The sequence below is a fragment of the Haliotis rubra genome, unplaced genomic scaffold (assembly GCF_003918875.1).
Source record: "Haliotis rubra isolate DU_JTF1 unplaced genomic scaffold, ASM391887v1 Scf844, whole genome shotgun sequence".
Classification (NCBI taxonomy): domain Eukaryota; kingdom Metazoa; phylum Mollusca; class Gastropoda; order Lepetellida; family Haliotidae; genus Haliotis; species Haliotis rubra.
The window spans coordinates 164,659-446,747 of NW_025767573.1; the positions used below are offsets into that span (position 1 = coordinate 164,659).

The following is a 282,089-nucleotide window of genomic DNA, read 5'->3' on the forward strand; positions in this document are numbered from 1 at the left end:
ATCCCATCTCACCGGTGAGATTCCAACTGTACCCCGACCTTGTGCCAAAGAATAATTATCCGTAATTGTTTGATTGTTCAATTGTCGGTAGTCTACACACATCCTGAGACGGCCGTCCTTTTTGCGAGCAAGCACCACATTGGAAGACCATGGGCAATGTGACGTGCGGATAATCCCATTTGATAACAACTGCTGAAGATGGTCTCTCACTTCTTGATACATGGCTGGTGTTATCCGCCTATGTCGTTGTTTGAAGGGATGTTCCGACATGAGTTCGATGCGATGGGCGACTCGATCAGTAAAGCCTACATCAGTATCTCCAGTAGAGAAGATGTCCAGAAAATCATGAATAACCTTCTTGCCTTGAGTTATTTCTTCAGGAGTAACAGCTGCTTGGTCAAAGTCCATTTTGTTGATTATGTCTTCGCCCTTGCTGCTCCTTAGTACTGGTATATCCTCAATACTGACAGGTTGTACTTCACAAACTATGGCATGTGGGGGATCGTAACAGTTGTGACCTCACTGTTAGGTGGGATAGTATACTGATTAGTCTCTGCACATTTCACAATTGCTAGCCTGTTGTGTTGCTTCACTAAATCCTTTTCCCTCAGGGTCATACACCTGAATGCTAAGTACCACGGAGTATGTAGATTAGCCTGTTGTAGGAATCTGGTGCCATGTTCTTCCCTAGTGAGCTCCATGAATGTACCAAGAATATTGGTGCCTATCAAGACAGGAACATTGGTATTATAGCTACTATCTGGGACTACCAAGAAAAGACAACTCTGTTCTGTTTTATTCATGCTTGGGACAAGAAGGGGAACCTCAATAAGTCCAAGATAAGGCAACTGTTGACCATCAGCACATTCCACTCGAAGAATAGTATCCAGTGGCTCAACCGGTAGGTGGGATAAGTGACGTTGGTGGAAGGCTTGACTGATAGTTGATACCGTGGCTCCTGTATCAAGTAAAGCTTGTGCACATATTCCATTTACCAATACCTCAACTTCATTCGCACTCCCAACTAGACTTTTATTATCTTGCTTGTCAGTAGTCTGAACTCTGTTATTCAATCCATATAGTCCCCGGAGTGTGTGTGGAAAATGACTGTGGTCCATCCTAACTCTACAGGAAAAAGATAAGTGACCCAGCTGCCCACATCTGTAGCAGATTGGTACCCGGATGCCATCTTCATCCGTTATCCACCCTCGCCTTATCCTGAGGTTTGATTGCAAACTGGAATGTGTTTCAGTCCCACAGTGACTATTGCTGACATAATGACCTTGCCTGCGAGAGTTTGACCAAGTTGATTTACCATCATGGTGAGATTCTTTAGGAGCCCATGTTGCTGCGACCTGGAGCTGCTGCTTCAACTCCTCCACTTGTTTTGATAGATGTTTGCACATGGCCTTCATCTCCTGCATCCGCCTGGTCGTAGGATGGTCCTGTCTTGCCTTAGTACCATATCCTCCACCTTGTGTCTCTTGTGGTCCTGCCTTGGATCCCCCATGTGTATATGCTCCCATCCACTGCACAAATTCGTCTGTTGAATCAACATTCGGATGCACTTGGAGTGTATTGAATGCCGACACAAGTCTCTCAATTTCATCAGGTGACAGTGTGTCTCCCATTACATAATACTGAGACAAGAGGATAAATGTACACATGAATAAGAGCATACGATATGACAACCTACAACTCATTAGATCCTGATGATGTACAGGTTATCCCTTCATATATATCTTATCAACAGGGATCACAAACACTAGTTGAGGGCATAGGCTGAATAGCCAGGAGAATATTCCATGTTAGAAGATATGGAATCACTAAGCATGAAAACGTGCTTGTATGCTGTTGACTGTTCAACATATACCTCAGATCAGTCCACTCTGATCAAATAGCAATAAAGGGGTAATGGTTGTCACCTGTGTCTACCCTGTAGCGGTACTAAGAACGGGGAGCTGACATTTTTGCTTTACTTGTTTAATGACACGTTACTATCTACTTTTTATTGTTGTGAGGGATTGTGTTCATAGATATGTCATATGTACATATTTCAACACATTTCCTCAATATTCCTCGTTCATAGCAGCTACAAAGCAACCAGCACATAGTACTGTCATAAAAACATGTTGCTACCACAAAATGTGGATATCATTACATGCATGTGACCGACATTCTAATTGGTTTCTAAACCAATGTTCTGTAACTTATACTCAGCAAAATAGTCAATCAGCTGTAGGTAACACTGCAAGTAAACAATGGCAGTGCCATGTTCTAGTTCATCTAGTCCATGATTCATGAGCCTCCACTACTGTGTGATTACATACCAACCTAGCTATAACAGCCAGTTCAACAGGCTCAGAATATCACATTGAGATACTAGTCTGTATTCCGTGTTACCGTCGTCTCAAGAGTAGTATGACGTCATCATGGTCATGGGACGCTATCGGAGGGGTGCATGGTTTCTGGGGTGGTCGCCTGTCCTTTACCTTGGCCCAAACCGTCAAGTCCTCACTGGGGGCTCCAAATGTAGTAGCATGGAATTTGGGGTTCTTCCGTAATGAAAACCACAAGGCTACGGGGTGTGAGTTGACGGCATCTTTATTACTCTGGGACGAATCCACCATATCCTCCTTATACATAAACCCTGAAACAATTGGTGAACAATGTAAACCTACTCAGGTATCGTGTCATACACTATATACATCAAGACTTAGACACATGGCACATCATAGGTATTGTATCAAGTGCATGCTGAAATGTTTACAACATACAATACAGGTCAACTCTAATCAAGGCAAATCACCGCATATAAATAATACCAGGGATGTATATAATACATCTGTAATGATTTCTAGGGATAGTCATCCGGATGGGATGACTGCTGATTATAGATACACTAATATGGGAGATAAGATAACATAAGATATGCAACACCTACCAGGTGTGTGGACCTAGGTTTGCCAGATCCAGCAGTCCCTCATACCATACAGTCCTGTACGGATCTGTAGTAAATAAACATACATAGTACCACAATATTATCTACATAGAAGTCAATACACATCACACGTGGCTAATGCATGGCATTACACGCTAACTACAATAGTACCTAGTACATTGTATTATACCTACTTCATATCATGTACACTTACGTACATGCATATGCACATACACCTGCCCATATATATATATATATATATATATCCACATACACGTACATACCAACATGACGTGATTACATTGTTTCACACTACATAATATGCATGGGTTTACGTTAATACAATAGTTACATTAAATGTGCTTGCATGACTATTAAACCCGTCATTATATAACTTCCCTACATTAGTTATATATGCATATGTATACATTAAGTAGACTACACCATTTCTATACTTCTACCTATATACAAAACAGATATATGCATGTCATATAGAACAGATATACTCACATTAAAACACAATATACAACATTACAGATAAAGTACTAACCGTGGAAATATACAGAGGTGAGCTGGTATCCAGATACCTTTAAAACCTTTACTGTAGTGTGGGGCAGCTTGCTGCTCGAATGCTTGAAAGTAACTAAATTAGCAGGCCAACCACTGAGTTTAAACTGTGTGTTGATTACATAAGCAAGACAAAAGACTGAGGCAGGTCAGGGCTTTGGCTATTGTAAGGTTGGTGTTCATGCATTGATTGATATGCTTTGCTGGCGTATGCTTCAGTTGTATTGTAAGTATTCTAAGTATGTTAAAATAACCAATATTTACAGGTGTGTATTGTGTACATAAAAACAGGTAAATCTTCAACTAGCAGTACCAACTAACATAAAATATAACACTGTAATATAAAATACTACACTATGTGTTGCAAGCTGTTGGATAATTCGAGATCTTTGCAGCATCTCTTTCTCTGGGACTGTGTGGCTCATGACATATTCTCCGGAGGACATCCATTTAGGTGTCTTCTTCTCTCGGATTGATCTTCTCGGTCGTGGTTCTGGTCTGGTAGCTGACTCACTTGAAGCTATGGTTGAATGGTAATGCCTTTCTGGACTAGGTGAATGGTAATGTCTTTCTGGTGTGGTTGAATGGTAATGCCTTTCTGGAGTGGGTGAATGGCGTGCAAGATCCAGACAGTACAGCGTCAACTTTCAATAGCCGAAAAGGTGACACGTTAACGTGGCTAGAATGCAATAATGTGTCATTTCCAACAAAGGCAACAAAGCCACAGCTATATGAAATATTCAAAACATCCTATCTTATCACTGTGATCTCAGTCCTATCGAGTTGATATTGGACACTGTCAAAGGTGACGTTGCACGCCAAAACACAACGTTCAGTCACCGAGACGTTGAAACACTTGTACATGAATCACTCAGTCGTGCAATACCTCGGCAATCGTAACATGTTTTAGCGACTGTCATTATGACATTATAAATTAGAATTACCTCCCTTGCACTAGTGTTTACACTTCCGTGTAATATTAGTGATGAAACTGTAGTGTAAGAGAGATGAGTTCTCAGATCATTCTCGAATGATCATACGTATGCAACGGACAACCACAGATTGACACGTTACTTTAGGTTCTACAGCAGGCACGACATTTACTGCGGAAGCATTTGTTGCCAATCCACCCTGAAATCTCGTCGTCTGTTATCGACACTGGTAACCTCAGTATTGAGAGTCAGTCACTCGCGCAAAGTTGATCGCCAGACATGTCGAAGGAGGATTTTGTCATGAACGAGTATGTCAGGGAGGTAAGTGTATCGAAAACAAGTAGAGTAACATGATGTTGCAGAAGTCTTGACAAACGAACTAATATGAAAAATGATGGACCTTGTTTACTGGACTCTCTTCGACTCTTGCAATAACGAAAGTTCAGTTTTCAAAATATCTTTTTTACCCAAATTTTCACAAGATGGATTTTATATTAATCACACATTTATACTAATATTCCAGCTGCTCTTTGGTAGAAGGGGTGGTGGGGCAGCCTAGTGGTTAAAGCGTTCTCTCATCACGCCGAAGACACAGGTTCGATTCCCCACCTGGGTACAATGTGTGAAGCCCATTTCTGGTGTCCCCCGCCGTGATATAGCTGGAATAGGGTTAAAAGCGGCGTAAAACTGAACTCACTCACTCACTTTGGTAGAAGTATATTACCTTGTTAAACAAACTGTAAACATTGACATTCAACCTGGCAGGCTTCCAGTACTTTCAACATATAAACCAGATTTGCTGAAGCTATAGTGGCCTAGTGTTAAAGGGGCACTGATCCAGAGCGATTAATGTTTCTCTCCAGCTGTCTAATTACGAAACCAAGCTACAGGCTGGTCAGTACCTGCTCCCTCGACCATGACGGACACAGGGAATGGGCTACTGTCCACCTTGGCAGAATTTCTTCAACCTAAACAGTGGGACATAAGGAAGGGTGGATGCCCATCAGATGCCGTTATTTGAAAATTTCCCTGGTACTTCTTGTCTGATTGTAATAAAGTATCCCAGCAGTGTAGGCTTTTTCAGATTTTCTAATGCTTGGATGGTATAATGACTGATCCAATTTGATATTATTTCTGTGTTTTTTTTACCTAGATATTTAATCATGTACAAATATGATGTCTATTACGTATGCTATGATATTAATATATCATAGCATTTGTTATCAAAATAATGAAGATGGAAATATTATCGAGTTAAAAAGATTTAATCTTTGTTGATCAGTCTATACTTATACTGTCAATTGTGCATGAAGGTTGTAGATGCAAGAACAAAATCCGATACTCGCATCAGAGTTTATTACATCCGTGCAGGTTACAATTTAACAATTCATGAGATCCATGAGCATTTCATCCTTGAAACTTGGTGAGCACTTGGACAATGAATCAGGCTACGATGAAAACTGATGAGCTCTGATGAGGTTCAAAAAACTACAATATAAGCAGAAACAATTTCATAATCTTTGCTCATTAATGCACTTTAAACATATTTACTTTTGGCATTAATAAACTCTACAATGCTTATTGAAATTGTACAAATACATTTGGATGACTAAACATTTGAACAACATTTCGTTGAACTGTTATCAAAATTGTTTATCAATAATTTATTATTAATACAAATGATAATAATGCAATAAAGTTAGAAATACTATGAGTTGAAAGTAACTTACATTTGTTTCTTGACATGCAGTTATTCGCAGACAGTGAGGTGAAGCAACTTTCCAGCATGGTGGTCAGGCACAGACTGAAGTGCATGCTTTTTTAGACCATGTGCTTCCTTAGGGATGTCATGTGATAAACAAGTGTTAGAAATGAGACTAATTTAAATACTTTATGTAAATTAGTTAAATTAGTTACAAAAGTTTTAGTTGGTGTAAGTGGGGTTTGAACTTGCAACCATTGGATTACAAATCCACAGCCTTAACCATTAGACCAATGAGTTAAGATATTTGCATTTTAAATTTTAGTAAATTTAAGTTTAAGATTAAATTTAAACTTTAAACAATATTAACACATAGAATTTAATGGAATATTGAAACATGCAATCTTGCATTTACAAAGGTGGTGCAGCCGAGGTAACGAACCAGTCAAGAATTCTGGAATATCATCCAGGTACTCACGGGAGAAAAGCACTAACAAAAGCAACAACCAGTCCACGGAAATTGATCTTGATAAGTGCCATGATTGGATCCTACAACCAGGACATGACCCTAAACCTTGATGTCTTGACTGAAAGAACACCTCGGCTTCACTGTGCTCAGCAGGGCTTCTATTGCAGAATGACCATGATCAGCATTAATTTATACAAGTAATAATACTAATAGTCCTGGTTATTTTGCTACAGGTTCTTCAAGATGAATTGTTGAGAAATGATGCATTCTTGACTGAAGAGGAAATCAAGACTCTCCTGGCTGAGGATGAAGATAAGGAATATAGAACAAGGGAGACAATTATTGGCTATCCCATCCACCCACTTTACCGTGAACTGGGCAACATGTTGACCATATGGATGCAGGAGAAGTATGGAAACCCATCTTTATATCCAGCATATAGGGGCCTTTTGAACATTTACAAAATGTTTCCAATATTAGGATTGTAGACAATTTCATTTTTCACTAATTTTGTAGTTTGCATTTCATTACTATTCATGGTTAGGCCTCTTTGTTTTATTAGATGGTTTACAAAATGGGTGTCCGCCCGAGAAAGCCACATTTGAAAACTACCAATTGCCGCTAAAGCCATATTTCAAGTGCAAACCTCGGTGTAGACTAATGCTTAGTCTCTGAATATATATAATTTTGATAGTAACAAACAAGCCCATTTAAATTGAAAAGGAGCCCCAGGGAGACCAGAGATTCAGAATCTGAGGAAAGCTAGACTTGCTTTCTTTAGGGCTTTAGCACTGCAGAGAGAGCTTGGCAGTGGAGAAAATAATGTGGTTCAGGGACTGTGAGACAGTCTAACCTCGGTGCCGCGAAACCCACAATGAGTAAGGGAATCAATACCGTTTTTTCAAATAAGAGTCACCATAGATCACAAAGGACTGAAATTGAAGTGTAAAGAGTTGTTAGGCGTCACACATGTGGCTGTTTATAAGTATATTTATGCAATAAATGTTCATACTTCTAAATTGTTTTTATTTTGTTAGTTTTTAGCATTAATGTAAACATAATAACTGAGGCAAAAAAAGATCTTATCTGAAACAGTTATCAGAAAAGGATAAAACATTGAATTAAGTAAAAGTTAACTAAGTTAAAATGCTTCAAAGAAATAATTGGTTGTATAATCATAAATAATTTGTATAAGGTGTTTGAGTACCTACTCGAGGCAGCTAGTTTGTGTGATCTGGACCTTTCTCCACGAACAATTCAACTAGATTTCTAGATTTTACGTAATGAATATTTCATTATTTCATGCCTATTATTTACGGTAACATGGATTAGCTAATAGCGCATTGCCGGGAGAGCCACATTCACACGATCACTCAACCATGCCCATTGCCAGTTGAGCCACACCATTTTAAACTCTTTCTTAAATGTGGCTTTCAGGTTATAACCATTTGATCTAATATAAATATACATAATTGCATTTCCAGATCAGTACTACTGCCAAAGGCAAGCTGGTAGTGTAGATCACACCATAATGGAAGTAAAATTACAAAATTTTCCAGATAACCAATTGCCAATATCAACATAATACATGATATTATTTGCCATATTTTATGAATAGTGGTTATACTTCACTTCACCTAATTGTAAAAGAGAGCTGGCCAAAATAAGTGTTGTTATAAGTTCAAAAACATATTCTGTAATTTCAGTTTCAATTTGTCCTTTAGACTGTATGGATAAGTTAACACAGCACTTGTATTAGAAAAATGTATTTTACAGATATTGCCCTGCCCTGAATCTGCCCAAGTATGACTTGCTGGATGAGAAAACCTATGCAGAGTCAAGGTATGTGTGTAACAACATGAAATGAGTAAATTCACAGAATATCATTTTACACATGTTTAAACGTTCACATGATATATTTCTATCAGCTATTGCTTACAGAAACCAGAGTAGCTTTTTAGGAACACATTTTGCTGTTTTGGTCATGTTGGGGGGTGGGGACTTTTTAACACCACATGCTCTTCTAAAAGATGTACAAATTCTTGTAGCCCTGGCTAACTATTCTCGAAACGTTCGTAGCCCTACAAACTTCTTAAGCCCATTCTTAACACATTGGCTACAATCAAAGTTAAGATTTATTAGGGCTACAAACGTTTCGAGAATAAAGGCCCTGGTCACATGATCAGTAGACCAAACTGGAAACCAGGAACAACATTAAGTCTAATAATGGTGCCTAGCACATTATCGCATGTACTATGCATACCAGCAACGTTTAAGATTCCGATAAATTCCAGCGGGACAACTGGACTGGCAAGTCCTATTCAAGTTGTCAGTCATGTTTTCATTTGTGATTGTCGGAACAGTAAAGACTTAACTTGCCCTGATCCACAAACTACAGTAATACAACAATGGCTGTGACATGTTGAAGTATGGGAGATACAATCACCTTAACGCTGTGTGGAACTAAACCCACATGAGAGTAATTTTAGATGGTGTATGAAGTATACAGTTGAACTATGTGTGGAGTAACTGTTGCAAGTTTTCTGGGATATATTAATATCCGATCACAATCACAATTCCGCTCACTGTATAATCAAGTACTATATTTCATCAAGAAATCAACATACCAATAAACAACACCAGTAATACCTTTGGTAGTAATGTTAACTGTACCAGATAAATAGAGGGTGTCTTGGACATTTAGACTGGCACATATTTTCAACGGTGATGCAAGGTACAAAAGATTAAAGCAGCTGGGTACCTGTAACACATGTTATATCTGGGATTATACTTTCTTTGTAAAGTACAGATTCTAGTACTTTTATTGGGTTGAGTCCCATCCGGGATTCGGAACCCACACCCTCAGAGTCAGGCACCTAATCGCCAGCACACAAAGTCAGATGCCTGGACCTCTCAGCCACCGCAGCTTCTACAAAAAATGGAAGTCGGACAACTGGTAGTCTAGACTGCGGACTTTGTGTACCCCTCTGATAAGTGTTATTTCGTAGCTCGGTACTTGAAAGTGGTACCTGTCAGAACAGTAAGCACTGCTCCTTCCTGTCACACTGAACCTATTCCATTCCTGACACAGCGAGGAATGACACAAGGATGTGTTTCAGGAACGCCGTGATCGCCTCCATCACTCCCCTGCTGGAGGGCCTGAAGACACTGTGGACAATGTGGGGACGGGAGGAGATCAAGTTCAGGATCCGAGAGGTCCTCCTGGTCAGTTGTGGTCGGTACTGGTCACCCAGTATCTAACTAATACAGTTCACTCTACCCCCATGTATAGTGTAATAAAGTACACTTTTGCCCTGAACTATTATAGTTAAATTACGATGACGCTTGCTTCCCTGTGCTTTAAGGTTATAATAGTTCAGGGCAAAAGCTACTTTATTCCACAATACATGGAGGTAGAGTGAACTGTATTTCTTTTCTAAGATGCCAAATTTAATACACACAGTAATTAATCTAGGCACAAAACAAACAGAAAAGCGACAGTGTCTGGAACCTTAATCAACAATCCTCGATCAGGGCTAACTGGCAGGCTCTTCCAGTGTCTGCCCCCTACGTTAAGGCACACGTTGCCGTAAAACCAAATGATAAAGAGTTTGAAGAAGGTTTACGTTCAGATTAAACGTCTTCCCTATATTAGAGAAGCCACATTGGGAATTGTGAACGTCACGCTTCAACAACCAACGTAAGGTTTGAACAGTAAATCCAGATAAAGTCACTTGACATTCCACAGATGCATTGTGGGTCTGTGGACATAGGCTCAGTCAGCGCACATTGCTGTGTGGCCTGTTAATTGTGATTCAAGCTGAGACATTTATCCGTTGGAAAAAGTTAAACGTAATGTTGCCACCAGTGATCTGCAAGGCAGGAAACAGGGTGCTACGTAGTAGTTTACTGTAGGAGGCTCTACGAGGCGATGACACCTGACATGCATCATGACATTGGTTACCAAAGATACGTTTGATTACAAGGGGGCAGATGAGTATGGTGTAGTGACGTCATTTCAGTGTGATGTAATGCAAAACGGTGAACTTTATCGCCAAATAAAGTACTGTCAGCGCCTGATGGTGTCATCTTTGCTTCAGTTGTTGGGGAAGCGTGGCATTTTGGACCTGTTTGGAATCAGGAAGACGGTTGGAACTAAGGAAATATGGCCGGTATCCAAAGAGAAGTTAATCAAATCCTTCAAGGAGAAACACTCGTAAGCTGATTTGTGCTACCTCTGTAATCAGGATAGTTAACTGCATGGTATATGGGAGAGTGTAGGTAGAGCTCAATAATTTGGTTGTTTGAATGTCAATATGCCCTGATGCTACAGCTCCTGGCTCAGTTTACATCAAACGTTTGTCTTCTCCAGAGATGAATATTTACAATCTGCTCTTAGGTCTAATAGTACAACCAAGACACAATGAACTGGAACAACTCAGAGTTAATTGTTTTCTTCAACAGAGAATTCAAAGCATGATAGTATTTGGGCATTCAAACTGAGGAGAAACAGACAAAACCTGTCTGTTTTCTCAGAAAATTTCATAAGAGCAAGTTTCTCTAAATATGATGGCTGCACATTGTCACCAGACATCTGCCCCTGAGGTGTCAGTTTGGTATCTGTATGCACATGTTGATATAAAAAGCATATTAGGATACTGTTTCTATTTGTCAGGCCTAACTCGGAGCTGTGGGTGGGAGCGAGAGCACTGGCCAAGCACTTCCACCGAGACAACAGCAACTCCTGGTGGGGCACCAGCACTGGGAGTGAGTATACCCTACAGACAAGGTCATAGACCGACAGATGTATACAACTGACAGACATCAGTAGCTTGCAGACGTATATGGTTGCCAGACAACAGTAGCTTGCAGAAGTATATGGTTGACAGACAACAGCAACTCCTGGTGGGGCACCAGCACTGGGAGTGAGTATACCCTACAGACAAAGTTGTAGACCGACAGATGTATACAACTGACAGATATCAGTAGCTTGCAGACGTATATGGTTGCCAGACAACAGTAGCTTGCAGACGTATATGGTTGACAGACAACAGTAGCTTGCAGACGTATATGGTTGACAGACATCAGTAGCTTGCAGAGGTATATGGTTGCCAGACAACAGCAACTCCTGGTGGGGCACCAACACTGGGAGTGAGTATACCCTACAGACAAGGTCGTAGACCGACAGGTGTATACAACTGACAGACATCAGTAGCTTGCACTCTTATATGGTTGCCAGACATCAGTAGCTTGCAGACGTATATGGTTGCCAGACATCAGTAGCTTGCAGAGGTATATGGTTGCCAGACAACAGGAACTCCTGGTGGGGCACCAACACTGGGAGTGAGTATACCCTACAGACAAGGTCGCAGACCGACAAATGTATACAACTGACAGACATCAGTAGCTTGCAGACGTATATGGTTGCCAGACATCAGTAGCTTGCAGACATATATGGTTGACAGACAACAGTAGCTTGCAGACGTATATGGTTGACAGACAATAGTAGCTTGCAGACATACATGGTTGACAGACAACAGTAGCTTGCAGATGTATATGGTTGACAGACAACAGTAGCTTGCAGACGTATATGGTTGACAGACAATAGTAGCTTGCAGATGTATATGCTTGACAGACAACAGTAGCTTGCAGACATATATGGTTGACTGACAACAGTAGCTTGCAGATGTATATGGTTGACAGACAAGAGTAGCTTGCAGATGTATATGGCTGACAGACAACAGTAGCTTGTAGACGTATATGGTTGACAGACAACAGTAGCTTACAGACGTATATGGTTGACAGACAATAGTAGCTTGCAGGCGTATATGGTTGACAGACAATAGTAGCTTGCAGATGTATATGGTTGACAGACAACAGTAGCTTGCAAATGTATATTGTTGACAGACAACAGTAGCTTGCAGACGTATATGGTTGACAGACAACAGTAGCTTGCAGATGTATATGGTTGACAGACAACAGTAGCTTGCAGATGTATATAGCTGACAGACAACAGTAGCTTGCAGACGTATATGGTTGACAGGCAACAGTAGCTTGCAGACGTATATGGTTGACAGACAATAGTAGCTTGCAGGCGTATATGGTTGACAGACAATAGTAGCTTGCAGATGTATATGGTTAACAGACAATAGTAGCTTGCAGATGTATATGGTTGACAGACAACAGTAGCTTGCAGACATATATGGTTGACAGACAACAGTAGCTTGCAGATGTATATGGTTGACAGACAATAGTAGCTTGCAGGCGTATATGGTTGACAGACATCAGTAGCTTACAGATGTATATAGTTGACAGACAATAGTAGCTTACGAAGTATATAGTTGACAGACAACAGTAGCTTGCAGACATATATGGTTGACAGACAACAGTAGCTTGCAGACGTATATGGTTGACAGACAACAGTAGCTTGCAGATGTATATGGTTGACAGACAATAGTAGCTTGCAGGCGTATATGGTTGACAGACAATAGTAGCTTGCAGATGTATATGGTTGACAGACATCAGTAGCTTGCAGACGTATACAGTTGACAGACAATAGTAGCTTGCAGGCGTATATGGTTGACAGACGTCAGTAACTTGCAGATGTATATGGTTGACAGACAATAGTAGCTTGCAGACGTATATGGTTGACAGACAACAGTAGCTTGCAGACATATATGGTTGACAGACAATAGTAGCTTGCAGACGTATATGGTTGACAGACATCAGTAGCTTGCAGATGTATATGGTTGACAGACAATAGTAGCTTGCAGACGTATATGGTTGACAGACAACAGTAGCTTGCAGACATATATGGTTGACAGACATCAGTAGCTTACAGATGTATATGGTTGACAGACAATAGTAGCTTGCAGAGGTATATGGTTCACAGACATCAGTAGCTTGCAGACGTATATGGTTCACAGACAACAGTAGCTTGCAGAGGTATATGGTTGACACACATCAGTAGCCTGCAGAAGTATAGATTTCAATAGCTGATAAGTCATGCAGATTTCATCTGACTCCTACAGTCATCCTTTTCCTTTACTCTATTCCATGAGTCATACTTTCCTAACGTTCGACCTGGTTTGTGTTTCAGCTGAGATGGACAAGAACGAGCACGCCCTGAAGACGCTGAACAAGATCATGGACAATGCTACCTGGATCAACATCCACTGGCTGCCGGTGAGTCCCTGGCAACTTGTAGTATGGTTGTTTAACTGTGGACAAGTCTTCATAGGTCCACAATGAAATCATATGGTTCAGTGGGCACCGAGCACTGGTTGGTTGTAATGTGTCATGTGTCTAATGAATTGCTGCTCATCACATCAATCACTGGTTTGTTTTGTCAGGGCTCTGTTATTCATAATGTAAGTGAGGATACAGCCTTTTCGAAAAGAGGTGTGTGTAGTTTGAATGTAAAGTATTTTGAGGAACAGTTTGCATTTGTCACAAGGGTACAGGATACAATCATAGACTGGTGATGAGGTCAATACCTGTTTTTATGGATCCTGCGAAAAGCAATATTGCTTTTCGCGGGTCCATAAAACCTTCGTCCTTGGTCAATATTGCTTTTCGCGGGTCTATAAAAACAGGTATTGACCAAATTCACCAGTCCATAATTGTTTTATTATGTAATGACCCAAAAAATAGCTTCTAAAAACAAACATGTCCATTTAGTCAAGAAAAGTAATTTTATTTTCGCTACAAACCAATAATGTTATGTTAACAATACTGTGACATGTAAACAATAGGATGATGTCATAGCTTGACGTCAAAATCTATTTTTAGTAACTCAAGTCAATATGACTTTTGGTCGGACCTGGGTTAGAGTCAATATGCCACTCTGTCGCCGGTCACATGACCGCCTCTAGACCAATCAGGTAGCCGAAAAAATATGCTAACATAATAATGTACCATATTTGGTCTGCCCCACCGTATAATTCCTGGAATATTGGCCAGAGACATAAGACTTCACCCTCTGACCTCGCCCTGACCAGCTGCACCAATGCCCTCACCAACATGGGGAATTGTGTTGGCATGTGTCCCCCAGCAATTTCAGTGGTGACACTCTGGATGACCGACGTGTCATCATGACGAATCAGAGGATGTTGCTTATGTTACTAGTACTTCACCTACATGATGAAGTGTAGCGACGACTGTCATAGCAACAGCTTTATGTGTTATTGTTGACTCACTCACTATCCTTCTTTTTTTCAGCATGATGTCATTATAGTGGAAATGAGACAAGAGGAAGGTAAGTTGTCACATCAAGCATAATATTAAGTTTACCACTACAATGAATTTTTATGACACAAAATGAAATTTTGAAAGTGGTCAAAGGTAACACATGTTATTTTTGGTTATACACTTTCTCAGTAAAATACAGATTCTTGTACTCTGTTAGGTTGAGTTCCATCCTGCATTCAAACCCACGCTCAGAGTCAGGCACCTAATCACCAGGGTTTTTTGTCTTCATCAACCTAAATGACAACGTAGAGGGTGTATTGGCTTATGAGAGTGTTGTGTGATGTTTCAGGCTATGGAGCCAGATGGCTGGCTGATGGCTCCATGTTCCGTGGCTTCCTGGAGCCGCAGATGGTGGACGGACATGATGTCGGTTGGAGGCACTGAGATGCGGACATCCACTGGTCATCAGGATGACGAGGGGCCTGGGTGACCATTATGCACTGACAAGACTAACCAGGATTTAAATTAGTTCAATAAATTAAGAAGGAATTTACAAACAAACAGCTCTCTGGCATGCCATCTTGTTTTGCGGAGTTGTTTCCCTTCCTAGTACCAGGAAGTAGTAGTTATTGGGTTTGAATCTCAGTGTCTGAGAGCCTGCTGGTTCCACCAAAGGGTAACTGTCTTGGACTGGCACTGCTTTGGGCTTGTCTGTCACAATAACTTGGCATGATGATACTGTTTAACTAACCATTAAACACACACAAAGGGTTAACTAAACCAGGTTTTGACCTTGATGGTTTGTCAGCTATTATGTGGAGGTGAAGCTGGCATCACGTACCGAAATGTATGTATAAATACTGTGTTCAGAGTTTTGAGAACCTATTTCCAGTTGCCAGCGATGTTGTGTACTACTGGCATCGGAATTGGATAATGATGCAGTGGAAAGATCCGTTACAATTGGTTCGTCTTCAGAACAGCGTCATAATATGGCGTGAAAAATATTGTAACAGTGACCAAATTTAATTTTTTTAATTGTACTTTTTTATTTGATTTAAAAATAATAATAATGATACCGAAAATTTATGTAGCACCAAATCCAACCACTCAGTAGGTGCTCATAGCGCTACAAAACCACTGTACCTGGACTGTGTCTGAACTTAACCAACTCAATTACCACTGGCACAGTCACACCATGTTGATATGGATTACTAGAAATAGTCTTCAGCATACCTGGTTATAGTAAAGGTAACAAACAGGAACAGGTCATCACAGTCTGGTTTGCGGACTTAGTTGTTGTCATATATCATGTCAGTCACTGGATTGTCTAGTCTAAATTCCATGATATACACTCGGCCTTCCCACACCTGGATATATTACAAAGTGTGACATTACAATGTAAACAAATATACAATATATGGCATAATGTCATCAGTACATACTGGACCTTCTGAATCAATAAGTTTGGCCTAGAATATGGAGAAACATGTTGAATAACTAGTAGCAGGGAGTTGTTTGGGGGACTGTGAAATCCAGGTTAACGAGGTTTAACTGTGCATGGTGAATTGAAGTTGTTGTTTCAAGAGTACCTTTCGGAACTCAAATCAATATTTTGTAAATGCTATGAATATACTGGTTTGGTTTACAAAACACTTTCAAGCTGTGTTTTTGTACAAGCTAAAGAGTGATGTTGGGAAAGTATTAGAAAATGATTTTACATTGCAAGTCTATATACTGAAACACTTTGAAAACAAAAAGTGGATATTTGATCATGCTTTCAGGCCCCATTGTAACACATCTGTTGCTCCATTTTCTGCCAGTTCTCTGAAAAATATTTCCCAAGTTTCACTATGCATTTTTATAATGTGTCAGTATATATTCATTTTTAAACGCTAATTTGTCTAAACAGGTTTACAGTGGTCCATGGGCTCCTTCCACAAAGCAACCTTTACTAAGGTTAACCTTAACTCCCATTCTTTAACATTACACTAAAGTTGCCTTAGTGACTTACAATCACCTTAGGGCTTTGTGAAAGGAGGCCCAAGTATATTCGTTTAATTTGCACAAGATAAACATGCAACTGTATTTCAAGTTGAATAAATTATTTATGTATCTTTGAATATGTTGACTCATTGGACATCTGTTAGACATTTAGACATCAGCTCAAGCAAGGAAATAGCCTGTGTGTCCAGCAAAGGTGTAGCTGTGTAGTAATCAGAAAGGATGAAGTAGCCATACAGCCATGAGTGATATAGTAGCCTGGATGGATGTAGTAGCTCAGAGGCATGGAATGGTGTACTTCAGCAGCCTGGAGTAATTTTGTAGCTCAATATCTCAATTCAGTGGGTTTGAATTTTTTATGTATCTCAGTGGCCTGGATTGATGTAGCTCAGTGGCCTTGAGTGATGTAGCTCAGTGGCCTTGAGTGATGTAGCCTGGAGTGATGTAGCTCAGTGGCCTGGAGTGATGAAGCTCAGTGGCTTGGAGTGATGTAGCTCAGAGACCAGGAGTGATGTAGTAGCCTGGGGTGATGTAGTAGCCTGGAGTGATGTAGCTCAGAGACCCGGAGTGATGTAGTAGCCTGGAGTGATGTAGCCTGGAGTGATGTAGCTCAGAGGCCTGGAATGATGTAGCCTGGAGTGATGTAGCCTGGAGTGATGTAGCTCAGAGGCCCGGAGTGATGTAGTAGCCTGGAGTGATGTAGCTCAGAGGCCCGGAGTGATGTAGTAGCCTGGAGTGATGTAGTAGCCTGGAGTGATGTAGCTCAGAGACCTGGAGTGATGTAGTAGCCTGGAGTGATGTAGTAGCCTGGAGTGATGTAGCCTGAGACCTGGGTGGAGTGATAGCTCAGAGACCTGGAGTGATGTAGTAGCCTGGAGTGATGTAGCTCAGAGACCCGGATTGATGTAGTAGCCTGGAGTGATGTGGGTGATGTAGCCTGGAGGATGTAGCTCAGAGACCTGGAGTGATGTAGTAGCCTGGAGTGATGTAGTAGCCTGGAGTGATGTGTAGTAGCTCAGTGGCCTGGAGTGGAGTGATGTAGCTCAGAGGCCTCGAGTGATGTAGTAGCCTGGAGTGATGTAGCTCAGCCTGTAGTAGCCTGATGTGAGTAGCTCAGGGAGGATGTGAGTAGCCTGGAGGATGTAGTAGCCTGGAGTGATGTAGCAGCCCAGAGTGATGTGCAGATGTATGCCTCAGAGACCTGGAGTGATGTAGTAGCTCAGAGACTGGAGTGATGTAGTAGCCTGGAGTGATGTAGTAGCCTGGAGTGATGTAGCTCAGAGACCTGGATTGATGTAGTAGCCTGGAGTGATGTAGTAGCCTGGAGTGATGTAGCTCAGAGACCCGGAGTGATGTAGTAGCCTGGAGTGATGTAGCTCAGTGGCCTGGAGTGATGTAGCTCAGAGACCCGGAGTGATGTAGTAGCCTGGAGTGATGTAGTAGCCTGGAGTGATGTAGCTCAGAGGCCCGGAGTGATGTAGTAGCCTGGAGTGATGTAGCTCAGAGACCTTGAGTGATGTAGTAGCCTGGAGTGATGTAGTAGCCTGGAGTGATGTAGCTCAGAGACCTGGAATGATGTAGTACCTGGAGTGATATAGTAGCCTGGAGTGATGTAGCTCAGAGACCCGGAGTGATGTAGTAGCCTGGAGTGATGTAGTAGCCTGGAGTGATGTAGCTCAGAGACCCAGAGTGATGTAGTAGCCCGGAGTGATGTAGTAGCCTGGAGTGATGTAGCTCAGAGGCCCAGAGTGATGTAGTAGCCTGGAGTGATGTAGTAGCCTGGAGTGATGTAGCTCAGAGACCCGGAGTGACGTAGTAGCCTGGAGTGATGTAGCTCAGAGACCCGGAGTGATGTAGTAGCCTGGAGTGAAGTAGGTCGGAGACCCGGAGTGATGTAGTAGCCTGGAGTGATGTAGCTCAGAGACCCGGAGTGATGTAGTATCCCGGAGTGATGTAGTAGCCTGGAGTGATGAAGCTCAGAGACCCGGAGTGATGTAGTAGCCTGGAGTGAAGTAGGTCAGAGACCCGGAGTGATGTAGTAGCCTGGAGTGATGTAGCTCAGAGACCCGGAGTGATGTAGCCTGGAGTGATGTAGCTCAGAGAACCGGAGTGATGTAGCTCAGAGACCCGGAGTGATGTAGTAGCCTGGAGTGATGTTGTAGCTCAGAACCTTAGAGTGGTGTAGCTGCAGGAGTGATGTAACTAAGTGGCCTGGGATGATGTTGGCCTGTAGCCTGGAGTCATACAGTACCTCACTGCGGAAGAATGAATCTTTACATTGTGGTAACATACGTCAAAGTCCGTCAAAATTTGCATTTGAGAAGGTTGATTGCAGTATAAGCCTGTCATATTTCCACTTGGGACGGCTAGGGTTACACAAAAGAAAGGGATACTTGAACACATCTTCTTTCAGTAATCGGTGCATGCGTGAACATCAGCCCATCAAGGGTTCCTTTCATGCTGCCTCCGACTAGAGTCACTTTCTGCGTGATGCAATTCTTTAGGCGAGTGTCTCGCCAAATCTTGACCCGCATTTTGTCTTGGAAATCTGTTGAAGTATATCATAACAACAGTTACTTTCTCAGCATCTTCTGAATTCCAGTATGCTGTGTGTGGAGTGTTGTCCGTTATGCTCAGTGTGGTGCATACACATGTTGATGACGAGTGGTACAAAGCAGAGCGGCACAACCACGACATGCAGACGTTTGTCCCAGATTGAAAGCACCAGACATCGCCGTGGGCGGATCGTCAATGCCTGTGTCTTGAACAACAGGGAGTCAACAGTGCAGAATGAAAAGTATATTTGCTTTACTGCTGATTTTACTTGGAATGAGCGTGGACGACAGTAGAGGGACGTCTGACCTACGGAACAAATCCATTTCTTTGTGATCTTTCGTCTACGCAAATCACTGATGACGAAATGGACGGGGGCTTCCCACATAGCACCGAGTGTGAGGGTCTCGTCAGTCAGTGTCGCTGGTCAATATGCTGGCTATTGATGCAAGATTCAAACATATCTTTTATCGTATCTCTTTACCAATCTAATGGACAACAATTCAATGCCTACAGTTGTGCCTCTAAACCATGCCTACAATTATGATCCTGGGTTCGAATCCCAGATTACATTATGATCCATCAACAACTGACTCCCACGTGGTGGTAGGTAAAAAGGCCACTGTCTACGAACGCGGCCACTTTCAGCCTTCCTGATACAATTACCGGATATGTCGTGATATAACGCAATTACTTTGTGTGAGAAGCAATATGGTAGTCAGCCGGCTACTAAATAGGTACTGCAAATAGCAAAGCTGGTCGCTGACCATAGTTAACACAGCTTAAGTTGGTTGAAGGTGTAATTCAGACAAAAAGAAGGTATATCCTACCATGTTCGGAGGCACGCACACGCACACACACACGCACGCGCGCGCGCACACATAATCTATATGATATAAGGTTAGTGATAGGGCATGTCCAAACTACATTATATCACATGCACGTCCTTGAAGATACCCTTAACTTAAAGCGTTCTAAAAGAAATAGTCACTCATCAGGGGCATCGTAAGGATGCATCACAAGTTGTATACGAGGACACGTTCAACTGCAGGAACCGGCCGATGCACCGTACAATCACCACGTCTTGATGAACTTTTCAGAAGAAACGGTTCTGAATCACATCCATGTTCATTCACCCATTCAGCAGATATGCTCTCTTATAGTGAATGAAGTGTCTTAGCTTTACACCAGATTAAACCCTTCAATCGTTCAGTGTTTAAAAAGTGATAGTATTTTAACCATTGCCGAACATACGGAGAAGTGAGACGCCTAGGGATGTGACTCGATTTGACTTCCTTAGATTCCACAGATGTCTTTATAATGACCCGTGAAGATCCAGGTTAGAATTGACCTTCAGTAACCCATGCTTGTCATAAGAGGCGACTAACGGGATCCGGTGGTCAGGCTCGCTGACCTGGTTGATACATGTCATTGTATCCCAGTTACTTAGATCGATGTTCATGCTGATGATCACTGGATTGTCTGGTCCAGACTCGATTATTTACAGACCGCCGCCATATAGCTGGAATATTGCTGAGTGCGGCATAAAACTAAACACACTCACTCGCTTTGTAATGGATAATGGATAAGATTCAACAATAAAGTATTGTGACCTTTCCACACTCAAGGCATGATCTTTAGGTTTAGGTATTTAGACTCCGTGGAGAAGCTGTGTTAAGACTGGTCCACCACCTGTTTCCGACTTATGGACAGAAAGGAAATCTAAGATTCAGTGACATGACCCGACATCGTACCCGTACGGCGTGGATTGACCGACACTGGTAACAAAATGATCTGCCTGTATTTGGATAGTAAGAACCATCAACACGAATAAGATATTACTGCTGACGCTGGTGATGAAAAGACCAACAATAAAGAGTTTATTCAATGCAAACCCAATTCTAATATGGTGTTTGAAAACGTATTGTGATTTGGATGTACCTGTGGTTTACCAATACATTTTGATTCATCTGCATATATTGGTCACTGGAATGCCTTACACACTTCTAGCAATTCCGCAAACATGTTGATAAGAACACGTGAATTCTTTTACACACCACGCGAATTTAACACGATTAAATTTTATATCGATCTGTCAGGTTTACAAATTTTTCAAACAATTCTGAAGTATCCATGGAAACCTAGAAATACGGCCCCAACGTCGATAATATATATATTTTTAAAACCATTTCATGCTGATATCACCCCAAGCTTCTTGTCGATATTTGCGTTTGTTTTCTATCATTAACACATATCAATAAATCCTTGCAGAGCATGACGACACGGGTGTTACATATCTACGTTGCACACATTTGTTACTGATTTTAATACCGGTTTCCAGACACGGAGACCCATAAAAGGCTGATTGGAAACATTATCGCCCATTTACACTTTTAAACCTAATGGTTTAGATATATCGAGTTTCCATTTATGGGAATGACGCATTTGAACTGAATATCTTCATAAGGCAAAGAGATATGTTTTTTCAGACAGCCCTTTGAACTTCAAACGAATCTTTTCTCTGATGTTAGCTTACTGAAAAAACTCAACTGAACACCAGATCAAATAACCAACTAGAAAAGGTGATGCTATTCTGATCCACCTTCTAATGTAAGTTCAGACCTTCACTGAAAAAAGGTGGGACAGGTTTTTATAGCTTTCTTATGGATCGTGTCATGTTGGTCTTATATTAAATGTAGTTTGCCTCCACTAAGATCAGGTCGGCGGATGTGTCGTGAAAGATTACTTTGAGCCATGTGACAAAATCGTGTGGAGCTTAACTTCTGTTGAGTAGTATTAAAATGGTGAAGCCAAATGGTTCGAAGCCAAATTTTGGTGTATCCTCCATGATATTGCTGGAATATTGATAACTAAACACATTCCAAATGATCGCGATATTTCGGACGAAAGTGTTTTCACTGTACAGTGCACCCTGGATATAATGCCATGTTTTTGGCAGAACGGATTTCCTGACTATATAATACCCTGGTTATAATGCCATTTGCCATTGGTGTTTGGAACAAAAAGTCATTTTCCCCTGGTTATAATGCCAATTACACTGGCTGCATGTACTAATTGTTTAATTGACAAGACAACAAGTCACCTGCAGCCCCCAGACGCTGGGATTATCCAGTCATTCAAGGCTCATTACAGGAGACATCAGCTCAATCACCTTGTTGATTGCACAGGGCCTCTAACTGTCCTGCCTGGTTATAATGCCACCTTGGATATAATGCCATATTTTCTCCTGGACAAACGGTGGCATTATAACCAGGGTGTACTGTATTTCCCTCCACACACGCAATAGTTGTTCGTTGCGGAATCAGGACATGTATCATATTTTCAGGACTCATTGTTGAAAGTTCATTCTCACAAGCGTTATTATTACTGTCGCCAACACGTTGTATCACGGCCAGAACATACTGCCATGTGAAAAGGGTAATGCATAGCATTACAGGAAACAGTGGATAATCATCGGACATCGGTACCGGAATATTTCCATCACTGATAGAATTCGTGTTGTGTTTTCTCCTTTATCGTCCTCCACAGCATCAAGTGGCGTCCGTTTAGTGATGTCTCCTCCCTTGGTGACTATTTAGACAGCAATGTAGGCCAACGCTTTCCTATCCCGAACTTCAGAATTCAACCTCGCCATCACAACGCTTAAGTTTGCATTACAGTAGTGGGTAACCTTGAGAAAGCTTAGAGTTGAGGCAATAATACCTAATTTATTAAAGAAGAAAAAAGAGATCTGATTTCTCGGAACAAAGAAAGCAATTGACATTGATATATGTAGCGTTTTCAGCAAGTTTGGTTTAGCTCACGGACGAGACCAAAACTTCTATTACAATTAAAATATTTCCAAATTGAGTTTAACTTAGAAATCATTTCACCAAACATGAAATTCTGAAATTGTTATGAAATCAGTATCAGTGAGTAATCAACAAATTGTTCTATTAAAAACACAATAGAAAGACAATATTGTCACTGGTTAGTGTTTTGAAAGAGGACTTGTGTCGCTTCTTGACTCCAGAAAAATGCTGGTAGCTGGTGGGATTTCGTGGTTACCAACTGCTACCTAAACTGCCCTTGGCAAGTAAATCAGAAATATGTCAGATCGAATAGACCTTGAACAGCCCACTTGTAGTTCTTGTCTAACTACAAGATAAGGGAACTGATGACATGATAGTAAAGAAGACATCTCTATAACATCTATTACTGGGGTGCATCCTTTACCCTCTATCGTACCAACAATCAGATATTTTAACTCTTCACTGAGATACTGTGTCAGAGTCACTTCAAATCGTGATCTGAGCACAGCTGCATTAGACATTATAAGTGCCTCTGCAAACGCACACACGTTGGCTTCTCTGTGCACGCAGGTGCTGCTCATGCATGATGTGAAATTTTCATATGATCAGATGTTTTCAGCTGCAACGCTACGATACTTTAGTCGCACATCTCAGATATGAACATTCAGGTCATAAGTTCCCTCATTTTCTGTCAGTAGTTGCTCGTCACGCCGAAGACCCGGGTTCGATTCCCCACATGGGTACAAAGTGTGAAGCTCATTTCTGGTGTCCCCCGCCCTGATATTGCTGAAATACATGTATTGCTAAAAGCGGCGTAAGACTAAACTCACTCACTCGCTCTGTCAGTAGTGCACATGTAGATGCAGTCAGATACGCGGTATAGTTCAGTAGGCACATTGGCGGGGCATATGTTTATCAGGGGAGATCTATATTCCCTAAGCCAAGAAAACTGACTACATCTATGTAAATAATGATATCTCTGTCAACACAGGTGAACCACAAGCATCATGACTACTGCTGGCCATCAGCACAGTCATGTGTTGGTTAACTTCCAATAATGGCCGAGTGGCCAGGGTGACCTCACATGTATCGTTATATGATAATAAATAAATTTATGTATTCGGAACTGATTTAAAAGACGACAGTACGTAGAAATTAACGTATGTTAAGACGTAGATAATTACTTTAAGAAAATACACGATGCCAGAATACTGGCATGTATGTAGCAAGGATGTCCTGTAGCAACATCACGGTTAATAGTCGACTTGTGAGGAAGCACATGACCACTACTCACCTAAAAGATCCTCCAAGACCTGGAAGACTGTGGAAAGACAATGACAGTGTAAGACGAAATCCCAAGTCCTATGCTAAAGAAGGGAAAGTGGGAGTCCGTCTCTCCACAAAGACCATCAGAAGGAGGCTGCGGGTTGCTGGTCTAAGTGCACCTCATCCGTTCAGGCGTCTCTTCCTTACAGACAGACATAGACAGGAACATCTGGCGTGGTGTAGGATCCAAGGACGCCTTAACTTGAGGACATGGCGTTCGGTTCATTTCGCGTGGTATAAGTTTATCAGTGAGATATATATTTTCTCTGAGCTAAGTAAACTTACTATATCGGTCTAAATAATGACATTGCTGTCAACAGTTGCAATCACGTGTAGGCCAGTTGCCTGTAATTAACCTTAGGGTATGACCGGTTGGCCACGGAAGCTTGTGGGTGAGGTTCTGGCCTTGATCTTTGATCTTGAGAAACAAAACTGCAATGACCTGTTTGTGACAGTATCCCCATCTAGAATGATAAACCACCAAACCTGTTTTAAACCAACTTTATTATTCGATTTCTCATGGGGTGAACAACCAAATGTCTTAGGATTCGAATCTGGCTGAAAAGACGTAGTTGACATTTCCTAATCTGGATGACCCAACTGACCTGAACTGACCTGTCCTTGGGGATAAACCATACTGCCTGCAATTACCTATTTGAGTAACCGAGTAATGATGTGCCGTCTGCAGCCTTCTGTAACTGACCTTGCTACCGTTCATCCAATATTCAATATGTCCAAATATATGTATCGCGGGCTGTTAGAAATCTTCCAACATGTCACATTGCTGTCCAACATCCTGTTATAAGCATATTCTATAAAACAAAGCCTTGTTTTCCCCCAAAGAAACCTCTTCATTAATAAAACAGCCCAGTATTTTTTCACAGTCTGAAGTTGCCTATATCCTTCAGCACCAACAGATCGTACTGAATGGATCCCGGGAGTTTCGATTTGTAATATATACTATTACCAATTCTTATGTATAAAAAAGTAGGGAAACCTGAACATTCAATTTGGATAGAAGTATAAGCTTTACCAAACGTTTCAAAGACAGACATCTTATGAACGCACCACCATTTCTCTTTATCACCACCCCTAAACACAACACATGGGATGCACGTGCTCAACGCAGTAGCCCCATTCACGTGCATAGGGTGTCATTCTTAATTTTGACGGTTTTCAAGAAGGTCGATAAATCAGTGTTAGTGTTGCTTCTAGCCGTGTGTTTGGGTATTTTTGAAAATGGAAATCGTACACATACAAATTTCACGTCATACACCAATCATCTTTCAAGAGCGATTACTGTACAAACAACTATGGTCAAAAGGAAGTGCAAGTGGTGATGCACTCTCAAAACATTCACTATTATCATATCAACATTGATTGACTCGGATGTATCTCCCAATTGTTTCAATCGTAAATTAAAAATGAAGTTCCGCTACTTTTTTGAGAGTGTACTTGGCCATTTTGCCATTTCAGAGTCGTTGTCTCCTTTTCAACATGCAAGACAAATGTGTCAACTTCTTTTTCCTAGTAAGAAGCAGTGACTTCTCTCACGTTTGTGATCAAATCAAAGGAAATGTTAATTTTTACAGAAAATATTTTCAGTTCCCTCAGTCTGTATTCTCATTCCCCTTTCGTTTTGAAATTTTGTCACCTCTGTTTTTCGGAAATCCACCCTCTTCGCAGTCTTAAATTCTTCAATTTCGTTTTCAGTTCTACATTTTCCAGTTGAAAGGTTTCTGATCTTTCTTCAGTCAACAATGCCAAAGTTTAATCATTCGAAATGTTCTCTCCAACCAAATGAACCACAGCACGTTTCTTGTTTTCCTCATTGGAGTCTTAGCATCAACGCATGCATATAGTTAAACCTAACAAATCGTACTACCTTAAACTCCTGATGTTCTTCCTGGAAGATTCAATAAATATCTGAACCTACAATTCCACATCACTGATACTGATTTCACAAAAACGTAGAATAATGACGGCAGAATGAGCACTGGCATTTAGCACTGATTGTATTTGTTCACAAATGTAGAATTTTCATCACATACAGTTAAGATCACAGTCGAGCTCCCAATTTCCGGTACAAAGTGATTTCCAAATTGAGGTTAACTGAAAAATCGTTTTACTCATAATTAAATTGTGGAATCAGTAATTGGCCACACTAAAACAGTGAATAATCAATATATTTAAACTATATTTGTTAGGTTTACAGTCAAATGGGCAATGTAGTGAGTCAGAAAAGTGAAAGCAGCAATGAGGGGGTGAGTGAGTTTAGTTTTATGCCGCACTTCCAATGATCAACAGCATGAGCATCGATCTACACAAATGGGATGCGATGACATGTGTCAACCGAGTCAACGAGCCTGACCACCCGATCCCGTTGGTCGCCCCTTACGACAAGCATGGGTTACTGAAGATCAATTCTAACCCGGATCTTCACGGGTAGCAATGAGGGTCTTGCCAGAGAAATATAAGGAATGTTCAGGATAGTGTCACCTATAAATGTTTTTGAATACTGTTGGAAGCTGAGAGGGATTCGGTGTTTCCAAATATGTATCCAAGCTGCATGTTGGTTGGTTTCCAGTAAAATCACAGCGGGGGACACCAGAAATGGGTTTTACACATTGTACCCATGTGGGTAATCGAACCCTGGTTTTCGACGTAACGGGCGAACGCTTTAACCACGAGACCCCTAGTAAATATGAAAGATCGCAGGTGGAAAGAAGTTTGCTATTACATTCATCAGAACAGCGAACCTTCCAGAAACTGTCGCCTCCAGAAACATCTAGGGCTATCAAGCCCATGGTGTTCATGTACTCCATAAGGGCTGATAACTCTAAACTTCTACTGCAAAATCATTCTGGAAAGCCGAACTCAGTCTCTAATTAGAACCTCGCCACGAAAAGCCTTGAAATGTCTTTTTCAAGCATCTCATCGACATATACCCAGCGCTCACAAGAAATGGGCCAGATGTGAGCAATTGTCACTGAAAATGACACCTTTGATGGGCATTCTATGAGATTCGCTTGACAACGACATTAGAATCTATGTCGAATTTATGTCGAAACGTCGCCTATACAGAATAAAGAAGTTGTATATCCATAACAAGTATCCTCATTCTTCTGAAAAGGACAGCTGCTGAACATTTTCTCTTGTCACAAGCATATGTCATGTGAACCTCCTCGTTGGTTATAACGATTTAGACATTACACACAGATCACGCCCATTCAACTTCATTAAACCAGACCAAATAACTGCTGCAAACATCGATTCTCCTCTTTGTATGTCAGATTTGTATCTCAGTATTGACTATATCTTCCATTATTATTTATTATTTATATAAGCGTTACCATGGCGACGATGGAATCAAACACCTTAATTACAGGTTTGTCATAACTAAATCTTGACTGATAATTTCATTATACATATCTGAACCAAGATAAGGAAAACCGGCATTGAATAGTTTTTTCATGTCCTTTGTGGACAACGGCAGCGTGCCACATGCATCCACTACTACTTGCTTGATTTGCGGACTATTTAGAGAGGCAGACAGACAGAGTTAACAGGTTAACTTTCAGCAGCTGTAAGATTCTCAGGAACCGACTAGTGACTACGCCTTTGAAACAGGACGCGTGTTTCCAATAGCCAGTTCCATAATATATACAAGCATACAGGAGGCATAGTAGACATATTTCACAGTCCAGTTTCAGAACAATCATGAATCAGATCTGGTTTTGTAAACACACACATTAGATCCTGATCATTGCTTGACTGCAGGAACTGTGCGTAGTATTGCAGTGTTATAGAAGTACAATTAAACAAATTGATTCAGATAACTTTTGCATCATTTAATGTTTGCATTGATTACTTGAAGACAAAGAGACGCACCAGATGTAGATCAGTAGTCTCCTACAGTAAGGTGAGTGAGTTTGGTTTTACGCCCTACGGGGGACATCAGAAATAGGCTTCATACATTGTACCCATGTGGGGAATCGAACCTGGGTCTTCGGCGTGACGAACGAACCCTTTAACCACTAGTATAGGCTACCCCACCGCCCCCTTACAGTAAGGGTGATAACAGAGTAAGCAAATGTTACTGTCGCCCTGAAACCAATCCACGTGCCACCGATTTGGACACTGGGTAATAGTTTTAAAATCCTGAGTTAATCCTCTAACTTTTCAGTCTAATTGTCTTAATTGTGTTCTTGTTCCGACTTGGACCAAATCACCTCATTTATAACAGATTAACGACACTTTATACGGATGTACGTCTTTACGGATAACTCACTGTAATGAATTGTGCATATTAAGTAAATTATATATGTATTTTATAATTATATATATTTTAAATGTCCGTATCACGAACTGGGCAAATATATGGAGTAAAGTTCCCGAAACACAAGCAGGCTTTAGACAAGGGTACTCTACGATTGATCATATTTTTACTTTGCATGGTGTTACAGAAAAATGTCTAATTAAGAAAAGGAAAAAGTTATATGTTGCTTTTATTGATTTTAGAAAAGCCTTTTATTCACTTGACCGTTCTAAGTTATATAAAGCGCTTATTCAAATCTGGTTTACATTGGAAAATGCTAACTGCTATAATGAGTATTTACAGCTCGGTAACAGCTTGTGTTAGAAGTGATAACGGATATACTGAGTATTTTGACTGTCCAATTGGTTTAAAGCAAGGTTGTGTTCTTAGCCCTTCATTGTTTTCCTTTTTCATTCGTGAATTATCAGACGACATATCTAGATATGGTAAATATGGAGTGCAGTTATTTCCAGACTTATTAGAAATCATGTTACTTATGTTTGCAGATGATGTTGTTCTTATATCTGATACAATTCCAGGCTTACAGAATCAACTTAATATTCTACATAATTACACTGAATATTCAGGTCTAAAAGTAAACTTAGACAAGACAAATATTGTTGTTTTTAGAAGGGGAGGGCGCTTAGCAAGAAATGGAAAGTGGTTTTTAAATGACCAACCAATAACAACATTAAATACTTATAAATATTTGGAAGTTATATTTTCATCAACATGTAAGATGAGAAATTGCATCAATAATTTAGCACTGAGGGGTAAGCGGGCTTTAATGGAAGTAATAAGTAATTTTAATGGAATTGGAATACACCCCAGTGTGTATTTTAAGATATTTAATGCGCAGATACAGCCGATATTACTGTATGGGGCAGAAATCTGGGGAATACATAAATTTTATGAAATAGAAAAGGTTCATCTAACAGCTTGCAAACGTTTCTTGAATGTATGCCCTCAAACACCTACTGCTATTGTATATGGCGAGTGTGGAAGATATCCTCTCTTTATATACGCATTGTGTAAAACTTTAAAATATTGGTTAAAGGTTATTCATATGCATCAAGATAGAACTCCTTTGAAAGTGTACAAAATGCAAATGTATTACGATAACTGTGGATATAAGACATATGCTTCATATATTAGAGAAATACTTTTTTCACATGGATTTGGTTACGTCTGGATGTCTCAGACAGTCGGTGATGCAGCTTCATTTGTAAATAGATTCAAGGCTGTTGCAATCAATATGTTTTTTCAATCATGGAATTGTACATTGAATAACAGTTCACGATACCGTATTTACCGAGAGTTTAAAAGTCTGTTAACTCCAGAATAATATTTATCATGTATCTTGGACAAAAAGTTTCGAAATCTTTTGATCAAATTTAGATGTGGGTTATTAAGGTTAAAGTATAATGAGGGAAGATGGTTAAATGTTGAGGTTGCAGAACGTAATTGTCCATTGTGTAAGTTGGTTGTAGAAGATGAGTATCATTTAATTTTTATATGTACTGAATATAACTCCCTTAGATTAAAATACTTGCCATTTGTATATCAGAAACAACCAAACTACTATAAATTTAAGTCCCTGTTATCAACAAATAATCACTTTTAAGAAATTTATGTAAATATATCTTTCATGCTTATAAAATCAGAGCAATCAAACTCCAATAAATTTTCTTTAAACCACACATTTTTCCATTTTAAATGTTTATAAAGGTGTGTATATATGTTTATATTAAATATTATATTTATACTGACAAGAAATCTATTTGAACAAATAACACGTGTATTATTGATATGTATGCCCTTTAAAGTGTATCTATATTTGTAAACAAATGTATGTATGTTGTATATGGGCCTGTGGCCTACATACGGAATAAAAATACTTGACTTGAATTAAGAATTTATCTTTTTCCAATGAATTCTTTAGAAACATTACTTAGCTTACTTCAAAATGGTCGTTCGTGCAACAAATAAAAAACAACCAATGAGGGATCACAATATACCAGTTTAGTTACACAGCAAAAACAATTGGTTGCCCATTTAGATATTCCTGTACATGCATCTAATGACTATCTCTCCCTTTCTGCGTCATTATTCCTTCTATTACCAGCTGGCTGAGCCTAACAAAGTTTACGTTCCCTCCTAATCCAGCCAGTTATCATGTGAGCTTGTGAAAAGGAGCATGCTAAGGCTGGGTATTTGAGTGCTAATTACCACAATTTGGGCTGAATTCCCCGTAATTGAGGAGTCAGAAACAGGACAACTGGAGCAATCGATGCCATTTTCTGACAAAGGCATCTCAAATAGCTAGTGCAGTGAAATCGATGTTATTATTCCAGGAGGACCAGTGTGTGCCGGACACGGACGACCAGTCGCTCAGGAACATCTGTAGAGCCTCTACTTCCCATGGCGCCTCAAGATGTAGTTATTCTTTAGAATGTATAATGTGCCGACCCAGTCTGTAGAGTCCTGTGGAGCTGTGTATAGAGTAATACTCGTTCGTGTTGACACTACTTCAAACAATGGTCTAAGTGGCGACTGGCACTCTAGACCTAAAGAGTGGAGCAAGAGTGTTATCTTCTCTCGTTGACAACTCTCCGTGCAGTAGAGAAAAAGAAGACCAAGTACTTAGCTCTTGAATCACCCTGATGAGCAAACTTCTCAATGTGTATACCATGGTGCATCCCATTAGCGTGTTATTGCTATGCTTTAGCCTCAAGATTCACCCCTTTAGGTGGTACTTCAATCCGTTAATGCAGTTTACCATACTTTTCTCTTGTTTCTTTTCCCCAGTTATTTCCCTTTGAGGACCAATCTGTAGCACTAGAAGCAGGTATCCAATGGATATTAACTCGTCTCTTGTCGTACTCCTCCTCTGTGCAAATGAATCAGATTAAACCAACTACCTCCAACTAAAAATACACATTGTCAAGAGGTTTATTGCTACAGATTAGAGCGATGTTGTACAAAGACAACGTAGCTCTGTAATTGTCAGTCTGAATGATCTTTGTGGAACAAGCCCCGAAATGTTTATTCTAGAGGGTTAGTTACCCATGATTAAACACTAGCTCCATAAGAAACCTGAATCACGCTCTTCCGTTTCATTCCGGCACATATGACCATCTCTGCACCAATGGAACACAACAGAAGGAACCTCTGACAAAGCTGTCTCATTTCATTGTTCGAGTTGTTGAGGTGTTTCAGTACAAGCTTAGTATTCAGGGATAAATATGATGTTTTACGCCGCAGTATTTCACATATTTAAGACATGTCAAGAAGACATTGTACCGAATCGAGTCTGGACCAGGATATTGGTTGATATTTTTAGAGAGGTCCTCTGATGTTACGATGTAATGTAACCTACATACAATACTCACCACGCCAGACCACCCGTTTCAGGTAAATGTTCTCTCATAATAGCAGAGGTTACTGGGGATTTGGTTTTGTGTCCTCATGTAAATGAAAACATGTGATAAAAACATCATTAAATATTCAGAGATCATCCTATCTAATATTAATGTTTAACCGTCATATATATTGTCCAAACACAACAAATGCACTACAAGGTATTGATCTGATATTGATTTGAGCATACATGTTTCCAAACAATTCCTCTGACGATACATTTATTCGCTGTAACATACAGATGCACATACGCTTTAACACCTGAAGACACAAAAGTAAACAATTCCAGTGATTCCATTTCTGCAAAGGTCACCCCGTCCTCCTTTCAAAATTACCCGATCGAGTGTATGACATCACGGGAAACCAGTTTCAAAACCTCGTATGGCATTTAATCAGCTAATATGCAGATTGTGACGGATATGTGGCGAGTGTGGTGTTAGAAGCCGTACACTAATTCAGAGAGCCATTTCACTGCTTTTTCCATTAGTGACTTGTCATCCATCAGCCATACTTCAATCTCCTCTGACCGTCCGTCATGGACAAGCGCATTGTTCTCAATATTTATGGGCATTACCAGCGTTCGTTACTTCATGGAGGTCATCAGCAAATGCGTTTGCCATCGCTTGCATGAGTTTAAGAAGTATTTGTAATCTCCCCATGCTCCATGAAAACTGCAAATACACAATTGAAGATTTCTCCAAAGAAAATATTTTCATGATTCACGGGTTAAGAATGGACAGCGAACTCCTGTTGCCATCACTGATGTCCAGTAATACACCTATGAATCTATGGATCTATTACCCAGTGTTTGTGAGGATATTCAAACCTTCCTTCATATTATGTGATGATACCTCTATCGCTAGAACTGTTTCATGCACAGCGATTACTGCTATACAATTCAATTATGAGCCAGGGATGTTGTGCCAGGCAAATGTAGCATCCTGATTATGATTAGTGTGTATGGCTGCTGTAGACAGTGGTACCACCATGGACATCAGTCTGTACATTCTGCCAGGTAATTCTAACACCCTCCACCTGGTCCTTGCCCTCAGGACGTAATGGTGTGCAAAGAAAACATACCACTTGATCCTTTCGTTCAATTCAGCACTGTTCTGCCAGGCAGTGCCATATTCTGATTATTTGCTACCATTCAGCACTGTTTTGCCAGGCAGTGCCATATTCTGATTATTTCCTACCATTCAGCACTTTTCTGCCAGGCAGTGTCATATTCTGATTGTTCTGCACTGTTCTGCCAGGCAGTGTCATATTCTGATTATTTGCTACCATTCAGCCAGGCAGTGCCATATTCTGCCATTCAGGTTCAGTGCCATATTCTGATTATTTGCTGAGCACTTATGCCAGGCAGTGCCATATTCTGATTATTTGCTACCATTCAGCACTGTTCTGCCAGGCAGTGCCATATTCTGATTATTTGCTACCATTCAGCACTGTTCTGCCAGGCAGTGCCATATTCTGATTATTTGCTACGATTCATCACTGTTCTGCCAGGCAGTGCCATATTCTGATTATTTGCTACGATTCAGCACTCATTCCCAGCTACCATTCAGCACTGTTCTGCCAGGCAGTGCCATGCCATTCATTGTTCTGCCAGGCAGTGATTTCTGATTTTTGCTACCATTCATAGTGCCATATTCTTGATTATTTGCTGTCTTCTGCCAGGGCAATGACATATTCTGATTATTTGCTTCCATTCATCACTCTTCTGCCAGGCAGTGCCATATTCTGATTATTTGCTACCATTCAGCACTGTTCTGCCAGGCAGTGCCATATTCTGATTATTTGCTACCATTCATCACTGTTCTGCCAGGCAGTGCCATATTCTGATTATTTGCTACCATTCATCACTGTTCTGCCAGGAATGTTACCACCGTGATCATGTGACTGTCAGTAGGTCCTGCCCTTCCAGGGAATTCTACCACCCCAGTCATGCTGTAAATAGGCCTCAACTTTTCATGTTAAAACTTTCCACGAACATTTCAAACAGCGTCATACGACTTTTATTCAAATGTAAAATCAAGACTACACCACAGCAATGCTTTCAGAAAACGCGTGACAGTAGATCCCTGGAGGACATGTGACGAATCTGTGACTAAAGATAGTGAATCAAACTGAGTGAGTGAGTTTAGTTTTACGCCGCTTTTAGCAATATTCCAGCAATATCACGGCAGAGGACACCAGAAATGGGCTTCACACATTGTACCCATGTGGGGAATCGAAACCGGGACTTCGGCGTGACGAGCGAACGCTTTAACCACTAGGCTACCTCACCGCCTAGTGAATCAAAGTGGTCATGATGTAGTTGAATCACACAAATGACGCTGCTTGATAGATTATTAATATGGTAAATGGCTTTGACGCTTTTCTTTCCTGAACAATTATATATCCTATGCTTATCAATCAGATATACTATTCTCTGAACTCTCCAAACTGTAGTTTGTCTGTCACATTATCGAATGCTATGCGGTTATACATTGCAGCTATCACATGTTGTTACTTCACTGCACTCCAAGAAGTCACTTCCAGGCGCCTAGGCTACATTGCCACCCTACGCTCTGTTGCAGCGCTGGAGTTGCTTTCGTATGCTGTTCAATTTCCACCGGAGTATGGCGAGGCTCTGAAGTGGGTGCGGGTTGTTCTGAGTCATCAGTGTCTCTTGAAACCGGAGTTTCCAGCGATACTTTCGAACTGTGTGATCCGGTAACAAGGTCGGGGAATAGAATCGGCATTTTGGGTTTGGCAGAAAAGGATATAAATGTCGTTTCCATGGTGACCAGTCTATATATTGATTTTGTGAAGAGAATGTGACTGTATAGATGCAATATTTCTGTTTCGTTTGTTTCACATTTTGGTGGTGATACCGCTGCCCTCAAGATCAGTAGGGATTGGTGTAAACATCGGATTAAATACAAGACTTCGGGAAAATTGTATTAACACGGTGGTGAACGCAACCGGACTGGTGATGAATATTGCCACTAATAACAGGGAACATAGGGTAGTAGTAAAAGTAGGAATTTTGAAATGGGTAATAAAACTGGACTAGACTGAAACTTAACATTAGACATTGGGAAACAGGTAGCAACATCTACAATGTATTTAACAGCGAACCATGTGGCGAAAATAATAAACACGAGGGTAACATGACATGGTTAATGACGAGTGGTATCTAAACACTTTTGTACAGTTATGATGATACAACGTTACAAGAGAAACACCCACCATTTGCAACAAAGCATCACGGGACATATCATGGCAGTGGTGATAATAAGAGCCTTAATGAGAAATAGTGATTATATGTGTTAACAACCATCAACAATATAATATGACAGCTGTCAATAACAGGGGAGTTGACATGATCATTACTGGGGGACTTAATGACTATCATACCAATTGGAGGAGTATTGAAACACCGCATGCCAGTGCTAATATGCCAGTAAAGGGTAAATGTTATGTGTGTTAGGGTTAATCAGGGACATTGGCAGATACAAGAAAGGAAACAATATTGACGTTGTCAGTAATAGCAATATGACACCGGCATGACGACAGCGATGACAACGTGGTTGATGAAGCCCTCATAAGCCATGGCCAGACATCAACAGTAGTTTAGTAGTAAACATAGTCCCTGATTTGTTGTTACTTTTGATATCTATTCTGATATTGCTGACATTTGTCCTCTGTTCATCAAACACTAGCCGGTCTTTGGCACCAACGAATTAATAATGGTGTTTCATATTATTTTGTAAGTGTACCTCTCTAATAAAGAAGATGCCACAATATGTTGTATCTCCTTAGCCCGAAACAGCCGTAAGACCATTAAAATAATGTTTACAAGAGAAATAAATCTAAATGTGTAAGCTATAATCGTATCTCAAATGAAAGCATATTGTTGAACATTGGTGAAGATCACTACATTTACTTTGTGTGTATAGGGATGCAACAGCTTTAGTTGAGTGAGTGAATATGGTTTTTACGCCGCTTTTAGCAATATTCCATCAATATCACGACGGGGGACACCAGAAATGGGCATTGTACCCATATGGGGAATCGAACCCGGGTCTTCGGCGTGAAGAGCGAACGCTTTAACCACTAGGCCACCCCACCACTCCAGCATAGGGATTAGCATAGCCAGAACATAAGTGTCAATACGCATGTGTATATTTGTTGCAAACATTCCGTTTGTAGGCTGACAGGGCAAGGAATGGAAAATAGGACATACGCTAAATCATGTACGTACATTATCTGCATACTGCTGAACTGTTTGATACTGGAATAGTTTATTTTGGCTGAAGTGATGATTATATATGGCGTTAGAAATGTGTCAGTACCATTTAATGCGATTCTAACTACAATCTCTACCAGCGGTGACCTGTGCTCGAAGCTTAAAACAAGAAAGCAGCAAGATTGAAGGTCCTATCAGGTCTTGTGTGTGACGTCATGTTTGATGTTACGTTCGATGTTCTTTGTGAATATATGTGTGGTTCGTGTGTATCTCATGTGTAATATTACGTGTGATTTTAAATGTGATGTTATGTGATGTCCCTTTATGTCTTATGTGATAACATGTTTGTGTTGTGTGATTTTGTTCCATTTTACGACACATCTACAATGGAGCATATGTGCTTCGCATGGACAATTCATACCCATCTGCTTGTACAAGGTAAGCAAGATTCCGGTCTAATTTTACTTAAGCGGAATGGAATCTATCTACAACATGCCAACATGCCTTGTTTAAAAACATTATGATAGGTTTTACAGTAATTCTATTTGAGTGAGTCTGGGACAGACAAAACACAATTTCAAACGTTAACACTAACCAGAGTCGATTTTCCCGCGGAACATATTCCTTTGCCCGTAAAATGAAAAATACGAACTGAAATGTATACGATTTAAACACTGAAACAAGTGATAGCACCAGGTGTCTATGAAGAGTGTAAACAAATCTTGCCCAACCGGTAGCACCGTCCACCTCTACAAGTGATGGCACCGGGTGTCCGTGAAGAGTGTAAACAAGTCCTGCCCAACCGGTAGCACCGCCCTCATCTACAAGTGATAGCACCAGGTGTCCGTGAAGAGTGTAAACAAGTCCTGCCCAACCGGTAGCACCGCTCTCCTCTACAAGTGATGACACCAGGTGTCCGTGAAGAGGGTTAACAAGCTGACGAAGATAAATGAATAACTGATTGTATTGGAAGCATTAGCTGTCGTTTGGAATGTAATGGCAATAACCAGAATGGACGATGAGAGACGCAAATGTCAATGCCCTATTCCATGTAGACCCAGTCAAACTAATGCCCCGATGAATATTTAAGCAACAGTTTTCGCGAGTAATATGTGGACGAAAACTGCTGCGCTGACAAATTGTCAACCGGTCATGTTTCTGCGTCACGTCTTCCAGTGAAGATTACACTACTCCATCACTGTTTTGCCTTTAACACCCATCAAGTCCCGTCAGCGAAATGTCGAGACTGATTTGTCACCGCCGTGAACATTGGATTTATGTGAGTTATACGTGTACGCCAAATCTACAGTTTAATATTTCGCGGTATTATCTTAAGGCTACGGATTTAAAGAATTATGGTCATATTTTGAAATTAAATAAAACGTATTCAACAAAATGGACAAATTGAATACTGCACCCACTAATCGTCTTAACATACAGTGAAGACACCAGGTGTCGCGGAAACGTATGCCCTGCCCTCCTGAATAACAACAATTAAGTAGCGAATACTGACATGACGCGTACGAATAGCATCCTTTTGGGGGTTTTCATAACATGTTGTACTATGAATACATCTACTGCTTACAATCACAGACACAAGTAAAAATAACCACTGCAGTCATAATAAAGGTATTTTATTTAGCGTAAGGATCAAACCAAGTGATACCCCTGTACAAAAAAATGGTTCTGATATCCAATACACAGGTGGAAGGCAAACCTTGACAGATATATATCGTGGTGGTGTCAGAGGCTGTCAACGGCCTTTCTGTCGAGTATACGGATGTACGGGTTTGATAATATCATACAGTTGCAGGTAAAGTATATCAGTTAAAAAGACATTGTCGTTGAAAAACGAACGTTCCTAGTCCGACCGTGTTCACGTCGACCCAGACGGTGAATACCACTGCAAACAAATTAAATGTGAAGATGATGTGAAAATAATTCTCCGTAATAATGACATGTTATTTTTTTTAAAATGTCGTTAATAACATGTACATTTCAGTACAAACATGACAGACAGATTAATTGAAAAATACTAGCCAGCACTGCTCCATCTATCACACTGATGCGCAAGCTCGTGAAGAACAAATGTTTGAATAAACCGCTCTGGCATTTTGTCACAACGGTGAAGTGATGAAGTTCTTTACCAAATGGTACCTTCATCAAACACGACCTGCAACGTTCGCCAACAAATGTCCTCTAGGATAGGGGACCTTTAACAATTTCCTGGGCCAAAGGGGTTAAATTCTCATAACTGCGACTTCTGTAAATGTGTTTTAGTACAATGATAATAACAAAGGGAAATGAACACATTCCATAAGCAATTCTGTTTATACCTCAGGCTGTTCAATTATAGCCTTGACACTATGATTCAAATATGCGAGACTACGACCCACTGTCCCCTGGTAGCAAAGAATTAGATTGGCTCTAAAGATTGCAAATGTGTCTTTTTTCTGAATATAATAGTTCCCAAACAATTACTTAATATAATGTACAAACAAATAAAAACTCTCACTTTGGATATTTGTTAGTACACATACACCTAAAAACTATGAAAAATGTGGAGTTTCATGAAAACTTTACAGAGATTCTTTTGCCTTAGGTCCATCTTTCAAAAGACAATTAAGACAATGACAATGTACATCATCTCATAAAGAAAACTTCATTTGACATATTATGAAAAGGATGACACTTTTAGCATATATACATACATAACTGCGGGTGTTTAACAGAGGAATACATAAATGGTATGAGAGAAAACAACCTTATGATAGAAGCGGAGACATGTCAAGAGGGGAATCTCCGTGTGGAACACAGCCACATCTACTGCTTCTCGAGTGTGTCGCATTTTGATAATAAATCTACATACAATTTATGAACGGGTTTTATCAATATCCAGCTGAACTTTATGAATACCACTACTCATTCTGAAGGAGTGTTACATATTTCGACGTTGTCAATTAGGTCACGAGTGTGTGACATACCTTGGAGATAAGATGCCACCATGTCTGATGAAAGAATGTGTGGCAAATCTCAAAGCTACAAATGCCGCCATTCCTGATGAACGATTGTCCGACATAATTATCTCCAAGCTATGAATGCCACCACTCATGCTGAACGAACGTCTGACATAATTATCTCAGAGCCATGAATGTCATCACTCATGCTGAACAAACGTCCGACATAATTATCTCAGAGACATTAATTTCATCACTCATGCTGATCGAGCTGAACGAACGTCCGACATAATTATCTCAGAGCCATTAATTTCATCACTCAAGCTGATCGAGCTGAACGAACGTCTGACATAATTATCTGAGAACCATGAATGTCATCACTCATGCTGAACGAACGTCCGACAAAATTATTTCAAAGCCGTTAATGTCATCACTCATGCTGAACGAGCTGAACGAACGTCCGACATAATTATCTCAGAGCCATTAATTTCATCACTCAAGCTGATCGAGCTGAACGAACGTCTGACATAATTATCTCAGACCTATGAATGTCATCACTCATGCTGAACGAACGTCTGACATAATTATCTCAGAGCCATGAATGTCATCACTCATGCTGAACGAATGTCCGACATAATTATCTCAGAGCCATGAAAGACATCAATAATGCCGAACGAGCTGAACGAAAGTCCGACATAATTCTCTCAGAGCCATGAATGTCATCACTCATGTCGAACGAGCTGAACGAACGTCCGACATAATTATCTCAGAGCTATGAATGTCATCACTCATGCTGAACGAACGTCCGACATAATTATCTCAGAGCCATTAATTTCATCACTCATGCTGAACGAGCTGAACGAACGTCCGATATAATTATCTCAGAGCCATGAATGTCATCACTTATGCTGAACGAACGTCCGACATAATTATCTCAGAGCCATTAATTTCATCACTCATGCTGAACGAACGTCCGACCTAATTATCTCAGAGCCATGAATGTCATCACTCATGCCAGATCGAGCTGAACGAACGTCCGACATAATTATCTCAGAGCCATGAATGTCATCACTCATGTCATCTGAACGAACGTCCGACATAATTATCTCAGAGCCATGCATGTCATCACTCATGCCGAACGAGCTGAACGAACGTCCGACATAATTATCTCAGAGCCATGAATGTCATCACTCATGCTGAACGAACGTCTGACATAATTATCTCAGAGCCATGAATGTCATCACTCATGCTGAACGAACGTCCGACATAATTATCTCAGAGCCATGAATGTCATCACTCATGCTGAACGAACGTCCGACATAATTATCTCAGAGCCATGAATGTCATCACTCATGCTGAACGAACGTCCGACATAATTATCTCAAAGCCATGAATGTCATCATTCATGCTGAACGAACGTCCGACATAATTATCTCAGAGCCATTAATTTCATCACTCATGCTGAACGAACGTCCGACATAATTATCTCAAAGCCATGCATGTCATCACTCATGCTGAACGAACGTCCGACATAATTATCTCAAAGCCATGAATGTCATCACTCATGCTGAACGAACGTCCGACATAATTATCTCAAAGCCATGAATGTCATCACTCATGCTGAACGAACGTCCGACATAATTATCTCAGAGCCATGGAATCACTCCTGCTGGTCGAGTATGTGGCAAACTCAAAGCTATGAATGTCCCCACTCACGCTGAACGAATGTCTAACATAATTATCTTTGAGCTATCACAGAGCTTTGAATGGAATCACTCCTGCTGGTCGAGTGTGTGGCAAATCTCAAAGCTGTGATTGCCATCATGCCTGCTAAACGAGTAGGAGGCAAATGTCATAGATATTATTGCTGTCATTCCTGCTGGTCGCGTTTGTGGCGAGTGTCAAAGCTATGAATGGAATCACTCCTGCTGGTCAAGTTTGTGGCAAACCTCAAAGCAATGATTGCCATCACTCCTACTGGTCGAGTTTGTGGCAAAGCTCAAAGCTATGAATGGAATCACTCCTGCTGGTCAAGTTTGTGGCAAACCTCAAAGCAATGATTGCCATCACTCCTACTGGTCGAGTTTGTGGCAAAGCTCAAAGCTATGAATGGAATCACTCCTGCTGGTCCAGTTTGTGACAGATTTTAAAGCTATGAATGTCATCACTCATGCTGTCTGACATAATTATCTTTGAGCTAGCTCAGAGCTATGAATGGAATCACTCCTGCTACAGAATAATTCGATAACTTGGTTAAAAGAGTGAACAAACGTTGATAATTGCAAATTATATCTTCTGACCAAGCTTGTTCGTGGGATTAGTATTGGCGATTTGCTGTGTGACATACCTCAAGTTCATGAACAACATCAGATTGTGAATATCACAATAAAATTATTTACTTATACAACTCAGAAATCAAATTCGATTTTCAATCTAATGCTCATTCTCTCAAGCTAAGACTTCCGCATCTTGAAGTGGACTCAAATCGCATGGTCCAGCCATGTTATGTGAAGGACAATTATGGTTATCTCAAAGCAACCTTTTAGTCCTTAAACTTGCACCACGAAGCCCCAAGCATAGTAAGTAAATATGTTACGTCCATGAACTGAAGGTGTGTCTTACAAATATATCGTGTTGGATGAAGGAGCACCTATGTGCACAGTTGTGATTCATGGCAAGGTGACAGCTATCCAAGTGCTGTAAAAATATCAGTTTGATTAAACGACATAAAATTGTAAATATACATGTCATATATGTGCCTCACGTAAGGCTAAAAAGTAGATAAAAAGTACTACATGGAATATTGCAATTTTTACCAGGGACTCACAAAATAAGAGTTAAATAAAACTCATTCATTAAACATGGTGCTTTCATTCTCGAATGAATTCAAAGTCGTCCGAACTGGATATATACGTTATGTTTATGCTTTTACGGCAAAAACTGTAACAAACATCAAATATATCATTTTAAAACGTCATAGTTAACACTGTGAAGCAAACAAGGTATTCTGCAATGATAGGAAAACAAACTATGGGGCTTGAAGAAGGTTTGAATCTGGGAGATTGGAAGGGAGATATGGAGGGCAGTGGAAGGATGGAGGAGGGTTGGTAGGGTTTGAGTGAAGTAGAAGAGTGAAGGGCATAAAGGACTGACGAAAAGAAACACAAGTTGAAGTTAAAAAGAAAGTATGTTGAAGGTATACGGTGAGAAGGGGTGGATCAATGATGAGGTATGGAGATTTCACAAAGGAACATGGAGATGAGAGGGACGGGACCTAAAGAGAATATATCAAGTTGAAGTATGAGTTTAAAAGGAAAGTATGTTGAAGGTATGAGTTGAATGGGATGGATCATGTGGTAGGTATCGTGAGTCGAGTGGTACACATGAAGAAATGAGGGCTAGGATATAGAGGGATGAAGAAACACAGATTGTGGGATTGGTTGACATGGAAGGTACACATGAAGAAATGAGGGCTGGGATATAGACGGATGAAGAAACACAGATTGTAGGATTGGTTGACATGGAAGTGAAAGAATGAGTTGATCGGGAAGGTCAGAAGCCTGGGTGGACTGGATGTAGGACAGTCCATGGATAACAGACAAGTTGCAGGATAGTGTTGACAGGAACAGTAAGGGGGAAGGAATTGAGAGGGGGTTGAATGAGTAGGGTTGGCAAGCTCTGGAGGGGTGATGTGGAGGTGAGAGTGTGAACATGAAGGTTGGCAAGTTAAACAGGGAGGGAATAGAAACTGATGATGCGTTTTGGAAAGGAAGGGTTTGTATGCAGCTGAGAAGGGTGAGACGGTGACTGATGAGGATTCTGGTGTACCGTGTGATGAAGACAGCGTGGATACATACTGGGATGGGAAGTGCTGGTTTGGTAAGGTGAACAGGGCAAGATGAAGCATCTTATGAATAGAGAAGGATGGATGTAAGACTGAGGAGGAAGATGGGGAGCTGAGGAAAACAATGTCAACGTTATGATGCACTGAAGGGGATGGACATAGGGGGTGTAAGGAAGAAAGGTGCATTTCAGATGAGGAAGATATATGTATGTGAGGAATTTAGACAAGGTATTGTTGGGTGAAGACTGTGAAGGGATGGAGGGGAACGGTATGAGGAGTTCAAGGGTTTGATTACACGAAGACATGTGTGATATAGTTCCACCACACATCACATGGTATCCAAGTGTCACCTGGCTTGGACATCGTGCAGGACACACGTGCCTCATGCATCTTAGTACAGCCTTGTCTCCCAGCTGTGATAACACGTCTTGTCTGTGAATATATCTGCTCCTCAGTATGTTCTGGTATTCTTCTGCTCCAATTGTCTCATATTTAAACATCAGTGGTAACAGGGCACAGGGTATCATCAAACACAAAAAAGTTTTTGTGCAGTTGGAACTGTCGAAGCATAAGTTCCCAGTCAAGATTCGTCATCGATATTGATATTGATTGTTGCAGACCAAGAAGCAAAGACATATATAATGACATATTGCACGTCTTGTACAATTACAGTACGATTCCTGCTAAATAACTTGCAAATGACATATTTGAAAAATATTTCATGTGCAAAATGTATGTTATAGTGCCATAATACGTTCATTAAAAGGCTTAGGTAACATTTGTTGTACTGAAAGTTTATTTTGCCCAACACTGACTTGCGCTACCGTTTGTGATTATATACAAGAGGACCATGGATGTTTCCCTGATCGAATATCAACATTAGGCTTTTCTCTGCTTCGACGCCATGAAAAATATGACGCATAGTCTCCTTAGTGAAATATCGCAATGTCGTTTTTCCACTTGTAAAATATACACACACACGAAACACAGAACATTATTCCATATGGAAGCCATTGAAATCGGAGGCAGAATCAGTGAGCAGGGACTCCGGTGCGTGGACATATAAACATGTGCCCAAATGTTTAAACTACGTTTTAAAAGACGCCAAAACACTGTCACAAATGAAAAATGCGAAGAAATGACGTGTAGGCTATCCATTGTAATCTAAAACCAAATTCGGTATCCTAGATCGTCCTCCAATTGGTGCGTTGCGAAGTGGCTGCGTATATTGGTGATATTTGTATCCAGCTTTGAGGTGCTTCTCCAGCTCGTGCAGGACTTGTGGACGCAGGGCCTTCCGCCTTCTGTACGCTGCATTGCCCATAGACTCAGCTACAACTACCGACGTACAAAGAACTCGCTACATGCTGAGACCATACCACTTGGTATCAACTACAACATTTATCTTAATGCTCTAGACTTCAGTTCCACAACCAGTCTAGTTTAGCTCAGCCTGCTGCCCTGGGAAAGTCTTTCTATCAGAAGGCCACAAAATATAGTTTGAGCAGGATTTATGTAATCTCCCATCACCATTGAGGAAACTTCAGACTTTAACACTATCAGTCCTTACACCTCCGTTGATCATTAATTCCGTCTCCTCTGTGTGACGCATAGCCGAGTCGGACACATCTTCAACTGTTATGGACACCGTGGGCTTGGAGGGCGACCTGGAACACGCAGTGACAGGGCACATTGTTCAAAACCGTTGTTTAAAAGATTGATTTATCACACATACCCAGTCAAAACATACTTTAGAGGGAATCAATGTGAAGGCTAGTTGTTCTCTAACTCTTATATTTACAATAAACCATCCTCCTTAAACAGCTAAATGTTTTAGGGTGGGCATTTGAATTTGGTTTCACGCCGGTTTTAGCAGTATTCCAATATTGCTGAGGGAAACAAACAAAGGAACACGGGAAAGTTCAAGTGTTCCTTTAATATTCTCCCGTTTCCATCACCAGCTTTGAGTAGCGCTGTGGGAGGAAATCTGAGAATAAATGAAGGAACAGAACACTGCCATGAAGTGGTGTACCCTTATTTATTTCCCTAAGTATATTTTGGGCTTTTCAGCTTATTTGGGAGGAATGTCCGAAACAATGCAGGTCTGAGATGTCCACTACTTCTGAGAAATCCATGGGCGTGAGTGATCTAGAAACATAATTGTGGCGAACCGGTATTCGACCCCAGACTTCTGGTGTACGCAAGGGATGCCACTCAGCATATCGGAATGGGGCGCTTTGACGACCGGGGCTACCATTGGTGTTTATGCTTAACGGGTTATCACTTTGATAGATACTTTAGAAGGAATAGCTTGTGTTACTTCTTTCCTCTGACATTATGCTACACGCCGTGATATATCTATGTCTACATGAGCGACTGCCCGTGAATACCCGGTTTAGAATTGATCTTTAGTAACCCATGCTTGTCGTAAGAGGCGAATAACAGGATCGGGTGGTCAGGCTCGTTGACTGGATTGTCTGGTTCAGACTCGATTATTTACAGACCGCCGCCATATAGCTGAAATATAGCTTAGTCGCTCACTCAAATGATTGGCGTAAAACAAAGCTCAGTCTAAATTATCGCCCAGTATCTTAAAATGAATTAGATCAGCTCGTGGAGTCAATGTTGTACACTTTATCAACAGACTAATATTTTTGTTTCAATTGTGGATAGTTTCATGAATAATTCATATCACAGGCTCAATGTATCTAACAATCAGACAGTAATCAATAAAGTTGGGTTACTTACGAACTGTCTATCGTTGAGAAGTTTTCCGATGGAGCAAGGGGGTACTGCCTCCTCGTCAGAGCCCATGTTCGCGTGATATTGGTGGTGGTGCGATGTGTGATGGTGGAGGGGAGAGTGGTGCTCTCCCTTGTAACTAGGGCGACGAATGACTCCATCAGGCGATCCGAGATGGCTACCATTTTCATGGTGACTTCGTATACTAGCATGCGTTCCTTGGTTTCCTTTAGATTCGGATGACATCACAGAACTCTGTCAAGAAAAAACAACTCATATTAACCCTTGACAACATGAGATCCTGAATTATTCTATTGATCAAAATACACCTCTCCTTAACAAAACATTGTACTTTTCACATAAAATCCGCTTACTTTAACAAAGTTAATCATAATATTATCAACACTGCACATCCCCGCCTTTGGTCTGGGCTTGTAGGTGAGGTGGTGAGGCTCGGTGGACTTTCGACAAAGGGTATTTCCAGATGTTAAACAACAGAGGAAAACAAAAACCAGAGCATTATATTTCTATGTCACATTCGTGCCAGTCTATGCTGGACGTGTCTGGTTATACTGACATAGAATCATATTCCCAGATAAATGCGTATATTCCTGTAAATATATTGTAGTGATTTAGCTATATTTGATTTTCCAACCAAGCAATCGTTTGCACTATGGTTCCATATACCGAAGTATGAAGGCAATGGCCCCATTAATTTATACTGTTGTCATGATTTTCGTGTTCAATTAATCAGTGAAGTTGTTATTTTTCACGTTTACTGATGAATATTTGGGTAAAATATGCCTTTGCGTTGATGAAGTTCTGAATGTTTACACCAATGTTTCGTAAATACAATACGCGGACTTACACAGCATGTACTCTGTTTTCACGTCTTAACCTCCCAAACACAAAACTCTTATAACAACTACAACTGTAAAATTTAATATATATCGTCAACGACAGGGAACAATCTCGACAACACAATCCCTACATAATGTATATCTTATATGAAGACAGAGATGATACATCAAAATAGCGTTCGGTCGCAGAAATATCCATCCAAATTATGATTATTTTCAGCTTCATAGCTTTATTCGAGGTTGACTCCTTTTTGAATATATCCTCCCGGGTCTGGGAGACGGAAACACGAAACATGGAATCAGTTATTAATACTGACATGAATGTTCTATATCATATGACAGACGCTATATCAAATTACAACAAAACGCCCCCATAGGCGACAGAAACAAGACTCACTTATCCTAGATCTGAATCACGTTTACAGAAACTTTGCCGGACATGACCCATAGTAAGCCACCACCGACTACTAGGCTAATGTCACCCACTACATCATCTTGCGATCAAATCTAGTTTATAGACAAATATGGTGTTTGTTTTTGTTATGAACCGGAAAATACATCAATATACTTGATGGACTGGTTTAGTGATGAGACGTTATCACCGTACTACATGTAGGCCACATAGATAAAGACGGAATTCAAGGCTTATATAAAACCAAACTTTGTGGATTGTTTCTTCCCAAGAGCCCCAGCTTTCATAAAACAGCAAACATAGTATTATCGTGGAGGTATAATTCTAGCGTACCATGCAACAATTGTCTACATTAGACCGTACCTTTTAATACAACAGTGTAATTGTTCCTCTATCCTCACACCTCAATTGCAGAGTACTGCACTACCCAGACCCTTAATCAAGAACATACACAGCCCCGAATGTTGGATTCACAGTGATTCGCTGCTGGCTATAGATTTCCAAATGTGAAAGGATTACGAACAAAAACTCCTCTAGTAAAGTCAGTCAGTAACATTAGAGGACTCGGCACCGACAGCAGCTGACACGTGAGCTGGGAAGCCACCCCGAAAAATCGATCAGAAAAAGTACTCTCGGGAAAAGAGACACTGTGCTTCCATGGTTGCCAATATCGACGAGGCCTGATAATGTTTTCCATCAGAATAAGCCAAAATTATTGATTCCATTGGCCTTCCCATGCTGTTTCCCTGGCCGGCATTTCCAGACCTTCTGCTGCTCCTGTGTTAAAGATGCTGTTTCATTTCCGCACACCAGTATTTAATAGATCCCGACAACTGTACATTTACACCAACAATTTACCTAACTGTCCCACGGTCAAATGCTTTAGTCAAAGGAAGCTCTGGTCAAATACCGTTAGTAAAACTTTGTAATACCAAAGTGTCCAAAACAGTACGAAGTTTCAATGGTTCTGACAAGTAGGTCAGTGCATTAGTTATTTAGTTGACAACGTATATAGCTCCAGAGATGTCTACACACTGAATTGTTAATTAAAAGTACCATCCATAATGCATGCAGGAGATATGTCATTATGCCTGATATTGTACCGTATCAGATTCCACTACCAGGTTATATTACCCAGGCACACAATACATGACGTTCACTTGGGGGGAGAATAATTCACGACATCTTATCGCCATAGCTTTAACTACAAAGGAATAGTAATGGCATACTGTTGTAAATCCCGTTCATTACAGTCCTGCCATTAGGCATCAATAAACACAATCAATGTTGTTCATTAACCGTCAAGATGCTCGGGACTATTACCGTACAGGGAGTTGGCTGGAGATAGATGGCCCTAGAACATGTCCATGCTATCAATCTTTATTAGGGCTTTCTTCTTGGAAAAACATCTTTTAATTATTGAGGATGTTTTGAAACGCGTATGTGAATGGCCCAGAAATGAACCTATTTGAAACAAAACAATTGTTTAGCTGTACTGACTGACTGACTGAGTTTGGTTTTACGCCGCTTTTAGCAATATTCCAGCAACATCACGGCGGGAGACACCAGAAATGGGCTTCACACAATGTACCCATGTGGGGATTCGAACCCGGGTCTTCGGCGTGACGAGCCAACGCTTTAACCACTAGGCTACCCCACCGCCCTGTTTAGCTGTAAGGACAATATATCTTGATATAGGTCACAACGTCAGACGGTGCTGACGAAGTGCTTTTGGATATATCACGACAATATACATACATATACCTCATTCTTGTCGATCTAATTAAAATGTTATCGGAAGTGAATATTGCTTAACGCCGCAGCGATTTTGCAGCTTTTACTCGATCGTGAGGTGACGACATCTGACCTTGCTCTGACTGTATCATTGCACAGATGACGATCGTGTTGTCAGCATCTGGTGCTGGGGAGTTATATTTACATTGAAGGGCTCTGGAGTATTATTGTGATGACTATAGTAATTATCCTTTTTGATGTTTGACGCTTTAAGTCTGATTAATGTGATTTATCATGCAGGCGATTCAATCTGAACAAGTAAGCTAGTCTGGTGTTTTACACGGGTGTATAAGTATACAAGAATCTGCAGATGTAGCAGTTACTCCATTGGTGTCTGTCATATTCAGATACTTAATACTTGTTGGGTGTCGCAATTATGTAATATTTTTCTTTTACCCGTTTAACGAGTGCTGAGAACACACACAATCTCTTTTTAGTATCTGTTTAAAAATCTGAACTGCTTTTAATTCAAGCAAGGGCAGATTACTGTAAATGGATATAGTTGCCCAAGGTGAAAGAATTTACTAACCAGTGATTAGGATTCGCGCCAACGGTGAAGATAATTAACCGTTATCATATGACAGAACCTATAAAATATTAACCCCTTTCTCTCCTTGTTTTATCGTGTTTTCATTTATTTATAAGTAGAAGATTTTTCGAACTGAAAAAACTAACATTTAAAGAAACCTTTAACGAAAGCATTGATGTGATGGTCATATTACAATCGTTAGGCGTATCCCGTCATGCATCGAGCTGAAATGGCAAAGGTCAGACACGAATACTTGCTGAGTTTAAGAAATATCACTTGTAAGTCCAAATAAGCAGTATGACTGCAACTGCAGTTGAATTGTGTTCGTGCAAGTGCTCTTTAAATAATACTTAAATATGGAGATAATGGTAGATCAGACCACGGTGAAAATATTCATCCAACCTTTATGATAATACGGTCGAGCGTACAATTAAGTAAGAATTTATCCATCTACCCGCCTCTCGGGTATTCCCCCACTGATCACATAGAACGAATTCTATCCAGCCAACCATTAACAAGATCCCGCCATATTGATCAGCGATGAGGCTGCATATCCATTCATCTGCCCGCCATAGAAGTCAAAGCCCACTGGTGATTACTTCAGTGCTAAGGTTGTCTATATTACTAAACACGGGGCACATCACGTCTTCTGCGCTATAGGATGCTTCGTATAGCTAGCAACAACAACACCAGGAACCTTCCAACAGACCTCATTTTCTGGTAATTGCGCATTCGTGTTGTAGGGAAAACCGACGGCAAATAGCCGAGGTCTTCCATCCCAACGGTAACCTCATGCCCGTTGAACAGTGCACTTAACCAAGGGTTTAGATTTGGAATATTTGACAACCTAATGAAACAACTAGCTGTTGAATAACCGCATATCTCTAATGCTGGCTTTTCTGGAAGTCTTTAATCTGCTGACAGGTTGCTTCTCGTCACATTACCTTTTTAGAATTGCCTTGTTCTTTCCGATTCCCTTTATCACTCTAATACATATAGGACGACTCTTTAAATATTTTCAATCTTCGGAGCCTTTCCCGATTTGCAAGGTCATGAGATGATAAAAATATAACAACATGTATCGTATCAGGCAAGGGATTTAACAAGCTTAAAAGCCCACACATTCAGAGTAGTGCAAACGTTTTGGGTCGGTCTTTGATAGATAGTAAACGGCCACTTTGTAAAGAAGAGAGAGAGAGAGAGAGAGAGAGAGAGAGAGAGAGAGAGAGAGAGAGAGAGAGAGAGAGAGAGAGGCACACACAGAGAGAGACACAATGAGAGAGAGACAGAGGCACATCTTTAAACTGTCCCTTTGGCCATTTTGACATTATGCATACTCATATGAGAGAGAGAGAGAGAGAGAGAGAGAGAGAGAGAGAGAGAGAGAGAGAGAGAGGAGAGACACACATAGAGAGAGAGAGAGAGAGAGAGAGAGAGGGCACATGAGAGAGAGAGAGAGAGGCACATAGAGAGAGACACAATGAGAATTTTCTTTAAACTGTCCCTTTGGCCATTTTTGACATTATGCATACTCATATGAGAGAGAGAGAGAGAGGCACATAGAGAGGGACACATAGAGAGGGACACAATGAGAGAGAGGCACATAGAGAGATACGCAATGAGAGAGAGAGAGAGAGGCACATAGAGAGATACACAATGAGAGAGAGAGGCACATAGAGAGAGACACAATGAGAGAGAGAGTAAGATGCACACAGAGAGACACAGTGAGAGACCGAGTGAGATGCACAGGGAGAGAGACACAGAGAGAGAGATTCGCCAAGCAAAATACATGAAAACTAAATAATTTCATTAGATTCCTAACTGATAGTTCTTCACAATAATTCCGGAACGTATTAAAGTAAACATGAATTTATAATTTCATTTATTATCACGTAAGTCAAGTTGAATAATTAATGTATATTCTGTAAACGTGCAATTCTATACGGTGCTGTTATTTCATGTTAATTCAGGAATTGCTTGATAAAGTTATAATTAGGTACTTGTCCTTTCTCTAACATCTAAATTGGTTGTGCAAACAAGTAAACGTCGACAGCATTTAATAACCACGCATTACTTCAACAAAATCAAATAGCCGAGGTCTTCCATCCCAACGGTAACTTCATGCCCGTTGAACAGTGCACTTAACCAAGGGTTTAGACTTGGAATATTTGACAACCTAATGAAACAACTAGCTGTTGAATAACCGCATATTTCTAATGCTGGCTTTTCTGGAAGTCTTTAATCTGCTGACAGGTTGCTTCTCGTCACATTACCTTTTTAGAATTGCCTTGTTCTTTCCGATTCCTTTATCACTCTAATACATATTCACATATTTTCCAGGACGACTCTTTAAATATGTTCAATCTTCGGGCCTTTCCCGATTTACAAGGTCATGAGATGATAAAAATATAACAATATGTATCGTATCAGGCACAGGATTTAACAAGCTTAAAAGCCCACACATTCAGAGTAGTGCAAACGTTTTGGGTCGGTCTTTGATAGTAAACGGGACTTTGTAAAGCATTTTCTCTAAACTGTCCCTTTGGCCAGTTATGACATTATGCATACTCATATGAGAGAGAGAGAGAGAGAGAGAGAGAGAGAGAGAGAGAGAGAATGAGAGAGAGAGAGAGTAAGATGCACAAAGAGACACAGTGAGAGACCGAGTGAGATGCACAGGGAGAAAGACAGGCAAAGCGAGAGAAACAGAGAGAGAGAAGGGGGAGAGGGAGAGAGAAAGAGAGAGATAGAGGGAGAGAGAGACAAAATGAGAGAGAGAGAGTAAGATGCACACAGAGAGACACATTGAGAGACCGAGTGAGATGCACAGGGAGAAAGACAGGCAAAGAGAGAGAAACAGAGAGAGAGAGAGTCGCCAAGCAAAATACATGAAAACTAAGTAATTTCATTAGATTCCTAACTGATAGTCCTTCACAATAATTCCGGAACGTATTAAAGTAAACATGAATTTATATTTTCATTTATTATCACGCAAGTCAAGTTGAATAATTAATGTATATTCTGTAAACGTGCAATTCTGATACGGTGCTGTTAGTTCATGTTAATTCAGGAATTGCTTGATAAAGTTATAATTAGGTACTTGTCCTCTGTCTAACATCTTAATTGGTTGTGCAAACAAGTAAACGTCGACAGCATTTAATAACCACGCATTACTTCCACAAAATCATCTGTAACATCGAAATAAACTCGGATAATATAAACGGAAGCGTTTGTAGTGAAACGGTCCCGATTAATAAATTTGCGAATACATTTTCATCAACCGCGGCGAATATTAATTAACACTGGAGAATCAACAGTCTCCACAATTCGCTAGAAAAGATTTCACAGGATCAGCGGTGGTTGGTTTATGTGAATGGACCGCTTATAATCAGTGGTGACACCAGGTGTTCGCGAAATGATGAGCAATGGTTCTTTTAACCACAGGAACACAAGGGTTCCATAATGATTCTACTGGTTTCCAATAATGATTCTACTGAAAGTGAATGATAAAATAGTGATGACCATTGCATGAATAGAAAATCACTGATGACGTCAGGTGTCCACGAAAAAGGAAATCATGTCTTGGTCTATCAGTAGCATCCACCTCTCACACCACTCCACTATTTAACCATATTTAGACATTTGCATTCGTCATCGCCTTGAAGCCAAGGTTTCGAAATGACGGTGTTTCATTATACGTCCTAACGCCTACAAACACAATAATATCAATTGGTAACTTGAAACATGAAACGATAGTCAAAAACAAAGTAATCATTGATTTATAATGGAACATATGATAACAGTATACAAAACCCCTTTTACGTGAATGTCACGTGAAGATGACCGCCTTTATAGGTACATGTAAACGTATGTACAGCTATACATAATATCTCCTTACAACAATCACAGTTGTTACTGCGGGTTCAACTTTATTCTTGAAATACCTGTCAGGCATATAATTACAGTGTGGATTTATATTTCCAATCTCAGGGAACATCTGTGCATACAGGGTATACAGTTCACGCCAGATGGGATATCTGGTTCGCTATCCCCGGCGCTGACGTCTTACATTGTGTACGTAAGTTACACATGAAGTCAAGGACACAACCGTACAACATGTGTTCCACTCGCCCGTAGGAGAAGGGGAAGGAAGGGGTAGGGGCGAGGACAGGCTAGGGAAGGGGGTGAGGACAGTGTGTGTGGTGGGGGGAGGAGGGGGATGCATTCTATTCTGTTCTGCTTCTCAAAACATTTTTTCTTCCTTTCGAACATATTGTCTTTGAATGTTGTGGATACCTTGGAGCGGATATTCTGAGCTGGACAACTTGTACCCAAGGTTTTCGAAAGGCATTCGGAAATGATAAACATCAAAGGAGGAAATTTGATATTTCAACTTGTGTAACACAACGTTTTGGAGTATTTTCTTATTCCTTCAACAGGTGACTGAAGCTTGGAGTGAGTGAGTTTGGTTTTACGCCGCTTTTAGCAATATTCCAGCAATATCACGGCGGGGGACACCAGAAATGGGCTTCACACAATGTACCCATGTGGGGATTCGAACCCGGGTCTTCGGCGTGACGAGCGAACGCTTTAACCACTAGGCTACCCCACCGCCCCCGAAGCTTGGAAGCATGTGATGAAACATATACATGTGATGAGACAACAAAGGTTTAACTACTTGTACCAGTCTGTTTTACTACTAAAAATATATTTTGTTTAAACTGAAACATATATTTGTCTTGACTGCTAGCTTCTAGACATTTCTACCTGTAATTACAGATAAATACAAGTTTTTTTCTTTGACTTACCTGTTGGTTGGCATCTCTCCGGATCTGATCTCCCATTCCGTAGCAACAATAGTAAACCACAGCTCCAAATAGCATGCCCACACCGAGCGTGCACATTATAGGGCCTACCGCTTTGTACATACTGTAAACAACACATAATTATTGTCACAATTATTGTTTAACAATATAGGTTCTATAATACAATAGATGGGACATTAAACATGTCAAGCAAAACCTTTAAAAAGTACAAAACACCTTTTCTCATTCGGAAGTCATCTCACAGAAACATCTCCCTGTTGGAACATTATTCATAACAAGAGTAAGTGAGTTTAGTTTTACGCCGCCCTTAGCAATATCCCAGCTATATGGCGGCGGTCTGCAAATAATCGAGTCTGGGCCAAACAATCCAGTGATCAACAGCATGAGCATCGATCTACGCAACTGGGATACGATGACATGTGCCAACCGAGTCAGCGAGCCTGACCACCCGATCCCGTTAGTCGCCTCTAAGGACAAGCATGGGTTACTGAAGACCACTCTAACCCGGATCTTTGCGGGTATATTAATAACAGGAGAAAACAGTAAAGCAATAAATAATATTACCCAGAAAGTAATGCTTTGTTTAATGTCCAAACTGCAAAATTGAACTATTACCTAATATCATATCATTTTCACTTTTTTGAGCACAATTACCTACATGTGTTACACAAAATATTTTTACGAGACTACTAATATAAATGTATTTCCATAAAAATCAGCATGGTGGAATTACCAATTGCGAAAGTAAAGAGTTAAAATTTATTACTCAACGACCAAACATTGGTCACATAAAAGAAAAGCTGTCACAATGTTGTTTTTTCTCACATTGTACGCCATGTCATTGTGATTGGATGTTTACGTACAATGAAATCGTCATAACCTGACTTCAGACAACCCTGTTCTCAACACGCTCGGCTCACCAGTAATTCCTACTCTTGTACAAATGACATGTTCACACAATTTGAATTTGTCTCAAAATTTCGGCCTGAATATCTTCAAATGCACTTGTCTCTTTTGTATGTGTGACGTATTTACAAACAAATGTATCTTTTCATACATCCATGATTCTAGTATCACCTGACGCAGATGTTTTCAGAATACATCGTATAATATAAGACTGGCTGACTAAACTCAAAGGTTGTCAGACGTGGGCATCTCTAAATTTGGTTCCATTCGTCGACGACATATTCCTGAAACAGCCATGAATCAGATCATATTGTCCGTGGTATTTATGTACGTGTGAAATGTAGATGTAGTCATATGACCTCTACATCAAAGCATTTACTTGTTCAGCGATATATTCAGTACATCTTATTGTCCTTTCTCTGATTACACTTATCAGAGGGGTACACAAGGTCCGCAGTCTAGATTACCAGTTGTCCGACTTCCATTTGTAGGATTAGGAGGCTGACTTTGTGTGCTGGCGATTAGGTGCCTGACTCTGATGGTGTGGGTTCGAATCCCGGATGGGACTCAACCCAACAAAAAGTACTGGAATCTGTACTTTATCAAGATAGTGTAATCCCAAATATAACATATGTTATATGTCCTTTCCCTGTAGCTTCAAACTAAATATACACAGCAGGGTCATAAGAAGCTTCAAACTAAATATACACAACAGGGTCATAAGAAGCTTCAAACTTAATATACACAAGGGTCATAAGAAGTCATAAAATAAGCTTCAAACTAAATAAATATACACAGCAGGGTCATAAGAAGCTTCAAACTAAATATACACAACAGGGTCATAAGAAGCTTCAAACTAAATATACAACAGGGTCATAAGGTCAAACTAAATATACACAACAGGGTCATAAGAAGCTTCAAACTAAATATACACAGCAGGGTCATAAGAAGCTTCAAACTAAATATACACAACAGGGTCATAAGAAGCTTCAAACTAAATATACACAACAGGGTCATAAGAAGCTTCAAACTAAATATACACAACAGGGTCATAAGAAGCTTCAAACTAAATATACACAACAGGGTCATAAGAAGCTTCAAACTAAATATACACAACAGGGTCATAAGAAGCTTCAAACTAAATATACACAACAGGGTCATAAGAAGCTTCAAACTAAATATTCACAACAGGGTCATACGAAGTATTATACTTACATCCCTTTTCCGGGAGACATCGAGTCAGTTTCCTTTGCCTGTTGTATTCCGAGAATCGTCAAAGTAAGCCCCGGAATAAAGAGGATGGATCCCACAAGTATTATCATTAACAAGCGACTGAGGGAGAAGGTATGGGGTCTGTTGTAAAGTCGCCGGGCCCGCTGACTGCGGTGCCGCAGCATATTGGCGTGCAATGCAGGCCTCATGACGACACAGTGACGAAATCACAAAGTATGAAAGACTGAGAGTATCCGATTGGTGTCACTTGAATCCGACACGTGGCCTCACATATTGACCTGGAACAAACAGACATACAGTTATAAATTAATAACAACGGTTGGGTGAGCTGGGGTTAACGCTGCCTTCAACAGTATTTCAGTTATTTCACAGCGTGGGAAGAAAACCTAGAAACATTATAGGTACGAGCAAGGATTCGAACACACTATACAGATTTGTGTACACACCAAGGGACGCAACCTTGCAGAACGAGTCCCACGACAGAACCGGAAGGGAGGGCACTAGTGGAAAAAGAATACTCATTTAATTCGTACAAATTATTAAGTTGCAAAAGGGACTTCTTTTGTAATGGGTAAATTATAAAACACTTTATACAACTGACGGAGGTGTGTTTGGCCGAGTAATTGGTAGCCATTTGTTGAGCAAACGTGCGTCCCTTACATCTACCAGAAACCTACCTCATACCCATTGGCAGCGGAATCAACTGAAGCAAATGTGTTCACTTTCGACAAAAATGGAGGTCAACAAATTCAGCACGGCTATTATTTCAAAGGATCTCTGATGACATGGCATTAATGTGTTACATTATAAGTTGTTCACTGGTCACGAGGGGGACATGGGCTGATGTACATTCTATGTTTGTTTATGTTCCATGAGCCCGAAGGGCATAACATAAACAAACATAGATGGTACATCAATCCATGGGCCCCGAGGGACCAGTGAACAACGTATATATCTTACCGAACACCTCAATGTTTATTTTGAACTGTTTGAAGCCCGGGTATTGGATCATAATAAGGAGTACCGGAGTTAGGCAACAGCCCAACACTACTAACATTAATAACACGAAGTACCAAACGAATTCCCACAGTTCGGCATTTCCAGCGGGTAACATAGAAAATATTACTCGCTTGTAAGCAGGGTACGTTGATCAGAATACGACATTTACGCGTGGGGTGAAGGGTTAAGACAAGTCTCAAGTATCCATTGCTAGTCTAATCAGGCATATTCTTCATTGGTTATCCAGGACAGGTAATCAACAGCTGGTTCTTTTCAAGCCGATGTGGTACAATTGTAATTGTGCTTAAACAATCTAATGTGCATATGGTTTACAAATCACACCCGGCGCACCGCATTAGCTATTTCACAATGCCTGCAGCCTAATTGAGCTAACACCACCACCTATGTCCACATCATCCTGCTTGTTTGGCTTGATTGCTGTTTAACGCCGCACTCAGCAATATCCCAGCTATATAGCGGGCGACATTATGCTGACAGCACCCATGACGTCAGTACGAGCGACGGTGATTGCAGTTGATGTTACGTGATATTTGTTATTGTTGCTATGTTGGCAATATTGGCCTCTAAGCATGGCGCTCTCAAAATAAATTGCTGTTCGTTCGTTCAGTAAATATGAAAGTACACACGTTCGAGAAAATCAAATATCACAAAATTACATGTGTGTATACTTATCGACATAATTATAACCAGATTAGGAGCCTCGTAAATTACTAATAGGAGAATGCATAGCATCACTGACATCGCCAGTGCCACAGAATGACGATGTCATCATATCATGACAAGATCACATCAATATGCAATTACCGTGACAACAATAGCTCTGTAACTACAGCACTGCAGAACACAGAATTATCATACCAGACTAACAGCATGTATGTGTGTGTGTGTGTGTGTGTGTGTGTGTGTGTGTGTGTGTGTGTGTGTGTGTGTGTGTGTGTGTGTGTGTGTGTGTGTGTGTGTGTGTGTGTGTGTGTGTGTGTGTGTGTGTGTGTGTGTGTGTGTGTGTGTGTGTGTGTGTGTGTGTGTGTGTGTGTGTGTGTGTGTGTGTGTGTCTATGAATGAATGCTCTGTATTTCCTCCAATAACTTCGGACAGTGATCCAGATCAGTTTTTATCCCTAGTATCACATTCAACATGGTATTTTGTAAAGAAGTGAGTTTAATTGTTCAGAATACAAAAACACTTAAATCAGCTTAGTGGAACAGGTGTCACAGTTTCCCATGAGGGCAAATACCCAGCATGTACAGAGAGTGTCCGAGAGTAATGGCTGAATCACCATGTGTTGGATCAGATGCTTGATGGTCATTTAGAAATTGGAAGTTAGCATAACAACGTATGACATGGCAGTTTCTGGCTACTTTATCACGTGAATGATGGCCCCTTCATCATTCACCTGATGAAGGAGCAAGAGGTAGCCCAGAAACGCCGTGTTGTAAATTATATATAAATACGCCTCTCAAAGAAATAATAAAGAAGTTGTAAATCAATACCATACGTTATTATGCCATGTGTCGGTTAGTTTAATCGGCAACGCACACAGTATTGCTTAACTGTGACGTTATTTGACCTTATTCACATTTGAATCGCAATCAGCTGCGGCTACATCGGTGCATTGTTCAAGTGATCTTTCGGCATTGTCCCGTTTCAAATTCAAATTGGTGTACAACCTTCACTACAGCAGTGCAGGCCTGGCAGTGTCAGTTCCAGTTAAACGACCAACTTGTCTTTATAAATGTCACTGGAAACAAATGGCGGAGTGTACACGGATCTAATTATCTCGTTACAAATTTTGACAGAAAAATTAGGGACGCAGTGAACACCAAACTGTCCAGTTATCTGAATTTTTTAGTCATTCTGTTTGGAAGAGATGACATTGAAGCAATGACATACACAAATACAAAACACATTTGAAAGCACAAAATTGAAACGATTACTAAACGATTTGAAATGACTAGACAAGTACATCTCCGGCGCGGAATGATGACTTAGCATTACGCCGCTGCCAATGGCAAGTATACAAAACCAGTTACCGAAATTTTAATTTGTTTGAAAACTAACGCGCCTAGTGTAGTCTTATGTGATTCGCTTTCAGATTCGCTTTACCTAATTTATTATGTTGTCGCAGCTGTTATATTGAAATAGGTTTTCACGCTTTATGAATTTGTGTCATAGCGATGTAACCATTGTAACACATATGGCTAATATACGTGTAGAATCATCAAAAATATAACAGATGAAACAAACATCGTGTATGGACTGTGACAGACCAATTAGCGCTGGCCACTAGAAGAGGTAATATGTTGGCCACAAGGAACTCTTGGAAGGTGAGTGGATCTTAATCCTACTGGCCCATTTCCCTGTATACATGGTTACCATGAACCGTACAAACCCGCGAAGATGCTTTTTAGAATGGGTCTACAGCTACCCATGTTTGTCGTAAGAGGCCACTAAACAGAACGGTGGGTCAGGCTCGCTGACTTGGTTGAAACATGTCATAGCATCCCAATTGCGTAATCAATGCTCATGATATCAGTCACTGGATTGTCTGGTCCATTATTTATAGACCGCCGTCATATAGCTGGAACATTGCTGACTTTGGCGTTAAGCAGCAAACAAATAAACAAACCTGAACATGCCTGGACGGATCATATTAATTAACTTCCACTATGACGCTAACAACAACATCACCACTGTTGATTCGATGTGACCACGTATATCCAACGACCAAGATGTTTGATGTGTAACATGTTGGTAGTATCCTCTGAAGAGTGCGTTAAACTATTTGAGAAACATTTATAAGTTGGGTACTAAGTAAGGACGAAACATGTGGATGAACATCATTGTAAATACAGAAGTTTTTCATCCATACATCTTATCTTTACTTAGCGCAATGCACCATTAAAATGATGTAGTGTACCTCACGTAGATAAAAGAGAAGCGTGATATATGCATTGTTATATCGACATAGACCAGATGCAATATTATTGATTGATAAGTCGTATCGATGCTGATCTCTAAAAGGGAAGGCGTCATATCATATAACGATCTAGAAGAGCATTGTGTGAATATGTTTCGCTTATCATAATACAGAAGCACGTGTTGAAACGATACCGGGATTCCATAGATTACAAAATAACCGGAAAAAGGAGTAGACTTCAAAAGGGTTGCTGAAAACAGACAGTTATCGATTTCAAATTGATGATGCATTCTATTCTGATCGCTGTTGATTAAAAATGAACTCAGCATATATACAAAACTGAGGTGCTGAATTAGAGAGGTGTTGATGTAGGGAGGTGCTGAAACAGAGAGGTGCTGATGTAGACAGATGCTGAGATATGGAGGTGCTGAAGTAGAAAGATGCTGAGATATGGAGGTGCTGAAATAGAGAGGTGCTGATGTAGAAAGATGCTGATATATGGGGTTCTGAAATACAGAGGTGCTGATGTAGAAAAGTGCTGAGATATAGGGGTGCTAAATTAGAGAGGTGCTGAAGTAGAAAGATGCTGAGATATGGGGATGATGAAATAGAGAGGTTCTGATGTAGACAAGTGCTGAGATATGGGGATGTTGAAATAGATAGGTGCTGATGTAGAAAGATGCTGAGATATGGGGTTCTGAAATAGAGAGGTGCTGAAGTAGAAAGATGCTTAGATATGGGGATGATGAAATAGAGAGGTGCTGATGTAGACAAGTGCTGAGATATGGGGATGATGAAATAGAGATGTCCTGATGTAGACAAGTGCTGAGATATGGGGATGATGAAATAGAGAGGTGCTGATGTAGACAAGTGCTGAGATATGGGGATGATGAAATAGAGAGGTCCTGATGTAGACAAGTGCTGAGATATGGGGTTCTAAAATAGAGAGGTTCTGATGTAGACAAGTGCTGAGATATGGGGATGATGAAATAGAGAGGTCCTGAAGTAGAAAGATGCTGAGATATGGGGTTCTAAAATAGAGAGGTCCTGATGTAGACAAGTGCTGAGATATGGGGATGATGAAATAGAGAGGTGCTGATGTAGAAAGATGCTGAGATATGGGGTTCTGAAATAGAGAGGTCCTGATGTAGACAAGTGCTGAGATATGGGAATGATGAAATAGATAGGTGCTGATGTAGAAAGATGCTGAGATATGGGGTTCTGAAATAGAGATGTCCTGATGTAGACAAGTGCTGAGATATGGGGATGATGAAATAGAGAGGTGCTGATGTAGAAAGATGTTGAGATATGGGGTTCTGAAATAGAGAGGTGCTGATGTAGAAAGGTGCTGAGATATGGGGTTCTGAAATAGAGAGGTGCTGAAGTAGAAAGATGTTGAGATATGGGGTTCTGAAATAGAGAGGTGCTGAAGTAGAAAGATGCTGATATATGGGGTTCTGAAATAGAGAGGCGCTGAAGTAGAAAGATGTTGAGATATGGGGTTCTGAAACAGAGAGGTGCTGAAGTAGAAAGATGCTTAGATATGGGAGTTCTGAAATAGAGAGGTGATGAAGTAGAAAGGTGCTGAGATATGGGGTTCTGAAATAGAGAGGTGCTGAAGTAGAAAGATGCTCAGATATGGGGATGATGAAATAGAGAGGTGCTGATGTAGACAAGTGCTGAGATATGGGGATGATGAAATAGAGATGTCCTGATGTAGACAAGTGCTGAGATATGGGGATGATGAAATAGAGAGGTGCTGATGTAGACAAGTGCTGAGATATGGGGATGATGAAATAGAGAGGTGCTGATGTAGAAAGATGCTGAGATATGGGGTTCTGAAATAGAGAGGTCCTGATGTAGACAAGTGCTGAGATATGGGGATGATGAAATAGAGAGGTGCTGATGTAGAAAGATGCTGAGATATGGGGTTCTGAAATAGAGAGGTCCTGATGTAGACAAGTGCTGAGATATGGGGATGATGAAATAGAGAGGTGCTGATGTAGAAAGATGCTGAGATATGGGGTTCTGAAATAGAGATGTCCTGATGTAGACAAGTGCTGAGATATGGGAATGATGAAATAGAGAGGTGCTGATGTAGAAAGATGCTGAGATATGGGATTCTGAAATAGAGAGGTGCTGATGTAGACAAGTGCTGAGATATGGGGTTCTGAAATAGAGAGGTGCTGATGTAGAAAGATGTTGAGATATGGGGTTCTGAAATAGAGAGGTGCTGAAGTAGAAAGATGCTGATATATGGGGTTCTGAAATAGAGAGGTGCTGAAGTAGAAAGATGTTGAGATATGGGGTTCTGAAACAGAGAGGTGCTGAAGTAGAAAGATGCTTAGATATGGGAGTTCTGAAATAGAGAGGTGATGAAGTAGAAAGGTGCTGAGATATGGGGTTCTGAAATAGAGAGGTGCTGAAGTAGAAAAGTGCTGAGATATAGGGGTGCTGAAATAGAGAGGTGCTGAAGAAGAAAGGTGCTGAGATATGGGGTTCTGAAATAGAGATGTGCTGGTGTAGAGGTGCTTGGATTGAGCGTCGAGCGTAAAGGTAGGGCGTCTGGCACACAGACAGGCACTAATGGTATTGCACACTGTTCGTGGGGAATGAGGGATTATGCTGCTTTTAACAGTATTGCTGCAATATCCTGGTGAGCACAAACACTCAAGGGGAATCAACTCGGGTCTTCAGAGTGACGAGCAAATGCCTTAACCACAACACCACACCATGCCACCCACATGGCGGGAAGCTGTTGCTCTTCTAAACCATCGCACAACCGAAATTATACACTTGAAAATTATATATGAAATACAGCACCATCGAATAACTAACTCTTGTTTGTTTCATCTTTAGCCACCGTCAAACATGGGTCACCATGCATACCTTCCTTTTGTCTGGCAGTTTATATGAGGAAACAGATTACTTGAAAACCAGTACCCAAGTCAGAATCAATAACGCAGTAGGTATATTCAATACAGAGGTGTGGGCTTTCTTTTTACATATTCTATCATTTATGTAATATCAACTATTATGTGTTACATGTCAAATCAGATACAAGACTACGGAAGACATTTTTTGACACAGTTCTTATCTTGCATATTCAATGGCAGACATGAGAGTGCCGAATATCAACTTTTCGATCGTTTTCTTTTTATGCGCTAGGAACATTTTCAGAAACATTTAACTCCAAATGATAAGAATTTAGAACGTTAAGGTGAAACTAGACTAGAATTGAAAGTGTTTTGACGATCTATCTTGGTTAAAAGTTACATTGAAAGTTACAGCAAAGTAGTGTTATAACGTTATGGGAAGCAAAGTTGTAACGGTCGCTACATGTTAACTGGTCTACCTTGCCTTTCCCTTGCAAGGGAAAATAAAGTTCAGTGCAGGAGTCGGTGAATCTTAGTTAATCTCTAATAAACAAAGTTGCAATACATGGGTCCCTGAACGTTACTTGATCTACCTTGCCCAACAAAGTTGCAATACATGGGTCACTGATTGTTGCTTGATCTACCTTGCCCATCAGGGAAACAAAGTTGCAATACATGGGTCACTGATTGTTGCTTGATCTACCTTGCCCATCAGGGAAACAAAGTTGCAATACATGGGTCACTGATTGTTGCTTGATCTACCTTGCCCATCAGGGAAACAAAGTTGCAATACATGGGTCACTGATTGTTGCTTGATCTACCTTGCCCATCAGGGAAACAAAGTTGCAATACATGGGTCACTGATTGTTGCTTGATCTACCTTGCCCAACAGGGAAACAAAGTTGCAATACATGGGTCACTGATTGTTGCTTGATCTACCTTGCCCAACAGGGAAACAAAGTTGCAATACATGGGTCACTGATTGTTGCTTGATCTACCTTGCCCATCAGGGAAACAAAGTTGCAATACATGGGTCACTGATTGTTGCTTGATCTACCTTGCCCATCAGGGAAACAAAGTTGCAATACATGGGTCACTGATTGTTGCTTGATCTACCTTGCCCATCAGGGAAACAAAGTTGCAATACATGGGTCACTGATTGTTACTTGATCTACCTTGCCCATCAGGGAAACAAAGTTGCAATACATGGGTCACTGATTGTTGCTTGATCTACCTTGCCCATCAGGGAAACAAAGTTGCAATACATGGGTCACTGATTGTTGCTTGATCTACCTTGCCCATCAGGGAAACAAAGTTGCAATACATGGGTCACTGATTGTTGCTTGATCTACCTTGCCCATCAGGGAAACAAAGTTGCAATACATGGGTCACTGAATGTTACTTGATCTACCTTGCTCAACAGGGAAACAAAGTTGCAATACATGGGTCACTGATTGTTGCTTGATCTACCTTGCCCAACAGGGAAACAAAGTTGCAATACATGGGTCACTGATTGTTACTTGATCTACCTTGCCCAACAGGGAAACAAAGTTGCAATACATGGGTCACTGATTGTTGCTTGATCTACCTTGCCCATCAGGGAAACCAAGTTGCAATACATGGGTCCCCGAATGTTGCTTGATCTACCTTGCCCATCAGGGAAACAAAGTTGCAATACATGGGTCACTGAATGTTACTTGATCTACCTTGCCCATCAGGGAAACAAAGTTGCAATACATGGGTCCCCAAATGTTACTTGATCTACCTTGCCCAAAAGGGAAACACAGTTGCAATACAATGGTCCCCGAATGTTACTTCATCTATCTTGCCCAACAGGGAAATAAAGTTGCAATACATGGGTCACTGAATGTTACTTGATCTATCTTGCCCATCAGGGAGACAAAGTTGCAATACATGGGTCCCCAAATGTTACTTGATCTACCTTGCCCATCAGGGAAACAAGTTGCAATACATGGGTCACTGAATGTTACTTGATCTATCTTGCCCAACAGGAAAAACACATTTGCAACACAAGGTGTCACTGAATGTTACACCGCCCAACAGGGAATCAAAGTTGCCACGCTGAATGTAAGTTGATCTACCTTGCCTAACAGGGAATCAAAGTTGCAGTAAAATGGTCGCTGTATAGAACACGAGAAAGAGACTATAGAACGTCGTTTGTAACGGCCGCTAAACGAAGAAGATCCACCCTCCATCGTGAGTAATACAATAGTCACATGGAAATGATGCTCGTTTCAAGCGAGTGGCACTGCATCGGAATACGACAATCGCAGAGGATAGATCGCAACGTGAAAGTGGGTCTCTTGTCGCATTAGGGGTAAAAACAGCCTTAAGGATGACACTGAGATGGCAGGCCCGTTTCCAAGGATGCAGTAAACGACAGTGCCAGATTTAAGGCTCCTTAATGTCAGTAAAGCAAGCCCACGTCGCTGTGCGGAGATTAAGACAGTGTTAGCGCTTAGATTGCTTCTTGCCTGTGGGGCAGCGGTACAGGTCAGCCCACTGTGGCACAACAGGAAGTCATCAGCCCTTATATCAAGGGACGTGTCTGCATTGTACTCAACAGATAGCACCATCGCATGACGGAGGAAATGTCAATATGGCCATCGATCTACGTATCTCCTCGCCCTGGCCACTGCCACCACTATAATCAAAACACATCGCTGGAGTTGACACAAATTAATGATTGATTTCGACTGCGGTAATTTGAGCGTCATTAGTACTCCGCGTTCCACTGAGGATCAAGCAGCTGAAATCTTCTCTGCTGCCGTGTCTAGGGATCATTTAGCAATATGGCGACATCCTCACAGACAGGGACATTGGACACTGGTTCCTAGTTGAAATTTGGGTATTGATCAGCTTGCTCTTGTGACATAGAACTTGTCTTACAAACAGTATCGTGGTTTATCACGTCTGTGAGAAATGTAGGCCAGCACCATAGCCACACCCATAGCTTCCACCAATGTGGTAAACGGCAAGCGTCAACGTGGGTTTACTTCCAATATCATGCTGACACGCCTTCATGACACAGAAATACTCATCCGACGTTAATTTAACTCACTCTGTTGAATGGTAAGGTGACTATTGAGTGTCATGTACATATATGTGTCGGGCATGAGCCAACCATTCTCTCAACGGCTTTCCATATTTTACGGCTTTCTACGTCCTTGTAATAATGTTTTGCTACTCTATTGTCCGTTCTCATTATACAGATCACATGACCTTCTTCTCCCAAGGCAAATGTGCCATCTGTTCTCACACATGAACGTTATTGATAGGTATTAAATGTTGTTGACGTTGTTGTGGATTATATCAGTAAGGTGACGGGTGGGAATAAAAATGAATATAGATAACTATTTTATGTGAATACAGAGTAGCTGAAAATGGCAGAATGATTTCATTAGTTCTTCATGACCCCGTCACTTTGGGGAAGATATATTACTGTTTTATGTTCTGTTGCAACAACTTAACACAATTAACGAGGTGTAAAATATCGGTAAAATAACGTAGTTCCAGTAAGGGACGAAAAATTGACAGAGCTTAGCATAGATTCAAACTGGGATGCACTGTTGCTGCATGGTAACGGATCCAACATGAGATGATCTGCTGGTGGGTAGCCTAGTGGTTAAAGCGTTCGCTCGTCACGCCGAAGACCCAGGTTCAATTCCCCACATGGGCACAATGTGTAAGCCCATTGCTGGTATCTACCGCTGTGATATTGCTGGAATATTGCTAAAGCGGCGTAAAACCATACTCACTCACTTCTGCTGGTACAGGATAACACAGTATTAATAAGGGATGTAAGACTCTAACTGAAAATATTCCATTGTTACTGGTGAAGTTTCAATATACAGTCCGTTGTTATACGTTAATATAGTTCAGTTAACGTTATATGATATTCTGTTAGAGTTGGGTGATTAGGATTTGGTAAATAGTGTTATAGGTAAATGTAGTTCAAACAGACGATTTACTATTGGTCCAAACAGGACCAGCAGGAGACATGACGTTGCTACAGGATGCCTACCACCCATCACCAGATGTAATACTGGTCCAGATGAAAATATAATCAGCAGGAGATTTGGTATTGGTACATATTTACCTATATCCAACAGGAGACATGACGTTGCTACAGGATGCCGACCATCCATCACCAGATGTAATACTGGTCCAGATGAAGATATATTCAGCAGGAGATTTGGTATTGGTACATATTTACCTATATCCAACAGGAGACATGACGTTGCTACAGGATGCCTACCATCACCAGATGTAATACTGGTCCAGATGAAGATATAATCAGCAGGAGATTTGGTATTGGTACATATTTACCTATATCCAACAGGTCATGTTGCACCAGATTAATACACAGAGAAGATATATTCAGCAGGTCATGTTGCACAAGATACTAAGTTCCTACTAAGGGATGTAGTACTTCAACAAAAGAAGTCATATTGTTATAGTTAACACATTTCCTGCAGACAATATTATAGTGTAGGTTAGCATACTTCCAACTGACAATATTGTATTTCTACTATATTATGTTGACATTTGCAACAGACCATATTGTCATACATGAACACATATACAACAGACAATGTAATCCTGATATATATGTTAACACACTTTTGACAGACAAAGTCATATTCTGATAGGTTAACATACATAAAACAGATACATATAAAGATAAACATGTCGCTCAAAATCACAATGAAACAATCATATTGCACAAACTACGAGCATCGTCTAATCAATGATATATCGATTAAGTGGCAAATTTCCAGTCTGATTGTTTTTTAATTGAATGTATTCTTAGTACCAATGTGTTATCAGGGTGAATTTGTTCGTGGCCTCTGTCTGATACTTAAATTAGTTGGATGTTAGATGTGATATTGCTACATTATACAGAATCCCCCAGCTGATGTGAAAATATAAATGCTGATCATGACAATAAAAATTGCATTGCAGAATAATTGCATCACAAGTAATAGTGTAACAAAAATCAATGTAGCATCAAACAAACCATTAACATCTCGAGAATGCGCTCTTATAACAACCTTATTATCTGTAAATCCGAAATGTCACTGAATGATAATAGCATATACTATTGGTATAACTATTTCTTGTTAATGTTAATGGTTCTATGTGTTGGCGAAATTATATCATAGCAAATACATAACTAAAGTAAGTTAACCATCTAAGATGTGCTATAAACGAGCTACAAATTCATTTATGTAATCAACGAACAAAGGCCTATTGGCAGTGCTACCATAGATGTCCATGTCTGGTAGTAATGGTGTTGACAGTCACATCTAATTATCTTACTTCACCAAATTGCATCTTTCTAACCTGGGAATATCCTAATGAACTTACCACCCAGATGACAGCCAGGTGTAATGTTATATCTATTTCAATGCATCAAATTATCCGCACTGTAGACTCTAGGAAGAGAACCCACACCGAGAAAATGACATTTATGCGTGCTATTGTGTATGCACTCTCAGATCACTGATAGAATAGGATAGATGTTTCTGCGCTTGCCGATACGGATGTGCAAAGACTATGGGCCTGTGAGTAATCCCTGTAACGTGAAGAATTACACATTCATCCAATTTCGCTGAAACTCTTTTAATGCCATCTCACTTGATTTGTTGGCATGATCTAATTTCACAGGAACAGTCCATAATGGAATGATGGAATAAAAAATGAAAATATGCCAAAGGCGTTTGCATGTGTTTCGACACACAAAATCCCATCTGTTTACCAAATTATGAAAATAATCATGTTACGGAATTCATCTTGGTCTTAGAAGAGGCTTAATGAAGGGGATTATGCATAAGAGGGAACATTTAACGTCTCACTTTTTACTGAGGAAGTCATTTACGACAACGGGACACTCGTTGCCCTGCCTGATCAATTATTATTCCACTGCTAAAATACAGTATGTTGTGATATTGCTTAGTATTTGTTTACCCCATATAACATTTTTTTAGCAATTTTATTCATTGAACCGGAGACTAAATTTGAACTTTTTAGTTAAGGGGTTGATATGAAGGTTCATTATACCCTTTTACAATTCAACGATTAACCGATTAGGATTGTTGACTATCAGGTGTCAAAATGCCACGCTTTCTTCAAATATTCATTTAAAATTCGATTTTATGTAACTGCAAATTTCAATGATTAACAATGTAGGATACAAGCATAATTTCCAAATAAATGTTTCATCAAATTTCATTTAAAATTCAATTTGATGCATCGACAAAATTCAACGATTAACAATTTAGGATACAAGCATAATTTCCAAATTACTGTTTCATAAAATTTCATTTAAAATTACAATTTATGCAACCGCAAATGTATTCTGGAAAGGCTCCATTAGTTAGTTGTCCGTTAGGGCTACAGTCGACAGGTCCCCCCACACAGTCGGAAACAAGCCTATTATACATTCCCTGATACACTACACAGAGGCAGCAGGGGAATAGGTGGAGGGAACGCGTAGTGGGGAGACAGCGAGAAAAGGAGAGAGTGACTGACGGGGACTGACCAAACTGTTCGACTTTGTGTCATGTAATATTGTAACTGGCACCAACGTATATTTTCTAAGTTATGTTTCTTTTAGCCCAAAGGGGCCACATCAGTACACGGAATGTCCATTTTGTCCACAAAAACGTATAAGTGCTGCATTTTCAAGTTCATGGTTTAATCATACACATTGTAGCTGTTACGTAATCATACCTCCGTGTATAAAACAAGCACATCCAATATCTTCCAGACCTAAAGACTTGTTTCCTATACCTGATACCTGATACAGTCTAGCACCAAGGATGATTCGTGTCTGGACGGGTCACTTATTTTCGTATCGTATGAAAAAACTTCTTCTGTCCATTTTATTCTCATGCTAAACTGTAAACTGTCTCTCAGATATGTTTGTAGAAGTGGTATACCTCCATAAAGGACGAGTACAGATCAAACTATCTATGCAAATATGAATCATCCTGTAACCAGAGTATGCCTTGAAAATTCGTCTGTCTGTGCAGCCACGGTAAAACATGTTCTATTGTCTATTGTCTCCTTTGATGCCACACTGTCATAGATTATAGTGTTCGGGATGACAGTGTTCAGATTATATTGTTCATTGTCACCTTAGATGACGCTCCACTCAGACTATATTATTCACCTTGATGGCATATTGGAGCAACTTTGATATGTTTTTGTTCTTCTGGGCTGTCAATTATGCACCATATGCTAAACTGGGCAGCATTGTAACAAACGCATTTTTAAGGCTATCCACATTCAGACCATGGTAACGCCATCGAACAAAGGTCTCGGAATTCATGAATTTCTAATGAATCCTCTTGGAGATTTAGTGTTGTTCAGATCTCTGAGGGAATAATAAAACTAGAATGCTACAATTGTTGCCGGGCTCGTGCGTGGAGTCCACGACTGCCAGTCTGATAGCGATAGTCCTCCAATGGAAACAGAGCAGTGTCTGATGGTAACTTCTATCTCATGGTGCCAACATTGATGGCGGTTCATATACATGCTAATTATGAATACAAGATATGAGTACACAAAGCTTCAAAGCTACTGTCAGAAGTGTGAGAAAGACTCTCAAAGCATGCTTCTCGTATAAATATACTTCTCCAAGTAGAAGCAAAGCAACACCCAGACGTCTGGCGTTACAGTAATAATAATATTCTAAAGGATGGTCCGATTGAATGAATGTGTGCTATATAATTAATCCTTTATAATAGGTTTCGCATCTTGACTCACATTCTGTAGAATGGATCTCCTACGTTGTGTAGTTGATACAGCGTCTGACAGTTGAACGGAAGGTTGGTTGTTGGATGCCTTGGCCACGTCATACAAAACAACATCTAACGATAATACATGTTGTTTAACGACGCTCGAAGTTAATTGGGACACAACAAGGAATGTATACTGTATACTGGGGACATCATGTAACACTGCAGCATGGTAGCTCAGTGGACTAGCTATGTTAAACTGCAGCATGGTAGCTCAGTGGGCTAGCCATATTCGACTTCAACATAGTAACTCAATGGGCTAGCCATGTGTAACCACAGTTTGGTAGCTCAATGGGCTAGCCATGTTACACCAAAGCATAGTAACTCAATTTGCTAGCCATGTTAAACTACAGCATAGTTACTCAATTTGCTAGCCATGTTAAACTACAGTATAGTAACTCAATGGGCTAGTCATGTTACACTACAGCATAGTAACTCAATGGGCTAGCCATGTAAAACTACAGCATAGTAACTCAATGGGCTAGCCATGTTAAACTTCAGCATAGTAACTCAATGGGCTAGCCATGTTAAACTACAGTATAGTAACTCAATGGGCTAGACATGTTAAACTACAGCATAGTAACTCAATGGGCTAGCCATGTTAAACTACAGCATAGTAACTCAATGGGCTAGCCATGTTAAACTACAGCATAGTAACTCAATGGGCTAGCCATGTTAAACTACAGCATAGTAACTCAATGGGCTAGCCATGTTAAACTTCAGCATAGTAACTTAATGGGCTAGCCATGTTAAACTTCAGCATAGTAACTCAATGGGCTAGCCATGTTGATGACGACAAAACAAGGCAACGCTCCTGCTGAAATGGAGTGTCAGGTGGGTGTTTCTTGTATTGATGCTTTGTAAATATCTTGGCAATGTTAGGTTAATGTATGTAAAACATTTACATGGTCATAACTAAGATAAAAATAACAAATACTACATCTAAAAGATTGGATTTTCGCACTGGTGGTCTGCGTCTCTTTGCGGGGATGTAAATTTTGGAAGATAACATCCTATCACAGACATGATCAATCAGCAAAAACAGAACGACACTGTGTGGAAAACCTTGCTTGTAGCTTTTAACTTAGTACGACCCTAATCCCTTGTGGGAGAATCTTTGAAGTCATGACATCAACAGAAACGTTTCTCTCATCAACAAATGTGTGGGATAAAAACAGAAAATATTTGAAGTATAAAAACATCACCGACATCACACATGTCATCATGACAGATGGGCTCAAAAAGATAGTGTATATATCTTTCTGTCAAACACGTTTTATAGAACTTTGTGAAGAACCAAAAACTCACTGCGGCCTTTTGCAACGGTTTTTGAATCTATATTTTGCCAGCAATGCCAACTGTTATTCCACAAGACTTTCAAAAATATATTTTTGTGATCTTAATGGACATTGGTCTTTGTCACATGGAAACTAAACAAAGGTGATAATATTTCTTTTTATATTTGCTTTTGGTAGCTGTTTCTTAGGAGTATGGAATGGGTATTGACATGATAATTAATTACTAAAAACAGAATGATACGAGTTGAACAACTACAATATAATCTTAGGACAATGTTAACAAACATCAACAAGAATTATCCCCCATGGTAAAGATAGTCCAAAGAAGTAAATGTCAATTTAAATATTAAAAGTATCCATGTCAACTCTCCTCATGCAGCAGAGAAGCACAAAAAGTGTCAAACAAGTATCTTCATGTCAAACTTCTGTAGTGCTAGCCATGACAAGAAACAGACATATGCTCAAGACAAAGCTTCAGAACAACTTAACACAGACTTGTCTTCACAATAAAGGTTCTGAAGAATATTAAATGAAGTTTAAAAAAACATGCATTTATGTCACATCTTGTTGAAGTTAACCTCGACAAGAACAAGCATGTTTTAGTCACAAAGCTCCTAGCTTCAAGAGGGTATGATGTTTACACCTTCAAACCACTGTACGAGAATTCCTGACAAATCGATGCTTGTTTGCTCATCATAGAGGCAGAAAAAGCCGCCAGTTAGAATCGATACCTGGCCTGGCTGTTCGCTTATCCCGGTGGTTTCATTACGCCTGGCATTTGAGACAGTTACATTAACTTAAGAGTCCTTATAGGAACCAAATATCATTATGTCCGTTTACAATAGTGTGTAATACATAGTAGATGGTCGGCACTAGCTGGTATGGGAGTAGTGTTTCTAGTTACTGTGCATTCGAGCCCCCAGGGACTTATGGATGATCTACACTTGGTCATTGGAATCTAGGCTACTTGTTGTTTGCATCGCTAGGTTTGTTTCTTTCCTAACGGTTTGCAATGGAAATCTTTTCGACTATCGCGTTATAAAAGAGCATGGCGCATATCTGTACAAATCTATCACGTTGTTCAGAGCGTCGGAGCGTACGTTCGCACTTTTTCCACACTTCGTTTTCAGTATCACACATTCAGCTCACACCGTATGCTCGTAAATAAATCTCAAATCTTCTCTCACACTCGATTATCGTATGTACTTCTCACGTTTCGTAATGCCAAAACAATCTCACACTTTCTCAACGCACAAATCTCACAAGTTTCCCAAACACAATCAGTTCACAAATTCTCCAGACACCAAACTCACACATTTTGTTTTATAACAATCTTACACTATATACTAACGCTACATAACACATAGCAGCATGTCACTATCAACAATATCCCGCTCATGCCCTGTCTCACATATCTAACTGATGATGTTCTCACACACTGTGTTCACACGTCAGATTATTCTCCTTCACAGTTACCCTTCATTTTCACAAATCTGTAGCGTTCTTCCCACATGCCAACAGCTCGGATAATTAAAACATGTAAAAATCTGGATATCAACTTCTTCCATGACACAGTTGTCAAACCGATGACATCACTGACGTATCAGTTTAGGGTGAGTTTAATTTCACAGTGACATCGACAGTATTTCAGCCATATCGTGACACTGACGTATGATGAGCGTGCCAGTACTTGAGTACTCAACCGACACGTGTCTCGGTAGAAAAGGCGATTCCACAAGCATTCGCACACAAAAGGCGATTCCACAATCATTCGGACACAAAAGGCGATTCCAAAAGCATTCGGACACAAAAGGCGATTCCACAAGCATACGCACACAAAAGGCGACTCCACAAGCATACGCACACAAAAGGCGACTCCACAAGCATACGCACACAAAAGGCGATTCCACAAGCATACGCACACAAAAGGCGACTCCACAAGCATACGCACACAAAAGGCGATTCCACAAGCATTCGCACACAAAAGGCGATTCCAAAAGCATTCGCACACAAAAGGCGATTCCACAAGCATACGCACACATAGGAATTCAATGAAATTATTTTGTTTTCATGAATTTATGTATTTTGCTTGGCCTCTCTCTCTCTCTCTCTCTCTCTCTCTCTCTCTCTCTCTCTCTCTCTCTCTCTCTCTCTCTCTCTCTCTCTCTCTCTCTCTCTCCCCCTCTCTCTCTCTCTCTCTCTTCTCTATGCTCTCTCTCTCTATGCTCTCTCTGTCTCAATGCACTGAGCACTCGTTTGACACACTTTAATGCTGATACATTGCCATGTGTCTATCAATACATGGTGTGCTTCATATGCAAATGCGCCATCTGGCTATCAATGTGGTATTTCCCATGGCCGTGCGGTGGCCTTACACCCTGTCTGCCCAGGTAGTTATGCTTACCAGGCCCTTTGTTACAGACGGGACATGTTTTCGGTTACTGCTTCCAAACACGCAATTTTGTTTGTGATGAGTGAAGTGCAACCATTTTATTGCCCGACAGGACATCCATCATGTATGGGTTTATTTTCTTTATTTAAGCCTAGAGCCAAATTATTGTTTCAATGTACACAGGTAGTATTTATTATAAGTTGCGTATCATGAAAATGAATGAAAAGATAATAGAAATTGAGATATAAACTGGTCTTCGCCTTGATCCACGATAATTCCTGCTCAGTGTGCAAAGGCATGAACATATATGTTCTGCAGATCACAACGTTCCGCATTCGCATCTCGACATGGCACTGCAGCAGATATATAATAAAACTGGCGAAAATGTTAATTATTGCACAAATGATGTGTTGTTGTTTTCTAATAAACAATCACACTAATCGTCGTAATTATAATTCTTTTGTAATGACGTTGACGCCAGTCCTACCGGTAGCACTCATGATGCGCCAAGGTCAAGGTCAAGATTGCTCTTGAGACTTCCGTGGTCATCAAAGCCCAAGAAGTGGCTTTCTTTCAAATGACTCGCATAGCGTGGCTCGCCTCTAAGCTAATTTGTAAGCCAATCCTTGAGCTTTGGGTGATGGCAAATAGTTCCTGAATTCGAGCCAGTGGGTAGAATTGCTGTTCCACTCTCGAGACACAGGTGAATGAGTTGGAGTAGAGTGGCCAATATACTGTGAGTGCGTAAACAGTCTCTACTCTCCAAAACCTTATCATTTTAAAGAAACCAAACAGCAATCACGACCAAAGCTATCATAATTCTTATGTTGGCTATGTCATAAGCCCTAAATGCAATAACCATTGTCTTTGACGGCCCAGGATTGGTTATTTTCCAATATCGCTCTCTACATGACTGACCATGCCTGTCTTTTTGATCAAAACATCAAAACAAAATGGAAGCTACAATTTCACGAACCACCGCAAATCAATGTTAAATGACAGCGAAAGGTAAGAGATGCGCATTTCCAGCATGGTATCGATACTTCTGTCATGAAGATACCTTGTATCAACTGATTCATTTAATACCAGAGTCTGCGACTATCCATTTCCATCATCCTTCCAACTCAAAAGCAGCTTATGACCTCCCTATTCTTTCATTACTACAGTAAATCCGTCATGCAGTGTCCTCTCTCCTAGTGTACCCGAACTGACATCGCAGATATGTGTCCGATGTCTGACTGTCTGCATGTCCAAACCGCAATAAAGATCAGACATGGTACCCGTGCATGTTTGTTTTCAATAAAGGAACAATACTTTCTAGAGAGTGGCGTTCTGCTTGAGAGATAAGCACTAATCAACGCCGTACAGCAGCTACAGTCTCCAATAAAGAAGTAATATGACATGGTTCCATGACTCGAGACAACGACGGACCCAAACGGAGCAGCACATCTCAGTTCACCATTGATCCCTGTGTCTTTGTGCACGTATGCGTTACATCGTGTCACTAGGATGCTGCAATTCTTTGTTTCTCCAATGATCAATGTCGCTCCCCAAACCTACTCGACCTCAGTGTAGGGTAATGTTCGACAAAAAAGATTAGATAACTGAATCTAAACCACTAATAAGCTTGGCTGTGAGAAGAGGTATAGGTGATATTCCAGGATGTGCTTCAACACTGGCTCCAAAGACTATGGAGAATGGAATGAAGTTAGGGCATATTTAGCAACAACGCAACTACATAATGTCGGCCGACAAATACAATAGAGCTGGAACTAGGGAATGGGGGGTATATAGCGTTAGTATCGATCTATACTGGCGGATAAGATGACACACAAGCAGACAGGTTTCAGCTAGTCCTCCAGATGGGTCCACAATCATCTCTCCCACAGGCACTGTTACTATGCATCACAGCTATTGACAGACTCTGGGATCCCATACTAAGGTGTATGCACAGCGGGTGTGACAGGGATCACAGGGGTAGATATATTTGTTCAAGGGTGTATAAGTATAACATACCTGTAAATCCAGGAGAATCCGTATCCCCAGTATGTTTGTATGTACCCTCATGACCTACAACGCACTTTTCAGATAATGACTGACATCGATTTTCAGTTTTGCCATTACCTGATGATCGTTAACAACGACTTTACATTGAATCCTTAATGAAAAGAAAATAATTAAAGCTTAGTATTTCCCTCAGTGAAATAAACCCTTCATGAGGTATCAATGAATACTAATGACGAGTGTTTATATATGTAAATATATCAAAACATATATATTCAAATAATCAACACTAGTAATATACATTGATTTATTTCTTCCAACTTGGTCAGAATAAACGACAAATCCTAATTTCCTGTTGCTGAAAAAGCTTTAGTTACTTGAAAATGGCAATGAAAGAAGAACGATGGATTCTGTGATAAACTAGGCCAGGTGTGTTCTGCTCTTGCAAGACAAACACGTCATGTTTACACGAGTCTCTATGCGCTGCCCGCTACTTTACAATTGCCGCTCACCGATCCTACTGTATTGATTGCCACTGACATCGTTAAAAAACAATAAGTGGTATACATGTGCAAACCAGCTGTCATGCAAGGAAGACGTGACATATTTCTCTATCCGACACCTGTCACAAGCGCATATTGCGTGACTACACTACAAATACCATATTTTCCTGTGACATTTTTATGCATGATTACCTTTTTCTTGTATTGTATCTGAAAAGCTATAAATCTTCTGGAGAAAACCTTCTGTGTTTCAGTATACATTTATAATGTTTTTGTAAGATCCTCCAAAGGAAATATATAAGTTATTAATCTTGATTTAGATTTATAGAAAACCGTGTCATTTTAGCGTATTCACCTCCTGTGTACCGTTAATTCGTCATCAAGTGATATATTACCAAACGGTCATAATTTGTATTTGTAAATATTTATCAATAATTCATATGGGACGCAATTTGATGAGAGAAATGAATCCAAGAATGACGTCACATGCCACGAGGTGTGGATATCGGCCTTTTTACACACATAAGTGAGATAGAATAGTCCACTCGAACAGCGCACGCACGTATGTGCTTGTTTGCTTGCACTAACGCCGGTTCTATAGTGCTAGCCTTTTGAGACGCCATCGATCCGTACAACGTTGATAACCAACTCATACACACAAAATGAATTCCAGCTCCAGTTCTATTGTATCTCCTTACTGCCTACATCAGGCAGAGGAACAACAAGTACCTTTTTGTGTCGTCGTTTTGACTGGCCAGTATATGGAACCTTCCTCTGTCCAAGCAGAGGCTACATCCACTGGCCCACGGAGGCAGTAAAATACATGGGCATGTTATAATTCAAAATTCATGCACAGTAAACGTGAAAACATTAGTTTAGTCTTAATAGTGTTTATCGCAATATTCTCTACAGGTTTGTAGACATCCACTGTTTATGTGAAACGCACGAACTGAGGTATAGTGCCGGCAAACAAAGAATCACAATCGAGGCCTATCTGGAACTAAAACTGATTATCACCGGATCCTGGTACGACTGTGACAATGCTATGACGTATACTAATCAAATCTGATTCATGCACTGTCAAGTATACAATGCACGGAACGCCCTCAACGTGTTTTGATATCATTATTAGAAAAACGATATTATATCCATACATTCAATTATGCAGAACAAAACAAAATCAAATATGAAGGACGTCTAGGTATGTCCATGTGAAATATTGATCCATATAGGTGTATATTTCATCTGTATAACAAACATAGGTGTTACTGGGTTCACTCATATTTCAACACACGTGGGAGTTCCGGGAAGAATATAGGTCAACTGCAACCCACATGCTGGCAGTAAGGGGCGGCTGGGTCGGGTGGTCACACTCACTGACTTGGTTAACAGTGTCACCACATCACCGTGCAGAGATCGATGCTAATGGTGTCAATTACTGGACGCCACTATTAAAGGGCCGCCGTCTGAACGATTGGATATTTGTTAGTCTGGCGTTAAACAATAATCGAACAAACAAACTTAGCTTTAGCCAGTTACACATTGGGTACTGAGATGAAAAATATGATTAACCACGGATTAACTCTTTGTCCTTTTTTGTATTGTCAATATGAATTGACAGTCTGTATTCACTATTTGGCCTACCCTGGTTTAACTATTTGATGCACATTGTATCAACTATTGGATGCAGCCTGTAGTGATTATTTCACCTACCCGGGTTTAACCATTTGATGCACCCCGTATTAAACTATAGGATGCAGCTTGAATTAAGTATTAGGCCTACCCTGGTTTAACTATTTGATGCACCCTGTATTAACTATTAGATGCAACTTGAATTCATTTGGTGTAATTTGGATTCTTGTTACTAAGTCCATGTGTTTTCGAAAGCCTGTACGTAAAATAGGGCCACGCCTCTACAGCTGATACACTGAATTGGCTGACATTCAAAGTCAGCAGACACAGACGCTAACAACGAGCAGTTTACTTTGTTGTAGCTACAATAGTGTGCATATATATCACTTTCAGATAGTCTTATAGTGTAAACCTTCCCTTAAAGAGACAAAGCCATTATTTCGTTTGACCAACAATTTTACGCCACTTTTAGCAATATTCCAGCTATGTCACGGCGGGGGACACCAGAAATGGGCTTCACACATTGTACCCATGAAGGGAATCGAACCCGGGCCTTCGGCGTGACAAGCGAACGCTTTAACCACTAGGCTACCCCACCGCCCCTTGGCCAGCAGATAAAGCCATCGACTTCAAACAAAGTTCAAGTTCATATATTAACACTGCATTTTAAGAAAATCTTTGGACTCTTGTGGAAGTTTAAATTCTAATAACACTTGAAAACCTTATTGAGCAAGTAGAAAAAATTTAACGACATGAATTTCTCGTAAACTCCGCGAAAAAGTATGACATTATGAGATTGGAAGGCCCTTGATGCCGGATGTCAATGATGTAAAGACATGTCGCTGCACAGTACAGTACCCCCTGTCACAGCTACACAGTTAGGAGACGTGCAGCCATCTTGCCGACATGTTTTTGTCATCCACAACTTCCTCATTACACCGTTATGGCACATTCAGCCACGTGACTTATATAAAACTTGCCAAACTCAATGCCCACGTTCGTTATTGCACGAAAACACAGGTCGCGGCGTTTTGTATCCACCATGACCTCGTTATAACGCGATTATTCCACCTGTTGCCACACAGCTGAATAAGGATTTCGGCGCTAGCTCTAACATGTATATTTACAAGGTTTCTGTTATTACACATGTTGCCATGTTGCTGCATAAGCATTTGTCCGAAACTGTTTCGACTGAACCCTCAATATAACACGGTTATGATACCCGAACCTGCAAAATTATATTCACCATGGACCGTCTAAATTACACGACCAAACACCAGTAGCGTTGTTTTAGAGAGAAGTGATCACAATATCATTGGTTTCCGATGCCATTATTATTTTCAGTGTTTCATTAGAATCCGATCTGCGTTATTGTTCATATTTTCCACGGGTTAGTTAACATATCTAGACACCGCGCATGTCTATTTATTTGCGATGACGATAATTTCCATTACTGCTTCAATGAATTCTAGTGCAAGCATATAAAATGGATAATAGGTTCATAGATTGAGTCGTGGATTGTTTTAATCGATCGTGGAGTCCGCTGCTGTATATATTGGACTAGGGAGATATGGATGTAATATTAGCCGTCATGTCATTATTCTGCCAAAATTCATGCCCTGAAGGCATCGTCCGACCCGGCATCGTATCTCCAGCAGAAGAAGTCAATATACAGTGACCAAACATCCTGGAAACAGCAGCAACATGGCCAGATTATTCCCATATCAATACAGATAGGACACAATCGTTTAAGCCATGATTAGCGCTTTGTTCCACGTCCTGAATTCTACACCAACAGAACATTATCAAAGCTCCAGTCCAGATAGCCAGTGCCGTCCCGGCCACCAGGAGTAGGCCGTGTCCCCAGCATCGGATGTTGGCCCCTCTTGGGATCGTCACCATGCCAGCAAACACGCTCCCAGACAACACACACACTAGGTGAAACAGGAATTAAGTCATATTCCCTGTTTTAGATTTTGTTTGAAAATAGGCATGTTTGTTTCGTTGTGTACATGAGTTCAATTACGTTTTCAATGAGTATATTCTATATGATAGAATCTTTCTTCCGTAACTGAACAAACATCACCGTTAGTAAATGAGCTTATGCCATAGTCAATTTCAGATGTTCAGACAACCTGTTTCATAATTCAGCTTGTATTCAGCATACAAGCGTCTCGTGTACCAGATGATCCGGCAGCAATATGATATACAGCTACTGGTTACACGGCCTGACGTCACAGTTACCTGATACAACATGTCGCAACTCATTAGTGACGTGACATCTGTACAACCAGACAGAATGAAACCAGCTTCAATCGGTATACAAGAAACTTCAAAATGATATAACCATGCTTATCGGGTCATTATTAGTAATTTCTATAAATAAAACAAATAATTACAGAGAAAATTCCACAAGTGTAAAGGTCAAATCGGCGATATGAGCCGATGCCTGTTTTGTACCAATCAATGTTTCGGTCGCCATTTTTTGGTGACGTTCCAAAGAGCAATGGAAAGCTACTTTTCATGTCCGTTTCCCTTCCGATGGATTTCTTTGCGGTAAACACTGAAACGTAATAAAATATTCATTTCTTAGTACACACCGAAAATCAAAAGGAATATCCAGCCAGAGAGCCCTTTCATTCCAGGACAGTCTCAGGGTTTCCCAGAAGAACCCGCCATTGTATCACCAAGACGGAAACCGAGGCATGGTGGATGGCACTGGACTGCGGAAACAAATGTGACAAACACATGGATAGACAGGACATTTTTCTCAATCGATCCGTTTTGCTATTACAGTAAAGTGGCCCTGGGGAAAAGAAGCTATTTTCTATCTATTCCCTATTGGAAGACGTTAAAGTAGATTATCTCCATGTTGAAGAGGCACGGGTACTCCTGTACTTCATCTTTTCTAGTTCGTGCAATGTATTCACGTTCATCACACTGCCAACTATGTGGATTATGATCTTGGAATATATACTCCCCATCAAAAGTTTAGACTCACTAGTGTAAATGTAGCCACTTACTTAAGTCAACTCTTCTAAACTAGATTTTGCAAAATTGACCATACTGTTTAAAGGTACTGTTTACACATAAACTTATGTATTGTAAAACAAATTCGTGACGTTGAAAGATTATTGCCATGGGTTAAAAAAAGGATGAAACAGTGAAAATTGGTGAATTTTTAACAAAATTTTACAACACAGCTGTTCACATGCACGATATTTGCACATGCTTTTTAGCAATTTAATGCATGGTCCTCGTGCAATTTATCTGCATAAAGTTTGTAGTTGGTTCCCCAAAGTTAGTGGAGAAATTCATCTTCGATGTAACCACACATATATGCATAACATATAGTGAGTGCTTTAGGTGAGTCTAAACTTTTGATGGGTAGTATACTTTTCACTACCGCCTTTCACTTCGTTTGTGTCAAACAACTTCTGTGGTGCAGCTGATAACTAAAGGTCTGTGGTTCGATCCCCTGGTTGCGCCATGCCAAAACACGTTAAAAGGCGTTACCATGGCGCTAGTTATTAAAGAGACCAAAGCACACACTGGTCAGCTCAGAATCAACATATTATGTTTCACTAGGTAATCTGGGACATTAGATCTCAGCGAGCAAACGCTATAAAACCGACAATTCAGTAAAAGTGCATGCAAGGTGCTAATACCGTGCTATACGAAATAATTAATTTTAGTCGTGGCATTAAACGCCATTTAAATTGCACTTCAATTGTAGAAGTGTTCAGTACCGAGTTCAGTACATCTTGTAGTTGTATGATGACGAAACGAACTGTCTATCCACATCGTCTCTGTATGGTGGCGCTTGTGGATATTATTCATGATCTTATCTTACAAACACTGATTGCTTGTGTCTTTCATACAATACGACGCATATTAACCCTATCGAGACCAGATCAGGAAAATCAATGGTTGAAGTTATGCCTAATGAGCTGTGTCTCCTCTGATACTCTCGCAATCCCCCAACACACACATACACACACACGCCGTCACACACACACCATGGCATCCACCTCATTGACATTTGAATATGCACCTTTGGCAAGCACTAGAGGTGCTGGGACGAATCACCAACGAGGATAACATTATGTGTACAGTAGAAGTAGTAGTGTCACAATATCGAGCATTACAGAGGTCATGTCGTCGTAACCTCCCAGGAGCCCTGTAAGGTTAACGTCTTTTAAAAAGATCATGTCATGTGAACAGCATAGTGTGTCGTGTTACTTCGCGCTACCACGTCGTATTAACATCAACTACTCCCAGTATCAGTTAGTATTTATTTCACAAATATCATTAAAACTTCACCACAAATTAGGCAGGACATCAGACTTAAGTTGTAGTGATGCAAAGTAGCCTAACCTTCCCCAAGAACTCATTGTGAGGGGCAAACAAAAATAATCTCTTTATTATGTGACATGTTGTCCATTATCCTCAACATGATGATGAACAAATGCAGACCGTCAGCAGTCCTAACGGGATCTCCTTCTCTTCTCAACTCTACTCCATGTCAGTTGAGATAGCAGCAGATGAAGATGACGCATATGGTGGAAGAGCTTGTGTCAGTCCACTTGATCTATCATCTATCATTCCCGTATGGAGGCAGAAGTTCACACAGACGTTCCTTGCAAGACGACTCGAGTGTGCTACAATCCTGAATCGTGCAAAAATTGTCAGACCTAACCAATGGCATATCTCACTCAGTGAGCATCCCTTGTTATCAATCAATAAAAATATGATTGACTTCGTTAAACGTTGACTTTCATTGATGGTAGATTGCTACTGCCTGCGAAGAGGACTGCTGCCTGTTCTCTTGATGGTCCATTTCATTTTCGACTTCAAGTGTACAATCAGAATCTTTCTGGGGGGCCCATTACAATCGAACAAGTCTCACCCTGGAGTTTCACAATAATACTCACAGCCTCAATCTGAAGTCTCATTAGAAAGCTATCAGCATCATTCCCGTTAAAATAGGATAAGCCTCATCCCGAAGTCCCACCAGAATAGAATCAGCTTCACCCTGGATTCCTACTATAATACACACAGCCTCCATCTGAAGTCCAATTATAATAATTATAATACTGTCACCATCATCATCCTGAAGTCCCACTAGAGTACAACCAGCCTTATTTTGGAGCACCACTAGCCTCCTTCTGGAGACCAACTAGAATACAGTCAGATTTATATATATTAGAACACTAACAGTTTCATACTATCACCAGGCCACACACGACTCCCTGCCTGAAGTGACACAGATGAAGACGTTCAATTCAGATACAATCTCACCGGTGGACAAGCTGAATTCAGATACGATCTCACTGGTGGACAAGCTGAATTCAGATACAATCTCACTGGTGGACAAGCTGAATTCAGATACACTTTCACTGGTGGACAAGCTGAATTCAGATACAGTGTCACTGGGGGACAAGCTGAATTCAGATACAATTTCACTGGTGGACAAGCTGAATTCAGATATAACTTCACTGGCGGACAAGCTCACTGGTGGACAAGCTGAATTCAGATACGATCTCACTGGTGGACAAGCTGAATTCAGATACAATTTCACTGGCGGACAAGCTGAATTCAGATACAGTCTCACTGGTGGACAAGCTGAATTCAGATACAATTTCACTGGTGGACAAGCTGAATTCAGATACAATCTCACTGGTGAACAAGTTGAAATCGTCTACAACTTAGAGGCCAAAAAACGTACAGACCCCTACAGCTGAGAGCTAAATAACCTGACAGGCCGTCGTCTTGGGAGACAAATCTACTGATTTCTGATTCCCCAAGCTTGGAATCGAAATACAAACGACTTCTTCTTTTTGTCTGGAGATCGGATGCAAAAATGTCAAATCTTGGAACTCAATTGACATGATACATAATCACTATGAACTGGCATGCACCACTGACGTCTTCAGGATACACGATGTATTGAAGGACTACCTAATGGACTTGTGGCTGATAATGGAAATAGATAGCTCAAAATGGAAATCAAACTTGACAAACAAACGCCAACTGATTTCTGTTAAACTCACGTAAACTAACATCAGTTTCCCCTCTATACTAATATACAACACCAAAAGGCTCTACTATACAGGCGTATTACAAACACGAACAATTCCCGCCAACCTGGCACACAAACTAAACCAACACATTCTCCAAACTGACGTACAAGTAACTCGCTCGGAAACCTACTGAACTGACACAGACGCATAGTACCCCTCCCCACTGGACTGTAGCACTGCCAATATCTACTGAAAATAGACAATCCAAGCGAATAGTAACTACTCCAACTGAACAAGAGCACTGTAGAAGACATCAGCTATTCCCACTTATCTAGACAAGAACACCGTGAATCGGAAATCAACTATTCCCACTGAACAGGAGCACAGTGCTCATATCAACTATTCCCACTGAACAGGAGCACAGTGCTTATATCAACTATTCCCACTGAACAGGAGCACAGTGCTTATATCAACTATTCCCACTGAACAGGAGCACAGTGCTAATATCAACTATTCCCACTGAACAGGAGCACAGTGCTAATATCAACTATTCCCACTGAACAGGAGCACAGTGCTACTGTATTCCCACTGAACAGGAGTATCAACTATTTCCACTGAACAAAGAGCCCCAAAACCTTCTATGGACTATTCCCACTGTTCTGAAATGAAGCTATATATCCCACTGAACAACAGTGCGAATATGGACTATTCCCACTGAACAAGGGTACTGTAATTGAGTATCAACATTTCCCACTAAAAAAGAGCCAAAAACCTTCTGTTCTGAAATGAAGCTATATACCACCAACTTCCATTCCCACTGCGCTGGAGAAACAACAACCCCAGCTGGCTGTACTAGTGTACAAATAGCACCACTTATTTCCACAGAAGTGGAACACGAACATCACGAAATGGATCTACTGATGTATAGATAGTACTATCTATTCCAACTGAATTGGTACGCAATCAACACCAAATGGTTCTGCTGACGGATAAGTAGCACTAAATATTCACGTCGATCTGGAACACAACTTGAACTGTTTGTCCTGACAAGCAACACCAAAAAACTTGGTTCAAAAATGATTAAAAAATCATTAGGGTTGAGGGTCTGAAGCTGCGGCAGAAACAATCGTAGTTAATTGTGTCAAACCGACAGCAAAAACAACCAACATCAATTGTGATCAAAACTACCCCGGAGCCCTTGTGTGTGGAAGTAGAATAGTCATATCGACAGCTACTAGCCCACCGCCGGGCTGCAAACACACACAATCAATCCCACTTCTCCATACCAGCACTAGGAGAAACTTATCAATACCACGAATTGGTCCTCCCCATCCCAAATACACCGAAACATGTTTAGTTCGAGAAGTACAACTTGTAATCATGAAATATTCAGCATATGAACCACGAAACTTCAACGAGTCCACAAGCCATGATGTTTACCTTTGTAATCTTCTCAAAGTGCGCTAGTGGAGTGGTTGTATGCACGAGACTTCATTCGCCCTGTGTTGACATTTACGGAGTATTGTCTACCACCCCGAGCAAATGAATAGGCCATAATTAATGCATTCCTTCACAAGTGCCATAATTTAGTTGAATATGTTCATTACAAACTTCGTCTAGGGTAAAGTGGTCGTGTTTTGTGCCTAACCTTACTCCTACTGTCAACTGATTCAGGGAAACTGCTGTAAGATTATCAATTAGACACATGGCCCACATTGCAAGGGAAACACAATTATCTCTCGCTGCAGCTATTGCTGAGTTCTGCTGCAATGTTACTCTATAGAACACAGTATATTTCACCGGGTCCCATCGCGTCGGGGGCCAGGTTCGTTGCATGTTTTATAACAATATAGGACAAGAATCACAAATAAACCCAATCGATTAGCAATGCAACTATAGCTCTACAACCAACAATCCATATGGATTTCAGACAGACTACACCCAAGGGATAAACAATTGAAAAGCCCTGTGAATTTCAGGCTCCTAGTACATTTTTCTACCTATACTCATAGTGCATATAAGTGCACACATCTATGTAATATTAAAGTTCCTAGATACATTTGACATTCACACAAATAGTAAGCCTCCTGTAGCAGACCCTCACTAATATATATGAGTGTCTCTCATTCAGACAACTTTCACACATGTAATATATATGAGTGTCTCTCATTCAGACAACTTTCACACGTGTAATATATATGAATATCTCTCATTCAGACAACTTTCACACATGTAATATATATCAGTGTCTCTCATTCAGACAACTTTCACACATGTAATGTATATGAATATCTCTCATTTAGGCAACTTTCACACATGTAATATATATGAGTGTCTCTCATTCAGACAACTTTCACACATGTAATATATATGAATATCTCTCATTCAGACAACTTTCACACATGTAATATATATGAGTGTCTCTCATTCAGACAACTTTCACACATGTAATATATATCAGTGTCTCTCATTCAGACAACTTTCACACATGTAATATATATGAATATCTCTCATTCAGACAACTTTCACAAATGTAATATATATGAGTGTCTCTCATTCAGACAACTTTCACAAATGTAATATATATGAGTGTCTCTCATTCAGACAACTTTCACAAATGTAATATATATGAGTGCCTCATTCAGACAACTTTCACACATGTAATATATATGAGTGTCTCATTCAGACAACTTTCACACATGTAATATATATGAGGGTCTCTCATTCAGACAACATTTCACACATGTAATATATATGAATATCTCTCATTCAGACAACTTTCACACATGTAATATATATCAGTGCCTCATTCAGACAACTTTCACACATGTAATATATATGAGTGTCTCATTCAGACAACTTTCACACATGTAATATATATGAGTGCCTCTCATTCAGACAACTTTCACACATGTAATATATATGAGTGTCTCATTCAGACAACTTTCACACATGTAATATATATGAGTGTCTCTCATTCAGACATTTCACACATGTAATATATATGAATATCTCTCATTCAGACAACTTTCACACATGTAATATATATGAGAGTCTCTCATTCAGACAACTTTCACACATGTAATATATATGAGTGTCTCTCATTCAGACAACTTTCACACATGTAATATATATCAGTGTCTCTCATTCAGACAACTTTCACAAATGTAATATATATGAGTGTCTCATTCAGACAACTTTCACACATGTAATATATATCAGTGCCTCATTCAGACAACTTTCACAAATGTAATATATATGAATATCTCTCATTCAGACAACTTTCACAAATGTAATATATATGAGTGTCTCTCATTCAGACAACTTTCACACATGTAATATATATGAGTGTCTCTCATCCAGACAACATTTCACACATGTAATATATATGAATATCTCTCATTCAGACAACTTTCACACATGTAATATATATGAGTGCCTCATTCAGACAACTTTCACACATGTAATATATATGAGTGTCTCATTCAGACAACTTTCACACATGTAATATATATGAGTGTCTCTCATTCAGACATTTCACACATGTAATATATATGAATATCTCTCATTCAGACAACTTTCACACATGTAATATATATGAGAGTCTCTCATTCAGACAACTTTCACACATGTAATATATATGAGTGTCTCTCATTCAGACAACTTTCACACATGTAATATATATGAGTGTCTCTCATTCAGACAACTTTCACAAATGTAATATATATGAGCGTCTCATTCAGACAACTTTCACACATGTAATATATATCAGTGCCTCATTCAGACAACTTTCACACATGTAATATATATGAATATCTCTCATTCAGACAACTTTCACAAATGTAATATATATGAGTGTCTCTCATTCAGACAACTTTCACACATGTAATATATATGAGTGTCTCTTATTCAGACAACTTTCACACGTGTAATATATATGAGTGCCTCATTCAGACAACTTTCACACATGTAATATATATGAGTGTCTCATTCAGACAACTTTCACAAATGTAATATATATGAGGGTCTCTCATTCAGACAACATTTCACACATGTAATATATATGAATATCTCTCATTCAGACAACTTTCACAAATGTAATATATATGAGAGTCTCTCATTCAGACAACTTTCACACATGTAATATATATGAGTGTCTCTCATTTAGACAACTTTCATACATGTAATATATATGAGTGCCTCATTCAGACAACTTTCACACATGTAATATATATGAGTGTCTCATTCAGACAACTTTCACACATGTAATATATATGAGGGTCTCTCATTCAGACAACATTTCACACATGTAATATATATGAATATCTCTCATTCAGACAACTTTCACACATGTAATATATATGAGTGCCTCATTCAGACAACTTTCACACATGTAATATATATGAGTGTCTCATTCAGACAACTTTCACACATGTAATATATATGAGTGTCTCTCATTCAGACATTTCACACATGTAATATATATGAATATCTCTCATTCAGACAACTTTCACACATGTAATATATATGAGAGTCTCTCATTCAGACAACTTTCACAAATGTAATATATATGAGTGTCTCTCATTCAGACAACTTTCACACATGTAATATATATCAGTGTCTCTCATTCAGACAACTTTCACAAATGTAATATATATGAGTGTCTCATTCAGACAACTTTCACACATGTAATATATATCAGTGCCTCATTCAGACAACTTTCACACATGTAATATATATGAATATCTCTCATTCAGACAACTTTCACAAATGTAATATATATGAGTGTCTCTCATTCAGACAACTTTCACACATGTAATATATATGAGTGTCTCTTATTCAGACAACTTTCACACGTGTAATATATATGAGTGCCTCATTCAGACAACTTTCACACATGTAATATATATGAGTGTCTCATTCAGACAACTTTCACAAATGTAATATATATGAGGGTCTCTCATTCAGACAACATTTCACACATGTAATATATATGAATATCTCTCATTCAGACAACTTTCACAAATGTAATATATATGAGAGTCTCTCATTCAGACAACTTTCACACATGTAATATATATATATGAGTGTCTCTCATTTAGACAACTTTCATACATGTAATATATATGAGTGCCTCATTCAGACAACTTTCACACATGTAATATATATGAGTGTCTCATTCAGACAACTTTCACACATGTAATATATATGAGGGTCTCTCATTCAGACAACATTTCACACATGTAATATATATGAATATCTCTCATTCAGACAACTTTCACACATGTAATATATATGAGGGTCTCTCATTCAGACAACATTTCACACATGTAATATATATGAATATCTCTCATTCAGACAACTTTCACACATGTAATATATATGAGAGTCTCTCATTCAGACAACTTTCACACCTGTAATATATATGAGTGTCTCTCATTCAGACAACTTTCACACATGTAATATATATCAGTGTCTCATTCAGACAACTTTCATACATGTAATATATATCAGTGCCTCATTCAGACAACTTTCACACATGTAATATATATGAGTGTCCCATTCAGACAACATTTCACACATGTAATATATATGAGTGTCTCTCATTCAGACAACTTTCACACATGTAATATATATGAGTGTCTCTCATTCAGACAACTTTCACACATGTAATATATATGATAGTCTATCATTCAGACAACTTTCACACATGTAATATATATGAGTGTCTCTCATTCAGACAACTTTCACACATGTAGTATATATGAGTGTCTCTCATTCAGACAACTTTCACACGTGAAATATATATGAGTGTCTCTCATTCAGACAACTTTCACACATGTAATATATATGAGTCTCTCATTCAGACAACTTTCACACATGTAATATATATGAGTGTCTCATTCAGACAACCTTCACACATGTAATATATATGAGTGTCTCATTCAGACAACCTACTCATATGGGTGTCGTATTCAGAAAATATGCAAAAAGTGTAATACATATGTCTCATATATCTACACACACGTGTGAAGCCCATTTCTGGTGTCCCCCGCCGTGATATTGCTGGAATATTGCTAAAAGCGGCGTAAATCACACTCAGTCTACACACGACGTACACACAAGTGTCTCATTCAGGCAGTCTACATGAGCACAAAATACAAGCATGTTCATTTAGACAATCTACACATGTGTAATAAAACGGAGTGTCTCAATCAGACAATCTACACATATGTAATACAAATATGTGTCTCATTTAGACAAACTAAACAGATGTAATATAAACATGTGTCCCATTAAGACAAACTAAACACGTGCAATACACGAGAGTCCCATTAAGACAATCTAAACACGTGTAATATACACATGTGTCTCATTAAGACAAACTAAACACGTGTAATATAAACATGTGTCTCATTAAGACAAACTTAACACGTGTAATAAACACGAGAGTCCCATTAAGACAAACTAAACACGTGTAATATACACATGTGTCCCATTAAGACAATGTACACACATGTAATATACACGGGAGTCTCATTGAGACAATCTTCACACATGTGATACATAGGGGAGTCTCATTAAGACAATCTTCACACATGTAATATACACGGGAGTCTCATTAAGACAATCTACACACATGTAATATACACGGGAGTCTCATTAAGACAGCCTACACACATGTAATATATACGGGAGTCTCATTAAGACAGCCTACACACGTGTAATTAAGGCGACGTGTACATGACGTCTTTGTCAGACAACATTTTCATTCATAAAACCAACATAACCATGATATACGAGTTGCTGCCTACACAATCCACAATAGTATATTTCATTTCTCATTGCTTAAATAACGAAATACACAAATAGAAGTTGAAATATTTGAAATTCACTCAACCTGTATGAATGTAATATACAAGAGGAAACATTTCCCAACCAGACTGTCAACATGCATATAATATATATATAACAGGATCCGATATTCAAGGAAGTATTACAAGAGGATCCATTTCCTATCAAGACTGTTGCCTGACGTGTGGAACAGGTGAGAGACAAGATGACTGTTCGTGACGTGTGGAACAGAAGGGAGATAAGATGACTGTTCCCTTGCGTTTGGGGCAGATGGGAGACAAGATGACTGTTCCCTGACGTGTGAAACAGATGGGAGACAAGGTGACTGTTCCCTGACGTCTGGAACAGAAGGGAGACAAGATGAATGTTCCTTGACGTGTGGAACAGAGGGGAGACAAGGTGCCTGTTCCCTGACGTGTGGAACAGAGGAGAGAAAAGGTGACTGTTCCCTGACGTGTGGAACAGGTGGGAGAAAATGTGCCTGTTCCCTGACGTGTGGAACAGATGGGAGAAAAGGTACCTGTTCCCTGACGTGTGGAACAGAAGGGAGATAAGATGACTGTCCCCGACGTGTGGAACAGAAGAGAGACAAGATGACTGTTCCCTGACGCGTGGAACAGAAGGGAGACAAGATGACTGTTCCCTGACGTGTGGAACAGAAGGGAGACAAGATGACTGTTCCCTGACGTGTGGAACAGAAGGGAGACAAGATGACTGTTCCCTGACATGTGGAACAGAAGGGAGACAAGATGACTGTTCCCTGACATGTGGAACAGAAGGGAGACAAGATGACTGTTCCCTGACGTGTGCAGCAGAAGGGAGACAAGATGACTGTTCGTGACGTGTGCAACAGAAGGGAGACAAGATGACTGTTCGTGACGTGTGCAACAGAAGGGAGACAAGATGACTGTTCCCTGACGTGTGGAACAGAAGGGAGACAAGATGACTGTTCCCTGACGTGTGCAACAGAAGGGAGACAAGATGACTGTTCGTGACTTGAGGCACAGGTGCGACACTGTGACTGTGTAGTAAAATACGTTGTACACATGGGAGATAAACTGACTGTACACTAACATGTCTTAAACAGGTGCGACAAATCTGACCATACCCATTACTGTAATGACTGGGGAAACGTGTTGTATGAAAACATATGCTGTCCACCAAAACAATTATTACATCAGTGACGTTCACGTAATTACTTTATATGAGACTAATATGCATATGGCGTGAGGCCGGCACTTCCACCACTGACAGTCTACACAATCAAATATTCATAATGTCCTTAATGCATTGTGCAAGTCTGAGTGTGTATCAATTAGGTTCCATGTTGCACAGTATGGATGCAGCCGAGATAAGACCGACACCCAACACCAGTGTATTCACAACGCCTAGTCTCCTCTCACGGCGACCTCCGACAGGCAACCTGGTGCATCAGCGAATCACCGCTCAACTCCATTTCCTCACTCCATATTCATTCAGTATTTGGAACCATTTGGTGATATTATACTACTGTTTATCTAATTGGTATGCGCTGTTTGCCCAAAGCAAATTTCTGGTAATTAAATTATGTCACTGTCCAAGTTCGATATTTTGGGATCTCATAACTGCTGCATGAAATTGAGTGCTATCATTTACTTTAGGTAATGCAAGTTTTCAAGGCTTTTTCCGTCATGGGCCGAAATTGACGAGCGAAACAGCTGACTTAATGATTGTCCTCGTCTGTAGTGGGAGCCAGTACTTATTTCATGGTAATCTCCTTGATCAATGCCCCTATTTGCCAGGCAATGAATATTGCCGACATTATGATTGGGTTCTTGATAGTCTTGGCGCCTATTGGGCCCAACAAAAGCGGCGTGCTCCTCCACCAGAAAGCTGTGATGTCCGCATAGAAAATTTCAGATTCAACTCTACTGAATCTAAAATCATAAATATGTCTTTTATGTTGAACGGTATCAAGCTCCATCAAGACGTAATCTTGCATAGTTCCCTGAAATCTCACAGTTCGTATCAGCCTCAGAGGCAGAAATATGTAACCTTCTACATCTAAGTGTTACGGAGAATGATTCTGCACTTAAGAATTCGAGTCGTCTTATTTTAATGGGCTTGCCTTGATAAACACTTGTATTATGCGGGGTGATATCATACGATGAATTTTGGCGACCTTTGGTTGTTCTCAGTGCAACGCGCACTAATTCTGCAATTCCATCTTATGATTTATCGCGTGACGTAATACTAATATCGGCGAACATTTGCATTTGACGATGCACGGTTCCGCGATACAGCTATCAGCGCCTGCTGGAGTTATACTTAGCATAATAGATAGTAGTGGCCGTGATCCACCTATGCATTTGAATCCAGTTGATGGAACAACCGCCGAATTGTATCGGCAACAGGGATTAGTCAATATTTGCACATTTATGGTAAACATTCTATCAAATATGCACTGGCCTGATTATGAAGACAGTGTTTGCAGCTCTCATCTCATTACATTATTATTTGAATGCATATTAAAAGCCTAGTACCGCGTGTATCGCGGACACTATGGCGAGGGATGGCAGAGCGGAGATGTCAACACAATGTGGTGCTGTCATCTCGCCGAACGTTCAACAATGCGACACAAACAATCAATCAGAAGATATTATAAATGTTAAGAGAAACATAAACACGACGTCTGTCGTGTATGTGTGCAAAATAAACTTGTATTCATTCAATGGCCACAACATTCATATGCCAGGCTCCACCCTCGTAATGTTTACAAACGTCAAAATCAATGAATTTGACGTGATTAACACATGACACCATACTGTAGGAATCGTAGAGGGAACTCACCATGACAAGCCTATCCAAATTGTCCCATGAATCAGGCCTCTGGTGTTGCAGCAAGCCCGCTACCATCACACATGGTCTGTTGCCTAGGCATGGTACCAATAACTAGGCTAGAAAGAGGCGAAGCGCCAGATCGGCGGACTCGTCTGTAGCGATCGATACAGAATTGTGCATGATTTATAGTCATATATAGATGACAACAACGCATCAGCTGTTGAGGATAACGAACACTGCCTATATAAATGCTTGTTTCCAGTAGACACAGTCGTTGTTATATTCTCTCAGTGATTGCGCTTCACTCTTCTTTGCCTGAAACTGTCGTCTGCTGCTTAGTGTCAACTGCAGAGGGTGCAGACACACATTGAGTGTCTGGGCGCTCTTCCTCCGCTCTCCACGAACAAGAGTATTTTTCGAAGCGATGGCACATCAGCAAACCGAACGGTCCATTCTCTGTCCTCGATGTGAAGGGACTTCATAGCATCATGTTCATTTCAGAATCGATCTGATCACTGTTGGAATGGTTGTGGCGCGGTGGTAATAACTAGATAAACTGGCACACCATTTCTGTGACCAAGCTCAACCCCTTGCCTCGCCAGGACTTCCGTACCTGTTGTCAACGCATAGGCTCTCTGCCTACAAGTGCTCTGTCGATTAATCAATTATCGAGAGCGTAGTATTGCCTTCCGATGTATTAATTCCACATGTAAGCGGAACCGTGAGGTTATGGAAAGACTTTTTCCCTATATCGACCGCGTTGTTGAGAGGGTTCTCCGAGCCGCTGTGTTTCACATATTTCTCTTTCGAAGAAATCGATGTCTGCTGTTATGAATAGGATCGTTTTCATCCATAGGTTCCATTGTGGAGTTTGCATGTCTTGGTTGTAACGATGCTCATATCAGCAATACATTCCTTCTTGGGGCTAGTAAGCGTTGTTCACATTCCGATGAATGAAAGATGCTGCATATCTCGAGGCAAGTACATGGACCTCCATGTCATACACCACCATAGTATACAGTGTCCTGATAACACAGTACGGGGCCCAGGTGGAAGTGACATAAGGACCCCGCCTATATAATCTACAGCTCCGTTGGCCAAAACATGATGAATCGACGTCAAAATGACTAAGTCACAAAACAATTCAGTTCCATTCGAATATAGGAGGAAAGATGAAGGACATTGTTCAGAGCAAACGGGCCGATTCAATTCAAGAAGTAATATTGCAACGGTGTGCGGACTGAAGGCGTTTCTTGAAAAGATCGGTACAGTTTGAGATTTGGTCATTTGCAATCAGTAATTGGTAAATTGAGTTGAAAATATGTCCACAAATCATTTTCAAACCCGAGCTGGACCAGCACTCAGTTACTTTCGAATCACGACTATGGTCATCCTCGATAATCTCCAGGGTACACGTTATCCTGGAGATCTTGGAGGATGGACTATGGGAAGCAACAAACAAACATGAAGACACTGCACTGTACGAGCGGCAGGGGAGAGAAACTGTTACCTGTCCAGACTACATAGGTATCCACATAAACATTTACAGACATCAGAAATTGACAAGACAAGCAAGGAAAATAGGCCTGTCTCTTTAAGGCTACTAGGGCTACGTAGATTAGTTACACCAAGTAGAAGACTATATACACATTTAAGAAGTGATAAGAGTTGAGTTGAGGCGACGTCAAGATGTAAGCTAGATTGCAAAATCGCACTGAAAACCTTGAGCTATGACCCTGGCTGAGAAAGAAATGTTAAAAGGGTGATATGGGACTCGAACCCACGACAATTAGATATCATTAGTTTAAGAGACGCGAGCTACTCAGTAGATTTAAGGCGCCTCCCATTGTACACCCCTACGACCGACACAGTATAGAACATTAGCCTATCATCAGGACTTCGGAAACAAAGGTTTTCAAAGAGATAGGAAATGAGGAGCTGGACTAGATTTGATTTTACGCCGCTTTTAACACTTCCTTAAACATACCATCGTTTGTTGATTCACGTTCTGAGCGATGGTGGAGATGGTTGCTAATTCTTTTTCAATATCATCCCCTTCGAGGTCCACACATTTAACCCGTGAAGATCTGGGTTAGAACTGATCTTCAGTAATCCATGATTGTCGTAAGAGGCGACTAACGGGATCGGGTGGTCAGGCTCGCTGCCTTGGTTGACACATGTCATCGGTTCCCAATTGCGTAGATCGATGCTCATGCTGTTGGTCACTGGATTGTCTGGTCCAGCCTCGATTATTTACAGACCGCTGCCATATAGCTGGAATATTGCAGATACGGCTTCAAACTAAACTCACTCGCTCACTCAGTCCATACATTTATGCAAGCAATGCTGTCCTTCCTTGACCTACAGGTATAGCAGGCCTTTTATTGGTGGTGCACAAAGTCGCCCGCAGCAGAACTGACGTTATCACTTGTATAATGCTTGCCAGACATCTCTTTTATAACGGTTGCAAAGAGGTCATAACTTCACGATACCAAATTTGGTAAATGCTGAAGACGTCCAATGCATTCAAAACCAGTCAGTTATGGCAACTATGGCAACAACCGAATTTTGCATTGTCAAGTGGAACTATATACCTTTGGCGAGTTTTTCACACTAATGCCTAACAGATTAGTATACTATACTCTTAAAAAGTAAGAAACTTCATTTTCAACTGAAAAATTGTGAGATATATCGGAGTCAATCAATGTTGATATAATAATAATGAATGCTTTGAGAGTGCCTCACCACTTGCACTTCCTTATGACCATAGTTGTATGCACAGTAATCGCTCTTGAAAGATGATTTGTGTATGGCGTGAAATTTGCATGTTTACGATTTTCATTTTCAAAAGGAAAAAACGGCTAGAAACAAACACTAACAACTATGTGATGCAAGATGATTTTCAAAATTAATAGTCTACAGTGATTTTTCAACAACCTTCTTGAAAACCGTCAAAATCAAGAATGACACCCCATGCACGTATGTGGGGCTACTGCGTTGTGCACGTGCATTCCATGCGTTGTGTTTAGGGGTGGTGAGAAATAAGATGTGTCTTTGAAAAGTTTGTGAACGCGTATACTTCCTATCCGAATTGAAAGTTCAGGTTCCCTACTTTTAAAGAGTATATTTGGCATTAGTGATCTGACCTTTCAGAAGGTAGTCCACTATAAGGATTCCTTTGGAGAACGAAGCCATAACCTCGCCAACTGATCGAACAGATTTTACCTTCTTCGGGGTATTAGGAAGAGGAGAAGTTACACGTTTCTACTGTTTTGAATGTTTTATATTATCTGGTTGACAGTGGCAAAAGACTCATCCATGGTTACACATAGTTGAACATCAGTGGGCCTGATAGGTCTGAGCGGTACTGATCAGGAGTCAGAAGCCTTTGGAACCAAACGTGCTGAAACCTTTCCATGCCATGTTAATGCATCGACTGTTTTCAACTTTCTCGTGATGTCGATGGTGTTGGCTTTATGACATATGGTGTTTCGTCCATCATCTATAATCATATCATATATTTTATCAACAATTTCATCGGTGGTGGCAGCTGAAGGTCTTTCTGATTTGGAATCATCTTCAATGCCCTGTCTTCCTCTCAAGAACTCCGCTGAGCAGTGGCAGACCAATCAGCAGCATCCCTCCTATAGGTGGCACCATGTCCGCTTGGGTCGTGTTCGAGTTTGAGCTGGTGATACTTGTTGGCAATACAATTGCCAGATTTGTTCATTTCATCAACAGTGAAAACCTGGTCACTTTAATGCCTGCAGGAATATGATGATGGTTGTTTCTATTTGCTTGAAATGCAATCCGTTATATTAGGTATTTACGTCGGTCTAACTGTTGAGGATGGACACTTCATCGTTGTCAATTGTGGTCAACTTTTTAGCTGCCCTCATTCCAAAATTCCTGAACGAGCAAGGATGTGGAGCTGACAAGCCAATGATCACAATCGGGTGGAATCGCACCCACTAACCCAGCAACAGCCCTATTATTCTGCCACGGCTAAGGGACGAAACTCGTCACAGTGGCTCACCACCTGTCTCACTCCCAGTAGATAAAAGCGTTACTACAGCAGACAAGACGTCAAAAGGCTTTTAGAGAAAACAAGAGGGAAATAGAATTAAGATAGCACGACACTAAGGCAACGAATGATCCTGAGAAATAGCGTATGCCTAGTCAGCCACTATATATCAGACGTCGAATAAGGTCCCCAGTTGTTACTCAGGCAACGATGGGTCAAGACGGAGATTATTTTGATACATGGTACTAAGACAGATCTCAGATTAAATAGATTAACATGACGTAAGTTGTTCAAGACAAGTGATTATTTTTATATACATCCGAAATTACATAAGCATATGCTTTGATTTCAAGGTGATATGAAACTAAATAATTTGAACAGATATGTAAGCATCACGACTTGCGTCTTTGTTCTGCAATCATTTGATTCCCATCTGCACAATATGATTTCTCCCAATGCTGACAGATGTCCTGCTGGACTGAGGCAAGCCACGTTACGTTAGAATTGGTCTTCAGCAACCCTTGCTTGTCGTAAGAGGCGACTAACGGGTGGTCAGGCTCGCTGACTTGGTTGACACATGTAATTGTACCCCAACTGCGTAGATCGATGCTCATACTGCTGATCACTGGATTGTCTGGTCCAGACTCGATTATCTACAGACCACCACCATATGGCTGAAATATTGCTGAGTGCTGCGTAAAACAACAAACCAGCCAACCAACCAACGTAGATTAAAGTGACAATTTGGCCCAGTCCAGCCATCGTATATATATATGTTAGCAAGCCAGGTCACGCAGGGTAAAGTGACAATGTGACCCAGTCCAGCCAGGGTATGTTACTGGTAAGGCGGTCCCGAAACAATACAAACGTGTCCGCGCGCATTCTCCACATACCCTCTCTAAATGTGTATGTAACATATCCTCTCTGTAATGTGTATGTTCACACGCTGACTCTCCTAATACACTTGTCAAACCGACGGGTGAGCGATCACTAGCTTGTTTATTGGATAATCTAGTCGAACAAATCAATATTGAAGTTATACAAACATGTATTGGTGTTTGGTATCAATATGCATTGCTGCATGTTAAATGCCAGACCGACAAAAAGAACTAAATATGTGTTTTATGGAGTCGTATTTCTGCAGCTTTAGACTTGTTCCCAACAGAGGAAGATGTATCACATGCTGACAGCATCCAACAAATGTTCATCCCAATTCATATCAGATTGCGGGTTGACACCCAGAGCCTAGATTGGACGCGAGGCATCAACTCTCACCATCTAATGTAGCTGCATAACTTGGATCACGGCCATTTGGGACCACAACAGTATGACTATAACATGTTTGGCTTCTGAATATGATTTATCAGTTGTGGCTGTATTGTTGTTAATGTACTATTAATGGGAAAAGTAGTATGCATGTGAGTGTGAATGAGTTTGGGTTCAGCCCGCTGTTAACATTATGTAACATGACGTCACAGCTTGGTGTGGGAGGAAAGCCCGAAGTGATGCAGGTCTGAGGTTGATGCCACTTATTTGAAACACACCAGCAGGTTTATAATGCTAAAAAAAACGGAAACATGCTCAGGGAGAAGCAAGATCCCCCGATCCACGATTGTAGGTTCCTGGTACACCCAAGGGACATAACGCTGCACAGCTAATTGCGGTGCCTCAGTCCACCTTGAACCCGTGCTATCCACGTAGTTGTTGCACTCACAACGAATATGTGACTAGCCTGTACGTTCAAAGTGTCCACAGAAGACGGCCTATTGCACACAGTCACTGCACCATGCTGGATCTAACCTTAGTCATTTATGTTTTTTTATTATCATCTGTTTCAAGATATGTAGAGTGGACCTCAGAATCGGCAGATGTAACAAACGGACCATGTCTTTTGTGTTGTAAGAAAGATAGCAATCATGTTAAAGATGAATTCCATTTGTTAAGGGTTTGTGAACAGTATCCCAGTGAGAAATACCTACATTACCAAATATAACACGTGTATATATACACTTTCTTTGTAAAGTACAGATTCTAGTACTTTAGATGGGTTGAGTCCCATCCGGGATTCGAACCCACACCCTCAGAATCAGGCACCTAATCCAAATATGTTAGACAATTATCTCTGCTTCCTTATAAATATGCCATCTGAAAACAACTATGTATATTCCGATATGTATCTCTGCAATGTGCATAAACTAAGAAATGATCAGTGCTCATACAATATTATTATATGATGATTGTATTTTTGGTCAATGGTTACACTGAAACATATATGTCTGCTTGTGTATTTGATCTCTCTTAATCATCTGTTGGCTTCTAAACTGCAAGGTATATCTGATGCGGAATATCTATATTCAGAATGTGGGACTCGTACATCATTAAAATTTCTAATTCTGAGAAGGATGTACACCGTTTATGTTTTGCATGCATTAAGTACGATGAATTTAAACTAGGCAGTATAATTCTGCATGAAGTATTCTCTGTTGATGAAAACTGACCAAATTGACTAGCGCTGCCATCACGAACATCCGACTGACAACTCTGACAGCCATCCATGCGGACATCCTTTGCTCTGGAGGTCATGGGCAATATTATTATATTATGATATTTGAGTAAACGAACCGGAAAAGTCATTACAGGTGTATTGTTCTACAAAGGTCAATGTACCTGTACACAAGCTGTAAGAGGTTGTCACCATGGCGACAATACATCACCATGGTTTTGAACTCATTCAACATTCTCCGTATTCACCAGAATTAGCTCCCTTAGATTTCGGCATCTTCCAAAACATGAAGAAAGTACAAGCATTGTGCAAACGATGATGATGATGAGGAGGAGGAGGAGGATGTCGTCATTTTTTCATTGGAGGAGGTTTTACATCACTAGAACGAATCGTTCCTCTACTGTTGGATCCGAGCACCAGCGGAACAGAAGTATGTGAGCCTAAGTTGTAAGCCAATCAGCAACCAACTACAGCAACAGTCCGTCTTAACTAGACTCTGAACTTCTCAGCCGTCCATCGTCGGTAGTCTACATGCCTGCTGGCCTTAAGAATGTACGGGGCTAGCAATACCTCAATCGTGGATAGTCTACATGTCTGCTGGCCTTAACAATGTACGGAGCTAGCAATACCTCCATTGTGGGTAATCTACATGGCTGTTGGCCTTAACAAAGTACGGAGCTAGCAATACCTCCATCGTGGGTAGTCTACATGTCTGCTGGCCTGAACAATGTACGGAGCTAGCAATACCTCAATCGTGGGTAGTCTACTTGTCTGCTGGCCTTAACAATGTACGGAGCTAGCAATACCTCCATCGTGGGTAGTCTACATGTCTTCTGGCCTTAACAATGTACGGAGCTAGCAATACCTGCGTAACAAATAGTTTAGAGTGTATGAATATATGAACGTGTACCATTGACGCATCCTAGACTGGCCTTTAAGGAGTACAAATATTCTTGGCATATTTGACATAGATGTACGGATTGTCAGTCGATTACGATGGGACAATTACATACATACCTGGATTTTATAACGAATAATGAGCATATGGATATTCTGTCGTGTTTCAGTTTATTAGTTACAGAGATACAGCAGAGGCACGTATATAATCAACGATCCAGTGGGTGAAAGCATGAGCGTCAATCAACAAGTGAGAAGGACATACAACCTTTATTAACATGTGCTACTCATTCAAGTCTACAAAACAGGTTACAAATAAATAGCGTGTCCACAAATACAAAAGGGAGGGTGGATCTTGGCAGTTTCATGGTATTTACATGTCATTAACTACGTCTAGCCCTGCGTGTCTTGAATTCAATATATCTTCTCACATCGACAGACATCTCCTTATGGTAAAGTTTACATGCAAATATACTTTGATGATATTACCATAGCGCCACACGGTATATCATTTATGAGTCTAATCACCATGCACCCATTGCATGTTTCCTTGTATGCCACGCGACAGGAAAACGCTATTGCTAATAACCACAATGCTAATCCCGAGATGAGCGTGCTTCCTGATAATCGTTGCCTCATTTGTATCGTCGTGTTTTACTCTCAGTGATCCTACACACGAACTAATTACTGCTAAAAATGTATTGTACACGTCAGCCTGAAACCTAGCCCATTGCACGTGTCTTTGGTTGAACAACTCATGATCCGGAGATGAGGGAGGAAAAGATCACGCGTTGCTAGATGACGCGTGGCTAGATGACGCGTGGCTAGATTATGTGTGGCTAGGATTATGTGTGCCTGTAGAGCACGGCAGGTACTTCAGGGCAACATCGCTGCTACAACTTGACAGGGTCTCGTCCACAAAGCCTTCTCAGAACAAAGATGGTCGTAAGAACATGGCGCAAAAGATCGCTTTGTGGAGCAGGACACACGTCGATGTACATAATAAATACAATCCATAAACTATGTACAACAACGTATTCACACATATAAACATCGTCATCTTCACTCATTAACCTGACTCTTCAAATTATTATACAGTCAATGGATCGCCGGGTTGCTCTATACAACTACTCCATCTGTACTGCTGCCAAATACCTCACTGCAGGTTCACAGCCATTGTAAGTTGAATCTAATTGCCAATGCTTGGGTGAACACGACATAAGACTATAAGAAAATAGACTGTTTCAGTTACTGAAGACAATAGGATCTCTCCAGTATATAGCTACTTCAAGCAGGGTGGGTATGAATATTTAAATATGTTGTTACCACTCCATGGTATTGGAGCAGAGTTTACGCGTGATCAAGCAAACCTATCGTTCACTGACTGACTGAGTTTAGTTTTACGCCGCTTTTAGCAATATTCCAGCAATATCACGGCTGGGGACACCAGAAATGGGCTTAACACATTGTGCCCATGTGGGGAATCGAACCCGGGCCTTCGGCGTGACGAGCCAACGCTTTAACCACTAGGCTACCCCACCGCCCCCCCCTATCGTTCACACGTCATCGTGGTAATATCCTTTTGTAGTCGTGTAAAACGCGTGTAACGAATAGGAATCTTCTTGGTTATTGAAAGGATCTCTTAAAAGGAAACGTTATACCCACGGGGTATGTGACACGAAGGGTCATTAACACGTACTTGGTTTGTATCTGGCGTTAAATGTGTTTGTGTGAAGTTGTCAAAAGCATACAATTTCATAGACTGGACTAATTGGAACCGTTGACACTTGAGAAGGTGTTTGGTAGCGCAGAGTAATGATGTATCCAGCTACATGCTCAGCGTTCATCTCGATGTACTGTTGGAATATTATATGTGGAGTGTGTGCAGTTACACGCCACACTGTAACACACTTGTACATCAATTTGTATTGAAAGGAAACTATGACACCACATCGTAGTTAGTTGGTGTAGAAGCATCGAAACGAGTGGGTACTGCAGCACTGAGAGAGAGAGGAGAGAGAGAGAGAGTAAGAGCGGAATAGGCAGACGAAAATGAGAAGGATAGAGCGACACACAGATCGAATCTGACAGAGGCCCAGGCAAAAATAGAGGACAGCGGAGAGAGAGAGAGAGAGAGAGAGAGAGAGAGAGAGAGAGAGAGAGAGAGAGAGAGAGAGAGAGAGAGAAGTATCATGAATGCTTGTGGAATCGCCTTTTGTGTGCGAATGCTTATAAGTTCTTTCTACCGTGTATAATTACACCCTTTGTGGAGAACAAGTCATGTTTGGCATCAGAATCATGTCTCCGCGATCACAATACTTTCGGTTCATATTGTGAAATTTCCTTCATTATAATATATACTGTATTTTTAGATCAACCATTATCTAAATATTACCCCTCGGTGCACTTGAATAGGAAAATTTATTTTCATTTATACGCACTGTCCAATATAAGAGATGTGCCATTGTTTTCATTGTTTGCGAAGGCGGCCCCAACAACGTGTCGTTATATGAATGCACTCTTCTAAATAATTGAAGATGATCTCATCCACTGTTCATGACGTCATGACTATTTATGTGACGTCATTCTAACAATAGAGCAACTGGGCTGATGACGCTCTTCACATAATCAAACCTACTTTTTCCTACACTTTCAAAGTGTGAATTTGGGTAATGCAAAAAAGGAATGTCCTACTCTCAAATCGGAATTACGGATTTACCGTCCTTAGAATTAACCAACAATTCACTGGAAACGAATCCATATTTCAGGATTTGAGAGTACAAATATCAAACCATAGTCGCAGTTCAAGTTGCAGTTGACAGTCGCATAAACACCCGGTGTCCATAACAATGTATGACCTAGATCTATATGTTTATTGTTTCTGTTTTCGATGCTGTTCTCGAGTGACGGCGATGTATGTATACCCGGAAGACACTGGTGTTTTTTAATCAAGCCCTGACTGGAGGAGCAATACATCAAGATAGTTTATGAGGCCGCACCGCCATAATGGCGGCGATATTGCTGATTGATCTTCATTGTTCTCTATGTTGTCAGCTTTGCATCAAACCATATTGATTTCCAGGACACTAGAGTGTAATGGTGATCAGTGTTCTATGACGAAATACGAGGCATAACTGCTCCCCACAGTAGCCCTGCGCGGACAAGCCATGAATAAGCCATGCGACATCACTGCTTTATGCGTTGAGCGATCGGCGGCCTGCATACTGAGGCTCACGGTACAGGAGTGTGAGACACGGTACAGGAGTGTGAGACACGGTACAGGAGTGTGAGACACGGTACAGGAGAGTGAGACACGGTACAGGAGTACACCCTAAGTCTTGTCGTGTTTTACTCCTACCTCACCTCCATGTTGTCACACATTGCTTTCACCTCACCCTAAATCTTGTCATGTAATACTCTTACCTCACCCTCCATGTTGTCATGCATTATTCTCATCTCACACTACATCTTGTCGTGTATTACTCTTACCTCACCCTCCATGTTGTCATGCATTATTCTCATCTCACACTACATCTTGTAGTGTATTACTCTTACCTCACCCTCCATGTTGCCATGCATTGTTCTCATCTCACACTACATCTTGTCATGTATTCCTCTAACCTCACCCTCCATCTTGTCGTGTATTCCTCTAACCTCACCCTCCATCTTGTCGTGTATTACTCTAACCTCACACTACATCTTGCATATGTATTACTTCTAACCTCACACTACATCTTGTAGTGTATTCCTCTAACCTCACCCTCCATCTTGTCGTGTATTGCTCTAACCTCAACTCACATCTTACCATGCATTACTCTAACCTTATACTACGTCACCCTACATCTTGAAGTGTGTTTTCTTAGGTTTATTAGGAGTATATTTTGCTGCTTTTAAGTTCGTTTGGGTTTAAGATGTACAAGTCTGTTCTGAGTATCAGTTAGAGATTATGGCCTTTAATGAAAGGCTTCTCTCCATCCAATGTGAGAACGTGGTGTGCTCATGCTGTCACGAGTTGCCTCCCTTGGAACAGTTCATCACATCTCAAAATAAAACATATCCGTTGTCAAAGTTCAGTTGGAATAACATTCGTCACTACTGCCTCTATAAGTAATTCGGCTTGTCCCGGAATTACACGAGTTGGTCACGAATGTTGGAATAAGTGAGTACTTTATGCGTAGTTTGTACCAACAGTATTAAAGCAGCATTGGAATAACCGGTCTTTAAGTTTAGGTAAAGCATTTAAGGTAGATGTGCAGTTTTATTGAAGACATATTAGAGGAAATTTCCAAACCCGAAAAATCGGTGACAAACGGTGATGTCCGATGTGCAATTTCCTATTTGATCATGCGAAATGTGTTCCCGTGTTTTTCCGGGTGTATAATGATTAGCCTAGTATGCATTTGTTTATGACGGGTGTCTTCATTGAGACTGCATATCTGTTTGTGAACATCCGGAATCATAACTAACTGATTGAGAGCCGGGACCACATATTCACTTTCTCAGTAAAGTGCAGATTCTAGTACTTTTGTTGGGTTGAGTCCCATCCGGGATTCGAACCCACACCCTCTGAATTATACACCTAATCGCCAGCACACATAAGCCGCATAAGCCGCTCAGCCACATATAAATATATGTTACATTTGACCACTTTCTAAATGGCATTGTGTATTCATTGCTTTCGGCCGTGGAAGCCGTTCCACTTTACACTTTCCGTGGTCTAGACTACCAGTTGTCCACTTCCATTTTGGTGGAAGCTGCGTTGGCTGAGTGGATTAGGCGGGATGACTCTGAGGGTGTGGGTTCGAATCCGGATGGGATCCGGACTCAGCCTAACCAACTAAAGCATTAGAATCTGTACTACACTGAGAAAGTGTAATCCCAAATATGTAACATATGTGTTACATTTGACCAATTTCTAAATGGAAGTGTTTATTCATGATTTCTTATGTATTTGGAAAGGGTTTGTTAAGAGTTTCCCCTGTAGACAGTAAAACAACCTAGTGCCTACTGTTAGTGATAGAGTATATAGTAACAGATAAATCATGTCGGAAACAGGTCAAAGCCAGGACACTTGATGACCCACATAACTGTTTTTTTGTTCTTATCACTGCACAAACTAGAAACTCTTTACATCCAATCTGTGGCAGACCTCTTTACATTATCTTTACGTCCGACCTCTTTACATCCCTTTTATCTCCGACCTCTTTTACATCCCTTTTATGTCTGACCTCTTTTTACATCCACTTTGTGACCGACCTTCTTCACATCCCTCTTAGACCGACCTTTTACATCCCCTTTTACGTCCGACCTCTCTTTACATCCCTTTACGTCCTACCTCTTTTACATCCTCTGTGATCGACCTCTTTACATCCCCTTTACGTCCGACCTCTTTACATACCCTCTGTGACCGACCTCTTTACATCCCCTTTATGTCCGACCTCATAACATCCCTCTACGACCGACCTGTTCATCCCCTCTATGACCAACCTCATAACATCCCCTCTATGACCAACCTCATTACATCCCCTCTTTGTCCGACCTCATTACATCCCCTCTATGTCCAACCTCATTACAACCCCTCCATGTCTGACCTAATTACATACCCTCTATATCTGACCTCATTACATCCCCTCTATGTCCAACCTCATTACATCCCCTTTAAGTCCGACCTCATTACATCCCCTCTATATCTGACCTCATTACATCCCCTCTTTGTCCGACGTCATTACATCCCTCTATGTCTGACGTCATTACATCCTCTATGTCCGACCCATTACATCCCCTCTATGTCCGACCTCATTACATCCCTCTATATCTGACCTCATTACATCCCCTCTATGTCTGGACCCCATTACGTCCCTCTATGTCCGACCTCATTACATCCCCTCTATGTCTGGACCCTATTACGTCCTCTATGTCCGACCTCATTACATCCCTCTATATCCGACCTCATTACATCCTCTATGTCTGACCTCATTACATCCCTCTATGTCCGACGTCATAACATCCCTCTATGTCCGACCTCATTACATCCTCTGTAAGTCTGACCTCATTACATCCCTCTATGTCTGACCTCATCACATCCCTTACATATTTGACCCCATCACATCCCTCTATGTCCGACCTCATTAATCCCCTCTATGTCCGACCTCATTACACCCACCATATGTCCGACCTCATTGCATCCCCTCTATGTCTGACCTCATTACATCCCCTCTATGTCCGACCTCATAACATCCCTCTACGACCGACCTGTTCATCCCCTCTATAACCGGCCCCATTACATCGCTCTCTATGTCCAACCTCATTACATCCCTCTATGTCCGACCTCATTACATCCCTCTATGTCCGACCTCATAACATCTCTCTACGACCGAGCTGTTCATCCCTCTATAACCGGCCCCATTACATACCTCTCTATAACCGGCCCCATTACATCGCTCTCTATGTCAAACCTCATTACAACCCTCTATGTCCGACCTCATAACATCCTCTACGACCGACCTGTTCATCCCTCTATAACCGGCCCCATTACATACCCTCTATGTCCGACCTCATTACATCCCCTATGTCTGACCTCTTTACATCCCTCTATGTCCGACCTCATTACAACCCTCTATGTCCGACCTCATTACATCCCTCTCTATGTCTGACCTCATTATATCCCTCCATTTCTGACGTCATTAAATCCCTCTATGTCCGACCTCATTACATCCCTCTATGTCCGACCTCATTACATCCCTCTATGTCTGACCTCATTACATCCCCTCTATGTCCGACCTCATTACATCCCCTCTATGTCTGACCCCATTAGATCCCCTCCATGTCCGACCCCATTACATCCCCTCTATATCCGACCTCATTACATCCCATCTCCGACTCCATTACACCCCGTCTATGTCCGACTCCATTACATCCCCTCTTTGTCCGACCCCATTACATCCCCTCCATGTCCGACCTCATTACATCCGATCTGTCTCCGACCTCATTACATCCCGTCTATGTCCGACCTCATTACATCCCATCTCCGACTCCATTACACACCCTCTGAGTCCGACCCCATTACATCCCCTGTATGTCTGACCTCGTTATCCGATCTGTCTCCGACCTCATTACATCCCCTCTATGTCCGACCTCATTACAGCCCATCTCCGACTCCATTACACCCCCTCTATGTCCGACCCCATTACATCCCCTGTATGTCTGACCTCATTACATCCGATCTGTCTCCGACCTCATTACATCCCCTCTATGTCCGACCTCATTACATCCCATGTCCGACCTCATTACATCCCCTCTATGTCCGACCTCATCACATCCACTGTGTCAAACTTATATGGGTGATCGCCTGGTTTATACTTTCAGTGGAGTAGTCTGTTATGTACACAAAGTGGGTGAAATATGTTTTTTTTTAAAGTCCTAACAGACCTTTTTACATCCTTACAGACATTTCTACAGTTCTGTCCCTTGATGCCGATTGCTTCTTGGGATTGCTTTAATCTACCAATCTTTCATGTTTTTAAGTACTAGAATCTGTACTTAACTGAGAAAGTATAATCCCAAATATAGCATATGGTTTACTTTCTGATGTTGGCAGTGAAGGCTTTGATCCTTGTCACACTGGCTGCTGTCATTGGTGTTTTTAACGGATATCATTTGACAAAGCTTTTTGTCAAGACAGCTTTCGAGTCTCTGATGTTCATAAAATAGGGAGATGACGTTTCGCCAATAGAGGTTGCCCAAAGCCGTTTTTCCACAGAGGTCTATAGTTAAGATATGTAAGCCCTCAACAATTATTACGTATATATATGTGTTCACTCTAGCTTCAAAGCAGCAATAGCAACAACTTAAATGGCAAGCTTAACCAGTAAGCTGGTTCCCGGCTCCCTTGCGCGCGCTAACGTTCGACAAAGCGATATTACGATATGCGAGACGGGGCCCAGCTTAGCTTAACCAGTACCTCTTCTGAGGAAAGGAAGCCACACTCACAACCCCAGTCCCGCACCAGATGTCACCCACTGGAAAATAGCTTTCATATTTTTTTACAAATGATACCACTAAATAGTTTTGTTTACAAGATGCATGGTCTTTTAGAAAGCACAAACATGTTTTACAAAAGTTTCCAATCACTGATGATATTATCTGTACTGTCTCCTGATACTGACTCCGAATGATATTGTACGATTGTAGCTATCATACAGAAGACAAGCCGCCTAGGCAACCCAGTGGATAATATGGAATTCGCTGCACAGAGTTGCGTCCCTTAGTCGTGTAAGGATCCGATGGACGTGAGTTTGAATCTTAACCTGACCATGATTATGACTGTTGGGTCAGCGCCATGTTCACTGAGCAGAACGGTGAACATGTGGAGTCTGGGACTGTCAGCGAACTCCTTTCCGTCTACTCAAAGTATGCTCACGGACAGACATTGGCATAAGGAACAATAGGGACTGTCAGCGAACTCCTTTCCGTCTACTCAAAGTATGTTCACAGACAGACATTGGCAATAGGAACAATAGGGACTGTCAGTGAACTCCTTTCCGTCTACTCAAAGTATGCTCACAGACTGACATTGGCATAAGGAACAATAGGGACTGTCAGTGAACTCCTTTCTGTCTACTCAAAGTATGCTCACAGACAGGCATTGGCATAAGGAACAATAGGGACTATCAGTGAACTCCTTTCTGTCTACTCAAAGTATGCTCACAGACAGACATTGGCAAAAGGAACAATAGGGACTGTCAGTGAACTCCTTTCCGTCTACTCAAAGTATGCTCACAGACAGGCATTAGCATAAGGAACAATAGGGACTGTCAGTGAACTCCTTTCCGTCTACTCAAAGTATGCTCACAGACAGGCATTAGCATAAGGAACAATAGGGACTGTCAGTGAACTCCTTTCTGTCTACTCAAAGTATGCTCACAGACAGGCATTGGCATAAGGAACAATAGGGACTATCATAGACTAACAACTAGTCTCTGAAATGAACATATTTTACTGAAAAAGGTTTATAGTAAAAAATAAAATATATAATGAAAAGGAGCCCTGAGACTTTCTTCATAAGCTGAGGAAATCTAGACTTGCCACATTTTCTAGACTTGTGTGGGCTTTTTTGGATATATTTGCTTCAGGGTCTGTACGAGAGACTAGGACTATCAGTGAACTCCTTTCTGTCTACTCCAAGTATGCTCACAGACAGACATTGGCAGAAAGGACATCACCAAGTCTAAGCGTGTCCATAACTGACGTTATTGTATGCAGAGAGGCCTGAAATAAGTACTGTCTCTAATGCTTTAGTTGTTTAATTTAAACCACATGTGTCGTATACATTGTATATTTATTTCATTGGCATATCTAATAGTTTCAAAAACATTCCTGTCATGTTTGACAAATCTTGCAAATACGTGGCTTATCTTTTCAAGTGGTGTGACACAGCATATGTTTTACCGATACACGTTATTTGTCCAGTAACCACTACATATATTTTAAATTAAATTTACCAGACAAAATACAGGCTGTACAGAGAGCAGTCCATTCACTTAGTGAATGCTCATAGTGCTAACAAACAAAACACAGCACATTATTATCCCGGATAACCCAAGCTGCCTGTGAGGCGCTAAAAGGACTTATACCACCGGGTACCCATTTTCTGCTGGGTGAACAGAGGTAATTTTGAATAAACTCACTTGCCTAAGGTGAGACCACATGTAACACATGTGCTTCGTTGTGGAGCAGGACTGAAGTCCCAGAAACTCTCAGGAGTCAAGCCATCAAGGTCACCCATTTAAGGACTCTTGCTTAACTTCAACTGATTTTGACCTGAGCTCTGTGCACAGGACCACACGCCACACCACCTTTGGGGTAACTGTTCCCTAAAGAAACACTGATCCTGATTCAGTAATAAGTTTTTTCACCATTCATTGATATTATATGTCTCATTTATTACAGTACAGAATGACCTGACCAGCAACGCACCTGTGTCGCTGAGATCATGGATTTCACAATGTTTATCATCTGATAGATAACACGTGTTCTTGAGCTAAGAGTCAGTTATAGCAAATGACCCGGCTAGCAAGACACCCAGTTCATACATTTCACAATTCTTATCGCTGGCTGTGAGCGCCAGGTATATATAAACCCGAACCACACACACTTGCTCCAGAGTAAATTATCGCCAACATGTTGTTTTTCAGTCTTGTCGTAGTGTTCGTTCCCGCTGTTCTGGGGGGTAATATCTGCTGCACCCCCCGCCAGTGGGAGGGTGTGGAGGCTCAGGTGATTGGTACTGTGAAAACTGGAGGAACGCCACTGCTGTCAGAGGTATTTACGCTTTTCATATTTTTATTTATCCATGAAAATTGACCGCCGGACAGTCATTCTCCTTTGAAAGGTAACACTGCTGTGTATATTTGACTCACTATTTCGAATCACTTTACTTAGTCCTAATGACAATACTTTTTTCAAATGTGAGCATGCATTGGTCATTTGCAAAGGTGTGTTTACATTTCATCTCCAAAGGTGACGTAAATATCCGATGTCGCTACAAAGATCTACAAATTGAATTGTGCAGAATGATATGCGTGCCAACCAGAGTTTATCCAATCAGGTTTTCGATTTCAACAAGATATCTGATATTTTAAACAATTATTTTACAGTTGTATCATGCTGTTTCAATACAGATAAAAAATTAAATGAAATTAAAGTCACGCAATTAACGTATATGCCACGTTTGTGAAGAGCTTCACAGTGTGTGTAGGTATTCCAGACAAGTCACTTGAACACGGGGTTGAAGTTATTTCTTCACCGCAAGTCAGCAGGGACATTTTGGTAGTTAGTAAGACAGAACGATTTTAAGCTTTCGGATGTCAAAACACAGGCCCTCGTGTCTTTGCGAGGATTAAAGATGTTAAAAACACATAAAACATTTGAGATGACCCCGACTCGAATGTGAAGCATTTCGAGTCGGGGGTCATCTCAAATACTATTTTGTTTTAAATCTTTAATCTTCGCAAAGACACGAGGGCCTGTGATGTCAAAGTGTGATTGAATCAGTTAATGGTCATTCTTAGGTTTGTGGTAGTGTATATTTCTCTTTCGGAATACATTTTAATGCGACATATTGAGGAAACATCAGAGTTGCATAAACTGTCACTAAACAACGCTAACAAGTTATGTCAATTACATGCATTCCTCATAGTTAATTAAATGTTCATATTTAGCGAAATCGTCTCGTCAAATGTGATATGAATTTAAGCTTCAGAGACGTAAGTTACCTGAAGTAACAAAACATTCGAAAATATCCATTGTACCCTGTGGATATCCAGTCCACTCCTTGCACCTTTTAATATTCTATTATGTATATTCTTATTTAAAAATCACCCTATCAATTCAGATCAATTTCCGTCATGTCATGATGTTAAGAGGCAGTCAGTGAGAAATATATAGACAGTAACATTGATTATGAACGAGAAGTAATCACTCGGGAATGACTGAGAAGTGACAATACATTCTATCCTTATATTTGTGTTGTATTTTGTGAGATAATTGTCTTCTTCCAGACTGAAATAAAAGTTTCCGTTGATGCCACTAACAACAGGATGGCCTTTGACGAACAAGTCACGGCAAACGGATACACCGTCAATGTCAAGGTCGTCCAGCTCTGGGATAAAGTAGGCTATTCCCCACAACATTTTCACATGATAGTTAAAGATATATTTACAAGAAATGTCCATATGTAGTGATGCAACGTTAAGAGCACATATAGATTTAAACATGGTGTTTGTAAATGCGCCCATGAATATCTTCTGTTTGGGTGCCCCCATCGCCTGCGTTACACTGGAGTCTACTTGTGTTAATGCCATACATGATTATACTTTGAAGAAGACGGAGTACATCATCCAGCAGACCAGGACGTGCGCTCGCAAACAGCTGACCGGTGACTTCCCGAGTGGCTGTATACCAGGTCAGTATATACAGAGACCATATGTTGGTCATCATATTGCATACTGATATATCTACAAGACAAAACTATTGGTGGAGAGGTGGGGTTGCCTAATGGTTGAAGAGTCGCTAGTCACGCTGAAGTCCCGAGTTCGATTCCTCTCATGGGTACATTGTGTGATGCCCATTTCTGGTGTCACCTGCGGTGATATTGCTGGAATATTACTAAAAGCAGCGTTAAACCATACTCACTCACTCACTCACTCAAACCATTGGTTGACAGATCAAATATTACATACTAATATATCTACAATACAAACTATTGGTCGACAGAAAACACCAGATATTACATACTGATATATCTACAATACAACTATTGGTCGACAGAAAACACCAGATATTACATACTGATATATCTACAATACAACTATTGGTCGACAGAAAACACCAGATATTACATACTGATATATCTACAATACAACTATTGGTCGACAGAAAACACCAGATATTACATACTAATATATCTACAATACAAACTATTGGTCGACAGAAAACATCTGTTATTACATACTGATATAACTACAATACAAACTATTGATCGACAGAAACCATCAGATATTACATACTAATATATCTACAATACAAACTATTTGTTGACAGAAAACTTCTTTTATTACATACTGATATATCTATAGTACTAACTATTGGTAGACAGAAAACATCGGATATTACATACTGATATATCTACAATACAATCTATTGGTCGTCAGTCAACATCGGATATTACATACTGATATATGTACAATATAATCTATTGGTCGTCAGTCAACATCAGTTATTACAAGGTCAAATGTGAACACCATCAACTTGACGTGACAAGTAAGAGAGAGAACTCCAAAGAGACGGATTGCATGAGCCAACTTGTGGTGATGGTGACGGACTGATGAGACAGCCATTTCTAGTGCTCCGTCGTGACATGGTTGGAACATTGCTAAAAGCGGCGTAAAACCATACTCACTCACACATTGATAACACATTTCAGCGCTTTATTAGAACTAAACCTTCTTAGCACATTATGTTATGGCAGATCTTCAATAATGGGGTTACTTGTATTCACAGACACTGCTACGTTGACGGGGAAGCATTTCGAGGGCTCTCCCCAAAACAAGGTCACCTACAACTCCTACCGTATCGTCGACGCTGCCAAAGGCGTTACCATCATTGCGGACATGACTTCAGACACATGCGAACCCATCAGACAGGAGACATTCGGAAACTCTGGAACTGGTAACAAACCATTATATGTGGCAGATCTCAAGCTAATATCGCTACAAGAAATTGGTTGAACTTCTCATTTTAAGGTTGGTCAGTACAAAACGTATGGTCTCGAGATAGAGGAATTGTGGTCGGAATTAGTTGTGCCTTGAAAGGATTGTTTGACTTCCATTTCATTTGTCGATTTGCCGGCTGCATTTGATTCTGTAGTAGTATTGGAATGTACTGTACAGTGTGAAATTATTCTTAAAGTTATCTGTAACTCAAACATTATGAAAAACAGGTATCACGGTGCAAGGTGGAAATGGTTGTAGCGGTAGGGGTACCTTGATAGGATAGCACCGTAGTGGGACCCAAACAGTGTTCTCTTGTGGTGGGGCGGTGGGGTAGCCTTGTGGTTAAAGCGTTGGCGCTCGTCACGCCGAAGACCCCGGTTCGATTCCCTACATGGGTACAATGTGTGAAGCCCATTTCTGGTGTCCCACGCCGTGATATTGCTGGAATATTGCTAAAAGCGGCGTTAAACCATACTCACTCACTCACTCCTCTTGTAGCGCTGCTGGTACCCTGGTAGGAGAGCGGAATAGTGGTACGTTAGAAGTTTCGTATTGTAGCAAAGCAGCGTTACAGGGATACAGTTATCCATATCTTTAAACTATCTGCTGCAAGACACAACACGATGAAGGGATGAGCCTTTTATTTTCTCAATTAACTAAACTTAGCATGAATTGTACTGGAGAACGGATGTAGGAAATCATATGAATAACAGATGATATACACCTTGTAACAATTCCACCTATTTTTCAGAATATTACCTTATTTCAAACCGTTACTACGACATCAGCGGAGGCATCAAAAACACCACAGTCTTCGACGTTCCTCCAGCCTGCAACAACGCACCCTTCGTGGTAAGACATTTATGTATTTATGTAGTAATCGGTGCGAATTTCTTCGTGTGTCCTGATGCTGACGTTCAGCGTATTCTAAAGAATATGAGTGTGATTTGGGTTGAACGTTGCTTTATATACGACTTTAGTTTTCTAGCGTTGTTAAAATATAATAGCTAAGCTACGAAATAAATAAATAGTGCCGATTTGGGGATTCGAACCCACGACTGCGGCTTAGAGGTGCAGCGTTGGATAGCAAAGTCCATGTCATAAACAACGTGGCCATCCACATCTGTGGCTTCTACATGCTGGCTGCAATCAAACACTTAAGTCGAAACAACCACATCGCGGTTAAATTGTATCCGGCCGTGTTAAATATCATATTTTACATAAAACCTGGCACCAGTGAAGAGCCACCTCCTCGTGGTGGGTGCTGGGTAACGCTAAGAGCTCTTCAAACCCACCCACCCACGCCTTCTTCAACACTCCAGCAGTCTGATCTTCAAGTTCTCTATGACCAACTTCCTAAACCTTGTATTATAATGGGTGATCTCAATGGCCATAACCCGATCTGGGGTGGTACAAGCACTAACTCTAAAGGTGAAATACTGGAAGATTTTATCTCCAATAATGACTTATGTATATACAATGACGATTCGAGCACTTATCTGCATCCTGCAACCGGCACCTACTCTTCTCTAGATTTGTCCCTTGCAGACTCTAACCTCCTCAATGAACTTGATTGGTCAGTCCACAATGACCTCTGTGGAAGTGACCACTTTCCAACTATCCTATCAGAAATTTATCCATCTGATTCTACATCTTATGCAAGATGGAATTTGTCCAAGGCAGACTGGTCCTTATTTCAAGCTTTATGCACATCTAAACTAAGACCCGAATATTTCAGTGATATAACTGATCCTATTCGTGTTTTTTTCTGATGTTTTAAATGAAATAGCTGATGAGTGTATACCAAACTCCACATGTACGGAAACCATGGTTTAATACAGATTGTAGGCAAGCCAGAAAAGCGAGGAAAAAGGCAGAGAACTATTTCCGCCATAACCCAACTGTCCATAACTTAAATATATTTAAAATACTCAATGCGAAGGCGCGTCGTACCTTTAAACAAAACAAACGACAATCTTGGAGGAACTATGTCTCCAAAATTAATTCACGCACGCCAATGTCCAGAGTATGGAACATGGTTCAAAGAATTAAAGGCAAGGGTTCAAAATCTGCTGTTCACCATCTTAAATAAAGATGGCGACAATTTAATTACTGACAAATCTAAAATTGCAAATAAGATTGGCGAAACTCTTGCCAAAAATTCTTCACCAGCAAATTATGTCCCTGAGTTTCAGACATATCAGAAACAACAGGAAAAGTCAAAAGTTAATTTTGATTCAAATGATGACTATAATGAAGTGTTTTCATGACATGAGCTATACACAGCTCTTGAGCAAGCTCATGACACTGCAGCGGGTGATGATAATATTCATTATCAGCTACTGAAACACTTGCCTGAACCATGTCTGGTCACACTCTTAGATATATTTGGCCAAATATGGACGTCTGGAAACTTTCCTCCTTCATGGCGTAATGCCATTGTAGTCCCTATACCCAAACCTGGCCGGGATCATACTGATCCTTCCAATTAGAGACCGAAATCTTTACTAGCTGCGTCTGTAAAACCATGGAACGAATGGTAAATAACAGATTAATTTGGTATCTGGATACCAATAACCTCATTACAAATATTCAATGTGGTTTTCGGAAGAATAGAAGTACTATTGATCATTTAGTACGATTAGAATATCCTTTGTCAAAAAATGCTATTATAACTAAACAACATGCAGTATCAATCTTTTTTTATCTTGAAAAAGCATATGATACTACTTGGAAGCATGGCATTTTAAAGGATTTACATGATTTTGGTTTGCGAGGTCGTTTGCCTCTTTTTATATCCCAGTTTTTAACCGACAGACAATTTCAAGTCCGAGTGGGTTCAACCCTGTCTGTTCATTACAATCAGGATCAGGATGTCCCACAAGGCAGTATTTTGTCTGTCACGCTATTTAGAATTAAAATAAATAGTCTTTCGAAGGGTTTAAGTGATTCAATCGATGTATCCCTTTTCGTGGATGATTTTAATATTTCTTGCCGTGGTAAGAATATGCGAACTATTGTCTTAACAAAATTCATAGATGGTGTCTGGAAAACGGGTTTAAATTTTCGAAATCCAAAACCAAATGTATACATTTTTGTAGGAAATACAAACCCCATAAAGACCCTGAATTATCCTTAAATGGAACACCCATCAAGGTTGTCAAGGAAGCTAAATTCCTTGGTCTCATCTTTGACTCGCATTTAACCTTTCTGCCACATATTAAACATCAAAAAGCCAAATGCCTGAAGGCACTCGACTTGTTAAAAGTCGTTTCCAATTCAAAGTGGGAAGGGGACCAAATTACCCTCCTTCACTTATATCGATCACTGGTCCGATCCAAACTCGACTATGGCTCCATCGTATATAGCGGAGCCTTCAAAAGCAACCTTAAACTACTTGATCCTGTCCACCACCAAGATTAAAGACTTTTTCTTGGATCATTTAGAACTTCTCCTGTTGATAGTCTCTACGTCGAGGCAGATGAGCCTTCTCTTACCCAACGCCGTATAAAATTATCTTTACAATATATTACCAAACTATATTCAAACTATATTCTAATCCTGCATTCAACTGTGTCTTCAATCCTCTTTATGAGGATTTGTACAACAAACGTCTTCTCTTGTTCCGCCTCTTGGACACAGAACTAAACCATCCATTTCTGCTGCCGGCATTGAGCTGGAGAATATATCTCCTTCTCATCTTCTTTCTTCTCCTCCTTGGCAGAAGTTGACTTAACATTGACCACATTTAAAAAATCAGAAACTAATGAATTAAGGTATAAACAAGAATTTAGTCAATTAGGAAATAAATATAATACATATAAATCCTTATTTACAGATGGGTCCAAGGATGGTGGCGCAGTAGCTTGTGCCACTGTCATTGGATCCAGAACAATATCTTCTCGATTGCCTGATAACAGCTCTATTTAACGCCATCTTAACAGCCTTAAAATATATTAATAAACACCCTAAATATAAACAAAATATCATCTTTTCAGACTCTCTTTCATGCCTTCAGGCTATTAAAAATCTTTCTGGCAAACATCCACTTTTAATTGAAATTATTGAATTATATAATGATCTTGCTACTGGCCAGTACGACATCGTCCTCTGTTGGTTACCCAGCCACGTTTGAATCTCTGGTAATACAATGGCTGATCTTGCTGCCAATGCAGGACTCAACAAATCTGTGACACCACTTCTTATTCCATACTCCAATTTCAAAGCTAGCATTAGAACTTACATCCGTAATCTGGTGCAGAAGAAGTGGGACGCTCAAGTAGGTATCAATAAGTTACATGAAATAAAACCCTATATTGGTTACACCTACTTGGGTTGTCAGTCCAGATTTGAGGAGGTCATTATGCGACGATGTCGCATTGGCCATACGCGTTATACTCACAAATGCTTGTTAAAAGGTGAAGATCCTCCGTTTTGTATCCCTTGTGATAAGAGAGTCACGGTCAAGCATATCTTGCTTGACTGTGTTGAATTCTCCATCATAAGGGATAAATATTTCAATGTGAAAACAGTTAAGGATCTTTTTAACACTGTTAATTTTCATTTAATTATTGGTTTTTTAAAAGAAATTGATTTAATAGATGAATTTCGAATAATGTGTTCTGTAGAGGTATTTTAATCATTGGTAGTTTAGATTAGTAACTTAGATTGTTAGTGGCTGTACCCTCAAAGGGGGTTAAAGTACCGTAAAATTATTGTCCTCCTGAGAGGGTACGTAAGTCCCAAAACTTTCAAAGTAAAATATAAATTATCACGTTTTAAACGTAATACTTGTGTTATTTTAACTGTTGGCTAAATTTTCCTACAATCGCCAGCGGCTGAAGGGACGGTGTAAATCCAGCTAGGCTCCATGCAGGTAGCAAAAGTAATGTAAGTCCCCATGGTTCCTAGTATGGTGATCGACCTTCAGTTGTTGGCGATCTATAGCCCGTGTTTATACTGTATTGTCTTCTTTAATTTGAATTTTTTAGCTTTGCTCGCTAGTTTTATATTCATATCTGTGATTCTCTAGTAATTTTACTGTCCATCATCGACAGGTTTTAATCTTCCAAATGTTCTCACCTTTTATTGTATGGATTGTTCTCGTCACGATATGGCTGAGATATTGCCGATGTGACGTTAAATATTAACTCACTCACTCATTCAACTTAGATTGTTAGTGGCTGTATCCTCAAAGGGGGTTGAAGTACCGTAAAATTATTGTCCTCCTGAGAGTGTACGTACGTCCCAAAAACTTTCAAAGTAAATTTTCACGTAACAAGTTCTTAAACGTAGTATCTTTGTTCTTTTAAATTTCGGCTAAATTATCCTACAATCGCCAGCGGCTGAAGGGATGGTGTAAATCCAGCTAGGCTCCATGCAGGTAGCAAAAGTAATGTAAGTCCCCATGGTTCCTAGTATGGTGATCTACCTTCAGTTGTTGGCGATCTATAACCTGTATTTATATTGTATTGTCCAAATAGTGCTATTAGTTTTAGCTTTCCACGCTAATTCTAAGTTTTAATTCTAATTGTGATATTCTAGTTGTTTTACTGTCCTTCGTCGGCAGGTTCTATAATATACATATCTTCCATTTCAATGTCAAATATGTTTTAGTCACGATATGGCTGCAATATTGCCGATGTGACGTTAAATAATAACTCACTCACTCACATAAAACCTACTGGCTCAATATCTTCGCTTATCTCACATGGCCCTTCAGGTATAGTTTTATTTTTAGTTATTATTTCATTCGACTGAGCATCAAGTTCAAGTATTTCTATTCATTCCAGGGAACTTCCGGGAGCCAAAGAGGAGCCTTGTTCGGATGAGGAATGACTTCACCTCATACACGTCAACCTGCAAACCAAGACACATTTTCAAAAGTAAATGTACTTCAGATCAAATAAAGTGCGTTGTATTTACTGTCACGTGTATGTTCTCTTGTGTATTGGGATTCTGTATTATTTGCCGATAAACAAATAATCAATTTGGTGAGGCCTTCATTTGAACCCTTTTGTTTGGTTTGGTTTTGGGGGGATATTTTTATTACTATTCTGATGGGAGAGCTGATGTGATGTGTGTGTGGGCGTGTGTATAGTGGGGGAGGAGGGGGAGAGTGTTTGTCAACTTTTTCTTAACTCACCTGACCCTGGACGTCGTCGAAATAAACTAGGCGGCAAAATAAAGTATAGGTCCAGTTTGATGATCCGTAAAAAGACACAAAACAAGATGTTTGGTTCAAGCATAATATAATATGGAGAATTGTTACAGATGACCATTCAGTGACATTTTGGACGAGATACTGACAACACGTGACTTGTGAGCAGTAACTTCTTTGAGAGGCATTTAGAAGTGGGAGCAGTAAGGAAGGATAACAACATATGGATGAACAATATATGGATGAACAACATATGGATGAACAACATATGGATGAACAAGTTCTTTATTGCAATGAGAGCGACGTTTCGGTGTAGGCTCTAACACCGTTATCAAGCAAGTGATGAACACCATAACGATGAAGGCGCAAGTTAGACCAAGGTTACTACATACCTCCTGTGTACTACCAGCTAATTAAAGATCCTCATCATCGATAATCCCCCATTTATGTATACAACTCATTATCATCCTCATAATCACCTATTTATGTATACCACAGGCTTCACTTCCCTACGGTGTACTTTGCAGGCTTCATTTGTTAACGCTTTCATCTAAGCTCTTGTGTTGTTATTCTGGCTTCCTCATCCCCATTGTACTGTACAAACATCTGCTCTAACTTGTATATATGCTCCTTCATCGTTATGCTGTTCATCACTTGCTTGATAACGGTGTTAGAACCTACACCGAAACGTCGCTCTCACAGCAATAAAGAAGTTGTTCATCCATATGTTGTCCATCCATATGTTGTTGCTGTCAGTACAGAGTTTCATCATGGTATGCCTGCTGTCTGTACAGAGTTTCATCATGGTATGCCTGCTGTCTGTACAGAGTTTTATCATGGTATGTCTGCTGTATGTACATAGGTTCATCATGGTATGCCTGCTGTCTGTACAGAGTTTTATCATGGTATGCCTGGGTCTGTACAGAGTTTCATCATGGTATGCCTGCTGTATGTACATAGGTTCATCATGGTATGCCTGGGTCTGTACAGAGTTTCATCATGTTATGCCTGCTGTCTGTACAGAGTTTCATCATGGTATGCCTTGGTCTTTACAGAGTTTTATCATGGTATGCCTGGGTCTGTACAGAGTTTCATCATGGTATGCTGCTGTATGTGCATTTTCATCACGGTATACCTGCTGTCTGTACAGAGTTTTATTATCGTATGCCTGGGGTATGTACAGTTTCATCATGGTATGCCTTGGTCTTTACAGAGTTTCATCATGGTATGCCTGCTGTATGTACATAGGTTCATCATGGTATGCCTGGGTCTGTACAGAGTTTCATCATGTTATGCCTGCTGTCTGTACAGAGTTTTATCATGGTATGCCTGCTGTCTGTACAGAGTTTCATCATGGTATGCCTGCTGTCTGTACAGAGTTTCATCATGGTATGCCTGCTGTCTGTACAGAGTTTCATCATGGTATGCCTGCTGTCTGTACAGAGTTTTATCATGGTATGTCTGCTGTATGTACATAGGTTCATCATGGTATGCCTGCTGTCTGTACAGAGTTTTATCATGGTATGCCTGGGTCTGTACAGAGTTTCATCATGGTATGCCTGCTGTATGTACATAGGTTCATCATGGTATGCCTGGGTCTGTACAGAGTTTCATCATGTTATGCCTGCTGTCTGTACAGAGTTTCATCATGGTATGCCTTGGTCTTTACAGAGTTTTATCATGGTATGCCTGGGTCTGTACAGAGTTTCATCATGTTATGCCTGCTGTCTGTACAGAGTTTCATCATGGTATGCCTTGGTCTTTACAGAGTTTCATCATGGTATGCTGCTGTATGTGCATTTTCATCACGGTATACCTGCTGTCTGTACAGAGTTTTATTATCGTATGCCTGGGGTTTGTACAGTTTCATCATGGTATGCCTTGGTCTGTACAGAGTTTCATCACGGTATACCTGCTGCCTGTACAGAGTTTTATTATCGTATGCCTTGGGTTTGTACAGTTTCATCATGGTATGGATGCTGTCTGTACAGAGTTTCATCACGGTATGTCTGGGGTCTGTACATAGTTACATCATGCTATATGTTGATGTCGTTACCGAGTTTCATCCTGGTGTGCCTGCTGTCTATACAGAGTTTTATCGTGGTGTGTCTACTGTCTGTGCAGAGTTTCATCCTGGTGTGCCTGCTGCCTACTTTTAAATATGGCATAAGGCCCATCTCTTTAATTATCTCTGACAATTGTTCATCCATGTATGCGCTGTGTTTTAGTTGCTCATATTAAATGGATATTGTCAGTCTGCATCATGGGTGCGTCCTAACTCAGTGTGCAATTCATGAAGCCATCAGTCTGCATCATGTGTGCGTCCTAACTCAGTGTGCAATTCATGTAGCCATCAGTCTGCATCATGTGTGCGTCCTAACTCAGTGTGCAATTCATGAAGTCATCAGCCTGCATCATGTGTGCGTCCTAACTCAGTGTGCAATTCATGAAGCCATCAGTCTGCATCATGTGTGCGTCCTAACTCAGTGTGCAATTCATGAAGCCATCAGTCTGCATCATGTGTGCGTCCTAACTCAGTGTGCAATTCATGAAGTCATCAGCCTGCATCATGTGCGTCCTAACTCAGTGTGCAATTCATGAAGCCATCAGTCTGCATCATGTGTGCGTCCTAACTCAGTGTGCAATTCATGAAACCATCAGTCTGCATCATGTGTGCGTCCTAACTCACTGTGCAATTCATGAAACCATCAGTCTGCATCATGTGTGCGTCCTAACTCAGTGTGCAATTCATGAAACCATCAGTCTGCATCATGGGTGCGTCCTAACTCAGTGTGCAATTCATGAAGCCATCAGTCTGCATCATGGGTGAGTCCTAACTCAGTGTGCAATTCATGTAGCCATCAGTCTGCATCATGTGTGCGTCCTAACTCAGTGTGCAATTCATGTAGCCATCAGTCTGCATCATGGGTGAGTCCTAACTCAGTGTGCAATTCATGTAGCCATCAGTCTGCATCATGTGTGCGTCCAACCAGTGTGCATCCATCAGTGCATGCGTCCTAACTCAGTGTGCAATTCATGAAACCATCAGTCTGCATCATGGGTGAGTCCTAACTCAGTGTGCAATTCATGAAACCATCAGTCTGCATCATGGGTGCGTCCTAACTCACTGTGCAATTCATGAAACCATCAGTCTGCATCATGGGTGCGTCCTAACTCACTGTGCAATTCATGAAGCCATCAGTCTGCATCATGTGTGCGTCCTAACTCAGTGTGCAATTCATGTAGCCATCAGTCTGCATCATGTGTGCGTCCTAACTCAGTGTGCAATTCATGAAACCATCAGTCTGCATCATGGGTGCGTCCTAACTCAGTGTGCAATTCATGAAACCATCAGTCTGCATCATGTGTGCGTCCTAACTCAGTGTGCAATTCATGAAGCCATCAGTCTGCATCATGTGTGCGTCCTAACTCAGTGTGCAATTCATGAAGTCATCAGTCTGCATCATTTGTGCGTCCTAACTCACTGTGCAATTCATGAAGCCATCAGTCTGCATCATGTGTGCGTCCTAACTCACTGTGCAATTCATGTAGCCATCAGTCTGCATCATGTGTGCGTCCTAACTCAGTGTGCAATTCATGAAGTCATCAGCCTGCATCATGTGTGTGTCCTAACTCAGTGTGCAATTCATGTAGCCATCAGTCTGCATCATGTGTGCGTCCTAACTCACTGTGCAATTCATGAAACCATCAGTCTGCATCATGTGGTGCGTCCTAACTCAGTGTGCAATTCATGTAGCCATCAGTCTGCATCATGTGTGCGTCCTAACTCAGTGTGCAATTCATGAAGCCATCAGTCTGCATCATGGGTGAGTCCTAACTCAGTGTGCAATTCATGAAACCATCAGTCTGCATCATGGGTGCGTCCTAACTCACTGTGCAATTCATGAAGCCATCAGTCTGCATCATGTGTGAGTCCTAACTCAGTGTGCAATTCATGAAGTCATCAGCCTGCATCATGTGTGCGTCCTAACTCACTGTGCAATTCATGAAGCCATCAGTCTGCATCATGTGTGCGTCCTAACTCAGTGTGCAATTCATGTAGCCATCAGTCTGCATCATGGGTGAGTCCTAACTCAGTGTGCAATTCATGAAGTCATCAGCCTGCATCATGTGTGCGTCCTAACTCACTGTGCAATTCATGAAGCCATCAGTCTGCATCATGTGTGCGTCCTAACTCAGTGTGCAATTCATGAAGCCATCAGTCTGCATCATGTGTGCGTCCTAACTCAGTGTGCAATTCATGTAGCCATCAGTCTGCATCATGTGTGCGTCCTAACTCAGTGTGCAATTCATGAAGTCATCAGCCTGCATCATGTGTGCGTCCTAACTCACTGTGCAATTCATGAAGCCATCAGTCTGCATCATGTGTGCGTCCTAACTCACTGTGCAATTCATGTAGCCATCAGTCTGCATCATGGGTGAGTCCTAACTCAGTGTGCAATTCATGAAGTCATCAGCCTGCATCATGTGTGCGTCTTAACTCACTGTGCAATTCATGAGGCCATCAGTCTGCATCATGTGTGCGTCCTAACTCACTGTGCAATTCATGAAACCATCAGTCTGCATCATGGGTGCGTCCTAACTCACTGTGCAATTCATGAAGCCATCAGTCTGCATCATGTGTGCGTCCTAACTCAGTGTGCAATTCATGTAGTCATCATGGTGGTGAATATGTCATGGGTAGCTGTCTTTATTGAATGAAGACACAATTATACAATAAATAATCTGCAATGTCTATGATGAACACTGTTCCCGGAAGTGGTTTCAGCACCAAGACCATATAAACACTCTTCTAAGGGATACAGGAGCTGATGAAGTGTGGACGATGTTAAAGCTAACAGTCTGCTCTGGTGTGTAGTCTTGTATGAGAAACATTAGAGGTACAATATTCCTCTATGAGACTCTCGGACATCAATGAACTTTGTGCAAGTAGTTGAACTGGTGTCTGTTCTGGTTAATGCTGAGCAGTGGCAAGTTACTATCTAACAAAATGCGGATTGTTCAGTTATACATCTGAAAACAGACATTATCGTTCACACTGCATCTTACAGAGGTCAGGCTTCAAATTGTATTTTTGACAGCTTATTTCCAGGCATCAGTGAGAGGTTGTCCTGTATCTGACACCCAGTGTCTAACAGAGGAAATACATGACCTATATAAAGCAGTAACATTGACAATGATGAATACTTCTCAGCACAAAACATTATGATTCACACACACTCAAAACTGAAGTTTGTGCAATGCCGAGGAACAACTCCAAAAAGTTTTGTTATTTTCTGACTTAGCACAACCGTAATAAATACTTCAGTCTTGTACATGCACCAAACAATGAAGACAGATTCACACAATGATACCGGGGGCATATGTATACAACAGTCGCAATCACTGATGGTCACTAATGCAGCATATATGTATATGTTCACATCAATCACTGGTGTTCAAGGTACACATGGAAGACAGCATATCCAGGGATGAGATTGATTATGAGTGAAAAAAAGAGGAATATAGCCAGGGATCTTGGGAACCGCATGTCCCCATGCCAGATCCAAGTTGGACGATTCACATGGAAGACCCCAGCACGATCAAATCTGAAGAATTCTGCGAATCTGGGGAAAATTCTCATCCCTGAATATCAATTCTGTTGTAGCAACTAATTTCCTTGGTACATTAGAACTATTATATATTCTTCACAACTTTATTCTGTACCGAAAATAATCTCATGTTTTCACCTTGGAATTTATCTGTGTCCAAATATGGAAATATTGATGTATCATGTTAATGTTTGTAAAAAAAAGCATTTCATTTCACATTTCATGGCAATACTGCCAGCAAAACATTCAAGGGATTTGGAGAGTTTTGAGTTTCCAAACCTCTTACAGCCTACATGCACCACACAAGGCTTGCTTATCCTCCTCAGACCAATAACATGTTGTGTACATACAATGGCAAGAAACAGTAGCGCAGACAGTGTAAACAATGGGACAATAATAACACAAGGCTGTTTACATGTAGTAATGATATGTTCAACACTTCAAATTTGAGCAATTTCTCTTGGAAAAAAATCACAATCAATGACTTTTCCCCATACACTACAACCCATAGGGTAGCTATCTATCCTTGTATCACAAACCACGTGCTCTGACTGTATGTCTATATATGGGCATGGATACCTCACATGCATCACACATGTAGTACACTGGTGCGTGAGTGGATTACAGCATTAGACTGACTGACTGAGTTTGGTTTTACGCCGCTTTTAGCAATATTCCAGCAACAACACGGCGGGGGACACCAGAAATGGGCTTCACACATTGTACCAATGTGGGGATTCGAACCCGGGCCTTCGGCGTGACGAGCCAACGTTTAAACCATTAGGCTACCCCACCGCCTCTTAACAGCGTTAGATCCTGATACTGTAGTACATGAAAGCAGGTATGGATCAGTATGGGAAATTGTTACTGAGTACTGTCCTACATAAATGTATGTTTAGTGAGAGAATGTGAAATAACTACCCTGTACTGTAAAGAGAATGATCAAGAATAATTACAGTGCATCTCATGATACAGATGTCACTGTAGACGACACCTGTACCACAGAATGATTAACAGTCCCAGAGGCTTATGCATGCATGTTTGGTTCAGTAACGATCAGTTACACGTGAAGTGCATACATATATGCATGATCAGAGCATGTCAATACCATAATAGCAAGTGAGTGAGTGAGTTGGGTTTTGCCCCGCTTTTAGCAATATTCCTGCAACATCACGGCAGGGGACACCAGAAATGGTCTTCACACTATGTACCATGTAGGGAATCAAACCAGGGTCTTCAGCATGATGTGCCAACGCTTTAACCACTAGACTACCCCACCGACCCCATACCATGATACTATTGTAAGGCACAGCCTTCCTCTCCCTCCACAGACACAGTTCATATATCACAGGTAGATATGATAATCACATATGTAACTAGTTCTCAGGGAACAGTGAATCATCTCCCTACTGACTGGTGATCTTAGCACTACAACACCTGTCCATGCCACATTATGGGAGCAGTCATAATGCTAAATTGTCTTAGGCCGTGGGTTCTGTTCCAGGGCCAAGTACATTAAACTGACCTCTAGAAATGAAGGATCTTTGGTGCAGCCTAGAGAGTCAGTGCTCCACAAAAAAACTGCTGAAACTGACCACTCCAGAATAAGGTGTTCCCCACTGGGATCACTCACATCAATACCAATAATTAGGTTTGAAAAGAAAAATGTTTAAAACTTTGTGAGATAAAATATACAGTAAAATGTTTACCGAGAAGCTGGTAGATTTGTGCAACTGTACTGTGGGAAGTGTACGAGTGAACGAGTAAGGTTATATTCTCATCAGGAAGACAATGTTGCAAGGAGACTCACTAGCAAACCACTACGAAATGCCAAACACTAACAACTAAAGAATAACTTTTGGTATGTAATTGTATCATTATCTCAAAGCCTCAGTTCCTTCAACAGTAAGATTGAGAAACAGATCAGACCAAATTATTTTCTTGTTTTTCAGAAATGCCTTCATAAATTTTGCACACACACACACAAAATGATGTGTTCGACTGAAAATTGATGCTTGTAAACATCTGTTTGTTCATATTTTTGTTAAAACCTTGGAAAATGTTTTTGAGGAAATTTGCCATAAAACGACGAATAAAATTTGTCAGGCTTTCACTGCCAATATATCAGTAACCAGGCACCTGGCCCCAAGATGTAAGGAACAACTCAAGAGTCATTCCTTTGGAGGTAGAAGTGGAAATAGGCAAACGTGAACCTTCTTCTTAAAACACTTGACCAAGTTCATAAATATTATCTAAATGCTTACTAAATGTCAACTTGTCTAAAATATACAGATTAGTAAAATGGAAGAAACGTATAATTAAAACTATATAACGAGAGGAGTAAAATGCCAGACATAACAACGAAACAACTGTTGTTGACTAAGAACCAGTGTCATCATCTCTTTGGCATTGTTGGAGCCACGCCCATCAAGCGGAATATAAACGCTGCTATTTTCTCATAAGTGAGAAACATGAGAGCTGCAGTGAGCACGGTCTGTATCAGCTTCGTCTCCATCCCCTTGTACAACGCTTGTATGCCCTGTGTCCTGGAACACAACAAGAAGGTCACTGCTACAAGATCAGCTTCCTTAAATGAGTGAATCAGTCGAGTTTATACTACCAAGAGTATTTCAGTAACAGCATGACATGCCAGCCTGACCTGAAAGTACCTACTGCCACTAAACACAATCAGGGGGATTCCAACCAGTCAGCATACATTAATGGCAAACCCAAATATTGCAACTCTGAACCAACAGTGATGGCACCCTAGATGACTGGGTCACAGAGTGAGGATGTCTGACAAACATACTGTCAGATAATTTGTTAGATTACACCCATCCCACAAACCACAGTTAATGTCTGCCAAGTAAACACAACACAAGCAGACTCCTGTCTTATTATCATTGTTTTGTATGCATTATGTTTATGAACATATCTCAACATACCTGACGAGATGATGAAGATTCTGTAGAATAGACTGTGTGGATTCCAGTTTGGAAAATCCGGCCTGGAAGTGGAAACAGCTTCAGTGATGATGGTTAATTTACACTTTTGTGCCACAAAGCACTGACACATAAAACTTTACTGTTGATATCTGTTACCATGGTAATTATACATTACGGTAATTCATACACAAAATCTGGAACTGAATTTGGATATCCAAAAGCTGACACAACATGGAAAAACCTGGTTGGTGAACCAAGTGTGTTGGAGTTCCACCTCTCAGAGTCTGATACAACTCCACAGAGACTCCAGAGAATGACAACTTGAGACTGAGAGCTTCCCAACACTAAAGCCAGATCGTATCTTAAATAAGTGAATGACATTTTACACCCTGACTAAAAGTTTACCTGAGAAAGATCTCAACCTAAGACCAAGATCTTACCTTGAGGCTGAGATCTTATCCTAAGATCGATATCTTACCCTAGACTGATATCTTATACCTGAGACTGAAATCTTACCCTTAGATGGATATCTTACCCTGAGACTGAGATCATACCCTGAGATGGATATCTTACCCTGAGACTCAGATCTTACCCTGAGATGGATATCTTACCCTGAGACTGAGATCTTACTCTGAGATGGATATCTTACCCTGAGACTAAGATCTTACTCTGAGATGGATATCTTACCCTGAGACTGAGATCTTACCCTGAGACTGAGATCTTACCCTGGGATGGATATCTTACCCTGAGACTGAGATCTTACTCTGAGATGGATATCTTACCCTGAGATGGATATGTTACCCTGAGACTGAGATCTTACCCTGGGATGGATATCTTACCCTGAGACTGAGATCTTACTCTGAGATGGATATCTTACCCTGAGATGGATATCTTACCCTGAGATGGATATCTTACCCTGAGACTGAGATCTTACTCTGAGATGGATATCTTACCCTGAGACTGAGATCTTACTCTGAGATGGATATCTAACCCTGAGACTGAGATCTTACCCTGAGACTGAGATCTTACCCTGGGATGGATATCTTACCCTGAGACTGAGATCTTACCCTGAGATGGATATCTTACCCTGAGATGGATATCTTACCCTGAGACTGAGATCTTACCCTGAGACTGAGATCTTACCCTGAGACTGATATCTTACCCTGAGGCGTGACTGGATGACTTGCAGAGGGTAAGTTAAGACTGTGGCTGCTGCCTTTGCTATTGCACCAATCACAAAGTAGAGGAAACCACTCAACTCCTGTAACCATAGCAACACAATGTAAATACATAATAAGCTATACATTGTCAAATTATTGACAATGGGACTAAAGCATAAATGTTCTAACAAGCTTTAATAAGTAAATGAGTGAATGAGTGAGTTGGGTTTTATGCCGCTTTTAGCAATATTCCAGCAATATCACGGCGAGGGACACTAGAAATGGGCTACACATGTTGTGCCCATACATGTGGGGAATCGAACCCGGTCTTCGCGGATGAGCTTTAACCACTAGGTACCCCAATGCGCCTAATAAGTAAATGAGTAAGTGAATGTGATGCATAAAGATGTATAAGTATCCTATTCTTCATCAGATCAACCACTAGTTTCACTTTCTGGATTGCATATTGTGGTACCCTGATGTTCCTCACATCAACCACTGGTTTCACCTGGTTGATTGCATGTCATGGTAACTTGTGGTCATTGTATCAACCACTGGTTTAACTACCCTGACTGTTATCAGGTCAGCTGACAAATCTGGAACACTGGTGACATGACAACCTTCATACACTGATATACCTCTCACATGTACAATATACACCTTTCAACTCTACAATCTACCTCATTTCCTCCCAGTGGCATACTCAAAAAGCTATCAAGGAGTGAATGAGTGAGTTTAGTTTTACGCCCTCAGCAATATTCCAGCTATGTGGCAGCGGTCTGTAAATAATCGAGTCTGGACCAGACAATCCAGTGATCAACAGCATAAGCATAGATCTGCGCAATTGGGAACCGATGTCATGTGTCAACCAAGCCAACGAGCCTGACCACCCGATCCCGTTAGTCGCCTCTTACGACAATCATGGGTTACTGAAGGTTCATTCTAACCTGGACCTTCACGGGTAGCTATCAAGGAAATAATATAACACATGTTTTGGCCATACACGTTTCACCGCTAACTTACTGGAGTTCTGAAAAGCTTCTGGAAGTATCGTTTGATGAACTCATACACCATGAACTGTATAGCTGGGTTGGAAGCCAGGAGCAGGGAGGGCATGGTGCCATTCCACAGACCCAACACACCCTCAGCCTTCACGATCTTTGTCAGGCAGTCTACAAATATAACAGTGAGTCTGGTCAGTATTTCAGAGATATCATGGTGTCATATGAATGTCAGTAGATGTTCGAAAGTAAGGCAGGTAGAATATTTCCAGGTGATTAAGTTTCATACAACCCTAGACTGCTGACTGGTGTGGGATAATGGTCAGGAAGTATCTGGAATTAAAACCAGGAACAATGCCTGGCACTGGTTCCTAAATAATACAACCTTACACAGCAGCTTCTACATATGAGTAAATGGACCTCACAAACACAAAAATGGAAGCACAATATCAGGGACTAGGACTGTTCTGATATGAAGAGCTAACACACAGTACAAACTGTTTTGATGAATACATCCAATCAAAAGCAACCGTCATACTTGGTTTTCCATGAAACACAAATGGTCTTCATGTTCTTGGCTCTTGGAGTGATCTAGGTTAAACTGTTCCTTCCACTTGCATACGGGAATACTCTAAATATGTGCAATAATTGCCTACTCATTCTTTCTCATTTGGGGGGTGAAGTCTAGAAGGCATTTTAGTCAAAGTGAAAGTATATATTTATCAACAACATAAGGTCTTCTTTAATAATATTCACTTGTCATGTGCTGCAACAGGACTGACTGACTGAGTTTTAGTTTTACGCCGCTTTTAGCAATATTCCAGCAATATCACGGCGGGGGACACCAGAAATGGGCTTAAGCTGCAACAGGAAACAGATGATGCATTTTTAGGAATTGAGATAACCAGTTGCTTACACAGGAGAGATTGTGAAGCGAAATATGATTTTAACTTAAAACATTTCGAATACTTATACACATCAAGATTATCATTGTATGTTTGTTTCACATCACAAAGAACAGAATTAGTACCACTTGATCCAATGTTATATTTGGCTCATAGACTGACTGGGTGGGTATCTGTTGGAGACAGCGTTGAGACTTACCTCAGATACCCTGAACTTTCAACAGGGTGTGTTGGAGACAATACTGACATATATCCCGGATACCCTGGACTTGCAACAGTCTGTTAGACATAGTACTGACACTTACCCCAGATACCCTGGACTTTCAACAGGGTCTGTTAGACATAGTACTGACACTTACCCCAGATACCCTGGACTTTCAACAGGGTCTGTTAGACATAGTACTGACACTTACCCAGATACACTGGACTTTCAACAGGGTCTGTTAGACATAGTACTGACACTTACCCCAGATACCCTGGACTTTCAAGAGGATCTGTTAGACATAGTACTGACACTTACCCAGATACCCTGGACTTTCAACAGAGTCTGTTAGACACAGTACTGACACTTACCCAGATACCCTGGACTTTCAACAGAGTCTGTTAGATATAGTACTGACACTTACCCCAGATACCCTGGACTTTCAAGAGGATCTGTTAGACATAGTACTGACACTTACCCAGATACCCTGGACTTTCAACAGAGTCTGTTAGACACAGTACTGACACTTACCCCAGATACCCTGGACTTTCAAGAGGATCTGTTAGACATAGTACTGACACTTACCCAGATACCCTGGACTTTCAACAGAGTCTGTTAGACATAGTACTGACACTTACCCCAGATACCCTGGACTTTCAACAGGGTCTGTTAGACATAGTACTGACACTTACCCAGATACCCTGGACTTTCAACAGGGTCTGTTAGACATAGTACTGACACTTACCCCAGATACCCTGGACTTTCAACAGGGTCTGTTAGACATAGTACTGACACTTACCCCAGATACCCTGGACTTTCAACAGAGTCTGTTAGACATAGTACTGACACTTACCCCAGATACCCTGGACTTTCAACAGGGTCTGTTAGACATAGTACTGACACTTACCCAGATACCCTGGACTTTCAACAGGGTCTGTTAGACATAGTACTGACACTTACCCCAGATACCCTGGACTTTCAAGAGGATCTGTTAGACATAGTACTGACACTTACCCCAGATACCCTGAACTTTCAACAGGGTGTGTTGGAGACAATACTGACATATATCCCGGATACCCTGGACTTGCAACAGTCTGTTAGACATAGTACTGACACTTACCCCAGATACCCTGGACTTTCAACAGGGTCTGTTAGACATAGTACTGACACTTACCCAGATACACTGGACTTTCAACAGGGTCTGTTAGACATAGTACTGACACTTACCCCAGATACCCTGGACTTTCAAGAGGATCTGTTAGACATAGTACTGACACTTACCCAGATACCCTGGACTTTCAACAGAGTCTGTTAGACACAGTACTGACACTTACCCAGATACCCTGGACTTTCAACAGAGTCTGTTAGATATAGTACTGACACTTACCCCAGATACCCTGGACTTTCAACAGGGTCTGTTAGACATAGTACTGACACTTACCCCAGATACCCTGGACTTTCAACAGGGTCTGTTAGACATAGTACTGACACTTACCCCAGATACCCTGGACTTTCAACAGGGTCTGTTAGACATAGTACTGACACTTACCCCAGATACCCTTGTAATGCTGTGTCGTGTGCTCCTCATACTTCTTGGTGTGGAGTTTAGCCCCCTGCAGCTTTATACGTGTGTTGACAACCCAGAGAGGAGTCGTCATTAAGACATTGACAATTCCTGAAACATACAATGATACTTAGCAAATTGACATATACATATACTAACTGTAATCATATTATCAATCTAATAATCTCGTGTCAGTGACCTTCAACTCCATGATGCAGATATATCTTTCACCTTCACTGGGCTTCAATCTCACATATTTGCGTTAGAGCACAAAATTGCATTAAAGGGAAGTAACTCTGTAATTTACCAAATCAGAATTTATATTCAGACAAAACAACATAGCAATGTCTGAATAAGAGAGTGAATGTAGACTGGTCAAGACTGAGGATTACTTTTTGTTGGATAAGCAAGGGTATGGGGTGTTTTCATGCTGCTTGAAAATGTACTGTATTTATATCTGCACAGTCAGTGTTAAAGTGCCACAGCATGATTTCTAGTAACAACTTGTAGCACTTGACTTGTAGTAACAATATATATTGTAACAACTGTAGATCTGCATCAATCAGCGATCCAAATTCATGATGACCAATCTGAGTAAGATAGGGGGTAAGATAGGCTGTATTTCAGCCATAATATTGTTACCAGAGCACCTACTATCTATACTATCGCATAACCTCCAGTCAACAAAGGCTTGTACAGAAAAAAGTCATATATCAATAAGACTGATGCAAATATGTTGCGGAAAACTGAGCCTGCTTAACTACCAAACATTGTCACAACAGAACGAGACGCAACTGACAGGGTATTCCAGTTACTGTTATGTTTTTACCACTAAGGACCATATGTTATATTTTGGACTCAACACAAAAAGTACTAGAATCTGTACTTTACTAACAAAGTGTAATTCCAAATATAACATATGTTACATTTGACCACTTTCTAAATGGCATTGTGTAATCACACTATGGACCAGTTTTGAGAAATATAAAAAAGGCCAGAAATCTTATATATTTTAACAATTAAATATAATAAAACAGGGAAAGATGTTTTAACCCCTCTTTGAGCTAAGATAATCATAAGCTAATGTTCATGTATAGCACTTATGACCATCTTAACACAAGGAGTGATTCGATAATCTACATCCAGGAGTTGACATGACATCACTTAGACACCCTTCTTTACATAGAAACCTAAGCAGTATGTCTCAAATACTGATGCTCACCTCATCTGACATGATGTACAGTAGTCCAGCCTAGGGGTTAAAGCGTTTATTCATAGATTTTGATCCCCCAATATATGAAGCCCATTTCTGGTGTCCCTGGACTTGATAATTTTGCAACATCGCCACAAACGGCATAAATCCATCCTCACTCACCCGAGACAAATCCGAGGAACAGATCCTTGCTTGGTGCAGCTTTCTCTCCTGGTCCAATGAAAACACTCTTTAGGCCATTATATGTGTAGAAATACACAAAGTTGGACAGGCATAGGGACGACACGACTGAGAACCATCCCCGGTATATGCCATGGCTGAAATATAGCACAAGCAGCAGAGCTGAGCATTGCCTGAAATTTTGCAACATGATACATATCACGAGACACCAAACCAAACAGTAAGAAATAATGAAATCACTGAAATAAGTGATCGGCATCAACCATGATTAACCATTTTCTTTTAGTACATTTCAAACTCACAATTTATCCGACCAAAATGCACATCCAATATTACCATGTTTCGTGATGCTGACAAAGCTTCTTATGCTGATAGGGGAGATAACTCCATCAGATCCAGTTCTATTGTGCATGTCAAGATTTCACAAACTGACAATTCAAGTATTGTCTGCACCCAAGTATCAACAACACTGCAGGTATCTGTGAATCATTACAGCGTTCCCAAGGGAAGGAACTCTGCACAACAATTTGGGGTACCTTAAATGACTAGTGTACACATTCTGCCATGATGTTCGTGTTGATGGATTACATACATAGGTAACCCAGTATGTCCTGATATGTATGTCAAATAGCTTACAGTCAAATCCCGATGAGTCGAATCGCTGGGAACCAAGTAATAAATTCGACTTATCGATGTATTCGAGACATAGGTATGTCTATGAGGGTAGAAAAAATGATGATCCAGTCCTAATTCCTCCGCCTAAGCATTTGTTTATCTAATGATTTCCATATCACTAATAGGGGCACCTTATCAGTTCCAGTCTGATTAGCACAGACAGTGATTTCCGTAAAATCACTAATCTGCCTTTTGAACTCACCCGTCAATGGCGGAAAGGTGTGAGCCGTGCTGGTTTGTTAATTGGATCAGTTTGCTACACCAATTAACTTCTCATTGACTGACTTCGGCTTATGTATACAAGGTTGCTGTTGTTTGAATCTCATGGGACCAAATTTCCTTCTCGAGTCATCGTGTGTATTTATGAGACAAATTCGTGTAACCGGTATTCAAATGATGACAACTATAACGGGGAATGGTCGGGACCGACAGGTACTTCGAGTTATGCATAATATTTGAGACACCGGCATTCGACTCACCGGGATTTGACTGTACATGCAGGACAGTGTTATTAAGAACTCACATTCCCTCTTCTTTAATGATATCACCTATCACTTGAGGCGTGTGCTTGGACTCTCGCTGATCATCAACTACAAATACAAAAGTTAATACATATTCATTTTCACAAATCTAAACCAATTTCATACAATGGGTAAAAGCTGCAAAAACTGAGTATCTGATCATAAATTCTGTTGCCTCCTTAGGCAGTGACTTCACTCAGAGACCACAGGGGTGGAAATAACTTTAAAATTGCTAGTGTACTCCGGTACAGTGGCATGTGTAAAATCACTTGCCCTGATAATTTTTCCACTATACCGGCCGTTTTCTTGTTGCTTTTTTAAATAAACAACATAATTAATATTGGAAAGTCAACTGGACACCGGTACAGTGTGATATACAAATTTGCTTGCCCAACAGAAAAAAATGCTGGACTCGGGGGTCGGGCAATGGGTTATTTCTATCCCTGGACCATATAATACATGGTCTCTGTATGGTCTCTGCTTCACTCAAAAAATGTCTGTCAAGACCATACAGTTTTATAGATAACTCATATTTTTTGTAATGACTTTTCAGGGCTATTATCTGCTCTTCATCAGGGGAATACTGAGACAGCACATTGAGATATCATATCCATGTTTACACAGGACTGTCATTCACCTTGCCTCACAGAGGAATCAGGATTCCATGAGATGTTGTAGAACCACCAAGATTTAACACACAGCTTCTAAAGCACCACTGATCTACAAACCAAGGTGCCTTGTGCAAAAACCTCAGTTTGTGGTAAGTTATGGGAGTTATGATCACTTTAATCAATATTATTGTACCAATGTGCTACTGTAATTGAAATCGTTTATCAAGCTCAAGTCACAATACAAATACAAACAAGTAATATATTACAAATAACCTACTTTGAAGTCGGGTCCGAGCTGTGTCCAAGGGGAAGAAGACAGTAATGGCGACCACACTTCCCTGATGATAAAAGATGATCATGATGATGTTATGGTTATGAACTGTGTTCGAAATATGCACGGACAGTGCAGTGTTCAGCACAAATCAGCATGCGGGAAGATGTGAGAGCTCTCCAAACAAACAAGAAGATAATCTCCAGATACAAAAGGAAGACTTTGGAAAAGAATGTTTCAGATGACACGGGGGTGATGAATTAATTTATGACAGTTGTTTGACAGTAAAATCAATTTTTGTTCAGAAATTTCATTTGTATTCTTTTGTTCAACTTTGACAAAAATATTGAAGGCCAGAAGTGCTCAGTGTTTTGTTACAAACGCTGGTTATGTTGATTTCATACCTTAATTGTGTACAAAGTGATTTCAGGGTTAATCTCTGCGTGTTAAAGGGGAAGTGTACACGAAAAAATCACGTTTTTTCTTATGTGAACCAAAATGGAATTTTTGAATTACTTAATATCAATGTTTGAAAATATACACTCATTTTCCTTACAATGAATGTATAACCCGCACTTTAAGTGCTGAAATGTTATGCCATTATGAGGCCTCTGTTTGCCGAGCTAAACAGGCCAGAGTTACTGCCCTTTGATTATGATGTCATTGGTGCCAGCTGATTTAGACTGGTCTGCTGTCTGGTCACAAAGCCAAAAGATGTAAATACTGACTTTAATCACGCGAAAACACGGATGTAAAATACGAAAGAAGCATTAGAAGTGACAGTGTAAGCAGCAAGATAGAAATGATCGTGTGTATTTTCATTCATAACCTCACCTCAATGGAAATATCAAATATGTATAACAATGTTGACGTACGTATGACATCACTATCAGGAAGCGACATTCTCAGGATGTTTGGAAGGAAACTTTTGTTGTTTCAAGCAACGTATCTGCATCAATGTGACATGTAAGAAGTCCGACATGTTCTGGTAATCTGATGGTTGTTATTTTTTTTGTTTTCAGTGTAATCAAGGGCAATAGTCAGACATGGATAGCAGTGCCGTCATGGTTGTGTATCAGTTATCGTCAGTCATGGCGTCACACTTACGGAAACTATATTTTGTGTTGAATCGTGGAAATAATTGGAATACACCTATTTTTTTTTAGCTATCCTTTGCTACGATGCTCTTTCCATGCATGTTCTAAAACTTATGAGCAAGTGTATGCAACGAGTACACGAACGGATCACTCATAGTATAAGAAAAACGATACACAGTTTAAAATCTGAGATGTGCTTTGTTTACATTTCAAACAAGTGGTACTTTCACAGCGTGACACTTGATATATACTGAACAGCAAAAGAAACGCAAGTTTCGAAAAAATGAAATCTCATTAAGGTAAGCGTTCATGTTTATGGAACGCTAATGGTAAAGTGACGTAATGATCCAAGATGAGATGATGTCATGCAATTTGACGTCCATATGAACCATTCGCACAAACACACCAACAGTGCAGCAAAACCATAATTTTAGCACGGCCATTGGAAAGTTGCACGGAGGTAGCTCTGCAACCGCTGTAGCTAGACAATTGGGCTGTCATCTTACCACCATTACACGACTTGCTCAACGTCATCAGCAAAGCGGGTTGCTGCTGATCATCCCCTGTACCGGACGGCAACGAGTGACAACTCATGCGCAAGATCGGTTCATCCGGGTCACTCATCTAAGGAACCGAACTCAAGCACCAACAGTAACAGCCGCCTTAGTTCATGGGTCAAGGGGAGCAGTGTCCAGTGATACGATTAGGCGTCGTCTTCGGGCTGCTGGAATCCACTGCCGAAGGCCATATGTGGGGCCAATTTTGACACGCCAACAACGCCAGCGACGTTTGCATCCCTCCCACAGCAGGGGCGTTGATGGATTATCTGGCTCAAAACAACATTAACGTTTTTCCATGGCCGTCTCTTTCCCCGTATATGGCTCCCATTGAACATTCTGGGATGAAATTGGATGGAGGACTTGTGCAGGTAGACAGCCACTCACACTTGCACAGTTGGAACAGAGATTGGTGTTTGAGCGGAACCAATTGCCTCAGGCCTTCTTTCAGACTCTAATGAACTCAATGAGGCCACGTTGCACGGCCTGAGTGTAAGCTCAAGGTGGCCATACACGCGACTAAAGAGACTGTCACTTTTCGCATTCAGGGGTATCTCCATTTGACGGACTGTGATCAATTTGAACTTATTGCAATTCAATGTCAACAGCAACTTTCAGCTGTTAAATTGACAGTGTTATCTATAGAATAAATGATTAGACATGATTTTTGTTGTCTTCTATTCACAAACTTGACAAAAAGCCAGACTTGCGTTTCTTTTGCTGTTCAGTATATTTTGCAGGATTTCACTGAGGCACTTGGTGACAAAGACCATTTGTTATTTTATTTCGAACTGTATGAGGAATTCATGGATTCATGTACAGAAGATGGTTTTGAATTATAGTTGTGATGTAATGGGCAAATCATAACCGACATGCGTGTGACGTAATTTTATAAACACTGTATGAAAGTTCACTTCGACGTTTGTGTTTGCGTATTTTCCAAAATATTCAAAGCGATTCTCGGTTCATAGACGCTGTTTCAGAATTGGTGATTCCATCAAAGAGATACCGGTGATCACAATTATACGGGATTTTAAAAAAAAATCAACAACAACTAATTCTCCCAGTAAAATTCGACATTTAAATCAAGACATACTATAAATTACACAAAACGCAATGAATTGTAATTTAGTAATGTGTCAAAACTGGGGAGATGTACGATGCATGTAACTTTCAGTAGATATGCCCAACAATGTGCGGATGACATCATCGAAAAACGAAACAAAACTCAAAACTGCGAATTGTATCTTTTGATGTATTTGCATATGGTTTCGACATCAAAGTGAAGGTTGAAGAAGAGGGACATATATTGTACGATTTATGAAGGAATGTAAAAAACGTAGAATGCCTTCACATTTACCGATGGAAAGACCATTGACTCAGATTGAATGTTGTACAATTTGGTTACGTGGTAACTCTTATTGTATCAGTGTGGAACTGACAACATAGCCAGCTGACGGCCAGGCCACAGCTGGATTAAAACAGTAGCCTGCGCATCGAGAGACTAGAACCACACCTATACCTGCACCTCGCGAAATGGGTCTAAGAAGGTCCAACAACGTCATTCGTTTATCATTTGGGCACCAATGACGTCATTTCCAAGGGACATAAGCCATGGTGTGTTCATTGTGGACATAGAACACTCGGTTAATGTGGAAACTCTGAATCGATATAACACAAAAAACTGAATTACTTCTGATATCTGTATTGTTCTGGTTATAAAACTACTTGACAAAGATTTCTTGTGATGAAAAAGTGGAAGACAAAAAGGTTTATTTTCGTGTAAACTTGCCCTTTAAAATGGAAATCAATTGTAGGGGGGGTGAAATTTTTGTTTCCTGTATTTGAATCATGCATAGCATTTGTCAGCTTAATCATTGTTGATTGGACAAACATTGTTTATCATCAATCATTATTGATCATTAAAAGGCAGATGTTGGGTTTTTCAAACAGGTTATTGTGTGACAAAAAGCTCAGTTATAGGTATAGACAATAAGAATGTAGCTTACATTTTAGGATAAAATATAGTGTGGTCGGTATATTGAAGCACTATATTTACAGTTATATTTTATTTCGAGTACTTTTGTTGGCACCGTGTATTCATCGCTTTTGGCCATGGGAGCCATGTCAATTTACACTTATCAAAGGGGTACACAAAGTCTGGTAAGACTCAGCCCAAACCCCCCGTAAATTATAACAATGAGGATATATATAATCAGGTAATATAATTTGACTAGAAGAGGGGATATGGGCGGAAGTCTTTCCCAAAGTTTGTTGTCTCGACCACCAGTTGTCTGACTACAATTTTGTTAACCTGCATTTGCTGAATGGGTTAGGCGGCTGACTTTGTGTGATGGCTCTTAGGTGCTTGACTCTGAGGGTGTGAAGTGTAATTCCAAATATAACATACGTTACATTTGAACACTTTCTAAGCTGACTATGACATTGACCATTTTGATAGATGCAGAACAAAAGTTAATTTTATAAAGGTTTTCAATTACAATGGTAATTTGTTACTGACAGCGCTTGTTGAGGCAGACATCTTTTGATCCACTAATAAAAGTGTAGTTCATATAATATCAAAGAACATGAATAAAAAATATGCTTCAAAACTGTTTCGCACAAATACTCAACAAACACAGTATCATATGACATGAAGATACCTGATTGTCCGGTGAAGAGATATATACATAACACTTCATGGTGTGAGCTCGTGTATTCTGTTTTATAAAAAATGTACTGAAGTAGCGTTCATGAGACATAACTGACAAAAATGATAAAACAGTGGCAACTTACCACGGCACCTGAAACAGCATGTACAAGGTTTGAATACGAGAACAGCTTTGACAAAGCTCCTGCGTGGATCATTTTCGTCACTCCATTTTTCAGCTCAAGTTCAACTTTAGGAGCTACAGCAGACGAACATAACCTGATTGAAACAGGAACCGGATATCCCCCTATGTTCATGGTAGAGCAGGTCACACGTTTTTAATGTTGACAGGCCGGCGTCAACTGTACCGCTTATCAAACCCAGTCTGCTCCTGAACTCACTGGTACTTTTCGTGTATGCATAGACCACACACCCGTGTAGTCCTTTAATTTTAGGAAAATATTTCTTTGGGAACGAGTTGAGTATTACAGAGAACCCTTGATGATTAGTAAATATGTATTTATCGTTTTACTGTCTCCTATCGGTGCTCATAACTGACGAAAATATTGCAAACATCACCCAAAAGAAGTAAAGGGTTTTACTCAATATTCGATTGAAAATGGTCCCCTCATTTCTCAGAAACTTCCGGGACATGTGACATGTAAGGTGAAGGTCGTATATCCGGAACTGGATTTTGCTTCGGATCCTTGACTGACGATTTGTTTTGTTCATCCCTGAGACGCGACAACCAGTGTACGCCAGCTGATATTGGGTATATGTGAAATATATTACGCGCGGGGAAGGAAATATTTTAAATCGACAGAATCGTTCACTTGCTTAATAAAGTGTAGGCTGTAGCCTGTTTCAGGTGCGTGGAATCAGCTGGTTAAGTGGAACAGAGAAACAGATCACTACTACATCAGAGTAGTCCGAGGACTGTCAGTTTGACGTCAGTGCCGAGACCTCGATAATGGACAAACTGACAGCATTGTCTGGGATACTGTTCTTCACGGCCGATGTCTTTGCTATTGGAAGTCTCGCCAATCCTGACTGGATTGTAACCAGTGTTGCTGGTAAGTTAAACACTGACATGTTGTGGCTAAGATGGACTTCGCAGGTCATTGACACAGTGTTTGTCAGAGTCCATCATGCAAGCAGACAGTCTTTCTTCCATTACCCAGTGAGGGAATATTCCTCAACAAAATATTTGAGTGACTATAGCACTATATATCACGTAAAATACGTAATTTCAGATGCCCCACGGCATATGGACTCAGGAAATCATGCAATGATGTCAGCATTTTTCATTTTCTTCTTGTGTGTAAGTGCTACATTCATGACAATCTTTTTTCAAGAAAATATTTTCTTTGGCATTTTCAGGCAATATGAGACTTGGTCTCACTCGACAATGTCAAATGATTCATGGGCGGCCAGAAATCTGCACATCACCCCGACTATCAACCGAGTGGATGTTTTCATTTGTCTGTATCGTGGGAGGGATTCTGTGCCTGACTGCCACATGTGCTCTGCTATTTGCCTCCCACTGGCGGAGGGCCACAGTTCGCTACTCAAGATGGTTAGCATTCATTGGGAGTAAGTTTATTTTTGATGAAAGTATTATTTTTTTGTCTGAATAAGTACTCATTACAACATGAAGTATATATTTAGGACGAATTTATCCCCAATACACCATATACACAATGTGAATACCCTCTACACTATGTGATATTGAACAGATTAAATCCCCAGTACACTTTGTAGTATTGAAAAGATTAAATGCCCAGTACAACCTATACTTCTGAACAGATTCAATCTGCAGTACACCTTGTAATATCTTAGCAGATTAATGTAATTGGTAAAGTATACAAAGAAAGATGAACATAGAATATACTCCAGGACATCATGGTATAGTACAATATTTAGTATGTGTTACAAGAGGCAAAAATTCTATGAAGGTTGATTAGGTAGGTCTGAACTCCTCAGAGCTCAGTGCCTCTACCTTAGCTTAGCTGCAGTGCTGAATATAATGTTCAATTTCCACAATTACTTCCAGTGACTTTGTTTTGCCTGGCCGCCATTGTGTTCCCGGTGGGTTTCCATATCGACGAGATCGGCGGTCAACCCTACAAGCTGCCTAATCATACGCAAGTCGGATCATCATATGTTCTCTTCATCATGGCCATCTTCTTCACCATTATCTCCGAACTCTTCACAGGGAAGGTGTGCCTTCCAGTTCTGTGACCATCACTCAGAACAGTGCTGGGTTTTTTAACAGGGCTGTTTGGAGTTAGGTTATGATAAACAGTAAACAAAAGACAGTGATCTGAGACATAACGTTGTTATTATGGGGTAATGGAGGCAATGACATGGAATCTCAGTTTTACATGTCTTGCCACAATGATAATTACATGACTGTGACATGCAACATATATTACAGTTGAATCTCATGTCTCAGTTGTTTAAATGTATCGTTTATCTTATAATTGTCCATAGACTCAGTGTTATATAACAATGGCAGTCCCACTGTGTTAATACTCTTGTTCCCCTGATGACGAAAGTCTGACTGTAACAAATTACATTTTTCATAAAAACATGGCTGCTGAAGAGAAACATCAAAATACAGCAGACGAGGACACGTCACTAGAAGCAGACATGACTGGTCTCCTCTACCCTGTCAGGGTGCAACATGTTCATACTCCTTGTTCCCTGTCCTGGGATCTGCTGATGGCTTAGCACCAAACCAGTGATCATGAGGCAGGACCAAATTATTATGCTTTTCTGAAACACAGGGACCATGAATTGTTTTCAAAGGGATCACTGTCATCAAGCACTGTTCAGGATATAAAGTATAAATGCCAGTAACTGTTGATGATTTAGGATGTGTCAGAATGTCCTGCGAGTCAGAACAGGTCTAATGTAGAATCTGTCGCTGTTTTCAGAGATCTAATGTAGGATCTTTGACTGTGTTCATGTGTCTAATGTAGGATCTTTTACTGTGTTCATGGGTCTAATGTAGGATCTCTTACTGTGTTCATGGGTCTAATGTAGGATCTCTTACTGTGTTTATGTGTCTAATGTAGGATCTCTTACTGTGTTCATGGGTGTAATGTAGGATCTCTTACTGTGTTTAGGCATGTAATCCAGGATCTCTTCTGTATATGGGGATCTTCTGTTGGATTTTTCTTGCTGGTACATGGTTTGGTGGCCTATGGCTGGGTTACTTACGTTGTTTCAGAAAGTCATACATCTCAAGTCAGATGCACTCCCCAGAGGCACTTCTAAACAGTGTCATTTACCCTGAGGTGTTGTATTGGCATTTTAATACTAAGTAAATGAGACCAGTTCACTACATATGACCACACAGGTGCATGCTTTGTGTTAAATTATATTTTTGTTACATTTATTCAGCAAGGTGAGTTATCTGTGCTCATTGACATAATCTGATAACAACTTTTGAATATATTCAACTATTTTTATTGTTCCCCATCCTTGTATGTAGGAGGTTGACTGTCTCATCTTAATGTGTCTTCCAACCTGCTCAACCGCCTCCATGTTCTAGTGTAGAGAGCGTCTGGAAACAGAAGGACAGGGGCTCCACCCTATTTGTGTCAGACCAAAAGACATTAAAAGAAGGTACTTGTTGTCACCCTGTCTGATGTTCAGCATTAAGTAAATAAAACCAAGGACTGGTCAGCTTGTCAGTATGTTGTGTCTGAGTAGGGTACCCATGTTAGTCTGGGACATGATAGCTCAGTAAGCTAGCAATATATAATCGGTACTTAAATAGATCCTGACTAGTGCCATAGCCGCTGGCTCATACATGAAGACACACATGAAGACACACATGCATGCACATCGTTATATACCGGTATGTGCAGTAATCTTAGACTTGACATTATATTTCACCTAACCTGTCCTCACATATAACCAGCTTAAGGAGCAGCAATATTCTGGAAAAGGCCAGAACAAATAAATTAACCCTAACATTATAGTTTGTCATTGTATCCCAGTCATGTAGGTCAGTGCTCATGTTATCAGTCACCAGTTTGTCTAGTCCAGATTTGATTATTACAGACTGCACACTGCAGCTGCAGACTGCTCATACAATTGTATGAGAACATGATCAGATACTCTTGTGTGTGGTGGGATGCTTGAGAACGTTATCAGATAGTCTTACATGTGGTGGGATGCTTGAGAACGTGATCAAATAGTCTTACATGTGGTGGGATGCTTGAGAACGAGATCAGATAGTCTTGTGTGTGGTGGGATGCTTGAGAACGAGATCAGATAGTCTTACATGTGGTGGGATGCTTGAGAACGAGATCAGATAGTCTTACATGTGGTGGGATGCTTGAGAACGAGATCAGATAGTCTTACATGTGGTGGGATGCTTGAGAACGAGATCAGATAGTCTTGTGTTTCATTGAATGCTTGAGAACGTGATCAGATAGTCTTGTGTTTCATGGAATGCTTGAGAACGTGATCACATAGTCTTGTGTTTGGTGGGATGCTTGAGAACATGATCAGATAGTTGTGTGTTTGGTGGGATGCTTGAAAACATGATCAGATAGTTGTGTGTTTGGTGGGATGCTTGAGAACGTGATCAGATAGTTGTGTGTTTGGTGGGATGCTTGAGAACGTGATCAGATAGTTGTGTGTTTGGTGGGATGCTTGAGAACGTGATCAGATAGTTGTGTGTTTGGTGGGATGCTTGAGAACATGATCAGATAGTTGTGTGTTTGGTGGGATGCTTGAGAACGTGATCAGATAGTTGTGTGTTTGGTGGGATGCTTGAGAATGTGATTAGATAGTCGTGTTTGTGGTGGGATGCTTGAGAACGAACATGATCAGATAGTTGTGTGTTTGGTGGGATGCTTGAGAACGTGATTAGATAATCATGTGTTTGGTAGGAAGCTTGAGAACGTGATCAGATAGTTGTGTGTTTCGTGGGATGCTTGAGAATGTGATTAGATAGTTGTGTGTTTGGTGGGATGCTTGAGAACGTGATTAGATAGTCGTGTGTGTGGTGGGATGCTTGAGAACGTGATCAGATAGTTGTGTGTTTGATGGGATGCTTGAGAATGTGATCACATAGTCTTGTGTTTGGTGGGATGCTTGAGAACATGATCAGATAGTTGTGTGTTTGGTGGGATGCTTGAGAACGTGATTAGATAGTCGTGTGTGTGGTGAGATGCTTGAGAACATGATCAGATAGTCTTTCTCGTGGGATGCTTGAGAATGTGATCAGATAGTCTTGGGTCTCGTGGGAGGCTTGAGAATGTGATCAGATACTTTTGTATGTGGAGGGATGCGTGAATTATAAGTGGTGAAAGTATATGATCACCCATTAAGTGAAATAATTTCAGTGTGTCAGTTATAGATGGCTCAAAGGTCACAAATATACTGATTATGATAGTTTGCTGGAGCATTTTATAATTGCCTTTTCTGAATAAAGTTTTCATTGAGACATAAAACTGGTTGTCATTAATATATGGTTGTGGCAGAAATACATGTAGTTTCTTGGGACCATTTTGTCTCGATTCTTAATAGGTTCTCTGTACCTCATGTTCAGTACAAGATAACTAGGAAGTGGACAAGCCGAAAATAGGTCTGAACTACTTTACTGAGACAGTAGTGTGGGGTTGGTGAAACGGTCATCACCTAGCTGTGATGGACTGGTTGTGTTATTGGTTCAAATGTTAGTATGGAAAGTATTGTATTTAATACATGAAACTGTTTCATCCTTTCATCCACTCTCTTATATCAGGTGTTTGTGAAAGAAGTATATCATTCAGTGAGTCTATTTACCTGTACAAACACACACTTTACCATGCAAATACCTTTATGTTTGGATCCCAAGCCATGACCCGCTCATTTCTTTCTTTCATATCAAAGTTTCATGTAAACAACATTAAAGGGAGGTAATCTCCTGTTTAAACGTAAAAGCACATACAATGTTAATTATACAAACAGTTCAACCCCGAACAGCAGACTTCCATGACATGACAGAAATATCCGGTCGTCCCTTGTTCGGTGACCACCTTCCAACGTTGTTTGGTTGTTTTGTGTCACTGAACTTTGGCTGGACATACCAACAACAATCAATCAAATTTTTACAAAATGTTTTATTTGAATAAAATATGATGTGTACAACATTACTAAAATCATTTTTGTAACGTATAATATGTCATGTAATGTACTGCGAAAAAACCAAAATAAATGACAATACCCACTGAACACCTTCAATGTTAAAACCGAAGTCATTCATCAAAATGCAGAAAAAAAATGCTGCCCTCAGAATGAGACATATTTTGTTCAAATCTTACCTATAACCTTGAACAACTCATAATGTGATACTTTCTTTACTGGAAGACCATAAACACCACTGGCATTAGTGTTCAGAAGGTTTCATCAGGCCAGGGAGATACTTGTTTAGTCAAAAATTGAGATGACTTCAAAGTTATAATTTTCTTGAATTAAGAGGTCTTATAAGATTTTGTATTAAATTTACGTTCAATTATTTAAACCTAAATATTAATGCTTCTTCCTCTGTTCTACACCTGACATCCATTGTCACTTCTGAGGCCAGACATTTTTAAATTTGGACTGAATCTGCCAATACTAAAATATTGAAATGTGACATAGGAGATGCAAAGCAGTGGGTTTATAATTCCACTGATTGTTGAAAAACATAAATGTCATTTACTGCTGTTGTCAATATAAATTAAATATTTAAAAAACAATCATCTAAACCTAATATTGATCAGTATCTTCAAAACTCTCTGCCCAAAAATTCTATTTAAAACATTTTGGGGAATTAAAAACTAAATAATTTACCTTGGAATGTTTTCCATTTCTTTTGTTACCTGAATATGTCAGTGACCAAACAGAAAACTGCTAGCAGCCTTAAAATCAATTTTTTCAAATATTAATTAGTTTTCAACATCCTACTTTAGATCTGGCATGACAGTGGGAAATAAATATTCAAAATACCTTCCACATGACTAGACTCAAACTAAAAGACATTGTAAAACCATATAAAGATAGGAATACATAAATATCGGCCACGCCTGCACGTGACATGATAAACCACTGGGAAAACATGACCCTGTTAACACAACAGCAAAACGTACAATATGTTAGAATAAGTGACTAGTGTATGAGCTGAATCAGAGTATTACACCTACCATAAATCCTTGAACAGATGTCAGACATCAACCAGGTAAACACTTTCAATTTCCATGAATTTGAGACGTATAATAGTGGTTGGATTTAGGGCTATATAAATTTTCAGTCTGCAGTCTGCATTCTGTGTAAGACCCTGCATCTGTTTGAGGGAGGTGTTTGTTCACATCACTAGTCTGCCCCAGTGTGTATTCAAGGCAGGCATGTAGTCAATGATTAAAGGTTGGAGCTTTACTGGACAGTGTGGCTGCTCCTACCTGTATACAGTGTATGAAATAAGGCCCGTCCGACCGCCCGAGATGGGATAGATTTCTGCTGGACGGTCTAATTTTACAGCTAGCCAGCCCGATGGACGGGTGAAAAAAACATATTTCAATAACATGCCCACTGGCACGGACTGGTTAAATCTCTTCTGGGCTGGTAAGTTTTTGAAGTTACCAGCCCAGATGTCTGGCTGGGTTTTCGGCTTATGTCATACACTGCTGTATACAGCAGAAATGGTTATGAATCTAGTGAATCTAGTGCCAGATGTTACTGTTAGCAACTATGTATGTTTTTGGAGCTCTTCGATCAAATATGAAAACAGTTGGAAAGAAATTTACCTTTTATATTTGTTTTCCTTAAATGGTTCATGAATACAGTGTGCGAAATTTACGCTGGTCCTGTGGTCCCTGGCTAGTGAAACTTCACCAGGACCATTTAATGATAAGTTTGCGTTTGTTCTGGTGTCCAGGGAATTTTGTATTGATACTTAAGTAAATCTACGAATATTATTTTGGACCAGTACAGACATGACCACAATTATTGTCCACTCACTGGTCCTGTGGCCTAGTGGGAAATTTTTAAAGGTTTCTTTCCGTGTGAATAACCTTTAAAGAGGATTTACCTATAAATCGGAGCCAATATGTTTTCCTGTTGTATGAAAAGCTGGATTTGTGACCTTGTTTGAAACTATACAAAGAGTATCTCACCCAAGACTCTTCCAAGATGAAATATTTCAAGACATTTATCAAAATTACAAATATGCAAGGCTTGCAAAGGATATTGTAACTTTTATAAATAAGTTTTGATTGAGTTTGGGAGACACAAGAATGAGACTCTATTTATCCCCCTCAAATCACTCAGTCATAGTGTTATGACTCAACCACCTATCCAATATTGACAATCTCTCACCATGACAACAAGTCCTGTAGGTAACATGTTGATGTCAGTGCAGAAAGGTAAAGCCAATGATACCAATGAAAATATATATTTGATAGAAGAAAAATATAAAATAAATATGTTTTCCTCAATTCAAAATACTGGATTTGAATCATATTTATAGTACTGATAAATGTATAAACATATTTCATAGAATAGTTCTCTAAAGATTAAGACAACCATGAGTGTTTTTTCCACATGAGTTTCCCTATTTTCAATATTCAGATGATATTCAATTGCAACTGTTTCCAGTTATTGGCAAACATTTTATATATTCAAAGAAATAATTTGAATATGGATGAATTCTAGCAGCCAATAATAAGAACACCAAAGTCTGATTTTATCATTGATTTTTGGTGAGGACATAAACAACATATAACAAAAACGCACCTTGACATAGCTCATTATTAAAGCTTGCCAGATTATAAGTGAATTTCATATATATCTGACCAAAATATAGTTTTAGGGAAGTTCATTTCAAAAACTTGAAAGGTGATAACCAGTGATAACCTCCACATAAATGCAGTATGCGAGTATTTTCTCCAGGGAGCTGAAAATTAAAATTTAGCGCACACTGATCTGCTGACCTGGGTAATAATGTAGAGCATGCTTTAGGGCTCCCATTTGTCACATTATTGATATAACCATAATAAAGCTTTATGGATTCTTTACATATTATTACAGTTATATCACAGCTAAATGTTGAAGGCAAGTCAGACGTTTACCATCGTTATAAAACCCACCGCTAGCATAAGCGTTGAGCTCACAGACCAAGGATCAGTTCCTGGCACAGCCTCAATTCTTCACAGCACACTTTAAGTACAACAGTCCCCTCGATACTAACACGATCTCAAGAATTTAGCAATTCATATTGGTTTCTTAGTTTGACTTAAACTCCAAATACGAACAGCACCATATTATGTCAATATGAGCAAAAACAAATTAGTTCCATTACCTTGAGCACTACAACATGACAGCATGGCTAATGAAAATACTTAGCCAGTAAAACTAAAAGTACACATCACTATTTCCAAAACCATCAAAATTCCTAAAATTAAAGTCCACAAAATAAAATGGCTACGGATTATGTACACAAGCTTTCAATGCTAAAAGCAACTTAATGCACACAATGTGAGTTAATATGTCCGTCATTACTATGTTCTGGTCAAACACTGGGATCTCTCAATGCACACAATGCGAGTTAATCTGTCAGTCATTACTATGTTCTGGTCAAACACTGGGATCTCTCAATGCACACAGTGTGAGTTAATCTGTTAGTCATTACTATGTTCTGGTCAAACACAGATCTCTCATTGCACACAATGTGAGTTAATCTGTCAGTCATTACTATGTTCTGATCAAACACTGGGATCTCTCAATGCACACAATGCGAGTTAATCTGTCAGTCATTACTATGTTCTGGTCAAACACTGGGATCTCTCATTGCACACAATGTGAGTTAATCTGTCAGTCATTACTATGTTCTGGTCAAACACTGGGATCTCTCAATGCACACAATGTGAGTTAATCTGTCAGTCATTACTATGTTCTGGTCAAACACTGGGATCTCTCATTGCACACAGTGTGAGTTAATCTGTCAGTCATTACTATGTTCTGGTCAAACACAGATCTCTCATTGCACACAATGTGAGTTAATCTGTCAGTCATTACTATGTTCTGATCAAACACTGGGATCTCTCAATGCACACAATGTGAGTTAATCTGTCAGTCATTACTATGTTCTGATCAAACACTGGAATCTCTCATTGCACACAATGTGAGTTAATCTGTCAGTCATTACTATGTTCTGATCAAACACTGGGATCTCTCAATGCACACAATGTGAGTTAATCTGTCAGTCATTACTATGTTCTGATCAAACACTGGGATCTCTCATTGCACACAATGTGAGTTAATCTGTCAGGCATTACTATGTTCTGGTCAAACACAGATCTTTCATTGCACACAATGTGAGTTAATCTGTCAGTCATTACTATGTTCTGATCAAACACTGGGATCTCTCAATGCACACAATGTGAGTTAATCTGTCAGTCATTACTATGTTCTGATCAAACACTGAGATCTTTCATTGCACACAATGTGAGTTAATCTGTCAGTCATTACTATGTTCTGATCAAACACTGGGATCTCTCATTGCACACAATGTGAGTTAATCTGTCAGTCATTACTATGTTCTGATCAAACACTGGGATCTCTCAATGCACACAATGTGAGTTAATCTGTCAGTCATTACTATGTTCTGATCAAACACTGGAATCTCTCATTGCACACAATGTGAGTTAATCTGTCAGTCATTACTATGTTCTGATCAAACACTGGGATCTCTCAATGCACACAATGTGAGTTAATCTGTCAGTCATTACTATGTTCTGATCAAACACTGGGATCTCTCATTGCACACAATGTGAGTTAATCTGTCAGGCATTACTATGTTCTGGTCAAACACTGAGATCTTTCATTGCACACAATGTGAGTTAATCTGTCAGTCATTACTATGTTCTGATCAAACACTGGGATCTCTCAATGCACACAATGTGAGTTAATCTGTCAGTCATTACTATGTTCTGATCAAACACTGAGATCTCTCAATGCACACAATGTGAGTTAATCTGTCAGTCATTACTATGCTCTGATCAAACACTGGGATCTCTCAATGCACACAATGTGAGTTAATCTGTCAGTCATTACTATGTACTGATCAAACACTGGGATCTCTCATTGCACACAATGTGAGTTAATCTGTCAGTCATTACTATGTTCTGATCAAACACTGGGATCTCTCAATGCACACAATGTGAGTTAATCTGTCAGTCATTACTATGTTCTGATCAAACACTGGAATCTCTCATTGCACACAATGTGAGTTAATCTGTCAGTCATTACTATGTTCTGATCAAACACTGGGATCTCTCATTGCACACAATGTGAGTTAATCTGTCAGGCATTACTATGTTCTGGTCAAACACTGAGATCTTTCATTGCACACAATGTGAGTTAATCTGTCAGTCATTACTATGTTCTGATCAAACACTGGGATCTCTCAATGCACACAATGTGAGTTAATCTGTCAGTCATTACTATGTTCTGATCAAACACTGAGATCTCTCAATGCACACAATGTGAGTTAATCTGTCAGTCATTACTATGCTCTGATCAAACACTGGGATCTCTCAATGCACACAATGTGAGTTAATCTGTCAGTCATTACTATGTACTGATCAAACACTGGGATCTCTCAATGCACACAATGTGAGTTAATCTGTCAGTCATTACTATGTACTGATCAAACACTGGGATCTCTCAATGCACACAATGTGAGTTAATCTGTCAGTCATTACTATGTTCTGGTCAAACACACGGACCTGTTGGATAACATTCACTTTTGAAACCGAAGACATTGAAACTTTAAAATTACTTTCAACTCTATGGGACAAGAATATAGTTTCTAGAGAAAACAAATACAGCATAACAATATATATCTTCTACTCATGAACAGTCAACAAACAAAAGTAACAATCAAAATATACAGAATGTCCGTACCTGACACTTCTAACCATTACTGGATGTTTATATGTATTCAGAAGTGACGTCAGCACAGTGAAATCCTATTTATCCTGAGAATTCCATGATAAATTAATGTGTATGAGTTGGTTGGTGTTTTACACTGCTTGAACCAATGTTCAATCACCATGTCATGACTTAAACATCCTACCCAATTGGGAATCAAACCTGGGCTTCAGTGTGTAGAACAAACACATTAACCACTAGCTTACCCCTGGTCACCCAGGTAACTAAATCACTGTAACGGTCGAGGATCCACCTGCGTATAGGAAGATGTTGCAACAGATATTCACTCAAAGACTTGCAGACTAACAGGATTCACTGCAACCATGGTAACAGGAACCAGAGGTCTATGTATAATGGAGAGAAGAAGACCCACTGTGTTTGACAGTTTAGAGTAAGTACTAACCTACAGTGACTAGATAAGGTAACAAGCCACATCTGTACATAAACTCAAGGCACACGGTGTATGGCACTATCTTTAGCAATTAGACACACACATACAGATTTGAATTGTGCAAAGGAAAAGGTTACCAAAATCAGATGTTACAAAACTTCACTCAGTCTTTCATGAAATGCTGTTCTTGGAAGTTGAGAATACAGATTTTAAATGTCCAAAGGTTATCAAAAACAGTTACAATTTATTTTTAAAATATATTACATAAGTCAAATACAAAGTATTACAGTCTCATAGTTCTAAATACATTACACTGGTGGTGAAAGGTGAACATCAAATTGTAGAAAATACAAACTTTCTCCCTGGAAATATGATGTTCTGTTTGTCATACATGTAGTGTGAGATTCCAATATCCCAACATTTTAAAGCCGAGCAGTGCCATGGTAACTATGACGATAAAGACGTCCTTCACAATGATTGTTGCAGCAAAACCCTGTCCAAAACATGTGAAATAAAAACAAAATAAAACTTTCTACATGGAAGTATACAATTTCTGATATTTTCTGCAACACCTCAAGTAATCCATAATCTTTTGTCTGATTATCAGCAAGGTGTATAATTCTTGTCTGTCTTGAGGCAAACCCCTACAAGGTCATCGACTGTTGTTCCAGCCAGTTACAAAGCACACTGGGCGATGTCTTTTCCAACTCAATTCCAAGAAAATACAGTGTGTTTGTTTTGCTCAATACCAACATGACAGAAAAGATGAGCACTTCAAAGATGTGATTCACCACTTAAGGATCATTGGTAAAACATTGGTAAAATTTGACCTCAAACTGTCAGGGTCCAAATCGATAAAGATACACAACTAAAACATTTAAATGTTTCTCGCAATGGTATAATGTCAAACTGTATATATGTCAGTTTTTCATGTTTGGGGAGCTTTTATTTAAAGTTTAGGACTCTCCCTTGTTCAACACAAATAAAATAAAAGATCTAAATATAATAAATAATCTTCATGAAATGAAGAACACATCTATTGCACAACACTCTTGTTGAAAGATACTTCTATGAAGTACTTGCTTTGATCATTTTCATTCAAGATGGCCAGTCACTATGTCAATGAAACCTCAATTTTGACAAGGGAATTGGAGGCCACCAGGCTTACCACACCAATTAGTACATGATGGCACTGTGAATATTCCTGTTCCACAGCAATACAGCATCTACAACTGTCATATCAACTACACTGTCAATAGCATCTACAACAACGTCAACTTCACTGTCAATAGCATCTACAACAACGTCAACTTCACTGTCTACAGCATCTACAACAAGTCAACTTGAGTCTATACCATGACATAACCAGTTAATGATGACATACCAGTAAATGTCATTTCGCCATTTCAAAACAACCGACTTCATGACTTGAACATTATACAAATGTAGCTTATATTCCAGTTAGTTACACCAAAATTTCAACCAGGAACATTCCACAAGTAAACATACTGTCAAATTTTAAACATAGACGAGAATCATGACTTGTTGTGACGGTATTTCATAATAGACATCTGTATACACAGTTTGTCTGTCATTCATATCATATTTACAGAATTCTGAATTGTCAAGACACTGCAATATACACACAACAGTATTTCAAAATTTGTATCATTTCAATGGTGACAAAACATTTAAATACAACATTCAGATTATCAGATTAAGTACACTAGTCACATACACTGTAAAACCCCACACAAGTTTGTTCTCCCTCTGGCGAAAAATGTCCCACACCATAAATGATACAAGCAGGTTCAAACTAGCCACACTCTAACAATACAGCACGTCACATGTATTTACAAACAGCGTTTAGCTAATTACCTTCAAAATACATACTTGTTTTTAACACAATGATATGGGGGCAAACATTTATTCTGCCCTCACAGATTTGGACAACCTGCAGTAAATATGTGACACTTGGATTCCTATGCCCTTGGCACTGATCAGCATTCACGAGTGTACACATTCACAAGTGTGCGCATCTATTAAAATCACGGGGACATTCAGTAGAGCAATTCAAGTACTGCATCGTGAAGTCATGTAATTGGGAATCTTTCCTTATCTTCATATAGACTGTCCAAGGACCTGCAGATTTTACCCTCTTCTACTAACCGAGCAGGATCTAATGGCAGCAAACATCTTGTCTTTTTGATGAATTTAAAAAAATCTGAAAATGCTTCCACCTCATGGAGTCCTGTGTCAGTCAATCGGTTGTTGTGCCTCCCATTTGAAAGTCGGTAATTACCGCTCCGTGAATGTTTGCATCACCAGGAACAAAGGAGGCAGCCAACTCACTCAATGTACAAGTTAAAATACTTGTAGTTCTATTCATACAAAACACCAGTTAGGAAACGTAGGTCATCCCAACCAATCAAAACCATGGCAGAAAACAAAGGCTGGTGATATCCGTTCAGGGAATTCCTATTTAGTGTTTATTGAATCCAATGTACAGGACCAGCCTGGCCACTTGGAAGTCGTCTGCAGCATCTTCACCTTCCACAGATCAAGACCTCCCCACTGGCATATCTGTGAACCAGTCTGACAGATAATCAGCTTCCTCATCAAACCAGACCTGCATCTTTAGCCATTCCGTAAAAGATAGACTCTGTGTCTTGCAGAAGGACCTGGGGGTTGTCGTACTCTCGGATCTTTCCGGCATCCAGAACCATGATTCTGAGGAAATATGATGGTAATTTCATATACTGTTAAGACCAGAATGTAAAGTCTTTGGTGCCTTTGGGTGGCAAATTTGGAGATTAATTGTTCAAAATTTGATTTTCTTTTTCATGTTCAATATTTGCATAACTTTTGAGGAAATGGAATTTTTTTTATTTTTTTTTAGATAATATTTATTTTCCCAGAATGATATACCGTCATATTGAATTGATACTTGCAATCTATAACACAAACACAGCAATATATACATTAATAGTAACAAAGCAAGCTAAAGGTGAGTTCAACGTCAGCCTGCTGCAACCATTTGACATGGAATTCATTAATACACCCGCATGCTGCATTTGACCACGAATGTGTCCATGGGAGATCTAGACACCGATCTGGGGAAATGTCATGGGATCGCTAAGGCAGTTGAGAAGATAATTAGATGGTTTGTTTGTTTTTGGGGTTTTTTTTTGTATTTTTTGATCTATGCAAAAAAGCAACGAGAGAGAGGGGGGGAGGGGGGAGAGAGAGAAGGGTTGGAAGGGTTAAAGGGTTGGAGAGAGTACAAGAACAGGTAGATGTGTTGTTTAAACTGCAAAACAGCCAGACCATTTTCTCAAAAGGTTTTTATTATCTTCACCGAATATATACTTTTCAACATTATAATGAAGCTTTATATATTTTTTAGAAGATGGTTAAAATTTAGCTAAACCTGTAGAGGTTTCCAATTCTTTGAAGAGAGTTGTCCTTGGGGTACATATATGCATTTTCTGCGGCTGAAAATGTCATGTGAAATAAAAATCTTTTTTATCTATTATACGGCCCCCACCACGTGGAGTTACCCCCCTGCTACGCATGCGCAGCCAACCAGGTAAGCACCTAGGCCCGTATCACCATTCCTTCTGCTGAATAAATCAGTGAACAGAATTGCGGGGAGGTGGACGGCCCTACCCCAAGGATGACTCTCTTCAAAGAATTGGAAACCTCTACAGGTTTAGCTAATTCTTTTTCATAGAGATCGTCCTTGGGGTACATATATGCATAAACACAGACTCCCAAAGGCCGGAGGCCAGGGAGGAGGGAATTCTGTCACAGATAAATAGCGATCGTTCTTGAGAAAGTAACTGACGCCATAACACTCACCTGTCACGTGTCCCAAAGCTTCCGCGAGAGGCATGATGGGAGGGGAACCGACAGGGAGGAACGTAACTGACAAATCCCAAGGTGGGCTGGTAGGCCTGAGAGCAGGTCGATCCCGATTCACGCCAGCTAAAAAGCGCTGCAGAAGAGGGTGCTGCCCCAGAAGAGCACCATCGACAGGGGTGTGAAAAGTGGAAATAGCGGTGGAGTAGCCACGAATGGTCGAAGCCGCCAGGCCTTCTTCCGAACGAGCTTGAAGAAACTCCAATACTCAGACTAAATCCGCAGAAAAGGGATCTGCAATCCCCTTATCTGAACACCAGCGCGCATAGCAGGACCACCTATCCTCATATTGAATGTTTGTCGAATCCCGCCGCGAAGCCAGAATTGTGTCTGCAACTGCTGCAGGATTTCCGCGATGCCTCGAGGCTAGACCTGACAGAGGCCAGGCCACCCACTGAATCCTTGGATTGGGGTGTGGCACGCCGTTCTGAGTGAGAATGTCCGGTCGCAAAGGTAATAGAACAGCAGGCTGAGCCAGAAACCTGAGAATTACCAGAAACCAGCTCTGTGACGGCCAAAGCGGTGCCAGTAGCACAAGTAGCCGAGCTGGCTGGGTGGACAGCTGGGAGAGGACCCAGGGAATGAGTGGTAGAGGCGGAAACACCCACAGCACCTGGCCCGTCCAATCCAGCAGGAAGGTGTCGGAACGATCCGTACAACTGGATAACTCAGAATATCTGCCGGTTGAGCATCCACTCGTGCGGGGCCAGGATCCGGCGAGAGAGAGCGTTTGCTCGCATGTTCTCCAGCCCCGGGAGATAAACAGGAAGCACCTGACAGTGGCACTGGTCGCACCAGAGGAGAAATTCCCATGTCTCCCGCAGGAACGCTAGGGACACCGTGCTGCCTTGCTTCAGGATGTACGTCATGGCCGTACGGTTGTCCAACTGAAGACGAGCCACCTGGCCCTGAACATGCTCCCGGAAGCTCTCGAAAACCAACCAGTTCTAAAACATTGACGTGAAGGCGGGCCTCGTCTTCGGACCAGAGTCTGGACACCGACAGGCTGCCCAGAACACCCCCCCAGCCTGTGAGGGATGCATCGGTTTGAACTGTAAGAGCTGGCATCGGGACCCCCTTGGAGAGATTCCCGACATTGGTCCACCACTGAAGGTGAGGAGACAACCACCCGGGAACTGAGAGACACTTCTCTTGATCCTCCGAGTGAGCCCACAGACCCGCCAAAGCTTGCTGTAAAGGGCACATCCTCAACCGCGCCCGCCACACGATAGAGATAGTTGCCGCCATATGGCCCAGTAGACGAAGCCAAGTCCGCTCTGGTGCCTGTGGCTGGGAGAGGAACGAAGACACCATCTCCCGTACTCTGGTGACCCGGTCGGCCGACAAAGAGACAAGACCCTCTTGAGTTGTGAACCGCGCCCCAAGTAAAACCAAGTCCTGGGTGGGGACCAGATCGGATTTCTTGAGGTTGATGATCCACCCCAGTCGAACTAGAATGTCTATCACCTTGTAGGTAGAATCTAGGCTCGCTGGCTGAGTGAGAGCGCCGAGCAACCAGTCGTCGAGGTAATGGTAACAACGCCTTCCTTGCAACCTTGTGGCACTAACATGAGCTTGGTGAACACCCTGGGGCAGTGGATATGCCGAAGGGGAGCACCGTGAATTGGTAACACATCCCATCGTAAGAGAACCGGAGGTACAGCTTGAACGAGGGATGACTTGGCACATGGAGATATGCATCCTTCAGGTCGATCGACATAAGCCAATCGCCGGGCTGAACAGAGGAGAGCACCGAGCGAAGAGTGTCTCCATCTTGAAGGATGGAACCTCTAACTTGCGTTTTAACCCCTTGAGGTTGAGAATGGAACGGAACCCGCCGTCCTTCTTCGCAACGAGGAAGTACGTGGAATAAAATCCCGCCTGTTCCTCGCCTGGTGGTATGCACTCTATTGCGGACTTGTCCAGCAAAGCCTGGACTTCGTCGCGCAGTATACCAGCCCTGACCGGACATGACGGCACAGGAGTGCGCCTTATGCCGGTGAACTCTGGTGGGCCTCGCTTCCACAGTGGTAGATGGCCGACACTGACGCTGGATAGCACCCAAGTATTGCTGGTAGCCTTCTCCCACTCCGATCGGAATAGAGAGAGGTGGCCTCCCACTGGGACATGTGGTAAGAGCTGTGAGTGGTCCCCTGCAGATGGAACAGGCTGGGATGGACGGCGACAGCCGGCAGATCTAACAGGAGGTCCGGGCAGACCCCCCGCGACCGCGAAAAGGCTGATGGGAGCCAGACGAAGAGGCCTGCTCCTTGCCCTTACCTTTGGCGGGACGGCTCCTCAGCCTACCCCTGCCCAGCGGCCGAAGCCAGCCGGCAGACTCGGCCGTAGGCGGCGCCCCGGAGGAAGAACGGAAGGGCCGTGGACGCGGCAGACCGTAAAAAGTCGCACGTCAGGTGGGCCTGAACTTTGGATAGCTGGCGGAGAAGAACAACATGCAGGGAAACATCACCAGTGCTCCCTTCCGCCTCCTGAGCCGACCTTTGTATCCACCACGACCCTCACCTGCTGCATGGCATTCCGGTAGACTTCCTCATAAGTCCGGTAAGCCTGCTGTAGGGGGGGGCCCGCTAGGGCAAAAGGTGGTAGTAACTGCCCTTGATGCACCTGAGGAAGCCGAGCCTACCTCGAGGGCGACCGGAGTGAAAACACACTCTTGTCCACCACTGGTACAAAGAACAGAGAATCCTCACCCAGCTGATACCTCTTAACGAGGTCAGTAAGATCGAACAGGAGGCGAGAACCAGGAGCGGATCCATTACGTCCTGCACCAGGGAGGGCATGATGCGGAGCTGTGTCTGAGGGGGCTGCCGAGGAGCAAACACCCCACCCGGAAGGCGGAACTCAGTCGAGTCCGAGCTACATGTCGGCACCGCGGCTTGGGGAAGATACAAGGCAATACGTTGCCGAACCTCCCGTAGAGCCGTCGAAAAACGGAAAGCACCCTCCGACTCCTCTACCTCCCCAACCTCCATAGACTCGGCACCCGAGCCCGAGTCAGAATTCGGATCTCCAAGTGAAGAGCAGCCGAACCCCAACCCGGTGGGAGGCCGAGGCACGGACACCGCAGGAAGGGAAGAGCCGAAGGAACTCTCAGCTCCGGTAACCGACACAACACTCGAACCCCAGTCCCGAGACACGGGAGGAAGCCCGGGCAGAACCAAGTCCTCCGCTCTCTTGGGGCGGGGCGGCGCAGGGACAGGAATCCTCAACGGACCCTGCGCCAACACCGTGAGAGAGGGACTGGGAGCAAACCCTCCTCCTCCGGGGTAGCTGAGGCATTCGGACCCGAAGCCAAAAGGCAAAGGATCGACAGACGCCTCCAGGCCCAGGCATCGAGCCAAGCTCGGCGATCCCACCCCCAGACTCTCGGCCCCCCGATCAGAGATGGTGAGGAACTCCTGCCGGAGACCTCCAACCGACTCATGAATGAGGGACTTCACGGAGTCCATATGCTGTTGAAACAATTGTGTGATAACGGACATATCAAAACCACTAGATTGTGGACTAGAGTGTGATTTATGTGAAGACGCCCTAGATTTAGCCTTTTTGGCCTTGGACGGGGGAACCTCCTGGGTCAAGTCCCCTCCCGCCTCCCGCAATTCCTTGTAAAAAAGGAAGTCAGCCGCCCGTCTCTTCTGGGCCCGGGGGGAAAAGCCCATACACAATTCATAGATGTCAGGGTTATGCCCTGCCTTCTTCAGACAGCATAAGCACTTGTCATGTTTATCGGAGCGAGGGATATTTTGCCTGCAGGCAGTACACCCCGTAAACGCCTGAAAGCAAACACGCAAGCATGTAGCTAACGGCGACACAACAGCATAAAAATACACATACAAAACATTGAAAATTATGTGAATGCGACAATGCGAGATGAAATACTTGGTTAATAACGCAATATTTCCACTACGTGGCACGCTAAACTTCCCACCATGGAATAGCAACACGTGCATAAACCACGGGAAAGCTAGCGTAAAAGGTTAATACAAAGTCACATAAATGAGAAATAACTGACTGCTATGTCAATAAAACGTATCTCAAGAACGAATAAAGACCATACATACAGTAGTTGAAGTCTCAGACATTCTTCAAAAAGAAGTAACTCGGCTTGAATCTCTCAGGGAACACGTGTGAAAGCTAGAGTGACAGCAGAAGGAATGGTGATACCTGGTTGGCTGCACATGCATAGCAGGAGGGGTAACTCCACGTGGTGGGGCCGATAACAGATACAAAGATTTGTATTTATTGTACATTATTTTTATTAAAACATTGATACAACTGTCACATGACATTTTCAGCCACAGAAAATGCATATACGTACCCCAAGGATGATCTCTATGAAAAAGAATTAACTGTTTAAGCATGCATTTACATTTGTAGATGTAATTTTTCATGATAGTGCATAGGTTGTTGACAAGAATGCTTTCATTGGGGTCACCCAGAAGAAATGAAGAGAGACTGAAATCAATACTACGACTGGTTTCATTTGCGAACCAACTCAGAAAACTGTCAATTAGAAGCTGAACTTTATAGCATTTGTAAAATAAGTGTTCAATGGTTTTCAATGGTTTCATTTTCATGTTCACAAAAAGAACAACTTTGATCATCACTTTGTCAGATCTTATAGAGGAAAGATGTAGTTGAAATTATTCGGTGAAGTAATCTGTATTGAAAGTTTCGGATGGAGTTATCGATAGATGATTTCTGACTGACCTCGAAGCATTTTGACATATGCTCTTGTGTTATGATGTGATCTATTTTGCTTTCCCATTTGTTAACATAACTTTTAGAGTGACACCTGGTTTTGTTCACACAATAGTTGATAGATGAATTTACAATCATCAGAACAAAGAAGATTCACTATTAAATCACAATTTCAAAAATCTGTCATTTTCAGACCCCCATAAGAATAGTTATTTGTCAGCATTTTTCTCTTTATTTTGTATCTTTTACCCGACCAGATAAATCCAAAACAGCGTGGTCGTCGAAATTTCCCTATCACTTATGATAAAGGGATCAAAGGGATGAGTCACTAAGTCGCTAAACAAACAACGTGTCACTTTGGGTGGACCAGTCAGCAGCGCGGTCAACTTCAATCGTTCGGATTAACGCAGCTGTTTACAACTTAATTAGTCCAATCCGTTCCGACTGACCAGCGTTCGGAGGCGGAAACTGAATCATCGGACTAACGAGGTGTCAATTATATACAATATATAGGGAGATGATTTGGTGCCCGGTGAGTAGCGTTCGGAAGTCGGTGGATTCGGATTAACGAGGACCGGATTACCGCGGCCTGACTGTATCAAAGTATCTAATCGTTTAAAAAACGTAATATCTGGGTCTGGAAGGGAGGTAAAGAGGTGTGTAAACAGTGGGAGTAGTTGTGATTTTATGATTGTTACTTTTCCTCTTAAAGTTAGCATTCTTGTGGAAGGAATTGGAAATTTCATAAAATTTCTTCTTAAAGATTATTTTTGAAACAATGAAAAACGAGAAAAACGAAAAGTCAGGAACAGATCATATTAGCTCACCTGACCACAGCTGCCAACGACCCAAAACCCGAAAATATGATTCATCTATATTTCAATACAGATTTGGTATTCCTAAACTCAGCTTACAATTTTATTGCTTATTTTCTATTTTAACTGCAGCAACTTCTGATACTACACATGAAGTGCGTCTCTTGGACAGATGCAACACCATAAATATACTTCATATCTGTCGTTAAAGAACATCCAATGATAGCAGATGGTGTAAAGCTAAACAATGACCCTCTCTTTATGAAACTTTAGGCATCATAATTTTGTTTATTTGCGGCTTGTGATATTATAGATATAAAGAAATCACAGTTTTGGATTATAGTTACAAATTCGTAACAAACACAAAAATATGTGATTGTTGTGATCCATGGCTGCCTGTTTGTCTCGTACTCACTTAGAATAGTCCATGATGGTGTTGAGCCTGTGGGCGATCGTCAGGACAGTACACTCGGCAAACTCTGTGCGTATCGTTGCTTGGATCAGATCATCAGTCTCTAGATCCACAGCGGCTGTGGCCTCGTCCAGGATGAGGATCTTGGTCTTCGCAACAGCGCTCTGGCCAGACACACCAACTGTCGCTGTCCAACACTGCCATACAAAACAACTGTTGTTCTCATAGGTATCTCAATTGTTTTCTCACTAAATTCTACATCTACAATGATCTATTGAGATAGTAGGGTTGGGTATCGCCAAAATTTTCGTATTGCGATATATTGCGATATATGTTGGTGTATTGCAATACGTATTGTGAAAGTGTGACACATGGTTTAGCTCTTTCGACACCAGTCAACACCGAGTTCCCAGAGACTCTGAGGTCATAGATGAGGCCTATGTTTATCAAGGAAAATATCAGCTTGTAAAACATTATTACTGCTACATGTCATGCACCATTTGAAAGGCTTAATCCCAACATATTTATAAATATGTTAAATATAAATAGTTATTTTTTATCATAGTATTCAAATAATACAACAATTTAAATAAGTTAAGTTTTAATGAAAATGTAAGTTTACACATTATAATGTCTAGATAAATCACGAAGTAAGCAAAAAATGCACATTTTTTTCCATTTGTAATATGTCATTATATCCCCTTACCTTTTTCTTCTATATTTTCATTTTTACGAAATCATTATAAAGGTATCTGAAATAATATGTATGGACGACTATTTACCGATAACTGGATAAGAAGACTCGTACCTGTATAGTACGCCATTACTGCCAAAAATCGTGGCAACTGTGTGTAGTAAAATGTGAAATGAGTCAAATACATTCGTGACCAATTCGTGTTATTCCGGACAAGCCGAATAGCGTAGGTCACGGAAAGAGGCGAGTAGTTACGAATGGAGTAAAATAATTTCTTTGCAATTATCGATTTTCATTATTGGTTCAAGGATTATAAAATTATCTTTTTGCTGATATTTGTTAATGACATAAGAAACTTACTTAACATGCCTTTCAAGAAGTGGCCATGCTTGGAAATTCAGAGTTATCTATCTTTGGAAATATTCCTAGACTAAATCTTTGAAGGGCATTTAGAAGTGGAATGCATAAGAAAAGCAAGATAAGACGATGTTTCGGGAGTGTATGATTGCTCCTACAAAATCATCCTATTCTGAAAGGGTTACGTATAAAACCACCACCTTATGGAACTTAGTTGTCGTATCGTCCTTGGTTATGACCAGTGACAAAAATGCTTCAAGCATATATTTTAGCATTAAACATCGTGTGCAAGCGTGAAGTTCGAGGCGACGAAAGCCGAAATGTTATTTGGCTTACATTTCATGATCGCACTCAAAAAGATGGAAAATAGTAACTTATGATGTACATTGACAACTTTTATGAGTACTGTTCTTGATTTTATTCTTTAGTTTATTCAATTTGTTTAATTATTTCCTCGAAACATCGTTACTTTGCTCTTTGACAACTTTGATGTGGACCCGTTGCCGAATCGTCTTTTTGTTTTCAATAACATCGCGAAAATTGTTTATAATTCTAATTCTGTCAATAATATATGTTAATTGTAATAAGTATTTTCAGACATTGTGAAAAGTGATAGATTTAATAAGTGAATCATATGTAAGGTAGGTTCCTAAAATTATATACCATGTTGATGCGCCTACTGCCAGGCCGGTTTACCGGCCTTTCGGTGTCTGGGGACTTATGACGTCTTGGCCTTTTTTCCGGCCTGTGGTGTTGAATGGGTTAACTAAGGTAATGAAATTACTGTCTTCCTTTCATTTGAAACAATGCCACTGGCCACTGTCAGCACAAAGATGTGATTGACCAATATACATTCTCAAAACTATTAATGTATAATGATATAAAGGAAATACAAATCTCATAAGTATTTTTAACTACATCACAAAAATTACCGATCATGGTCACGGCAATTGCCGATCGTATCGGGTGAACCAGTTCGTGAAAAGTGTACCGCAATATATCGTATTGCAAAGTTCGAATTTCGATATACCGGTTAACCGGTATTATCGCCCAACCCTAGGAGATAGTATTACTTTTTAAGTTGGGGGTTAACAGACAGGATATGAATAGACAGATGGTTGGTGAACAAACCAAGACCCATAGTCTGAGCTGTATACAGAGATGAATATTAATAAGTAGACATTCATAACTGGAAAAAACAACAGGTACTGAAATATTTGTTGTGTCCAAACAATTATGACATTGCGTCAGTTTACATTTGAGTTCTCAGAACATGAATTGGTGTGTTTTTCCTGCCCTACCTGAGGTTTTCCCCTCCCTCGGTACACTCGTACTGAAGCTGCTCTGGAAGTGAGGTGACATAGTTCTTAAGATGTGCATGTTCCAGGGCCCGCCACACATCCTCGTCCTTGAACTGGTCGAAGGGGTCAAGGTTCATGCGGAGTGACCCAGAAAACAAGACAGGATCCTGAGGAAGAAAACAATTACATCCAGTGAAGAAAACAGTTACATCCAGTGAGAAAACACAGGCAAAAACAGATATTCCAAGATGGCCGTCTGTCGACCATATCTTGACAGTGACTGAGAACACACATACCTGAGGAATAATGGTCAGTTTTGATCGGAGATCATGTAGGCCAATCTTGGAAATCTCAACACCATCGATGGTGATACTGCCACCGGCAGACTCAATGATACGAAACAATGCAAGCGTCAAGGAAGACTTCCCTGCCCCTGTTCTACCCACAATGCCAACCTGAGAACAGAAAAAAAGCCTTCAGTGTTTATCTTTGGAGTGGAGGCAGCTGTAATAGGTTTCTGGCTCTCTGCATCCTTAGATGTATGTACAATATAACATACTCTAATTATAACCTACATTTTTGCACTGCTAATCAGATAAACACAATGACATTTTATTGAAATGAGACTTGAAATGAAGTGTTTTTAATACATCAAAGTAACCAAAGGAACCAAGCTACTAATTATCTCACCTTCTCCCCACTGTTAACACTGCAGTCAATTCCCTTCAAGACAAGGTCAAGGCCGTCTCTGTAGCGTGTCTGGTAGTTGTCAAAGGTCACCTTACCAGCGGCTGGCCAATCAGTGTCTGGCTTCTTGCCCTCTATCTCCCATGGAGCCTGATGAAACACACAAAACCCTGTTCAGTTGACAACAAGCAGTTGTCACTAAGGTGACATAATCCCCCCGCCACAAATTATCAAATCAAACTTAAAGAGTAATGAAAGTGAAGGTCGTAGTTTAAGATGAAGTTAAATGTCAACAAAAACATGACCAGTCAACCTCTCTTGATATCTTGCTAAGCTCTGTAGCTGTTCAAACACACAAATATTTTCAAGACTCACTTTGACTTTGACATGAATGTCATGCTGTATGAAATATTAAGCAAATAGTAATAGAGAAATTGCATATAAAAAAACAAGTCTTGAAAATCTATGAAGAAAATCCAGTGAACTGTTCTTGAGATATCTTGCTGACAATCTAAACATACTCGACTGGGCCCTGCACTTTCCCTATATGAAGCCTGGCGTCAAATATGATGAAAATCCAGTGAATGGTTCTTGAGGTATCGCACTGACAAGCTTAACATGCAGGCTAACATGCTGAAATCTTCAAAGTGTCATTGTGACCTTGAAAATTATGGGAAGGTCACCAAATCGACTGGGCCCTGCACCTTCCCTATATGAAGCTAAGTGTCAAGTATGAAGAAAATCCTGTGAACGGTTCTTGGGATATCTCGCTGACAAGGGTAAAACATTTAAGTTCCATGATGACCTTGAAATGAAGGTCAAGGTCAACAAACCTAGGTACTAAGTATGAAAAGGATCCAGTCAATGGCTCTTAAGATATTCCATTCCAAGTTTGGTGAAGAAACTTTGAACGGTTTTAGAGTTCTGCTCCAGAAAAGAGCACTACCACTAATAAGTCGAACTTGTTGCCATGGAAACGCCAAAAATGTTTTATTTAGATTTCCAAAACTATCAAAAGGCACCAGTACACCACCAGATCTATCTCTGTGCCAAGTTTGGTGAAGAAATATTGAACAGTTTTAGAGTTCTGCTCCGGAAAAGACAAATGTGCACAGACGGAGTCCATTTTAATACCCCCCGCAAAACGCGTTGCGGGGGATAATGACAGCATATACACCATCACAATGATGTTAAACACACCAGTTAATCTTACCTCAGTGGGAGTCTCTGTGTACTCTTTGATTCTTTCAACAGCGACAATATTGGTCTCCAGCTCGCAAGTCATCCTAACCATCCAGTTGAGGGTCTGTGTCACCTGTACATAACATTAACAGACCATACACCATGCTGGTGTCTACCATACACAACCTGTATAAGAGTCAAGAGAAGCTACACCCTCAATTACTATTAGTCCAAGAGCCACAGCTTTAATTTGTAAGACTGAAATTTTTGGATCGTGAACAATTTTACATCAGAATACATATTCAAACCTATTCTGTAATACCCAGAACTGCTATACCCAAACAGCTATGTTCTATTTAGACTAATGCTTAGTCTCTGAATATATATAATTTTGATAGTAACAAACAAGCCCATTAAAATTGAAAAGGAGCTCCAGGGAGACCAGAGATTCAGAACCTGAGGAAATCTAGACTTGCTTTATTTAGGGCTTTAGCACTGCAGAGAGGGCTTGGCAGTAGGGAAAATAATGTGGTTCAAGGACTGTGAGACAGACTATGTTCTATTCTGCAATACCTGGAACTGCTATACCACCAATAGCTATTCCCTTTTCTGCAATATACAGAACTGCTATACCATCAACAGCTATGCCCAATTCTGCAACACCTGGAACAGCTATACCACTGACAGTAATACTCTATTCCACAATACACCGAAAAGCTATAGCCCCAACAGCTATGCAATGTTCTGCAAAGTAGAATAGTAAAGTACTATTAGTTTTGCTACCATGGGTTGTTCTGCTATACTTACATTCATGGCATACGAGATGGACAGTCCTACAATGCCCGGGTTCAGACTGTCACGACCCAGAACAGCAAACAGCGACGCAAAAAAGATAATGCAGTTTCCGACAAACTCCAGACGAATCGCAAGCCACCTGTCAGAGGAAAACCAGTCTTGCATTATGTCACTCGTCAAAATGAATCAGGTTTCCGTGTGATGATAACTGAACAAAGGATTTCCTAAACACTCGACTGCCAACATACTTACTCAATATATTTGGCTAAAAAAGTATCATTAATACCATTAATTGTGTACTCTTGCTCAGGGGAATAGAATGAACAATTTCCAAAAGGAAATAACTATCAGAAAAGACTCTATCGTCAAGGAGACAACCACTTAATGTGAACAAATGGTTGATGACATGAGCACAATCCATACTGTTACGGTATAATGAGACGCAATCAGTCATGTTGACCACTGAATCTAACCAATCACAATTCACTGTGACTCTTACAGCCAGCATTGACAAACTGCAGGCTCCCTTGAACATAGGTGGATCCAGAGGGTTGGGGGTTTTTTGTTTGTTTTTTTGGCAGGGGGTATTAAATGATCATTCAAACTCTCGAGAAAACGAGTGAAAATTATGTGTGCAGCCCCCTTTTCTCAAGAAGCTGTATCCGCCCCTACTTGAATGGATCTCAAATAGATATTGAAATACAGGCTTGACAAGCTGAAACACCAACCATTTGCCCAAAAAGTGTCCTGTGCAATGAATGGACCAAATCATTCTTATTTTAGATCTGATACAACAGCAAGAACAGAGAGACACATCTCACCTGTTGGAGACAATACTTGGGTAATAGGAAATCTGGTTCTCGTCCACCTTATTCTGAGATTCGTCCATGAAGCGACTCTGTTGTCCAAAGGCTCGGATAGTCACAGCTCCAGTGATCGTCTCACCGAAGTGAGAGTATATGGGGGAACGGCTCACTGACTCTAAACGCTTCAGTTGCCGGGATGACGCCACATAAAATCTCTGTGACCAAAACATGTGTATATTGACTTACAGTAATAGGCAAGTTTCAGTCATAAGTTTTCTCAAAATGAGAAATACATATTTGAGTAACAACATATATCACATATTCTTCAATTATTTGAAATTAAAATTATAATAATTAACCTTTGAATAAGGGTTAGAATTCAACAATCAGTATAAATGATTACACAGTAAGAAATCAGGAAATTCACACATATTGAAAAGACAATGAAAAGATGATTGCAGTCCATGGTTTACAATAACTCTTATAGTTGTTCAAAATTACATTTTAAATCCATATGACAAAGGCAATGTTAAGTCTTTATTCAGACTAAAAGGAGGTGTTAGTACAATGCGAGGTAGTCCAGCAAACAAGGCAGTGTATACAGGGGTAGTAATATACAGAAAACAAGAAGCAGCTACAAAAGCAAATTGCTCGTACACTAGTGAAAGGCAGCCTGAGTCTACACAAGCACAACGAAACACCCAGTGATGCATGAAAGCTCAAGAAAGAAAAAGCAATACTGAGGTTATGTAGTGTCTAGCACAGTCTGAGATCACAAGACTGATTTCAGCTTGTAAGCTAACACCGTGACAGTACGATGACAACACGATGACAACACGACAACAACATGGAACACTTGTCACCAGTAAGACGTCATTATACCTCAAAACACATTACAACAACACTGATGTCTGTAAAGACCATATAATAATAATGACATCTATTATAGGGTCTCTGGTTGTAGGATTGTGAATTCAATATTTTGCTTCTTTTCTGTTTATTGAAGTTTTTTTTTTTTCTTGAACCATACGGACCACACAAAAAAACACATTCGTCAACAAAGTGCAATCACACCTATCGTGATCTTTGTGAGTTGGCAGCATTTCAGCAACTGCTCGATAACTGTTTCCGAAATTTTTCTGGAAGATCAAAGTAGCTGTGAAGCTGCTTATGAATGCAGTCTTGTATTTAGAATCATACTCAACTTGTAGACGCCACTCCGTCTCAAAGACCACAAGGATGAACAGCCATAAATAGTTGAACTGGTAAAAACAGTTACAATACTTCACAGGTTCTGGGTACACAAGTAGCGCCCTCCATCATCCATGTAAAGATACATCAGCTCCTTGTTCTAGCATAATGAAAGCAAGTTACTTGTACAACCGGTCAGCATGCAGGCTATTAACTGGGCTTCTAACCTAAGTGCCCTGACAGACTGACGGGTAAACATGCTAGAAACAGATTTTTGTACGTATTTGAGGCTTCTAAATTCTGTGTTTCCGAACATTGAACAATGAGGTTGCATTCAATACAACCAACAGAACTAAGTATAAAACCTCTTTTTCCCTATTAATTCCAATTTCAGAATGTTTAAAAACATTTTCTGCAGACTTGGGCATCTTAGCAGGTCTAGAGGAACCCCTAATATCATGAAATAAGTCTGGCAGCCTGAGTGAGTGAGTGAGTAAGTGAGTTTAGTTTTACGATGCTTTTAGCAATATTCCAGCAACATCACGGCAGGGGACACCAGAAATGGGCTTCACACATAGTACCCATGTGGTGAATCGAACCCAGGTCTTCGGCGTGACGAGCAAACGCTTTAACCACTAGACCTCCCCACCACCCACCCCTGGCAACCTGAAGCCCATCTACTCAATACACTGTTTCATTATCAGACCATGGTAGAGTTCAAATAGCTATCACTCACTGGGAGAGACGTTTGACTGGGGTTATCAGCCTTATTTCACTCCTTGGCTTCACTACATATACACTGCCCAGTGGCTGCATGTAGTCGTGGATGATGGAGGAATGTAATGTCCACGAACATGTGACGTACAGACACTGACAAGAACACATACACCAAGCATGAGAAATCTTGTTAGAACCTTCCTATCACTGTTTATCATGTGTACAATTCAAGAGTACTATCTCTATCACATCAATGCTATAAGTCATGTATTTGTGGCTGCAGTCATCCTAAAACCAAAACTTCAGATTTTCAACAGTCAACCATACATAATTAGTTTTTTTTTACAATACCATCTTAAGTCTACAGCTACTTTTATGTGCAGAAGGTGGGGAAAACCTCATTTCCTCCCCTGGTGTGCTTGGGGTAACTTCACGGTTGCTGCTCCTCCCTCAACCAGCACTTGGTATTATAGTAACACTATCACCAGTCCATTCAGTTCATAGTCTCCTATTGACCCGTGAAGGTTCGAGTTAGAATTGGTCTTCAGTAACCCATGCTTGTCTTAAGAGGCGACTAACGGGATCGAGTGGTCAGGCTCGCTGACTTGGTTGACACATGTCATCGTATCCCAATTGCGTAGATCGATTTTCATGCTGTTGCTCCCTGGATTGTCTGGTCCAGACTAAAACACATCACCGCCATATAGCTGGAATATTGCTGAGTGCGGTGTAAACCTAAACTCACTCACTCACTCACACACAGTCTCCTGTTACCACTTATAGCTGGCACATCAGTACCTAATGGTGGCATGACGTTGGGTGTAAACTCAAAATGGCATCCTGTCTACAATACAGCCGATTTATGCTGGCAAGAAGGTCCAAGAAGGGTCTTTGCAGAACTTACAAAGGCAAGACAGAACGAAGCTGCCCAAAAGAAAGTCAACTATGCTTTAGCGATTCCCGAATCACTGCTTGGAAACGTAAGTTTTCACAACACGTTGCAGAAGTTACCAGTAGAGGTTATAGACAGATCGTCTTATCAGCAGTACTGGTTCTGGGCCCCGTTTCACAAAGTCCTCGTAGCTCTACGACTATGGTAAGTCAATGTTACAGTATAGGACGTAGGAATGCTACGAGGAAAGTTACGAGATCTTAGGCTTACGAGAGCTTTGTGAAACGGGGCCCTGGACGGGACACATTCAGTCATGGTGCAGCCACCCCACACTGGATCTACTACAAATTACTATATTAGATATAGCTATACAGAATCCGTTAACCCAACTGCCTCATAGGCAAATCATTCTGGAGTCTTGGACTTGTTGCTGCTGATTATTAAGCTTAATTTATGGGCCATACACACTACCCAGACTAGCCAAACTCTCGGTACTGCTTGGAATCCCAGCTGGACATGGGACACTTGCAAGATTCCAATCAAGATAATGATGACTCTGCAGGAATATGGTTTGGGTTTCAGTTTGGTTTGGTTTTAGTGTGACTGTAACCACAAATACGTTTACATGATTTATGGCAATGATGAATAGACCTAGAAGTTTCATAAGAATTACAGCATTAATTCTTGGCAATAACACACAAATCCAACATTTAGTATGAGGAGGCAATTTTAATATTTTCATCTGTCCGTGTCAATATAGCCATATTCACTCTCTGATTCCAAAATAACAAAAACGTTTTTACATGCAAAACAATTCATGGATAGGTAGTTTATGTTGACGAGGGATTTTAATCCCCATCAATGAAAAGTACCACGTTTCTGTTAACATGAGTTACGTATTTCTGGAAGTGTCTCATTGACCTACATAGTCCTGCTGCAAACACTGCACGGTGGAGGGTCGATGATTCATGAGACGTACTTCGCGCAGACAGCAACTTCACATAAGATACAGGCTGTGTAGGAGAGTAAAAAAGTATGTGATTTGAAAGTGATTATTGCAATGAGTAAGTGAATCTCTGTTCAGGTATTTCTTGGAATATTTCAGAAATCTGATGGCTGGGGTTTTTTTACATAAGCAACACACCATGTGCCTATAATGGGGCACAATGTTGTTTGGTGTGAAGTTTGGACGAGTTAACCACAGGCGGATCCAGGTAACCTGGTGTTTGGGGAGAAGAGTTGACACTTTAACCAAACACTGTGCCCATGTGAGGTGCCCTGATCTTTGGGGTAAGAGTGGATGCCTTATCCACACATTGTGTCTACGTAGGGTACCCTGGGGTTAAGCTTGGTTTTTGCAGTGATGAGTGGTCAGCTGATCCACAAGACAATGTTACCAGTACCCTCCAAGATGTTCAAGGAGATGGAAGTCGTCATTTCTGTTTATGCAGTGTGTTGAGGGATGTTTAATCATGCAATATATCGAAAATAGCCATATCTCTCAGAAAACTATACTCTAACATTTTGCACCCTTCAACTAATAACTAGAGTGTAATTTAGAAATTGTGTTAGAAAATATGCAAACATAAAACAAAAATGAAAAGCAAAGAAAATGTGAAAATAACTTTAAAATGATTAAAAAGCCATGCACCATTGATAAAAAAATACAACAACCATGCAGCATGGCACTGGAACAAATGCACAAAGTCAATCCAAAATGCAACCATAATGATTAGAGAAGCAACTTTCAAACATTCCCAGCTACTTCCCACACTACAAATTACCTGTAAAAAGTAATAGAGAAACATCAGAGGGATGATGACAACGAGAAACAGCTGCGTGCTGATGGATATGACAATCAGGGTGCTTATCACATGGAGGAGGCAGTACAGCCACATGTGAATCACTGAGGGGATGGTCACATCAACGCCATCCACGTCCTTGCTGAATCGGTTCACAATCCGACCCAGAGGGGTGGTATCAAAGAAGTTCATGGGTGATTTCAAGATGTTCTTTAGGAAACTCAAATGCAGAATTTTGGATGCATCTCTGGCCCCAATTGTACGAATCAGAGTTCCCAAAAATATGAAGACACCTGCAGAAATTAAATATGGATGCAATGTTAGTAGAGTTATGCTTTATACTCACAGGTGTAACAATTAACTGTTTGTTGTACTGTACTTAACAATCTTTGTGTTTTATAACAGCTGAACACAATTAATTGAATCTGGACCATTAAGAAATGTGATGGGCTTCATCAGCATCCATCTACAACCATAACGGTGATGTTATCAACAAATACATCAGGCCTGACGGTCAGATCAGCTATGTCACCTGTTACAACCAGGTCACCAGGATGTATTCTAACCTGGAATCCCTACAACCTGCATAGTAGGTCTAATTCAAACCAGAATCGCCATGGATAAGTTAAGTCACCTCCTACAACCTGCATAGTAGGTCTAATTCAAACCAGAATCGCCATGGATAAGTTAAGTCACCTCCTACAACCTGCATAGTAGGTCTAATTCAAACCAGAATCGCCATGGATAAGTTAAGTCACCTCCTACAACCTGCATAGATTGATAGGGAATACTTCTTGCTGAAATCCTGATGGATCCTTTGGTCACCTCGTACAACCAACAAAGCTTGCAGGTGACCCAGAATTCCCCTCCCCACCCCCAATATGTTCAGTCGCCTCTCATGGCCAGTTAAGAATACTGAGGACCAAGTCCTGAGACAATATGGGCGTTCATTTACTGTCAGCATATGCTGATGATGGGTACTGTTTCTCATACAACATTTATAGTCGCAAGCAGAAAGTCTCCAGAAATACCAAGCACCTTTACAAAACCATCATACATTTTGTCATTTTGTATAGCATCTGTAATTTTGAATTTTTTAATGACATTATCTGCCAAACATTGGCATTTGAGCAGTTCTCACTTAATCCCTCCTAAAACAAATCCACGATAACTGTTGACACACATTCACATCTGACGTCACTTCCAGTTTGTGGAATAATAATAATCTTACTCACTGATATTGCCCCTTCCTGATCAAATCCAAATGTTATTCGAGGTTTCCTCTCCACATTCCTCAAACAGTGCATTTCATATTAACTTTGTAAGCCTTAAGCATTAAGGTAATGGCTTTTGGATACTGAGGCCATTAAATAAGCACCTGGTTAAAAAGGCATAGGTTAGGGAAAGAATGAATACCAACAGAGGTACGCAATGTTTCAAAGATTAATGTCTTCCATTCTGAACATTTTCCTTTGTCACATGATGATTTCCCCCCGAGCTCCAAGTTCCTTACTAACAATGAACAATAAAATTCCAAACAGCTTCCACTATCACAGTGGACCTAACTCTGTGTCAATACCGAATTAGCTCGGACCTGCAATCATCTTGACAAGACATGGATGACCTTCACACTCAACTCAGTCCTACCTGGATGGGAACATAGACAATGACAACAACGGGGATGGCAACAGCCACAAGGGGTGTCGTGTACAAGATGATGACAGATGATCCTACAGCACCCAAAATGACATTCAACATTGACCTTATTGTGAAGGGCAATACAAGGTCAAGTTCAGCAATGTCATCAGAACATCTGTTCATGATTCGGCCAGTTGGTGTCTGGTCAAAGTATGAGAGTGGGGTGTTGAGCAGAGACACGATGACATCATGATGTAGATTCCGAGAGGCAGCAATTCCCGAAATCTGAGTCGCCAGCGCACATGCCATTATCAGCAGCCCTGAGGAGACAGGAACAAGGGCATAGTATTTACCTTGTACTCCATATAATATCAGTCTCCTAAAATGATTAGTTACCTAGTGAAGAAACAGTCAAACTGCAGAGAACGGTGATGAAATCAGTGTTGTGATGCCAAGTACCACATGAAAGTACCACACATGGTCAAACTCTCCATGAAAACCAGTCGGCCCACATGAAAGTACCACACATGGTCAAACTCTTCATGAAAACCAGTCGGCCCACATGAAAGTACCACACATGGTCAAACTCTCCATGAAAACCAGTCGGCCCACATGAAAGTACCACACATGGTCAAACTCTTCATGAAAACCAGTCGGCCCACATGAAAGTACCACACATGGTCAAACTCTCCATGAAAACCAGTCGGCCCACATGAAAGTACCACACATGGTCAAACTCTTCATGAAAACCAGTCGGCCACGAAAATACTATGACAGACACAGCACGATGTACATGAACAAAAACTACAAATGGATCTGTATATCTTCAACCTGTCACAACAGGCTGAAGCAGATTAGTATCAGCATAAAAAGTGTGCTTGATGTGGTCATATTTTGAACGTCTCCTTGTCAGTGACAACCTTCAATGAAACACAGCATCAGGACCTGATACTTCCACAAGGTAAGTTCGAGGAGTTGGTGTCTCTGCTCCAGTTAGAACGGATATGTGAGTGAGTGAGTGAGTGAGCTGGTAGGTGGCTGGGTGGGTATGAGATCTATCTGTCTTTAAGTATACTGAAGCCATATCGCCAAAGGACACTTATGTCACACTCACTGGTATCAGTGTTAGCATATCAGACATGGAAACAGGTTTTAATAACATATGCATTCAGCATTGCAGGTGCTGAAATGATAAAATTTCAGCACATAGCAGGGGAAAACCCATTTGAGATAACTGGTGTCAAACCTAAGTGTTTGACTGAGTTCCATGCCCGTGATTGGCTACTCCATGGTGATGACTTAATGTCAGAGATGACAGACTCGATATGTTGCTGGTTATAGGTTTCTTGTGTTTTAGTCAGAACCCATCAACTTCTAAGTTGAATATTTGCAGTTGACAAACCTTCCCTGTATGTCGTGTGATATCAAACAGAAGCACAAGCTATTAAATGTCTCCAATATTGAAGCTGGGTTTTACATGTTTGACTAAAAAAGAAACATGGATACATGGTTACATACCGTTTGAACCTTTACCTAAAAAAATCGAACGATTCCGAAAGGTATTTTCCGCGCGATCGCTTCCAAGTGATACACATGGAGGCCGCAATGAGTAAATGAGTAAACAGTCAATGAACCTAGCGTTTTTGTCAATATTCAAGGATGACATCTTGCGGAAATATAAGCTAATGAAATACACAATGCATATGAGCTAATGGTAACCATGTCATTAGAAACACCTAAGCATATACTGCAGGTCAAATATATGTGTTTTATGCGGAGTTTCATTTGTTGACAGATCAGTGTCAGCGTCCAGGGAAGAGAAAATCAAAAAATTTGTCCATCTCGCATTTGATTGGACGGCCATAGGTCGCTCAAAGGTTAGCTGACGCGACCTGCTACTAGGGTTTGTTAGCCTCAGTATAGCAGTGTAATGAATAATACTGAGTTTACTGAGACTTAGTCGTAAGTGTAAAAGAGTTCAACTAACTAGTTTCCCTGGAAGAGAAATGAGGATATCATATGAAAGTGAGTATGTGAGCTGGGATAAAAGCATAAGTACTTGTTAGATACATGAAGCAGTTACAGTTTGCTTAGCAGAAGATGATGCCAATCTTCCCCTAACCATGCAATACATGCAGCAATTGAGAGAGGTGTACACTGATGCCTTTACATAACATTGTCAATATGCAGTGTCGTGCAGTGTCGTGCCAGTAGAGATGTCTGGGAGTCAATGTCCCGCAACATTGTGTTTCAATATAAGATGCATCAGGGGATACCAGTTTATTGGGAATCAAACGCAGCCATTTAAATGGGACACCTGACCACAGTTACCGATCAGTTTTCTTGCATTAATAGTTTCAACTATTGTGAAAATAAAGAAGTTGATCATCCATAAAATGTTGTCATCTCTATACCACCAACATGTTGAATTCACACAACATATGAATTTGTAAAATGCCACCAGCTGAATGTTGTCCTACATAGTACAACCATGTTTGTCATATATAGATTTACAGACAGTCAAAATCCAAAGTCATCTGGTATAATTTTTTTATCCCAATTTTGTTTTTGTGGAAAGTGTTTGAATATCACAACACTATCATAAGCCTGAGTCCAGTAAAATCCTTTATAATCTATTAGAATCAGTTAACAAACTTGATGCTCTGAGCCAAAATCAATCTACTGGAGTTTGGCATACACAGTAGCTATTAACTACACAAATTAACTCAAAAGGTTCAAAACATGGTAGCCTATCAATGTACACCTCCCAGCCAATCACTGTCTGCCCTTGTCACCTGACCTGCACTATCATGTAGAGGAAAATCAGAGGCAGCATAACGCTAAGGAACAATGGCGTTGTCCAGCTGATGATGAAAACCACAGCCATAACATCAAACATTCGGGTGATGAGGTCATTTATCGTTGGTGACAGTAAAACATCTACAACATCAATGTCCTTTGCGAATCGATTGAGAACCCGCCCAAGAGGAGTAGTATCAAAGAAGGACATGGGAGAGGCGAATACATTGTCCAGCATAGCACTGTGCAGGATCCGCCCTGCATGGATATGGCCCAGGTAGAGCCCTACACTTGCAATATACACGTTGATACCTGAAACAAAGCGTGATCAGTTACGTGGACAACATTGAAATGTCACCTGGGATGTACGTCAGAGCTGCCAACTAGTATTTTGTTACGGTATTATAGTCAATACACCATAGCCCAAGTTACAATTAGTATCTGTTAACTTCCTGTAGACTGAGCACCACACTCCGATGATATTGTACAATACAGCCAAGTGGCTCCTACCTCAGGTGACACATGTATTGTGTAGTTTGTATTATGACAACTGAAACTGCCAGTAATGAGTAGTGGGTCAGAACTGGACAGATGCAACCCTATATACAGACTTGATAAACTTCAGCTGATAAACAAAATGTATTCCTAGCAGATATTGTAAGGCTACACATTGACCCTCTCTTCATGAAAATTTAATCGCTGTGATTTCTATTTCCCTAAATAGCCTATCATTCATATGAATTAAGAAAGAAATTGTATTTTCATATTTTAGTTGCAAATTCATAACAAACACAAAACATTTGGGAAGCCTATGGGTATCAGTTCTAGAGGAACACAGATTAGCAATGGCATGACTTTCTCACGTCATGGTAACCAATGATTCCACAGTGTTCTGCAAAGCGTGGTGCTGAAATTTCATTGCGGCGACATCATCCAGGAAATATTACTACATGTCACCCAAGCAATATTTCCTGATGTTTTGGAAAACACATCATATGACATCATGCTTTATTTGAAGTGAGTTTGAAAGGTACTTCAATCATATGTAGGTGTGTCAGTCACTTGTAGGAGGAAAGGCCCAATCAATGCAGCAAGCTCACAAGCCTGTAATACTTCACGCTCTGTATGCTATACCAGATCTTGTGTTAACTGTACATAGCACCAGCATTAAATCTGAAGCAGAGTGGAGCTAAATGCAATGTAGCTGGTTTGATGCATGAAGCAGTTATCGACTAGCGTGCCACACTTTATGTTACTATATATGCATGAGCGCCATTGAGAGAGGTGTACACTGATGCCTTCACATAGTTGCTGATAGTCTCTGATATATAAATATCCATGACACTTTTTGCAGTTTTAGACACATCAAGGGGAATTAAAGTACTGTTGGATATAGAAAAATCTGTTTTTTCACATTTATATCTACAATTTATGAAGCTAATATGTGAAAGTGTGAAATATCTGTTAAACTAAGTTCGGCCTAACTACAGTCTCAGTGGTACAGAGATAGAAAACGTTAAAAAAAGGACTTTACTGAGGAGAGATTAGTGCAGAAATGAGCAATGCGGGGTTTTTCTAAGTCCAAAGCGACTTATTTAGAACAGACCATGGCTTTATGCAAATTAGTGTGAGATGATATTGTATTTCAAAGCACACTTTTTAAACGCCTATTTTGAAACTAGACTTAACTTCATTATAAACGATAGCTGATGTAAAAAAAAATAACTTTAATACTGAACCTACCATACTGTAGCTACCATGGAGCCTCACTATCACTATAAAAAGAAACAGGTAGGAGGGGTCGTCTCAAAAGCAACACCAGGACGGGTGTCACAGATGGTGGCTGGGGTCGTCCATGGGGACAGAGATATCAGCTAAGATAAGATAATCCTTTAGGGGAATTACACTGGGGGAAGTTAACGGCATGTTTTATCAATTAACAAACAATATCCAGTCGATCTTGGGGTGGTCTTGCTACCTATATATTTTGAGACATTTAATACGATAGTTGATTTAAGCTTTTCTATGGGTATCATATTCTTTTACATATCTCAACATAGACGTTATGAAAGACACGCAAGATGATAATCAATAGATGAGACATATTCAATACACATGAAAAAAGCATAAAATATCTTTGAGATGACCCCTTGTGCCTGTAGGCAGCACATGCATTTCATGCCAGGTGAGTAGACGGTCCATCGTCATACCTGGCTGAGCGACCTAATTGACATCTATAGTCTGATCTATTGTTTTGTCCGATTTTACGAGTAAACATGCATTTCTGGATATCCAATTACACATCCCACTGAACGCCCAGTTAGGCCGATGTGGGTTATTTCAACATATGCTACATGCAGTTGTGTAAATGTAGGGATACAGAGTAACAAGCCTAAAAACAGATTTTTTCTATTTCCGACAGTACTTTAATCAGCTCATTGTTGGCCATCACAGTACAACAAAATCGAGGTCACTATTCAATCAAGACGCATACATTTTCAGAGTGAACTCAAAAATTATCTCGCATATCGTATATCGTAATTTTAATCATCCTGAACTAAAGCTATCATAAACAGACTACCGAGTTCAATGTACACCTCCCAGCCAATCACTGTCCTTGGATGTCACCTGACCTGCACTACCATGTAGAGAATGCTGATAGGCACCATCATACAGAGGAACAATGGAGTCGTCCAGCTGATGATTATAATGACTGACACAACAGCAAAGATGCTGTTGATGAGATAAAATAACGTTTGTGACAGTAAAACATCTACAACATCAATGTCCTTTGCGAATCGATTGAGAACCCGCCCAAGAGGAGTAGTATCAAAGAAGGACATGGGAGAGGTGAATACATTGTCCAGCATAGCACTGTGCAGGGTCCGCCCAGCACGGATATGGCCCAGGTAGAGCCCTACACTTGCAATCAACACGTTGATACCTGAAAAAAAGCATTCGCATTTATGTAGACAATAGGGGTGAAACAGTATGCTCTTACCATGGTACGCTACGTATTGCGGTACAAGGGCTTCGGTTTGGTCCGTTTCCCATCGGTATATGAGAACTTACTTCTGGGAAAAAGTGACTGTCTAGCAAAGAAATGCATAGATTTTGACAAAATAATTCGATTTCTAGACATTTTAGGAAAGGTTTAAAAAGGTTAATAAAATGACGGTACAAAAACAGAATTTTGGGTTGCATTACGGTATACTGAACCCAAGGCAAACTACTGCGGTTCTACTAATACAGTGGTATACCGTTTCACCCCTAGTAGACAACCTTGAAAATTTCACCTAGCAGAGCTGCCATAGACCATGAACAACTGTGTCTGCCATGAAGGCTACTTGTCATATGCACCATTGTTATCCTGTAGATGACATGAAAATCATTATCAGCTGATAGGAAATCGGTTGGAGACAACAGGCCTGAAACATCCTTATCTCCAGGAGACTTCAAGTCTACCAGTAAGGTCACCGTGTTGAGATATCATACTGATATGAGATGTGACCAACAAAAAGTTCATAAAACTGGCTACAACAATCTCAAGATTCCTACTGCAACTGCTACATTGTTTACAAGTCAACAGACTGGTGCAACACATTTGATGTGATGTACTGGCGTACGTGAATTGTATGCATTGGTTATTTCTAACCCTCGGTTACTCAACAGTTCAATAAATTCAAATACACCACCTTGATTTGTATGCATGGGATATTTCTAACCCTTCAGTATTAAGTCAAATTCTCAATAAATTCAAATATTGCACCTTCTAAGAAAGCAATTCCCCGTGACCTTTGACCTGACCTTCTCTATACTTCCTGTGAAAGGAAACCTGGGATAGACTCAGTGGCGTGTGAATGAACAGTATATATTCCAGTTTTATCATGACGTGTTAATCTAATGTCAAAGAAGTAAGTTTCATTGACTCATCAGGTATTTATGGAGCTGACAAACCTAGAAATATAATCTGGGTGAACTGGGATTTGAACCCACAAAAATCACGGGTTTCTGGCATGCCCAGGGGACACAACTCTACACAGCAAATTGTTGCATTAGACGTCTGCATCACCTGTCCCCCTATTCTTGTTAATCGAAAACCACTGAAAGAGGAAATTATTCAAAGACATATTACGATTCTTCATGTGGCTTCATTTGTTGTTTAACACAGCAATCAGTAATATTCAAGCTGTATGAAGGCAGTGTGTACGTAAATCTGTAAAAGATGAAGCAGAGATACAAATTGACTGTGTAACATCCAATGCCTTTGTGTGACAAGCCACAGCCATGTCGCTGGATGCCTCCTGTTGCAGATATTGGTTCTAGGGGACCAATGCTAATCCAGAATCCCCACAGGGGAGCATCATGGTTTATTACCTTGAGAAAATCCTAGAGCTCCATACACGCCAAGCCGCATGTCCCGCTGGGCGGTGTCAGTGTGGTTGTACTTTTGGGCATCATTGCTCCAGTCACTGAGCCAGACGTTAGAGCCAATGTTGGCGGCGTTGTACAGGAGGTAGAAGAGAAGGATGACAGCTGACAGGACGGGCCCAACAGCCTTGATGTAGGCTATAAACACGCGTAACTTCACCTGCACATAGAGACAGAGGTCACTCACACTACAACGTAAGTGCAGATTGAAAGTGGGTTGGATTCGTGTTTAACGCAGCCCTCAGGATATGGAGCATGAGATCAATCTGGATCTTGGGTTCTGATAGCTAATGAAGGTTTTAATGAACAAAACGCCACATATAGGGGGAAGACATGTAAGACACATCACATGTTGTATTTAGGATTACACTTTCTTCTAGTACGTATTGAGTCAAGTCCCTCATCTCAAAGTGAGGTGAACTACATCTTAAAGTGAGGCACCAAATTCAGTGATCTAACACACTCAGCCACCAGCAGTCTAGATCGCATACTGTGTGTACTCCTCAGACAATTCAGATGGTCACTGCTATGGCCGATAGCTATGATTGCACACCGCAAAATGTACCGTGATATATTTGGGATTACATTTCCTTATAACATATGCATATCTGACCACTTATTTGACCAATGTGTATTCATGTAAACCACTTGTCAGTTAGTCAAAAAACAATCTGGACAAAATTCTTTTATTCCACAAATATTGATATTAATTAGGCACGCACCCCTGAAAAACAGTGTAAAAGTTAATCTTTCATGTGCAAGACGAAAGAGAACAAGCCCTATAACATCAATAGTCTGTAAGCTGGACTAAATACATTTTCTGATTATGAGATAACCTATTTCATGTACAAACTCACAGTCAAAAGTCTACCACCTTACCCTGCCTGTCTCCACTCCCTCTGCCTGTATGAGTTTATCTTCCGGTTTCTTGTCGTCTGCTGCTGTCTCATTGACCTTGACCTTGCTGTTAGCAGCAAGAGTGTGGTCTGACTTCTGTTTGGTATCATGAGTGGAGTTGAGCGTGTGGCTACTGCCATGCATGTGATCAGAGTCTGTGCGAATACGCTCCGATATCTTTGAAACTTGTCTGTAAACAAAGTCATGCAATTGTGCAACATAATTAAATTGTAATGAATGCAAGCATACAACTTGAAATTATGCAATAATGGTTAACTGTTGTCATTAAAAGCTCAAGTCAAAGTGAGGTACACCTAAGAACACATGCTCCAACCAACCATACCTCTGAAGATCCTTTGTGTCTTCCAGTACTGAACCAAGCTGAGACAAGATCTCTTCTCGAAAACTCACATCTGAAATTGAAAGAATGCAACATGAATCTGGGGTTTTTCAGTGTGCTAAAGGGGCAAGAGGAAACTAAAAAGAAAAAAGAGACACAGCCCACACAGGCTGACCCTAACTACAAAATGTAAGAGTTCCTACCTTCAATCTCCCCGAGTTCCTCCACTTTGTCATCACCCACCAGCTCGTCAAGCAGGTAGTTCTTGAGGAACTCAGCAAACGCACCTGCATGGTCCATGAGCTCCCCGAAGGACCCAACCTCAGACACCTTCCCATCAACCAGAACCACGATCTTGTCCATCTTCGGCAGGTAGCTGATGCCGTGGGTTACCAGAATTCTGGTCTAGAAAGACAGACTCGGCCCATAACAAGCTGGACAATAACATATAAAAGCATGCGGCTAAAATTGAGCATATGTTTACAGGGGGTTTTTTTCATATAGTGTACTGTATTACCTTTCATTCAATAAGCATATGCCATAAAATAATATCCACTGTTTCTGACTTTCAGAAAACATGACTAATCTTGACAGCACTTGTTCCAAAGTATGAGAAATGTTTTACAGAGTCTTGCAGGCTTGTAGATATTATCAACCATCACATTTAAAAGACCCAATCAACAATTTGAAGACCCTATTGAAGCACATATGAAACATAAGCAGTTGAATATACACAATGTTCCTCAAATGTAGGACCAACCATCGAAGGGCAGTAACTCAGGTACATCGCTACACAGGGAAAATTTTGTTTCCTGATGACGATCAGTTAAGACATATTGTCATTGCAAGGTATTATTCATTTATCAATTTTCTTTTAAAATATTAACTCAACAAGTTATGCTAAAATAAGGGTCATGTCAGAGCATATCACCGGCAATTCGGGCCTTTTCTATGCTAAAAGCAATTCAGGGCCTTTTTAGGGTAAAACATTGAAATACCAGGCTTTTGCATGCCTGCACTATCCTCCTCATGGCAATGAAAATCAATGGAAAATTACACAATTCTTGAGGGTACGAATGTCTACCTTTCCAGAGAGCATTCCATCTGGGCCTATGACCTGGTCGAAGATGTGTTTGCCAACATGGGAGTCAACGGCGCTGAGGGGGTCATCCAGCAGGTACACATCAGTGTTCTGGTACACGGCCCGAGCTATAGCCACTCGCTGCTTCTGTCCACCACTCAGGTTGATGCCCTGTCAACAGGACATACAGTATAGGGTGAGTTAGGGGAGCAACATGTCATCATGATCAACAGGCTGTCTATCGTAAGTCAGCGATGGTAAGCAACATGTCAGTGTGATCAGAGGGCCCTTACGCAAGGCAGTCTATCGTAAGTCAGCAGTGGGGAGCAACATGCCAGTGTGGTCAGAGGGCCCTTACGCAAGGCAGTCTATCGTAAGTCAGGGATGGGGAGCAGCATGTCAGTTTGGTCAGAGGCCATTACACAAGGCAGTCTATCGTAAGTCAGAGGTGGGGAGCAACATGTCAGTGTGGTCAGAGGGCCATTACGCAAGGCAGTCTATCGTAAGTCAGCGGTGGGGAGCAACATGTCAGTGTGGTCAGAGGGCCATTACGCAAGGCAGTCTATCGTAAGTCAGCGGTGGGGAGCAACATGTCAGTGTGGTCAGAGGGCCATTACGCAAGGCAGTCTATCGTAAGTCAGCAGTGGGGAGCAACATGTCAGTGTGGTCAGAGGGCCATTACGCAAGGCAGTCTATCGTAAGTCAGCGGTGGGGAGCAACATGTCAGTGTGGTCAGAGGGCCATTACAGCAAGGCAGCGGTGGGGAGCAACATCAGTGTGGTCAAGTCAGCGGGCAGTGGGGTCAGCAAACATGTCAGTGTGGTCAGAGGGCCATTCACGCAAGGCAGTCTATCGTGGGGAAGTCAGCGGTGGGGGCCACAACATGTCAGTGTGGTCAGAGGGGAGCCATTCACAAGGCAGTCTATCGTAAGTCAGCGTGGGGAGCAACATGTCAGTGTGGTCAACATGTCAGTGTGGTCAGAGGGCCATTACGGTCAAGCCAGTCTATCGTAAGTCAGCGTGGGGAGCAACATGTCAGTGTGGTCAGAGGGCCATTACACAAGGCAGTCTATCGTAAGTCAGCGGTGGGGAGCAACATGTCAGTGTGGTCAGAGGGCCATTACGCAAGCCAGTCTATCGTAAGTCAGCGGTGGGGAGCAACATGTCAGTGTGGTCAGAGGGCCATTACACAAGGCAGTCTATCGTAAGTCAGCAGTGGGGAGCAACATGTCAGTGTGGTCAGAGGGCCATTACGCAAGGCAGTCTATCGTAAGTCAGGGATGGGGAGCAGCATGTCAGTTTGGTCAGAGGCCATTATGCAAGGCAGTCTATCGTAAGTCAGCGGTGGGGAGCAACATGTCAGTGTGGTCAGAGGGCCATTACGCAAGCCAGTCTATCGTAAGTCAGCGGTGGGGAGCAACATGTCAGTGTGGTCAGAGGGCCATTACGCAAGGCAGTCTATCGTAAGTCAGCGGAGGGGAGCAACATGTCAGTGTGGTCAGAGGGCCATTTTCTTAAGTATAGTTGTTAATATATTGTATATTGGTTTTCACAAAGCAATATTTTTAACTCTTCCTATCACCTAGCTGACAACCATGAAGCTAATCAAAAGATAAAATAGCCAAAACTCATAGCATAAAGACAATTGAATGAATCTAAATTATCATGTGAAACTGGAAAACAGCTTGACCACATGGTGAAATTCATACATTGCAGTGATGAACAGTCACAACTGGTATGGATCTGTGACACCTCTACTATGCACAAACAAAGATCTTCCAGGACAACATGTCTTCTCCTCACTCACCTTCTCCCCGATCTCTGTTTGGTCTCCAGCAGGCAGCATGTCTATGTCCGGGTCCAGGGCACACGCTCCAACCACCTTTCTATACGCTGCCTCATCAACGGACTCCCCAAACACGACGTTGTCCTTGAGAGTAGCGTTCTGTATCCAGGGTTGCTGGGATACATAGGCAACACTGCCCTGGAATCAGTACACCCACAGTGAATGTCACTCATACACCAGCGTAATTAGTAGCATTTGGGATCTTAACACATCTTGGCATGCAACACCACTTGCAATGACACTGTACTCTGATGTCTATGACTTTAGCTACTTATATGAAGACAGCAAAGTTCTGTTAAATTTACACTAAATTAACACTAAATTATTCTTTTTCGGAGTGTATCAATACCAAAACATGTATGAATCCTAACATCGATTTGGACATCAATTTCTCAGAGCTTCAACCAAAATCAACTAGTGGACATGTCAACAGAGAAGATGACTACTGTCCAAGTGAGACACTGTAAGTAATCAAACAACTCAACACTGAACATGACTTTAAAGGCACAATGTCACACATTTTTTACAATATTTTGACCTTTATTTTATATATTGGGGGCATATGCACACACTTTGCACAACTGTCGCACGCTGTGTTGTCGGTGTTTGCCGAACTGGTTTCAATCACACTTTGTGCGTAGGATATTCATAAAGAGAGCTCCAAGGGACATAACTCCATGAGGTTCGCTTGAAATAATATCCAGCTGGTAGAGGGCACGAGAGTCAATCTCATGCAGTGTTGCATTACTTCATTTGAACATTGTAATCTAGATACACATTTTTTTCTCGAATAAACGACATGGAAGCTTCCCTGAGGGCTAATAGTTGGTATTATTGAGAGAAATGCATTGCATATTTTTAGAGAAGTGTGGTGTGACATTGTGCCTTTAACAGAACGAACATGATGAATAACAATAACTGCATAACAATACAGACCTCTTGACACAATGACACCTCCAGTGCTCAGTCGGCAAGCTATAGTCTTCATGTATGTATGTGTGTGTCTGTCTACTGCACTCAGCAATATTCCAGCTATATATTAGCAGCCTGTATATAATCAAGTCTGGCACAGACAATCCGGTGATTGATATAAGCAGCCATCAGAGTACACTGACTCAAGATTCACCGAGTCACCAAGTCTGACCACTCAATCCACAAGGTCCTCTTGTGATCCAGGGACCAATTCTACTCCTGGTCCCTACAGGTCTCAAGTCTAGGAAAAATAATGAACCATCTCTGCAAGTCACTGACCTTGACATTGACTGTGCCTGATATCTTGTCCATCTCACCAAGGAGAGCAGACAGCAGGGAGGATTTTCCTGTCCCCACTGCCCCGACCACAGCCACCAGGGACCCCTTCTCCACAGACAGGTTGATTCTGGAACCAAACAACGATTCACATTACCTCTAGCTACTTTAAAAATATCTACTGACCACAATGTAAGGAAATAAATAGAAAGGGGGCCTAACTGAACTCCATGACTCTTTCTGCATTTTTTGGAGGTATTTTAATTTCTGGCAAATGGTTACTGATTGTGCTTTTCAAAGACTGTATCAAGAATCTGTCAAAACGAAGCACATGTAGTGTTCCTGTAATCTCTACATACATTAATGACTACAATAACATGAGGCGAAACCATATAATCGTGTTTCTCCAGGGAGACAACTCTGATTACTACTTACTCTTTGAGGGTAGTAGCACCATCTGGGTCCCAGGTGAACATCCCTTGGTCAATACTCACAGCCAGCTCTGGAACAGAGTATAATCAACATGTCAACAAGGCAGGACATCTTCAGAATAGTTAGGAATTGACTAAGGAGATATAAACATGAAAAACAGAGTACACTCAGTTTAAGTCCCCAAAAGGTGATTTTCCACAAGGCAGGCACACAAGTTTTTTTACTTTTTAACTCTAAATGAAAAAATATATCAAAGTCGATTCAACAACTGACAGCTTTTTCAATTAACACAAATCAAGTATAGGCAACAATACAAAATCAGTTGTATTTTTTATCCTGTTCCCAGTGTTAGCCTACTGAGACTCCACACAACAGTACAACATGAATACTCTCATCAGACACAGCATACCCAGCGTCAGACAGGGAAACAAGCTCTTTTAATGCCGCCATATAGCTGGAATATTGCTGAGTGCGGCGTAAAACTTACCTCACTAACTCACTCTTTTAACGCCTTTTGGTACATTGCCTTCAATGAGTGAGTGAGTTGGGTTTAACGCCGCTTTCAGCAACAATTGAGCAATATCACGGCTGGGTACACGAGATATGGGCTGTACCCATGTCGCAACTCGAACCTGGTCTTTCAGCATGACAAGCAAAAACTTTGACCACACAGCCACCCTACCACCCTACATTCCATACAGAGGCAGTACGTGTGGCAACTGTAACACATTGGTGACATAAGACTGTAAGACTTACTGTCTGGGGGATTGTGCTGCACTGCTGATGGGTCCAGCTCCTCCAGCTGCAGGAAGTTCTGCAACCTCTTCAGTGACACACTGGCCTGTTGGGAGCAGAAGACAACCACAGCATCACAATCTACATCTTCACAGTTGCTGGTGTCTGCTGACACCATTAAACAATACAACAACACTTACAAGTATCAGGTGAGCTTACATACATACACATTCAGACCGTCAGGAAGGTAAACCTTAATGATGACATCAGCCTCCCACACCATCATCTAAAGTTATGGTCAGATAATCGTTGGGATTGCTAAGCCTAGTTCACCTCAAAGATTCAAGTCTACTAGCTCAGGTTAACGCTAAATACACATGACTACAATGTGGATCTAGAAAACACAGATCACAATGGCTTCCTTAAAAGTTTCAGGGGAGATAACCTTAATCTGTAAGGTTTTAACTCTTTCAACAAAAGGAAACTAGCAACTTTTACTGCTCTGACACCAGAGACTCTGAGGTGATAGATGATGCCTACACATATCAAAGAAAATATTACCTTCCAAAACAACATAGCTACAAAATGCCACTAATCCTACTCTCTCTCTCTCTCTCTCTCCCATGAAGGAACAGACCCCGTGAGGGGTGTAAATGTTCCTGCGTTGAGTGTGCTGCCCAGCCCGCCAGGGTGGCACCAACAGAAAAATTGTTTAAATATTTTTGTGGTTTCTTTTTCCATAAAAGCGAATGTATGTTCGCAGCATATTTTTGTGTTTTCAAACATAGATAAAAACATAGATATAGTTCACTCGGTCATGACATGCTCAGCTGCTTCAGACGAACTACGATGTTTGCAATAGGCATTCACAACTTGCAACCTCTCACGCGAGTATGAGATATAATATCGATATTCATGGACATGCATGGAGAAAATATACAGGATGTTAAACACATAATGTTAGTGAGGACGAAGTCATTGGGTAATCTGGTTGTTTGCGAGTAGCGCAGTGGATTGAATACATGGTAGAGATTGGGCTTGACAAAATGGCCACCGACGAAAGCAGGAAGACAAGTCAGGATCACATGGCTTGTAAGATGGAGAAAAGACTTGAGTTTTGCACAAAAAGGGTGTGGGAGCTGATCTTACACATCCTTAGTACAATGTTACCACATTTATAGACTGTAAATCCATCGTTGGTCCATGTTTTCTTTCAATTTAGTAACATTTTGGGAGAGCTGTTGGAAACCACGTCTGGCGAGCCGCGCATGCGCACACACATACTGATAATAAATATTCAATAGTACTGCGTAAAATAGTTTCTAAGTTTAAATCTGTCCATTAAAAATGGTGAATTGAAATGTAAATAATTTCAAACATGTGAAAAATGATTTTTCTAATAAATGAGTCCTATATCAGGTAGGTGTAAAAAGTTATATATCATTTTTATGTGACTCCAGTCTGTTATTTATTTGCTTATATTAAGATGTAGCATACAAAAACAGTGTACACTCAGTTAGAGGGGACGATGAACCTGCCTCTGGGGGACTCATGACTCGGTGGTGGGGATGATCATGTACAAAATAGAACATCATTAACAGGACATCTCAAAGACAACTTGCCACGAGGTGACATGAGGTGACATGGTGACTAACGCTGTGTTGAAGGGTCTTGTACCCTCAACTGACCTGGACGAAGTTGGTGATGACCTGGGGCAACATGGAGAGAGGAAAGCGGAGGATGTTGAACAGTGACAGTGCCACAAAGGCCTTCTCCGCATCCAGGACGTTGTTGGAGTCTGACATCACATACACAGCAAACGTTGTCAGGGAAACCTGGGGAAAGTTCACAAGCAGCATTTACAGGAAATCTGTTAATAAATGTTGACACAGGTTACTACACTGAGATACCTACCACAAGCATCACACTAGAACTAGTCTGGGTTAGTGAGGGAACCAGTGTTTGTGGGACAAGTTATCTCTCTCTGCATGATTTTACTTTTTTACCAAATTTTCGGCGTATGTTCAAATGAGGCCAAGGATTTTTATTTGCAGTTCGTTTCCATTCAGCAGGTCGAGACAGAGTAAAAGATGTGAGACAGGGTAAGTTTTAAAATTATCATTATTTCAAATCAGCTCATGCTTCACTGGATGGTATTTTTCAAGTACAAAATCTCAACAATTTTCCAATGTTAGACCCTTATATCATACTTGTATCAATACTAGCATTGAAATGGAACACAACAAAACAGCACTTGGCACCAGTGATAGCTGTACCAAACGTCTCCTGGATCACTCAACACATGCTATAAAAGTAACTGGGTGTCACTAGCACGAGCCCAACTTCTCAACAAAATAAACTTGTCTACAATAAACATGACAAATGATCATAGAGAAATAGGTATGTTGATGTTTTCTTTGCAAATAAAGCATACGTTTTATTGAAAGCCACTGAAAGTTACCAATTACACATGCAATATGGACAGAAAAATCGGCAACCTAACACTGAAGAACTACTTTGAGAGGCATTTTTCCTTCACTGAAGAACTAGTTCTATGATTTTCTGTCATGTGCACTCTCGCATGTTGACTGACCATGAAGGGTGCTGTGGTCCATGTGAAGGAAGACAATGCCTGCAGGTAGGACGACTTCTTCAGCACCTCCAGCTCCTTGCTCCGGATTTCCAGGATCTTCTTCTGGAACGATGGCTCCCATGCATACAGCTTCAGTACCTAGAGGGGAGGTTTATAGAGATGTGTCATTATATCAAATATATCAAAACAGTCAAGCAAAGTTTGCAAAATGAAGCTTAAAGTCAAAATATTGTGGAGAATGGGGTGTGATGGTTTGGGAAGAAAGTACCCAGCATAATTTTTATCAATCATATTAATCGGTGACATATTTGGATGAGATACAACACAAAGCTGTGAGATTGTATAGTTTTATGTCATGTCTTAGCTGTATTCCACCAACATCTCACTGTAGTCATGGGGAATCGCATCTTAGCCATCAGTGAGAGAAGCAAACAATTTGACCACAAAACCGCCCCTAACACCCCTTAAAATGTAATAACCATGGTCTGTTATTAAAAGGTTTCTCACAATGCAGTAATTGTGGGTACAGTTCAGACTAAAGGTAAGGTTCCTGCAAGACTCTTAATTGTGCTCATGATTCTCCCCCAAACAAGTGATGGACTTATGCCAACTCCCAGTTTCAGAAGAAGTGAGGTGAGGTGAGGTGAGGTGAGGTGAGGTGAGGTGAGGTGAGGTGAGGTGAGGTGAGGTGAAATTGGGCTTTACGTTGTACTTGAGAATATTTCGCTCATATGATGACGTGCATGCGTGTGTATGTGTATGTGCGACTTAAGCTGGTTTTATAGTGCTAGCCCACTGAGATACCTTGCCTCAGTGAAGCATGAATACCCCGCTCAGACACATTATACTGACTCCGAGCCGACCAGTCCTTGTTGTACCCATTAATGCCGAGCGCCAGACAGGGACCAACAAGTACCATATTTTAACGTCTTTTGGTAAGACGCGGTCGGGGATCGAACCCACTACCTTCCGCTCTCCGGGCGGACGCTCTAACCACTACACTTTGGAGGCGGTCAGTTTTCAAAAGAGTGAGTGATGAGTGAGTTTAGCTTTACGCCGCAATCAGCAATATTCCAGCTATATGGCGGCGGTCTGTAAATAATCGAGTCTGGACCAGACAATCCAGTGATCAACAGCATGAGTATCGATCTGCGCAATTGGGAACCGATGACATGTGTCAACCAAGTCAGCGAGCCTGACCACCCGATCCCGTTAGTCGCCTTTCACGACAATCATAATTATGTTTTATGAAGGTTCATTCTAACCTGGACCTTCACGGGGTCAATTTTTCAGAAGAAAGATGGCTACCTGCCATATGTGATATACATACAGGTATATTGCCTATTTGGTGACATTTAAAGAGTGGTTATTCAAAATAGTTAGGACAGGCAGTATGCCAACCTGACCCGAACAATAATGAGAATGATTGAGTGATGCCTTTAGAAATATTACAGCAATTTCATATCAGGGAAAAACAGAAATTTTCTTCAAATATTGAACCCAAGTGGGGAATGAAACCTGACCCGTAAGAGTGAGCACTCTAATCACTGGGCTTCCCCACTGCCCATGCATACAATAAACATTGGTGAACAAGTCTTAACAACTAATCATCAGAGCAGTAGAACACTGATTATTGTTCTCATACAAAGCCTGCCAGACGTACCTTCATTCCATTCAGGACTTCATTCATCAGTTTGATCCGCCTGTCTTTCAATGCCATCTGCTGAACCTAAAATACAGACACTCAAATGTTAACAAAAACATCCAAGTTACCAGTACTTTTTCAATAAAATCCAAAAATGATGATACACTTAATATTAAAGACCAAAATACACAAGGAATTCTCGTATTGCAACTCATGGCTAGCAGATAATGTAATTGTTTTAGTAAAATTGATATTTTATACTTATCCTGACTCATGATCTTTTGCTTATCTCCCTCTTCTATGCGAATGTTAGTGGAACACTTGAATCCCTTGTAGTTCCCTAAAGCGGACGTAAAAGTTCACTCACCCACGAAGTTACCTCCCTTTTCCCGCGCAAACAGTCATGTGACCAGCCATACTTGCCACTCTCTCCTGAATATAGCCAGTGCACTTGGATCTACTGTGAAATCTGAAGTGTCTTCAGCGGGGAGGTCGGGAGGGCTTGATCTCATGAGTCAGAATAAGTATAAAATATCAATTTTACTTTAAAAATTACATATTTTTCCTTATCCTGACTCATGATCTTTTGCTTATAGAATCCGACGGATTGGTGGTGGGTCAAGCCACTTTCTGGATTCATCAGCTGTCCTTAGATACATCCTGTATCCCCCCCATGGGAACTGCATAACGGCATTTCCTAGATCCTATTCTTCAAACTTCCGTTATAACTCAGGGGGACCACAATCTTGTCTTACTTCTCTCTCAGACAAGTGAATCTTGTAGATTCATGTGGCTTAAGATATACTAGTATCTTCTTTTTACTAGTTATCTATGACAACCCATAGATTATGATAAGATCGTTATCATAATTGAGTTGCGACCCCTTCACGTACAGGAAAGATCATTACCCGTACAGAGTCCGAATCACTGTGTACGCTGCACTCTGTACCCTTCTCGCAGTACTTGTGAGAAGTAGTCGTCCTCCAATATTCCCCAATTTTCCCAGTACCTTTGTAAACGTCCACCCACTGTCGATGGTTGTACAGGAACTGTTGGGGGTGGAAATGTCCAGTCGTTCCAAACCCCATTTTCAGCGTCTAGCTCCTCTCGAACTTCTGGGAATACGTCCTCTCCCAGGGTTCCCTCTGTAGTTTCCAGATGGGCGATGAAAAGAGCTCTTCCCGCCCATGAAGCTGGAGAATTTCTTCTCTTTTGCCTTCTGAATACCGGAAAACTTTGACTTGTTGCTGTACTTCTGTGAAGTATGGCGAATGACGTTGGCCAAAGTGTCTATAGACTTGATCATCATGACTTCTCTTGAGTCGTGAGTAGCTTCCTTAGCAGCTTCATCAATCTCCCCTCCGAAGAGGGGGCACCACCCAAGGAGCTCTTAGCAGAGGTTGGGTAAATCTGTCACTCCAAGAACAAGATGCTAGTAGACCCTGTCTACATAATAAGGTGAGACCCGCCGACATTGAGGCCAAGTGATCCGATATGAAGTGTTGGTCCTTTTTCTGAGTTAGTAAAGCTGATAGTATCATCCTATCCTCTTCCGACCTAGGGTTTCTTGAAATTTGTTATCAATGCCTCATTGATCGCTCTAGACCTTGCTAACCCGAAGAAAGTTCTCCTAGTTGAGGTGTCGAGTTAAGCCAACTTTTTATCCTCCACCTTATAGGCCTTGTTCCGTGAGTCATTAACCAACTTCATGTTGTCGTCTAAGTCCGGCCCTCTCATGAAGGGATCCATATGATGTAGAGGAAACCTCCCAGCGTTGAATGATGGTAGATGTTGATTCTGATAACGAGTTGCTTTCTCAAAAGCTGTGCGTAGGTTCATAGCCACCTTGGATATCGGTTCAATTGGTGGAATCGTAAGAGAGTCATTTTATATGTGCATGTTTCATCCAATTCCTCCAATCCTTGGAGGGGTACTCTAAGTCTAACCCATTAGCTATCCAAGATGTGACCTCCGCTTCTGAGAAGACGTAGTCACCCTGTTCATCAGATAGTTCCGAGTCAGTTGAACAGTGCTTTCACGATCCATGCCTTCGCATACCTTCTTGAGATTCTTCCCTTCGCGAACATTCCTTTCGCGAACATTCCTCCGAACGTATGTGAGGACTGCGGGATCTAGATGTGGAACGGCTGGATCTCGGAGAGGGCTTCCTAGACGTTGTCAAACGTTGAGGGTTTGCAGACGTATCTCTCGTAGTCTCAGGGACGTTCGCGAACCTTCCATCTTCATTCATGATGACTGAGTCTTCTGAGTGTGAGGAACGTTATCTTCAGTTGTAGACCTGTGAGGCGTAGATGTAGGTCTATCAGGTTCGCGAAGGTCCGAGGGTCTGCGAACATTGCTTGCCCCGTAGGGTTCTGCCGTGCCTCTGCTTCCTCGGCGAACCAACGCTCCATCATGGCCATCATCTGCATAGTAAACTGTCTCATAAAGTCGCCCGGATCGGAGTTCTGCATTGTCTGGGACTGATGCGGCGTGGATGAAGTGTACGCAAACGCTGAGGTGTCTAAATATAAAGGACATAATGCCATATATGGGACTCCAGTGCTCGCCCAACCATCCGCTTGGGTGAAAAGGGAGAGAGTGACAAGTAAGGCTGGTCACATGACTGTTTGCGTGTGAAAAGGGAGGTAACTCGTGGGTGAGTGAACTTTTACGTCCGCTTTAGGGAACTACAAGGGATTCAAGTGTTCCACTAACATTCGCATAGAAGAAGATAAGCTAAAGATCATGAGTCAGGATAAGGAAAAATCTTGTGTAACTAAGGGAAGCGGCTAAGGCACAATCACAAGCTATTACATGTCATTACTATTTAACCTCTACTCTGTCTCTCAGGAGTTGGGGTGCAGAAGTGGCCCGGTACAGAATTGGCCCCATTAATCTTTTGGGATCATGGGTGTGAATCCTGGATTTGTGGGTCAGGTTTCTACGTCTCTCTGTGCACATCAGTTTTCCAAAGTGGAACATGTAACATGGTGTAAGACCTGCATCCCTTTTGGCTTTTTTCTCCAACAATAAACTTCTGTGCCATGACTGAAACACTCACTGACCAATCGTTCACACAAAACCACCATAGTTTTAAAGAAACTATCAATGCAGCTTACATTTCAATGGTTCCGTAGGCAACATTGCTGCTGACAGCAGATAGTGGTCACATTGACCCCTGTGAGGTTCCTACCTGAAGGTTCTTGGTCTTGTTGGCGATGAAAGCGTTGATAGGGATGAGGAGGACCATGACGCCCACACCGGCCATGATGGATGGCCCCAGGGTCTGCCACAGGAAGTAGAGGGACACTGAGATCTGGAAGGGTCCGGACCAGATCATGTGGAAGTATGTCGTTAAGTCCATGAACCGCTGAGCATCCACAGACATTAGGTTAGTGATTTCACCAACCGTTGACGTCTTCCTTGCAGAATTGGACAATTTCAACGTCTGAAAGAACAACAATCTCATGGACTGTCAAGCTGACCAGCTCACCAGATCTTATTTCCTTGTGAAACTAACCAGTAAGGGTCTTAAGTCAAGTGGAGACAAGTAACATAAATGACTAGTTTGTTTAAAAGTATGTCCCAAATGATCTGTGTAATGACAGCATCAGTGAATGGGTCCGGATTCCGTGACTTAACTGCTTGCAGGAAGTACTCATGTCACTTGTGCCATGACAAGGTGCCATTGGATATAGCCAAGTCACATTATCTTTGTACAGCAGTTCTCCATTAGTGTCAGCAGCTCCCCATTAGTGAGTGAGTGAGTGAGTGAGTGAGTGAGTGAGTGAGTGAGTGAGAGTTTAGCTTTAGTTAGCTTTTAGCAATATTCCAGCAACATCACAACATGGGACACCAAAATTGGGCTTCACACATTTTATCCAAGTGGGGAAGCGAAACCTTGTCTTCAGCATGATGAGCGAACACTTTAACCACTAGGCTACCCCATCGCCCCCAGTTAGCGTTTAACAATTGTGAACATAGCAAAAACCATCAGAACAATCTAAATGTTTACCCAAGTGCATCAAGAAAACGCTGTTTAACAAGTGCATTCAAACAATCTATTCATTTCCAATATTAACATAAAACGCTGATTTACCACAAAGCAAACAGTTATTTTTTTCACTCAGGCAGTTAAGAAAGTATTCTATGTTTTTTTAAACAGACATTTTCAGCTTCTTCCCATGGACTAATCTCCCTGAACTCTGCAGCAAAATGTCCAACCAAGGACTAATCTCCCTGAACTCTGCAGCCAAATGTCCAAGTCTGTCTTCACCATAATGACTAACCTTCCTGTATACTGCAGCGATGATGACGGTCCTGAGCCTCATACCCAGGACGAGGCAGCCATGAAAATACTGATGGAGGATGAGGGACTGTACTACAGCCACCAACACCAGAATCACTGAATACAGGTAGCCTCTCCACAACATCTCATCCTTGTTCTTGGTGAAGTTGATAAGGAGTCTGGAAGGAAGAGTGAGTGAGTGAGTGAGTGAGTGAGTGAGTGAGTGAGTGAGTGAGTGAGTGAGTGAGTGAGTGAGTGAGTGAGTGAGGAGTGAGTGAGTGAGTGAGTGAGTGAGTGAGAAGCGAGCATGCATTTATTACTATTTAAGTAAAACATAAATATTTTTTATATTTGTATACTTATTCTGCACTACCTACTTCCTGCACTTATTGCTTACTACTAAAAATGTGGCTGCCAGAGGATGTTGAAACGTAGAACTGCGAGACCTGTTGGGTCTTTGGATAGCAATAATCTGAGGTGGCTGACATCACCTTCCGGTGATGCGTGTGCAGATGATCGTCAGAGGACAAGGAAGTGATCGCAGTTCTTTGTTTCAACAAAGTGGTGCAGTATTAGATAAAATAATTATCATCATCATATATTATTATTAACTATTACTATTATTGATCACTTGCATTAACTAACAAATTTCAAAAAGACATATTGGAGCACATTATCATTGCAAGTTACATAGCGTAATATGCATGTGTATGACAAAAGACAACAAACAAGAGTGACTGAAATGCTTGACAAGCCTCAGGCACCAACACTGGGAACCTGTACAGTTTTCATCCCAGATCAAATCTAGTTCCCTAATTTCATTTGGAATTTCCTACTTTCATCGAAGTTGGTTCACATGTGAAGCAGTTGAAGGTACATCTGTGAAGATGATGACACTTACCGTATATTACCGTAGATAACCCAAATTTTGAGGACTGTAAGGGGGTCGGCTTATCTATGGATTACACTTTTGTCAAACTTTTTCCAGGGGTAAGAAAACAACATCGTATCACGTGTCAGTAAAGACGTCAAATTTGCAATTAAACATCACTAGACATGATTATTTTCCTTTTAAGTTCTAAGTTGTTTTTGCTGGGCATTGTATTATTTGCAGGGATAAAGATTACCGTGTGTATTTGAGCTGGAAATAGCAATCAGCTGTGCACACGTTTCCCAGCGATCAAGTTCAAACATGCACAATAATATAACGGGATGAATTCTCACGCAGTCATCAGTAAAATATAATACAAAATACTATTATTTAACCCAAAGAAATTATATCCTAGCATTGTGTAATTTTAATTACAAATTTTGCTCTATAAATGTAAAATATATATAATCAACACTAAGATGATACGGACCCTCGTGAACGTGGTAAGTGGAAGTTGTACGCACATGGAATGGGGTAAAATAAGAAAGCCATTTAAATTCACACATTTTTGCTGATGTTACTGTAAACTAGCAGTTCATGGAAAATGAGGCGGTAATCAGTTCGTGATTGTTGATAATATGATGTGAAATTGGCTACCGCGGTTGGAGCGAAAAATGTACCCTCATGAACGTGGTAAGCGGAAGTTGTACGCACATGGAATGGGGTAAAATAAGCAAGCCAGTTTGTTGACATGTGATCGTCCAGCTACAATATTGAAAATTTTACCATAAATTGTATATTTATATACTTATCCTATCTCACGGTATGCACCTCTCTTCTTCTACGACCATGTGTGGAAACGTGCTGTAGGCTAAGTTGAATCAAATCTTACTGGCCTCTGACCACCCGACCTCTGCCCTCACTCCGACAACAGCACCTGTCAATCATCTCCATAAGCATGCAGCTCGCTCAGATGATCACGTGACTACCTGTGCCTGTCATTCTCGTCTTGGAGCTTCCAGTAATCTGTGATGTGTGGCAGGTCAAGTGGGTATCCATCGCGTGAGATAGGATAAGTATATAAATATACAATTTATAGTAAAATTTTCAAATTATTAAACTTTTCCTATCTCACGGTATGCATAATCCCACGGTTGGTAGGAGGGCCGCAGATTACCCTGTCAATACTTACAACCGTGAAGACGCATAACCCAAGGAGACCAGGAAAAAGCACCAACACCCGATATGCAAACTCCAAACTTGAGATGGGTATCTTCAGGTAACCCCTTGGCTTACACAGCACAAAAACTCTAGGGAGTGGGCGCTCCCGAATTAATGTTGTTTTCTTGACAAGCAAAAGGACGCATTTTGGCAATTAGGCCCCGCCGCCTCCGCGATTAATCAGGTGACCCCAGTGAATTAAAGTCGAAGACCTTAATCTGGCCAGTCCCTAATTCGGAACTACCCCCCACAGACACACGCTTGAAGGCGGTGAAAGAGGGAATAGCCTGGTTGCTCAATTATTTTAACGTTCAGTACCAATCCCCCTAACTTACCAAAGGTGAGAAAGGACTTAGGAGCGGAACGCTCCGAAAACCATGTAGGTAATCGGAAATCAACACTTCACTGACGTAATTGCTCAAAGAGTAAAGGTCAGTAAGCGGAATGTTGACCATCTCTGCATGTAGCACAAGACTTGCCTCACAGTCCATCCAGTCATAGTTATGACAGTGCAGACACGCCCTAGTTCCCTAGGTGAGAATGATCTAAGCCCAAATAAAAAAAGTACCATGACATGGATAACATCGATATCTTTTATTGTGTACAGAGCAAAACCGACCAAGGAAGGATTGCTTTATCTATGAACACGGGCCGATGACAATTGCTGCGCCAGGACCAGGCGGCTGAATTGATGTAGACCTTCCACATCTGTAACCGAGAGATCCTGCAGGTAGTCTGATGCGAACACAGTATCTGATTTAAAAAAACATCCCTCCATGATGGAATGGAGGAAACAATTCCTGTAAAGCGCCATGGTGCAAGTGAGAGCCCGAGTCTCATGAGGCTTCGACGTCAACGGTGGCGGTAGGTCAGCAAAGGCATAAGCCCGCAGGATCGTAGTTCTCATCCAAAACGCCAAGGTAGTGCGTGAGACTTCCGAGGCGGAGGCAGTAGATAATGGAATGAACAATCTCTTACGCAATCTGTGGCGATCCTTCAAGGCAGCTAGATAAATCCGTAATGCTCGAACCGGGCATAAGGAAAGATCTTCTATGTCATCTGGGCCCAAGATAGTAGACAGCGGCAGGATCGTGAACGTGTGATCCGGCTGACCTGGTAACTGATTCTTGGCGAGAAAATCCCACCGCAAACCAAGGAAAACTTTAGCATGTCTAGACCTCTCAAACCGTATCCGAGAAACATCGAGAGCGTGCAACTCAGAAATACGGGCAGCTATGGCCAAGGCCAAGAGAAAGAAGGTCTTACAGGAGACATGTTCAAAATCTTTCTCCTCCAGAGGTTCATAATCAGCTGACGTGAGATGAGCAAGTACAACGGAAAGATCCCAAGCTGGAGGCTGGAAGTTCCGGCACTGATCAGCAAGTTTGTAAGAACTGAGGAGAGACTGGAGTTCAGGGACAGTGGACACCTTCACACCCGAGGCCAACGCAATAACCGTGTTAAGGGCAGCCAGGTAAGTAGATAGCGTGAGAACCTTTAAGGTTTCTAGAGGTTCGGAGATGCTGAAGGTACTCTGCCACCATCTGTAGGGACACCGTAGTGGGAGATGTGATGCCCTTCTTCCTGCAATACGCTTCAAAATTCTTCCACTTGTCATCGTAGAGTGACCTAGTAGAGGTGCGATGCGCTGTAGTGATGGCAGTAGCAACACGCTTCGAATAGCCCTTGGCCGTGAACGACTGCTGTAAATGCGCCAAGCGTAAAGATGGAGCGTGAGCGAGGGACCAATGTAGCTGGTCGGAGTGCACATGCACCAGTAGATCGAGCCGATCAGGAAGTGGTACAGGATTTGGTTCGGCTAGTTCTTGAAGATTTACGAACCAACTTCTGGCCGGCCAGTAGGGCGCGACCAAAAGTAGTGTCATCCGCTGAGTTGGGCGCAGTTTCACTAGTATGCGAGGAAGAAGGGCCACTCGCGGAAACTCGTAAGCGTTCAGGTCGTCCCACGGAATGATTAGAGCATCGTGGTCCCAAGCCAGAGGGTCCGGAATCGGTGACACAAACAGAGGCAGCTGATGGTTGAACCGAGTGGCGAATAGATCCACTGTCGGAGTCTTCAACGGAAGGCAGAAGGTCTGGAACACCTGAGGATGTAATTTCCATTCCGTTGGAGAGGGACGACTCGGCCGGGACAGAGAGTCTGCGATGACGTTCACCCCCGGAATGTGTGGATGGCTCGTACAGAAATGTTGAGAGAGTCCACCAGGTCGAAGAACTGTTGAGTCCAATGCAGGAGTTGAGTAGACCCCGTTGACCCCATCCTGTTGATATGCCATACCACGGCTGCGTTGTCCGAAGGGACCATGAGGGAAGTTGCTCGTAGGACATCTTGCCAGTGACTGATTGAAAGAATCACTGCCCTGAACTCCAGCACGTTGATGTGACAGGTGCGATCTGCGAGAGACAACTGCCCTGCCACTTGTTGATTGAGAAGATGATCTCCCCACCCGTGTAGAGACGCGTCCACATACAGGTGGTGAGATAGAACAAACAGCCCTAAGCAAACAGTTTGTTGACCTCTGTGTTGAACACTGCTCCAATGAATTGAAGACGGCGTGTAGGGACTAGTTCCGATTTCTGCAGATTGATTAACCATTGGTGAAGAAGCTGTATCACAAACTGCATGTGACGAAGCAAAAGGGCATGATTGGTCTGTGCCTGAATGCAGTAGTCGATGTGAGCTTCGAAAAATATCCCCTTGCGGTGGAGGAAGCTGGTGATAGGCTTCGTCACCCGTGTAAACAGCCACGGGGCCGAAGAAATTCCAAACGGGAGGACACGCCACTGATAGTGGGTGCCCTCGAAGACAAACTGAAGGAACTTGCGATGAGCCGGGAAGATCGGGATGTGAAGGTACGCATCCTGGAGATCGAGACTGACCATGTAGTCTCCCGGTTTGATAATGGTCTTGAGTAGAGCTACCGACACCAAGCGAAAATGGGGCGGAGGCTGCAGAAACATCTCGTTGAAGACCTTCATGTCGAAAATTAGCCTCAACTTGTCCGAATCCTTCTTGGGAACCAGAAAGATTGGAGAATAGAGAACCCTGGGTCGATCGGGGCCGGACCCAGGAATTTGATCGCAAGTTTCTGGAGTAAGGTGTTTATTGTGGATCGAAGAACAGCCGTTTGCTGAGCGGGATACGTGAGAGGAGGATCCCCGATAATCGGCAGCTGGAACCCCTTGGATAACGTGGAGAGAACGTAAGGGTCGCCCAAGATGGTCCAGTTGGGAGCATAAGTCCCAAGTCTTCCGCCTACTGGGGAGGTCTGGATGGGCACGACTGGAGGTGGAAGAACATCTCTAATCGCCCCGTTGAAAAGTGACCTGCCAGACCACGGCTGACGAAAAAGATCAGTGCGGAACCCATCCTCCCATGAGGATAAGTGCAGAGGCCCCTTGCGACGCATAGCTGTGACGTACGAAAAGAAGTGAGCCAACTGATCCAAAATGGTCTGAAGTTGCTCTTGCAATAGCACCATGGCTGCCCGAATATACGCCTGTTGATGGGATGTAGCATGTGCATGTGATCCTCAACCAGGAACGGTGAGTAGGCGTTCTGTTTGGTTCCCAACAATGTAATATCATCATCCACCGGAGGGGAGACGATCAGCGTAGAGAAGCCATGAACATGAGCAGATGCTAATTGAAGCAGGGAGCCGCGAACCCATCCTTAACCTTCCTCAGGTTACCAAAAGCCTCATCCAGAGACGCTGCCAATTGAGTGATGCAAGGGCGAGGCGGGAAGGTGATAGAACCAAAATCACCTGGCTTCAGTCAAAACTGGATAATAAATCCGAAGGCGAACTACTATGCTGTAGTCGAAGGCTATTGGCAATCCAGACTAGCAATTGAGGAGTGTCAACAGCATCAACGCTAACATCCGAAGGCGACGAACCGTCTCAAGAGGGAGATGGCATAGTATAGCCGAACGATGAACTTCCTCCAAACGTTAAGCTGGAGTGGTCATAGGAACAGATGACGGAATAGCAGAGGAAGACGCTGGCGCCTGATGCCGTAACACCAAGGCTACCGCTTGTACAATGGCGTCAAAGTCAACAGGTTGAGACGTCGAACCCTCAGACACCGGAATCCAGGAGACTGGTAAAATAGGTCTTGCCACAGGCCCCGTTGGAGGAGGCAAAGACGAACAGGAGCAGACAATGAAGGATGACAAGGCACCCCATCAAGAGAAGACGAGCAACCAGCTGACTGAGACAAGTTCCCATGATGAAACGATGAAGACGTAGGGTGCCTCACACTCGCCACTCTAGGTGGTAAACCAAACCCCGCTGTGACAGTTCCACAGGAGGAAACAGTAGTACTCCTGCAAAGTGGCACACCCACTGCTGAAGACGCATAGGAAACATATGGAAACATTTCTGAATGAAAGCATGGAATCTGGAGCAAGCGGCACTCTACAAACAGGTACCTGTCCCAATGTAAGCGCTGCTTCGGAGGTAAACGACGCACTAGAATAAAGTGGTGGTCCGTAACCAAAGGGTACAGGATAAGGGATAGATGTGGAAAGAGTCGCACTGGGAATCATTATCAAACTTGTCGACCCCATCGGAGGATGAAAAAACGCCAAACCGAAACTATACACTGTACCAGAACCAAGTGTCACCGTAGACACAAGCACCGAAGTGGAAAGCGCCGAACTGCAAGTAAGCGTCACTTGAGAGGTAATGTTAGGAACCACACCAAGCGCCGCATAAGAAACACCCACCGGAGGAACATAAGGGCGCTGAGGAACAGTTACCACCGAAGACGGACGGGGTTGAATAGCAGATGTAGACAACACGACAGTGGTGAGGAGTCCTCTAAAGTGATGGGGCTAGATGCATGTGGACGGAAAAGTCGACGGAGATTTTCACTGAAGTAAGAATCAGACGCCTCCCTAGGAAATCTTCATTAGGAGACAGGGACTTTGAACGTCGAACTGCAGTTTCCTTACGGCATTCTGCCTTAGGACGTTTAGACGCAGACGGACCTACAGATGTGTTACGACGATCCCTATCTGACATGTGTCTACAAGCTACCCAGCGATATTCAGAAAAAGCATCGTCGTCGAGGCCAGCACAAAAAGTGCAACGCTGAGACCAATCACAACGACCTAAACAATCTACACATAAAGCATGTGGATCTGCCGCCAAGAAATTACTGTTACAATTGTCACAATGTTTGCGCTTCTTAGAACCATTACGATTTACCCATTGTTGAAACACAATCTAACTTTCTTAGAGACAAGCACACGTCCACACGACGTAGCGACAAGAAAGAGAATGACAGGGACAGGTAGTCACGTGATCATCTGAGCGAGCTGCATGCTTATGGAGATGATTGACAGGTGCTGTTGTCGGAGTGGGGGCAGAGGTCAGGTTGTCGGAGGTCAGTAAGATTTGATTCAACTTAGCCTACAGCACGTTTCCACACATGGTCGTAGAAGAAGAAGAGAGGAGTATACCGTGAGATAGGATAAGTTTAAAAATAGTATGATATTTAGCGAAACAAAATATATTATCCATTTTCTGTCAACTACACTTCATTTCGATGCGTGTGTAGACGCAATATGATTGTGAATTCTTTGAATAATGTGGACCAAAATTATAATTATTGGTAACTGCCAGTTGTCTGTGGTCTGTGTTTGCCAAGATTAGGACCCCATCGCTGGGGATCGGCTTATGTACGAAACATACCATTTTGACACTGATTTTAAGGGTCAAAGTTCGGGGGACGGCTTATCTACAGTAATATATGGTAGTCACCTACTATTACCAATACAAGCCATCATGGAAGTCATCATACTTGTTATCGTTGCTGAATAATTTCTTTATAATCATATCAAGCGCTACTCACATTAAGTTCCACCACTTCTTTGGCCAGGGCTCTACTCTTGCATCAATTTTGTGATGTGTTAACTTCAAGATTTACAAATAATCAGCCAAGCCCATCTGTACACACACATCATGACTGACTTACTTGAGCAGCTGTGGGCTGACAAACAGAAGCATGTCATGGATGAGTTTGTACCCGGCTGCCATCAGGAAGAACCCAAAAAAGTTCTTCACTAAACATCGTAGTAATCTCGGTTTCTTGACTTTATTGCTTCCATCTGTGACCTTGACATCAGGGTTGACCTCCGTGTACACTTCACCATCTTGGTATCGAGTTTTCAAACCATTCACAGGTCTGATGAGTCGTGCATTATGTCTGTGAATAATGGGAACCAGTTATGTAGACATTAATAACATCTCACGTTTAGTTATACTGTCATCGAATTAGCAATCTAGCTATGTATATTTTATAGACGGTTGATTGCATAGATGGATGGAATTAGAGAAGAGATGGATGCATGGATAGAATAGTGGGAATGAATGGAGGGATGGATAGTGGGATGGATGGTGGGAATGAAAGGATGGATGGGTGGTAGGATGGATGGATGGTGGGAATCAATGGATGGATAGTGGGATGGATGGTGGGAACAATGGATGGATGGTGGGATGGATGGTGGGATGGATGGTGGGAATCAATGGATGGATGGTGGGATGGATGGTGGGAATCAATGGATGGATGGTGGGATGGATGGTGGGATGGATGGTGGGAATCAATGGATGGATGGTGGGATGGATGGTGGGGATCAATGGATGGATAGTGGGATGGATGGTGGGAATCAATGGATGGATGGTGGGATGGATGGTGGGAATCAATGGATGGATGGTGGGATGGATGGTGGGAATCAATGGATGGATGGTGGGATGGATGGTGGGAATCAATGGATGGATGGGGATGGATGGTGGGATGGGAAATCAATGGATGGGATGGTGGGATGGATGGATGGTGGGATGGATGGTGGGAATCAATGGATGGAGGTGGGATGGATGGTGTGGAATCAATGGATGGATGGTGGGATGGGTGGTGGGAATCAATGGATGGATGGTGGGATGGATGGTGGATGGAATCAATGGATGGATGGATGGTGGGGATGGATGGATGGTGGGATGGATGGTGGAATCAATGGATGGATGGGGGATGGATGGATGATGGATGGTGGGATGGATGGATGGATGGTGGGATGGGATGGATAGATGGATGGATGGATGGTGGGAGGATGGTAGGAATCTATTGTTTGATGGATGGTGGGAATCAATGAATGGATGGATGGTGGGATGGATGGTGGGAATCAATGGATGGATGGATGGTGGGAATCAATGGATGGTGGGATGGTGGTGGGAATCAATGGATGGATGGTGGGATGGGTGGATGAAGGGATGGATGGATGGTGGGATGGATGGTGGGAATCAATGAATGGATGGATGGTGGGATGGATGGTGGGAATCAATGGATGGATGGTGGGATGGGTGGTGGGAATCAATGGATGGATGGTGGGATGGATGGTGGGAATCAATGGATGGATGGTGGGATGGATGGTGGGAATCAATGGATGGATGGTGGGATGGATGGTGGGAATCAATGAATGGATGGATGGTGGGATGGACGGTGGGAATCAATGGATGGATGGTGGGATGGGTGGATGAAGGGATGGATGGATAGTTGGATGGTAGGATGGATGGATGGATGGGTGGTAGGATGTGGGAATCTATGGATGGATGGATTGATGGATGGTGGGATGGGTGGATGGATGGATGGATAGTGGGATGAATGGATGAAGGGATGGATGGATAGTAGGATGGATGGATGGATGGAACGAAGAAAGGAATATTGGAGATAAGTAAACTACTAGAAAGTTTTGTATGGAAACACAGGAGAATGTTTTGACATCTGAACACTTACTCCTTTGCCCTGGCCACCTCCTTCTCCCAATACTGCTGGAACTTGGGGAGGACAGTGGACGACGTGTCCACATCATTGAGATCCCATAGGTCCTTCCTCTCCAGCGCCCGCTTGTACCCCTTGATCACCAGCCTGCAGAATAACAGCAGATCCACACATCATTTTCAATTCCACGGTCAGAGTGAGTGAGTGGGTGAGTGAGTTTAGTTTTACGCCGCTTTTAGCAATATTCCAGCTTTATCACGGCGGGGGACACCAGAAATGGGCTTCACATATTGTACCCATGTGGGGAAACGAACCCGGGTCTTCGGCATGATGAACCAACGCTTTAACCACAACGCTACCCCACCGCCCCCCATGGTCATAGACTCAGGTATAACCAATGTGAGTAGTATATCCCCACATACCAGCTAGACATCAGAGGTTTTAAGTTACAAATGTCCTAGGATTCTCTCCTTAACCAACTTCCTCCTTGTACTCACCCTGTGAACCACCAGAAGGTGATCTGGGACAGGAACGACACGTTCATCTCGGGGCATGGGTTCTATCAAACAAAACACATCATTCATGGATTACACATACTAACTGACATTTTACTAACTTTGTTCTCAATACAGGTGAAAGATTCATTAATCAAGACGATAATCCATTGTTATACAACAACATACTACGAAGGTATGCATGATCTGACAACATCCTGACTTACCGTCTGCTTTGTGGCCTCGGTACCAGCCGGCAGTCTGTCTACACAAGCTGCAAGTATCAGCTGGGCTATCACCAGAGGGAAGTAGATCTTATACGTCACAAACCGGAACATATCTTCTATACCCTGAAGTACACACACAATGTTGTTTTAGCCACATCAAGCTTGACTAGAAATAGTTGCAGCCAGGCAAACCCTTGGTTGATAGCATCAGGGCACCAGTGCTTGAAATCAACAGACATGAGAACAGCAAAGCACAAAGAACACTGCAAATTTAGCCGGAGTTCTTTGAGGTCTCATTGCATTGATCTCAGAAGTTCAAAATGAACAACAATCCTGGAAATCTGCAGATCTGTGAAAATTCTCATGTCTGAATCAAATCTGGTCCTGGGGATTTACTGAACACAGTCTGATCTAGAATTGGGCGTGTACTGGAACAGGCAGTAGCAGTACTATCCACACTGTATCATGTTAAAGAATATGCTGGACTCATCTAATCCTGGGTTTAATGAATATTGTAACAACAGACTGAGAGAGTTCATGTTGAAAGATAGTACTAGAGAAAATTACTGATAAATTTAGTATTTTAAAGAGTCAATATACTTTTGAGACAGGTAGTTAGTTCAACTGGTTTTCATTGTAGTTATTGTAGTTATTACCATTTCTGTAATACAAAACCTCGAAAATTGATAGAGAAATGAAAGGAGTATTATCACATTTATCTATCATGCTGTCAGGTATAAATTATTGGCATCACGTTGATAACGAGGATAAACAGCAATCCTGGATCTCACACACCTGACTAACTGCACGTCTGATATTTGACTGATACGTCAAGATGGCTGCCAGAAGAAGAAGCAGCCAGAAGTTGAACAGAAACCCTGACGTTCGTATTCCTTTCTTTCTTTCAAAGTGGACTAGAAAGCAAAACAATACCTGGAAAAAGATAACAACATACCATTAAAACAATCACAACACAGTTTAATGACACTTTAATATAAACCATCAGAAGGCAGGATTTCAAGCCCATTTTGAAATATCACTAAGAACAGGTGAGCTACATTCCCAGGCCATAAGTATTCGTGATTTGGGTTATGGCAACGTAATTTCTCCTTTTCAATCACCGCGCTGTACGCAATGCACTTCCGTCAGCCATGAAACATTTACAATTTATAAATAGCTTATCACATGAGCATCACGTGACACACGTTTAAGTTGGCGTCTGCTTCTCTACTTCTGGTAGTATTGGCTATCGACAAAATGGGTCGGAAATCAAATGAGTTGAGTACTGAGAAGAAAAAGGGGATCATAAAATTGTTCAATGAAGTTTCTGACAATGTGAAGAGACTCTGGAGAGTCATAATGAACTGGGACTCCTTGTCCCCAAGTGTCTGCATCTCTGGTTGGCCATTGTGTAATTAAATTAACGGTATGTGTTGTAAAATCTCATTCTGTTCTGATGCTCATATGAGTGTCACAAGCCATATGGTGACATGATGTGAAACACTGAGTTCTTGACCAATGCATTTACATGACGACATGCATGCACGTGTTGGTGTCCGCTGTTACTAATTAGTGGTGTTCCAGTTAAGTGAAATAGTCAAAGATTGGTCGCAGTGACCAAACGACCAAGCAATCGATCATTTTCTCATAATCGAACATAAACAATTTTGGAAATACTGGTTTAGTGTTTGCAACACTTGACGATGGAACATATCTTAGAAGTTGTCATGGCCTGAAAACGTGTTTAATTCTTAGAAAAACCACTTCATTTACTGAAGAGTCATGACTGAATATTTCATGAATACTGTGGGAAGTTTATGTTCATGATACATTAGTCATAACTTTAATGGAGCAAGTTGCATCATGTGGATGTGAAATTTGCACAATTTCCAAATGTAACTAAATACAACAAAAAAACATGTTTTTTCTTTATACATATCTACATTAAAAATTACACTAACCAATTTTTTTCAATGCTTGCTCATTTGTAATGAGCCAATCATCAATTGTGAGATTTCAACCAATTCCCCACACTAGTACTAATCCAGACTTACCATTGTTATAAATAATATAAGAGGAGATATGAAGAATACTGGGGCAACCGATTTCCCCTCCGCCATCTCGTGAACACTGCGGAAAATGTCCGCCAAAGCCACGACTCCAATCAAGACGGCCAGTACCTGTAATCAAAGTAATATTCAAGTGTATGGTGATGGCAATACATTTTCACAACTACATCAAATCTATTACTGTTATCTATCTCAAGTCAAGTCCTTACAATGATTACAAACTGAGAGATGTAGAAGATTATTTTAAAAATATTGATTCCTATGAACACAAAACTTGGCAGAAAAGAGGAAATAATTTTATTATCCTCAAAAATGTATCCAAATTAAAATGAATCATAACCAAATGTGCACGAAACACATGTTGGCATAACATGCATTGTATGTACAACACATATGATGTACCAGTATATCATGCTTCGATAAAACCACTGTGTTCGTGGAAGGAAAAAGAAAATTTGCGTTCCTAAAACGCATAACCCTTGGAATCTTGCGTGTGGATGCATCACAGGTGCATGCCCGATCCACAAAGTGGTGACGTCTCTATTGGGGTCCGGTAAAAGTTTGAAATTTCCTTGCACTTCAGAGCATTTTATCATAATTCGCAGGTCAAATTAGCTGAGCGAAACTTTATTTTATTTTGTTGTTTCCTTGGGTGAGGTGAGGTGAAATTGGGTTTAACGTCGTGCTTGAGAATATTTCGCTCATATGACGATGTTTCCTTGGGGCAAATACGTTTTTGGTTACCTGTTGTGTTTCACGAACCATCGGTTCACATGTCCACAAGTCATCATCATTATTTTGAAGAAGGATCAACTTGACTTTCACCCATTCAACGAGTTTTTTACAGTTTCATAAAGAATTTGGGGAGTTGTGGCACACAACACATGGCTCGAAGTTTTGCACGCCATCTTGCAAGGTCACTATTTATAAACCTGGGGAATTCCGGTAACATCACCATGTCAAAATGGACGATGTTACATTTCAGTATGACTAGAATTAAGGAAGTAATTTAGAAATGTAACTACCCAAAACACAAAATGCTTTGCGTGCAGAACACGCAGGTATAAAATATCATGCGTGAAATATAGATTTATTTGCATGAAAATGTAGGTTTTAGTGCTTTAATGCGAACATAGAAAAGTATAACATTTACCAATATAACATGTATAATGTGCATAACACGTAGTGGTATGATATGTATACATATCATGAGCCAGTGCAACATGTATCACTTTAACAAGCAGCACCTGTGCCATTATATAATGCATAACATCTACCAAAAAACGTGTAACCAGTTACATTTAAAGATGTATACTATGTTCCAGTATAACACATATAACATGCATATGTGTGCAGGTATAACATGATTTGGGTTTTTGGGGGTTGTTTTTATTATGCCACACTCAGCAATGTTCCATCAATATGGCAGCGGTCTGTAAATAATGGAATCTAGACCAGACAAGCCAGTGATCAACAGCATGAGCATCAATCTATGCAACTGGGATACGATGACATGTGTCAACCAAGTCAGCGAGCGTGACCACCCGATCCCGTTAGTCGCCTCTAACGACAAGCATGAGTTACTTAAGACCAATTCTAACCCGTGTCTTCACAGGTAGGTATGGCATGAATAGTGTGTACCGTTTTATCATGTATAACATGTATGTGTAGATGTATGACGAAGTATGTTTTCTTTCAACCCATTGGCAGGCTATTTATGTCTACCAAGCTTCACTCAAACCATGTGATTTCTGACAGCTGATATCAACACCGAGTAGACAATCTGTCAGTTAGGATTTTGACATCACCAAAACTTTTAATACTCTTTTATATAACAGTCAGTTATGTCTTTGTGACATCTGTTTCAATTAACAATGATTAAACTCAAATATTTCTCAATTTGATCAAAATCTTTTACAATGTGTTGTAGCTTGATTCTGAGCATTTTGTCAGTGCCTGTTGAAAAACAAGCTGCCAGTGAAGTTGCATCTCACATAAGATATAAAATAAACCCAGTGCATCTGCTGGCATGTTTTACAGCTGGACATTGTGACCGGCTAGCATTTCAATTACCAGTCATTTGTAAATTTTACCAGTCAAAATTGATTTTAGAATTTGCCGGACACGATGACCGACAGCCTTTACCAGACATTCTAACTTTGTACCAGTCAAAGTCTGGTATATACCAGATAACAGAAACACTGAAACCAACATGATTGAAAATGTCTGAGCAGAAATCCAGGGCCCTGTTTCACAAAGCTCTCGTAAGCCTAAGATCTCGTAAATTTTCTCATAGCATTCGTACCTCCCATACTGTAACATTGACTTACGATAGTCGTAGCGCTATGAGAGCTTTGTGAAACAGCCCAGGGCTCCAGATAACTTTGTGAAACGGGGTGTGGGTGTGGGGCTCCAGATAACTTTGTGTGGGTGTGGGTGTGGGTGTATTTACACCTCATATTGCAAGTGGAGGTGTCCTGAGAAATTTGAAGGAGTACTGACGTGTTTTTTGTGTGAGCGAGTTGGTGATGTTGTTTGTTATTTATAATTATTTTATACAAGATATCAGCTATTAAATTTTATATATGGCGAAGAAATAAAGAGAATTAACTTTGGTTTGTTGTTGTTTATTTCACAAAGTGTTCACTTACAAGATTATATAATCACTCAAGAGTCACATTGTTTGACCCCCCCTGTACCCATAACATTTACACAATACACAAAAAACAATTTCCTCTGTCCGGACGATTCATCGATCACTATTTCCAACCATGGGTACGACTTCTGCGAGTCTGTAACTTGTACCCGCCCTTGTGGCTTCGTAGTCGCGTAACCAAACGTAATAGTTCATTGATTAATATCTCTACTAATTTTGTCGCCGAAAATGGCGCCCGATCCCGATTTAGACCCGTTTTTTCCAAAGAAACTCGTTATTTGTTTTGACATGCCATGTTGGATGCCAGACCCGATTCAAAGACGTTTCATCCTACTTCAGTTTCGCACAATCTATAGATTTGTTGTTTTTTGTCTATTACTGTTCAAATGAATTGTATATATTACTGCCTTGCATGCGATAATACCGACACAATGTATTCGCAATTCTCTGTAACTGAGTGAGATTTTAATTTAGGGTGAAAGTATTTTGAAGACACGTGAGAAATAACTAAGCGACCGTGTGATCTGCGAAATGCCTGGTCCGACTGGATATAAATAGGAACAGTGTAGTTTTGAGCCAATCGAAAAATAGTGACGCATATCGTTGCATGGCAAAGCAAGGGATTCCCACTACCGGGGTTTCCTCGTGTGTCAAATTGCGTTTCGCGAAAGAAACTCTTGACAACAAGTATTGATCCGAAATAGAATTCCATTTGCACGATACGCACAGGAATTAAATGTTAGACGTACAAACGTATTTATGTACCTACATGATACGCTTGAAAACTTATATTATGTGGTACTTCATTGATTTTTAGGAGCACATTACGCCTGTACGCCCCTTATCTGTAGCTGTGGAAATCTATGTCAAGTAAAAACGTGACGTGACGATACGATACCAAAATAACACACATGATACATACCAGCATATCGTATGTCTTTAACGTATAACCTGATGGATTGATGGCCAGTTTATCACTATCAGAGTGATTGGGAAACAATATTTCTCAGAGAATCATGTTCCTTTCAGGTTGCAATGACATATGACACAAGGAAATAATTACCAATATATTCCACCCCAGAGATCTGCAAACTTACAATTTTGGCAATGTTGTAGGCCCACCATGATATGGCGCCTTTGCTGCTGTTCCTGAGGGACAGGATCCTGTAAGGGGCAATGAACATCAAGAAGCCACACGGCACCCACAGAAGGACGGTTCTCTGGAAACATTGTGTCAGGTCGGGGTCCGTTGTGTTCACCGAGACAGCAGGATCCTGAAATACAACATAACCATGAGCGTTTGTCCACATCACCATCACATGTTAAGGTCGCAGTGACATTGTTATCATGGCTGCCAAAGAATATATATGTTATTGACAGAGGTCTGCCTTATAGCTACTAGATGAGTGTATTATCAACCACCGGTGACACATTATAGTCATTCAGAGAGCCGATAAATGTATACCTCACAGCACCAGAAAAGAGGTGAAACATGCACAGCATTTCAATCAAAATGTTTGCTTATGACTTTAAGAAACCAGTCACAAATAGTAAGTAACTTATTATCAATAACACTTGGATGTAACAGAGTGTGTGAGTTGAGTTTTACGCCACACTCAGCAATATTCCAGCTATATGGCAGCGGTCTGTAAATAATTGAGTCTGGACCGGATATAACAGAACATAACATGGCAACAATGAGGGATATATTACAAGGTGCCCTTAAAGAATCTCCTCCACACCATGTATATGTAGAGGCTGAAAGCAAGCTCTGATAGATGTATCAAACATTTCTTCCCAAATGCTCTGCTTGTATAGCAAATCATCATTTAATCTGTGCTAAGACAAAACATTCAACATGACTTTCCCAAATCTGTTTGGTAAAGTATATTACATGTATGCAAAAATTGAAAACGTGTTTTTAGATCCCTCGTTTCCCTAAAACTGTTTTCTCTCTCAGCCAGTTCTAGCAGCATGAAACTGACAGTAACCAGTTCAAACAGGTTGTGTGTAATCAACTGCTCATCCAGTTTTTCAGAATTGTTTGACATTTGTCTGGTATCTAGTAAAGTCATGTGGAATGCAAAATGAGGCTGTTTGAATTGATAAATTTATCAAAACAGTAAATGAGAACCTACCATGGTTACAAGGAAGTGACATTTCTAAACTGGTAAGAACTATTTAAGTTCAAGGAATCAGTGGATGCTGTCGTTAACCCGACCATTTAATCTCCATCTGTACCAGGCTAAGGCTTCACTTGCAAAGACATGGAATCATTAAGATTCATGGAAATCAAGAGAAGCCTGCTCAGAACCTAGACTAACATCTAGTCTCTGAAATGAACATATTTTACAGAAATAATCATAAATATAATGAAAAGAGCCCAGAGACTTTCTACATTTTCAGAGACTAAACAAATTTGCAGAGTGATAATTTCTTGGAATTTCACAACATGTACAAAGATTCTTATCGCCCATTACTGTTGAAAGTATGAAAATCTAGACTTGCCACATATTCTAGACTTGCATGGGCTTTCTTGGACATATTTGTTTCAGGGACAAGCTGAGAAGATCATGCAATGGACCCCAAGACTTGTTGCTGAGTCCATTACACTTGAAAATAGACACATGCTGACAAATTTAAACAAATCAAAATCAGACTTTGTATTCACTGTCTAACATGAGCCTTCATCACAGTAAGCTGGAGCTGTTGGCATCAGGATCAAGTGATGAATATTTATAGGCATAAATTCCATACTGAACCAACCACATCACGACTATGATCACATGATGTATCAGGGCTCGATTTAGTGCTTTGTTACTTGCACTGATGCAAGCCAATATTACAAAGTGCAACGTAGTTATTAGTCTACCTTGCACCAGGTGCAGGTCAATGTTTGAGTGGGTAAACTTCTGAATAAAACATCTAAATAATTCAATAGCATATTCTATTCATTACATATTACCATAAAAGCAATGCAGCTGGAATTTGGCTGGTGCTAACTAGGTTTTTATCTCAGGTTGCACCTGGTGCAAGTAGGTTAACATCTCTTAAATCGAGCCCTGTGTATATATAAATATTCTGTTCTCCAACAATAGAAGCAATATGTTTCTCTCAGTCTACTGTATGAGTGTTAAAGTGGATAGTAATAACAGTAGGTAGTCTACAGTCCATGTCAATACAAATCTCTAATGGAATGTTCCAGCAATCACTGATCAGTCATGGATTCTTCAGGTATATTCACGCATGGTTTTGTTGCTACATGTATATTGCAGTAGCGGGGCTTGTAAATATATCTGTCAGTGGTACAAGATGATTGAAGTAATGATTGATTGGTTGGTTTGGTTGGTTGGATGGATGGATGGATGGATGGATGGATGTGGATGGATGGATGGATGGATGGATGGATACTGTTCTCTGGTTGTTGATATGATCATGACAACATTGGAAAAGTTTCGGGATGTGAGAGTGTCTTGAAGATGAAGGCTGGTTGTACGTATACAAAAGACACAAGAACAGCTAAAGACCATTTTGAGACTTCAGTGTTACATTCTTCCCAATTTGGGAACAATGAATTCTTGCCCGCCTCCAACATAATTCTGTATCCAAGACAGAGACAGGATTGTTTCATGACCTACGACAACTACACAATGCCAGACATTCATGGGTTCCCTAACCACTCTGAGATAGAAATGTAATTTTTCAGAAAGGCGCCATAGGGAACCAGACAGATCATTTAGGAGTTTCTTTTAAAACATTGTGAAGATAGATAGCACATAAACTAACCCAAAAAATTATGTTATGATCCAAAACAGGATTTCCTGTGAGACTGAGAGTAAATCTAAGACCACCAATAAACAGTTGGACGGGTGAAGAAGTAGGTTCTGAATCATTTGAGTTGGTGACGATAAGTATACCCATACCTTTGGATGATCGAGTTAAACTTAAAACATCGCAACAATCATGTCATTTCAATGTATTGTTTAATAAACAAAAAACATCATAAAATCCTGTAAACTTGAGAGATGGATTTCCTGAAAACTATTGAGAATATAAGAATAGTTCAGCTTCCTTTGTCCTGGACACATAAACTCACCCAAAAATTATGTTATGATCCAAAACAGGATTTCCTGTGAGACTGAGAGTACCACCAATAAACAGTTGGACGGGGTGAAGAAGTAGGTTCTGAATCATTTGAGTTGGTCACATTTATAACATTTTAAATTAAATGAATTGCTATGAATATTATTTCATAATTTTAGTTGTGTTGCCTGGCAACATTTAAAATATTTCTGTCATCTCAATATTTACCGTGGCATGCAAATGAAGCTGTATTGTGATTCCTGCTGCTGCTACGACATAACAACACAGTTTGTTAGTTATTGCTGCAGCCACTTGTGTGACACACTGTACTGCCTCTTTGTAAACCTAACACTGGGTGACTAAATACAATATATGTATATATTCATCTGTTTTAATCTAACACACCAATATCTGAGTTAATCTTCATGCTTGCATTGCAAATCAGTTCATAAATGTATATACATGAAACACATATGCTAAACACACATTACTCTAACTAACACGCATACATATCACTGCTACATCCATTACAATACAAGGCCAACTCCGTGGTGTACCTCGAACTTACAACAGTAGTCAGTGTTGGGTTTAACCAGAACAAATACATAAACAAAATACCATCATGCAGATGTTGATGGCAGTTTACAAAATACATCACAGCCATGCCCAGGTCAACAGTAACTGTTTATAAAATTAATCACTAATCACTTGCCACTGGAGATAGTTTAGATATAAAACATGCACAGCACTGAGTCAGGTATCTGTGTCGAGTGACGCTATCAATTCACCATAGTACCAAACCTTCAACAAATACCAATGAATTTAAAGCAAGTCACTCCCACAGACGTAAATATCTGAACACAGTACTGTGGGTATTGACATTCCTTTATACAGGATGGTCACAAACTGGATTGACTCAGCAAAAAATACCCCCTCGGAATGGTTAGTGGTATTCGTCACTAGTGCATAAGCTGGACACATTCTGGTCGTATTGCCGCTTTTGTTTACAATTGACTAACTGTAATCAAGAATACAACCGCTAACAGAATATACAACTGAACAGAGTTTACAAAGTATGTGACAGCTATTTTCATGATTGGTTCATGATTGTTGCATGGTTTCATGATCGTTTAATGGTTTCAGACGTTAAACCTTTATGACACAGCAGAGCTGACAGTTTAACACTGTCAAGGATGAATATTTCGACAAACTGTACGAGTTTCTTTACCATCTTTTGTATTTGAGTAATGAGACAACAACAAAGTGATATTATAAGAATCAATGAATGATTTTGTAAAAATCAAAAAATCAACTTGGATGGACAAAACACAACAATCTTGCAAGCACTTTCCTTGTGAGGTTGAATAGTACACAATGCAATAAACACAATACAATTTGGAAGCCAAGTACAAGCTGTCATGTGCAAGCCTCTTTTTTTAAACCTTAAGCTATTTGTATAACTATGCAGTCAAATATAAACACTTAAACACACTCTGTTGAGAATTTAAATCAAATACTTATTTTATAGTTTATTATAATTTTATTTCAGCCACAAGTTTAAACTTTGATGATTTATAATATCAATGACTTCCCCCTTGCATAACTGTACAATGAATATCTCCACTCTATGCAGAGCTCGGAGTTTGTTTCATGTAGCGGAGACAGACAGCATGGTCTGCCGAGAGATTATCGCTTATGAGCCATTATGTGTAGAGAAACCACTCTTCAGGTATATATTATTAACTTTATTCAAGAAATAACTTTAATAATATGGTCAATTAATAACAAGAACATTACATGTAAATTAATGTAGTTGTAGTGTTAGTTTTGGTTAGTTTTACACGGCCTTCTCAGTTTTCGTGCACTGCGATGTGCGAGGTAAACATTCATGTGAATTTGTTAGTTTCATATGAGTAAAGTAATTATCATTCATGTCAGAGCGGTGTTTGAGAAGAATCACTCAATATATTTTGTTAGTATTTTCACAAAGAGTTAATGTTGCATATTTTGTGAATAGAGCAGTGATAATGATGTCCCAGTGTCAGTGTGAAGGTATCATCAGTATTCAGCAATAGTGTGGCTGCATGGGCTACTAATGTCAAGTACATGACATAACTTGATAGTTTTATAACTTAAAGCATAATGTCATGTGAAATGTGAGGAATGTGTATTTTTAGCAATTCATTGTTAATTTCAGAACGCACAAGGTATTCAGCCATCAACTATTTTTGCTGTAAGCAAGTGTGTGATGGGAATACAGTAAGAAGATTACTACACAAATTGTCCTCTTTGCCTTACGAACCACACATTTTTTACTTTGCCATATTTTAGTGAAACAAAACTGAAGATTGTTATAGTCATGAGGTTTCTGCACTCTGGTAGTCAAAGACTGTATTCTAGAATACCCTGTTATTTTAGTCAGTTTGATATTAAAGAAATGTATTTTCAAATGTTTTCATGATCACCACTGTAATTATACAATAGTGTAAATAAAATTAATACTAATTCACTCGATATTGCAACAAATTTGCAAAGGTTAGCCTAAAACATGCACACACAGCTGAAGTGCTACTTTGGCATGAATATATTTTTGTACTCTTAATAGTGTGCATAGACTGTGAGGTGAGGTGAGGTGAGGTGAGGTGAGGTGAGGTGAGGTGAAATATGACAACATTTATAGACTGTACATATACACGGGATAACATGAAGTTAACTTTTGTGATTTACAACTGTTTGAAACATTGGACCCCTCCCCAAGTTACCATGGAAACCACCACAAAATGCTTCAAATTAGAAAAGTTATACCTGTATTGGTACTTGTAGTGAGACCCTTTTCAAGGATGAAGAAAGGCTGTCCGCACAACTTTTTCAAAAGACATTCCCAAGAATTATTTTTTCCCAATTTTTTAAGCCAGATAGTTACACGGCCTCAGAAAGCAAGATTACTACACCAAAGCTGGTTTCTGGCTCATAATCTACACAGTGTGGATGATGCAGGCAAGATTACTACATCAAAGATGGTTTCTGGCTCATAATCTACACAGTGTGGATGATGCAGGCAAGATTAATACACCAAAGCTGGTTTCTGGCTCATAATCTACAGTGTGGATGATGCAGGCAAGGATGGATAAGCAGCAGTCTTACTGCAGATCCCCTACACGTTCACATACAGACCCTGACAGTCGAAGCTGACAAAAAAGTAGTCAGGACCCAAAGTAAAGATACAGCAACTACTAGGGCTGGGACAGGTCCAAATTTTCTACCCAGGTACCCCAAATCCCTATTACCCTACCCGTCCTGGATACTCGTTATGTTAATTCCCGACATCAAATTTTTAAGAAATGGCAATATATTCTTCAGAGACTAAAATTTCGAGTTTTTCAATATCTTAACTATGTATTATTATATTCAAAAGAAGTGACTGTAATTATGTCTAAATCTTCAAAGACAATACAACCTTTTAATCATGAAAGAATAACATATTACATTGTTTAATCGATTAGTCATATGATCATAATGGGTCCAGGTATTGAGACGGGTACCCAGGTCCAACTCATTACCCACCCGTCCCGGGTATCCGGTTATCGGTCCCAGACCTAGTAACTACCCTTGCGGAAGTAGACAATATCTGCCTCCTTCAAAGTGAGGTTAGCTACCTGTCTGGGGCACCTGTTGACCTGGGTAGGTGAACCGTAATCAAATAGTGATTGGCAAACATTACTTTTGAAGTGGGCCATGCCTTCCCAGTTTGAATGTACCCCCTGAGGAGTAAAATTGTTAAGCCTTTATTACAAATGTGAAATTGACACGGTGTAGATAAATGTGCCCAGCACATCAGAGTGCCCAGCAGATCGTACTGCACAGAAAAACCTGTTTTTCAACTAGATTATTCAGATTATGATTCAGATGATTAGAATCTATCTTTGAAAAAGTTCAGAATCAATGGACATCATCAACTTGCCCTAAACTGTTGTGTCATCTTTTCGTGAAAAAGCTGGTTCAGCAAGTTTTGTGATTTCAAATTGTTCCCATATACAGTCATCCCTCACAATAACAGTCTTTGCGATACCGCGGTTTCAGTTAAACCATGGGGTAATCGGTGGCTCCCATGACAAAAACAAAAAAACTTCCCCAGCGATCACACATCCTCATGTCATCAGAAATAGCACATCAACAAATCCGCTGTTGTATCTCAGGTTAATCAGTGCGGATTGCAATAAACAGTGTTCATTGTACATATCCTTGTTTAATGGGTTTTCAGATGCTTTAGAAACATTCAATGTGTTCTATTTTGCTTTTTGTTTGGGGTATTCTTGATTAATCACACAAACAGCAGAACATCATAAAGACAACTTTATCTAAAAGACTGCCATCACCCAAGTACTAAGATGTTTGCTGTGATGCAACACATCGCGTTATAGCACGAGTAAACACTGACAAAAACGTATGATCTCAGATGATTACTGGATTAAATTTAGTCCCAGTTTCATTCATTTTTCATTATTCTCGCGAACTGATTACCGTCTTATCATCCTTGGACCCCGAGACCCGCATTATTGACTCATTGAAGTCATATTTGACAATTAATTGCCAGAATTTTTCTTTTATGGTTATTTGTTTAAAGCTGTAAAAGATCTTACAAATATACACATACAATCATCATCATCATCATCATCATCATCATCATAAAGCTCACAAACATACACATACAATCTGTCATCTATCAGATGTGCTCCATATATCACAATGTAATATATCAAAGCTTAAAATACCTCATATATATCTAAACACTTCAACATATTAACATACATCAGTCCAGTCACATATTGAATAATGATAACCCCTCACATACAATAATCTGGTGTGACATGGATATATACTTGCAGCAGTATTCCAGCAGAACCACATCACTGTTCTGGGTTCTAAATTGAAACTCAGTGTGTAATCTGCCTGTTATGTGTTAATTCCCAAGTTTAAGCTAAACATTAACTGGGAATCAGTCCATAAAAAACTTAACGTGAAACCAACAAAGCAATGTAATGTGATATGATTCACAATTGCATTCTAAAAGTTGACAAATTAATACCAATCACTACAAATGTGTTACAGTGACAGTACAAAATAGAGTGGCAGTACGGCGGTACAATACGACAGCAGGGATTATAGCTATAAGGACAAAGGTAGTACTTTTCATCTCACTGCAACAATGATCATGTTTCCAATAGCCTATCTATTTCAAAGGTAAGAATATCCCCAATTGATGGTCTTCTTGTAACTTGAGATGTCATGTAGAGGGGGGTGCGCACCCCTGCAAACCCCCACCCACCATCACCACCCCTCCTTGAACTGGCTTTATGCATTACATCTCAAATCCTCAAAGTTTATTAAATGACCACTGAACTCTATTGAAAACAAGTGAAAATGAACTGTGCACACACGTACCATGACTGGCTCATAATCAGGTTGAAAAGAGGTTCTACTTAAACATGTCAACCATGACATGAAAACTAGTCATAATTACAAGGATTCTGCTTAATCTCACTTTTATCACGTTTACAATGGAAAGGATATTTGAGAATATTACAATTACTTGTCAAAGTCAGTATAACCAAGGAGAATGGATGGACCACTCCTCTCAGTTTGCTGTGCAGGATTGCCTGACAAAAGCCCTTGCAGGACCGAAGCCCCACAGACAAAAGCCCCAGACATCTCAGACAAAAGCCCCAAAGGATATATATATATATATATATATATGAAAACAATTCAGATTTAACAAGATTTATTTTCATTCTAATATCAAAATCAACATAGCATTTGAACATATATTTTCTGAGCAGCACTACTTGTCATATTGTTCTCCATCTAAAAATTAATTACATATTACATAAATATTATAAATAAAAGACATAATTAAGGTAATTAATATGAATATTTTATGTGTTTATAATTATGTGAAAAAAAGTATATAGATATTTTGAAGTTATTTAGATACAGAAACTTACCTCCAATGTGATACTGAGCTTTCAATTACAGTCAAATGCTTTCCTACATGAACACTTCCATCTAATGGCCGAATTTATTTACACTCTTCTTAGTGAGTTAGTTACTTTGTTTAGCATCGTACGATAACTAAGGTAATTCGGCATGACGGGCAGTACACTTATTAAGAAATGAGAGGGAAGAACGATAGAAATTTTGAAAGAGTGGTGTTACTACCCCAAAAAAAAAAAAAAAAAAACTGTGTATTAAGGGAATTTTAAATGGGAGGCCAAATTAGAAAGGTAAACAATATGAAATAGGTAAAGAGTGATAGAGATTGGGAATTTGACATAGATATAGTATAATAAATGCCTACAATAAGTTTTCCCTATTATTTGCCAGTTATAATTGAATTTATTTATTATTATATTGTTAACTTTATTTGTTAGGTATGTTTTGGAGTAAGGTATTTTATTTAGTTTTTGAAGTGGAGTCCAAGTTTGAACTTCTTAGTGTACATAAAGCCCTCAAAGCTAAGTTTGACACCACCTTTGTTATTTCTTAGAATTTCCATTTTCACTGGTGGTCAATTTTCAGCAAAGTGTCTTAATTTATCCTTTTCAAACACAATTTCTTGATTACCCTTCTCAAGACCAACCTCCTCCTCAAGACCAACTTCCTACTCAGACCACCTTGAGAAAACATAATTTGGGGCTTTTGTCTCATTTGTTATTTTTGCTATGGGGCTATTGTCCAAAAGGGCTTTTGTCTATGGGGCTTTGGTCCTGTGGGGCTTTTGTCTGTCCACCCTGTGCAGATACGTCTCCCCTGGACTGTCAAGGACAGCAACCAACAATCAGTGGTCTGAATCCAAGTTAGCCCTGATTACTCTTTGACCTTAATGCACACCCACCTGTGTTTCATGAAGGCAGTAAACATTTAAGGCCTGTGTCACTTCAGGTTTAGCAGCGTTACACTCAGTTTACAAACTCATTCAATAACAACATCACAAGTCATCAACAACATCAATGAGTATCCGGCATACTGTGGACCTAATGAAACCAATCACTCTGAAAGGCCCTGATTGTGAAGCTACTTTCTGAATTTGAGAGAATAAACATGAGCAAAAATGTGACGATGATGGCAAAGACCTAACAGGGATAGAAGTGCAATTTTTTTCAAAGGGTGCCATAGGTGTGCCTTTGTGAAACTAAGTGTGCCCATACCTTTTGAAGATCCAATTAAACTTAAAACATCACAACAATTATGTCATGTCAAATTATTGTTTCATAAATCAACAAACATCATGTAAACCTGTAAACTTGAGAGCCAGATTTCCTGAACACTCTCATGGCAGGAAGAGTAGTCTTGCCTTATTTGTAATGGACCCATAAACTAATTCAGAAACAAAGCAGGAGTTCCTGTTATGTCTACTGGAAATGCAAAATGGCCACGCCCATGTTAAGCTGTGAAATTGAGAGTGCCACCAATAAACAGTTTGATGGGGGTGCAAAAATATTTTTGAATCATTTGAGTTGGTTGAGTTTACCATATTTACCACTAAGACATGCCGCCGGGGCATACAAAAGATATTTTATCCATGTCATTTCAATATTTACTGTGCCATGGCACCCAAATCAAGTATCCCTTCCTAAAGTGAACACGTGACACAAGGTATTACCATCCATTACCCACATGTTATGAAAATAATTTTCTTAATAACTGTTGGCATAAACTACTAACCAAACAAAGTGAAATCTATATCTAATTTTTAGGGAGAGTTTGTGCAGGTTCATCCATAGACAACAGGACACTGATTTGGCCGAGGTGTCAGTCCTATAAATAACATGGTACAAGTGCAATGTAAACCCAGTGCCCCAATACTTCCGTTTGTCAGGAATATAGAATAGTTTCAGTTTGACAACAGGTCAGCCTGACCACAAAACCTAAACGTGATGATCTTCTCCTGGTGCAGGACAGCATGAATAACCTATTCATAACATACAAGCTGGTTAGTCTGGCAACCTTAAACACATGACACCATCATTGACATCACTCTACTATATTATGCAGTGTTCGCGAATAGTGTCTGACCCTCTGACAAATCCGGAAGATTCGCCAACGGTCCGATAGAAGTCTACAACCCCCCGGCCCCAGTGTCTGACTGTATATTTCACAATGACTTTGAATGAAGTTGTTATATGTGACATGTGACACTTGTTTGCTGTTTATTTTATCTTAATTTTTCTTATGTTTGTTAATAATTTCAATGCCAATTATAAGAAATGTTAAATCTGAAATGTGTGTTTAATTTTATTCCATGGGTCCAGTGAATTTTCAATGGGTCAGACAGACACCTTAAACTTACAGGACCCAATGTCCTGTTACTTTGAAACACCATTCGTGAACACTGTATTATGACATCATAGTTTCTGCGGAGTGAATACATCTCGTATCAGCACTCTGCAGAGAGTATATACCTGATACATTTGTATCTCCACTCAGCTGTGTGAGCAGGTTATCATATATCTAAGCGGTCACACTATCAAGCTATTGTCACCCTGTATACCATGAAATACATGGCTGAGATGTAATTTCCCGATGCATTAGGCACTACTGATACAACATAGCTTTTGTCCTGGCATCTGTTTCAACAACAACATAAAGGTCACAACTCCAACAACAACATGCCTGGTATGTTATTCTGAAATCTGCCATCTAGCTTTGGGTTTTTTCAAAGCAGAAATCTTTCAGTATATTTCAACAATTTCAGAACATATTTCCCAATTATCTATATTTCATTCCAATATTTTTCAAAGAAGCTTAACATTATGATCAACTAAAACTATGGTGTATTTCCAAGGGTACATACTTTATTCTGTGTATCTGATGTCTTACAAAGGAAATAGATAAGTGTAATTACAATTTCACAAATCAAAAACATCACAAGGAAGATAACCATGTTTACTTACAAGGATGGCTTATGACAATAATAGACATGTGAAAATGAAACCTGTTCCTGTTCAAAGTGAGTGAGTGAGTATGGTTTTACGCCGCTTTTTAGCAATATTCCAGCAATATCGCGGCGGGGGACACCAGAAATGGGCTGCACGCATTTTACCCATGTGGGGAATCGAACCTAACGGTCTTGCTGTTCAATGTATTTTTCATTGACACTGAGCTTGATTATCAAACACAAACAAATTGTTCCCTTGCTGGTTCAGAAGAGTGGTGAATGTTCAACGACTCATAACTGACTGCCGATGCCGTTTTCTATACCATTTCCTCACTGGTACTGTGCCCAACAAACTTCTAGGATACAACTGGCCTTCAGTCCTAATGGGGTCAGGTGCTCAATTTCAGTAGCCTGATGCTCATGATGTTGATCACTTGACTGCCTGGCCCAAACCTGATGAATTACAAACTGCCTTCATATAGCTGGAATACTGCTAAGGTGGCTTTAACAACAAATACACAAACAACTGCTGTAAGGGCAGCATTTTTAGTTTTGTGTTTCTCATCACCCAGCCGCCCTTCTAATGTTATTGCAGACCCCACCAAAACACTTTTTTTTTCATTCCAACACCGCCGACTCGACCTAAACGTACTGCCTCGTCATATAAAATGTTTATCTTCTAATCAGCCACTGCCACAAGTCCCAAAAATGTGAGAATTACAATAAATGAGAATCAAGAACCTTATTCAGAGAATTTTGTCTTTCTTAAGTTCTTGTGTTTTCTTTTTTCATTTTGTTTTTTCCCCCGACCGACCGACCAACCCATGTTCAGAATTTGGTGGCTATGTGAAAGACATAAAACAAAATGATGCCCTAATTCCAAACAGCCCTACGTTAGTTACGTACCCAGGCAAACATTAGACAAATCGTATAGTCCATGTCACATTTCTTACGTATGCAAAACATATAACAGCAGAGAATTTCATATTTATTGTTTATCATTTCCTACGTGTGATATCAATCTATAAAAAAGTTCTAAGGAAGGTAGTTTTCCACACTTTTTGTGTGTTGCTAGGCAAGAACTGCTACATCACGTCCTGTGCACCACTGCCACATTCCAGTGATGTAAGTGACATCATGAAGTAAATGGTTTGACCATACAAACCATTTGATCGTAGTAACATTTGCATGATCCCTGATAAAAACACTAGCAGATAAATCAGATACACAACACTCATAAATGACTGTAACATTATATTCTCAACACAAAAGCACAAATTAAAGAGACAAAAAAATTCTAATTTCAATTTCTGTAAAACAACTAATGATAGAAAATGCCTAAAGATAACCAAAATGGAGCTGAGCATCATATCATTGGGGAAATACTAAGCACTTATTACTTACCAATTCACTTAAAATATGGATTTGTTAATCATTCATCAAGCTCATGACTGATCATTCCTCAAAATCATACACGAAAAATGAATCATTTAAACAAATACCAACAATTTATTTTCATATTTCATAATTTACTATTGATGAGGGTGTTTTAAGGTGCCAGCGAGATGGCCTATAATCGCTATGTATACAAAGCTTGCATTAAGAATATGATGCTGGTGCAGATCTTCCTGTGTGTGAAAAAACGGAAGCTCGTTTAAGGAGTCCCTACAAGTGGTATTGTTGGAACACTGCTACATGATGTGTACACGTCTATCAGGGTTTTACACAGACTTTTAAATATGGGAGTCATGGTGACTCACAATATTTTTGGGGGGGGAGTCATTTTCAGTATTTGGGAGTCATGAAATCTTTATGTTAATCATTCTCAGTATGTAACTGTGTATGTCACACCACCAAATGAAACTACAGCATTGTTCAATTCAAACAGCCAGGATTACTGTCTCCTCTGAGTTCTCTGGAACAATCTGACCGCTTTGTAAAAGTCAAACTATCATTGAACAATATCTTTTTTTTGTTTATCAAATCAATTTTATTGAACTGAATTGTGAGGGCCACCCATAAAACTTGCGTCAAGCTTGACTCGTATGATAATATTTTGGGAGTCTTTTACAAAATTGTTGCGTCAAATACGCAGGAATCACGCGTCATGTAAAACCCTGGTCTATTTATACACTAATTATCATGTGTCGTGTTCCAGACACCCTTGTGGCTTCATGTTTACATATACCTGTAAAACTATTGCCCAACAAAACAGGATATGATGCCAGGAAAGTGTCCATCACATCTGTATGCCTCCATATCACAAACACATGGATAATGACAAATATGAATCGAAAATTATCAGTGAACAGGGTTTTACATAGCTCTGAAAAAACTGGGAGTCCTGGGGGCTCAGGGCATATTTTGGGGGGGAGTCCATTTTCAAAATTGGGAGTCCATCAATTTGCATGAAATCAGTGATCATGGATGCTTCCCATTTGATAGTGATTATGTTATGATATGTGATACTTTCAATGTCATTAGAATAATGATTGTAAACAGAATGTTTATATTTTAATATGGGATATCATTACAAACTCAGAAAGTTCTTTCCCAGAAACAAATTATATTGTGTCCACAAGGACGCACAGGATTTTAGTTTGGGGGCGCTTCATCAAATTTCTGCATCCAATACGCAGGAATCAAGTGTTCCATAAAACCCTGAAGGAATACTTCTAAAATTACTGATTCTAATCAATTTTGACTCAAATAAATTGGTGGAACAGCCTACTTATGAGAATGTTTAAGTACAATACATAGCCCTACTGAGCTTTTAGATATGACAATAACATTTGTGCTTCTTTTAATCTAAATTTCTGTTTCTACAAATGTTTTTGTGACCAACCAAATCTTCTACCGTGTCCACAGCTAGAGTAATATTTCAGTCACCAGCTGATGTTATGTTCAGCTCAAGGTTCAGGTCAAGTACTTTGATAACATTGGAAGGTTTGATTAACTAATTGATTCAGCCTGTATTATAAAGTACACTTTAACCTACTTATTCTATGCTGGTGTGTCTTTACATATCATATCTGTGTGTTTACTTTTAGCAAATGCTGGAAATGTTTATGAAACCTGCTGTTTATTTCTAGCTATGATATAGGAAATATATACTTAATATTTAGTTATTGATAGGTAGAAGACCTCTCACTAAAAACATGATCTGAAAGCGGCAATACATGTTTCACTTTTCAATACATATCAATTTCATTCCATATAGATAATCTAGCATTGGTCAACCAAGTCAGCAAGCCTGACCACCTGATCCCGTAAGAGGCGACTAACGGGATCGGGTGGTCAGGCTCGCTGACTTGGTTGACACATGTCATCGGTTCCCAATTGCGCAGATCAATGCTCATGCTGTTGATCACTGGATTGTCTGGTCCAGACTCGATTATTTACAGACCGCCGCCATATAGCTGGAATATTGCTGAGTGCGGCGTAAAACTTAACTCACTCACTCTAGCATTTGGCACCAAGGCACTGACTCAGCTCTATCAGTTACGTACAACAGTTGAGCATGTAGGTACACTTTAAAAACCATATGCACTTTCAGCATAACATCTGTCAGTGGTCTCAACTTCTCAGTATATTTACATCAGAAATGGAATGACAGAATGATTAGAGAGGATATGACTGGTGACAAATCAAGAGCCATTCTGTTGCATGAAACCATTAAAGTCATTGGTTAAGCACAGTGAGTTAACTCTAAGAGGAGTTGTTTTGCAAAGCACAGAAGTAGATGCAGCACTGGGCAGCACTTGACAGGTTGTTTCTATGACTGGTTCATGCCAACAGTGGTAAACGTTCCCCAGTACAGGCAAATGCCATAACATAAGGATTGCAAGGCTATAAAGACCCACATTTCCAGCTGTATGGCAGAGTCAGATCGCCAACTTCCATTATTTATTCTAAATGTCTGCAAGCTAAACCTGTAAGCTAAACAAGTCAAAATGTGAGCCAATGACAGCTCTGCTTCTTCTATGAGACTGGGATCTCCAATCTCAGTTCATATGTGTAGACCACCTCTCCTAGACGCTGCTACTGAACTGGGGGTAGGTGTTTATTGCAGGGTGTTTAACGGCATCTCTTGAGAATTTCTTATAAAATACTGACACAAACTTGTTTAGATTATTTACCAAAGATCATACAGTACCTAAGTAACTGACCGAAACTCTGTGAAAATTAGTTTGAATACTGAAAAACAATTCTGATCGGTTACATAGCCAGAGAAGACTCATCCGTAAAGTGTCACTGGAGTGCGTTAACCGTAACGTATATACAACCCACCGCCAGTCTTAGTAAGCTGTAAATCAAGCTAGTAACTTACCCATAAGAGATCGTCACAGAGGGCGAACGCGTCTGGCGGAGACGTAGCAGCCATGCTTGCTTGTGTTAAAACGGGAGGCAACTCTTCCGTGATTATACGCGCGTATAAGATAACCACTCCTCATTACGAGAATGTACGATTTCCGCATACCGTGGTTGTAAATATGCTGAGTCACTATAAGTTGCAAAGGTCAGATGAACAATCAGATTACTGGGTTTATGGGGGTACTTTTATCATTTTTATGATGCAAAATAACAACACACTTGCTTTTTTCTATCACTTTCAATGAAAAATGGTGTATATATTTTTGTACGATGAATAATAATTGTTGGCAATTTCCTCTCACGATACAATATACAATATACATAATTATTGAATAGTATGAGTCATTTGAAAGCTTGCACTTTGGACTCATCAACTCAACTATAGGGTATCACGCGGTTAAAAAAAATATAACGGCTGCCATTTCTTAATAAAAAACAGAAGAGGACACAACATTTTATTGGTGTCGTTTCATATGTACAGTGCACACAGACCCAAAGCATTGTTGAGAGAAATAGATAAATAAACCAACAACAAAGGATGCAGCTGCTGGTATATATAATGAATCGAGATAATTGATGAACAACATGGTGCCGCTACAGATATTCATTTCAACATCATCAACATTATGTGATTCACAATTATTATTATTACAATCTTTTTTTCGATACTATTATTACTAATGCCATATCTGTGTACGACTCTTACCACGCGAATAGGGTTAATTTTATCTTTTAGAAATAACACGTAAATATATCTTCAACACGAGGCTGTTTCAGCAGATCCGTACGAATCACGACTTTGCTTGCACGGGTTGGCGGCATTGTACATTTGTTGCAGGTGGTTTCTGTCCAATAATGCTAAGTCACGCTGATAAGCCGGGTCATGGTGACATTTCACCATAACCTATAGCGTTAGTCTTCTGTTTACGTTAAGCAATGGTGAGGCAATGGGCCAACTGTTATTAAATCGTTCACCCTTCGATCTTTTATGTCACAAGATTAGGATATGATGCATGAAGGTCAAGTTAGGTGTTCTGGCTTTGAATGGAATGTAGAGCCCCATTCCTGCCGCGCATACAAATAGTGGAACCGGTTAGGAGATTATGTCCCGTGCGTAGTTTACAGCCCCTTGAACAGTTATGAGCCGGGGGTGGGGTTGCAGGGGGGTGCGCAAAGCATTCACAGGCCTGGTTTCGAACCCAAAATATGACATTATTAGATTGGCCAAGCTATAGCCCTGACCTAAATCCAATAGAAAATGTTTGGGGACTTATGAAGGAAAGAGTCAATAAGAAAAATCTGACAAATATTGCTGAAATGAAAGAAGAGGTGGTCCGGTATTGGGACAGCATGGACTACGACTTTCTAACTTCTTTGATCAGTAGTATGCCCCGCCGCATTGAAGCCTGCATTGCTGCCCATGGTGACTTGACAAAATACTAACTGTTCACCTGTCTTTGAATCTGGAGTTATGTTCAGCTAATATTCACATTTAATACGTGAGTAATGAGTGAAAAAAATATATAAAATGACAATCTTAAATTCTCAATAATTTCTGGTTGCACACTCAAATATTGATCAGGGCTGCAATAATGTAAAAGCTATTATCAACATTTTTGCTTGTTATCTTCATTTGTGCTATATGGGTTCGGTGGGGTAGCATGTAGTGGTTACAACGTTACTCGTTACCCTGAACACCCGAGTTCGATTAACCACATGGCTACACCGTGTGATGCCCCTTTCTGATATCAGCCGTCGTGATATTGCTGGAATATTTCTAAAAGCGGCGTAAAACCACACTCACTCCCTTCATGCTACATCCTCGATGTTCATCGTTTCCCTTTCTGTAAACACTTTCAGTCTGTGTACCTTTAGTGGCAGTTAAAATATTAAGTCCCATATTATCCAGAATGGGTTACTGTGTTTTGAACACTGTCGCTTTTTCTGAATCTCCCAAGTTAGCAATTTCAGTTTGACAAGTCCAAATCCTCTCAACAAGCATCAGGAATTCACAACAAAAAACTGCCCCAAGCTATAGAAATCCGCCATCAGAAAACTTAAACTAACAGAGATCAATGTTTTTTCATCTCGTCTGCATATGAAAGTGTAATAAAGCAGAAGACCCTTTTTAGCATCAGCATGCATCCAGTTCTCATAAGTGTTCAGTCCTATCATTTCAACAGAACATCTGGCTTCATCACATGTTATTTTTACTGTATTATTATATTTCTGGCCTCATTATCTGTGTGTCATTTGTTTTTTTACAGTATTGTTATATTTCTGGCCTCATTACCTGTGTGTCATTTGTTATTTTTACAGTATTGTTATATTTCTGGCCTCATTACCTGTGTGCTTCGTTACCTGTGTGTCATTTGTTATTTTTACAGTATTTTTATATTTCTGGCCTCATTACTGTGTCATTTGTTATTTTTTACAGTATTTTTATATTTCTGGCCTCATTACCTGTGTGTCATTTGTTATTTTTCAGTATTTGTATATTTCTGGCCTCATTACCTGTGTGCTTCGTTACCTGTGTGTCATTTGTTATTTTTACAGTATTATTATATTTCTGGCCTCATTACCTGTGTGTCATTTGTTATTTTTACAGTATTTTTATATTTCAGGCCTCATTACCTGTGTGTCATTTGTTATTTTTACAGTATTTTTATATTTCAGGCCTCATTACTGTGTCATTTGTTATTTTTAAAGTATTTTTATATTTCAGGCCTCATTACCTGTGTGTCATTTGTTATTTTTACAGTATTTTTATATTTCAGGCCTCATTACCTGTGTGTCATTTGTTATTTTGTCTATATTACTATATTTCAGGCCTCATTGCCTGTGTGTCATTCGTTATTTTTACAGTTTTTTATATTTCTGGCCTCATTACCTGTGTGTCATTTGTTATTTTTATATTTCTGGCCTCATTACCTGTGTGTCATTTGTTATTTTTACAGTATTGTTATATTTCAGGCCTCATTACCTGTGTGTCATGTGTTATTTTTACAGTATTTTTATATTTCAGGCCTCATTACCTGTGTGTCATTTGTTATTTTGTCTATATTACTATATTTCAGGCCTCATTGCCTGTGTGTCATTCGTTATTTTTACAGTATTTTTATATTTCTGGCCTCATTACCTGTGTGTCATTTGTTATTTTTACAGTATTGTTATATTTCAGGCCTCATTACCTGTGTGTCATTTGTTATTTTTACAGTATTTTTATATTTCTGGCCTCATTACCTGTGTGTCATTTGTTATTTTTACAGTATTTTTATATTTCAGGCCTCATTACTGTGTCATTCGTTATTTTTACAGTATTTTTATATTTCAGGCCTCATTACCTGTGTGTCATGTGTTATTTTTACAGTATTTTTATATTTCATTTGTGTGTCATTCGTTATTTTTACAGTATTTTTATATTTCAGGCCTCATTACCTGTGTCATTTGTTATTTTTACAGTATTTTTATATTTCTGGCCTCATTACCCGTGTGTCATTTGTTATTTTTACAGTATTTTTATATTTCAGGCCTCATTACCTGTGTGTCATTTGTTATTTTTACAGTATTTTTATATTTCAGGCCTCATTACCTGTGTCATTTGTTATTTTTACAGTATTTTTATATTTCAGGCCTCATTACCTGTGTCATGTGTTATTTTTACAGTATTTTTATATTTCTGGCCTCATTACCTGTGTCATTTGTTATTTTTACAGTATTTTTATATTTCTGGCCTCATTACCTGTGTGTCATTTGTTATTTTTACAGTATTTTTATATTTCTGGCCTCATTACCTGTGTGTCATTTGTTATTTTTACAGTATTGTTATATTTCTGGCCTCATTACCTGTATGTCATGTGTTATTTTTACAGTATTTTTATATTTCTGGCCTCATTACCTGTGTCATTTGTTATTTTTACTGTATTGTTATATTTCTTGCCTCATTACCTGTGTGTCATTTGTTATTTTTACTGTATTACTATATTTCTGGCCTCATTACCTATGTGCTTCGTTACCTGTGTGTCATTTATTACTGTACACCTGCATGGCGTCATCCAGTTACATGGTCTACCTCTTATCTATTACCTATTGTTGCCGATTTCACCCAGCTTATCACAACACGTCCTGTATATAGACCTCACATCACGTGACTAGTCAGCCCTGGGCCTCCTTTCACAAAGCACTAAGGTGATCGTAAGTCACTGAGGTAACCTTAGTGCAATGTTAAGGAATGGGAGTTAAGGTTAACCTTAATGAAGGTTTCTTTCTGAAAGGAGCCCAAGGGGCCCGTTGTACAAAACAGCCTTAGCTCTAATACTACCTTAAGTCTATGTTAAGGTATGGTAGTTACGGTAACTTTAGCGCTAAGATCGCTTTTTACAACGGCACCCTGTTTGATTTAGTCTCATTTCTGGCAGTGCCATTTCTGGCAGTGAGATTATCACACCTTTTAATTGGTGTAGCGCGTTGTCCCATTTCTGGCAGTGCGATTTCCGTAAGTCCCATTTCTGGCAGTATGCTGTTCACACCGCTTACTTGATAGGTAATAAATTACTAATTGGACTTGTGTAGGCTAATTTAATGGGTTAACTGAATCGGTCAATGATACTTTGCCAGAAGAGACACAAGCAAATAAAAGAAACATGGTTGGCAAGTCATAAGATTGTATTATATACAAGGAGGGGGAAGTTTTGATCCAACTTATGAACCGACCGAAGATAGATATACTGAGTCAAAAAAGAAACTACACATTCTTTCTTCAGGGCACTATAAAAGAACAAGAGATGGTAAGATGGTTAAATTGTTATTATTTCATTGCTGAGATCTGTGTGATGTACTCGATACACTTACAGTGCCATAATCAGTTCCATTAGGCTACACCGCCGTTCCAAAACATGGGTATACAGAATGTCAAGTCACAAGAATAAAAATGCGAAATTTCTCAGTTCAATATCGTGTATGGCCACCCCGCGCATTCACCACTGCCAAACACCGTCTCCTCATCGACTGCCTGATGCTTGTGAACACGCGGTTGGGGATTCTGCGCCATTGCTCTTGCAAGGCAGCGCCAAGTTCCTGCAAATTCTGAGGTTGGTTCCTAGGACCACGAAGCCTTCTCCCAAGTGCATCCCAAACGTGCTCTATTGGATTCAGGTCAGGGGACCTCGATGGCCAGTCCATGACGTTGATTCCAGCGTTTTGAAGGAAATTTCGTGTCAACATCGCGGTATGCGGCCGAGCATTATCATGCTGGAACTGTAGACCTGGGCCATGAGCCGCCATGAAAGGAACGAGTTCAGGGGTGAGCACCTGGTCGCGGTAAGCAGCAGCTGTGAGGTTTCCACGGATGACCAGAAGTCGGGAACGGTTGTTCCCACAGAAAGCACCCCACACCATGCAACTTCCGCCCCCGAATCTGTCGACTTCCTGTACACAACATTGGGCATACCGTTCACGACGTCGTCTCCAGACTCTATGCCTGCCGTCCGCGAATCTGAGGGTAAACCTGGATTCATCGCTAAAGACGACTCGATTCCAGTCTCTCTGGGTCCATCGGAGGTGACGTTGGGCCCACAGCAGACGTTGACGTTGATGAAACGGCGTCAATATTGGCCCACGATATGGACGTCGAGAATGGAGATTGGCAGCCCGCAACCGATTTCGAATGGTCTGTGAGGACAGTCGACCTCTAAACATCTCAGCCCTGGTTCGTGTAGCCGGCAGAAATCTGTCACGTAGGTGACGTAGGACGATTTGACGGTCTTCTGCTCGTGACATCACACGTGGACGACCCAACCTTGGGCGATCAGAAGTGGTGCCAGTTTGTTGTAGACGACCTCGCAAGTCATACACAGTACGACGGCTGCATCCCATTGCTCTTGCGACGTCAATTACTGATCTTGCCGCTTGCAACATGCCAACGGCATGTTCACGTTGCACATTTGACAATCGTGGCATTTCAAGTACTATTAGAACTGTGGTTTAAAAGTGTTTTTTCAATTCTTGAGGCCAATGCAAACACGTGCATATGAAGAAAACTTCGATGCGAAGATCACGTGATCGACTGCACGTGCAAAACCTGATTTGGCACTAACGTCATTTGCACGACGATTGGATGGGTTTGAGTGGGTTTTGCTAACGTTTTTCTAGAGTCGAAAGATAGGGATCCCATTTCGGATACATAGATGTATCATCAGAGAAAAATTATTCATTATTTTTCAAATTACATTTTGTGAAGTTTCTTTTTTGACTCAGTATATAATTTCAATATTTGGTATTGACTGTTGAGGTTTACTCGGTAAAAGGTGAACCTGGCGAGACAAAAGCTTGACGTCACTGGAGGTTTATAAGTCAGGTAGTAGGCAGAATAACTCCGGGACACTCTTTCATAAGGCTGCTGTGAGTGAATGATACGTAACTTGTAGAAGAGTTTGGGACAAATCTTAAAAGTTCCATCCATGGCTGCTGTTGGGGAATCACATAGTCTTTTCAGGTCAGAATGGGTACCAAAAATATGGAGAAGGTCATCACCATATTCTGTCATCCCCATACTTCCTTCTCTCATTGTACCAAAGAAATGTGATTAACATACAAAAATAAAACATTTCCTGACTCATAGTGTACCAGAGAAATGTGCTTATAATATAAAACAAAGTGTTTTCAAAACCATATACACCATATCCGGTCAAAATTTAAAACAAGTTCCCAAAGACAAACACACTGTGTTCATAATCATTAGAGGAGCAAAGGATTGACCTGCCCAAGTAGCAATTGATCAGGTAGGTTGCAATGAATTAATTAAGGATTAATTAACCCAATTTCATTTTCATACAGACCAATTAGTCCTAATTAGTGATGTTCACTATCACCATTTTTCATCTGAAGAAGGGGCAAGAACTAGCCCAGAAACTTTGTGAAAAGTAAACCAAGAAGTTGTTATCCATAAGATTTCTCTTGTATAATTAGTGATGGTAGTTGTCCAAGTTCTGTCAGTGGATTATAACACCTCAATAATTACGTCAACTGGAGACTGCCAGTTTTGGGATAACGCCCCCTGGTTGATAATGGTCTGAGTATTTACACTGGTAAACCATGTTTTGTGTACTGTGACTACCTTCACTACCTCCAGTATCAAAGGAAAACACATCAGCATGACAAACATGGAGTAATCATCAGTTCATTAACGTTTAGAGAAGGTTATATACCTCAAGAATGAAACTGCTCTGACTCTTCTTTAATTCAAATTGTCATCGATCCAGGCTCTCGCTACTTACGGGAAATCGGGATACGATGACGTCCATCAACCAGATAAGCGGCCTGATCATGGCAGTCGGCTCTGACAACCACTCCAGTCCGGACCCTCACAGGTTACTGATTACTTCAAAGTCAAAGATCTTTATTATGAATGAAGGCCACCGGCCCATATACATATAACATATATACAATCAAAATATACTTCTGATGACACGAATACATATTTCGTACGATAATGTTAATTGAAGTACCAAGTTATATTTCCGGTGCAACTAGATCACCAACAGACACAAAGAATGGTAATGTCATCCATAACGTTCCAGTCTGTAAAAAGGTCATGGATTTGGAATTCTTCGACAGACATTTCTTAGAAGTTAACAATGATAAAGGAAGCACAATTCATGAATATAGAGGTTTTGATATTGTCCCACGGGACATGCTCAACAATGTTGTAGGGATTATATTATTCTACATTAAAGAGGTTGTCATGCATATGTTATGTCTACATGGTCATGAAATATGTTGTTTCAGCCCAGCCTGTAGTGTATTAAATTAGACAACAGCTTGCATTCAGATGTATGACTTCTTTGATTGGCATTCTAGAAGTTGGGTCGTCACCACTTGCTTGACAACGACATTAGAATTTATGTCAAAACGTCGCCTATACAGTAAAGAAGTTGTATATCCATAAGAATAGTCCCCATTCTTCATTCAGATGTAATTATCTATATCACATCATTGACATTACACAAACTCATATCAAAGGCTCTTTGTGTCTTCTGCAGACGTTAAAATATGGTACTTGTTGGTCCCTGCCTGGCGCTCGGCATTAATGGGTACAACAAGGACTGGTCGGCTCGGAGTCAGTATAATGTGTCTGAGTGGGGTATTCATGCGAAATATTCTAAAGTACGACGTTAAACCCAATTTCACCTCACCTCACCTTTGTGTCTTCTGCAGCTAAAATGAACGCCAAAGAATTGATATATTCATACTACTATAAACTCCATTGGAATAAAGTCTACAAAGATACAAGCATATTAATACATTATTCAATGCATTCAGTGCAGCTGTCGACTGAAACGTACTGAACAGGAACTAATGCTATGATTGATATTTTGTGGGAGACGGAATATGATCATCATTATAGTAGGATATGGAAACAAAGAGAGGCTAAGGTCCAGGGAAATTCAATAGGACCAATCATTTCATCATTGTCACAGACAAACCTAGGTTTCTCGCACGTCGTGAACATTTTGTACCTGTAACCAGTCTAAAACCAATCTATTATCACACACAGATACATGTACATTTACAACTAATTTGTAAGAAAGATTTCCAAGAATTTAGCTTGCAAAACATCAACAACTCGACGTAAGGAAACTTTGAGTTGTGAAACCACTGCTGGCTAGTTTGCCATCAAGACCGCGTTATCCGTCTTCAGGTGTTTACACCTGGTCCACACCACAGGCCTCATAGTAAGGATGGACCGCCTGGTCTCAGCAATTATGGTATTAGGATTACACGACTGATTGAAGTGATCGAACAAGGCATTAACATCTAGATGTCTTTATGAGGACTGTGTGGATATTGTAACTGGTAAATATTCCCAACGTCTATCTTGGTATAACACGTTTATAACAATCAGCAAAGCAAAATATGGAAAGTGCGTAACAAAATTGCAAATGTTTGAAATTTTGGCGCTTTTGAAAAAGTATGGGTGGTGTGAAGAATAGCAAAAATCATTTCACGAGAATTCTTACATTCAAAATCAAAATCTATCAACGTTACACATACAAAAGGTAAAGTGTGACGTTACAATGGAAATTCTGCTGCCTCCCAGAATTATGCGACAAAATGGCATAATGGATGTAATTGGCAGTAGTAACCGATATATAACCATGATTTCAAGTATAACCCTATTTTCTGATCATAGCCATAAAGTTATTGTGAACCTAAGTAACGCTCTCTCGAGGAATTATCACATGACATAATATGACCGAGGCACTGATAAAGATAGAGTAAAGTTTGCTATGAAGAAGAATGGATGACCAACTGATTGTATGCCACGGATGTCCCGGGGTACGTGTAGCCTTACAAGTGTGAACGGATGTACAGATGGTCTGTGGGACTAAATGCATGGATGGGGGGCATAACGGTCAATACAGATAACGGTATTAACGTCTGCCATTTGTTTGTTTAACGGTATCAGACCAGCACAACATGAGATTCAACAATGGTCAATGGCTTTGTCCGAAGCGTGTTATCAATTTGAACCTTACACATATTCCAACGTGTTCAGTTTATGATAAACTACTGGGCAAAACATGTTATCACTGACTTCACTTGACCAAAATATAGAAACAAAGACGTATGTGAGATTTATGATAATTATTTTACAAACAGAAATCATTTTCCAAATAATTTGACTGAAAATTCATTGTAATGCTGCTCTTGCATTTGCCGCAATTCGTTAAGAATGAGTCAAGGGGTCAAAATGAAAAAATACACAAATCAGAGTCACAAATCAGACTCCTCTTGTCTGTTGTCGAATAAAGGACACCACAAAAGGTCTCAACACTTCTGGGCTGGGCATTCAGATTTCCTCGGATGATAACCAGTCTTCTTGTTCGCTGGTCACAAATGACGCCCCACTGGACTGTTCGTCTTCAGATGGCGTGTCCAAGTACTGTCGCCGTCACGAATCTGTTCCGGGGGTGGATCTATGGATGTAGCGGTCTTCGGCCGGTGTCGTGACTCTTGGTCTTCCCGATCTTGGGCGGTCTTTGGTGGTAGCGGTTTATCCATTTGCTGACGGTGGCCTGGCTGCAACATCCCCAACCCCCCACCCCCGAAAATTTATTCTCTTCCCTGAGGAGCATTTCCCACCTAACCTTTGGATTTCTTGATTTATGTGCACCAGTCTTCTCCAAAATTCTGGATGCGCTTGCGTAAGTCTTGGCATATTCGTGGTGTTTTTTTAGTTACTGCAATCTGGCACTGTTGTACATCGGTATTTATGCCACAATCATGCACGTGCATTTGGACCAATGTCCCACAATTACGTTTCTCACGTTTTGAAAAATGCACGATTCGTACGAATAAACACATAAATCAGTACATTCGCAGCAAAGCTCCCACTCACCCAATCTGTTCCTGTATTGCGGTGCTATTTATGGTGTAGCAATGTGATATAGCTGGAAGGTTGCCGACTGCGGCGAAACACAAGATACTAATAAGCTCGTCTAATGTGTGAGTGAGTGAGTTTGGATTTACGCCACTTTTAGCAACATTCCAGCTTTATCACGACAGGGGACACAAGAAATGGGCTTCACCTATCTTGGGAATCGAATCCTGGTCATATCCACTAGGCCACCAACCTCTCCATACCTCTAATCGAGTAAGGGTCAGCAGAGATTCTCAGTTCACGTTTCAGCCTGTGACTGTAATGGGTATTGAGTGGCAACAATGACCACGAGCCATGTGTATTTCGTAAAGTGACCTCAAGGGGGTGATAATCCTGCCGAGATCTAGACCTTTACTTTACATGGTACCCGAGAGTGTGGTGTCGGTTGCTCGGACTATTGACCACCGTTGTGTCTTGTCCAGGCTCAGATTAGAGTGGGTTGCTGTGACACACCGTAGGAGCGGTGAACGGCAGGAAATATTTCATAGCAGGAAGTGAACGATGTATCACGCGAGAGGTGAGCAGGTTTTATTTTTAGGTGTAGGAAAATTGTCAATATCTATGTTTGTATAGACCACATTGTCCCAAAAATTCATGCTGTAAAATAGAAGACACGTTTGCGTAATCATACCAAATATCTTTCCGTTCCGTCATTATTCAAGCCCATGAGCCTGCAGAACAATGTCTAGCTTCGGCTACGTTTCCGTAACGATGCATAAACATATCAAAGTTTAAGGTATCATTGCTGTATATACGAAAAACAAAAGATACCAACATTAAGAGTAATTATCGAACTCTTTGTGCCAAATTTGAATGCTTAATGTTGTACCGTTTTCGAGCTTTCATCCTCGAAAGACAGACACCGTCAAATTGTGAGTGAACGATGTAAGATCCCAGACAATTGGCCATGGTGAACGATTTCATTTTCTGTTGGTGAACGATTTACGGTCAGCCTAAACTCGTCATCCAATTTGCTATACAGCATTACCACTAACTATCAAGTATTCATTTCTTCAGATGTGCTGTTTAAACGACGGAAATGTCACCATATCAGTGCTACTACTGTTCTGAACATTTTCAAGACCTCTGTGGGGTGATATATCACTGTAATGACATTCACACGGAGAAGACAATTATTATTTTACAAATACATTTAGGTGACATTACAGGTAAACTCAAATGAGTACAAAAAGATTTAAAATGTGTGCCAAATGAAACTGATAAAGAAATTGTTGTCTGTAAGGAACCTGAAAAACTCAGTTATAAAATTGTAGTATCAAAGGATGACGAATCACCGTGTCCACCAAAATAAGAAAAGATACACTCTTCAAAAAAGAAACGCATAAGCCATTTTTGAATTCATCGTGTTAGTTTAAGAGCAATTATTTCATGTAATTTCAATAATAAAAAGGTGAAAATTCACACGTCTATGTATAGAAAAAGACTTCGCTAACACAGCAGCAGCCTTCATTGTTTCTGTTTACTTGAGTCCACAAGATGGCGCCAAAGTCAGTACTTTGGCCTCCACTGGCAGCAATAACTGCTCGGCACCGTCTCGGCACAGACTGGATAAGTCGACGAAGTCACTCTTGCGGAATTCTTCCCCACTCTTCCTGCAATGCGATGGCCAGTTGTGGCGTATTTTAACGTTGACGTACACGTCGATCGAGTTCATCCCATAGGTGTTCTATCTGGTTTAGATCTGGTGATCGGGAAGGCCATGACAAGACCTTGACGTTAGAATTGGCAAGGTAGCGGACCATAACGCGTACTGTAGGTGAAGTAGCGTTGTCATGCTGGGACAACTCACTCTGTCGGAAGCATGTGACATGCCAGGACATCGTTGATGTACCGACTTGCTGTCAGATTCCCCTGAACCAACACTAAATCAGATCTTTATGTGCTAGATATGACACTATGACACTGCCTCCACCGAATTTGTCGACCCGTGGAATGCAATTAGGGGCAAAACGATCATTTCCCCGACGGTGGACACGCTGTCTTCCATCTCGCCGGTGAAGAAGAAATCGCGATTCATCACTGAACCAGACTCGACTCCAGTTTCTAAGGTTCCAGTTCAGGACTGCGACTGCGCCTATGGAAGTATCTCAAAACTAGGGCTGTGTATTGGCAAATGAACTGGATTGCAATATGTTGTGATCCTGGAATGCGTATTCCGATACGCATTCCAGGATCACAATATATTGCAATCCAATTCAGTGAGTGACATTGATTGTACATGCGGAGCCTATTTTCTACATGCTAAAGCCATGAAAATATAATTAATGGTTGTGATAAATTTCGAATTTATACTACCCATCAAAAGTTTAGACTCAGGTAAAGCACTCACTATGTTTATGGTTACATCGAAGATGAATTTCTCTACAGTATCGGGAACAAACTGCAAACCTTATGCAGATGAATTGCACGAGGATCATACATGAAATTGCTGAAAAGCACGTGCAAATATCGTACATGTGAACTGCTGCGTTTTGGTGTGAAGTTTTCTTTAAAGCTTAGATGCAACCAAAAAAATAAACATAATTAAAACACAATTATCATTTATTCATGACATATAATATACATTGCTGATTATGAAAAAAACAAATAATTATCAGTTCATCATCTACACTCTTCAAAAAAGGAAACGCATAAGTGATTTTGAGAATATTGGACTCATGTAGCTGCGTCAAAAACAATACCAATAGACTATTTTATAATTTTATTTGACTATTTCACCACTCGTTCTTCTTACCGAGCCACTTTCTCAGTTCGATACTTAAAAGCAACGTCACTGTTTAGCATTGTCAGAATTTCTAACTGTGATATAGATATGCCTCTGTCACAGACAAAACTCAATGTCTGCTAATGACAATATGCAATACACAACTTCGATCACTGACCACATGCAACTTGAACTTAACACCTATCAGGCTATACACCATAAACAAAACACATTGATTAATGGCTCGTGCACCTGAGTTCTGTCTCTGTCACATTATGTAATTACACAGACAGGCAGGTGTGATACTTGTACACATGACATGTGATGATGTCTGTTGACTGCAAATTGTCATACACAAAACATGAGCATGTATTTACAAAACCTAACATCTCTATACACACACAAAGAGCCCCGAGTGTGTCGGTAAGTGAAACCGCACTTTCACGGCACTGCATGTGATAGGTGTGGACGTGCTCACACGGGGTGAGTATATGTGTCTCGTTTCATGGGCCGTCCAGATTGATGCCACTCATTTGTAGTATCTCTATCTGCAAATTGTTTTCGACTGATATGATCATGTTGAAACAATAGTTAAGAATACAAACCACTGCCACTTTTACTCAGTTATAGAAGTTGACGGGGAGAATCCGTACGTAAGAAATATAATTACTATGTAATACAAATAATGGTGAAAAAGAATTATCAAGTTGATTCAGCTTTACGTGACTGAAATACGGATGTCTCTGTATGGTTTCTCTGTGAATACAATACTTTGGGGCACTACAGCACACCTTGTAACTAGAAACTTTATTGAATAACCACCGTAAAGCGTTCACTGTGTAAATTAGAGTTCGACATGAAATCAATCGTTCACCATGATGTTCACCGTTCCTACGGTGTGTGTGACCTAGCTGACAGACCTGAGACTATGGAGACGATGATCACTACCTGGCGCTGATCACATGCACGGTGCTACCTCAAGGTGTTCATAAGATATTAGGGTGATTGTATTTGTCTTCTCACGAAGAGTTCAAAATATACTCTCCCAAAAAAGAAACGCATCATGAAAATAGCAATTTCATGTAGCAATGAATTAAAACGTGATTCATTTTACTAAAGGTTTTGCTCTGTTTATGAGTCCTATGGTGTTTATGTTTTGAAACATCACAACAAAATGCACCATCCGTAAAATACCCGTATTTAAAAGCATGATTTTCAATTTCGGCGTGTAGTGTCACAGAATACACAATTCACATGCAATGCACGTGAAAGTTGGGGATCAGATAGTCTCAATGATGGGTATAAGAGGTTGATCGCTGTCTGTCGATTATTCACTGTATTTGGAATATTGTTGACGAACGCAAAATGCCACGTCTAAGTGAAGCCAACCGTCACTTCGCCATTGGTTTGCTTGAAGCTGGCCAGTCTCAACGTGCAGTTGCCCGACGCATGAATGTTCACCAAAGAACCATTTCACGGCTCTTGGAGAGATATCGCCGGCAGAATGCGGTAGCAGATGCCCCTCGTAGTGGGCGACCTCGAGCGACTACTGCGGCGCAGGATCGCTACATCCGGGTACATTACCTGCGTCATCGAACAGCTACGGCGACCAGTACCGCTCGACAAATACCCGGATTGAGGAGGCTTTCTGCACAGACCGTCAGGAACAGGTTGAGAGAGGCTGGTTTACGTGCCAGAAGACCTTATTTTGGCCCTGTGCTTCGACAACAACATCGTCGACATCGAGTTCAATGGTGCACCAACGTTCAGGCCTGGACCTACCAAACTGGCGTAGAATCTGGTTCAGTGATGAATCACGATTTCTATTGGAACGACGCGATGGAAGAATGCGGGTGTACAGACGTCGACGTGAACGTTTCGCCGACGCTTGCGTTCCCCAGGTGGACAGATTCGGCCGGGGAAGTGTTATGATGTGGGGGGAGATCACCTGCCGCAGGAGAAGTGATTTGGTGATGATCCAGGGCAACCTGACAGCTCAACGGTACTGTGACGAAATCCTACGCCCACACCTCCTTCCAATCATTGATCGCCAGAGGGAGTTGTTTCAACAGGACAATGCCAGGTCCCACACAGCACGTCACACTAGAGACTTCCTCCAGAACCACAACATCAATGTGCTCCCCTGGCCCTCAAGATCACCGGACCTAAACCCAATCGAACATCTGTGGGATGCCCTGGACAGACGGGTGCGACGCCGTAACCCTCAGCCCCAGACACTTCAGCAACTCGCACAGGTACTACAGGCAGAGTGTGCTGCGATTGGGCAACACGAGATTCTGAGACTTATTCGTTCGATGCCGAGGCGATGCCGTGCAGTTCTGGATGCCCACGGTGGTCACACGAGGTATTGACTTCAGCGCCACCACCTGTCTCCATGTGACACTCAAACTGACTTTCCTCGAGTTGGTGCCAAAGACGGATAAGTCTGCATTCCCAGTGTGCAATTTCGCTATATTTCATTGACTCATAAAGCCTACAAGATGTTTCAAAATAAACATAAAAATACAGCTGAAATCTATGATCGTTTGTTAAACAACTTTTATTCATAAGATGAATAAAATTCTGAGATTCAAATATTCAATTGGCAAGGTAAAATTATGAGGATTCGCAATCTTAATTTCACTTTATTTGATTTACTTTTTTTGTTTAAAGTGAAATTCACCGGTACGTTTTCACTGCAAATAGACTAAAGTTTCAACTCGGGAATCAACGCGTAACACTAGATATTTCGGAACTCGGTTTGGAGACGCCTTATGTAGAATGTGCTATAACAACGCGTACATGACAACTGTGGAGATTTCACAGCAAGACGTTCCACGGCACTGTGACCATTCTCTTCATCGTGCACCCGTATTGTTGCTTGTGGTATTATAGGGTAGTGCTATTTTTGAGGGCATTATCATTTGCAGAAGCCCGAGGTGATCCATTAACTGCCCGACGATTTTTTTTTATATGATGCTTCAAATACCGATAGACCCAACGAAGATCCGGGTAACAATTGATCTACAGGAAGTCATGCCACTCTCCTTCCCAGAGTTCCATGCTGCAAGCCAGCATAGTACCTCTGCCACAGGCCAGAAAGATGTGACGATTCGTCACATCTTGCACCGTCCATTCAATAAAATCTACATATTTCCTAACTCTTGTATTTTTGACGAGTCTACACATCTAATGAAACATCTTTGATAGAATGAATGGTTTGGTTTCACTGAGAAAATATCCTAAAACGTGTAACACTATTTCGATTTGTGTAGCGATCCTTTGTTTACATAGGTTGTACGGCTCCACGTGCTGTCATCGAAGCCGTGATGTTATGCTAAGTCATCACTGCGCCGGAGTGTGGAAGTCATGCGTGGCAAGAGGCAGCTCAGTGGATTGGATGGTCAGATTGCATAACATCGTTTCCCAATTGCTCAGATTGTTGTTCATGCTTTCACTTGATTCTTTGGTCCTGGTAAATACAAATCGCATAGCTGTAATAGTTCTGTGTGTAGCGTTAAACACCAAACACAGCTTGTTTATGTGGTCTTGGTAGTGCGCTTCTCCATTTTGTAAATATATGTCTAGGTCATTTATAGTAGGGGTAAGTTACAGAGGAAAGACCTTGGACTACACTTCTTGCCAACAAGGCACTCTCTCCAGTAGAAATTGACAAGGACCCAGTTTGCTATTATTTCTGGGTTTGCTTTCTGATGAGGAAATCAAAAGATGAACCTGCTGATAACGAATGGAGGGTTTTTCATCAGCTTGCTCTTCCATATTTGATCCTGTCGAAAACATGTTTGAGTTTGGTATATTCCAAAGATAACATTTTGATGAGAAAATGGAGGGTGTCAGATCTGTTGATAATAAATGAAGAGTATTTTACCCAATTGTGTTCACAATGAAAAGAGGTATTTGGTGTAAACGGTGTAAAGTGTGACAAATTGTTATCCCATATCTTTTTATCAGATTTGCAGCATATTTGTAGCTGAATTTAGCAATACCTGCCATGCATGTCAAGTTTTGGGCCAACAGAAATCGTTCTCATATGCTGCAGCCACTGCCTGGAACAATCTTCCCCTTGATGTCCGCCAATGTCTGTTCTGCCTTCACAACTTCTATCAAAACCCATCTTCTCCTCCAATCTTTCTTCTGATAAACCCTCACTGGGCTTTGAGCATCCATGTATCCAAGTATGGAAAAAGCTCAATACAAATTACTTTGGCTAACATTGTAAGAACATCCCTACCAAACCGTTGAAACCCATTCCAGGCTCTGTGTTGGTCCTTTACCTAAAATAGGTCAGGTTATCAGTATTTATTATTATTATTATTATTATTATTATTATAGGATATTTATATAGGGCACATATCCATGCAACCATTGCTTGCACAAGGCGCTGGTATTTGTTTCCCTCGATCACTGGATATCAATCTCAACATCACATCGTGTTATCAATCTCAACTCCCTGGGGAGTATACAACTCTTGCTGCCACTAGTCGCACAGAGTTTATTGTGGCTCTCTCATCCTCACGAGGTACATGCCTATCATGTGTGAATCCCACAAGGTTTCCAGAGGCTATTCATTGACGAACTTGTGGTTCAGATTATTAAGTTCTTCGCTATGGTTGATTCGCCATACAGTCAGCTAAGGCCTCTAATTTCATGCCCGACAAATATGCATCAGGGCCAAGAGTTTCGAGCTCTCTTAGCGCTAAGATAGTCGTAAGTGCCATACGCTGTTGCGACTCCAGATGGGAGTATAAAGCAAAGTTACACCATTTGGGTTAAGGAATGCTCCAGTCACCGACTAGACGAGTATCATCATTGACGTTACAGCCGATGTTGACGGTGTCAAAGCCTACATCAGTGGTGCGATCACTCATTCCATGAAGTGATCTGAAGAGGATACTCACAGACTGAAAGCAAGTTATTTACTGGAATGTGAATTTAAGTATTCTCATGTACAATATTAGGTCATGTCAATAGATGATGTCTGACACAGCTGCTTCAAGCCATGATGGAATATATTCAAAACCGTGTGTTTCCCAAAAATCAAAAATCTGGTTACACTACCTTACAAATTGTCTGACGTGTGTCATCCCCTCTCTCTAGTTTACTGGTCGAAAAGGTACAGTTTGTGTGGGACAACAAAAACCACGCATACCATTCTTAAATTTGAGCAAATTCAAACCATCCTCATAAATTCTCCTGTTCTGAAGTCATCAAAGTTTAAAAACCCAGACTGACAGCAGATGCAGATTCAAGTGACATTGATACAGGAAGGAGGAACCAGGCTTAGGTAATCCTGTGTGTTATTATGCACGAACATTTCGACCCTTGAAAAAGAAACTTTCCCTACTGTTAGCGTTGTTTTTGTAGTTGAGCACACTATCTTATTACGTCATCAACTGTTCATGACGTCACACCACTTCACCATATGAGTATTAGTTTCATTTCAGGAAAGGAGCTGTGTGGCGAGTTCCGCTCTTGGACAGCCACAAGTTATCAATACAGCCATTGCTGGAAGTAAAAAACGCCCAGAATTTAGACATTTCACCTAAAAATCTTTTGATCATGAAACAAAAGACTCTTTATTATGGAAATGTCACTTTTGCCTAGAGTCCAATGCTCACTATACGGTGGCTCATCAGCCAGTCATTTAACACATCCCTCTGACTTGAAGAATAATGCCATCTACTTGACATTTCATCATTTCTGACAGCAGGTTTTATAACTCTATTCCTGGAGTATACCTGCCCTCCCTGTAACCCTGGTGTTACAGGATGGATTCCTCACCGTCCCTGTTGACATTCGGTGACAGATGGGGAGCAGGGATTCAAAACCATATTAATATGTCCTCATGTCCTTTTCTCTGAATATACGGTTTTTCCCAGTGGTCGTCATCTGACAATATTAAGGTGAGGTGAAATTGGGTTTAACGTCGTGCTTCAGAATATTTCGCTCATATGACGACGTGCATGCGTGTGTATGTGTATGTGCGGCTGCTTGTACTAGCCCAGACTGAAGCTGGTTTTATAGTGCTAGCCCACTGAAATACCATGCCGCAGTGAAGCATGAATACCCCACTCAGACACAAGTTTATACTGACTCCGAGCCGACCAGTCCTTGTTGTACCCATTAATGCCGAGCGCCAGGCCCCTAGGGACCAACAAGTACCATATTTTAACGTCTTTTGGTATGACGCGGTCGGGGATCGAACCCGCGACCTTCCGCTCTCCGGGCGATAATATTAAGAACAAACAGGTCCCGGCAGTCTTTTATACCACCCAGCATCATAATTAATGTCCCACTGATACATACACTTCAAAAGTTCTAATCTTCACTTTGTGAATTTATTGTTGATATATAGAAATATTTCGAGGCTGAAATGTTCTGTCACTGCTTCTCCAAAACTGAACCCTTTAGCTGAAGGTGTCTGTGGAGAGGTCAATAATGCGAGGTGGCTCTGTCCCAGTGGTGTGTATGTGGAGGCAACAGACAGTTAACCTGTTGTCCTCGTTGTCTGGCTGACGCGAGTGAAGAGGAAATCACAGCTGAATTGAAAGGTCAGGGGTTACTGCTGTCAAGCAGTTTACATACAAAAAACAACAAAATGGCACTATCAGTAAAACAAACATATATCTGTTCTTCCTACATATATTAATGCAAGCTACATCGGAGTGGAGGTCTATAGACATAATCCATCCCAGTGTTACAATAGTTAAGAATATGGACACAGTGCACACTTTGAACCACAACAACGTGACAGTACTGACACGCTTCTGGTGTGGTGATGCTTATGAGAACTCAGAGTGCACAGACATCAAGGGCGTCAGATGCAGCGGACAGCAAATCGTTCAAACCATGTCCAATTTGTCTCCAAGAATCTAAATTCTTATAAGTTAACCACACAAATGATATCACTTACCAAGTAGCCAAAGAGTTAGTTCCATCTGCAGCTCAGAATCCATCCACAAAAGAGAAAACGTTACGTCTGCGATTGTCTTACATGCACTGGTTACCAAAGTCTCTCAAATGCTAATGAAAGGCGATGTTACCCTCACGGAGCCCACTCAGGTTTGTCAGAGGGAGTCGGAAATGCTGAAAACAACGTCTTCCTCTCAGACAGAGCTTACCGTTACTGTCGCTATTAGTGGATGATTATAATATTTCCTTCCTATTGAAAACAAATGCAATTATGCTAAATAAAATGTATATTCATGTTCAGAAAAAGGATTTACATTTTCAAAATCTAAAAGTAATTGCATCCACTTTTGTCAAAAATATAAACCTCACAAGGAACCGGATGTAATTTTTGATGGCAAACCTTGAAAGTTAAAACAGAAGCTACTTTTGGGGGATTATTTTCGATCAAGATTTGACCATTAGGCCGTATATCAATTTTTTAAAGACTAAATGCCTGAATACTGACACATTTCTGGAATTTTAAAATGGAAACCTGCTGGACAATCGATAATAAAACGATATCTAGAGAGACCACTCAAAGAGGTTAAATGCCTGAAGGCACTTAATCTATTAAAAGGGGATCAGAACGCACCTTCTAACTGCACAGAGCTCTGATCCGTTCTAAACTTGATTACGGCTCAGAGGCTCAGATGTTCCAAACAGCAGAGAGTTGCAGTAATCAAATCTCGACATGTGGTGAAGGCTTGGATAAGAGCTGAGGTGGTCTTGACATCGAGATACCTCCTGATTATGCTGATGATGTGAATATGGAAGTACGCACGCTTGCAGACGCTAATTATATGCGATTCCATGTTAAGGCATGTTCGGGCTTCCTTGCTTACAGAGATCACACAATCACCAATGCGGAACTCTGGAAGGGAGAGGGAATTTGGACTTTGTTTGGAACAGAATACTAGAAGCTCTGTGTTTTCCATCAATCAGTTTCAGGAGGTTAGAAGTCACTCAAGTCTTGATGCTACCGACGCACTGCTGAACTGACTCAAATGTGAGATCGACTGATGACTTATCCAGTGGTTTAAATGCCATGTAAACCGGTGTCTCGTCAACATACAACTGCAGGCACAGATTGTAAGATCTCACAATAGCACCAGGAGGGGAAGTGTAGATTGTGAAGAGGAGATTGTGCCTAGTACGGATCCCTGTGGGACTCCATATGTAAGGTACTTGGCATTTGACATCTCTCCATCTGTCATGACGGACTGTTGTCTGCCTGATATTAAAGATTCCAGCCATTTCAATCCGACTCCATTGATGCCAAACGTACCTTCCAAAGTTGAAAGGAGTATCTTGTGGTCGATGGTATCGAAAGCAGCTGAGAGATCTAGTAGCACTAGAATAGCAGCCCCATCTTGATCTATTCCCCTGAGAAGATCACTCTGAACCTTCGTCAATGCTGTTTCTGTGCTGTGGAAGTTACGATAAGCAGATTGACATTCGCCCTACAATCATTTAGGGAAAGGTGATCATTGAGTCTTGTAACAACTGCTCGCTCTATGAGCTTTGAGACAAATGTCAGGTTCGATGCCGGTCTATAGTGTTTAAGTTGTTCAGGACCTAAGCTCTTCTTCTTGAGGAGAGGGGTGATAACTGCACACTTCAGCTGTTCTGGCATAACACCTTCACGTGCAGATGTACTGACAATATGTGTCAGCATTGGCAACGATGAGTTTAAAGTTTTCTTTAGGAGCCATGTTGGAATTGGATCTAGCCTGCATAATTTGGTTGGTGACTTCATTATAAGTTTGAAAACTTCTTCTGTCGCTGGTTTGAATTTCGAGAGGGGTTGAAAGGTGTAGTTACTGATGTTTGGTTGTGACCATCTGTTGAAGTAAATGATTGCCAGATTCCTGCTATCTTCTCAGACAAGAATGTGGAGAACCGGTTGGCGAGTTCAACCTCAGACGAATGAGAAGGGAGTGTCGCACATTATCTCTTTAAACAGAAGTTTATTTGCAACTGCGAACACCTCTTTCGTCCAGTTTCCAGTGTCTGCTTGTAGTAAGTTGATTTTGTTGCCCCTATTAAAGAACAATCAAGATTCCGTTGACAGTCATGAATCTGTTTGTGGATGACTAATTTGCTTTTCCTGTACTGCCGTTCAAGTTTACCACGCTCACGTTTAGCGGCGCGTACTACCTCATTGTACCAGGGAGATTACAGATGAGCATGACGATCCACGATTTGGCAGATCTGTTTGACATAACGCTCCACACTCTCAATCACAGTCAGATTGGTACTCCGAGCATGACGTGGCAATATCCTGATTGAGGTCTCCAATGTCAATGACCTTCAACTTGCGATATTCAATTTCCTTCCTCGCTCTTCTGGCTACTCTAATGGTAAACAATACACCATAATGATCAGAGTTTACTGAAGCAACTCATTCTCTCTCGCAACGACCAGGTCCAGAGTATGTCCGCATGTATGAGTAGGTTCCTCAACCAGCTGTACAAGATTTTAAGAGACCAATACGATATCATCTTCTGTTGGGTAGCCAGCCATGCTGGAATCACCGGTAACACAATGGCCAGCTCTGTAGCTAAGGCAGCACTCAACAAATCTGTGATGGTTATAAATCTGTTATTAGAAGTTACATCCGGGATCTAGAAGAGGTGGGGCACACAAATAGGTATAAATAAAATGCAAGCAATAAAACCAACCGTCGATTACAACTACTTGGGCTGTCAATCCAAATTTTAGGTCATTTTAAGTGAGTTAGTGAGTGAGTTTAGTTTTACGCCGCAATCACCAATATTCCACCTATATGGCGGCGGTCTGTAAATAATCGAGTCTGGACCAGAAAATCCAGTGATCAACAGCATGAGCATCGATCTGCGCAATTGGGAGCCGATGACATGTGTCAACCAAGTCAGCGAGCCTGACCACCCGATCCCGTTAGTCGCCTCTTACGACAAGCATGAGTTACTGAAGATCAATATTCTAACCCGGCCCTTCACGGGTAAGGTCATGTTAAGAAGATGCCGTATTGGCCATAGCAGATATACACGTAAATATGTGTCAAGGTGAGGATCCTCCTGTCTATATCCTTTGTGATGAAACTTGACTGTATTGATTTTTGATCACAAGGGATCAATATTTAAACGCTTCATCAATGAAGGATCTTTTCAATAGTATTAGTTTTCATTTGATTTTTGTTTCATCAAGGAAATTAAAATAATTGGTCGATTTTTACGTGTATAGTCTTTAAGTATTAACTGTGATTGTTGTGGCAGTACTACCGGTGGGGGTTGAAATACCGTGGAATTTCTGTACCCAATGAGGAATCGTTAGTCAATATCATTCAAGGTATATTGCATCTACTACTGAGGTAGAATGTTTGTCATTTTAATATTGGATAAATTGGTAACTATCTCTAACTGTGGCATAAAAACATCACCTGAATCGCTACGTCTGAGGTCCTCTTAATACCTCAGATAGTAAATAGGGACAGTGGGAATCTCGTTAATCCATTCATGCGCGTCACTAATTAGAAGACAAGGCATTTGGCTACCAAAGAGAGTCATGAGTACTTTTATGAGTATTTTACTGCCTCTTCAATAGATTAACGATATGCGTTGAAGTAATGCATTCAATACCCCGTACAGTGGTTTAGTTAACACTGGTTACAGTATGCTCATTCATAAATTGGGGTGTAACTCGATATATCAATACGTTTCAAATATCCATGGATGGTGACAATGTGTAGATGAAACGTTAAAACGTTAAACGATTAAGCACTCCACGCTGACACTTTTCTTTAGATTTTTATAATAACAATTTACAATAAGAAACGAAATCTGCAATGTATACTATCCAAAATAAGAAACGCATAGGCGTTTTGTATTTTTTAAAATCTATTAATTACCTAATGCGTTCAAACAATCGTTAAAATATGTAACAAAAGTGTTGATAACATGATTTTACACAATTGCACAAGTAAAAAAATCGACTTTACCTCAAAATGTTGATTTTGATGAGATTTCTTACAATGATTAAAAAGGCATCGCTACAACGATATAGAAATCAACTTCTAGTTGAAATTGTGCAGCAAAGAGCATGCACTGTCTGGCTAAAGAGTTTCAGATCACTTTCGGAAATCGGCATTCGTTTTGAAAGAGTTTCAAGGTCAAATCACTACGCCACGTCTTGACGCTGCGACAAGGAACATCGCCATTGAAAGAATGCACGCTGGAGATGACCAATCTTCTGTTGCCAGGCGTCTGAATGTTAGTCTGAGCACGATATCACGGCTTGCAGCTCGTCACAACCAAACAGGTACAACAAATGACCGTCCCCGTACAGGCAGACCTCGAGTCACCACTGCAGCCCAATATCGGTACACCCGGGTACTACATTTGCGTGATTGTACTGCCACGTGTGAGAGCACAGCCAGGGTGCCTGGACTTCGGAGGATATCCGGTCAAACTATACGGAGCAGGTTGAGAGACATTGGACTGAGAGCCAGGAGACCCGACGTCGGGACCGTGCTACGTCGTCACCATCGCGCTCAACGACTCCGTTATCTAGAATTATCCACCTGGTTGTACAGACATTTCCTTCTTCTGAACTGGTGTAAATATTCATGTACTAAAGTGTATTTGTGGACGAGTTATACATGTTTGAAAATACCACATTTTCGCAACAGATTTCTGGGTTTATGCGTTTCTTTTTTTTGAATAGTATATAAGGTGAATGTTCCCATCACGCTCTCGCAACAAAACTGCCTATAACTCTATCTGACTAAAAATGTTACAGGTGAATGGCAAAACGACAAATTTCCACCTTGCAAATTTGCAAAATGTCTGTAAATAAAGGTATGGCATACTCCAGTAGAAAAGAAACCGTCACATGCTATACACTAGAATTCCATCCCGAGCATTCCGATGCGTGACATTTCCAGAACTAACAGTTGAACCAACGAAAGGTCAATAACTCGATAATAATTGTCAGCATACTTTTGAAATGCAGTAACCCGTGTCAAGCCTATCTCAAACTGTACAATTTGAGCGACTGTCTTTATTCAGATTGCTTCCTTATGCACCAATACCGCAGTGCCCTGGACGAAATCTCTTGTTTCTCGAGGATTGGCGTTATAAAACGCCCTTGGTATAACTGACACACACGCACAGCCTGTGAAGCGTCTCACCAATCCTCCAAGAGCGGCCGTGTTGGTTCTCCCGCGTTTGTCCTGAAGTGCCAACGTTTGTTTGTTGTTTCACCCCACTCTCCACAATTTACCTTCTTTAACGGCGGTCTCTAAATGCTAGAGTCTAGACCATAACATCCAGTGATTGACATCACTGACATCGACGTGGGATATAATTACAAGCATTTACCAAGTCAGCAAGCCTGACCACTCGATTCCGTTCGGTGCCTTTTACGATAAGCATGGCTTCAAGACCATTTCTAACCGGGACCATCATCGGACAAAGTGCCAGGAATTAAGGTACTGTCGGAAATAGAAAAACACACACCTGTTTTTCACATTTATATTTACAATTTATGTAGTTACTATGTGAAAGTGTGAAATATGTGTTAAACTAAGTTGGGCCTAACTACAGTCCCAATGATAGGGAGATAGGAAACGTTAAAAGGGACCTTACTGAGGAGAGATTGGAGCAGAAATTAGCAATTTGTTATTTTTCCAGCGACTTATTTGGAACATACCATGGCTTTATGCAAATTAGTGGGCAATGTTTTGCCAAGGGCACTTTTTAAATGCCCATTTTAAGATTATACTTAGCTTCCTTACAAACGATAGCTGACGAAAAAAATAATAACTTTGATACTGAAACTGCTAAGGATGTAGCTAACATGGACCCTCACTACCACTATAAAACATTCAGGCAGGGAAACCAGGATGGGTGTCGCAGACGGTGGTTTGGGTCGGGCTGGAGGGTAGAGATATCAGCTGAGATAATCCTTTAGGGGAATTAAACTGGGGAAGTAAACGGCATGTCATAACAATTTACAAATAATATCCAGTCCTGTCGATCTTCGGGTGGTCATGCCACCTATATATTTTGAGGCATTTAATACGATGTCTGATTTAAGCTTTTCTATGGGTATGATACTCTTTTACATATCTCAACATAAACCTTATGAAAGAAAGACACGTATGATGTTAATCAATAGATGAGACATATTCAACACACTTGAAAAAACATTATATATCTTTGAGATGACCCCTTGTACCTGTTGGCAGCACATGTATTTCACGCCAGGTGTGTCCACGGTCCGTCGTCATATCTGGCTGAGCGACCTAATTGTCATCTATAGTCTGATCTATTGTTTTCAGTAGCTATTCATATTTTTTGCCCAATTTTACGAGTAAACAAGCTTTTCTGGATATCCTATTTAGCCCAGTTTGGCCGATGTGGGTTATTTCGACATATGCTATTTGCAGTTGTGTAAATTTGAGGGATGCAGAAGTAACAGCCTAAAACAGTGGGGTTTTTGTTTCTATTTCCGAAAGTAGTTTTAATAAGTGTTTCCTTGTGTTTAACATCAAAGGATTTGGATGTGGGTAGTTTAAACGGACCTAGGCAGTCCGACATAGGTTGAAGAGAAGGCAATATGGTTACTCAAATGTCCGTGAGAACTGTCTGTTAGCGCGGGTGATTGTTTTCACGTTGTACCGACATTTTCAAACTGCACGGTGGTTATGGTGTTCAGGCGCGTGGTCATACATGGTCATACTGCAGGCTGATGGTCATACTGCAGGCTGATGGTCATACTGCGGCTGGTGGTCATACTGCACGGTTACGTCGTTCACTCATGTTGTCATATTGCACTGTTATGACGTTCAATCACGTTGTAATATTGCATGGTAATGACGTTCAAGCACGTCGTCATATTGCACGGTTACGTCGTTAAAGCACTGCATCATATTGCACGGTTAGGACGTTCAAGCACGTCGTCATATTGCACGGTTACGTCATTCAAGCACGTCGTCATATTGCACGGTAATGACATTCAAGCACGTCGTCATATTGCACGGCTACGTCGTTCAAGCACGTCGTCATATTGCACAGTTAGGACGTTCAAGCACGCCGTCATATTGCACGGTTACGTCATTCAAGCACGTCGTCATATCCCACGGTTACTATGTCCAATACATCTTCACAGCGTCCTGAGTGTTTCACTTTAACACCCATCATTTTTTGTCATATCTAGAGGCATTTCCTGTAAAGGCTTTGAGTATTCATATTAAAATAGACGAATTTGGAACTAAGACATTGTCCTACCCTGTAATAATGTAAACAGGCGGACGCACGTTTATGTGACATATATGTGACATTAATTAACCAACTTCAACATCTAATGTAATGCTTTCCTTAAAATAGCCATTTAAAGACTGACTTGTCGTCTCTATATCAAGAGGAATATCCTCAAAAAGATCAGATATTCTTTGATACTGTCTTAGGTGACCAATATAGCTGATTATAACGTTGGCGGGACCAACGGCAAGGTCGCCATTTGACTTAACTGAAACCCTCAGGCGATACGGCTACGTGTCGTTCAGACCTAGAGAGGGATCTCCGTGTAGAACTTCACTCCCACACACTGGGGTATTCCTTCTTCTAGTCGGGACCAGTTTTTGCAATCAAACTTTTACATTCGACATACGCAAAATAACTATGAAAATTTCGCAACGGATACATTAAATGTGCTTAAAAGTGGGGTAACTCAAGTCTAAATAACAAGAGGCATCACTACACATTACTTCCCCTATTTCAGTCACCTTACTGCTTTGAAAACTGTTCCACTTACATTGTTGACAACCTCTTTTGATAATCTTAAGAAACTTAAGAAACTAGTTGATATTTTGGATTTGTATTAATTTTTATCGGCAATAATTTTATGATTGGACACCACACAGTACTCAAGTCTATGTGTGTATCAGACAGGCAACTGATGGCTGCGAGGTTAGTCTGGGACATATCGGCATTATGTAATGAAGCATAACAACAATAATATCCGTGCTTAATGACTGTTGAGCACACGAGGCCTGGAAGTATTGACGATGAGGGACATATGGTAATATGGCCATGAAACAGAAGGATAATCAATTACATAACTGTTGTGAATGTGAGGGCAGATTCAATATATTTGGGAGCTTTAACTGGAGTAAACATGACGTCAGCGAAGTTATTTAAAACTCATATTATTATTGTTGATGTCACTGTATCATTAATGGCGTTTTCTAAAGTTTCAGGTATATTTACTCACTCAATATTTACTTAACAACCTGCCGTTAGGTGGAGGCATGATCGACGTTCCATATGTTTAATATACCTACGGAACATGTATTAAGCTACCTATAACATACTAAGTACAGTTACAACAAGCAAGGGATGATGGGGCAGCATTGTGTTTAAAGGGTTCACTTATTGTTTTACGCCGCACTCAGTAATATTTCAGCTATACGATGACATGTGTCAACCAAATCAGCGAGTCTGACCACCCGATCTCGGTAGTCGCCTCTTACGACAAGCAAGGGTAACTAAAGACCAACTCTAACCCGGATCTTCTCGGGAGCATGATGCTACTGCGATCTTTGCCTCCAGTTTGTAACACTGGGAAGCAACGTTCAAAGTTTATAACTTCAATCAGATGCTCCATGGCTAGCTAACGTAAACCAGTTCGTTAGGCAGTGGAATGGTCGATGGACAGTCACGTGATTTGTTTTCGTGTGTATTAATTTGAATAATACGCAGTTAATTATAACTGTAGTAATTGTAACATATAAGACCGTAGTGATTGGCGCCATCTATTGGCGAAGCGGTAAAGGGAGATAACTGAGGAATGTTCCCCATTGTAAGATATGTATTCAGTGAATAATTAAATGTATTGAAGAAGCAGAAAATGAAATGTGTATATTTATACATATCCAGACTGGATTGTTCAGCAATAACTGTAGAATTTCGTCTGTCTCATAAAAATTGATACTATTTTCTGAAATAGTCTATTTCCTATTGCAGTTTCATCAGTGTGTTGTCAAGGTGTTAAGACTTGTGGCGTGATCAAATGCAGAAATATGGTAAATACATGATACAAATAGGACTTCCCTACTTCTTGAGTAATATTCTCACTACGAGTCAATACTCTCTCTTAGTATATCCTTTGCTTGGGTTAAATATTTACTCTAGTTCATATAACAGAAACAAAATATTAGAAGCACAATCTCCCTCGCCGGGCTAGAATTCTTCAGCAGCCCATACTTGTGGTAAGGGGCGACCGACGTGATCGGGCGATCGGGCTCGCTGATGTATATCGTCGTATACCAATCGCGTAGATTGGTGCTCAAGACGTCAATCACTGGACTGTCTGGTCCGGACCGCGGTGGAATAGCTGCGCCTGTGTAACACCAAACAAAGGAACAGAAACACAGTCTTATTACCTCTTCATTTTGGTGTTTTCCTTGTCCAAGACATGGAGGAGTTGACAAAGACAATGTCCAATTCTGATTCATATAACAACAACTGATACTATTAATAAGGATCAATTACAGGCCCTGACCAGGACGGTGTCATTATGCCTTGTCCTTGGTCTGCAGAGGACCACTTATCCATGTTAAAAAATTTTTGTAAGACGACAGGCACTCTGACAAGCCTGGAAATATAGCTCCTTCAATGAGTAACCGGTGCTGACACAGTAAAGTACCCTACATCAACCACTGAGACACAGCAATGACGTCATGGACGTTCTTGGACGATTGGGCGACAAATGGATTGTGGGATTAAGCAACCATACTTTATTTCCCGAGTGTGTTCTGAGATGAAGCAGAATGTCTGGTTTCAAGTTGTATGTTTATGTCACGAACTGATAAGCATTAATTTGATAAGCATTAATTACATTTATTTTATGATTTAACCACATGCTTTCATTCTTACATGTTTTCCGGAGACTTCGATTATTTTATTCCGAAAACTGAAACTGTGCGTATCTGATTAAATTATGGTACTGAGTTGCTCAATTAATGAAATTAGCTAAGGAAGAAGCATCCCTCTGTCGTATTCGCTCAACCATATCTGTTACCATAAATTATCCATCTGAAATAATTTCATTAGTAAAGTGGAATAATGTATTAGGTTATGACATGCCGAGCCATTGTTAGATAGTGGCAAACATTAATCAAATCAGAAAGGATTTTTTCATGAGGATATACTTAATACGGGTATTATATATAGTTGCGTTTTGGACCTTAAGTTCGCAAAGTTTCAGAGACTTTTTGATCATTTTGAAACACTTTGATTTCACTGTTTAGTCAAATCTAATTAGCAACTGTTGTCTTTTGCTTGTCCTGAAGATCATGATAATGTTTTCTTAAATATGCTAATTGTAATGTCCTCTAAATAAACGAACAAACACCCGCCATTGGCGACACCAATTGTCAGTACTCTGTGCCCCTCTATCAGTGACATTAAATACAAATGCGTATTTGAATGAATGGCATCAACTTGGTTGTGGCTACCTTCACAGACCGTGAAAAAATGCCATCCAATTGTTTCCCACGGGCATCTCTACGTTTTTGTGAGCCGAGTATCTGGCGAGCAGACGACAGGGACGTGACTTCTTCAAGATGAGCTACAGTTGTGTAAACAGAATTTGATAGACATCACTGAACTATGAACATGTTCCGTGTGATAAAGCCTGTCAAACTAACTTGCAATAATCGAATTGATTCTTACATAGGGAATATGAGAGATAGTCGATCGTGAGCGAAGCTTCCATTCCCGCCCACACTTCCGGTTGGGGAGTCTTCTTCGTGTATCTATCACTGGGACCGTCGTCTTGCTTTTCGGCCGACAGCAGTGAAGGGGTAATTTCTTAGGCAGAGCTATCTATTTTCAGTCACAGCTTACAGGGAAAATAGGAAAGTAATCCAGATTAAGACTAAAATAGCAACCAGTGCTTCTAAAACCAGAGCGTCAAATGGGAATTTCAGCAGTGCACACTATGTGCCATTTATACTTAATGTTTTCTGTTTCTTTGACCGGGAGACAGAGATACGGTGACATGCGTTTGTCTGTTTTCATGAAATCTTGTTTGAAATGTTCTGTTGCATTTTAAATCTTAATTGACAGGTCAGAAACTAAAACGCGCCAACGTCAATATCACGACAGGTTCTCGCCTTTTAGCCACGAGAAACTCATCACCTGACATCTAGCGTAGGGCTTTGACTGGCGAGTTACAGGACGTCGCGTTATTTGTGTGGTTTGTATGGAAGTATGTTATTGTGTCCGTGCTACAACACGTGGCTGGACAGCTCTGAAGGATAGTGTGCGAAATAGCCACTGTCCCGCTAGCCCGTGGCTAGTAAAAATCTCCACAGTTACTGGCCCGAATGACTGGTGAATTTTAATGGGATCAATATATCACTCTCTCCGACTTGTTCAGTTATAACGCACTTTTATATCATGCTAGATAATGGCCTGATATAAATGTTTATCATATTAGCAGTCTAATGATGAAACCCGTGTCCACATTCAAATTTCGGGCTAGTGAATTATTTTGTGGGCTAGTAACTTTCAGGCATAGCTAGCCCGATTGGCTAGCAAAATTTGGAAACTCTTTTGCTCACTGCTGAAGGATACAAATATACCCTTCTATGTTTTAATACCTTTATCGAATAGTTGTAGCTGAGCGTCCTTTGAAACTGTACTCATACGCACACACTCACACACACACGCACGCACGCACACACACAGTGAGTTAAAATCAATCAATATTACGCTGAAAACAAGGTTTACTATACACAGACGTTTTAATGTGAAAATCCTTCATAAGATTATAGCCAAAAAAACAAGTCAAAATAGACAACACGAGTTATGGCCCTCATCTAAGCTGGGCCCAGTGATCGTTGATTCAAATATCGGATTTATTATCCTTTCAGCTACGATGCTGAGTGTCAGAGTCGATGTTTAAAGGGTAATTATTCCAATTTACTTTCTTTCTTCACTCATCCAGCAATTAAATATTTATGTTCAGCTAACTTTTTTTAACATTTATTTTTCTTTCACCTCACATGTCACTGAAGAATTGCATACGTTTCTTGAAGACAGCAATGAAGGCTCTTTAATGGCAAGAGGTGAAATGAACACCGTTGTCTGTAATGATAAACATCGTGAGGAAGGCAAGACGTTCTTCTGTGATAAGACGTTAAGTGACCTACGTACGGACATTAAGGCGGCCGTTATATATAGCGCCTCTAACACTCCATCCCCAAGAGGCTCCGAATATGGAACCAGAAATACTCTTCCCCTAATACGATTTCATTGCAGCTTATTGTCTTCCAACAAACCTTTGTCCACAAATTAATAAATGGCTTCGGGCGAATGTGTGTGCGTGACTGAATCTGTCTGAAAATGCCATCACGTCGTTTTCTTACCGATTACCCGCGAAAATCAGAGAGTCGCGGTGTGTCCTTCAATTATCTGACGTATGTCGTGGAAACATGGCGGGAACAATGTTCCTTGGTCTGGATCAACTGCTGGACCTTTTTACGTGAAATTTTGTAACCTTAACGAAGGGCACATTTGTATCAATTCATCTCATGAAGTTTCAGATGACATGGGTCCGCTTGCACAAAGCGACTTTAGGGACCGTTCATAATTTATGGCTGGGGGGTGGAGGTGGAGGGTGGGGTGTGTGATGATTTTTATGGAGAAGCATGTACAATGTGAATGACCCCCTAAAATTTATGTACAAAATAAGTGACTTCCCCTTGCATGTCATGAACAAAATCAATGACCCCTCCCCTTCCCATAATTTCTAAGCATAATTTTAAACATACTTTATGTACAAAATTGGTGACAACCCCCAGTACGTGTGTACAAAATTGCTGACCCCCCCTAGCTCCCCAGAACAAAATGGGTGGCCCCCCTTTAAAATCATCATCACCCCCTTAGCCATAAATTATGAACGGTCCCTTAACGGATCTGACATCCAGTGCCTGTAGCTCTGACACACTGAGGCTGTAGCCTGGGCCATAAGGAATACATCTCCCATCAATATGAGATAGTGATGCTTTGTCCATGGGTTCGAACGGATGGTATAAAAACGGCGATAAAAGCACTGACAGATCCCACTTGGTAGTTATTGACCACCGTAACTCCCGTACTTAGTATTACAATAGTCTATAATAAAAAGTAGCGACATCTTCAGGTATTATGACGTCAACGTCAGAAATTCAATCAGCCTCAATTACTTGCTGACAGACTATAATAGGGAAAATACAATAAACTGATCACCGAAAGATAGTAAAGATACCAGATGTCCCCAAAGAGGTTAAGCACGTCCTACTCTACCAATAGAACCTGCGAATGACACAATTTACATAATCTGCATTAAAAAGTAAGTTTTTGTTGAGGAATATCAAGATTGGTTGAAGTAGATTTGAATTGAAACAGTAAACAAACTACAAAAGATTTCCAACAAGAACCTTAAAGCGCCTATGGTAACTAAACAGGTTTGTGTAAGTTAATAACCACATCAAATACCGTTTTCATTTTTAACCCGTCAAACGGCAAAACGTATTCTGGTTCGAAACATCTACGAATACACCATTGTCCACAGGAAGGACAAGCTTGCTAAAGGTGAATCTGGATATATGATGCTATGATGTCGACAGCCTTCAAAAACACGGCGTCACGCGGACCGCCTTGGCAAGCCCAGACTGTTTCCTAGGTTAAATCCCGAACGACTGAAAACTGGTTTCAATCTCTCTCTAGACATTCTCGTACTGCGCTGACATTTACACAAGGCGTAGCAGCAACATCTCTCACACTTTGACACAAGACGTTGCAGCAACATCTCTCACACTCTAACACGAAACGTAGCAGCAACATCTCACATTTTGACACAAGATGCAGCAGCAACATCTCTCACACTTTGACACAAGACGTAGCAGCAACATCTCTCACACTTTGACACGAGACGCAGCAGCAACATCTCCCACACTTTGACACAAGACGTAGCAGCAACATCTCTCACACTTTGACACGAGACGTAGCAGCAACATCTCTCACACTTTGACACAAGACGTAGCAGCAATATCTCTCACACTTTGACACAAGACGTAGCAGCAATATCTCTCACACTTTGACACAAGACGTAGCAGCAACATCTCTCACATTTTGACACAAGACGTAGCAGCAATATCTCTCACACTTTGACACAAAACACAACAGCAGCATCTCTCACACTTTGACACAAAACGTAGCAGCAATATCTCTCACACTTTGACACAAGACGTAGCAGCAACATCTCTCACACTTTGACACAAGACGTAGCAGCAACATCTCTCACATTTTGACACAAGACGTAGCAGCAATATCTCTCACACTTTGACACAAGACGTAGCAGCAACATCTCTCACACTTTGACACAAGACGTAGCAGCAACATCTCTCACACTTTGACACAAGACGTAGCAGCAACATCTCTCACATTTTGACACAAGACGTAGCAGCAATATCTCTCACACTTTGACACAAAACACAACAGCAGCATCTCTCACACTTTGACACAAGACGTAGCAGCAACATCTCTCACACTTTGACACCAGATCCTGTATTTTGTAGAGATAGCTTATGATTTTGGACTTATTCAGCGTTTTTTGTTACATTTATTGAACATTTCCTGCAGTGATTAGAATCTTCACTATATCCACACAGCATCATCTGTATAACGAGTCCATGGCAATCACAAACTCACCAGATGTCAAAATTTTATATTGTCAATTCTGTGTATATATCTACAGCAATATCATTCGGATGAATCCACGAGGAATGCTTCAAAGGTATAATTATAGTTCTCCGTGGAAGACACTTTTTTGACAACCCTTTCCATAATCACATGGCTGTTAAAAACGCTGCTGTACTAAGGCCTTGAATGCTGCAACCTTGAGATAATAAGCAAATACAGATCCTATTTTAGAATATAGATCTTTCTATCGTGTGTGGCGTAGGTTATTTACATGCAAGCCGGGAGTTTTGTAATTAGCAGAAATATCCAAACTATAAAAGCCCCCTAAATTTCATCTCAACATGAAACTCTAACGGTTGAGTTCGGGAGTAAATGCCGCCGGAATCGAAAGGCTCGCCGCTCGTTTCGGGCATTTGTTGAACCTCTAATGTGGTGTTGCATATTGAGTAGGGCTTTCGACAGCCTTGTATTGTTTTCACCTATCTGTGTTTCGGACTTCTTACAATTTTGTTTTGCACGCAATTCGTGAGATATAGTTTTTGTGTTGAAAAACGATTTCCTAATATATCATCCCAAGGTTTGTTGTTAGAAGCATGTTCATAATTACAAAGTGTATGGGTCAGTATCTGTGAAACATAGGGAAATACATATATGGGTATGAAGTTTCTCTGAGAACGACCACCTGCTTGACCGAATGAATAGAGCGTGTGTCCACAGTCCGTGTTTCACCCCTTTACTGCCTGGTACCAGCCAGGGTAACAACAACTACCATAATATAACGTCTTTTGGTCTAATGCCGCCAGGGGTTCGAACCACTGTTCTTCTGTTCTCCGGGCAGATGGTCTGTCCATCACTCTCTCACTCTGTCCAACACACAACGGAGACGGTACTTACTGCAAATATAGCAGATGCCACTAAACACCTGTATTGATAGCCTGAGGATGGAAGCTAATTTCCGGATTTGTGATTAATATTTCCGAGAACCAAATTTATTCAGTATTAAAGACCTCATGACCAGGAATACATTGAAGGATGACACCATGTGTGTAAAAGCCTGAATAATTATACAGCTTGACAACCTGTCACTAAGATAGCTATGCCTTCATATTGGATTCATCCCAGTTGTACAATTTTCTACATCATACGGACACGTGGTATATTTCGTCTTTTTGGAGTATTTATATCTGCAACAAATCATATCAAAGTGTCACAGTGAGGACTATCATGACATGGTTGCATTAAGGTCGATGTACAGGATGACTTTTTATAACATATACACGAAGGTCCTTTTCAGAAGTTAGTTCATGAAATTGTCGTTGAGACTGAAGAAGTGGCTTGTTTCAGGAGTATATCTGAAGAAATTAAGAAATCTTGATTTATAATACATGGAATGGGACAGGAAATCCAGAAGCAATCTCCATCAATATTTGACACAGCAATAATAGTAATTCAAACAAGATGGCGGCTACCTGGGTCTCCGCGAGGCAGAGCTTGTAGTACTCATTGGCCAATACAAAATCGCCATGTAAAACGTAAGCTTTTGACCTTAAACATATGATCTCTAGATCTCAACATTGGAATGTCATCTGAATATTTAGGGACACACAAACGTCTCCGGCATTACTTATGATTATGAGATAAAGAAATTAGATAGTACAGTACTCATTCAATCCCATTCATATCTGAAACGATAATTCTCTGAAGAAATCTGAGAACACCTCATCGGGAGGTCACATCAGTTGAGTGAACCCTGAACTGTTGACCTCTCATCTCAATGAATGATGGATGTGCCCTTGAACTATAAGATGTCACATATAAAAACTGACAGGATTTCTTCACACCCCTATAGGCTGCAATACACACGCAAAACACAAAAGTACACTCGTGTGTACTGAAGTACCGCATTGCCCCTGTTTTAAGAGCTACTATTTTCTGTCACGCAACTCTCCTCACTGCAGTTTCCAATCTCTTTCCACGTGGGGTTATTTCCACGTACAAGTAGGTTTGGTTACCCGGCTGTTGCTACTCCGTGGGTGACATGCAATGCTAATTAAGTATATATCTCATGGGCGAGGTTTATATATCAGATACCGTACTCATGGTTTAATGAAGAAGAAGAATCAGAGATCGTTCTATATCACAGACCGTACTCATGGTTTAATGAAGAAGAAGAATCAGAGATCGTTCTATATCAGAGACCGTACTCATGGTTTAATGAAGAAGAAGAATCAGAGATCGTTCTAATGAAGAAGAAGAATCAGAGATCGTTCTATATCAGATCAGAGACCGAAGAAGAAGAATACTCATGGTTTAATGAAGAAGAAGAATCAGAGATCGTTCTATATCAGAGACCGTACTCATGGTTTAATGAAGAAGAAGAATCAGAGATCGTTCTATATCAGAGACCGTACTCATGGTTTAATGAAGAAGAAGAATCAGAGATCGTTCTATATCAGAGACCGTACTCATGGTTTAATGAAGAAGAAGAATCAGAGATCGTTCTATATCAGATCAGATCCTACCCTTGGGGAAGAAGAAGAGATCGTTCTATATCAGAGATCAGAGGAGATTGTTCTGCCACCCTCATGATGTAATGAAAAGTGTCCGTAGAGCGGAATGCCGGTGTCTCACCTAGGCCTAAAACACGTATGACTGCGTCGACATAATAAAGAATGATTCTCGCTTGTCCACTGGCATTTGTGGTTCTAAGTTAAAGTAGACATTAAAGTGAGTCTGTGGTGGAACGAATTATTGAATTGATATGCTTGCTCAGTGTTTGATTCCTTGGATTCCTTGGAGATATTTCCAAAATTATTTGTGTCTATAATGTGGGAAATGTCGACTTGTGTATTGGTGTAACTGATATTATGATATTCATTTTGTTTTGTGTTATGGAGTAACGTCTCGTTCAAGATCTTTGTATTTAAATACGTACATGAATGCACGTGTGTGTGTGCGTTAGTGTCTGTGAGTATGTGTATCTGTGTCTATGAGTGTGTCTGTGTGTCGGTCAGTCTCTTTCTCTCTCTGTCTGTGTCCGTCTGCTATCACTTGTTTGGACAAATGCGAATTATTGTTACAAGCCCACTATTCTATGACACTGTTTCCAATTGATATCCTACTCCCAAACAGTATGACAATAATGATGATGATGATGATGATGATGATGATGATGATTGATGAGTTTTTGTTTTATCCGTTTAATGCCGATCGCCAGGGTAACAATTACAAACTTTCAACGTCTTTTGGTATGGTGCGTTTTGGGATCGAACCGCCAACCTTATCCACTAGACCACTGAGGCGGTCCCTTACATTTACAAGTATGAAGCTAGGAACGGTCCCTTACATTTATAAGTATGAAGCTAGGAACGGTCCCTTACATTTATAAGTATGAAGCTAGGAACGGTCCCTTACATTTATAAGTATGAAGCTAGGAACGGTCCCTTACATTTATAAGTATGAAGCTAGGAACGGTCCCTTACATTTATAAGTATGAAGCCCCTTACATATAAAGGAAGGGTCCCTTACATAAGTGTGAACCTAGGAAGGGTCCCTTACATTTATAAGTATGAATCTAGGAACGGTCCCTTACATTTATAAGTATGAAGCTAGGAACGGTCCCTTACATTTATAAGTATGAAGCTAGGAACGGTCCCTTACATTTATAAGTATGAAGCTAGGAACGGTCCCTTACATAAGTATGAAATTAGGAACGGTCCCTGACATTTATAAGTATGAAGATAGGAACGGTCCCTTACATAAGTGTGAACCTAGGAACGGTCACTTACATAAGCATGAAGCTAGGAACGGTCCCTTACATTTATAAGTATGAATCTAGGAACGGTCCCTTACATTTATAAGTATGAAGATAGGAACGGTCCCTTACATTTATAAGTATGAAGATAGGAACGGTCCCTTACATAAGTATGAAATTAGGAACGGTCCCTGACATTTATAAGTATGAAGATAGGAACGGTCCCTTACATAAGTGTGAACCTAGGAACGGTCCCTTACATAAGCATGAAGCTAGGGACGGTCCCTTACATTTATACGTATGAATCTAGGAACGGTCCCTTACATTTATAAGTATGAATCTAGGAACGGTCCCTTACATTTATAAGTATGAAGCTAGGAACGGTCCCTTACATTTATAAGTATGAAGCTAGGAACGGTCCCTTACATTTATAAGTATGAAGATAGGAACGGTCCCTTACATTTATAAGTATGAAGATAGGAACGGTCCCTTACATTTATAAGTATGAAGCTAGGAACGGTCCCTTACATAAGTATGAAGCTAGGAACGGTCCCTTACATAAGTATGAATCTAGGAACGGTCCCTTACATAAGTATGAATCTAGGAACGGTCCCTTACATAAGTATGAGGCTAGGAACGGTCCCTTACATAAGTATGAATCTGGGAACGGTCCTTTACATAAGTATGAAGCTAGGAACGGTCCCTTACATAAGTATGAACCTGGGAACGGTCCCTTACATACGTATAAAGCTAGGAACGGTCCCTTACATAAGTATGAAGCTAGGAACGGTCCCTTACATAAGTATAAAGCTAGGAACGGTCCCTTACATAAGCATGAAGCTAGGGACGGTCCCTTACATAACTTAAAGTATGAAGCTAGGAACGGGCCCTTACATAAGTAGGAAGCTAGGAACGGGCCCTTACATACGTATAAAGCTAGGAACGGTCCCTTACATAAGTATGAAGCTAGGGACGGTCCCTCACATAACTTAAAGTATGAAGCTAGGAACGGGCCCTTACATAAGTATGAATCTAGGAACGGGCCCTTACATAAGTATGAATCTAGGAACGGTCCCTCACATAACTTAAAAGTATGAATCTAGGAACGGTCCCTTACATAAGTATGAATCTAGGAACGGTCCCTTACATAAGCATGAAGCTAGGAACGGTCCCTCACATAACTTAAAGTATGAAGCTAGGAACGGTCCCTTACATAAGTATGAATCTAGGAACGGGCCCTTACATAAGTGTGAATCTAGGAACGGTCCCTTACATAAGCATGAAGCTAGGAACGGTCCCTTACATAAGTATGAAGCTAGGAACGGTCCCTTACATATAAGTATGAAGCTAGGAACGGTCCCTCACATAACTTAGGAAGTATGAAAGCTAGGAACGGTCCCTTACATAAGTATGAAGCTAGGAACGGTCCCTTACATATAAGTATGAAGCTAGGGACGGTCCCTCACATAACTTAAAGTATGAAGCTAGGAACGGTCCCTTACATAAGTATGAAGCTAGGAACGGTCCCTTACATAAGCATGAAGCTAGGGGTCCCTCACATAACTTAAAGTATGAATCTAGGAACGGTCCCTTACATAAGTATGAATCTAGGAACGGTCCCTTACATAAGCATGAAGCTAGGAACGGTCCCTTACATAACTTAAAGTATGAAGCTAGGAACGGTCCCTTACATAAGTATGAATCTAGGAACGGTCCCTTACATAAGTGTGAATCTAGGAACGGTCCCTTACATAAGCATGAAGCTAGGAACGGTCCCTTACATAACTTAAAGTATGAAGCTAGGAACGGTCCCTTACATAAGTATGAATCTAGGAACGGTCCCTTACATAAGCATGAAGCTAGGAACGGGCCCTTACATAACTTAAAGTATGAAGCTAGGAACGGTCCCTTACATAAGTATGAAGCTAGGAACGGGCCCTTACATACCTTAAAGTATAAAGCTAGGAACGGTCCCTTACATAAGTATGAAGCTAGGGACGGTCCCTCACATAACTTAAAGTATGAAGCTAGGAACGGTCCCTTACATAAGTATGAATCTAGGAACGGTCCTTACATAAGCATGAAGCTAGGAACGGTCCCTTACATAACTTAAAGTATGAAGCTAGGAACGGCCCTTACATAAGTATGAAGCTAGGAACGGGCCCTTACATACGTATAAAGCTAGGAACGGTCCCTTACATAAGTATGAAGCTAGGGACGGTCCCTCACATAACTTAAAAGTATGAAGCTAGGAACGGTCCCTTACATAAGTATGAATCTAGGAACGGGCCCTTACATAAGTATGAAGCTAGGGACGGTCCCTTACATAACTTAAAGTATGAAGCTAGGAACGGGCCCTTACATAAGTAGGAAGCTAGGAACGGGCCCTTACATACATACGTATAAAGCTAGGAACGGTCCCTTACATAAGTATGAAGCTAGGGACGGTCCCTCACATAACTTAAAAGTATGAATCTAGGAACGGTCCCTTACATAAGTATGAATCTAGGAACGGTCCCTTACATAAGCATAAGCTAGGAACGAATGAATCTAGGAACGGTCCCTCACATAACTTAAAGTATGAATCTAGGAACGGTCCCTTACATAAGTATGAATCTAGGAACGGGCCCTTACATAAGTGTGTATGAATCTAGGAACGGTCCCTTACATAAGTATGAATCTAGGAACGGTCCCTTACAAGTAAAGCATGAAATCTAGGAACGGTCCCTTACATAAGCATGAAGCTAGGGACGGTCCCTTACATAACTTAAAGTATGAAGCTAGGAACGGGCCCTTACATAAGTATGAATCTAGGAACGGGCCCTTACATAAGTATGAATCTAGGAACGGTCCCTTACATAAGTATGAAGCTAGGAACGGTCCCTTACATAAGTATGAAGCTAGGGACGGTCCCTCACATAACTTAAAGTATGAAGCTAGGAACGGGCCCTTACATAAGTATGAATCTAGGAACGGGCCCTTACATAAGTGTGAATCTAGGAACCTGTGGACCTGCTATAATTACCCACAGTGAAACAAAAGTTGAGATTGTCAGCATGTTCCTTGTCCACACCGTCGTGGTATAAGCCCCCAACCCATCATGTGTCATGAACTCCGAGTTATAAGTATACTGACATGCGACCTGTGAGTGATCATCTTTCATAATGGACACATCTAAGCCCTGAGACTTATTCACAAACGTTCACAGATTTGAACCCTCTCAAATTCAAAAGCTAGAAATCAATGAGAAAAATCAGAAGTATTCGGTTGCTAAACTTGATGTATTTCATTCCATGATTATTCTGTTGACCTCGCCGATTGGTTTTATGCCTAGTTCTCTATAGTACGTCACAACTGGTGGTGTTAATGCGAAAGCTGCTGAAGTTAAACAGGTTCTCTTAATTGCTATATGGTGCATGAATGGGTTAAAGAGACACGGATCTGATGCCTTAAGCGTGCGGAGTGACCTCCCTTTGTCAAACGTTATGAAACTGTCCATCATTTTAATTGCTAACCGCTGTCGTCAGTTCGTGTGTGCCACGTTGAAATAACCTACACTAAAATTAATTGGTTCGCTTGAGGCTGTTTGTGGAATAATTGGTCCTGACAGCTAGACAGAGTATTCGTGTGAAGCAATCAGGCGGCATAACGATTAATAGTTATATCGCGAGTGTGGCGACCCTCCCGCAGCCATTGCCAAACTGACACAGTCTAGAATACGGAGACCCATCTCCAACAGTCTTTGTCATTTAATCATTTCTCTAAAAGAACCACCAACGGTTGTATAGAAGAATTGTTTCTTTACATGGTAATAATTGGGAGATAAAAATGCTGTGTTGGAAAATCAGAGATATATAACGAAACTATTATAATAGCTCTAAATTTAGAGCTACTTTAATTTCCTTATATACCTCTGATTTTCCAACACAGTATGTTTATCTCCATTTTAACATAGCCATGTTATTAAGATTTAAACAAATACATACTGTGTTGGAAAATCAGAGGTATATAACATGATTATATACCTCAGAATGACTGTAATTAACCAGTCACAATCCAGTATTTACTGAAGTCATGGTATAGAATTGTATTTAACAGGATGTCTGTTCAATTGTTCAAATATTTGGCGCTATTAAGGCGTTTTTCTTGACAATTTATATGTGGAGAAACACACAGGTAAACAAGCCAGTATATCATATTCAGATTATGACACATATCTGTTGTACATGTTGTACTGGCTGACACATGTCATCGTTCCCCAATTGCGCAGATCGATGCTCATGCTGTTGACCACTGGATTGTCTGGTCCAGACTCGATTATTTACAGACCGCCGCCATATAGCTGGAATATTGCTCAGTGCGGCGTAAAACTAAACTCACTTATTCACTCACTCACATGTTGTACTGTTGTACACATATCTGTTTTGCAAGGTTCGTGATTCCTTATGCATTTCTGATACTCGACTTTTTTGTATATACTAAGCAGCAAAAGAAATGTCAGTTTGGAATTTGCCTTCGCAGAAACGGATAAGTGTAAACTCATTTAACGTTTTGACTGTATATTTTTGACAACATCTCCAACTTTACTTGAGCAAAGACATTCCTTCCCAAACTCAGAATTGAACCCAGGAAATGGTCTCAAAAACGCAACCTGATCTCGGAGATGGTACGGTGATCTCCATGTTTTTCATGTAACTCACGCTGCACGTGCTGTTCACAAGGACCAGCCCTATAAAATGCACCCCCAAACCTGGTTGAAACATTTAATTACAACGTCAGCAGGTTGCCGCAACTCACGACAGCTCAGAGGAACCAGGCGCTAGGAAGACTTGAAGCTGGCCACACTGCGCAAGCTGTTGCCAATCACTTCTAGGTCAACGTTCGGACCATCTACAGGCTGCAGCAAAGTTTCCGGGCCACCAACACCACAAATATACCCCCACTTTTTACTGGCAGACCAAGGGTGACCACAAGACGACAAGACCGCCATGTTGTACGACAGCATGTTCAGAATCCCTTCATGCAGGCATCCGAAACAGCACGCCAGACAGTGGGAACACACAGAAGACCAATCAGTACTGATAAAGTACGCCGACGTCTTAACAGCGGGAACCTCCATTACCGTAGATCTAACCGTGGACCTATCCTCACCCTCGTCATCGGCGTGAACGTCTACAATTTGCCCTACAACACCAACACTGGCGATACAGGCAATGGAGAACTGTTCTCTTCACAGATGAGACCCGGTACTGCGTATCAACTGCAGATGACAGAACAAGAAAATGGCGACGACGTGGCCAGCGTTACTCAGACCAATGTGTCATGGAAAGAGAGTCATGGGGAGGTGCAAGCATCATGGTGTGGGGTGGAATAGGCCTGAACCAGAGGGTGGGTCCTGTGGTGTTCGAGAACCTTGGTCCAGGGAGAGGAGGCGGCATCACAGCGGTGCGCTACATCGACCAAGCTCTCAGACCCCACGTCATACCACATTTCGCACGTCACCGGAACAACATTTTCCAGTATGATAACGCCCGGGCCCATACTGCCAGATCTACACGGGACATCCTACAGCAGAACGGTGTCAACATTATGCAGTGGCCAGCCCTTAGTCCTGATTTAAACCCAATTGAACATCTTTGGGATGAAATTCAGAGGAGACTGAATAATGTCATACCAAGGCCGAACACAGCCGATTTATTGCGCCAGGCCTTTCTCAGAGTGTGGTTCCAGGTGCCAATGGCCTTCATCAATCGATTGGTGCACTCCATGCATAGACGCTGTGCTGCAGTTATTGCCACTCGTGGTGGTCACACTAGATACTGAAGTCAAGAGTCTGAATGGACTGCAAACGTTCACGTAATGTCTTGAAATTGTGCTGAGTTATTCATTGATGTGTCAAGATATTTTACACAAAAGATGTGTTTGATCCGCTTATTATGTCAGTTTCTGTAATGGTTTGATTACAGTGCCTATCTAATTTAGAATTCGTACTGACGGTTTTTTTGCTGCTGAGTATATTTTGTATTTTATGATATTAGGACACTCAGTTTGCTTGAGATCGGTTTGGATCTATATTCCTGGAAACCTTCACATATAAACAGGTATAGTGTATTCATCGGCTCTAACTGGGGGTAAACACAGTGACGGGGTATCCTTTAAATATTTATGAAAATACCCTTTTGAACTTCTCTCAACGTTAGATATCCATTTTTTATAGAACAGTTCTTACAGTCCGTTCTACCTGAGCAGTTACCTACTGGCTTGAAACGCCCTGAGGTCATAAAATACATTGGATAAACCACAGTTAGCAAGTAATCGCTTCATACTTCTCGTCCAAACATTTTGTGAAATATTAGATACAAACTGCACATTTATCGATAATTTAATATAATGTGGGGTCAGGTTCGCGTGTACAAAGTTTATGCCAGAAAATAACTACCGGTTTAACTGCATAAATCGATAAGGATATTCTACCAAATGCCTCATAAACCATAAACCCTGGAGTTGCATTTCTAACACCAAAGGCTAGTTTACGGAATTTTCTTATCCTTACAATAATATTACTAACATCATTACGACAAAAGCCTTTAGTAAACAGTCCAAAGAAATAATACAAGTTCTGGATTTTAAGATGGAAGACAACTTTAGGTAACATGTTTTCACTCTCTGATAGTCATGTTTGTTGACTTGATATTTCTGTTTCTACTTAACAGAACACAAAATATAGGAGACGATAAATGATCTCGTTTCCGCATCCATAAACAATACGTGAATGCATGCAACATAGACGAGCAGCGATAGACTTTCGCTCCCCTTTTACCTACATAGTGGATGAAACTAAGAAGCTTTTACAACACACACACACACACCAAAACAATCGATTTTCACAAGATTCAAACATATATTTGCATACAAAAAAACGAAGGTGCCTTCCTTTGAGCTTATACACATCAATGAATAGATAAATCAAATAAGTATGTTTCCAATGCATTGTGAAGTATAGGAAACAGATCATGATAATTATAAGTAGTTAACAACATTCAACCTTTCAATGTACATGTTTACATCCGTGCGGATTTCGGGTACATATATAGGACCCGGCAACTCATGCTTGTCGTGAAGAGCGAGGTTACCAATGGAGGGGGGCACCTGTTCATTAAATACCAATGCTCCTGATTTCACTCGAATGATTCTATTATTTACACAGCGCCGACACAGAGCTGAATACTTGCTGAGTGTGACTCTTCATTTCTGTATACGTAATGCAATGTGTGTTGGTACATATGTACAACGGCACTAGAGTGAGTGAGTTAATATTTATCTCAGATCGGTAATATTTCATCCATATCGTGACGAGAACAATTAATTATTACATTAAAGATCAATAAAATCAGAAATTAAAACCTGTTGTCGAAGAACAGTAAAACTACAAGAGCATCACATATATTAAGGTAAAACTAGCATATTATCATGAAACGATATTATTAAAGAGAACAAGACAATATGAAAACAGGCTATAGATCACCAACAAAGAAAGGTGGATCACCATACTAGGGACTTACAGTAATTTTGCTACCTGTATGGATCCAAGCTGGATTTACACCATCCCTTTTAGCCATTGGCGATTGTGCTTAAATTTAGCCACAAATTGAAATGGCAATAATATTACGATTAAATAGCTTAATTAAATCAAATTGTAATGTAATGTTTTGGGACTCACTTATCCTCTCAGGAACAACGGCACAAGAAAGCAGCAAAGCACGGGTGTAACGGTAATAACATCTAATAGAAAGAGCATTGTATAGGTCATAATTATTTATGTACCGTAAATGATGTGACTTTGGATAATTGGCATCGGGGACACCTGACATTCCCCACGTCTATTGTTTAGAGTCTGGGTCCACCAGGCCATGGCCAAAGGTATAGTCTGTAGCGGAAGAGATGGGACGTTCTTGGCTTTGGACCGGTACAGACTGGCTTGTAAGCTGTAGAATGTGGGGACAGTTGCCGCCACATCATGTCCTCCGCCATACAATGTCCTGGTTGAAGGCTGAAACAATGAAAAGGAATATATTTAAAGTCTTATCTATAGATGTTATAACGCGCATAAAAGAAACTAATTGTGTTAAGAGATTCTCAGAGAAAGGATAAAATCTTGACATATCTGTCTGATGATTAATTGTATTTTTAAATAAAAGGTTATAATTTGCAAAGGGTCTCACCTCGAAGCTCTTCTATGTACAAAGAAGGTACAGCTCTGCAGTCAGCTCTGACCCTGGCCTTCATCTGCTGCACGACCTCTTGGACTGCTATCTTGTTCTCCTCTGAAGGGTGATTGTGCTGAGGCGATGCTAGAATACCATCGCGAATGGTAACTCTGGCTGTGCTGTCTTTTTGCAACATTCCCAGTATGTGAAAATATTACGTCTAGACTTTGAAACCATCTAACGATAAATTCTGACCACTTTTAGTATTAGCAATGCATCGAAAATTAACCTGTGCGTTCGCCATTTTGGAATGACCATTTGTGATTCAGATGATTATTTATGTCAAAACGATAAGCTATGATTAAATCTCAGTAGTTTATTTGTTTTTATTTCAAATTAATTATTACATCAAGACCTATTAAAACAGTTCACAATTTATAAGTGAACTGTTTTCACCAATTGGCCTTATCACACTTCTACTGCTAGTGAGAAGTGTTCACCAGTGACACTAATAGTCCCATATCCGCAGTCCAGTGACCTCCTAATCCCTTATCCAAACATTCAGATGTGGGGAAGTGAGGTTAAACCTTGGCATCGTACCATATTTGTGTAACCGAAAAGACTTTGACAGAAATCTACTGGATATTTGCAAAGAACATAGTAAAGGAACTTATTTTCTGGCCTGCACCATACTTTTCCTGATGCTGATTTCCGTCCGCACAAATGAGGGCCGTTTGAAACCTTTGTGTACCTTTATACAAGCCAGAAAGTTAAAACTTTTACTGAGTTGAGATCGTTGATGAAATTACATTTAAATTATATTCATTCTGATCCTTTTATAAATAAATTGGTTTTTTATTGCGGGCAATTAGTTTTCAGCCATCAACATATAATGACACGTTAACATAGACCATAAACCCTGGGTGGTTAAAATATGTCACAGATACAATGGATGGCAAAATATGAAAACACATGTTTCCCTGAAGTCTACATTTCATCTGGGTAAATAATTAAAAGGGGCAAGGAATTTCATGACTGTTTGATTGGCATTGTGCAACTATATATCTATATTCAATCAATCCAATGGGGACAGCGTGTCAATTTGTCAACCCAAAGAGCCACGGTATAGATCTGCTCAAAGAACCACCATCTTTAATGCCAAATTATCTGTCAACATATGGTATATCAGTCGGACATCCTTGCAGGTGAATCCAATTTGGTTTGTTCAAGTATGCCTGCACCTGCTCATGTAGATAATTGACATAATCAGGATCACTTTCGTGAATCTTATGATGAATCAAGTATTGTCGGATACTAACGTTTGAAAGTGGCCCGTCTAATCAGTCCACGGGGCGGTGGGGTAGCTTAGTGGTTTAAAGCGTTCTCTCGTTACGCCGAAGACCCGGGTTCGATTCCACACATGGGTACAATGTGTGAAGACCATTTCTGGTGTCCCCCGATTTGTTACTGCTGGAATAGAAGAGAAGAGTAAGAAGAGTCCACCGACCAGAAGAGTAAGAAGAGTCCACCGACCAGAAGAGTAAGAAGAGTCCACCGACCAGAAGAGTAAGAAGAGTCCACCGACCAGAAGAGTAAGAAGAGTCCACCGACCAGAAGAGTAGTCCAGAAGAGTCCACCGACCAGAAGAGTAGAGAAGAGACCAGAAGAGTCCACCGACCAGAAGAGTAAGAAGAGTCCACGACCAGAAGAGTAAGAAGAGTCCACTGACCAGAAGAGTAAGAAGAGTCCACCGACCAGAAGAGTAAGAAGAGTCCACCGACCAGAAGAGTAAGAAGAGTCCACCGACCAGAAGAGTAAGAAGAGTCCACCGACCAGAAGAGTAAGAAGAGTCCACCGACCAGAAGAGTAAGAAGAGTCCAAGAAGAGTAAGAGTCCACCGACCAGAAGAGTAAGAAGAGTCCACCGACCAGAAGAGTAAGAAGAGTCCACCGACCAGAAGAGTAAGAAGAGTCCACCGACCAGAAGTCCACCGACCAGACCAGAAGAAGAGTAAGAAGAGTCCACCGACCAGAAGAGTAAGAGAAAGAAGAGTCCACCGACCAGAAGAGTAAGAAGTCCACCGAGTCCACCGACCAGAAGAGTAAGAAGAGTCCACCGACCAGAAGAGTAAGAAGAGTCCACCGACCAGAAGAGTAAGAAGAGTCCACCGACCAGAAGAGTAAGAAGAGTCCACCGACCAGAAGAGTAAGAAGAGTCCACCGACCAGAAGAGTAAGAAGAGTCCACCGACCAGAAGAGTAAGAAGAGTCCACTGTCCAGAAGAGTAAGAAGAGTCCACCGACCAAGAAGAAGTAGAAGAGTCCACCGACCAGAAGAGTAAGAAGAGTCACCGACCAGAAGAGTAAGAAGAGTCCACCACCAGACCAGAAGAGAGTAAGAAGAGTCCACCGACCAGAAGAGGTAAGAAGAGTCCACCGACCAGAAGTAAGAGAGTAGAGAAGAGTCCACCGACCAGAAGAGTAAGAAGAGTCACACCAGACCACCGAAGAAGAGTAAGAAGAGTCCACCGACCAGAAGAGTAAGAAGAGTCCACCGACCAGAAGAGTAAGAAGAGTCCACCGACCAGAAGAGTAAGAAGAGTCCAGTAAGAAGAGTCCACCGACCAGAAGAGTAAGAAGAGTCCACCGACCAGACCACCGACCAGAAGAGTAAGAAGAGTCCACCGACCAGAAGAGTAAGAAGAGTCCACCGACCAGAAGAGTAAGAAGAGTCCACCGACCAGAAGAGTAAGAAGAGTCCACCGACCAGAAGAGTCCACCGACCAGAAGAGTAAGAAGAGTCCACCGACCAGAAGAGTAAGAAGAGTCCACCGACCAGAAGAGTAAGAAGAGTCCACCGACCAGAAGAGTAAGAAGAGTCCCAGACCAGAAGAGTAAGAAGAGTCCACCGACCAGAAGAGTAAGAAGAGTCCACCGACCAGAAGAGTAAGAAGAGTCCACCGACCAGAAGAGTAAGAAGAGTCCACCGACCAGAAGAGTAAGAAGAGTCCACCGACCAGAAGAGTACCGACCAGAAGAGTAAGAAGAGTCCACCGACCAGAAGAGTAAGAAGAGTCCACCGACCAGAAGAGTAAGAAGAGTCCACCGACCAGAAGAGTAAGAAGAGTCCACCGACCAGA

At 40.8% G+C, this 282,089-nt stretch overlaps 6 protein-coding genes and 1 long non-coding RNA gene across 8 annotated transcripts; 3 read left to right on the plus strand and 4 right to left on the minus strand.

Moving 5' to 3' along the window:
- Positions 1–2,586: 2,586 nt before the first annotated feature.
- On the minus strand, positions 2,587–3,508 carry LOC124262555. Its single transcript, XR_006894631.1, has 3 exons — positions 3,492–3,508; positions 2,945–3,008; positions 2,587–2,650 (listed from the first exon to the last, which is right to left on the minus strand). It is a non-coding gene; the product is annotated as an uncharacterized LOC124262555 (long non-coding RNA).
- A 1,195-nt stretch (positions 3,509–4,703) lies between these two features.
- Positions 4,704–16,921, plus strand: LOC124262547. 2 transcript variants are annotated; one of them, XM_046697052.1, is made up of 10 exons: positions 4,704–4,761; positions 6,845–7,020; positions 8,388–8,453; positions 9,731–9,836; positions 10,712–10,827; positions 11,287–11,378; positions 13,711–13,796; positions 14,832–14,868; positions 15,151–15,308; positions 15,762–16,921. In XM_046697052.1, the coding sequence occupies exons 1-9, from the start codon at positions 4,720–4,722 to the stop codon at positions 15,243–15,245; spliced, it is 816 nt and encodes a 271-aa protein (XP_046553008.1). In that variant the 5' UTR covers positions 4,704–4,719; the 3' UTR covers positions 15,246–15,308; positions 15,762–16,921. The 2 variants fall into 2 exon arrangements, with proteins under 2 accessions (XP_046553008.1, XP_046553009.1); XM_046697053.1 differs by having other exon boundaries at positions 15,151–15,304; positions 15,758–16,921.
- Positions 16,922–43,069: 26,148 nt separating this feature from the next.
- LOC124262537 lies at positions 43,070–95,639 on the minus strand. The gene is made up of 5 exons (XM_046697041.1): positions 94,747–95,639; positions 56,554–56,849; positions 54,415–54,535; positions 46,018–46,266; positions 43,070–44,936 (listed from the first exon to the last, which is right to left on the minus strand). The coding sequence occupies exons 2-5, from the start codon at positions 56,757–56,759 to the stop codon at positions 44,901–44,903; spliced, it is 612 nt and encodes a 203-aa protein (XP_046552997.1). The 5' UTR covers positions 56,760–56,849; positions 94,747–95,639; the 3' UTR covers positions 43,070–44,900.
- A 16,639-nt stretch (positions 95,640–112,278) lies between these two features.
- On the plus strand, positions 112,279–121,357 carry LOC124262553 (ependymin-related protein 1-like). Its single transcript, XM_046697056.1, has 6 exons — positions 112,279–112,481; positions 113,720–113,830; positions 114,042–114,123; positions 115,221–115,388; positions 116,184–116,284; positions 121,225–121,357. Exons 1-6 carry the CDS (start codon positions 112,341–112,343, stop codon positions 121,261–121,263), a joined length of 642 nt encoding a protein of 213 aa, XP_046553012.1. The 5' UTR covers positions 112,279–112,340; the 3' UTR covers positions 121,264–121,357.
- Positions 121,358–127,304: 5,947 nt separating this feature from the next.
- On the minus strand, positions 127,305–143,335 carry LOC124262539 (peroxisomal membrane protein PMP34-like). Its single transcript, XM_046697046.1, has 9 exons — positions 142,903–143,335; positions 138,459–138,519; positions 137,573–137,639; positions 136,357–136,511; positions 134,967–135,092; positions 132,333–132,481; positions 131,312–131,410; positions 130,150–130,211; positions 127,305–129,750 (listed from the first exon to the last, which is right to left on the minus strand). Exons 1-9 carry the CDS (start codon positions 143,071–143,073, stop codon positions 129,600–129,602), a joined length of 1,041 nt encoding a protein of 346 aa, XP_046553002.1. The 5' UTR covers positions 143,074–143,335; the 3' UTR covers positions 127,305–129,599.
- A 100-nt stretch (positions 143,336–143,435) lies between these two features.
- LOC124262540 (uncharacterized protein C16orf52 homolog A-like) lies at positions 143,436–146,449 on the plus strand. The gene is made up of 3 exons (XM_046697047.1): positions 143,436–143,829; positions 144,137–144,349; positions 144,810–146,449. Exons 1-3 carry the CDS (start codon positions 143,727–143,729, stop codon positions 144,995–144,997), a joined length of 504 nt encoding a protein of 167 aa, XP_046553003.1. The 5' UTR covers positions 143,436–143,726; the 3' UTR covers positions 144,998–146,449.
- Positions 146,450–156,705: 10,256 nt separating this feature from the next.
- On the minus strand, positions 156,706–232,145 carry LOC124262541 (multidrug resistance-associated protein 1-like). The gene is given in 32 exon segments (XM_046697048.1): positions 156,706–157,850; positions 164,994–165,144; positions 165,147–165,187; positions 167,343–167,509; positions 167,639–167,797; positions 168,033–168,179; positions 169,243–169,344; positions 170,019–170,145; positions 170,828–171,027; positions 177,062–177,372; positions 184,229–184,442; positions 185,162–185,369; positions 185,523–185,592; positions 185,723–185,924; positions 186,604–186,771; positions 188,408–188,584; positions 189,698–189,824; positions 190,130–190,196; positions 190,883–190,967; positions 192,550–192,696; positions 193,455–193,592; positions 195,118–195,183; positions 198,296–198,550; positions 199,392–199,569; positions 207,486–207,716; positions 209,298–209,429; positions 209,780–209,841; positions 210,004–210,126; positions 210,799–210,936; positions 212,058–212,183; positions 215,826–216,002; positions 232,077–232,145. Coding segments are annotated over 32 exon segments (4,662 nt in total). The 5' UTR covers positions 232,131–232,145; the 3' UTR covers positions 156,706–157,738.
- Between the last annotated feature and the right edge of the window lie 49,944 nt (positions 232,146–282,089).

What these genes read in the sequence shown, in the direction of transcription:
- LOC124262547 (XM_046697052.1), top strand. Translation starts at nt 4,720, where the DNA reads ATGTCGAAGGAGGATTTTGTCATGAACGAGTATGTCAGGGAG. An exon ending in ACCATATGGATGCAGGAGAA is followed by an intron (nt 7,021 to 8,387) that starts GTATGGAAACCC and finishes TGTATTTTACAG; the next exon opens with ATATTGCCCTGCCCTGAATC. An exon ending in TCCTTCAAGGAGAAACACTC is followed by an intron (nt 10,828 to 11,286) that starts GTAAGCTGATTT and finishes TCTATTTGTCAG; the next exon opens with GCCTAACTCGGAGCTGTGGG.
- LOC124262537 (XM_046697041.1), bottom strand. Translation starts at nt 56,759, where the DNA reads ATGAGGCCTGCATTGCACGCCAATATGCTGCGGCACCGCAGTCAGCGG. An exon ending in ATGTCTCCCGGAAAAGGGAT is followed by an intron (nt 54,536 to 56,553) that starts GTAAGTATAATA and finishes TGTTGTTTACAG; the next exon opens with TATGTACAAAGCGGTAGGCC. An exon ending in TTCTCAACGATAGACAGTTC is followed by an intron (nt 44,937 to 46,017) that starts GTAAGTAACCCA and finishes TGCGTGTTCCAG; the next exon opens with GTCGCCCTCCAAGCCCACGG.
- LOC124262553 (XM_046697056.1), top strand. Translation starts at nt 112,341, where the DNA reads ATGTTGTTTTTCAGTCTTGTCGTAGTGTTCGTTCCCGCTGTTCTGGGG. An exon ending in ATTCGGAAACTCTGGAACTG is followed by an intron (nt 115,389 to 116,183) that starts GTAACAAACCAT and finishes CCTATTTTTCAG; the next exon opens with AATATTACCTTATTTCAAAC. An exon ending in GCAACAACGCACCCTTCGTG is followed by an intron (nt 116,285 to 121,224) that starts GTAAGACATTTA and finishes TATTCATTCCAG; the next exon opens with GGAACTTCCGGGAGCCAAAG.
- LOC124262539 (XM_046697046.1), bottom strand. Translation starts at nt 143,073, where the DNA reads ATGAACATAGGGGGATATCCGGTTCCTGTTTCAATCAGGTTATGTTCG. An exon ending in ATGCTGTTTCAGGTGCCGTG is followed by an intron (nt 138,520 to 142,902) that starts GTAAGTTGCCAC and finishes TTTTATCATCAG; the next exon opens with GGAAGTGTGGTCGCCATTAC. An exon ending in AATCTTCATCATCTCGTCAG is followed by an intron (nt 129,751 to 130,149) that starts GTATGTTGAGAT and finishes GTTGTGTTCCAG; the next exon opens with GACACAGGGCATACAAGCGT.
- LOC124262540 (XM_046697047.1), top strand. Translation starts at nt 143,727, where the DNA reads ATGGACAAACTGACAGCATTGTCTGGGATACTGTTCTTCACGGCCGAT. An exon ending in GATTGTAACCAGTGTTGCTG is followed by an intron (nt 143,830 to 144,136) that starts GTAAGTTAAACA and finishes TGGCATTTTCAG; the next exon opens with GCAATATGAGACTTGGTCTC. An exon ending in ATGGTTAGCATTCATTGGGA is followed by an intron (nt 144,350 to 144,809) that starts GTAAGTTTATTT and finishes AATTACTTCCAG; the next exon opens with TGACTTTGTTTTGCCTGGCC.